The 288,358-nt window shown below is 37.9% G+C and overlaps 3 protein-coding genes across 11 annotated transcripts in view; all 3 read left to right on the top strand.

The window, feature by feature from the left end:
- Positions 1-80,963, top strand: part of sfswap (splicing factor SWAP) — a 113,616-nt gene extending 32,653 nt beyond the window's left edge. For 2 of the 4 annotated variants that reach the window (XM_067424579.1, XM_067424580.1), the window contains exons 8-18: positions 4,118-4,403; positions 4,488-4,661; positions 4,817-4,910; positions 28,923-29,007; positions 29,197-29,433; positions 36,073-36,257; positions 61,323-61,648; positions 68,845-68,991; positions 73,696-73,860; positions 75,519-75,591; positions 80,226-80,963. In XM_067424579.1, coding sequence (XP_067280680.1) covers positions 4,118-4,403; positions 4,488-4,661; positions 4,817-4,910; positions 28,923-29,007; positions 29,197-29,433; positions 36,073-36,257; positions 61,323-61,648; positions 68,845-68,991; positions 73,696-73,860; positions 75,519-75,591; positions 80,226-80,291 — 1,838 coding nt within the window. In that variant the 3' untranslated portion in view covers positions 80,292-80,963. The remainder of the gene's footprint in view (positions 1-4,117; positions 4,404-4,487; positions 4,662-4,816; positions 4,911-28,922; positions 29,008-29,196; positions 29,434-36,072; positions 36,258-61,322; positions 61,649-68,844; positions 68,992-73,695; positions 73,861-75,518; positions 75,592-80,225) is intronic. The other 2 variants (XM_067424582.1, XM_067424581.1) reach the window with 1 other exon arrangement.
- Positions 80,964-134,912: 53,949 nt separating this feature from the next.
- mmp17a (matrix metallopeptidase 17a) lies at positions 134,913-259,900 on the top strand. Of its 2 annotated transcripts, none has more exons than XM_067424567.1 (10): positions 134,913-135,432; positions 199,926-200,058; positions 200,272-200,407; positions 222,920-223,206; positions 242,215-242,391; positions 246,786-246,888; positions 250,321-250,403; positions 252,633-252,785; positions 254,707-254,964; positions 259,265-259,900. In XM_067424567.1, exons 1-10 carry the CDS (start codon positions 135,292-135,294, stop codon positions 259,585-259,587), a joined length of 1,794 nt encoding a protein of 597 aa, XP_067280668.1. In that variant the 5' UTR covers positions 134,913-135,291; the 3' UTR covers positions 259,588-259,900. The 2 variants fall into 2 exon arrangements, with proteins under 2 accessions (XP_067280668.1, XP_067280669.1); XM_067424568.1 differs by lacking the exon at positions 134,913-135,432 and adding an exon at positions 194,819-194,956.
- Positions 259,901-270,444: 10,544 nt separating this feature from the next.
- The window catches only part of ulk1b (unc-51 like autophagy activating kinase 1), a 30,486-nt gene continuing 12,572 nt past the window's right edge, over positions 270,445-288,358 (top strand). For 2 of the 5 annotated variants that reach the window (XM_067422652.1, XM_067422651.1), the window contains exons 1-18: positions 270,445-271,076; positions 271,479-271,571; positions 271,665-271,706; positions 275,516-275,548; positions 275,995-276,031; positions 277,598-277,771; positions 278,011-278,084; positions 278,170-278,271; positions 279,066-279,124; positions 279,245-279,327; positions 279,448-279,498; positions 280,156-280,244; positions 284,536-284,704; positions 284,835-284,895; positions 285,454-285,543; positions 286,445-286,576; positions 287,859-288,001; positions 288,122-288,199. In XM_067422652.1, the coding sequence (XP_067278753.1) occupies positions 270,987-271,076; positions 271,479-271,571; positions 271,665-271,706; positions 275,516-275,548; positions 275,995-276,031; positions 277,598-277,771; positions 278,011-278,084; positions 278,170-278,271; positions 279,066-279,124; positions 279,245-279,327; positions 279,448-279,498; positions 280,156-280,244; positions 284,536-284,704; positions 284,835-284,895; positions 285,454-285,543; positions 286,445-286,576; positions 287,859-288,001; positions 288,122-288,199 (1,600 nt within the window). In that variant the 5' untranslated portion in view covers positions 270,445-270,986. Of the gene's footprint in view, positions 271,077-271,478; positions 271,572-271,664; positions 271,707-275,515; positions 275,549-275,994; positions 276,032-277,597; positions 277,772-278,010; positions 278,085-278,169; positions 278,272-279,065; positions 279,125-279,244; positions 279,328-279,447; positions 279,499-280,155; positions 280,245-284,535; positions 284,705-284,834; positions 284,896-285,453; positions 285,544-286,441; positions 286,577-287,858; positions 288,002-288,121; positions 288,200-288,358 lie in introns of all 5 variants that reach the window. The other 3 variants (XM_067422649.1, XM_067422647.1, XM_067422648.1) reach the window with 2 other exon arrangements.

The following is a 288,358-nucleotide window of genomic DNA, read 5'->3' as shown; positions in this document are numbered from 1 at the left end:
GTTTTCTTGAGGAGCACTTGTGCTCCTAATTATAAAAAATTAGGAGCACAGTCAAAAATTTAGGAGCACATTCTAATCCATCAAACACATGCCAATTATAATTTTCCTATTTCCTATAAGAAAAATACGGCAACAAAAAAAAGAAAAGTATTAAGACTGTGCCCCATAAACACAACCGAGCCTAGAAAAAAAACACGGAACCACCCCTTTAAATGAATGTCCAGGGGCATTTTTACCATTATAATAGCAATGTTTTCTAATCTTATTAAATGTATTTGATACAATCTGTCAATTTCTTACATTAATAGAAAAGTTGTTTTTAAAATGTTAATTTAAGTAATAATTTCAGTTAGAACAATTAGACACAATCAGACTGTTTCCAATCAAATGAGATGTGCATCAAAAGATCTGTCTTTGCACAGCAGAAGTGGAACAGAAGCTCAATCTGAAGTGAGATTTAGACACATTTACATAGTGTTCAGGGTTTAAGGTTTGACAATTAGGATATTGCAGCACAAAACCCTGAAATGTGAAATATAAAATATACTCAGAAACAACCGTTATATACATAGTTTAAAACTAAAGCTAAAACTCCAAAATTCACATAATTCTGACATATTATCATTAACTTCTTAGAGTACAGCAGAAATACACACAGTACACAAACAACCAAACACCTAAAGCATTTAATGCAGCGGGTAAATGTTGTATGTTTTACATACACGTTTTTGAATTTAGAAATGAGTACAAATTAAGCTAAGTTTAATATTTTAAATAAAAAGTCCATGCAAAGTATAAATATGAAAATAGAATCGCCAGTAGGTGGCGGCAAGTCATTCAGTCAATAGTTCAAAATACAAGATTCATTTGAATCGAATCGCTTGGAGATGCGAATCAGTTCTGGTATGCCTTGGATTTTCACAAATAGACAGTGTTGTGGCTAAAACGTTGTTACTTAATATCAACTTGTCTATTGGATTTTTGTACAAGATCAGTACAATAGCAAGTAGTAACTTTTGGCGCTCTGGCGCTTCATAAACAGAACCGCATGCTTGTGTCTATGGCGAGTCGCGCATATAGGCTACTGTGCTAATCCGAAGTGGAAATATAAACACTTATTTTATGTGTAGTACCAACGTGATTCATTCAGGATAAGACAAAAACACGGTTTGGGAAAAATCTTCATGATATACTTGCTTATTGTATACATTTAGTATTTTTCGAAATAGCATGTGTGATAAAGATTAAACTCAAGGGCTTTTTAAATGTATTGTTAATAAATTATTTTTTGATGGCATTTATGCCCCAAGCATCCGCTAATTTCTGAGCTTGTTTATGATAATCCAAATGTGGTATTTCCAGTTCATTTTGATTTGGCTGTAAATCATCAGCGTGAGGTGTCTGGTAAAGTGCGCATGGCTGCGTCGTCACACACGTTTCACTTTGTAAACGATCACAAAGTGTAGTCCGTCGCACACTTTTTTGCACTTATTCTGCTGACTGAAGGCATGAAAAGCAGTTGATTGCAGTAGGAACGTAGCCTGTCAGTTTCTCTGTGTATGGGAGTTGTAGTTTTCATTCCGAATGTATTACACATCCATTCATGAGAATTGAGCAGCTCACTCGCACCGGTGCGCCTAAATATTTTTTCACAGTCGCACGCAGTAATTTTTAGGCGTAAATGCGCCCAAAATGGGCGTTATGTAGAGCCCTGAAGATATTGTCTTTTAAAGTTATGGCAGTTTATTGCCTTCAAAAAACGGCCGGTTTGGACTACAACGAGCTTCTTCCCGCGTTGGTGACATCATAAACCCTGGCTAGTCACCTTAGATGTGAGATCTGCCCATAATGGTAAGAGGCGTGGCACTTCAGCCAATAAAAATACATGAAACTACATTTGGCCATCTAACCAATCTAAGACCGTTGCGTTTTTTGGAGGGATGGGCTTCATAGAAGCAGGAAGCAAATGAGCCATTCAAAGGACCGTGGAGACGGCAGTGTGGAAGAAAGGTAAAATATAAGAAAAATAAGGCGTAAAAAAAGAGAAGTATTTAGATGTTATACTGCGCCCCATAAATACAATCAAGCCTAGAAAAAACCACAGAACCACCCCTTTAAAACACATGCAGACGATATTTCATGATGATGAAGAAACGCAATGTCACGTGAGCGTGTCCGCCATAGAGGTGATAATCAAAGCCAAACGGATGTATCATGTTTCAGTTTTCATTCGCGTGTTCACGAACTGTGAATGCTCCGCTTTTTAAGGGTGTTGAGCAGGAGCTCATTTGAATTTAAAGGAGACACACAAAATAGCTAATTTTTCCTCAAACCCCAAAATTGGCATTTTCAAAATGACCTGTTAGGAATTTTGTTCTGAAACTTCACAGACACACTCAGGGGACATCTGAGACTTATATTACGTCTTGTAAAAAGGGGCATAATAGGTGCCCTTTAAAGTTGTTTCATTCAAAATTTCATGACTCATAGCCCTAGTTCTGCCACATGTCAAATAAAATGTTAGAGATACACTTGCCGCACACATCTCTCACTCTCTTATCTTCTGCAATAATCTCTGTGCTACTCTTTCATTCTTCTCTCCCTTGGTCTTTCTGCTATTTTCTGTATGGCTCTCTCTTGCGCTCAGTTTCTCTCTTTCTTTTTCTCCCCCCACTCCCATGCACGTTCACACATTCACAGTCAGTCATGAAGTAAATGTAGCTGTGTCCAGATTCCCAGCGCCCCTCTCCTCCCTCTCCCCTTCCTCTTTCAGCTCTCTTTGATGTGTGGCTGCAGTCAGACAGAATGCTAAACTCGCCCAAATGAGCAGGACTCTTGGTCTCTTCTAGGTCCTGAACAGCCCTGACTTCACAAGTACCCAGGAGATGGCGTTGCTTTAATTCCTTTTAGCTTTAAAATGCCTTTATTTTTCTTTTTGTAGTGTTTCATCATTGTCAGAGTGCTTCAGGTTCCTATCTTTACCTCTGTGAAGTCTAACCACCTCTACGCTCACTTAAAAGGAATAGTTCGCTCAAAAATTTTAATTTTGTCATTTACTCACTTGCATGTTATTCTAAACTAGGGCGAGTAAATGTATTTTGGTGAAGCAAACCTTTAAGCCTCTAAAAAAATTTGCACATAGAAGATATTTTCTGTATTTGCCTAATAGCAACGTTTTGGCTGTGTTGATCTTAACTAAGCTTGAACTCGGGCCCTGTTTGCATTTCATTTTTATTAAACTGCTTTGTTTAATGATTCTTTTTTGCCACCGTAACAGCTGACTGAAGGAAAGGAGCAGCGCTCGACTGTAATTAGGCTTTATTAAGTGTTTTTCAAGAACTGTATGTCTTTACATGCTTGCCATCTCAACATGAGGACAGTTTGATCCTAATTATTTGTGGTGGAGCAGAACAAACGGATGCGATTTCTCTTCTGCTCGCTTTTTATCTTCTACTTGAAAAGGAAATTTAATTATGCGGACAGTGATCTAAACGTAGATTATTTTAATTCTTAATTTGCATCAGCAGTTCCCGCAGTGTACTTTCCTGGCCGTATACCCAAAGCAGAAATATTATTAATGAGTAATGTTTATTGCAGGGCTTAACAACTATCACCAAAAAAGCGTCATCTTTACATATCAAATGGGGCAGAGAAAATGAGACGGAGATGTAATAATTATGCATAAAAATTGTGGAACTACTGTGTGTTACCGCTCAAAGGTTTGGGGTCAGTAAATTCTTTTTATTCAGCAAGGATGCATTTAATTGTCCAAGAGAGACAATAAACGACAAAAGATTTTGATTTCAAATCAATGGTTTTTGAACACTATTCACTGAGGAAAAATGTATTATGCTTTCCCAAAAATATCAAGTAGCACAATTGTTTTCAAACACCAAGGCAGCATATTAATTTGTGTTTTCTGACCATGTTTTCTGAAGAATCGTGTGACTGGAGTAATGGCTGTTGAAAATTCAGTGTTGTCATTACAGGAATAAACATTTTTTTTGTATGTTCAATTAGAAAACCCTTATTTTTCGTGCATCATATTTAGGAATTCTGTGTGTTTTTGTCTGCGTGCGTGTGTGTATGCGTGCGCGTGTGTATGTATTTCACACAGCGGATGTGGCAGCAATGTACTATGGCTATTGTATGTTGCCTGATGGTACATATTGCATTGCCCCGCCGCCACCTGGGATTGACGCCAGCGCCTATTACACCTCGCTGCCCACTGCCATGATGTCAGCTCCTCCTGCATCTGGTCCTCCTCCTCCCCCTGGCACCACACCTTCGTTGGATCCTGTGGCTGCTATCCCATCAGCCCCTGCTGCAGGTCCAGTCACGGTGTCAGCTCCTGCGTCTGCTCCGCTCTCCCATTCAGCTTCTGCTGCCCCTCCAACTTCCAGGTGTGCATCTATCTTTACCTTCCGTAGAGATTGGAGTGTTTCAAAATTCTTATACGTGTCTTTAATTTTCTTTATATCCATCAGTTCTCGGCCTCCTCAAACCACCGTCACCCCGGCGGTGGTGGCTGCTCCCGCCCCCGTTGCTGCCATCATCCCTCCGCCTCCTGACATCCAGCCTGTCATTGACAAACTAGCCGAATATGTGGCCAGAAATGGGGTGAAATTCGAGACCAGCGTGCGTGCCAAGAATGACCCGCGGTAAGCAATTACGCTCTTGCTCGTTACGGTCATCCTTCAGATACGACGGTCTCTCTGCTCCTATTAGATCGCTGTAATATGTAATAACTAAACCTCTCTCTCTCTTTCTCTCTGTCTGTGTGTGTGTGTGTGTGTGTGTCTTTTACACCCTAAAGGTTTGACTTCCTGCAGTCCTGGCACCAGTACAACTCCTATTACGAGTTTAAAAAGCACTACTTCATGCAGAAAGAAGGCCTGAGTGTACAGGAGGTAGTTTTATCTTTCTTTTTAATTTATCCTTTCCTTTCCCCTCGCTCACTAGTTTTTATCTCTCTTAAAATGAATTAATTATTACAATTAAATATATGTGTATAGCAGATGCTGTTAACTAGATACATTTATTACGGGAACAGCCCCACATGAACAGCCTTGTCTTTTTGATACTGACAGATCAATTTGGCATGTATATGCGATGGTAATAGCACAATATGGCATATTTAGCATCTCATTAACTACTCATTTGGTTTCAGTCTTAAACTTAATCATCATGTTTCATATTCTTCAAGGTTTTTAATGCTTGGTGGCTCTTCTCCAATGCCACTTCTGCAGATTCTGCATTGTTTATTCACCCCCGAATGTTTCTGTTTATTGATTTTGCACAATATCAGGGAGAAAGACTTGATTTGACATTTGCTGACTTTTATCAGTAGAAATATTCAAAAACATCAGTATGCAAAAATGCAGTATATGGATTTTGAGAGCGATGTTATGTTTTATCAACCGCTCAACACGGTAATTTGTGTGACTGATGGTTTCATGTGTACCGGTAGGATAAAGCAATTGTAAAATAGATGCAAAGCCCAAAATAATTTTTTTCAAGAAAAACTCCAGTGTAATGCAGACAAATTATAAGTCAGGGCAGTAGAAAGATTAGCATTATGGTCCTTTTTAGTAATGTAGAAACAGTGCAATACAATACAATAATACAATTCAGTGTAATGGTAATTCAATAAGGCAATTCAGGACAGTGTAAAGGATGTAATATAAGGGCAATTAGTAAACAGTAGAGGTTTTCATGCAGCCAATACAGAAGCAGTTTACTTTGATCCTTGCTCTAGTTTAACAATGGTGTACTGTGGAAGGAGATTCAGCAGCTGTTTTTCAGAGCAGATATATTAGGTCTGGGACACACTAGAAGATTTAGACTTGGGAAAAAAAGATGTCATCATCTTCTTGCGAGTTTTGTTTTATGAAAGAAAAAAAAAATTGATGTTTGTAGCAGCCAAGATTCAGCTATAGAAGCATGCAACATCCGGATGGTGAAGCGTGCTCGCACTCATTGGCTATCACAGGTATCACGCCATCTGCCAAATCAAGAGTCGTCAATGACAAACATATTTGATATTTATGATTCGGGATTGTGCGGGCTCTGACTAAAATAAATATGATTACACCACTCATTTGAGGATTTTTTTTAACAAAAAGTTGTTTTCAAGCCTCGAATCAGGAATCTAAAAATAATTTTTTACTAAAAGTTTTTAGTAAAGTTTTAGTAATGTTTTCAGAAAGTGTTTTAAAATGAACATTTAATTTAAATATGTTTTATTATTAATAATTTTTTCAAGCTAATCAAACTTAAGCTTAATTAATTAAATATTAAATTAATCTATTATAATTAGTTGACGCTGAAGTATATAAAAATTTCAAGATTAAATTGACTCTTCTATTCCTGTATCTGTTGAATTTGACTTAATTTTCTTAGTCAGTTATCATTAAACTGAATGATTAGTTGTCAATTTTTAACTAGAATTAACTAGAAAAAAATACCTCATAATTCATTACTTTTTATTTTTTATTATGTTTATCCAATAAAACTTAAAGCCTAATCTGTTAAATGATTAACACTGACTCAATCATTGATTTTATTAACTTAAATGTTCAATCTTAAAATAATCTCTCCTACTAAGACTGTTTGTTTAATCAAAGGTAAAATTATTTTTGCAAATGCATTTGACATAGAAATGACACGCTTCAGGTTTAACATCTCTCTTTGTCTTCAGGTAAATCCAAGATTGTAAGTGACTGGTCTGTAAACAGCCAAATGACGCTAGTCTTGACCGCTGGCAGCCAGAAAATTACATCTTTATATGTTTACCTGTCAATTAATCATGGTCATTTGAAAAAGATGTCAAGAAGGACATATAATTAGGGCTTGTAATGCCGACCATGTTATTATTATTTTTGCCCCATTTCTTTTATTTTGCTATTTTGTTGTGTACTCTGCCTCTAATGGTGTGTACGACGCTGTAAATCCATTATGCCAAAACTACTTGTTGTTTTCCCTGTCATTACTGATAATTAACTCGCTGGTCATTCTTAATGCATTGAGAGGCAAGATAGAATTAACTATGCAGCTGCACATTATTGAATATAAGGAACATTCCAGTGAATTTAATTAGAATAAAAGGGTTTTTATGGATACATCTGCCTGTAAGTGCTCAGAGTGGCCTCTCTGTAATTCTCCCACGCATGGCACTGGCTAATACAAATTTTGAAAACAAGTAGACTAGCATAGTGTTTATTGTAGAAAGGAGGCGGGATTATTCATGCTATTCAATGGACAAGCAATCGTTGACCTCTGGTCTCCGTAAGTGAATTTTATGCTAATGTTCCCATTTTCTGCTTTAAATTGATATTGTGCTGTTTAACGTTAAAGTGATCTAAATTCCCATTATGTCCCCTAAATAATAATAATAATAGTCTGTTTTTAGTTGTAGTAATAGGGATTTGTTTACAGTTTGGTTCAGAAAAATTTGTGCTCTGTAGCTCAAACAGTAGAGCATGACAGAGGTTTTGATTCCCAGCGAACGCAGGGAACTAATGAAATATAAGCCTTGAAGTTTTTAAAGACCCTAATGTTAATTTGTTTTCCTGAATATTATGTTTACCCAAGTGGACTACATTTCTAGCATTTCTAAAAGGAAGACATTAAAGGTGCAGGAAGTGATTTCTGAGAATCGCTGTTGAAAGTGGATCGGACTGAGAAGCACAACCTAATTGTAGCCAATCTGCAGTAGGTGGCATATACCAGTGATGAGCAGTAAAGTTTTTTTTTTAATCCGGGTATGCTGGGGGACATGGCATGTCATGTCAAAAAATGTGCCATGTGCAGATACGGCAACTGGGTTTATTATAAACAAGACGCTTACAATCACTCTTGAGAATGTTAGTTACCTACTCAGTTGCTTACTCTCCTAACGCATAGCAAAACAGCTAAAAGTATTCCTAATATGTTAGACCTTTTATATAAATTACCCTACATTTACTTGTTGAACTCTTCACAAGCATCCTTATGAGCTGAATTTCTGAAAAAGGACGCTTGCAAAAGTGTTTCGCAGTGTTACATAAACTACATGCTTCACCTTCATCTAAAGAGTCTAAAGGCCTTATCATACACAATGTGAAACCAGGAGCGCACGTTGTATCAAATAGCAAATGCACTCACAAGAAGTTAAAAAAGCCTGAAAACAAGCCATGCTCAGGCACATTGTTGGTGCGCTGCTATTTTGAGGCAACTGAAAATGCAGTTTTTTTTTTAATTTCATTTAAAGGGTGCATTACTATTATGCTCTTATAGGCAGGTGCACATACACACTGTTTATTACACACAGGGACATGCAGCAGCACACAAATAATTTTATACATTAAAAATGAAAAGATTCCTCTCTAGAGACGCGTTCAGTCGTTCCACTGGTAAATTCTGCCATGTAAGTAGCAAATCTGCCATGGTGCAAGCACAACTGGCTCAGTTCTGACTTTTAATTTTTTTTATTTAGTCTAGATAGTTGTGTATCAATGTGATTTTCGTTGTTCGGGATCTGCCACATTTTCCCGCTCAGGCGAGCGATTCGCGGACAGATTTGCCTGTGCATGAAATCCCTAATATGCCAGCAAACCAACGAGAACGCTGGACAATGATGCCGATACATAACAACAGAGCGTAGGTGCCAGAGCTGTTGTGGATCCATATAAACTCATGATGGAGGAAAAAAGAGTAAGCAAGAGGGAGATTTGAAGAAAGACTGTAGAAAGAGAGATGACTGAGAGACATTACAAAATAGGTCAGAGGAATATCACTGGAATAAAAGGGTTATGATCAGGCAAGAGCTTTAGGACCCACGTTAATATTAGAAAAGTAAAGAAATGTCCAGCACTGGAACAGGGAAGGCCTGAATACGGGTGCCGAGGTTACAATGTTTCTACTCCATTTCACAAAAAAACCAAATATGATGTTGTAATGTTAGCTATAATAACAGGACTGTTTTGAGCTGGTGTGCTACTGATGAACTCTTGCTTGTAGAAGCTCTTGTGTACTGTATGTTATTTTTTTTGTTCTTCCTTGTCCTTCATCATCCTTTCGCGCAGCATTATTTTGCTTCACTTCAGCTATGAGAAAGAGACATCCACTTTTGTCTGTGCATTTTGGGGGTGGAGCAATGAAGGGAGGGGTGTGTTTGGTAGATTTCAGATAGCAACAGTGTTTCTTAGAATTAGCTTACTGCTCCTCTAAATATGTGCTGACAAATTAAGGAATCCTTCTATTGTAAAGACGTCGTTCATGAATTTTTATTAAGTTAATTGACTGGACCCTTATGGAAGGATAACAAGCAACTTCGGAATGATCAAATTAATATTCTCTATATCTTGAATTCATTAAGCGTACATGCTTAACAAGGTTATGTTTGGAAGCAGCTAGATGAAGCATAACGCAATGGAATTGAAAAATTGATTTAATTTAAGACACACTTGCATTTAATGTATATTAGCAAACTTTTGCATGCTTTTTCTTTTTATTAGGTGTAATGTAATGAAAAACAGCCAATCACAGTGTGGAATGTAATTTGCAAGTTTATAAGCGATGATTTGTTTTCAGATGTCACTCTCAAAAGTTTACACACATTGAGTTGAGTCAGTAGCTGCTGTTTTTCCACAGTGTGTGATTATGAGGAACGATTTGACTGAAGATACTCCTTTCCTTAATGAGACCGTCGACTGCGAGCTTTGGCTGTGTGCCTCTGTCGGTATGTGTTTCGGTCAGAAATGTGAGGATCAGGCTCTGATGTGTGGTTTTGTGTGTGCTGCACAGCTTTCATCCAAGGCTAAGCAGAGACTACAGGAGCTCAGATGAAATCAATTCCTTATCCAGCTGTCATGTCGTAGCAATCCCAGAAAATTTGGACTTTGATACCTCTGTGTTTTTGAGGGTAGATCTTCTAGTTTGGTAACTTCACTTAATGGTGAAATAATAAGAAGTCTGTATTTTCATTCTTGCTAGGGATATCAATTAAACATGTTACTTTAGTATGATTAATTATTAAGTAACATGTTTTAAAAATGTTCCTTATTAATCAAACCCCCTGATCCGTACTTAAATTGTGGTGATTTTTTTTTTTTTTTTGCCACCTTTGGGGCAATTAAACTCTGCTTTAAAATGATTAATTGGTCAGGCATATGTAATTAATTACATAAAAATAATAGATTGACTGTCTTTGTTCTAACTAGTCTTCAAACCAGTTTTATTGGTTATCTATTAGGCCTGCATGATATTGGGAAGAAAAAAAAACGGACTTTGCGATATTTAGGTTTTTATCTCTTTTGCCAGATCTCTATTTGGAAAGAATTTAAGAATGATTGGGGTGATTTTGTTGTTAAGTGAATCTGTATTGGAAATAAACAAATTACAAGCATAGACAAATACAATAGAACAAACCTATCTTTTTCAGGTAAGTCTAACAGTATTTAGGTACAGAAATTAATTATTTAACTGTAAAATAACACTGTGTTGTCTTCAGTGTATACACTCTAAAAAATGCTGGGTTAAAAACAACCCAAGTTGGGTAGAAACTGCACCGACCCAACAATTGGGTTGTTTTAACCCAATGGTTGAGTTGTTCTTACCCAGCAATTGGGTTGTCTTAAGCAACATTTAACCCAACCACTGGGTTAAAACAACTCAACCATTGGGTTAAAACAACCCAATTGTTGGGTCGGTGCAGTTTCAACCCAGCATTTTTTAGAGTGTACATTAAATATAATTCATCTTTGTAAAAGATAGTTATTTTAACAACTAATGCACAGATCCAATATAATGATACGCATCCATTTTCTTTCTCAATTAATTTCACGTAAGCCGTAAGCAACTGTGTTTGAGGATAATCTCGGAGATGGCATTTTGACATAATTTTTCATGTACATGTCTGTTCAAACACAAATAGATGGCAAAGGAACGGACTTCGGTGTTCACGTTCTGTCTGCACATCTGTGTGTGTGTGCACAGAAAACAGCATGTGAATTCTGAATTGAGTTCTCTTTAGTGTTGTCTTGCGCTTGAATGTTTTAAAATTGCTTGAATGCTTAAACTGACAGGACCTAAACACAGGAAAATCATAAACTTTCACTCTATGAAGGTTAAACCCAACACAAACCACTTGTGCCACACAAGTCCTGAAAAGTGAAGCCAAAGCGTTTTCAATCTTTTTTCTAAATTCATTTTACCGGTAGGTAGTTTTTATCACGCTGATGTGAATTCAAGTGTTTGTTCTTTAAATAAGTTTGGTTTTAGTTAGTTGTTTGATGCTGTAAAATTGGGGCTGTGATGTTATGATTGACAGCTGAGATTCGACAGCTTCTCTTGAGCTAAGTAGTCACTGAGGCACCAATGGACATTTTTGGGAACTTCAAGTGGAGATTGGAGCTTTACCTCTAATTTCTACATTTCCATTACAGTTTATTTTACAAAAGGTTCAGGGGCATGTGATTGATTTGTTGGGAGTGTGGGCGGGACCTTGACATCACGGCTCCACTTAACGCTCACTACTGCCCAGATTCGAGACCCAATATTTGGGTGCTGGCGGCTTCACTTAACTCAGTGGAAGAGAGAGAAGGTGCGTCATCCATCTTTTTTTTTTAAGTCTATGGCAGATGTCTTCAACCCTGCTCCTGGGCAGCCACTGTCCTGCAGAGTTTATTTTCAACATGCTTCAGCACACCTGCCTGTGTATTTTCAGTAAGTCATCCTGAAGATTGATTAGCTTTACTTGTCTTTTATAAGGGTTGGAGCTAAACTCTGCAGGACAGTGGGTCCCCAGGAGCAGGGTAGAAGTTCTCTCGTTTATGGTTAAACCTTGAAAATAATCAGAGAATCACGTGTTTGGAACCTTGTGCTTGGTCCGTTCAGATCACATTTCACTTACAATCCCTATACTTGACATCACATCCTGCGATGTGACTATCGTAGATGCGCACATCGCACTATCAATGCTAAAACAATCTACCCTTTTATCTATGGTCCAGGTATGTTTTGCAGTAGGTGTTGTTTTACATGATATAGTGGCAAAAGAAAATAAATCTGGAATATTGTTTGTTTGTTTCCTGTATAGTTAGCATAGCTGGTGCACTCTTAAATATAAAGATTGTTATTGTGAACAGCTCTTAAAAGAGCAATTATTTTATTCATTTTTTTCTTAGTGTGAATAGTATTTTAATAATCGGAAGAAGTTTTTTTCCCCACTATAAATAACCTTTTATGCAATGGAAAGTTTCCATGCATGCTGAAGGTTATTTATGCCTAAAAGAACCTTTGTTTTCAGAAGAGATGTTAGATCTACAGCCTACATCTCTCAAATATAGAGTTAGGAAGTAATAGGTAATGAAAGGAAATATGAGTTTATAACGTTGAACGGAGGAAGAAAGAGTTGTAGTGTGGGAAATTAGATGAAATGTTCCATCGTCACACAATCAGCTCAACAATGCTGTGCTCACAGAAGGAATTGTTATGTGCTTGCCCTGCCAGTAATATTGTCTCGAGAGACCGAGCTAGGCAATAGCTTTAGCAAATTTCCTCACTTTTTCTGAACTTTTTGTATTGTAAGCTGTGAAGTTTTTTTGTTTTGTTTTATATTTATTTTGAATGTCTTCCACTCTTAATTGTACTTCCAGCTGGGTGGCAATCATTCCAGCTGCCGGATACGCTGAACGCTTCTCAACCTCTTAAAGCTTTGGCTTTGCTTTGGGTGCATAAAATTCACCATGCATTCCCCAAATTAACTGGGTAGAGAGTTGTGGAGATCCCTTGAGCTCATTTTTGGACTGCTGCTAAACATTGTCTAAAAGAGCGATCAAGTTATATGCAGTGGGTCTCAAGAAGTATTTGGATTCTTTTGGACGCTTAAATGGATTAGTTCACTCAAAAATGAAAGTTTTGTCATTATTTACTCACCCTCATATCGTTCCAAACCTGTATGACCTTCTTTCTTCTGTGGAACACCTTCTTCAAAGTATCTAATGTGATCAAAAAAAAAAAAAAGGTTTTGATAATATATATGAATGATTAAATGATGGATGGAACTATCGCTCTTAAAATGATCAACCAAGTATCAACTCGAATGGCATGTGCAAACAACTTGATTTTATATATTTTGGTATACAATGCAATGGCAGCAAAATACAGTTTCATGCCCGGTAATTTTTATGCACAGTAAATTTTCTCAAAACAAGCCAAAAAGTTTTGCACAATTTTTTTTCTCTCCTGCACGAGTAGTTTAACATAATCTTAAATTGCACATTTGATCATGTCATAAGAGCAAACCGATACAAACAACTAGAGACCTGCGCGGGATGAATTTTTCTGTACGTCCCTGAAACGGTTTAAAGTAATTTAACATAAAAGCAAGCGCGTACATGGTTTGACGTGGCAGAATGTGCTCAAAGTGCACTTCCTTAATAATTACTAAAAAGCTGGCATCTCGGTTCAACGCAATCTTCCAAAGCTCCGTTATAAAGCTGACTGCACAATGAATCTTTTATAAGGTCTACACTTTCTTTGTTATAATCAGAGGATTTGCCAGCATGCAGAATTCAGCGCTGAACAAAAACTCACTTTGAGCGCAGAGTGGATTCTATCTTAAATTGCATCCCATTGGGCCATTGCATTTTAGAAATCAAAGCATATGTCCATGATGGGCTACATTGCACAACGCAGCAATAACATGTTAGAAACAGAAATTCTGCCCGTTCTTGGGCCTGTAAATCATTTTTAGGTGTTCTTGTTCATTTTTTGCAATAGATGAGTAACAATTTATTTGTTTTTAGATGTTTTATTTTTAGATATTTCTATTTAGCGGGAGTTCTTCAAATAGTTTCATTCTCCTGCCCGCACTCGGCCATTCAGTCTAGTCCCGCAAGTCCCACGGTAGTCCCTTGGGAGTGGCGGTCTCTTTACTGAACCATGTCTAAGTGTTGTTAGAGGAAGTTGGCAGTGCATCTGCATTCATGCGCATGCAACTGCTTTTAATTCAAGTCAGTTTGGAGGACTTTTATTTGCATGGTCAGGATAGAAATCCGGAGGTTCAGAGGAAGGACAGAGGAAGCCCCAAGCCTGTGAAAATCAATTTATTCTTATAATTTGTACGCGCACATAAAGGACACCATTCCACAACTTATTTGTGGAATGGAATGCTTTGATTGTCACACTTTATGGTAGTTTATTTGGACAGTCATATTTCACAAACACCCACTGCCTCATCAAAAAAATAAGAGGCTTTTTTCTTCTCACGGGTGTATCAAATCAATAAAAAGGGCCACGGGGGATCACAAACCTACAATTTTATCCAAACGCACGCACAGAGGAACTGCAATCTGATATATAATCTAAAAGTTTTTTTGCATTACATGTTGTTATATTGTTCCTCCTCACTAATTCAGGATCTACTGGGGAAGTTTAGCATGATTCGCAAAGTTCAGCAGCCCTGTAAATTCGTCAGTCTCAGCCAGCATTTAAACTTGATGTTCTGGGATCTTCTTCAAAGCAAATGACATTTAGTTCCGATTTCTTCATCTCAGCAAAGTCTGACTGCTTTAAGTCAGCTATATTTAACCAAATTTCATGTGTTTGTTCCCTCTTCGTATCTTTTCCCCCCTGGAAATATATGAGGGAACTTGTGGTGTAAAAAGCTTTTTACAATGCAGAATTGTGTCTGGAGACTGAGTCTGCTGTGGCTTGACTTTTAGAGGGTGAAGTATTAGCCTGGACGCTTCAGGAGCTTTGAATTACTTTAAGGTCAGGTAAGGAGTTTGACCTTAAAGTTGGCAGGTTCTGAAAGTCCCGATTCTTGTAATTGCCAGTCTCGTGTTTAAAACCGTCTGCTTTAGCCATCATCATAGTTCCTGAAGTGTTCTCTTTGAAGAACATGTACTCTTGTTTAATAAGGACTTTTAAAACATTGTAATTAATGTCTCAGGGTCCATTGTACTTTTTTATTTCACCTTATCAGACAAGATTTACATGTCAGTTCCATTAAAACAAGTCTAGGATGGTATTAAATGCTGCTAAACACTGCCAGATCAATGATAGAATTGTTGTTTTTTGGTTTTATTTATTGTCTAATTATTTGATTAGTCTTTTAATCATAGAACTTCTCTAAGTTTCTCCTCTAAGATAATTGGAATGAAATCGACTAAGTTTTGTACTTGTGTGGCATTTTAGGAACCTTATTGGGATTTTATTTTTGCTTGCTTTGGTGAGGTCCTTGTTAATATTTCCCTCTGTAATAATCAAGGCGTTTGACTGGTCCCTCAACTTCATAAATCATCAATAATGTTTTTGTGCTGAAGCTTTTGAATTTCTCCGTAAGACATAAATGCTGCACCGCCAACGGTTCCAGCCCTGAGGTTTTGGCACGCTCTCATGTTTAAATAAAACGGTCTGCCTTTTTAGCTGCTTTTAATGAAAACTGGAAACATTTCTCTGCAGTTCCAGACCTCTGTGTAACTGAGCTTTCATTTGATGCATTTTATTGCACGCAATGGCAAGAACTGGGTTGATATTTAATTTGTTGTAAAAGTACATATCTATGCCATCAACTCTCTGCCAACACTCGCTCTCTCTCTCTCTCTCTCGCTCTCTCTCTCACTCTCTCTCTCTCGCTCTCTCTCTCGCTCTCTCTCTCTCTCGCTCGCTCGCTCGCTCTCTCTTTCGCCCTATCTCTATCGCTATCTCTCTCGCTCTCCGTCTCTCTCTCTCTCACACACACACACACACACATACACACACACATTTTTCCTTTTCACACAAATATTGCAACATGTTATTAAAATTTTTATCAAAATGTTCTTTTTCCCCCCACAATACTACATTTCCACCCTCCACTCTGAGCGACTATTTTTATACATTATAAGGATTTCTGAACTACACAAAGCTTTCTTCTAGAATGCAATAGAGCATTTCTTTTGCTTATTACACTGCTCTCTAGAGCAGGGGTTCCCAATTCCAGTCTTTGCGCCTCTTCGCTTTGCAGTTTGTATTGCTACGTCCCAATTCGCATATATTTGCGCATACCTAACCTAAATGTTATCCGAAATTAGAATTTGTGTGCTCCAAATCATAGTATGTTGAAATTAGTACTCCAAAGATAACCTGGATGGTTTAGTTTTTTAGGTTAAAACCCAAAGTGCATATTTGTGCCCTCTCTAACGGCTAATATTGCCCACAACCCATTGCGCTTCGGTCAAAAAACTACAATCATGGCAAATGTGCGATACCGACTGTTAAGTAAAGAGGTTTAGATCAATAGGCTTGAGTGATTTAGTTATCAGTATCTAATCTGACGAATATACCGGTATATTTATTATGCGTCATCCACATTATATTTCATCTGCAACAGCATTGTGAACTTTAATAATGATTATTTTGGTCATTTAACTTTTAAATGCATCATTATACAAATTGCAAACACATGAGGGGAGTTCTTCACATGAAAGACCAACCACTGGCAGATCAACGTGCTACTACATTTCTCAGAAGCTGTAGGATTGACAGGCCTCATAAGCAGTGTTCCCTACTGGAGGCCTGTTTTCTTTAATCCCGCTGAATTTCTGACCATTAATGCCCGCTCATGCAACGTGTGTACATGTGCACAATATTTTAATTGAATTACTTATTAAATACATATAAAACAAATAAAATAAAACCTCACAGATATCTCGGGTGTTTTTGTAGCCTAGCTAATTACCATAGTGTGAGTGTGATGAACTTCCATTTGTTGATTTTTATTTATTTATTTGTATTGTTACGCAGCAAATCCCAGAGCTGCTCTGTATTTTTGACCATCCACCCCCATCCGCAGCAAAGGTAAAACCGCCCACCCATGTGAGATCCAAATGCAGCCTTCTACTTCCTGCTCGCAGATCAAGTTCACTTCATGTCATCAAACATGACGAAACCCAAGCCGTGCATATTAGAGGAGTTTAAGGTTGATTAAATATTATATATATATATATATATATATATATATATATATATATATATATATATATAATATATACACACATTATAGCTAAATATAATACATAAACTTTTATAAAACATATATAAATTTCCATTCTTTCATTTATTATGCATGTGTATAAAATCCATATAAATATTTATTTAATTGTATTTACTGGTATATAGTAACCATTAGGCTTTTAATGACTTATACATTCCACTTCTATCAATCTAATATAAAATAAAATGACCTTGAACTTATCTGTCAAATTCAAAAGCCCTACACTAGATGGATGAATGGATGTATGGATGGATGATTCAGGTCATCCTTACTAGGTCACGTGACCACCTGTCCCGCTTTTTTTGTTGTTGTTTTTTTTAAATTCCAACCAGTGGTTGAAAAGAAAGTAGTAAACACAGTAGGTTGTGACGGCTGTCAATTAAAATGTGGAGAGGTGACTCGTTCCATGGGTTCACTGTCAGAAAATACTGGATAATTCTGTAAATTGGTTACCTTGTTAATATACAATATAAATAAGAGATAATGTACACCCAGCCAGTTGTTATCGCAGAATTAACCCCGACAGAGTTATCAGGACCCCGACGCGAAGCGGAATATCCTGCTTATTACACGGCTACTAGTCTCAAATAAATTAGACACAAAATATTGTCTTGAGATTAAATATTTTATTAGCTCTTACGCAAAGCTTTCGCGAAGAAAAACAGTTCAAAACTGCTTGTAGCCTTTATCTATTGCTGCTAAATGTTGAAAATGAATGCTGAAAGGGTTAGTTTACCCAAAAATGAAACCAAACCTATGATTTACTCACCCTCAAGTTATCGTAGGTGTATATGACATTCTTCTTTCAGACCAATACAATCGAAGTTATATTTAAAAAGTCCAGGCTAACGTTAATCCCAGCAGTAGTTGTAGCTGTTTTTGAAGTCCATAAAAAATGCAGCTGTCTGTCAAATAACGTGCTCCACACGGCTCCAATGGGTTAGTAGAGCCTCCTGATTCGAATTGATGCGTTTGTGTAAGAAAAATAGCCATATTTAAAACTTTATAAAGGAAACCCACCTTGAAGTCTTCCATTGTAGCCATGGCTAAAAAAAGTTTGGGGGATTTAAATTACTGAAATCTGGCAACACTCTTCATTCCAAAACCAGTGAATTTAGACTCGTCTTTTTTTTGTCAACGATATTGCATGTTTATATAACGTTAGTCACAATGTACGCTACGCAGTGACTGTGATGTACTCTGAAATACAAGCATGCAAAAACATCATACTTAAGTTCTCAAAAATATAAATATATAACTTATATTTTTACAAAATGAATAGCCTTGTCAAATGACTATCGTTTTAACTTATATGGTGGAAAAGGTGATGTTTGCTAGAAGGATTGAGTAAACGATCTGTAAGCAAAGTATCTACGGTTGCATTTTGTAATATAAAATAATATTACCCTTTGTCATTAGACACACTATTTAGTTTTGTATGGTACTTGGTGTTTCCTGTTGTTACTGTACTAGCATCTTGCGTTATCTAGACAATGCTGTCTCTCTAAGAAACTTTCAATTTAATCAGAAATTGTTTAAACAGTCGATAAGTGGATAAATCGCTACTTACTGCTTGCAGAATTATAGTTGCCACTTTCTTCAGTTTAAGACGCTAAGTGAAGCTTGCTTGAAATGGGCCGAACAAACGAACGATCTTGAATTAAATGTTTGTGGTATCCGATTATAAACATCAACCATGACTGTTGGCATTTTTTATCTGTGGGAAGGGTAGAAAAGTTCTCACGTCCCCTGCACAGCCTGGAACATGACACGTGTCCATAAGAACTGCCGTTTTTACTATTCTCGAGTGTCTTGTTTACCTGCAGTCCCGATGATTCGGCTGCCGTTCCGCCTGACAATGCACATGTTCGGACATATGCAAATGTTGGGGGCGTACATATAAATGATCCCCAACGATTGCGTCACGGTTGGCCTTATGTTGAGAATCACTTATTTTTTTGTGGTGTTTTTCATTCACAAGATTTTCATATGAAGGAGGAGGCAATGGTGTTTGAGACTCACAGTATGTGATGTCCATGTACTGAACTCTTATTTCGCCATGGCAAGGTTAATTCAATTTTTCATTCTAGGGCACCTTTAATATTTATAAGTAGCTTTGTAATCATGAACAAGAATAGTTAACACATGATCATAAAGTGAACCTGTTCAAGGTTGTACAAGACCTTGTACGTTGCTTTGGGAGCTGATCACCCTGTTGAGGCTTAACTGCTACTAACCTTAACAAATAATATTTTTTTAATATGTTTGACATTAATTTTTTAATACATATTTTTTTTATTCCACTCTGCTCTCTCTTCTAGTTTTTGCCTCTACCAATATTCAATGTTTTTTCCTAAACTTAGTAAATTAAAGCTCTCATTTTTTAGAAGTGTTTATATTTTTACCCTCTGGCATGGTTTCAGCATTCCCTTTCATATCCAGCAGACTGCTTTAAAAACATGAAAAGTGAAAGACAGGAATTATCTTTGTGTTGCTTTAAGTAAGGGAAAGACATATTTGCATATCTTGCATAGGAATTTCAAAATATCTTCCAAATATATTGTGCTGAAAACTGCATTAATAGAAAAATCTTTTTGAATTAGACTTGTTTTATTGTTTAATCAAAGGAATTCTGAATATATATTTTCATCATTTGGGATGTTACTAAGACCCTGAGGTGGTTAAAAGATGGTGGATGTAGTAATCTCTTCATGTTTTATTTTGGCAGACGGATATGTGCTACTCCTGTCAGTGACTTTGAGAAATGCCTCTGAGCACCAGTATCTCAGCTATGACAGCATGCCATTTTACAGCCCCCTCTAGGGCACTTTTCCCACATTTTTGATCATGTGTACCTCTCTCTTTTTATATGCATCCAAGGCTACTGTTTCTCTTTGGGTTTTGGTGACTTAAATGCATTTAGAAGAATGAAGGGGCTCTTGAATATAAAAATACCTGCATTTAAATTCATCTGTAATTCATATTTGTAGTTACATGTTATAATTACACTGTTGAAACTTTCCTTACACCCAACCATACCCTTAAACTGATCCAGACCACCACACCTGTCCCTAACTTTACCTGTATCCAATCTCAATATCAGCAAAAGCATTTAGCAATATGAACATTGCACATATTGTTTGCTGTAAGTACATAGTAATTAAAGCCACCTGATATAAAGTGGGTTCTGATTCTTCTTATGTCAGTAAAGATCATGTTCCATGAAGATATTTCGTCAATTTTCTAATGTTCATATCTCAAAAATGTATTATTAGCAGTATCTAAAATGCATTGTTAAGGACTTAATTTGGACAACTTTTTCCCATACTATTTTTGCAGATTTCAGATTTTCTAAAGGCTAAATGTTATCATATCCTAACAAACCAATCAAACCAATGGAAAACATTTATTTCATATGATGTATAAATATCAATTTGAAAATTAATTGACCCTTATGACCCTTATTTTTATTTAATTTTTATTTATTTTTTGTGGTCCAAGGTCACATTTGAATTGAGTAAAATAATTACATTTTAATACCATAGTTTTCAGATTGTTTATTTAATATGTTTTGTATATTTACACTACCTTTGAAAAGTTTGTCTCGTATCTTCCCCAGACTGCATTATTTTAAACAATAAGTAAAACATAAAAAAAAATATTAGTGCAATTTAAAGTAACCGTTTTGTATTTTATTATATTTTAAAATATATTTTATTGATGACAGGAGAATTTTATGTGGTCATTACCACAGTCTTCAGTGTCACATGATTCTTCAGAAATCATTATAATATACTTATTTGGTGTGCAAACAATTTTTTTATTACCAGTGTTGAAAACATTGTTGGAAACTATGATAGTTTTATTTTTATTTTTAACAGCTTTTATTTGAAAGAGATATTGTCCAAATGCTAACACATTTTTGTGTTCATACTAGGGCTGCCAAAATGTACGCGGTAATGCAAATTCATTTTAACGGCACTAAATTTATTAACGCACGATTAACTGCGCATTTTCTGCTTGATCCTTGGCATAGCCTGTAGTTGGAGAAATTGAGATAAGCCATAGATGTAAAAGGATGCAGTAGCAAACATTAATAAGATAAAGAAAAGGGTTAACATTTATATTGTTATTCTAAACCAAAAGTGCAGTTATTGCCTACAAGCTACCATATTTCCTGTTGAACTTTTATTAGACTCCAGGAAAAGTGTTTTTATACTAAGCACATTCTCTGCAGTCCGAGCGCAAAGCACTGCAAGCTCACTCTCGCTCATGTACGAGGTAAATCATTAACACCATCACCACTTACAGTACATGTGTTTTTTTAACTAAATACATTACAATCGGCTAAAACAAGTCAGGCACACACACACGCATACAAAATACCAGCTGTCCAATAGGGAACGCGCATCTTTTGCGCTCACAGGTCCACATGACCGCTTTCACATTACCAATTTTACATACTGGCAGAGTAAAAACTCCCTTTATATATATTCTTAAAATGAGAGTAATCATTGCTTATTCTGACTTTTTAAGTTTAGGCTTAAAGGGTTACTTCAGCGATTAGCATATGGCTTTGTATCAGTAGAAACCCTGGAGTACATTCGAATGATTGTGCTTCCCCCTCTCATATCCCCCTGAGAAAAGAGATTTTTGCCTTTTATTTCTGGAAAAAATCATCCACAAAAGACCACAGCCAGCAGAGGGAGCTTTTTTCGGCATGTTTTCATCCCGCACATGGGGGGTGAGATCGCACTCTGCTCGGGCAGCCGCAGGTATTCGTGGAAACGAAGTGGTGCGGAGCAAAGTGAGTGTTTCAAATTCTCAAATTAATTCCTATGAATTTTAAGCTTCCAAAGGCATGCACTGAAAATGCACCAGACGGAACACGTGCTGTGAACGACTGCTGCGAGCGCGTTCACGCTTACCTCCGCTCTCATCAGGAGCTCATTCAGCTCATCACGATGCACGTAGTCTGACTCCTGCTGCGTTTGTGCTGTGATACTCCCTCAGCGGCTAAATCACATTATATTGAACAGGTATGTTCAGTTTTTAATTGTAGTGTCTGTTCTCTAACTGAACTGATTTTATGAAAATGAACGCGGTGGGACAGTGATCCAGAGATTCAGTAGCAGTGGCTTTGGGAGTGGCCTCGTAGGGCAGCGAAGCATTCTGGGAATTGTTGTCTTTCATCTCCATTAGACAAACATGGATGTTCTGTCTTTTCTCAGTCTAGAAAGCACCAAATTCAAAAATAATATTAAATATTAAAAACATTTACATTAAATACATTTACAACTGATAAAAATGTGAGATTAAGTTGCGATTAATCACGAGTTAACTCATGACAATCATGTGATTAATCGCGATTAAATATTGGAATCGATTGGCAGCCCTAGTTAATTCTCTTGTTCATTTATTGTCACTCCTCACACTCTCTTACATACAATGTGATCTTTCCTCATCCAGTCCTGGCTGTGACTTGTGCGCAAGTTCAATTAAGGACCAACCAAAACTCCCAAATTCTCTCATACCTACTTTAAAAGCGTAGTCTGTAATTACAGCAACTGGCAGGCCATTAGTGGTAGTGCAAGAACAAACAGCAGCTCTTCCTGTTCAATTCTGTGGTAATTAAGCAGTCCTATTTGCAAACCCAAACCTCTGTTTTAAGCCTGTGAGCTGAGTCTTTGTCTTTGAATGTCTGCTTCATAAATTATAGATTATATGTGTAATTAGTCACTCATAACCTTGTTTATTATGTCTCTTCTAGTTGCAAAGAAAATGATCGTGTATTTTTCTTTGATGCCTTAGTGATTACTTTCTTACAGTTTGAAAATTGTGTCTGATCTATAGTGTAAAAATTAGAAAAAAAATTAGGGTCACACTGAACAACTAGTTTTTTGAAAACACGTTATACTTGTTTAAATGTAAATGCTTAAAATACTTTTTATAAGATTAATCTATGTAAATGTTTGTTCATATATTTTCACTTTTAATCTATGTTTATTCATAATGCATTGTCGAATGATAATTTATACAACTTGCAATGAAATGAATATTGGTTAACAAATGCTTTAATAGGTCGTTTCCTTATAAATAATGCATTTACTGAATGTAACAAATTGAATATTATTAAGTTATAGGTCTTTTTTTTTGTGCTGTGGCTTTATTAAAATGCCATGCTTTAGCAGTGCAGCTGTGCATAACTGAGGCAACAAATGCCTGTTAAACTACACATTGTTTCTAATTTCGACTTTGTATTGACCGTCCTCCTACAACAGTAGTCCTAACTCTAAAAATATGTTTTAACAGACACATACCATTTATATGAGTCCAGATGTTCTAAGTAGTAATTAAATGTAAAACATCATATAGATAAATGTATCATCTTTAATTGTAAAGTAAAGTAACTTAACTAGTTGCCTTAATCTTTGAAACAACTATATATAAATAAATATATTGGATGACTACAGGCATTTTAACGCTCATTTAAAAGTTCATCTATTGCCAAAATTATAAATAAAAGATTAGTCAAGAATTGAAAATGATTCAAATCAGGAATATCAAAAGAAAATGTCAGTCAAAACCAACATATTGAACAAAGTTTGAACCCAGCAAAGTTTTTCAATTGGATGTGGCTGTTTTCCCCTTTAGCACACAATGCAAAGTATTTCACTCAGTGAACAAATTTATACTTGCGCGCGTTATGTATTATGCACATTATTGTCTCTGACAGACAGCATGTTGAAGCCACTAAGGCTGTCATTTTTTCCCTCACCTCAGAAAGCAATTACTTATCCACATCTGATAGTGTGGGTTTTCCGGAAAATGCATGTACTCGCTGGACCTCTTCCCATAAATACTTCCGTGTATTGTGCACCTTTTTTTTGACAGACATCAATTTTGTGATATTCAAATGATGTAGATTTGAAAACAGCTGGACCGTAAACATTGCTTGCTAAGAAATTAATAATTATTTATTTCTTAGCCAGCAATGATTCAGTGAATTGATTGATACCCATGAGTGTGGTGTTTTTTATTTCTAATATTCCAACCGTATTCCAAAATATTCCAAGCTTACGTTTTTTGACCATTTTTTTTTTTTTTTTTTTTTTTGATGTGATAACGTGCATAAGAGTGAAACTTTGATTTTTGACTGTTGGGTATATTCAAAATTATTTTTCTGTATTTCATTAGGCTTATTTTATGGAAAGGTTATTTTGTGGCAATACATAAATTACATGTTACCCAGAGACTGACAAATTATAATAATTTTTTACCATTTAAAAGAGTGGTTTTGATCTACTGAGTAGTTTTTTATGGTCTCCTATAACAAAAAATATTTTATTATATCCCTTCTTTTCATTGTCATTCTTAGCATATCTACAAACACTTTATCTAACTTTATAGCCCAGTTAGCTCGGAAGCCATTGTTCTTGATTTTTGCTCCGTTTTTTTCTTTGCTCAGTCTGCAGTACTTGAGCTCACTTTGAAGAGGTGAAACAGCCAGTCACCCTGCTTGCTTTGTTTGCTTCCTTTCATTGTGTTTTCCTCTGGGGAAGTGAACCAGGATTGCACCTCTCCTCCCTTACCTCACTCTGTCATGCCTTTTATTCCAATTTGTTTTGTGTCCTTTTTTACCCTGTTATCTTAGGATGGCAGTGGATTCTTCAGATAACCCGTCTTCGGTCCACTGCGTTGATGACTTGATTAGAGGAAATAATAAAATCGTACAAGACCTTCAGCAGCTCATTTAGACTGATTAATTAAGAGAACAGGAGCTGCATTTCTAAAAGAGTCACTAGCTTCTTTAAAGCAGAATATCACTGTTGACGTTCTTCTTGGTCTCTTGATTTGTTGTCTTCCTCTATCTTGAGAGCACTTTGGTTCTACTTTTGACTTTTTAGATAAGAAACCTTTTTTTTGGTCTTAAAACTGTTATTGTTGTCACTTTCTGCGTTCCCTGCCATCTGAACTTTTAGCGAATCCTTACAAGTTGTTACAAATGCAGTTTTGCCTCTGCTCAGAAAAAAGAGCCTGTAAACAATACTTGCAGTAAGAGATTTTTACGTAAGAGTTTTCAGTCTGTTTGACGTCAAAGTTTAGTTCGGTTTGCATTAAAGTTACTTTCTGTGTTTAGGATGTGAGAAACCACACAGAGAAAGTCTGCATCTCAGAAAACATTCAGGATTAATTTGCCCAAGTGAACAGTGATTGATGATGACTGCACTTGTGGGGAATCAGTCCCAAAGCACCAAAGCCTTTCCTTTTGCTGCTCATCTCTGCAGAAAATGCCTTAGAAGAGCAGCTTGTATTTTTTTGCATCCTGGATGAAAGACAAATGCAATAAGCATCTAGGCAAATCATAACCTTTTGCTTTTGCAAAGACACATTTTCTTACAACATGCAAATTGGCATAATTTTACATACAATTGTATCATGTTTTGCTCTCATTTTTCCGCTTGAAAATGAAAATGAAAATTGTCATTTAGTCACCTGCAAGTTAATCCAAACCTGTATACATGTTTTTGTTCTACTGAACACAAAGGAAGATATTTGGAAGAATGTATGTAAACAGGCAGATCTCGGCAGCCATTGACTTCCATAGTGGGGGATAAAATACTAAGGTAGTCAATGGCTGCAGAGATCTGCTTGGTTACAAACATTATCCCAAATATCTTTGTGTTCAGAAGAAGAAAGAAATTCATACACATTTGGAACAATTTGAGGGTGAGTAAATGATGACAGAATTTAAATTTTGGGGAAAAATATTCCTTTAAGATATGAGTTAAAATGCAATGGCAAAATGGCACTTTTGTGGGAACCAATCACAGACTGGCTTCTCCAGCTGGCACACTATTGGCGGGTTTAACACAGTGCCAGATAGAGAAGTGAGGGATCGTTGCGCGTTGATCACACCTCTTGTGGTCTGATTGGTTGAAGGACTATCCAATTGCATACAGAGTCATTTGAATTATGTTTTTTTCATCATGCCTCTTGTGCAATAGAGAATACAGAGCAATCTCCCCAGACCAATGTTCAATCCTAAATTGAGCTTGTTCTGGTGATAGCCAGATAAGTGTTGAGTGGCATTTTTGGTGTTTTTATATTTGCTTGTTTTGTAAAAAAGTAATTTGAGAAAGTTAAACAATCAAATTATGATAATGTCTTCCTTCACCTCCTTTTTTTTCTTCAACATAGCATGCATAGGTTTCATTCCTGCATCAAATAGACAAAACCACAAGTGAAAAAGTCAAGAGAAGAATATATTCCAGTTTTTTTTATTTATCCTTCTCCCAAGTTGTTACTTAGCAACAGAGCTAAACAGCTGTCGCTGGTATTCATGGTAGTGCGGTGTTGATGGCGCAACCGTACCAATTAATACAATGTGGTGTCAGGGGATTGGGGCAGAAATGTGAACTCAGAAGTGGTAAAATATTCTAAGGTTTAGTACATTGTGTTATGTAAGGAATTTTGGAAGTGAATAATCTGATTTAACAAGATCAACCAAAGAGTGTATTTGATTATGCCTACATCATGTTTTCCTAGAGATGATGGCAGTTATATTTCCCATGGCATCACAATCTCTTCGTAATCCTTCATATGAGATGCTTCATATGAGCTGCTTCCACATGCCATTTTACTCGAAATTACAGCATTCTAACTCTCCCATACTCACATTGCTCATCCATGTTTTGCTATTATAGAGCTGCTTCCACATGCCACGATCCATCAGCATGCATTTCTTCTGCTGACTTTACCCATAAACAGGATTATGGGATTACTGCCTTTATATGAGAGGATGAAGACATTCAATATGGCACCATTTCTACAGGAGAGCATTTTCAAGGAAACCCAAGGCTGAAGAAGAAATGTCGCTCAGGGGGGGAGCCTAAAGAACAGCCCTTGATTTTGTTATTAATGTTCATTTGATATTAATTTGGTGATGCAAGTTGACAACAGCGGTCTTTAACGAAGGATTTTCTGAAAACCACAGCACATTAAAGTTCTCGTTTTTTCGAGCAGAGCATACAGGCAGAAACAAATACACTGCTCGAGAGTGCTTGTAATTCAGAGCAGTTTTTTCCTCTAGGTAGGAGTAGTGATGGGAATTGTAAGGGATTGAATGATTTTGCTTCCAATTCCATTTAACGTTTCCGATTCCTAAACTGCTCCACTAACAAATCTTTTTCCGCCTTTTGAAACACCATGACAATTAATCCTGAATATATTGAACCATATGTAATAGTAGTAGTAGTAGAAGAAGAACATTCTCATTCCACACAGTGTCTTCACTTTTTTTTATCGAGTGTCTGGCCACAGATCCAATCTCCCGCTTTAATTCCTTCATCTTGTCTTTCATCTTTGGGTGAGAGATTCTTAACTGGGTTTAATGTCCCCCTGACCCTTCATTTTACCCAAGGCTACTGTGAGAATCTACAGACACTTCTTAATAGAGTTGTAAAATATTGAAAACTTCCATTAAGGACACTAAACTTTTAGAATCTCTCTCTCTTATCCTTTTTTTTCTTTTCGTGTTACAAAAAAAACTGTCAGTGAGATTACATGGGATTATCACAGTATGTGTGATTCTCTTTATTATTAGATGGGCAATGCCCATTAGCTCACAGCAGTGTAGAATATTCTAACTCTGCTGACTCAAACAAAAGAATAAAATACAAAGACTTGGGTCAGTATAAGGAAAACAACATCTCATTAGTGTGGGAACGCTGCACCTCATTAAAGTGTGGAGTTTTTCACCATTCCACAGTGTGGAGTCCAGACTTTCTTGTGTATTGAGGTGAATTAGATATTTTGAGCATGCAATCCGCTGGCAGATGGTTGATAAATGTGAGCATCAGGCTCGCATTGCTCTCACACCACACGACCGTGAAGGAGCTTGTCGTGATTTTCTCTGCTGCAGAACGTTGCAGAGATTATACTCGTCCATCAGCATTGGTCCCAGAGTAATACTCAAACCCTGTTATTCTAATAGAGCTCAGGCCAAAATCCATATAGCCATTGGGAAATGCTCTTCTGAGGTAAAAAATAATACCAACTGAAAGTTCTCTCTAATTGTTTGACTTTTATATTCCTTTTATAATGAAGGATGGGTAAAATAGAAGACAGGAATGAATTAAAATAAAATGAAGGGTGAAGGAAAGAAAGAAGTGTAAATTGGAAGGAAGGATGGCAGGAAGAAATGATTAAATGGAAGGATTGCAGTAAGAAAGAAGGGTAAAATGAAAGAAAGGATGGCAGAAAAAGAAGGGTTAAAAGGAAGGCAAAATTAAAGGACAGATGATCAAAATTGGAGGAAAAATGGCAAGAAGAAAAGAGGTCAAATGATAGGAAGGATGGCAGGAAGAAGGGTAAAATGGAAGGATGGCTTGCAGAAAGAAGGGAGGGTAAATGGAAGGATGGCAGGAACAAAGGATGGTTAAAATCGAAGGGAAGATGACAAGAAGAAAGGAGGTCAAATGATAGGAAGGATGATAGGAAACAAGGAAAGGTGGAAGGCTAGAAAGAGAAAGAAAGAAAGAAAGAAAGAAAGAAAGAAAGAAAGAAAGAGAAAGAAAGAGGCTTTTACATCAAAAAAATTACACATACAACATACCCCTTTACAGGATGAGATGGATTCTCTCTCCGTCTGTTCCTGCAGCCTGAACTCTATTCCCCCCGGTAAATTCCCACCATCACTTGTAAAACTGCGTATTAAGGAATTACTGGCTCTGAATAACTATCTGTTTGGTACAAAGAAAGTCCTTTAAAATACTGGCAAGCTTTTGAGGGAGCTTTTGTCTAAAAACTTTTCATCCTTAACCTGTGTCTGCAAAGTAAAGTAACTTTGAGTCTCTCTTCCCTCTCTCTCTCTGTTCCTGTCATCCCGGCCTCACAGGGTTCTTTGCTTTACAACAGTGGAGAGGACAGCACAGCGGATTGCTCTTCTGACAAGCAGCAGAACGAGGGCAAGCTCCTTAAAGGTAAGCTGGCTCTGCACTCTATGATTGAGCCCCCCACCACCTGAGCTCAGAACACCCTTGTCATTCACATTGACATTTCAGTGTGTCCTCATGCAGCAACATTAAAACACCGTGCCATGTCTTTCCATCTTTTCCATTGAAAAGGTGTGTTAATTCAGATTACTCAAAATGTCTATTATCACTTCCCAGCGTCTTTCGCACCTATCTGCTTTGCCATAAAGTCAAAAGAAAATGACCTTTTGCCTCTGGAGAAGAATCGTGTGCGGCTGGATGACGACTCTGATGAGGATGCGATGAAAGTGGAGGTGCAAGAGGGAATAGAGTTGGCCATAGGATTATTTGAGGCAGCCAGAGAGCAACCTCAACCTCCATTGGCTGAGGATAAGAAACCGGCACTTTCCCAGGAAGAGCAAGAGGCCAAACAAGGTATTTCAAGATTTTTACTGAAGGAATAGTTCCCAAAATATAGACTTGTCAGCATTTACTCACCCGCATGTTGATTCAAACTCTGTGAAACTTAGAAAGTAAGTTAAGTAAGGTAAGTAAAATGGGAAGAGGCAAGGAATGTTGGAAGGAAGATAGAATGGACATAAAACTGGGAAGAGGCTAGGAACGTCGGGAGGAAGATAGAACAAACGTAAAATGGGAGGATGCAAGGAATATTGTGAGGAAGATAGAATGGACATAAAACGGGAAAAGGCAGGGAATGTTGGGAGGAAGATAGAACGGACATAAAACAGGAAGAGGCAAGTGGGAGGAAGATAGAACGGACATAAAACGGGAAGAAAGTTAAGTTAATTAAGGAAAAGAAAGTTAAGTTAATTAAGGTAAGTAAAATGGGAAGAGGCAAGGAATGTTGGGAGCAAGATAGAGCAGACGTAAAACAGGAAGATGCAAGGAATGTGGTGAGAGATAGAATTAATGTAAAATGGGAAGAGACAAGGAATGTTGGGAGAAAGATGGAACAAACATAAAACAGGAAGAGGCAAGGAATGTAAGATGAGAGGGATGCATAACTGAAGGAAGGGAATAAGGTGTTAGGATCAAGAAACAGAATTGGAAGGAAGGAAGGAAGGAAGGAAGGAAGGAAGGAAGGAAGGAAGGAAGGAAGGAAGGAAGGAAGGAAGGAAGGAAGGAAGGAAGGAAGGAAGGAAGGAAGGAAGGAAGGAAGGAAGGAAGGAAGGAAGGAAGGAAGGAAGGAAGGAAATGAACAAGAGGGAAAGAAGGAAAGTATTATGGAAGAAAGAATGAAGGACAGTAAGAGGGAGGATGAAATAAATTAAAGCAAGGAAAGGAAGTGGAAAAATGTAGATTTTGAACAGGGCAGAAGGGAAGGACGACAAGGATTGAAGGCAGGCAAGAAGGAATAAGTGAAGAAAAAGAAGATAATATTTACATTTTAATGGTGTTCTTTTTGCCATTTTTGAGCTTGAAGGTCTCCTTTCTCTTTCGTTATATGGAAAACAGTGGCCAGAGGTATTTCTCAAAATTATTAAGTCAAAGGCTTTGGAAGAAAATGTAATTAACATTTTGTTTTAAATGAACAATTGTGTTCTGGACAATTGTCCATCTTTTTAAATTCCAGGCATATAAGCATATTTTAGCTTTGAATCTCTGTCTGGTGAATTCAGAATTACGTTTCATAAGTGTGTCCTAATTGAAATAATTCATTGTTTGCTGTTTTCAAGGCTGTTCTTTTGTAATGTTCAGGGGAAAAAATCTAACCGAAGAGATTTGAGGAGTCAGTTTGTGGAGGTTTACGAAAATAGCTCGTGCTGATTTCCTTCACTGTAATTGTTGCAGCCCAAATGTAATTTCTCATTGGCCAGAAGCTTAGAAGCCAAACATCTTTTACTGTAACAAGATAAGAAATATTGTGAAACAAACAGTAGTTTATCATGATCACATTAAGCCAAGAGTTACTGGATTTCGCTGCACTTCTAAGACTTTGTTCTTTTGACCCTCAGAGCCTTTAAATGGTGAGATGATCGGATCGTTGTCACATCACGATGACTGGCAGCACATTAAATTACTCTAGCCAGGGCCGTAATGTAATAGATCTGTCCATATGGACCATGCTCACTAGCAGCAGTAACTGTCTCCTATAATTAAGAGGGAGTGTTTCACACAGTTTAAACAAAGATGGACACTTCTCAATCAAAGACACCGGCAGTGTCTTCACAGGAAATGAGACTTGCTGGAGTGCTTGAGAGATTGTGAATGTGTTTTTGGCTAAAAACAGAATATACCTTGTGCTCTCAGTCAAGTCTCTATTGCTTACCAAAACTGATCAGAAATACAGTTAAAAATAATAGTATTATGAAATATTATTACGGTTTAAAAGAACCGTTTTCTGTTTTAATACTTTTAAAATGTCATTTATTCCTGCAATGGCAACGCTGAATTTTCTGTAAGTGTCACATGATCCTTCAGAAAATATTCTATGATGATTTGGGCCTTAAAAAAACACTCCACATTGTTTTCAATGTTGAAAACAGTTGCTCGGTATTTTTGTAGAAACCATCATACTTTTGAGGATTCTTTGATGAATGGAAACTTCAAAAGAACAGTATTTATTCAATTTTTTTAATATACTTTATCACTATTAATCAGTTTTAACTGAGCTTTTGAATGTTATCCATCTCCAATAGGACTTCAAAAGTTCTTGTGATTTGATATGATTATCAGGATGTACATAAGTTTTTAGTTTAGTTTAGTTTTTTTTGTCTGGTTCTCATGGGAGCATCTGGAGATTTCAGTTTGGTGTTCACACTACACTGCACATAGAATGTAACTATAAAAATATATATATATATAATTAATAATGGTGTTATTGCACTTTATTTATTATTTATGTTTGTTAGTTATTTATGTATTTTTTGTTAGTTTATTTTTTTAATATAAAATAAAGGGTGATAATACTATTATAAAATAAAAAAGAGTATTTATTAAAAATACTATAAACTATATTTTATAGTACACTTAAAAATGCAATGCTTATATTTACACTTTCATTCTTACTTTTTTTATTTTTATATGAAATTTTGACTTTTTTTCAAACCTAAAATCAACAAGTTTTTATTTTGGAGCATTGCCAGGAAGTATAGGCCAGTTTTAGCCAGCTGAGTGAAGGGCATCATTGCATGTCACAGCTTTGCGTTTTGCTCTGAAACTGGCAGAATTATCATGCATTCAGTTGAAATGGAAATCTTATACAGTATTCTACTTAGGCGATCTAAAGCGGTGATTGTGCAGCTGTCAATCATTTCGGTACACACACGAGTTACCCAGTGCATTGGTTTTTGTATTTTCAATTGCGTATTGTGCACCGCTCAGTATGAAAATTCATAGAAAGTCTTGCCCTTTGCCATCCATATCCATTCAAATATGAATGCTTTTATATGTAAAATACCATGTTTGATGTCAATGATGCGACAGTGTTACATAACCAAACGCCAGTGTATGTAACAATAACAGCTATCATATGGATTTGCAGTTATGGTATCTTTTTTTATTGCCATTTTTGAGCTCAACAGCCCCAGTCCTAATTTACTTTAATTATACTGTATGGAAAAGGGTCAACCCAGGATATTGTTCAGTACTTTGTTTCAAGTGGAACAACAGGGGAATAAACGACGACGGATGGTTATTTTTGTGTGAAGAATTCCTTTAACAAGAGATACACATTTCATTATAACATGTAGGCTTTTTTCTCATTCCTCATTGAATATGATTTTATTTATACCTTATCAATGACACCGGGCTACACACAGCAGACACTCCGGCCAAACGCTGAGCTGTAATTTCTCCTGGAATGCAGGGGTAATTACAGTAATAAGACCAGATGCCCAGAGGACGTTTACTGCACGGGGAAGTGAAATAAATGGCACTGCAGCAAAGAAGGCCTCACTCAGTAGCAAACTAGCTTAGATTGCATGACTATCGACCCATCCGGAGGAACATAATCTGTATTGATGAGCTGTTAAAGAATCACAGATGCACAATTCAGCAAGCACTCAGTCCGTTTTCAAGTGTCCGTCTATTACCTTTAGTTTATTTACTGAATGGAGTGAGCTTGTGTATGATCATGAGTGAGAGTTTTATTGGATCGACTCTGTGCCGTCTCTTGCGGTTGTGTGTTGTGAAAGCTGAGAGGCAAAGTATTTACACCCCTTGTGCTTTCCTCGGAGCTTACCTGTTTATGTTACAAATTGTACTGGTAATTTCAAAAGGGAGCCTTATTGGATTTTGTCAGTTATTTGCAGCTTCAATTGCACATTGACTTCTGAAGTGTGTAGATGAGAAATTATGCGAGAGAAGAGGAAAATGCATTTGCAGGGAGAAGCGGAAAATGCTTTGAGAAATGCCACAAGCAAATTACAGGTGTTAAGTGCTGTGGGTTGCATTTAAAAGGCTGGTCACACACACGTGTAAAGTTATTGCAGTCTTTTATCTAGGGATGTTCTCAGAAAAGACAGCAATGATTAGTACACAACTTCAATGCGTTTAAGAGCAATTCTTATAGCCAACTCCCAACTGATGTGCCAAAATAGCTCATCATTTTTAATTCTGTACGTTTTGGGAGGCAATTAAGGTGACGCCTTGTGGAATAGATCATCTTAAAAAGGAAAAAGCTGTTATTTACTTGTCTGTGTGATTTTCGTTCTTCAGAGTAGCACTGAATATTTTTGTTAGTAATTTTGTTGTGATTTTGTTTTGTTATTTTTATTAGCTGTATAACTTTATTTATTTATTTTAGTCATTTTAAATAACAAACAGGCATTAACATATTATCAGTGATAGACATTAACAATATAGCCAAGCAGCATATTGTAAACAAGATAATAGAAAAAAACAACAACAACTAACAAACAGGAAAAGAAAATTATAACAGGGTAAATTAGATTCCTGGGTGGGTCAATCCATATATAATGTCAGTAATTTAGAGAGATTTAAGGCACCCCCCATTTTTAGTTGTTTTAAGGATTTATATAAAAATTTAAAGTAAGTTTTAAATGCCTTAAAACCTGGAGAAACTTTAACAAATCTACATTTGTGTAGGTCAAATTTGGCTACAATCATCGTATTATTACACAAAAATGCAATGTCTTTGTTGTAGCTGTATAACTTTTATTCACTGGAATGTGGACATCTACCCTGGATCTATTGAGAGAAGTGTCTGTCCAGTTTGTGAATGTGTCATATCAAATCTTTTCAATGAATCTGGTGGTTCAGCTCACACAATCATTTTAAATGATCCATTCATAAATAAGTCTGATCTGGTTCTCACTGAATCAGGAGACTTGTATTGTAATATTGTACAAGTGAAATGTACAATACTTTAATTTTCTATCCAGAACAAATCTGAAATGGTTTAATGGAATCTCTGCTTGTCATTTCATTGTGTTTTGTCTCCAAGCTCCTTTGTTAATTGGGATAGTTTACCCAAAAATGAGTGTAAGAAGAAAGTGTAATGCTTCTTGCAGTTCCAAATGCTTACTCTACGTCCTACGGCAGTTACGCTTTTTCCTTAAGTTGAATACGGAAGTCGGTCCTCCGGAAGCTAGGTATTTTACTTTAAAGCATGTTAAATATGGATATTTTTTTCTTACAAAAACCCATTGATTCACTTCAGAAGGTCTCTAATTAACCCCACAGAACCAAGTGGATTACTTTTATAATGGATGGATATGCTTTTTTTGGTCTTCAAATTTTGGACTGCCATTATAATGTTTGGAAGAATAATTTCGTCAGTTTGATTGACAGCCAAGGAGACCAATCACAATTCACTGAATCCGCCATTTTTGTCCGACAATGCAGTTGTGAGAGTTCGTAGATTAACGTCGGTGGACTTGATCTTGAAAAACGGTGTGTACTGACGTCTTTCCGTAGTTAAAACAACATTCATTCTGAAGTTCATCCATGTTTATTTAATACTATAAATTAACTAGAAGAAGAGATGATAGGTTCACGAACAGCTTTTACAGAGGCGTTACAGCGACCTGTCACCACACATTAAAAAGCCACAAAACAGTATTTATTGTTTACATTTCTTTAAAAATGGCAAATTTTAGGTTTGAGGCAATTTCATATTAAAAGTAACCTGCTCTGTCCTGTCCGTCAGTGCATTATCCGTATCCTCTTTGCTCCATGATATGTTTTTTACTGTGTGAGAACGTGTGTGGTGTGAGAGCACGGCTGTCGGACATAGCAACAGTAACTAAAGGGGGTGGGTCTTTGCAAACGGTCAATTGTCTTCGTCTGAAAGAAGAATGTCATATACACATAGGATCGGTTGAGGGTAGTAAATAATGGGGTACTTATAATTTTTGGGTTAGGTTTAATTAAAGATTCGATTTAATTGTAGAAGGACATCAAGGCTGCAAGATTGTTTCCGTTTCAGGGCAGTGCAAATAACTTGTGATTTGCCAAAACACTTAAGGGATATCTCATCCGTTTTGTACCCAACTCTGTTGAGTTCCCTCAATGTAACACACTCTGTTATTTCCTCGGTGATGACGTAATGAAGGAGAAGCCTCTGTTCTCTCTCCAGTTGTGTTTGTTCTAGAGTTGTATGTGATTGTTCGTGGCAGGAGGCCTATTTTTAGTGCGAATGCTGACAGGGCCCTATTCTTGTTCTTGTATAATATAATGACTTGTTTTTTCTCCCTTTTTCTTTTGCCATCGCCGTTCCCATGAACAAAACCTGAAAAATTATACATGAGCACACTGCCTACTCGAACTAGCTAAATTGAGACACTGTCGACTATTAAATGATCCATGGCCAGGCAGCCTTTAACACCCAAGCAGAGAGTGAATGTCATTAGGGATATTTATATTGTGGTAGTCACAAAACAACTTTATTTACGAGGCACGCTATCTTACAAAACCAGGTAAGTCACAGCTGACCTCATCTAGAATTTTTTTTTTTTTGGTTAATAGCAAAAACTCACTGCACCTCTATATGCAAACTCACTAGCACATGCTTTTAGTTTTTGGAGCATAGGGTGTGTATCTAGACAAATGTGTGTGCGTGTCTGACCTCTCTTCCCTTTTCTCTTCCAGCCAAACTGAAGCTGGAGGACCGGTTAGCAGCAGCAGCGAGAGAGAAACTGGCCCAAGCCTCCAAAGAGTCAAAAGAGAGGCAGCTTCAGGCTGAACGCAAGAGAAAAGCCGCCCTCTTCCTGCAGACTCTGCGAGGGCCGGAGGCTGAGGGCAAGCGTACTGAGGATACCGCTACTGCATCTGAGGTGTGTGTGTGTGTGCGCGCGTTACCCAGCATTGACCATCCATTGCCACATATATCTAGACTGCCTCTGAATTCCTGCGCTACACTCTAAAATGTGGTAACCAAAATTGTTATCTTAGAGCCATTTTACCTGATTTAACCCATTAAAAAATAGTTTTATTGGTATAAATTAATGTATTTAGGTTAATTCAGTAATGCACAATAATATTTTCTCATGCACATTAAACCAGTTAATTTAGATGTTACCCCTTTTTTTCAGTGCAATAGGCAAAATATGTGAACGACTACAGTTTTTAGCAGCAACAGCAGTATCGTTTAGTCATGTTCATCCCTAATGTGTAGTACATACTACATCCACCATGTTGGCATTGACCTTTGACTTTAACACAAGTGCAATTTAACCATGGAGAACAACTTGCTTGCTACCAATAGTGCTTACGGTTGAAAAGAGCTGCCCACTCTTCGTTTTCGCTTTCATTGCATTGCTTGACATGCTTGCCCTGACAAAAATGTCTATGATTTTGCTCTGAGCTTCGGAATCGTGCACCGTGTCATCACGGTTGAAGATTTTAGTGCTTTTATTTCATCAGTCAGCATCACGTCAGGTCTCCTGCTCGATACCGCTGCTCTGGTTTCCTTGTGGTTTGTTTAGTTCCCCTGTAAAGAAAAGCAACATAGTTTATTGATCTGTCAAGAGCCTTGAGGAAATGCTCATTACTGCAAAATGATTCCTGACAAGGTTTTTTAGCATTTTCTGGGGGGATCATATGTGACTTTGCGTGCTGACAGACCAAATTAGATGAAATTAGAACATATATACATGTTGTTAATTCTGTCCCAGTTGTATTTTCATGGGCTTGAGGAAGGAATAGTTCCTAATTAGTTGTGCAGACAAAGCTGGTGTCTCCTAGGAAAAACATCTGTTTGTACTCGTGAGTTTCTATGTGTTTATCATGTGTCAGCCCTGATAATTCCTAAATGTCATTTGTCATCAAAGCTTTGACTGAAATGATCAAAATGCCATCTTTTACTTCACCAATTATGTAAGATGTTGTAAAATTTAGAAAACATGTTTCTTTTTTTTTGGAGAAATGAAATGAGCACTTATTCAGCAACATCTCCAGAAGAAGTGAGTGTAACGTTTGAATCCCTTGCATGCTTCACGAAGAATGTGGCTAAAGTTTACAGAATACGTTAGATTACAGGATGCTTTCTATGTATGACATCGCAATATAATTCATAATCCCAAGTTTATAATGTACAAAGCGTTATGGTTATTGTGTTATTACAAACTTTGTACGCTGGTGATAAAGTTAACGTGGACATGGTAACAGTACACTAAGCTTACTTCTGTAGATGGTTTAGAAAGTTTTTATTGGCATTAGCTGTAACATCAATCTGTCAAGGAATTAACGTATACATCACTAAACACATGGCGTGTGTAACTCACCACACTTACATTACCCTGCCAGCACATACAAAGATAGATCAGTGACATTATGTTAACCAATCATTCAGAAACGTCCTGTTAGAGTCTTAATTGTCGAATTTTGTTGGGGCTGTTATCTTGTTCCAGGTCCGACTCCGTTTCAAACTGATACAGTTGCACAGATGTGTCCTTAGACTCCCGTTGACATGTTGACAACTGTTGTCAAGGCAACACTGTGTGTGTGTGTGTGTGTGTGTGTGTGTGTGTGTGTGTGTGTGTGTGTGTGTGTGTGTGTGTGTGTGTGTGTGTGTGTGTGTGTGTGTGTGTGTGTGTGTGTGTGTGTGTGTGTGTCAAACTGCACCACAGAACAGAGGGGCGGGGTGAGCAAAGCTCATTATCATTTAAAGTCGCATGCACTGTAATGGCTTGCTGAAAACAGAGCTGATTTAGACCAGGTAAAATTAGTGTTTTCTTACAATACCAATGAGAATTTTTTATTAAAGTATATTACAAAATTTTCATTTAGACACTAAAGAATCGTATTAACTTGTTCAAAAATGGCATTATATGACCCCTTTAAATTGATAAAAATCACAGTAACGTCATATGTTAAAATAATGTTACTGGTCTTTTGAACTCCTATTCATCAAATAATCCTGTAAAAGTATCACTGTTTCCACATTTCAACATATAATAATATGCTCCATGAGCATTTTTTTTCCGCCCAACCTGTCTGCACGCGCGCTGGAATAAGCGATCTTTGCCACTGTTGTAAAAAAAAAGATTTAAGGATACACAGTTACTTACCAACATTTCAAAGAGAAACAGTGAAGGTGAATGCATATACACACACGCTCTTATTTAGGATTTGAACAAATTCAAACTAATTTTTCAACTTTGCACTTTTATTTTTTTATTTTTTTTTTGCAAAATAACCCTTTTTGCTAACCCAATAAAAAGCTATAAAGAGCTTGTATGGACATAATGACTAATAATATAGACATAATGACCGAATATTTGGGTGATCTATTTCTTTAAGGACACAGTTAGTTGTTATTTTACATTGTGGCTGTGTTTCTCTATGGCTGAATATTGTGTACGGTGTCTACTTGGAGTGGTTTCTCAGTGGGTGTTTTTGAGTTTGTAACAATGATCTTCCTCCAACTCTCACTGTAATGGCCAATGCTGCCTGTGTGCAGCTCATATTTCCCCTGATCTTCTCTGCAGGCTACAAACATAGTTTCTCCTCCAGTAAGTTTGTACCATTGTGTCCACAGAGAGAGCGAGACAGAAGTGTGAGACGCCGTTTGGAAAAGTGAGAGTGGGAGTGTGGTAAAGACTAATCTCAGCGATTGTCTCCACAGGCGTGTGGTTCAGCTCCACATTAATGAGGCCAATGAAGCGTTAAATCAGAAGAAGCAGCTGGTGGATGCAGGACTGCTTCCTCCTGGCTTTTACCTGAGTCTCTCGCTCACATATACGCAACACTGCTCGTACGTTCCCAACCATCTAATTCATTATGAATGTCCCATCTTATTCTTGGACACCCAATTACTTGTGCTGGACGCCTTATTTAGTTTCTAACTTATTACTTTACTTTACCCAAGGCCTGATTTTAGAAGCACCTTGGAATAGCTTACAGCAATTCTGTCATTCACCCTCAGGAAAGAAACTGACATGATAACTACTCGGGCTCGGCACTATAAATTAACATATGCTAAAAACTTTCTCACACATCTAAATTGGTTTTGTCCTAAATAGCTGTGTCCACAACATTTTTGGCATTTAATAATATGTAAAAAAATTATATAATTTGTGAATATAATACATTTTGTATTTTGTAAAATGTGTAATTCTAATATTAGGGTATCTCTGTCTGAATCATTTAGTGTAGTTTTTTTGTTGTTGTGCTGTTTTAACATTGTCCAGAAAATCAGCTTTTAAAAATAGTGTGAACAAATTTTGTGTTGTTTTCGCTTATTTAAAAAAAAAAAAATCTGGTAGCCCCGCCCACTGTGGAATATCATTGGTCCAAACTCCTGCTCCTCACAACTGTACATTTAAACATCAAATATCTTCTTCTTGGCTGTGATTCTGTCATGTCATGTGCAGTAGTTTAGAATTGAGTGTGAATCAAATTGCTTGTTGTTTGGATCTTTGCATCATTCTTGGTTCGGACAGGGTGTAATGTTGTTCCTATCTAAATGCTTGAAGTCCAAAAGCTGTGTTGTGTTTATCATTGTATTGTTATTGTCCTAAAGGCCTGATTTATGTTTATGCATGGTTATTTGCCTGCCTGTAAATATGGATGCGTTCTGCCTTTATCTGCTGACTGGACTCTGTTGAACCGACTTTATGCCTCCAAGGATTTTTGCTGCGTCTTCAATGCAAATCGGTGCGATTGGTCATCGCTCATGACTGCTGTATCATCCTCGGCATTGCCTCACCATTATCTTTTTCCGGCGGCTCGGTAATGGTAATGATTTTAGTCGATTTGAGGTAAATACCAGCTGTGATATCTGATGGAGCCAGATGCCAGCATTGATCTTTGTGCTTTTAGAAGTAGTGATGCAATGAAGTGAAGATTCAAGGCCGAAGCAGAAAAGAAATATATGTATATAATTTATTAAAAAAAATCTTTTTAGAGTATTTGTTACTTTTATGCTTTTAACTGCATTCTGTTTCATTGTGAAATATTCTATCCAGCTGTTTTTGAACACAAGGACATAAACATTACCTATGAAACGTCACATCGTGAACATGAACGGGATCCAGTGTGATTATAAATTCGCTCTGGCCACCCTGCCAACGACGCTGTAGAACGATTCGTGGATGCGCTGGCGCTCTGATATAGATCTGCTGCTTGGTCTTTTTTAAAACTATATTTAATGGGGCTGCAAAGCAAACAAGCATTGAAGCAGGAGGTATTTGTGCCACAAGTAGGGTATAACTTAACATTATGAAATCGTTTAAATGTGAAAGGAAGAAATAGATTGATGGAAAGAACTTAACAATTATAGTTACATATGTGCTAACAAAATAAACCTATTACAAGCCATTTGTGTGGTGTGGCTTTTGTGTTCATAGTTAAGTTTATATGAGTTTAAACATGCAGTTTATATGAGTCGTTTACTAGCTGTGGTCTTTAATTAACATGTATAAATTATTGCGCGCATTCTTATGAAACCGGCCACAGCGATCCACCTATCCTCCATTTTGCTTGGGGACTAATGTGTTCGGAACCAAAGTTGACAGGACTGCGTTCTCTGGGATCGTCTCAAGCGGAGCACTTCTACATTCCGATAGGTTGCCGCTGTAATACGTCATAGCTCATTACCATTAAGTTGACCTGATTTCAACTCTCCTTGACGCCCAAATCGCCTGAGATTATATTTTTCAATGAGGTTCACATTGCAAATAATCAACTTCCCTTCAAATACAGTTCAAAAAAAGACCAAACATTCAATCTACATCAGTCCACCAGCGAGTCCATGAATCTTTCTACAGAATTGTTGGCAGGGTGGCCAGAGCGAATTTTGATGCTCTCGCCGTGGGGGTGTGAACACACAGTTATGCTTCCTTAAGACTGATTCGTTGACTAGTAGTTCAGGTATTCCACCGACTAGTCGATTTTTGAAAATACATAGGTATGCTGTGCAAAATATAAAAAGTTTTCTACAATCCTAGTTCCTTTCTGGATCTTTCCGAAGGGCTTTTAAATGAGAAAACGGCACAATTGTGAGACTCAGAATGCACAGAGCTCCCTCTGTGTTTGCAGCTCTCACCATCCAGATATACAGCCTTTGGCGCTTTACTGATTGCTATGGCAACAAAAATCAAATCTAGCCATTTCAGCATGCATCAGGTCACGTTCCCTAGCTTTCACCACATCAAGGACATGCTACAATATCTATAGATTCTTTTAATAACTGTAAATAGCTGCATTTACAGAGGCTAGGGTGGTCATAAATTTTCTGTGTTGAACCAACAGCCGACTTGTTTCATCATAGCAGGCTGTGACTGCAGCCCTGTTTTTTCAATGAGAGTTTTCTGTTTCTTCTGGAGATGGAATAGAGTGCTTCTGGCAGAGCTTGTATTTGTAGCAGTTCATCTCTTGTTTGCTGGAGAACATGGTCGTGCCACAAGATCACAGAAAACAGAAAATAAAATAGCCTTGATCTGCACTGCTGTCGCCGGGCTTAGAAGGTTAGATTTAGTGTGACTGACAGGAGCGCTTTAAAGTGGAAATAAGACCCTGTTAATTGTTTGATGTTTAGCTACAACCTTTCATCGCACTAAATGCTGTTTGGCAGATCTCTCTCAGAAAATGCCAAGTCTGAAACAGGAAATGTGGACAGTCATCTGTGCATCCAGGTGGCACACCAGAGCGAAGCCTAGCAGAGTCTCCCGCTGCTTCCATCAGCAGCAACTTCCATATTTCCACAATGCTGATAGTTCCTCATTTTCTTAATTATTCAGCTCATTCTGTTTTTTGTTTTTATTTTGTATTATAATTTATCCAGTCAGTTCCCATTTTTATTTATTTTTTTAAACTTTTTTTTTTCTCATTACTGATATACAACACAGGATTTTGAGCTGAAAAATATATATAATTAAACCAGAAGATAAGCAAGTATCATACTGTACATAAAAAATGGAAACCAATATTGATTAAAATTAGTACACTATATAAAAAATATTGTTAATAATTATTAAATATAATAATAATTAGTATTACATTTTGAATTATTATTTTTTTAATAAATAATAATTTACTACTTTATTTTTTTACCTTTTAACTAATCAGTGAAGTCACTTTGAAGAGACTCTTAATTGTTCTCTCACACGCCTACTACCATTGTTTTTTGAGTATTATAGTTAATTAATAATTTGTTAAACTTAATTAGAAAGTAAGCAAGTATATAATGGAAACTAAAAATGTTTAATTTAAAATAAGTTAGCTGAGCTTAAATAATGGACAAAGAACATCTGCTGAAGCGCAGTTTATATGCAAATGTTTCTCAGTTGAGCTTTGGCAGGAATTAGTGAAAATGTGTATCTGAATCGATAAAAGCTGACACAGGGATACAATCATCCGGTTTCAGCATTTTTTTTGCAAGTGATTCCAATCATTAAGAACAGCAAATATGAGAACAAAGCAGCCAAGGACATTTATTGAATTAGGATGGGAAAGTGAGAGGGAATCAGATCAGGATGTTCAAACCAAGCGGCAACCTCCCCCAGTTTCTCTTTAAGCCAAACTGCAATTCATCAACTGGCCGCTAGGGGCAGGCTCAAAAAGGGAGCAGAATCGACATGTTAATGTTAATATGCCCAACTTCACAGCAGAAAAAAAGCATGTTTACAGCCTGGCACAAATAAGTGATCTTCATGACAACTGTGAGGGGGTGAATTATTTTAGAACTCATTTGTTTACCTTTTATATAATTTTAAAGTTCTGCATAATTAAGGGTATGGCCACTTTTATTGACAGTTGGATAGCACTTTTGTCTGCTGTCTGTCAGTCATTGCGTCACCTCAGCTCCTCCAACATCCCCTCTTTTCCCATTTTCTGTTATCTAAGATGGCAACGGCCAGCTCGACCCTACTTTACTGCTCTTCAGAATCCTATGGGTGACGTCATGGAGACCATGTCCCTATTTTTTTTTACAGTCTATGGTTCAAACATGCATTTAGTTTGTAGGGTTTTTTTTGTTTGGTTTTTGCCGCAACCACCATAATGTTTTGATGAAAGTCAATATTCATTTTTGTTCATGATCATGGTGTTATTTTGTTCAAGGCTTAAGACATGCTGTGTTGAAACCATTTTCCTCCTGATGGCATCGGTTTTGTCAAATAGTCTGCGGAGTTGTCTGTATCTGCTTGAGTGAAGTGATAGATCATGTTTCTTCTGTACAGCTGGATGAAAATGACAGACCACTTTTTGAAAATGGGAAATTCAATATTCAGGAACATTTGTTGTTGTTGTTATATTTCCCCCATTTTAGGTTAGTCCCTATCCAAAATGCTTTTCTTTGACCACAGAATTAAGACATTGAATTTTGTCTAGACAAGCACGATTAGAAATAATATGAAGTAGTGGTTTATGAATTATTTCAAAACTGGGATCTGTTGATATTTTGTCCTTAAATTCCGTTAAATTTTCACTTGCTGCATTTTTACTTTGGCCTTCGATGTTGTGCTGTAGTTCTGGTAAGGATTTGTATACTGTATATAAATATAAGCAAGCCTACATGCTTGAAACTGTCAAAAAAGTTTGGTTCTGTTTGTGAAATGACAGTTGCTGTGTCCGCAATCTCTCGCTTGTTTGCTTGTTTACAATGTGCTATATAGTGAATTCCATGTTTTGGCTCTCAAGGAATACAGTCTCAAGTGTCATTAGTCCACTAAACATATTTTTTGTAACAGGCAACTAGAGTTTGAGACCCATGTTGAGTCAGGAGGCTGCCTTCAAGCACTGCCTTCATGAAAGAATTATGATATTATCTTTAGCAACTCTGTGTTCAAATATAAAATGAGACTAAAGGGAGAACCTGTGAGTCAGCTTGCTTCTCCTGGAAGCATCGTAGAAATAACATGGCAGCCCTCAGAAGAGAACACTAGACAAAGAAAGGGCGTCTTTTTCTGTGTCTGCATTGCTCAGCTGCTGTTTGCAGTATTACAGAAATGCGCCTCCTGTACAACAAGAAAAGCGGGGTTTTCCTGCGTTTCCTTGAGTATGTGTAGCCCGAGGGTTTGAAAATCAAAACAAGGTGAGCATATGTACATCGAAATAATCCATTTGGAAAATTAATTATTATTAATGTTTAGTATATTTTATTTACTTCATGCCAATTTATTATTTTAGAATTTTATACTGTTCAGACATTTTTGGCCGCCCAATAAATATAGGTTTTATTTTTCTAAATATTTTTACTCTAAATGAATGGTTCAAAAGTTGGTAACTTTTTTCCTACTTTTTTTTTTTTCTTCTTTTTCTTTTTTTTTTATATTGTGTCGTACCATGAAATAGCCTAGAAATCTAGACTCACCCTAGTGGCAGCAAATCTAATCTGCCGTGAGTGTCGTCTAGCAACACTCAATACACTTGAGCTGTAAAAGCCAAACTCTGGTCGGGCCAATCACATCGTGTATAGAGTCGGTAGGCGGGGCTTAACATAATGATGACGGCCGAGTTGCGATTGCGTGCTACTAGTAAACACAGAAACTGGCGAACGGCGGTCTTTCGAATCAGCTTTGACCACGACTATGGAAGACTTGGAGTTAAGCTTTTCTCTGAGAAAAGAACAAAAAACGGCACTGAAGTCATTTTTAAAAAGGGAAGATGTGTTCGGAGTTTTGCCGACTGGATACGGCGAAAGTTTAATCTGTCAACTAGCTCTGCTTCACCTTCGTTGCTCTGGTTGGTTGTAGCGCTATCCAATTGCGTGCATGCTGTGCAGAGGGAGACAACCGTTTATCCCGCCCCTCGGATTGAGCCCTGTCAATGGTGAGTTTCCAAACCAAACGTCTTGATGTGGGTCTTGCTTGTCAGGCTAATAAAATGCCCTCATAAATAATACAAAAAAAAAATGCATACATGGTATTTGGTTGTTTATGTCCCAGACGCCGACAAGTGACAAGTCCCAAATACACTGAACAACAGTGGATGTTTTGTCATTATTTTTGTAATCCAATTGCAACATTTTCTGCATAGCGTAGTCCAAAAAAAAGAGTCCCTTTGAGTTTTCCCCTCAGACAAGAACAAAATATTCCAAATTAGCACTTTAGAAAAACTGTTAAATCAGTGCAGTGCCTTTCTTTGCTTCATTGTCATTGGATGTTCTGCCAATAGCAGTACAGCTTCAGGAAGGCTGGCCTGCCAACATATGGTTTATAATAAGTGTCCGCTGACCACTGTTCCAGAGTCAGACATTGGCATGTTTACTGGCAAAACAAAGTGGCCGATCGAGCTCAAGACAGAGGCAGATTGGATTTGTGCTTATGGATCTGTCTGTCACTATGAGAGGGGTATCAGGACAACTTATCCTGTAGCCGCTCTATGTAGTGTCCGTGTGCAACCTCACGCCTCTGTTCTTTTCCTTTTAAACAAATAGTTTGCTCTGCAGTTTAATCCCCCACTTAACACTCACAGCCATATGTTAGCTTAGCATTGATTGATGGGCTCAGACAGATTACAGTTAAAAGGACCACTATTCTGACTAGAACCGACTAACCTTCATCGGGGCTCTGGTTTTCTTCTGAAGTGTGTAGTTGCCATAAGGCCAGGATTAATTGGAAATGTAGTTTAAATGGCTCTAATTGCTTTTGGACCTGTGGCTTAGTGGTTCGCCAATGGACCCTTTTCACAGGATGTGATGCATTTTACAGTTAAATCATAAATCTGGCTTTTATTTTACTGAATTTACATTTATAATATGATACTCTGTTGCATTGGCATTACATTTGAGAATACTAGTCAAAATTGCTTTGTTTGAATTTCTAATGGCCAAAGTATACTTTACTATTTATGTGTACAGGTCAGCGTACAGTCAAGAATTTTATCATCAGAAGAGTATGAAAAATCTGTGCACTGCCGGATTTTTGTAACCGTGCATACTTTATACTCCCAGGTCATATGTGCATTTACGTCTGCAGTTGCAGTATATGAATGGGTTGTAACTCATGGCGAGAGATTTCTCAAAACTGTGCTTGCTTAGAACGCCTGTGTATGCATACGAGTCAAAAGAAGTATACTTTGTTTGACTGTGCACATATCCTCGTGTACATGCATACATTTACAAAAAAGTATTATTTTGGCTTAAAGGAGTGACATCTTTCTCTCTTCTGACCCCTGTAATCAGTTGTGCTATATTTCTTCTTATTAACACTGTATTTGAATTTTCTTTTGCTATTGGTGCAAACGGTAACACACAAATTGTATTTGTTGTAGTTTCCTGTCACAGGCCGTGACAGGAAACTTAAAGTCATAATTTCTTTTTCACCTATAGAGTCCACTTCTCATAGTGTGTATGGACAGCGCACCCTTCTCAACCACTCCAGCAACGGACGCAAACCAAAAAAATATTGCCATTTTTGCAGATATCAGATTTGTTCCAGCACTCAGTTATCGGTGCCGATTAATCTGCAAAACCGATCAGTCGGTTGACCCCTACCTGATTGCATCCTTAAATAAAAAGAATTAAAAAGTTATTTGTTTTATGATGTGACACTTTTTAGGAAGCCAACCTTTTAATATAGGTTGACAACTAATGAAAACAGTGGAGGAATTACAAACCTTCTATGAAAAGGATGGCATGTTTTCAGTTAAAGAGCATATTGCAGGTTAGAGACTCCAGTGAGTCAGTGTATAGAAAAATAATGTAGGACCTAGAATTTCTTTAAAATATACTTGTAAATACGCTAATAAGGCTTTTTGAGTCGTTTTTGTGAGAAAATTTTACTTCCGCATCTAAAAATGCGCAAACCGGAAGTGACATAACGAGAGGGAGTGCCGTGACTTTCAACCATAGGAAAACAATGGATCGCAATGGCAGTTCGGACGCTGAGGAAATTATAAATGTTTATTAATACTCATATGGCAGACCACAGCCATGCAATTATGACACACAATAAGGGACAGGCCAGGATTAGACAGAACAACGATCAGAGGAGAGGATTTGAGTTGTTGTGTGAGGAGAAACAGTGGAAAACAGAGCAGGTGAGAGAGTCGGCTCATAACATTATACGCTAACACTGTGCTCAGATTACAATACTTACAGATAATTATCATGTATCAGGCAATCGCAAAGCTGCTATTGGTCATCTAGGAGTATTGATACCAAAAACAGAAACTAATAATAAGTTCAGACCATCTGGCTTAATTCACACTCGCCGTCCACATTAGACGTTAAAGCCGGGCGCGGGGCGTAACGTTACCCGGGGCTGTTTTTGCTGACATATGAGCTCGCTGCTCGCAGACGATGTTTTTCCCTCGCGTGGACATTGTGGATGCTCGTATGGTCGTGGCTCGCAGCATGTGAGGAAAAACACGACGAGCCGAGCACGTTTCTCGCACCTCCCTCTCTCACGATATTTTTTAAACATACAAAATCAAAAACAATCGGGAGTCGGCTTGATTTTCACCAGCATATCTGTCCCCTATTGCCAAATCATGCACAACAATGTCACAGGCTAGATCTATGAGTATTATTATACTATAGCTCAGTTGCTGCAACCATTACAGTGCCTTTTTACACACACACACACACACCATGACACACACACACACACACATACGCACGTGCGCCCTCACTCCCTCTGGTTGTTTCTGTTGAAAAGGCTGCTGTTCTATGCTTTTCAACAAATCATTTGCACACAAGTAATGTTTTCTATCTAAAGCTAGCAGCAACGTTGAGTCTCTGGTTTGAGTCTCCAGTCTCTGTTTAACGCGAACGCTCGTGTGTGTGTGTGTGTGTGTTCGCCCGGATCGCCTCAGTTACAGTGCTCAGTTCACACGGTTTCTCCGAGCTGATCGTCAGACGGATCCGCGACCGGCCGTCACACTCCGCCGCGGCCGAGCCACAGACAGTATAACGTGTTATTGTGATCCTTTATTCACTCATTCTGTGTTATGGGTTTATTTTGTGCCGATTCACCGTCGATAGTGTGGGGATGTATGACGTTTTGAGTATGTATTTGAGTGAACGATGTATACGCTTGAATAAAATATACATTATCAGCACATAATTCCTGACTTTTTTTTTTAAGTGTGAGACTATGCATGTGTGTTTATGTAGCCTACATACTTTGTATTAATCAATGTTGAAATTGATTAATGTAAAAACAATAGCCAAGAAGCATTGCGTGTGAGTATTTAATCATTTAATATTATCCTTTAACTACATGAGTATTGCAATGTTAAACTTCATCATATCGCTGATAATCCGCGGTGTAAAGTGAACACACACACACACCACCGCGTGTGTCAAAGCAGATGCAGAAGTGAAGTACCGTCTCTTCACCTGCACAAAACGCCACAATGCAGCTTTTCTAACTTTTTTTTTAGGAAACCTGTGGACTCAATGTCCTGACAGGGTGGACACTATCATTTTCCATGACAATGATAAATTTAAATAGAAAAACTACCGAAAATACACTGATTACTACAGAATACCAACCTATTCTGCACTGAGGCAATGCAGAGCTTGGCAGACGACTCCCTCTCGTGACGTAATATGACGCGATGTTGAAAAAAACTGCGGTTTTACAAACAGCCAACGAAACGGCCATTTTATCTGCTAAATTTGTGCTCTTATGTCTTTTAAAAAAAAATTAAATCCTGCATTACCTTTTCATATGGCATTTTCATACAAGGTTATATGTTTATCTCAAAAAAAAATTAATCTGCAATATGCTCTTTAAGGCAAATATTTTACTGGAGCCATCCTTTTTCCCTGCTCATAGTCACATGACAGAATTGAATGGAATCGATAGACCCTGAGGAAATAAGGCGTTCAGAAACTTTGGAGGTTCTCTGCAACGGTGCCTGTGCTTGCTCTAATTAGTTTATACATAAATCCATGGCAAAGATTTAAGAACCCACTATAACTTTTATCCTGACCTAAATGGAGTAAATTGGCTACGGATTAGCTCTCAGTGAAAAGAGAATTTTTACCTCAACAAAGACCTTGTTTTCACCGGTGGACCATTTCTAGCAAATCCCAAATGTCATTCGAAAGAGAGAAACTTCTTCTTAAAGGGATAGTTCAACTATAAATGAAAAGTCTGTCATTTACACCCCCTCATGTCTTCTTAAACGTGTTTGAGTCAAAAACTCCTTAAAATAAAGGTTCTTTATTGGCATCAGTGGTTCTATAAAGAACTGTTTACATTAATGCAATATTTCCATTGCACAAACGGTTTTTGTTAGTAGAATAGGGTTAGATTGAAAAAAAAAAAAAAAACGGTTTCTATAGAATGAAAGTGAATGGTGACCCTGGCTGCTTTTCATTGTACGATTTTTAATGTGTAACAACTTAAATTTCCATCTGTTCTTTATACAAACACTAGAAGACAAGAGTTGCATGGGCTACTTTAATGATACTTTTGTGGTATTTTATTTATTTATTTATTTTTTGTCATCTTTGATCCCCATCTTCTTTCATTGTATGTATACAGGCATTCTGCTAGATATCTGGTCTTTTTTCATTCTATAGAATCCTATTCTATTCAAAAAAAATTCCCGTCAATTTTTAAAATAATCAAAAACATAAAATAAGTCACAACACCGCCTAGTGCAAAAGGGGCTATTGCATGGGAAAGAGCAGCTCAGGCATTCTGCTAAAACACATCTCCACTGAAGAAAGTACCGTATATACCCGAATATAAGACAAGGTTTTGTATCCTAAAAATAGGCTGAAAAATGGGGGTTTGTCTTATATTCGCTTATATTCGCGATACAGACAAAATCACATATCTATTAAACTGGCGATAACACATGAGCGCCGCTCACACAGAGAAACTGTGGTAAACATTCTAAATGTTGTTTTTATATTTATGACATATGATACAATTAAACATCACTCAACAAAACGAGTGTTTTCCTGAATACCATCACGACTGAAAATGACACTGATTTCATATGACCGTTCCATAAACAAATGAACATTAATTCACTTACATTTTAGATGCAACATTGACTGTTTTTGTTCAATTTCAGCAGTGAAAATAGTTCCAAACAAAGATTCTAAGCAACAAAGTTCCAAAAAGCATGCTTCTCACAGCAACAGTGTGTGTTACTGTATGATTCAGAGTTTGAATGAATCAGTTGAAACAAAGATCCAATAACCTGTTCGTAAACGGCTGCTTCAACCTTGAATAAATCAGCTGTTTGAATGAATCATTTGAATGAATGACTCAATGACTCACTCATTAAGACTCACCGGCTGCCGCCTACTGGTGGTTTAGTTTCATGTTTAAACATGCATTCCAAAATGTAGTTTTAATCCAAAAATACAATTCTCATAACATTATTTAATGCAGTTGTAATTTCTCAGTGTAAATTATTCAATTTGATTGGTAACAGCCCTATAGCTGTTATTAGCTGCCCTATTTTGCACTTTGAGATTCTTCGGAATGAAAAGTGCATTATAAATAAAATCTATTATTATTATTATTATTATAGGGTCGCATTTTAATTGAATGTATAGATCAAATTTAAGATTAGGGGTAAAAAAAAAAAAGCCCTTTAAAAAGTTAAACATATCACAAATATGCAGATTTCAATATGCCAAAGCTGATTGAACACTGGTGAGAATATTGTTTCAGAATAAATTACATTTACAACAAAAAATAAAAATAAACCTTTTTTTCCAGGCAATCACATTTTTTGCTCAGACAAGTTTATGGATTTACTTATCCGAAGGACAAGCATATGAACATGCTTAAAACTGCAGTCCATAACTTTTTGGGGTTAAAAATTATCCAAAATAATTTTTGGAGCAAGTACATAACCAGCCAGTGTTCAAAATTACCTGCTTACCGTAGCTTGATTTACAGCAGTAAGCTTGTAATAATATTATTAATTCCAGCGGTACTGGCGGATTTCCCCGGGAAATTCAAGCATATGTTTGCGTCATTACGTCACATCTGTACACATAAAGAAGGAGTCCCGGTTAGCAGGCTATCGCATGTGAGGATGTTGGAAGTGGAGATGGCCTTTTCTCACACCACTTAATATAACTAAACTCATCAATTTGATGGCGGATCCAAAAAGGTTCAAACGACAGTCACCAGTGACAACTGGAGATTCATCCGTTGTAAAATGCAAAAAACTATGGGCTGCAGCTTTAATGTCGAGCAATGTGTAAATGCTAATTTTTTAAAGATTTTGTTTCTCACTTTTTTCTACCATTCTTATATGGTTCATTGAAGGGCATATGTGCAGATGATGCGCAGAGCTTGCGTCAGTCCGTGGTGTGCTGCCATTTTAACACTGAGCTTTTTAAGGCTTTAGGCTCTGACGGCAATATCAGTATGGCTGTGTTTATGTTTTCATGTGTTTGAATATTTGTTTATCTGGAAAACTATGTATTTGCTATGCATTTGGCATATTTTTAGCATTCTCCTGGCTGCTGAACAGGACGATTTAGATGCGTCTCAGGTTTTCACTCAGTGTGTTGCTGAGATTTATTCTGGGTGCTAAATAAACAGGCGGCATGTAATCATTAAAGCCATATTTTTCACCTTGAGTATATTCGGATTAATTAGGAAATGTTCCAGCCTGCGGAAAATCTTTGTGCCAGCTGGTCGTTCTGCCGTCTTTCTTTGACGAATGCACCGTAAATTGTTCATGGTGGACTGCCAACGCTCCAGCGACCCTTGTGCCATCAGTCTTAGATTGACTGCTTTATTGCTATGGCTTTTACTTTAATCCTGTTTCTTATTATTGACCTTTCATTATTAAATGGAACACACAGGAATGGAGGCGCTTACAGGATGCCGTATCTTTCCGTTGTTTTTGAAAGAGAAGAACATCAGATGTGACAGTATGACCACCTTGTTGTCCTTCACTTTTGAGTTGGTGTTTTCGTTTAGGTCTTTGCGTGCCATTTGAGTCAACCGTGAAACTGTCACTGTTTAAGAATTACAATACCCAGAAGCCACTGCGGATCACACGATGACTGAAATTGAAACCAGGCCAGTTCCCACCTCCCTTATTATGTGTTTCTTGTCTTTATTTTAAGATTCCAATTGGTTTTATTTTCAGCATTGCTGCCTTTTCTCTTTTGAAGTGCAGGTTGTGTCCTTGGTGTGAGGCTTTTCAACCTGATGTCCATGGTAAAATATTGAAAATGGACGTTTGTATTTCTGTATTTTTACAGCATTTATTAAACTAGGTTTAATATTTTATTTGTGTGTGTGTGTGTGTGTGTGTGTGTGTGTGTGTGTGTGTGTGTGTGTGTGTGTGTGTGTGTGTGTGTGTGTGTGTGTGTGTGTGTGTGTGTGTGTCTGTGTTGGTTGGTAATCCCTATATTATGGGGAAAAAATGTGGCAAAATGGCAATATCTGAAATCCTTGTCCTTTTGGGGACATTTTTGGCATTGTAGGGAGATAGAAAATACGGTTTGTACGGTATAAAATCCATTATGCCAATGGAAAGTCCCCATAAAACATGGAAACACTATGTGTAGGTGTACGTGCGTGTGTGCGTGTCCTTGTTTATATTACATCATAGGGATCACAAATGTCCCTATAAGGATAGTAAAACCTGAGATCACCTACATTGTGGGAACCAGCCAGCGGTCCCCACTTTTCCAAAGGCTTATAAATCATACAGGATGAGTTTTTTTGAGAAAGTAAAAATGCAGAATGTTTCCTGTGATGGGTAGGTTTAGGGGTAGGGGCAGTGTAGGGGGACAGAAAATATGGTTTGTACAGTATACAACCCTTATATCTATGGAGAGTCCCCACAAAGATAGTGAACCAGGTGTGTGTGTGTGTGTGTGTGTGTGTGTGTGTGTGTGTGTGTGTGTGTGTGTGTGTGTGTGTGTGTGTGTGTGTGTGTGTGTGTGTGTGTGTGTGTGTACATATATTTTGAAACAAGTCTCTTATGTTCACCAAGGCTGCATTTATTTGATCAAGAATACAATAATATTGCATTAAAGTAATTGTTTAATCATAATCGTAATATATTTCATCTTCTGAGCTTTAGCATGCTTTATCATGTCATGTATAGCTGGACCAAAACAACCAACCACAATCCTGAAAAGCTTTGCTGTATCATCCCCGGTACCTTGTAAACATGACTTTTTTTTCACAGTTCTTGCCAAGTCAGCCAATCAGATTAGAGCTTGCCAGTTTAAGTACGTGCTTTCGGTTTAAAGCAGTATTTATCAGACATGTGTAAATAGGCAGCGGACACTAAGACTTTGGTACTGCCTAATGTCACATTTTACTCTCTTGTGTTTTTACCTTGGATGTGAGGCTGTCAGAACTGTTTTGATGTGCCCTTGGTATGCGTCTGTGTAACTGAGCAGGTTCACACTCCCAGTTGCGCGCACTTCTGGCCCAAGGCTGTGGCACTTCTCTTCCTCTGATGTGTTATTTACCATTTAATTGATAGGGCTTTGTATCCAAGCTGTTCTTTTTTTTAAAGAATAAAAAAACAAAATAAATAAATAAAAACCTCTCATGGGAGAGTTGTTTCCAGCAGGTACTGCTTTAACAAGACAGTCACACACAGGGAACACTTTCCTGATTAGTGACAAAAGCAGGGGTGCGGAGGTGAGACTCCTTGCCATTGCACCTCTCTTTTGTCTGTGTTAAGCGAAAATGTCGGGATTGAAGGTTTGTCACTGAAGCATGTGGTGTGTGTCATGGCTGATATAGAGATTTCTGAAGCTGTTGGTAAACTCTTTGCTTATTTGAAATTCTGGAAATCTGTAGGCCGTGGCGTGCAGTTTTTTCCTCCTATCCCAGCTTTATATGCAGAGAAATCACACTGCGTGCCTCTGGTGCTTTCAAACCATAGCTTTGTTCAAGAATCCCGTCCAGCCCAACACGGCAACAGTGAGTCAACCAGTGGTGTCGGTTTGGGGCAGGCTTATCTCTTTGTTCTGGCCAATGGCAAATTGTCATGGTTGGGAAATCTGATGCACATTAATATATTGAATCCATTTGTTTGGTTTCTTTAGTATTTCTTTCTGAAAAATTAAAGTACTCTTTATTTCCTGGATTTTGTATCCCTATTGTAATTATTTGTCCTTTAGCTCATAATTAGTTTTCTTATTTTATTAATGACTGTTTACTTGTCTTTGAAAAGCTTGAGAACATTTTACTTATATTATTTAGGCTAGAATAAGGATTAGCAGTTGTATCAATATTGGTAGAGAATTTTGAAATTTCAATGTAGAATATTGTCAATCTTATTTATTCTAGCAAAATAATTATATTGTTATATACTGTATATTGTTATGATAAAAATGTTATTATAAATTTTGCCTCTTTTTGAACCTCATTGACGTTCATTGTATGGACAAAAACACTTCTTCAAATATCTTTTGTGTTACACAGATGAAAGGTTTGGAATGATGAGGGAACAAATGAGGACATAATTTTCATTTAAATAACTACTGTATCCCTTTAAAAAAATAGTTTTAGTTTGGCTCCTTTTTGAATGGCTTCCATATAATTTCATGTAATTGCAAGCCAGCAGGTTGATTTTTTTTTTTTTTTTTTTTTCAACAAATTTGCCTTTCAGTAATGTCATTGTTAAAATAGTTCCCTTCATGATTGCCCATCGATTAAATAATCAGTGCATTTCTTTTATAGTTCACTTCCCTGGGAACCTACCAGGATTTGGGTAAGAACCCCTTATGTTGCTGTTACTCTATCAGACAGCTTCTGACAGATTTCTATTCATCATATTGGCATACTGCAGAAAAACAAGCCATTTATTTGGATTTAAAAGTGTTATTTCTAACCCTCTGAAGATAAGGGCTCCACCAGCATTGAAACATTCATGGATTGTTCTTAATGACTAGCCGGCTTTTAGATTATTCATTGTTTACTTGATTAATATGAATACATCTGTCATTCACTGCTCATCCGCCATTATTGACCAGAAGACAGGACTGAATTCAGCCATTTAGATTTAAAGTACAGATGTTCAGTATATCCATATTTAATTGGAATTTATTAACTTGTGATCGCTCACTTTTAAAACATGTATTATTAATGAAGACTTGATGTAATACAGTTAATAGTATATGCATCCTTCATTTATTTTGACATAATTCAATAGATATGATTCAAATAGATTCTAAATTGTGTATTTTTTGTCTTAATTGAATCAATGTTTACAGCACAGGATGGAAAAAGTATTCAAGTCATCAGATTTAATAAAACTTTGATCCTCATTTGGAAGGAATGACCTCCATCAAATTTCCCTTGCAATTGTTGATGAAACATGCACAAATGTCAGGAGCATGTTTGAAATGACTTTTTACTAAACCATTTCGGTTCGGCAGTATTCTTGGAATGTCTAATGTATAAATCACACTCTTGGAGACACATTCAAGCATCTCAATCAGGTTTAGGTCAAGAATCTTCTGTTGAAGGCTTTCTTTTTTGTCTAGTCTTCTGTGATTTGAGAATCATTTGGCAGTCAAATTACCTTACACTATTTTACAGTATGTCCTGATAAACTTGGGAATTTTTTTCTTTCTTTTCATTGATGATAGTAAGCTATAGACCTTGAGGCAATGAAGCAGCCCAAATCCATGATGGCTCCTTCCACTGCTTTGCTATGCCTTTTTTTCTCCCTCATAGTGTTGTCATCTTTTCAACCAACTCAACTTGAATGTTATCTGTCCACATAATATTTTGCACAGTAGATCATTGGCACATCTAGATGTTGTTTTGCAAATTTCAAAAAAATTTTTTTAAAGACAATTAGTCTTACCCAAGACTGGTCAAGAACAAGACTTTTAGGGTGCTTTCACACCTGGCACATTTTGAGTGTTTGTTTCGGAACCTGGTTCGTTTTCATGCTTAGTTTGGTTCATTTATGCATATGTGAACACGGCAATATTGCCTAGATCAATGCTAAAACAATCGATCCGAGATCGCCTGAACGGGGTGGTCTCGGCCCCATTGTAAATGAACACTCTAGCGGTTTTGGTTGAGGTGAGAAAGCAATCTGACCCCACGAACCAAGCGGTATCATAATTCATAACGGCAAATGTGTTATATAAACAGCAGCAGTGTATGATTTTGTGAGTGAGCACATTACTTATGCAGTTGAAAAGCATATCTTCATCTTAAAATGTGTAATTGCTCTTCTCCGTGCATTGTAGGAAGTTGTCCCGGTGAAACCTTGCTTCCTGCTCTAACTGCATTATATAGGCTATATAATAATGCAGTATTGATGACTACATTCATATAGTGTTTGCGTATGTGTCTGTCGACAGTTACAAATAAGGCAGAGCATTTGGAGGGAACTTGTCAATCTACTTGATGGATGACGCAAAGGAAGCTAGCCAATAAGATGACAGTTTTACTAATATGTGACTTGCATAAACACATTTTGATTTGCTTTGAAATCTTGCCTTTGTGAAAGCAAACCGAACCAAGAAGAAAATACAACATTGTAACAAATTAAGTCCTTGCTTTGGAACAAAACAAACAATCTGCAGGTCTGAAAAATGCCCTCAGAAACCCCTTTCAGCTTTATGTAGGTCAACATTTCTCAATCTTAGGTGTTCGCAGCACTCTTTTGCTTGTGGTATGGTTCACATAAGGCAGCACTTTTAGTGATTAGCCAACCCTAAAATTCCATTTTAAGGAACGGGAGACAGACCCCCAATATTGACTCATTAATTGAACTCTAGTTTAGTTGACAGCAGGCTAATGAAGTCATTAGCCCTACTGTAGGTGTTCACATACTTTTTCCTCCCTGCAATGTGAACATTTTTCACGGTTTATTCAAGAGACACAACAATGTATGTTATTTGCTTAAGTAGACTGTTTGCCTGTCATTATTATTATTTAGGACTTTTTATCACAAAAATCCAGTTAAATCCAAAGGGACATATTTTGTCCATGCATATCTGTTATTAAAGACAGGTAATGCTGCATCACTCAGATGATTAAACTGAAAATTGTGAACAGCTTGCATTGTTTGCATGGACTAAAGGAATTTACTCTGAACCTCTTAGCCATTTTTTCCCCATAATCCCTCATTTGGAATCCAACATTACAACGGCTTTACCGCTTCTTTCAGTTGCATACTACTACTCTCCTCTTCCAACTCTCGTGAATCTACAAATCATACTTCTTCCAGCAGCTTTTATATAATTGTATTTAGCATTTTCACTGTCAAGTGGCTGTCACGCGATTTGGCAGGTGCTTAATTGTGTGCACAGAGCAGTGAGAATGCACACTGCGGCTATCAGATTCTTTAAAATCCCTTCCTCGTTAGCTGACCTCAATCAGAGATCCTGTGGGAGGAAAGTGTCCTAATGCTTCAAACGAACGTCAAGATTAAAGCTTCCCATGGTACCCAAGACCAACACAACAGTCCTTTTAGTGGAGTTGCAGGTTATAAACGGTGCTAAAAATGCTTAAAAGATTTACTTCCATGGGTTAGAGATCATGCACATCAAAATGCTGAATTTGTGTTTTAGAGGAAAAACTTCCTTGTCGGCAAAGAAAAATCTCAAAGTAAATATGAAGACCATTCTTTCGTCGTTACGGCGATAATAGCTTTTAGACTCCCATTAGATGTGACATATTGTGTGCCGAGAGAAATGGTAATAAACTCTACACCCGTTTCTCTGAAGTACCTTTGGAACAATTGTCCTAAACTCCAAACTCAACAGCTGCTCCTTAGAAAATTAGAAAAACAATAACCTTTCATTTAGAGAAGCTAAAGAGAATCGTAAATAATGGTTCATTCCAGGAAGCCCAAACTAATTAGCGTAGCGCTGAGTGTCAGCTCGATGTCTTTGCCAGAGTCGCTGTGCCTCAGTATCCGAGGAATCCCGGGAGAGCGAAGTAAACTGTGGCGAAGATCAAAGAGATTCATTCTAGGTGTCATTTATTTGAATGAAAAAAGGTGTCTACTTTTGCTGGCTATAGGATAGAGAGAGAGAGATTGACTATCCAGAATGTTGTGCTGCTCATGCATTTAAATGTCTCTCATAACACATGCCAAATCTGCCTTGTGCAGTCAATGTTTGTGGAAAAATCTGTATGATTGAGGTGATTGTGTCAAAAGTGGAGGAAGATGGATCTACTGACTCTCCTCTGATGATGCTTTCCTGCCCTTTGTGACCTGGAGTATATGTATTTTCTTTTGTGAAAAATATATACGAGAAAATTGCACACTACCACCTGGGGCACTTCCTCCATGACTTTTCTACACACTGTCATCCCAAACACTTTCAAACCAGTAGAGCTGGGATTAAAAAAAATAAATAAAAAAAAACTACTATGATAAAAACTTTGGTTTCTGGCAGTGTCTCTAGAGAATTTGAACTAAATTGCAGCAATTTACCCCATTTACGTTTTTTTTTTTTCTCTATAAGTATGATGAACAGATGGAATAAATATGCTGTGCATTTTTTGTTGCAGACGGAGCAAATAACAAGTGGGACACATTCATGAAGTGGAACGAAATTTATTGGATATTTCAAACTTTTTTAACAAATCAAAAACTGAAAAATTGGGCGTGCAAAATTATTCGACCCCCTTTAGTTAATACTTTGTAGCGCCACCTTTTGCTGCGATTTCAGCTGTAAGTCGCTTGGTGTATGTCTCTATCAGTTTTGCATATCGAGAGACTGAAATTTTTGCCCATTTCTTCCAGCAGAACAGCTCGAGCTCAGTGAGGTTGGATGGAGAGCGTTTGTGAACAGCAGTTTTCAGTTCTTTCCACAGATTCTCGATTGGATTCAGGTCTGGACTTTGGCTTGGCCATTCTAACACCTGGATATGTTTATTTTTGAACCATCCCATTGTAGATTTTGCTTTATGTTTTGGATCATTGTCTTGTTGGAAGACAAATTTCCGTCCCAGTCTCAGGTCTTTTTTGTATATTTTGTATTTGGCTCCATCCATCTTCCCATCAATTTTAACCATCTTCCCTGCTGAAGAAAAGCAAGCCTAAACCATGATGCTGCCACCACCATGTTTGACAGTGGGGATGGTGTGTTCAGGGTGATGAGCTGTATTGCTTTTATGCCAAACATAACGTTTTGCATTGTTGCCAAAAAGTTCAATTTTGGTTTCATCTGACCAGAGCACCTTCTTCCACATGTTTGATGTGTCTCCCAGGTGGCTTGTGGTAAACTTTAAACAACACTTTTAATGGATATCTTTAAGAAGTGGCTTTCTTCTTGCCACTCTTCTATAAAGGCCAGATTTGTGCAGTATACGACTGATTTTTGTCCTATGGACAGTCTCTCCCAACTCAGCTGTAGATCTCTGCAGTTCATCCAGAGTGATCATGGGCCTCTTGGCTGCATCTCTGATCAGTCTTCTCCTTGTATGAGCTGAAAGTTTAGAGGGAAGGCCAGGTCTTGGTAGATTTGCAGTGGTCTGATACTCCTTCCATTTCAATATTATCACTTGCACAGTGGTACACTTGGGATGTTTAAATCTTGGGAAATCTTTTTGTATCCAAATCCGGCTTTAAACTTCTCCACAGCAGTATCTCGGACCTGCCTGGTGTGTTCCTTGTTCTTCATGATGCTCTCTGCGCTTTAAACGGACCTCTGAGACTGTCACAGTGCAGTTATTCCTATGCAATCTGCCCTATGAAGTTTGTGCTTAAATCATATGGCATGTTGTGCTATTATTTTAATATAAGCAATTAGAAGCATGCTAAACAATAAAATATTTGAAAAATCCCCAAATGTGCATTAAAGGTGACACCCACGCCTGTGACCTATATCATAGAGACTTTGGACACCCTAGCAACTACATAGCAATGCTCTAGCAACCAAATTTCTTTCTTAAATTATAAAAATAAATATACACATGCCCGATTGTGTGGACTCTAGCAAGAAAGATAATTCAGAGGGCACATTTTCCCTATCACTCGAAAACAGAAATCAGAGGCCGGACACTCGTGCCACACTCTCCTTTGGGGATTATCTAGCCAAATGTCAACCCTTGAAATCAAACCCAACCCTGCGTCCCATTATGTAACTCCAGCTAGGATGTTATCAAATTGAATTCACTTTGTAATCTCCCATCTACACCACCTTTTTCAGCACCCTTTTGCCCCGAGCAGCGCTATCTTTTACATAAGAGACGTTCCCATGATAAGAAAAGAACACTATTTTGAGATTAATTGGGGCACTAAAAATAATTTAGGATGATATTGAGTTCTGGTTCAGTGCTCCAGAAGAGTTTTTTTTTTTTTTAATTACCTGTAGCCCTTCGTTTTTGAGCCTGACTTTGAGCACAGAGTGCACTGCCGTCTCTCGTCTTTCTGCCTTGTGATAAAATAGACTTTATTTCCTCGTGTGTGATGAACCGAGACGCGCAGATGTGGTTTTGACGGCATGAGCTGCAACATTGATTGATGAAATTCCATTTCTGATGTGAATCCAACAGCAGAGGGGATCACATTTAACCAGACAGACACATATTGAAGTGATTACGATTGAAGAGAAAGGCCAATTATGTTTCTGCCAGACCCGTATTATACTGAGAAACAACCAGTATTTTTAATTAGCGCTATTTCTGGGGTGGAAGAAGTGAAAAGGAGCTATTAGAACCTGAGAAAAAAAAGACTCGGGCATTGCTCTGGGGAGCCGTCCACATACATACTAACACTGCTTCCTTTCACATGGAGACATACACTGATGGTGAAAACCTTTATAAATTGGATACGGTCCCCGAGACCACTCAAAGCCAGTTGTGGCTCTATTGATTGGGGCAGATGCGCAAATTTAGAAAGCCAGTGGGACCACCTTTCATCTCATATGTGCCATAATTTTGTCCAGAGAAAGCAGGCTGATTGGATTTTGCTCATTAAAATTCCAGTTTTCTTTCATGTGCCCATCTTGGTTGAGCTTCAGGTCTCATGTGTCTAATCCCTCTTCCTTTGTTGTGTCTCTACAGCCATTGGTGTCGACCCTTCCCATGAGCGGTATCCCTCAATATGCTTCTCGTATACCAGGCTTTGACTATCAGCCTCTGGAAAATGCACTATCGAGGAGTGCAAACACCCCTGCTACTCATGTGATCACCTCTTCTGCCTCGTCTACCTCTCGTGGGCCCGAAAGGGACCGGGATAGGGATAGAGATCGAGAACGAGATCGAGAACGAGACAAAAGGAAGAAGAAACACAAGAGAAGGTCTCGGTCCAGGTCCCGCTCACGTTCCAGATCCAAATCCAAAACCAAGCACTCTTTGCCCAGTGCCTACCGCACCTACAGGAAAACCAGGTATCCGCTGGGGAGTTGTAACATGTTTCCAGGAACAATTTAAACCGTTAAAAAGAGCTTGTTAATTGCTAATGCCCCATGCCTCTGGCTACATTTACTGAAATGTAATTATGTTTTTAAACAGCCTTTTCCATCTTTTTATCCGTCCAAAATGTGTTAATCTAAGTGGCCTTTTAAGTTAAATGCAAAATGTGGTTTTAGGGCTTAAAAGTTGGAATGATTTTTTTTTTTAAATTTCACTTATTAAAAAGTACGTGATCCCTGGGGTTTACTGTGGGTGTCTGAATAAATTGGCCATGAAATGTGATCTGATCTTGTCACAGCTATAGGCAAACACAATCTTCTTGAACACAAACAATGAGACATTTTATTGAACATACCAACAAATTCAATTCTGTTATCATTTACCCACCCTCATGTTGTTCTAAACCTGATTTTTATTATTATTCAGAACAAAAAATAATATTTTGAATAAAAAAACTGGTAACCAAGCTGTTCAGTTACCATTGACTTCCATTCTTAAGGCTAAAAAAGCTTTAAAACAATGTCTCATGTTCATCAGAAGATTAGAAAGTCATACTGGTTTGGAACAATATGAGGATGAGTAAATCTAGTTTTGCTAAATTTACATCATTTTCCTTTTTGGGTGAATATCACTAAATGTAGGGTCTCTGTGTTCACCAAACAAGTTCTTTAATCGCAGATCAGATTTTCAGATAGGAATTCTGGAGGAATTTAGGAGGAATGTCTAAAAACGAATGACCACTCTATGCAGAAATCAAGGGTAAAGCCAAGGGTTCACATACTTTTTCCTGCATCTGTATTCAGTAAAAACATGTGAGGAGAGTGGCTTGTCAAAAGTTTTGTCCCCGAATAGCCCACCTGTAAACTTTTGTTCAACCCTCAGCCGCCCTCGTTTTTTAATTTGTCGTCTTTATTGGTAATAAGACTGATTTGTCATTATCCGGTGCTGAAGTTGCAGTAATTACATTCCCCTCATCACGACCGTCTTGACATGCCGTAATATAATTTCTAGAGATTAAATCATTTCAGCCTCAGGATTTAAATCACTTACACTGTCTAAAATCTCTCTCTCTCTCTCTCTCTCTCTCTCTCTCTCTCTCTCTCTCTCTCTCTCTCTCTCTCTCTCTCTCTCTCTCTCTCTCTCTCTCTCTCTCTCTCTCTCACATATATATATGTATAATAAATCTTGTGTCTGTGCAAGAGCGAGAGAGATTGAGATGGTTTTGGGCAGAAGCTCTTCTTAGACTACTAATCTAGTTTGGCTGAGCCCCTGTGGCGCTCTGTAGATATCGCCTTGGCCTTACCCATGTTCTCCAGCTAAGAGCTGTATGAGAAATCTTCCTGTCCCTGATGGTTTTCTTATTCCTCTGTTATTGAACTGCAGTTCATCCGCTTACTCTATAGGCTTTGCACCACTGCACAGACTGCAGCGTCTGCATTAAGATGACAATCCCATCATCTTCTAATCCCGATCGTCCCGCATCAGAGTTAATTTCTCATTGGGTATGGCTCCATCATGGCTTTCTAGTGTTGCCCTTTCCCATTAATCCTCAGATGACCTGAGATAATGAAAGCGTCTGTAGTGGCACTACACCTTGGTCCACACTCACCCTGTCTGTCTCCCTCCACAACCATGTCATTAGCAGGTCTGGACACGTACATTTCTCAAGCCAGATACGTGACTGTGTGGTTTTGACCTTGTTCCCTGATTGCTGTAGAGTGTTGGACAGGCTTCAGTCCATGAGTGTTTGTTTTACAGCAGGTCAGCTCGTGTTTAAACTGAGTCCTGGTCAAGAGTGTCTGAGTATCGCCACTTCAGCGAAGAAAATGAACATTAAAAGTGTTCGGCTGTCACCTTTTGGATTATTGGCCAGTAATTTGCTACTATTTGCAAGCTTTTTTTTTTTTAGCTTGAGAGAAATTTAATAAACTATTCATCATGTAGACATGAGAATATTGAGAATAGGGTATATCAAGAATTAAAATTTTAGGAAGCAGGTTTTTAAAGTGTTTTTAGGTCTAGATTTGATTTTTGTTTGATACCCTTCAAGTATTAGACCAAAAGCACTTAATATACACACTCATTTTAAACTGTGTTCTGTAGATTTTGAAAATCACCCATTGACTTGCATTGGTAGAAAAAAATTGCCCAAGAAATGCCCAAACGGAATGAAAGTGTCACAGACATAGCTTGGCTACACCTTCTCATCTTGACAATGTTTCTGTTTGAGAGAAGAATATATTATTACAGCAAATAAATCGCTTTTATAAAACCTGGTGGCCGTGTAGAATTGCCATGGAACACATTCCAGCTGCTGTATATGACTGCGTCGACATTTCTGATGCGGCAGACAAACTGTGCGCACATGTCACAAAATTATTCCGATTGAAAGCATCACCTGAATAAATGCCAGGTATAGCCTATCAGACACTGGCATGCAATCAGTGCACTTGCCTGCAGTATGACTGTTCATGTGATATTATTTAATCATCCATAAAGCAAATATGATCAGACAGATACATCAAAGCACATTTGTCTAACATTCTCTGCCTCTTTCACACACACACACTCACACACACACACACGTACACAATCACTCCAACTTCTCCACCTCCAAGGCTAGGCTGCTTCACTAAAAAAACAACTAACCACAAGGCCTTAACCATGAAGTATGCCAAAGCGGCAAAGGACACACACACACAGTCGCGCACACTCATCTTATGTATAACAATCAGTATATATAATGTATGTATAATTTTTAATTACTTTTATTTCAAAACAATATTCTAGTAAGATTAGTCAGATGGCTGTTTTTAATCACAATTTTATCTTTTTACAGCAGTGATTGTGCATCAGTTTACCTTATTTAGTGATGTATCTAGCTTAAGATTTTATTTAATCAATAATTATAATACAACAAAGAAACCAGAAAACTGCTCATGAAAACTGCTTTGGATGTAACTTAAAACAAACATTAGCACAAATCTGAGCCCACTGTTGTTTTATTATAGCGTTCATTAATAAACCCATATCTCAGTCAGTGACTGACACTGAGCATGGACATTGTATTAGTAATACTAGAGACTGAAGTAATTATAAAGTCTTTGTTTTCTGACATCCAACATGGTCAGTGTTGTGCCTCTTAATTTTTGTTAGCGCTAATAATAATGGTGTCAGTATTTAAGCTACTCACTCTATTTTATTTTCTCCTTCCTGACACCTGACATCTCTCGTTTCCAGCCAGCACATCAACACCAGAGACCAGGCTAACATTTATCTGTAATGAGTATATCTGTCCAGTGTTGTGGAAAAAGAAAAGGAAAATTAAATTCACCCTAGTCACAATTATAATAAATGGAGACAAATGTATTATGGGGGGAAATAGTGTCCTCATCATCAAATAATATCTTTGACGCCCGCGCAGCAGATTATTAATGATTAGATATAATGTCTGTTTTTCTTCTTCCTGTCTGTATAAATGTATTTTTTTCTCTCTCTGTTCACGACCCCCACGTTTTAATTGCTTTTCTTCTTTTCAGTACATTCTTAGTTTATAAGTGTGTGTGTGTGTGTGTGTGTGTGTGTGTGTGTGTGTGTGTGTGTGTGTGTGTGTGTGTGTGTGTGTGTGTGTGTGTGTGTGTGTGTGTGTGTGTGTGTGTGTGTGTGCGTACCAGATATTTATTTTAATTCACATTATCTTTCTGTGTGGGTCTATACATGTATGATTACATTTCAACCCACGCACACCTGTAATAAAGACCCATCCATTTTGCTACAGGAATGTGTTCGTCAACATTAGATTAGATTTTCCAAGGTTCAGTGAGGCTCGTTTTGTACTGTTATTGAACATTAAATGTATGGTCGTGTTCTGCAGCAAATTTAAACATTTAAATAATGTTTGTAATATGCAAAACGTGTGTGTGTTTGTATGTGTATATACACACACACACACACACACACACACACACACACACACACACACAGACAGGCTCACCTAAAGGATCATTAGGAACACCATACTAATAGTGTGTTTGACCTCCTTTCGCCTTCACAACTGCCATAATTCTATAAGGCAACAAGGTGATGAAAGCATTCTTTAGAAATGTTGGCCCATATTGATAGGAGAGCATCTTGCTGTTGATGGAGATTTGTGGGATGCATATCTAGGGCACAAAGCTCCCGTTCCACCACATCCCAAAGATGCTCTATTGGGTTGAGATCTGGTGACTGTGGGGGCCATTTCAGTGTAGTGAACTCATTGTCATGTTCAAGAAACCAATTTGAAATCATTTGAGCTTTGTGACATGGTGCATTATCCTGCTGGAAGTAGCCATCAGAGGATGGGTATATGGTGGTCATAAAGGGATGGACATGGTCAGAAACAATGCTCAGGTAGGCTGTGGCATTGAAACAATGCCCAATTGGCACCAAGGGGCCTAAAGTGTGCCAAGAAAACATCCCCCACACCATTACACCACCACTAGCCTGCACAGTGGTAACAAGGCATGATGGATCCATGTTCTCATTCTGTTTACGCCACATTCTGACCATCTGAATGTCTCAACAGAATTTGAGACTCATCAGACCAGGCAACATTTTTCCAGTCTTCAACTGTCCAATATTGGTGAGCTTGTGTAAATTGTAGCCTCGTTTTCCTTTTTGTAGTGGAGATGAGTGGTACCATGCGGGGTCTTCTGCTGTTGTAGCCCATCCTCCTCAAGGTTGTGTGTGTTGTGGCTTCACAAATGCTTTGCTGCACACTTCGGTTGTAAAGAGTTAAACATATATATTATAGATAGATAGATAGATAGATAGATAGATAGATAGATAGATAGATAGATAGATAGATAGATAGATAGATAGATAGATAGATAGATAGATAGATAGATAGATAGATAGATAGATAGATAGATAGATAGATAGATAGATAGATAGATAGATAGATAGATAGATAGATAGATAGATAGATAGATAGATAGATAGATAGATAGATAGATAGATAGATAGATAGATAGATAGATAGATAGATAGATAGATAGATAGATAGATAGATAGATAGATAGATAGATTGATTGATTGATTGATTTACTTTGAAAGCTGTGTGGACTGCAGACATAGAAGCCCCAGTCATTAATGAACTACATGCTGACATTGAAATCTACTATAAATGTGCCAATTGCATTTTTATTGTTAGCTGTAGATTGTAGTTACCGTCACTCTTAACATTTAAAGATTTGCCGTTTCAGATCAGTCTCATTTTGCACTGCAAAACAATCCTCACTGATTTGCCCAAGTTTTTGAGGTCCACATTTCTTCATTGTCTTGCAGTGATTACTTCTGTGTACGTCTAGTGTAGTATATAACTTTCAATGATAAAAGCGTGATTTCTCACCACACCTATTTATGTGAGATACTGGCAGGACATTTTACAAAAAATATATATTATCAAAGATTAACAATGAAATCTCACACACAAGGTAATCTTGTTATTTAAAAGGATAGTTCATCCAAAAATGAACATGTGATGTTTATCTGCTTACCCCCAGGGCATTCAAGATGTAGGTGTGTTTGTTTCTTCAGTTGAACACAAATGAAGATTTTTAATTCCAACCGTTACTCGTATAATGCATGTCAATGGGGTGTATTTCTATGAGAGTAAAAAACACATACCGAATTTTCCGGACTATAAGTCACACTTTTTTTCATAGTTTGGCTGGTCCTGCGACTTATAGTCAGGTGTGACTTATATATCAAATTTAATTCATACTGATTGACACAAGAATAAACATATAGCCGCGAGAGGGTGCTCTATGCTGCTCCTGTAGCCTACCCCAGAAAAAAATAACTGAAAGCAGAAAAAATAACAAAATGCCCCCATAAAGAAAATCTTATTCTGCAAATTACAAACTGTATGTAGTAAACTATGCAGCGGAGAATGATTCACACAGCGTTCGTCTCGCGCGGCTGAGAGTTTAAGCATCTGTGGACTCGTTCCTTTCAGCTTTGGGCCGGCCATCTTGCTTATAGTCCGCAAGTAGCTTTCTTTTTTTACTTCATTACAGTTAAAGTAACCTCTGCTTTTCGCCAGTCCCTTACAAGTTTCTCACTCACTTCAAACTTTCTTTCTTCTGCTCTGTTACCGCTCTGCCCTAATGCGACTTATAGTCCAGTGCGACTTATATATGTTTTTTTATATGATGCATTTTTTGACTGATGCGACTTCTACTCCGGAGCGACGTATAGTCCAGAAAATACAGTAGATATACAAATCCATTTTAAACCCTGTGACTTGTGGCAACACATTGATGTCAAGACATGAAACGATCGGTTTCTGCGAGAAACCTAACAGTATTTATTTTTTTACCTCATATCAGACAAATCTCATCTAGTATTCCCCAGTGCCATTACTTCCATTGAAGGAGGTAAAAAAAACATGTACATAGTACATAGATGCCTAATTCTACTGATCCGACCAGGCACTAATAAGGAAGGCATATATTTATATATCTATGATCACACCAGTTTTTTTACCTTCTTAGACAAAAGTATTGACACTGGGGAACAAATACTGTTCGGTTTCTCGCAAAAGCTGTTCGTTTTGTGTCTTAAGGAATCAATGTATCGTCACGAGCCGCAGGGTTTAATATGGATTTGTATATCTATGTGTTTTTTACTTTCATAGTGACTCTCACAGAAATACACGCATGCAGTATACGAGCAACGGTTTGAGTCAAAAATCTTAATTTGTGTTCTACTGAAGAAACAAACACACCTACATCTTGGATGTCCTGGGGGTAAGCAGATAAACATCAAATGTTCATTTTTGGGTTAAACTATCTCTAACTATATAATTTATATTTCCTGATATCAATGTCATCCACACAAAGTCTTGCATTATTTGTTTAATTTCATACATTTTTTACTGATATTTTACTTATTGAATGAGTTTCTGAACCTTGATACAAGGTTCAGGATTTCAACTCCTCAGTTACTTGTCTTTTCAAACTCTCTCCATCTCTCAAAAATGGTTTGAAATGATAAAGGAGAGCAGAGAATCATCATCAATCATCATTTACCAGCACTGATGAGTCTTAACGTGTGGGCTGATTTCTAACTTGACCATGTTTTTTTGTGTGCCTTTCTTTCCTTTCAATCTCTCCCCCTATCTCAGGTCTCAGTCTCGTTCCCCCGGCCGCAGAGACAGACGAGCTCGCTCTTCAGAGAGGAAGCGTGACGAGAGGGAGAAGGAAAGCTATGGTCCAAGCACATACCGCCTTGGCAGCAACCCAGCACTTGGCAGGAAGCGCTCCAGATCAAGGTGGCCTTGGCATCCAGGCCACATCACACGTTTTTTTGGATCATGGTGTTTATTGTTTTGTTTAGGTTTTTTTTACCTGACCATTTTTTTTGTAATGTGTTTGTTTTGATGCATTTTATACTATTCAAAAGTTTTGGGGTCATGCATTAAATTGATCAAAAGTGACAGTAAAGACATTGTTATAAAAGAAACATTGCAAAATCTTACCAACTCCAGATGTGGCAGAAGTATCTTTCTGTTTTATTATTTTAATACTAAATATTTACTCTATGTATACTGGCACATGCTATGAATACAAAATACAAGGACAGCAGGAAGAACATGTGTTTGTTTTAACGGCAGCTGTGATAGGGCCTCTATTTAAACCCTTTAGCTGTATATCATCACAAGGAGAATTTTGGCTGATTGTCAGCATACATGCTGCTGTTCACAGTGGGTAAAAAGTGCTTTCCTGGTGTTTCCCCAGAGTCTGCACCAAGCATGATCTTTTCATTCGCTGTAATCCTTCTATTGAAGAGTCCTGAGAGACTCCACTCCATGACACTGCTATCATCCTTCCCTCTCGCTCTCATTTCCTCTACTTTGCTATTATTTTGTTACCGACCCCTATAAGGTGCTAAAGCACAGCAGAAAGAAATGGTCATGATGACTTCTCAGATCTCAACCGGCTTTTGTCACCTGGTCTTTATCTGGGCTGCCCACTCTCTCTTGTATTCTTTCTCCATATTCTGCTGCTGTGGATGTTGCACAAAGCGAGGACACGCTTTTAAAACATTCCCTTCAAATGGTTTAAAAAAGCTCAGGACCATTCATTACACCCTCGACCCTTTCTGGTTTGAACCAAGAGAGGAATTGAGGATGAGCGAGAGATGGTTAGATCACTTGCAGGGTTTCAGTGAAGTTTGGAAAGTTAAAGTGATGATAGAAGCACCTAGGATGCCAAACCTTGCTTACTGTACATGCAAGCAGAGGGCGTTTGAGTGCCAGAGTGCCTGCCTTTGACCCCGCAGCAGATGTTGTCTTGGAAATATAGCAGCTGGGGTATGAAAGTAAAATGTCATTTGTTTTCTCCACAGGATCATATATCATTAACAAAATATGTAAACATTTCAAGGCAGACCAGCCACAAGAGGTTAACCAATAGTTAAGGCTCCTGTAGAAAGGAACTGCAATATCCATGATTTTGTAGAGTGATTCACAAGTTAGAAAAAATCTGAACCCTATGTATTTGTATATCTGAATAGTATACTGTAAATATACACACATCATGCTTTTTTTTAAACAGAAAAATATAATAGAATAAACCAATTAAATAATAATAATAATTAGAATACTAATTACTAAATCAATAACCTATACAGTTTATGTAATAACATTTTATAAACATAATTTCTTCTAGTTTTTAAACAATCATATATACATATTATAAATAATTTTATAAATATATTTATAAAATTATTATTTTGTTCCTTCATAATAGACAAAGTTCACAGTATTGTACCTTTGTCTTTTTTATGATTTTATTTATCACGTAGATTGGGTTTTCCAATTATTATTACTTTAAAAATAAGTATGATAAGGTCGAGTCCTGCAATTAATTCAACACATAATTTTTAATTAGTATTAGATTTAAAAGTACATTAAATTTATATTTATAAACTGTTCATACGTTTCTGCTTTTCTGAATCATCTCAGAGCTGAATACAGTGCATCCGGAAAGTATTCACAGCGCATGACTTTTTCCACATTTTGTGTTACAGCCTTTTTCCAAAATTGATTTCAATTTTCTTTTTTTTCTCTCAATTCTACAAACAATACCCTATAATGACAAACGTTTGTTTTAAATCTTTGCAAATGTATTAAAAATTCAAAAATCACTTGTAATCACAAGTTTTCATAACCTTTGCTCAGTACTTTGTTGAAGCACTTTTGACACCAATTACAACATCTTTATAAGTCTTAATAATATAATGCTTCAAGCTTGGCACACCTATATATGGGCAGTTTCTCCCATTCTTCTTTGCAGAACCTCTTTAAGCTCCATCATGTTGGATAGGGAGCTTCTGTCCAAAGCATTTTCAGATCTCTCCAGAGATGTTAAATCAGGTTCAAGTATGGCCTCTGGCTGGGCCACCCAGGGACATTCCTTTGTTATCTTGGCTGTGTGCTTTGGGTCATTGTCTTGTTGGAAGATGAACCTTCACCCCCGTCTGAAGTCCAGATTACTCTGGAGCAGGTTTTCATCAAGGATGTCTCTGTACATTGCTGCATTAATAATAATTTGTTACATTTATATAGCGCTTTTCTAGGCACGCAAAGCACTTCATGCAAAGAAGGGAGAATCTCATCAACCACCACCAATTTGCAGCACCCACCTGGATGATGCAACGGCAGCCATATTGCGCCAGAACGCTCATCACACACCAGCTGATTGGTGGAGAGGAGACAGAGTGATTAAGCCAATAATTATATGAGGATTATTAGGAGGCCATGATGGACAGAGGCCAATGTGCAAATTTGTCCGGGATGCCGGGGTTACACCCCTACTCTTTATACTCTCGAAGGACATCCTGGGAATTTTTAACGACCACAGAGAGTCAGGACCTCGGTTTAACGTCTCATCCGAAAGATGGTGTTCTTTGACAGTACAGTGTCCCCATCACAATACTGGGGTGTTAGGACCCACACAGAACACAGGGTGAGCACCCCTGCTGGCCTCACTAACACCTCTACCAGCAGTTACCTGGTTTTTCCAGTTGATCTCCCATCCAGGTACTGACCAGGCTCAGCCCAGTCTTGGGCTACAGGATGATATGGCTGCTGGTGCATGAATCTTTTCCTCGAGCCTGACAAGTCTCCCAGTTCCTGCCATTGAAAAACTTCCCCACAGCATGATGCTGCCACCACCATGCTTTACTGTAGGTATAGTTTTGGCCAAGTGATGAGCGGTGCCTGGTTTCCTCCAGACATGGCGTTTGCCATTCAGACCAAAGAGATCAATCTTTGTTTCATCTGACCAGAGAAGTTTCTCATGGTCTGAGATTCTTAGGCAAACTTGGACTTCATGGCTTGGTTTGTGCACTGACATTGACTAGCTGAGTCTCATTTCGGAAGCTGCATCCTCCGGAGGTCGCATTTAAAGGCTGCATACTTCTTAAAGGGTGTCCTATTTTTTTTTTTTTTTTTAAGTAACTGGAATCAAACTGACCGTTATTCCTTGGTAGGTGTAAAATACTGTAATTAATTTCTTATTTTGCAATCTAATGGTTAATTATCTTCAGTGAGACATCCTCTATGAGTAGCCTTCAAATGTGACCTCCAGAACACACAGTCTTTGAAATGAGCCACAGCTAATGTTAACTGGTGGGACCTTATATAGACAGGTGTGTGCCTTTCAAAATCATGTTCAATCAACTGAATTTACCACGGGTGGACTCCAATCAAGCTGTAGAAACATATCAAGGATGATCAGAGGAAACAGGATGCACCTGAGCTCCATTTTGAGTGTCATGAAAAAGGCTGTTAATACTTGCGAACATTGTACATTTTATTTGATCTTTTATCATTTTACAAATTTTCAAAGGTTTCATCAAACTTCTTCCACATTGTCATTATGGGGTATTGTTTGTAGAATTTAGGGAAAAAAATAGTTAATCGAATCCATTTTGGAATAAGGCTGTAACAACAAAATGTGGAAAAAAGTGAAGCGTTGTGATTACTTTCTGGTAGCTTTACATTTATCATAGTTTTTGTTTTTTGTTGAGAAAATGTATGCAAAAAAAATTAATCTATAAGTAACTTTTAAACTCCATACTCCCCTGTACAATGAACTAATAGGTCATCTTAACCGTGCCAATCAGATACAGTAGGTGTGAGGTATTATGCATTTCTGTCTATTTTAGACTTGAGTTGATCCTGTATTGATTCATTTAGTCGTAATACTGAATGCCCCTTGTGGTATTCTTGGCACGTCTGCAGGAGCACATTTTTAACCACTCACTTTAGTGTCCACTCTCCAAACAGGTCTTGTCATTTTGCTACAGTACCACGGATAATTAGAGGTCACTATGCCCATTAACTGAAGTTTATTGCTCCTTTAAAAATGTATTTGTCCCACTAAAGGACCTACCCAATGTATTCAAATATAAAATATTCATAAAGGACAGCCTTGGAGATAAATGCTTCTTGATATGGTCTATGTGTACCTTTTCTTTGAAGATAAAGCGCACACTGTTACAGTTATGTATGTGCGGATGACCTATTTGAGTCCCCTCGCTAATGCAGTGGTGGATCATGGGTCTTAGTAAAGGGACACATGGATGTTTTAAAACTCTGCATTGTGTCATAGTGTCACCTCCTTTCACGCAGTGACTCTCACTTAACTGCACCATCCCCAGAGTCGTGAGAAATGCATTCTTCATATTTTGTATTTATTTATTGATATTCTAAACCCTTGACTTTCTGTCGTCTGTTGAACATGAAAGGGAAAAAAAGCACCATAAAAGTAGTCCATATATTTTAGGAGCAGTATTCGAAATCTTATGAAGCCATACAATAACTTTGTGTGAGAAATAAGGCAAAGGAAGGCAAGTTTATTTACAAAACAGTACGCTTCTTACACAGTTGTGTAACCAAACATGATGCAACACATTTGAATGTGCAGGTTTTGAGCTGATGTATTACTTCTCTAACTCTCTTTTTCAGATCGCCTCATGAAAAGAAGAAGAGGAAGAGTTCAAAGCCATCACACCATTTTAAGGGTTCCTCCTGTTCGCCCTCAGCATCCCCAGACAGAAGCGGAGCCATGGCCAGAGTCTCCGCGAGCCCATCCCCTGCCACAAGCCCCGCCTCCAGCTTGGGGAGGTCCAGGTAAAAGGCATTTCTCTCTGGTCCCTTTAGTGAACAACCAGTCAGTGTGAACCTCGCAAGAGAGTCGCCCACCCTCTGAAGCTCAGTCTGCTTCAGTCAGAATCATAGATTTTCAAGCATATTTTTTCCCACTTTGTTGCAATATTCATTTAAGCTTTGCCAGGAGCACTGTGTGTGAGACACAAAGACGGCCTGTGCTGTAGCTTTTTTGATTTGGAAGATATGGTTTTTAGGTATGATTTGACAACTTGACTAATTGTTGAACGAAGCTTGAAAGTCTTAGACGCTCAAAATCAGGCATTGTGACGTTTTAATTAAGTAGTTTGACAGCATAATATGTATGAATTTTACAAGAAACGTCATGGGTTTTCTACATTATAGATTGGTTTTGATTCAAAACCCTAAAAGAGCACTCTGCACAGGGCTATTGGACACAGGGACTGACTTCTCAAGTTTCATCAAAAAAGTTGCTTTAAACTCCCTCGGCCTTCAGTTGTTTTTTGCTGCTGCTTTTTACCTCCCACTGTGTGTCTCTCTAAACTTTGTTTTTATTTGTGCAGTTGTTGTGTCTCTTCCGGCATTGGGTGAATATTTCATGACCTTCTTCTGGTCGCTCTGTTTCGCCTGAGATGTCTGTGGTGGTTACATTACTCACCTGTCATCATGAATACTGTATTGGGGAGTTTTTCGCAAACCTGGCCAAATGGCAGACCTCTGTTTTTCTGTCACTGTCTCACTGTTCTTTTTGACTTTCGCAATAGCGTTTTTGCTGGGTTACCAAAGAGCTCTATTAAAACACTTACAAAAGAATTCTGAATGCAGCTGCATGAATGTTAACTTGCTCTAAAATTCGAAATGCACTCAGATCCCTTCACTGGCTGCCTGTATCATTCAGCGTTGAATTCAAGATCCTATTATTCGTTTTTTAAATTACCTTATGGTACTGCCCTAATATACCTTTCTAATTTGTTGAATAAATATGATCTAGCAAAGATCACTTCAAACATCCAATATTTAATGGGATAGTTCACCCAAAAATGAAAATGATCCCATAATTTACTCACCCTCAAGCCATAGGTGTATATGACATTCTTCTTTCAGACGAATATAATCAGTTATATGAAAAATGTCCTGACTAATCCAAGCTTTATAAGGTCAGCGAACAGCAGCCCAAAATTTGAAACCTAAAAAAGTGTATTCACCCATTATGAAAGTGCTGCACATAGCTCCGGGGGTTAATAAAAGCCTCCTGAAGTGAATCGATGGGTTTGTGTAGGAAAAATATCCATATTTAAAACGTATAAAGTAAAATAGGCGGACCACCTTTTGAAATTACGAAGAAAGTGTACTTGCACAGTACTTGCAAGTGTACTTGCCTTGCACAGTTTAAAACGCTTGAGCTACATCCGACGTCATCATCACACCAGTTATGCTTTTTGAGTACTGAAGGCAGTCCACCTTGTTGGTTGTATTAAAAATACAGCAAAAAAAATGTTGAGTCAGCATTTTGTCTTTTCGTTCCCAACTTCCCAAGCTATGGAATTCGATTAATTTCTTTTCTGTGAATGCAAACATGTATTTCTCTTCTGTAAAGCAATTTGTATACACTTTTTAAAAGGTGCTATATAAATAATTCTTTACTTTTATTTGTTAAACAGGGATGGCTCTCAGGAGAAGGACAAGCAAGTGTCCTCCACTATTGTCTCTTCAGTGCAAACCAAAATCACTCAGGTATGTCATTAAGAAATTATAAACTCACTTTTGTGTAAACTACCTTACATTTGGTCACAATTTCATATATCAGTATTTGCAGAGGACTACTTTGAAATTAAGATATTCGTTAAGACATTTTTTATTATAATTTATTTAGTGTTTCCTTTTTATTATATAGAAAATTGGAGATTTAGCAGGACTACTTTTTAATCAGAATTATTTTTCTGGTCAGTCAAAATTTCCCATTGTGTTTCATGTTGCAGCCTTTTCAGCAGCAGTTTAAGAGGATGTAAATTGTGTTATATAAATTGTATTATATAATAATTGTGTTATATAATTTACAAACATTGTGTAAATTGCGTCACATTTTCCTGCTTTTTCAGCATCTTATCACATTGAAATAAGTTATTTTTAAGAACGTGTCTCAACGCCTGACGTTCTTTCCCATTCCTTGGTGCAGCATCTTGTGTGTTAATGTTTGATTGTAATTTGTACATTAAGCAGTTGCAGGCTAAATTAAATTGTAGGTTTGAAGGTTTAGAATAAACCTCTATCGAGAATACTTGAGTAATGTCAATATACTGCTACCTCACACACAAAAAAAAAAAAAAAATTGTTACCACTCTTTAATTCAGTGCCTAAGGTGAAACCAACTGAAATTGTGTAGCAGGGCTGATGAGACCCTTGGATGCTTAGTAAGGCAGTAATATATGTAATTTAGGGCCAGACGCTCTCAGTGGTCTGTGTTTGCTGAGCCCTACGTGCTGAAACTGAGAAATACAGCGGTTTGGTTACATGACCCTGTCACCAGGCGTGGGTATGTAGGGGTGTGTGTGTGTGTGTGTGTGTGTGTGTGGGGGGAAAAAGAGAGCTTGTCGCTATCGCATGCTGATTCAATGCAGCTGTCAGTCTCTGCAGCTCTGTTATGATCTCTGGCCTTGTGCTGTGAGGATGAAATGCAGACTACGCTCGCTTTCCTTCCCTTTGCTTATTGTTATACAGAGCAGACAAGGGTAGCTACTGTATGCGTTTTTTTTTTTTAAACGCCAGTTGTGTCAGAGAAAAGGATGCGAGAAATGCATAAGAAGATAAACAAAGTGCACTTCGTTTTGCTCGCAGCCATCTGATTCTCAACAAAAAGAAAGTCAGCTGCATAAGTCTATATATATTAGCCCTCTTGGTTTAAAAAAAAAAAAGTCTACGGTCTTGACATGGTTTCAGATCTTTTGGAAACCTAATTCACTTTCCTTTTCTCCCGGTATACAAAATCAATTCTGACACCTCAGAACTGGGGCAGGACTTCCAGGGGGCAATGTCTTGCAAAAACGAGTTGGCTCTTATTAAAACCAGCAACTGCTGCTCGAATCAATAGAAGCATGGTTCACCTTGACAAATAACTACCGGCAGGAACTTCTTGCAGGCCTGTGCATGCTTACATTTCGGAAGTCCCTCCGTCCCCAGTTGCCCCCTCTAGCCCAAGCAATGAAAGCTCCGGGCCACACGGACCACCCGTAGATCCTGTGGTAGGGAAGCAGGTTTCAGCTCAGTTTGATCCCTTGCCCGCAGCCCTACCTCACGTAACTATGATCGGATCCTCCAGAGGAGAATGTTCCAGCTCTGACATGCACATCCTGACTATTGATAGAGGAAGAAATGCTCTCATGAGGTACTCCGGTGGAGACTGGATTTTTTTTTTTTTTTTTTTACAACCGGCAAATGAAAAGCTGTAACATTAAAGGCTGGGGAAGCGTGTTCTCGATCTTAGCACAACTCCCCTGGGAGTTTACGACCCCTCTATCTGCCTGTCAGCCGAACAACAAGGGAGGCTGGTTTATGGTTCTCCCTGAGGAGCACAACAGTTCTTTTTCTTTTCTTGTGCTCTGTGCTGTCCTCCTCATCCTTAAAATGTTGGTGCTGCTTTTCTTATTTGCAACTGACTAGCAGTGGGTGGCATGTTAAGGGGGGCAGGTGACTGATGGTTTGTTCAGGAGGCGTTTATGGGTTGCAAAATGCACCCTGGAAAGCTATGAGTGCATTAATGTTGTGCGCAAGATAAGGCACCAAAAAAGTGTTGTATTTCCAAAGTACCCCACTGTGACTGGGGGGAAAAAAGACCTCTTGTACTAACTGATTGAAGTTTGTTCATGCCTTTATTGAATAGTACAGAATGCAGATCAGAAAGGAAAGCATGCAGATCTTAATTCGGAAATGAACTTGGAAACCCTTGCAAGGCTATTGGCTCCGACAGACCATTGTTTTATATATATAAAATATATATAAATGTATATATATATATACACACACACACACACACATACACATACTAAATACATACTAAATGGAGCGAGTTTAGGGTGATATTGATTGTAAGATTTCAAAATTTCTTTTAAATGGCCTGGGCCTTTGATTAAACTGCCACCTCAAAGTTGGGTGATCCTCTGAATCTGAAAGTGTAGGTATGAATGTGGGTTATCTGTCAAATTGCTCCAAGGTCTGGACCCAAATAGCTACAGAGAAACCATCCAACTGCAAAAGGCAGTTCTTAGTCACAGTTACAACTAGCTTGTTTAGTTTTTTTTTTTTTTTTTTTTTCAGAAAACAACAGTGCTTATGTTTCCATCATGCAGGAGTTGAGTTGGGCAGCCACATTCTTAGATATCCTCATACTTCAGCCAGCTGTGGTCTCATAATGAGCTGTAATCATACTGAAGATATCCTCCTTTCATTGCAGTAATCTGCTCGGGTCAGCTGGAAGCTCAGCAAGCTTTTATCCCAGCTTAGTCCTGCCACTCTAATGTACTGGATCAACACACTATGATCAGAGAGTCATTTTTTTACTGGTTCGTTTTTTAGCATGTACATGCGTTTGAGTAGTGGTATATGTGTCATCCATCCATCCATCCATCTTTTATCTGTATCGTCTGTATCTATTTATCTATCTGTTAGTCAGTCATCCATCCGCCTTTCTGTCTATCTCTGTCTCTATATCGACTCTATTTGTCTGTCTGTCTATGTCTGTCTGCCTATATCAATGTCTGTCTGTCTATCATATTTGTCTGTATTTATCTATCTCTGTCTGTCAGTCATCCATCTGTCCATCTATCTCTTTGTCTCAGTCTGTCTCTGTTTGTCAATATCAACTGTATCTGTCTATCTTCTCTTTCTATGTTAACTGCATCTATCTGTCTGTCAGTCTGGATGGATGGATGGATGGATGGATGAACACATTCCATGTTTCAAAGGTCACCAAGAACCTTTTCCCCAAAACTTTATTTTAATGTCTTTAAATACTTAAGTTCTGAAGTTTTTATTTGTACTTCCTTAAATTCACATGTTGAGTTTCAGTTGTATATCCTATTAAGCTGTAATTGAAAAGGCATTCTAAATTATATTCTGAATGGCACACAATGCTGGTGTATGGTGTGCTATTCTCCAACCCAGACCTTGATTTAGTCTGTTCTGATCACAGTCGTCAGCCTCTGTAAACAGTTTAATGCAATCCATGTAATTTTGTGGTTTCACTCCAGCAAAATGACTTTCATAATGATTTCACCCCGTGAAGGACGAGCAGACACTTCTCTCCAGAGACACGCTGGTCCTTGCCTGTGTTGTTTGTGTTTTTCTTGACCACTTGTTTGTTTAATGATTAATTCTGCAGGGGTTTATTGGAAATTCAGGGTTAATAACTTTCCTTCGACTGCATGTGGGGGCGGAAGGCGGCGATGCCTTTAATTCTGCAAACGTCAATGAGCAAACCTTGCTCCTATGACAACCGTGCAATTCAGCCACGTGCTTCGAAAGATTATTTCACTGATTTGATACATAATGGCAAGTTGAGCTGAGGTAAATAACCTTGAAGTAAATGTATGCTGGTTGCAAAGTAAGGTGTCATTGCCAGAAAGCAGGCTGAAATGTATCTGTAACTGTAGCTTATTAACTGACATGTTTTTATGTGTGATATTACATTTTATTGGAATATTGTGGGTTCAGTACAGCTCGATCTATGACATTTGTGGCATAGTTGATCACCACAAAAATTAATTCACACTTGTACCTTTTCTTTTATATTTATCTGCTTACCCCTAGGGCATCCAAGACACAATAGAACACAAATGAAGATTTTTAACTCCAACAGTATCATACAGTTTTATTATTGAACTTCTAATATTACTTTAAGTAGTCTTTTTGTTGTTGTTTTGGAGTTCCTTTGATGCAAATTCCATTGGTATGAAATCACTGACACCAGTTAATGTGCATATTCATTAAGCAAATGTTTATTCAAGTGCCAAGCCTTGCATACTCTGGTGTCACTTTCTCCCAATGGGCTCTTAGCATGCAAGCAGCCTTGGGTTAAGGCAACCTGAGCCACATAGAATGAAGAGAGGCGTTTGATGAGCAGGAATCCCTTTTGCCAATGGCCTTCTTTCCTATAGGACGCCACTAGACATCCGTATCCATATTTAGCACGAAGGATCCTCATACATACAAAACCATAAGCCAATCTGAATTTCAAATTGCGCAAAGTTGTCTGCAAGCTCATGAATTCATGTTTTTGTTTTCTTGTCCTGTGACTATGCTGTGATTAGTTTCTCTCGCAAACTCTCCCTTACGAATACTGCTCTAACTTTTTCTCCATTTCTCCTTCCTTGTAGGACCTCATGGCGAAAGTACGAGCAATGCTTGCCGCCTCCAAAGGCCTTCAGCCGAACTCCTCCTGAGAGAGTTCCGCAACATCCAGGAAGGATCAGTCTACATCTCGCACAGCCTCAACAGCTTTCCGTTCAACTACTGGAATGCTGGGCGCTTTTATCCCTTTATGTATGCCTGTTTGGACCTTGCGCTAGTTAGATGTTTTTTTTTTATTTTGCCTCCAGATTAGCATTAGGCATGGAGATCTTAATTTTGATGGTGCAGACGGAACCCAAGCAGGTGTAGAAAAACACAAAACCAGCAGCAGATGGTGGAGCCTCGGTCTTGCTGTGTTGTCTAGCTATAAGGCAAAAACAAGAAAGAACTATTAAAGGCGTAATTCCTTGGATGCAACTAAAAACAAATTTAAATTTCGTTCTGATGACTGAGCTTTTTCCTTTGTAATATTGTGTTTAGCAGAGGGACATGGTTATATCCTTCTGTGAAGGATAATACTGTTTATTTTCTCACCTATCCCTTTTTCCCCTCTCTCTCTCTCTCTCTCTCTCTCTCTCTCTCTCTCTCTCTCTCAATCTCTCTCTCTCTCTCTCTCTCTCTCTCTCTCTCTCTTTCCTATATGAAGTCATCTGCTTAGTTTTTTGTTTTTTAATATGTGGCCTTCGGTTTTTCATTTCTAAGTTTGTACAGGCCTAATTTTGAAGCTACTTTGTAAAACCGTCAATAAAGTATGAATTATCCAATGCAAGTGTTCGTTGACTTATTTTCCACAAATGACATCTCGTCATGTTCCGTCTGTTTTTCATTTCCTGCAACTGTGAGCTTTGGCCTTTCGACCGTTGGCGCATGTTCTGCATCCCAGCATGCACTCTGCATGATAATTAGGCCCCATGTTCAGCTGAAGGGTCAGTTTGAGTGGCGCTCTCCAGAGAGAGTGAGAGAGAGAGAACGAATGGTGGGAATCACGGTCCATTTAAGAGAGTCTTTAATCTCATGGTGGTTCAGCCCGCAGATGCGAAGCAGCGCGTCTCATTTGGTCCTGCGAGAGAGCAAAATGGACTGGCAAGAGATCCCTGGAGCAGGTCGGTCCCACCCAAACCCATATTTACACTCACTCCCAAACTCTCTTGACATGGAGAACTTAACGCTTTCCCATGTTCAGATTATGCTGAGTTTGATTCAAGTGGTGTTTTCTTGGAAAAGGGGCACAGAGGAATTGTTTTGTGCCAAAGAGTAAATGTTAAATGTCCATCTGGCATGCATTTTATTGATCATCTTGGCTTTCATTGTTCACTCTGTCCCGTATGTTCAGCTAACCCTGCACAGTCTAATTAGGGCACTTCATTTACTCAAGTCATTTTTTTCATTTGCGTTACATAAAATAATGTTCCCATTTGTAAATTGATGCTTAATGTTCCATAATTGCACAAATCATAATAATTGTAATGCTATGTGCTTTCGAAAAGGCCAGCTTTGAACTACATTTAATAATAGACGCTGCATTTGTATTTGTACAATTCTCATTACATAGTTGTTTGCTATTTTGATATGTGTGTGTGTGTGTATACACACACTAATCAGGCGTCGCTTACCTGGTGAACACATGACCCCAGGATGCACTATGGGAAGAAGGCAAGCTGGCAAAGACTGTGTGATGCTTTTGTCAATGTTCTCCAGGGAAACCTTGGGTCCTGCCATCCATGTGGATGTTACTTTGACACATACCACCTACCTAAGCATTGTTGCAGATCATGTACACCTTTTCATGGAAACTGTATTCTGTGATGGCTGTGGCCTCGTTCAGCAGGATAATAAGCCCCGCCGCAAAGCAAAAATGGTTCAGGAATGGTTTGAGGAGCATTACGAGTTCGAGATGTTGTCCAATCGAGATATATGTCCAATCGAGAATCTGTGCCAGATATCACAGCACAACTTCAGGGGTCTAGTGGAGTCCATGCCTCGACAGGTCAGGGCTGTTTTGGCAGGCAAATGCTGGACCAGTGTTATGCCTGATTGGTGTGTGTGTGTGTAAGCGTGTGTGTGTGTGTGTCAGGGGCGTTGCCATCTTTTCAGAAGTGAGGGGGACAGAATTTTTTTTTTTTTTTTGGACCAATATCATTTATTGCATCTCTTGCTTTTAATTGGGCAAGATATCAAATACACTGCTGAACAATAACCACTAATTAATATCTATAATATTATTCTCCTATTTTTTGTGCCAATTTTATGATTGGTTTATATACTACAAACACTTGTGCATTAAGACTCCATAGATTTTGTGCAATGTAAAAAAATATAGATATATTCTGATGTAAACCAGCTGTTCTCTATGTGAAGATATAGAAAAGTTTAATTTATTCCTGTGATCAAATCTGAATTTATCATCATTACTTCAGTCTTCAGTGTCACATGATCCTTCACTAATCATTCTCAAATGAGGATCTGATGATCAACACACATTTATGATTATTATCAGTTGTGCTGCTCATGGTGCTGCTTAATTTTTGTGGAAATCATCTAAACATTTGTGGTAAAATTAAAAAAAGAGAGAAATTAATACTTTTGTTGATCAGACATGCAGTAAATTGATCACAAGTGATATTTTTAATATTACAAAAGATAATAATTTATTTAATGAATGCAAATAAATGCTGTCCATTGAACTTTCTATTCATTAAAGAATACTGAAAAATAACATGTAGGCTATCATGGTTTCCACAACATTTTTAAGCAGCACAACTGTTTTCAACACAGATAATAATCATAAATGTTTCTTGATTATAAAATCATCATATGAGAGTGATTAGTCAAGGATCATGTGGCACTGAAGACTGGAGTAATGATGGTAAATTCAGCTTTGATCACAGGAATAAATTACTATATTCACATAGGAAAAAAGCTGTTTTAATTTGTAATAATATTTCAAAATATTACTGTTTGAACTATTTTTGATTACATAAATGCAGCCTTGAGCAGAAGATACTAAACATTAAAAGCTCCATTATTCATATGATAGCCTATACTTTATTGTCAATAAATAGCCTTGAGATGACTTGAAAAACACACATAAAGCATATATTGTCGCAATCGTCTGATTGTCGTCGTCACGTTTCATAACTCATAACGATTGTTTTCCTTCAGCTCAGCTCAGCTACAGCTCCAGAGGTATTACCTCTACGAATCCGCTTTTGACATTCTGTGAGAGCGCCCTCATATTTAGACGCGAATAAAATGACAGGTCATGCATAGATAATTTTTTGTCTCTGAATTTAAATCTTGATGTATTCACATTGGTTTCAATGTAAATACACTTGCCCGTGACCTCAAGAAGCGCGCAATCAACCCAGATTAAAGAAATCTGTTTTTAGCGTCCCTGTTAACTTGCCCGTCGCCGCGCAGGGTAACGCCGGTTCGGATCCCGCTCGGAGCGGGTCGACTAGGATCGGTGAGACCCAGTAAAAGTGCGGGGGACGAAAATACATTTTATTAAAAGTGAGGGGGACACGTCCCCCGCGTCCCCCGCGTAATCTACGCCCATGGTGTGTGTGAGTTTAAGTGTAATACCGGTATGTGTTAAATACAGGTCCTTCTCAAAAAATTAGCATATTGTGATAAAGTTCATTATTTTCCATAATGTAATGATAAAAATTAAACTTTCATATATTTTAGATTCATTGCACACCAACTGAAATATTTCAGGTCTTTTATTGTTTTAATACTGATGATTTTGGCATACAGCTCATGAAAACCCAAAATTCCTATCTCAAAAATTAGCATATTTTATCCGACCAATAAAAGAGTTTTTAATACAAAAAAAGTAAACCTTCAAATAATTATGTTCAGTTATGCACTAAATACTTGGTCGGGAATCCTGTGGCAGAAATGCCTCCTTCAATGCGGTGTGGCATGGAGGCGATCAGCCTGTGGCACTGCTGAGGTGTTATGAGGCCCAGGATGCTTCGATAGCGGCCTTAAGCTCATCCAGAGTGTTGGGTCTTGCGTCTCTCAACTTTCCCTTCACAATATTGTGCTGCTTCTCTGTAGCCCAAAAGTGGCTTGACCTGGGGAATGCAGCCCATTTCCTGCACACGCCTGTGCACGGTGGCTCTGGATGTTTCTACTCCAGACTCAGTCCACTGTTTCCGCAGGTCCCCCAAGGTCTGGAATCGGTCCTTCTCCACAATCTTCCTCAGGGTCCGGTCACCTCTTCTCGTTGTGCAGCGTTTTTTGCCACACTTTTTCCTTCCCACAGACTTCCCACTGAGGTGCCTTGATACAGCACTCTGGGAACAGCCTATTCGTTCAGAAATTTCTTTCTGTGTCTTACCCTCTCGCTTGAGGGTGTCAATGATGGCCTTCTGGACAGCAGTCAGGTCAGCAGTCTTACCCATTATTGTGGTTTTGAGTAATGAACCAGGCTGGGAGTTTTTAAAAGCCTCAGGAATCTTTTGCAGGTGTTTAGAGTTAATTCGTTGATTCAGATGATTAGGTTAATAGCTCGCTTAGAGAACCTTTTCATGATATGCTATTTTTTTGCGAATTTTGGGTTTTCATGAGCTGTATGCCAAAATCATCAGTATTAAAACAATAAAAGACCTGAAATATTTCAGTTGGTGTGCAATGAATCTAAAATATATGAAAGTTTGATTTGTATCATTACATTATGGAAAATAATTAACTTTATCACGCTAATTTTTTGAGAAGGACCTGTATATATATTCAGCTTCATTACACCAGTCTTCAGTGTCACATAATCCTTCAGAAATCATTCTAATATCCTGATTTGGTGATCAATAAGCATTTTAATATTACAAAAGATTTATATTTTAAATAAATGCTGTTTTTTTTAATCTATTCTATTCGTCTAGAAAAAGAATAATGGGATAGAATAATGGGAGGAAAAAATAGTGCACTGAGCCTGTTATAAGCCTTTGACTTTAAAGCAGACCTGAATACCTATTCCTGATGGCTGTTGTCCCTTCTAGTTTTTCATTATTTTGTTTATCTCATTTTATCCTTTTATTGGATTCACTTGCTCTTATCACTACATACTGAGTCTTGGAAATGAAAAGCTTTGCTAGAGTTCCTATTTCGTTTGTCGTTGTTTGCTGGAGTACAATATTTCAGCGTGACACGGTTGTTCAGGGTAATTTCCAGGCCAAGTCTTTATAGGCAATTAACTAATTATAATCATAAAATGGAACCGTATTAGCTGGATTGAAACTGAAGACACCATCTCTGGAGGGTTGTTTTTGCCGTTGACATTGACCTTCTGTTAGAGCCGGTAGACAGAAGATGGGTTGAGTATGAGGCTTCTCTTCTTCTGTTCATCACCACACCAGCAAACTGCTCAGCCAGTGCAAGTAAACACATATCTCATTTCTGGCCAAGGCTTGACTCATCCCATGCTCATAATGGCCGCAATATTCCCGCCAATAACTGGATTGCCTCGTATAGCATTAAATAATGGATTTATATGCAATTAAATGCACCTCATAACATCGATTTGATTCCCACGGGCTGCATTCAAGGTTTTGCCCACTCACGCTGTCTGAGTTTTCGTATATGACAAATAAAATGTCTGTGTAGTAGTATCCAAGATGTCACTCACAGGATGGAATGAAGAGGCCGATAAGGTGATTTTTCTTTTCTTTTTTTCTTCTTTTTTTACTCTGAGATCTGAGAAGTACTGACTTCAATCTGGTCCAGCCAGTGACAATGAAATGCTGGAAGGAACAGCCGCCTTTAGGCAGAAGTTTTGTTGGTTTGTCAGTTGATATTGGTGTTGGTTCAAAGAAAATACATACAAAATGAACCATCAATATCCAAATGAACTTGGGTTAGGAATGACGTTTATGGCTTGTTCTGAAGTTCTATGTCCATTCGCTTCCCACCACAGTGGAAACCCTGCTAAAATGAAAGGAGCCGTGCAGCGACACGTTGGAAATCCAAGCTGGACCCAATTGAGTATGTAAAATTAAAAATCCAGAAGCATGTGTTTGATTCTCTTGATGTGGATATTCAGCAGAGGGTTGTTGCGTTTTTCAAAGTTGTGGCCTGAACTCCTTTAGCAGCTTTGCTGAATTTCCCACAAGGGGAAAAAAAATCTCATCCAGCTGTGATATATCCTGAATATTATGAAATAGAAAGTACAGAGAATTTTCTGAGCTGAAAAGAAGAATATGCATGAAAAACCTAATCCTCAAAGGCATCATTTTATGCAATATAGGTGCCTGTGTTACTGTTAAGAACTAAAGACTTTAATGTGGTCATAATAGAGATGTTTTTTTCTTCTCCATATGCCTTCCTACAAAAGTAGGAGGAGGAATTTGTGATGCGCAGCGATAGTTTCTCAATGAGCTGCTTGTATAACACAAATCGAATGAATGACATTTGACAGAGTGAAGTGAAGGCATTAGCATAACTGACCAAATCCCTATTTATTCAGTGTTCTTTTAATCCAGTGCCAGTTAGTCCTCCTCATCATATTCAAGGTGTCCTGATTAAAGTGCCTTAGGTCTCACTCTTGTCCTTCAAGTATCAATTCTATCCCACACAGCCTCAGGAAATGGGTTGCATTATCTCTCCTGTGGCGAAACCATGTGATCACTCTAGCTGAAGATTTATCCTGCAGATGTGAGAGATTTGTGAGATGATATCACCGGCTTCCAGTATGAAGTTACAGTTTAATATAGTTTTATTACATTTAATACATTCTTTTTTCCCACACACAGTCTACTTGTTGAGTTTGTCTTCAGTTGAAAAAAATAGCAACGTATTATTACATAAAAGGATGCAGGAAGCCTATCTCTATAAAGCTTTGATTTAAGGAGCCCTTGTTTCCTCCGTCTCAAGCCATCGGTGTGAGATGACCGCTGTCACTTCAAAATTAAAATAAACTTCTCTTTTTTTTTCCTTTCAAAGCTGGTCAATATCAGATGACTTTATTTTAAAAAAAAATCTAAGTAGCAGATGGATGCATGTTTTCTCAGTCCGGTTACCAAAACTCATGTGCGATTTTAAAATCAATTAGTTCCTTTGTTTTTCCCTTAAAGCTATACACTGTGTAACTTTTTTTGTTTATTTTTAGCTAAAAACACTTAGTTCTTTCAAAAATATATGTGCTCATTAATGTATATTTACTTCTTTCAAGTAATAAAGTATTCTCGTAAGTTTTTAATATGCCATTGAAAATACATACGGGTGAGGGGTTTGAATGCTGGTCGCCATGTTTCCCCTCCATCTTGAAAGTACATTAGCCAAAGAGGGACATACCCGTAAATTCAAGCTTCGCCTTTCACGTTTTAAGACTCGATGGCAGCTCTGTTTTCAGCAAGCCATTTCAGTGCATGTGTCTTTAATGCTAATGAGCTTTGCTCACCCCGCCCCTCTGTTCTGTGGTGCGCTTTGATACAACACTGCTTTGACAACAGTGGAGGTGAAATGACACATCTGTGCAACCTATCAATTTAAAGACGAGTCAGACCCGGGACAAGATGACAGCCCCAACTTAATTTGACAATTAAAGGGTTCGTTCACCCAAAAATGGGTCGTTCCAAACCCATAAGACCTCCGTTCATTATAAACTTGGGATTATGAATTATATGGAGAAGTCATAAATAGATTGCATGCCGTAATGTAACTTATCCTGTAAACTTTAGCCGCATTCTTCGTGAAGCGTGCAAGCGATTGAAACGTTACACTCACTTCTTCTGGAGGTGCAGCAGGAACACGAATAGTTGGTACCGATCCTTTTTTCGGGAGCAGCTTCTTAGCCAGACCTTCTTTATACTGACCCTCCTTTATAAAGCAGTCTGGTGAGAAATACTTTGCGCAAACATGAAAGCATTGACATTAATTGAAGGAATATTCCCCTTGAAAACAAAACTCAGCCACTGCGTCTTCAGCGGTTTAAGAAAGTGTTTATTTTAAAGAAATAGTTGGTTACCTTTTCAAATAGTTGATATTTGTTACTAAAATGGAGGGTGTAGGCTATTTTGTAAAAAAAAAAAAAAAAAAAAAAGAAGAAATTGTCCAAAAAAGTCCAAGCCTCAAGTTTATAATTCGTTTTATAATGTAATTAATTAAACAATTTGATAAATTATGGGCCAAAACAAAACTGAAACTGGTTTTAACTTTGTACTTTTTTCCCCTAAAATAATTTAGTAACAGGAATGAACTGATCACAGGAATGAGTGTCCCTATGTGTGTGCATGTGTGTGAGTGAGATTTCTGTGTTGAAGGGATGTGCTGTGCTTGTTCTTCGAGGTGAAAAAAGAAAGGAAAAGAGAGAGACGGAGAGGAAAGGAGAGTCAAAAGGAGGGAAATAGAGAGGGATGTGTGTGTCTCACTCTTTCCCTTGCAGCGGGTGGGTGTTGTGGCACCTGGATAGTATGGCTTCTCTCGATCTCCTGCAAAAGATAAGACAAAGACAAAAAAAAATGTAAGCCACTTTGTGGCGAACTGACTCCCTGTAATATGTTTTTCACATTGTAAAACTAATCCTAAATGTCTACAACTTCAGTCATTTCAAATGTACTCAGCTTTTTTTTATATGAGTAACAGGATTGAAAGTAACAGGATTGGGATTTAAGCAAATAATTAGCACATATATGGTAAAGTTTACTGAGGACATATAACAAATGCTGTGTTTTTTTTTTAGTGTTCTCTGTAGTTTTTATGAATAATGTTTTAAATATATTTTAAAATAGCTTTTAGATGAATGTGCAGGACACTTTGCTTAAAGATAAAGTGTAGCCTACTTTATAGCTAATTTTCATGCATATTTACATACAATGTCCTGGTGACAGAAATGGCACCCGTTCTGTGAAATGGCTCGGTAGGGCTATTATTAGTCATATACGATTATTATAATTCATAGGCTGCTCAGTATATTAAGTTTTCATTACCACTGGTGCATACATTCCATACTAAGATTTTTTTTAAAAAAAGGCTATTCTGGGTGTGCAAGCTGTAGGTCATTTATGAATACGTGACAAATACCATAATTTATATTTGGCTGCTAATTCGTGCTGTGATCATATTGTGTAGTATTTGGACGTGTTTGAACAAAATTAGGCTACTAATACATTTTAGTTAATTTGCTATTCAGTGATCTTGTATAAAGTGAGCTTATTTTATGTAAAATGCTGCGTAACAGCCACTATAATCATCGTCCAAATTTGTATTAACAAAAAAGAATTCCTGGGAAACCGATTGCAAATGATTCGAAGCATCCTTGTTGTTGCTGAATTATGACGCGTGAAGTTGACACTTGACGCGAGCTGACGATGTGCAGGTAATGGAGTTCGCTGAAATTTCACTGTGTGCAGTTTTTTAAATATCAAGTTTGGCAAATGCTTTTAGATATTTTTAATCTAAATTGACAGGACCATGTAGATTGCAATGACTTATAGACTAGACTAGTAGGCTAGCCCTATTGTGTGTTAGCATTCAGTGCTGCTGGACAAAATGTAGGCTGTTGTTAGTCTAGTGTTCAATAATTTAAAATAAACATGCCCACCCCAATCTCTCTACATAATGGTGGGTTTTCTGAAAACCTGAGATGTATTGCAACTGTTGATAATCTCCCTTGAGTGTTAACTGGTTTTATACAAGTCTCTTCTCTACCTACCATCTCGTTTTCTTTATTGGGGCCATCTTAAAGTCTCCCCATAACCTGCTTAGTCAAGCCAGCTTGTCCTTTGTAGTGTTAAGACAATGGTTTATGGTGTCGAGGGAGAATAAAGGGAATATTTTATCAAAGACATTGAGTGAAATGTTTCAGTGGACATTTGCAAGTAAAATAGTCTGTGGGATCAAGGGGCTTGACTAGACCAGGCATCTTGGGAAATGTTTAACTGTTTTATTCTGATGCTTTATACCTTAACCTCTTATTACATCAACGACTTTGGTTTGATGCATCAATTAGAGAGAATTTATAAAAAAGCACAAATGAATCCTTGATTCTTCCCCATGGCATTGTGTTTGAGGAAGTGCGTCCCCAAGGTCCTTCAACTCATAAAGGGTTGATTTAAGTGGGAAAGCTTCATAAATCCTAGTAAATCCATTCCTGGCGCCTAGACTTTTCTCTCATTTTTATAAACACCTGAAGCAGTGTTATTTTAGCCGCTGGATGAAGTAGTGCTCCTCTAAGTGCTCTATTTCTTCTCTTGTTTATTTATAGAAGTATTATTCATCTGTAGCTAGTCCCTGTCCAGAAAACATAATTTGTTCAGTGCTAATCTTGAAGAGGGAGATTTTGTTGAGAATTATAGACTTGTGTATTAGTCTTATCATACAGCTCAAGGACTCTGGCTGTACGATGTCAACAGACCTCCCCAGTTGGCTGAACTATCTCACATCCATTAAAAAGGACAGTTCGGCCAAAAATTAAATTCTCTCATTTACTCACCCCAGGGTCAGAAATTAATGGTTGTTTGGAGCAAAAATGCAAACTAAGGGACAAAAAATTCACCTGCACAATTTTGCTAAATAGATTACTGCTGTATAAAATATAATTAAAGGTTTTACACATATGCAGCATTGACCATTATAACCAGTCATACGTGTTTATGTTAAGTTTATGAAAGAATGGCTTGAATATGAGGGTGGTTGACTAAAAATCTTTGGGCTATATTTAAACATTACCTCAAGTTAGCGCCAGCTAACTAGCTAGTTTGTAGTAGCATTTTCTACTAGCCTATATAAAATCTTTATTTAATTTATAAGCTATTTGTATTATGCAATTGCACTGTAAATACGTATGCCACCTTCAAGCTAAATTAAAGGAATGTAGCTTAAAGGTGGCATACCGCCGACTTTTTGGGACTTAATGGGGGGGTGAAATGCTGTTTCATGCATACTGATCTTTTTACACTGTTAAAGACTGGGATTTCCATCCTAAACACAAACAAAGTTTCAAAAACTAATGTTGGATGTTTGATGGAGTATTTCTTTGTCAAAAATACTCCTTCCGGTTTCTCACAAGTTTCGGAGAGTTTTTTTCAAGTATGGCTGGGCTTGACGTTAATAGAGCGGAAGGTCCTTGTATGGGCCGTACGGGCTCTTCTCCCGGTAGGGTGCGCGCGCGCATGATAAGAGCGAGAGAGGAAATGCACGCCCATAAACACTCTCTCAGCTGCAGATCCAGTCGTCCATTAACACTTATGACGCGTCGCGGTCCACTTTATTCCTATGGTTGATGTCGAGCGACTTCAACGCTTCAGCACAGCATTCCGGGAAGGCAGCGCTGCATTTGAACCGATTTGAACGCAGAAATGACGGGAAGCTTCACAACATCGCTTCAGTCGCGTCTCAAAGTGGATTTCCACGGTCACTGCTGTCACAGGACTTAACCAAATCATACCAAAGAAGTGTGTTTTTGACGGAGCGGTCCCAGCGATAAAGGTTCGGTCCTGCTTTGGAAGCAGCCGGTGAGTAAAACTGCTTCAAATGTCTCTGCTGTTGGCTATCGTCGCGTGAGTAAACATCAGTAAACTACACGATCATTCAAATGCGCTAACGTTACTCCATTGTTGTTCTATGTATAACGTTACACTAGTCTGACGTGCAAAACCGTTTTGCTTGCTACTGCTAAGGTTTAGCCGCATACAATAGTCCATAAACCGAATCATGCCCTCATAAACTGCGAGTAAAGACACACAAATGTTGACAGGCCACTAAATACAGTACATACCACAGAGACGGACGTCCTGCTGTTGCTGTTTCTCCTGTTTAATTTATTTCAGCCTCCGAATGATTCTGGATCATATATCTATTAGCTGAGCTCGATAGCCATGGGTTTCTCCACGCTCGAGGACGTCACCGCTTTGTGCGCTCGTCATTCTTTAGCTCCGCCAACACGATACGCCTCCAGGCGCTTGGTTTTTTTCCGGAAAGACTCGGTATAGCCTATATTTCTTTTATAAATATAATAAAACTAAAGACTTTTCGGAGATATGAAGGTTTCAATACTACTCTATAGGTACTCAAGATTGACATGAGATTGTTTCACCCCCCCCCCCCCCCCTTTAAGCTTATTCACTGTATCCCCCAGAGTTTAGTCTGTACATACCATTCTAATCTCTGTGCGTGCCATAACTCTCTAACGCATCCACCGCTAGCCAAGTTTAGCACAAAGACCAGAGGTAATTGGCTCCATCTAACCTACTACTGTTTAAATTTTGTGACGTGTAGTTGTGATTTAGACTGATATGGCTAGGGACTATTCTCTCATTCCTGAGTAATAAGAAAGGAACGTTGCTGCCGTCCCATGGGTGCAGCGGCATAATGATATTTTGCAGAGCCTGAAAATAGGCTAACTCGTGTCAACATAACCAACGTGACCACCTGCTTGCACAGAGAGCGTGCTGTGGACTATTTTCAGGCGCTGTGTAATATGTAATGTGTAATACCCATGGGACGACAGCAAAGTTTCTTTATCATTACGCAGGAATGAGAGAATAGTTCCTAGCCATATCGGTCTAGAAAATTGCAACTTTTAATGTTCTGTCGCTCTTAGTACACGGTGTAACTATACACATTTCAACATAAATAGGAAAATGTTGGTGTTATATTTTGTCACTTATTGAGCAGTAGGCTAGATGGAACCATTTACCTCCAGTCTTTGCGCTAAGCTAGGCTAGCGGTGGGTGCGTCAGACAGAGGTATTGCACGCACAGAGATGAGAATGGTATGTATGGACTTGTCTAACTCTGGGGGATACGGTGAGTAAGCTAAAGTCCCAAAAAGTTCCTTTAAACAAAAGCCATGTCAGATGCAGCTTTGCTGTGTAAGTTATTGGTTAAAAGTAAGTATATGACATAAAAGACAACACATTTGGCAAGGTAAGTCTAAAAGGGGCCTTTATAAATGTAAAAGACGCCCCTGGAATCCAGACTTTTCTTCTTCTTCTGCAGAACACAAAATTAATATTAAATTGAATTCAGTGAAGACAAGCAATGGCAGCTGTCAGCATTTTTCTGTAAAATTGCTAAAATATTAGGTTGGTTTTCACTAAAACCAAGAAAATGACTTGAAAAATGACTTTCTGTTTACACCTTCGAGTGCTAAAGTAATTTATGATGCACTGCTGTTGTATTGAATTAAACTTGTTTTGGAACGACATGAGAGTGAATAAAAGATGGCAGATTTTTTTTTCTTTGGAGGGGTATGGGTGGGGGGGGGTGTCCCTTTAAAAATGTACGTCTGCAGAAGTGAAGGTTAATGATGGCTACTGGCACTGCCCACCTCACTACATTGAGGACTCAATCAAAAGCCCCGCTCCAAACTCCATACTCATACTCATAAATTCTCCTGCCCAGTGTGCCCGGCTAAATGTCATTTTAACTTATGACCTTGCGGTAGAGGACCATGTAATGTGAGAGGGGAGAATGCGAGACTCTAGTCATCTGTGGAACAGGTCGCCTAGCTGCCCTGCACAAAAAAAAAAAATCTCAATCAAAACAAATCAGTTTGAGTTCGCGTCTGTCTAATTATCCTCCTATGAATACGAACAAGCTCTTGTCTCCACGGGGTTTGCAGATTCACAGCGAGGTGGAATATCTACTTGCTTTTCTTTTGCTTTCTTTGTTTCTGTCATTAACTTCCCACAGCATCCTGAGAGGATGTTTTCAATCTTGTACTCTTTGTGTTTTCTTGTGTAATGAGAGAAAAGAGCGTTTAACAGGGTTCGATCACATTCTTGAACTCTCTCCGCTGCGCTCTGATTTCACTCTCTCTTCAGCGCTGCATGTTCAGACTGATTGAACTCGGGGAGAGTGAATGAATGCCTTGAGCTTTGTTGCACCTTCTTTCAGAGCCCTACAGGCGGATACTCACTGGAGAAGGTGACCCATGAGATTTCATTGGCTCTTTTCATTTTCGGTGTAAAAGAGGACGAGGAAGACTTATAAAAAGTAATATCACTCTCCACTTATTACATGTCTTTGGAGTATGCAGTGCAGTCCATGAAGGAGGCCCTGTTCCAAATGCCTTGCTTAAAGGATAACAGAAAATAGGCAAAGAGGTGAGATGTGAGCGGAGCTGAGGTGACGCAATGTCTAACAGACAGCGGATAAATGGCTATTCACCTGTCACTCAAAGTTTCCACACCCTTAATTTGCAGAATTTTAAGGCTTTATTTAATTAAAAAAAACGTTAAAAACTCACAGTTGTCATGAAGGGCAAAATTAGTAGAACAAAACTAGCCTAGAAATCTAGACGCTCCCTAGCGGCAGCAAATTTAATCTGCCCGCAAGTGTCGTCTAGCAACTCTCAATACCCTTCTGAGCTGTATTCCCCTAACTCTTGCCGGGCCAATCACATCGTGTATAGAGTCGGAGGGCGGGGCCATAATGACGACGGCCGAGTTGCGTTTGCGTGAATTAGGAAATGTTGAAGTGAATTGATCCTTTAATATGGGATTGTTGTCTCGTGGTTTTTGCTAACATCCGGTCTCAAGACCACAGAGTGATGTAGATTCAAGTCTTTGAGAGTTCTGACTTAAACTTATCCTTGAAGTTTTTCTGATATATAGAGCCGAATTCTTTTTAGGGATGCATTGAGATTACATTTCTGGCCAATATTAATAATCTGACAGTTGTTTTTATGTTGACTAATAACTGATAATTGACTGATATTACAATTATATATGTTGTCCAAATCATAAATTAAAAAAATAAAAACTAGAATGTTCCACAAGTGAGTTTATACATCATTACATTTCAATGTACAGTATGAAAAATGGAGAAATTTTAAGATATGCTAAAAAAAATTATTTAAGTGTAATACTTTACCATTTCTAATTTATCATTAGTTAATGAATTTTCTTACATTAACTACTACTGAGCAACATACACTCTCAGAATTCTTTTTACAGTGGAGGTACACAAAACGTATAACTGTACCTTTTAAGGTACACAATTGGTCCTTAGGGTACAATTATACCATTGTTTTCCTCAGTTCATTCCAATTCAGCTGCTGTCTTGCACAGTTTGGTTCCATGTACATGAATCTCAACAATGGTGACATACCTAATGCTGCAATGCATGCTGGGAGCCATGAGTTTTATATTATGGTGGCTTGGTTGGAGCTAAACACTGAAGGACATCCTTAGAGGTACAAAAATGTCCCCTTAAGGGTACCACGCCAGGGACGGCCACTTGCACCTTAAAATGCTCTTCTTTTTTTTGACAGTGTACATAACAGCATTTTTTTAATGTCTTAATGCTTGTTAAAAAGGTTAGTTCACCAAAAAATTTAGATGACCCCATAATTTACTCACGCTCGAGCCATAGGTGTATATGACTTTCTTCTTTCAGCCAAACACAAATCTCTTTCAAGCTAGTGGAAGTGAATAATATATTATTTTTTTGAATTCCAAAAAAAAAGCACATCCATCTATCATAAAGGTAATCCATATGGCTCCAGGGGGTTAATAAAGCTTCTGAAACGATTTGTAAGAATAAGTTTTGTAAGAATAATATCCATAATTATAACTTTTTAAATGTAGTCACAAGTTCTGGTGATGGCTGGCTGCAAGTTCACGGGAGAGTAGGCATAGCATAAAAGTGAGAGTAGACACCTCTTGTGGTTTAAACAAATAGGGCCAGGCAACAAACTTTCATGTTAGACTTCTAATTTGTGATGGGTGTTTTGTTTAAATGGATATTTTTCTTACAAAAACGCATCGCTTCAGAAGGACTTCAGAATGACAGCGGTGAGTAAGCAGCAATTAAGAACATATTATCCTGAACATTCGTTTCATGTGTCATAGAACAGAAGAGAGGCTCTCGAGTGCGTGCTTGCATAAAAGTCACATCCTTTTGATTTTTCCCACCCGACGAGTCCTTCACACAAAAATCAGTCAGCAGGCTTTCATAGACAACCTAGAAAGTCAGAGAAATCTCGTTTTCAAATGTTTCTTTACAATCTGTCCACACACTAGCAATAAAAAAGCAATTCATACATGAAAATTCTTACATATAGCCCCTTTAATAAAAAAAAATATAATTTGGTACATCCAGTGCATTAACTAATGTTATTACACTTCTCTGTGAAAAACTTGATTCTGATTGGTCAATCGCGCATTCCAGCGGTATGTTATTTCCAGATAACACCCGCTCATACGGGTACTGCGAGTTATCTTGACCGGTACTACTTCTATGCTTAACACTGGCGCCATCTTGTGGCTTAAACAGCCGTGGTTTACAATGGAAGACTTCAAGGCGGGTTTCCTTTATAACGTTTTTAATATAGCTATTTTTCTTACACAAATGCATCGATTCGAATCAGAAGGCTCTATTAACTCATCGGAGTCGTGTGGAGCACGTAATTTGACGGACAGCTGCATTTTTTATGGACTTCAAAGTAACACAACTACAACTAACGTTACTGCTGGGATTAACGATAGCCTGGACTTTTTAAATACACCTCCGATTGTATTTGTCTGAAAGAAGAATGTCATATACACCTACGATAACTTGAGGGTGAGTAAATCATTGGCTTGGTTTAATTTTTGGGTGAACTAACCCTTTCAGCATTCATTTTCAACATTTAGCAGCAATAGATAAAGGCTTAAAGCAGGTTGGAACTGTTTTTCTTCACGGAAGCTTTGCGTAAGAGCTAATAAAATATTTAATCTCAAGACAATATTTTGTATCTAATAATTATTTATTTGAGACCAGTAGCTGTGTAATAAGCGGGATAATGTACACCCAGCCGGCAGCCGGTTGTTATTGCAGATTATTACACGGCTCTGTGAAATACTTGATTCTAATTGGTCAATCGCGCATTCCAGCGGTATGTTATTTCAAGATAACGCCAGCTCATACGGGTACTTCGAGTTATCTTGACCGGTACTACTTCTATGCTTAACGCTGGCGCCATCTTGTGGCTTTAACAGCCGTTTGTTACAATGGAAGACTTCAAGGCAGGTTTCCTTTATAACGTTTTTAATATAGATCTTTTTCTTACACAAACGCATCGATTCGAATCAGAAAGCTCTATTAACCCGTGTGAGTCGTGTGGAGCACGTTATTTGACGGACAGCTGCATTTTTTATGGACTTAGAACACAAGTACAACAACTGCTGGGATTAACGTTAGCCTGGACTTTTTAAATATAACTCCGATTGTATTTGTCTGAAAGAAGATTGTCATATACACCTACGATAACTTGAGGGTGAGTAAATCATAGGCTTGGTTTCATTTTTGGGTGAACTAACCCTTTCAGCATTCATTTTCAACATTTAGCAAGGGCATATGGCAAATCTTCAGCAATAGATAAAGGCTTAAAGCAGGTTGGAACTGTTTTTCCTCGCGGAAGCTTTGCGTAAGAGCTAATAAAATATTTAATCTCGAGACAATATTTTGTGTCTAATAATTATTTATTTGAGACTAGTAGCCGTGTAAATAAGCGGGATAATGTACACCCAGCCGGTTTTTATCGCAGAATAAACCCCTTCAGAGTGATGCAAGACCCCTCCACTTCGCGTCGGGGTCCTGATCACTTTGTCGGCGTTTATTCTGCGATAACAACCGGCTGGGTGTACATTATCCCTTACATAACGGATACAAGCATTACAAATGTATTACATTATTTTGTACCAAAAACTATTATTATGTAAATCACCATGTGACCATGAATATAGGCCTACCACTCATTCATGGTGTACGATCCACTATCTGCACTATGATTTGTGTACTTTAAACACAAATTATTATTTGTGTACTTTATTGCAAGTCATTTATGTAAGAATGTAAGAAGAGAGATCATTACTGAGGCAATCATGTCAAGCACAAAAGGCACAAAAGCTTCGTAAAATACAAATGCTCTTGTTTTATTTCCCAAGGCAATGAGAGTATTGCATTTTATATGAGCTTAGCTAGTCTGGGTTTTGTATGCAGAGTCAAAATGAAGGAAGAGAGACTGAGGTCACACGGGTGAATCCATGACATTTTAACCTCAAAGCGTCTGGTTCTGATTTTGTAGAAGCCCTCTGTTTTCACACAGGCGAAGATCTCAGGCTTGAATAACAGACCACTCACGTTGACCACTCTACAAATCCTCTGGTGTTAAAAGACACCAAAACCTGCTTATGATACAAAGAAAAACCAAAGTAAACCAGTTGATCATGGTTCAGAGCGATCTCTGAAGCGAACCGCGGTTTTTGAGACGAGACGTGATTGCAACATGATTACAATGCGGCGAGCAGCATAATTTACCTGCAGTGTGTGCCATTGTGTTTGTCCTGTGGCATACCTCCACCCTTTATCAGGGAGAATAATGGCCTCATCAGTTCTCGTCATCCTTGCCTCTGCACAACGAACTGCCTTACTCTATGGGGTGGATAGCAGGGGATGATACGGTATCATTTCAGAGAAAGGCATTTTGTTAGGGAATGTGATGAAGCATGTTCTACGTCTCGAAATCATGCATCTCCCTCACGAGATTGCATCGAGCTCACCTTCAGGCACTGCCACTATCAAAAATTGTTTTCCTTTATCTTCCTAACATAGGGAAGCTGATATATGTTGCAAACTGAATATAACAGCCTAATTGGCTTCTACATTTAAGCTGAAGGGCACTTAGATACATAATCATTTTCGGTGAGAGTAACGCTTCCTGTTATGTTTGCCCTTTCATTTTCTTTTTCTTTTTTCTCTTACAACCCTGTCAGCTTTCTCTTCCGTTCCCTCTCCGTATCTTTTTCTCCATCGTACACAAATAAGCACAAATGCGCGGTCGGATTTCAGATGTTCTCAGCGTCCCTCGTGGACATCAGTGTCCATATGGCTGATCCATCATCTCCATAGACGCTGAGAGAAGGGGAACTGGAGTGGCCAGAATCCACTTCATTTAATTGCTCATTGTGTTGTGTTTCCTTGTTTTTTGAGTGTTTATTCGAGAGGATATTCCCTTTAGGACTCAGCTGGACTCGTGGCTTTTTGTTTGAAATGTTTTATTTATTTATTTTTTATTTTAAAGCATCGGAAGAGGAGGACCGTAGGGGCTTAGCCTGATTATGCGTTAGGGGCCATATTTGATCATGCCTTTGCAGCTGTTTGCTAGCTGTGGAGAGGAAAGTGGCTTCAAAAGACTAACTTTTCAGTTGGGAATCATATAATGCAGGTTTCGGCCTCCTGTGGCTCTGTAAACAGACACTGCTAAGTGCTTTGATTCTTTATACTCCACTTTTTGTGCTCAAGACCAAGACTTTCTCCACTATAAATATGTTAGGCCTTATATGCGTAAATGCCGCTTGCTTTTTTCAGTGTGGATTGGTGGAAATTAGATTATGGAAGCCCGTTTCCGCCACACACACACACACACACACACACACACACACACACACACACACACACACACACACACACACACACACACACACACACACACACACACACACACACACACACAAAGAGTGCTTGCAAGTTATGAGGTCAGAATTCTGAAAGAAGAGATTACTTTTTTCTCAGTCATGACTTTTTTTCTCAATTATGACTTTGAATCACGCAATTGCAAGTTTATATCTTCGAATTGTGACTTTATATCACGCAGTTGTGAGTTTATATATCAGAATTATAAGATATAAACTCGCAATTGCGTAATATACAGGTGCTGGTCATATAATTAGAATATTATAAAAAAGTTGATTTATTTCACTAATTCCATTTAAAAAGTGAAACTTTTTATATTATATTAATTTAATCTAATCTGCTGCAAGTGTCGTCTAGCAACTCTCAATACCTTCTGAGCTGTAAAAACCAAACTCTGGTCAGGCCAACCACATCGTGTATAGAGTCGGTGGGCGGGGCTTAACATGATGACACCAGAGTTGTGCTTGCGTGCTACTAGTAAACACAGAGGCTGGCGAATGGCGGTCTTTCCAATCAGCTTTGACCGCGACTCTGGAAGACTTCTGGAAGGAGTTACGCTTTTAACACTGACGGCACTGAAGTCGTTCTTAAAAAGGGAAGATGTGTTCTGAGTTTTGCCGACCGGATAAAGCGAAAGTTTAATCTGTCAACTAGCTCCGCTTCACCTTCGTTGCTCTGGTTGGTTGTAGCGCTATCCTATCGCGTGCAGAGGGAGTTTGAAAGACAACCGTTTATCCCGCCCCTCGGATTGAGCCCTGTCTATGGTGAGTTTCCAGACCAAACATCTTGATGTGGGTCTGGCTTGTCAGGATAGCGGAAACTGGCTTCCATATGAAATAGAGGAATTTGTGAGGAAAAATAGAATTACCTGCCCTGCAAAGATCAACAGAAATGAGCCACACTTAAAAGGTTATTTCACCCAAAAATGAAAAATGTATTTAATGGGGGGTATTTAATGACAGAAATTTCATTTGTGGGTGAACTAACCCTTTAAGTTGATTACTGCGGGTGAATTTAATTTTGACATTAGTGAAGAAGAGACATTATCTGATCATATTATGGTCCGTCTAAAGCTATATGGTTTCATTTTGTCTAGTTGTGTTGTAGCTCTGAAACTTAGTGTCTGGAGAGTCTGGGATATCAATGTAATATTGCTTCTTATACCTTATTGCTTTGTATTTTCCATCAATGTAGAGGAAAGACTGTTGTTTGGTGAGATTCCTTTTTTAAAGAGATGAAATGTCATTATTTGCTCATCCTCATGTCACTGTATTTGTGAAGACTGAGGCAGGGCTGTTAGGCTCAAGCTATATCAAGTTTATTCGTTTAAGAATTAGTTTTGGTTTGTGTGTGTTTCCCTCAAAGCTTTAATTTTATTTTAATCTAGTTTTTGTAAAATATATATATATATATATATATATATATATATATATATATATATATATATATATATATATATATATATATATATAAAAGCATATGTGATAAAAGTTCATTATTTTCCATAATGTAATGATAAAAATTAAACTTTCATATATTTTAGAATCATTGCACATCAACTGAAATATTTCAGGTCTTTTATTGTTTTAATACTGATGATTTTGGCATACAGCTCATGAAAACCCAAAATTCCTATCTCAAAAAATTAGCGTATTTCTTCCGACCAATAAAAGAAAAGTGTTTTAATACAAAAAAAGTCAACCTTCAAATAATTATGTTCAGTTATGCACTCAATACTTGGTCGGGAATCCTGTTGCAGAAATGCCTCCTTCAATGCGGTGTGGCATGGAGGCGATCAGCCTGTGGCACTGCTGAGGTGTTATGGAGGCCCAGGATGCTTCGATAGCGGCCTTAAGCTCATCCAGAGTGTTGGGTCTTGCGTCTCTCAACTTTCTCTTCACAATATCCCACAGATTCTCTATGGGGTTCAGGTCAGGAGAGTTGGCAGGCCAATTGAGCACAGTAATACCATGGTCAGTAAACCATTTACCACTGGTTTTCGCACTGTGAGCAGTTGCTAGGTTGTGCTGAAAAACGAAATCTTCATCTCCATAAAGTTTTTCAGCAGATGGAAGCATGAAGTGCTCCAAAATCTCCTGATAGCTAGCTGCATTGACCCTTCCCTTGATAAAACACAGTGGACCAACACCAGCAGCTGACATGGCACCCCAGACCATCACTGACTGTGGGTACTTGACACTGGACTTCAGGCATTTTAGCATTTCCTTCTCCCCAGTCTTCCTCCAGACTCTGGCACCTTGATTTCCACATGACGTGCAAAAATTGCTTTCATCCGAAAAAAGTACTTTGGACCACTGAGCAACAGTCCAGTGCTGCTTCTCTGTAGCCCAAAAGTGGCTTGACCTGGGGAATGCGGCACCTGTAGCTCATTTCCTGCACACGCCTGTGCACGGTGGCTCTGGATGTTTCTACTCCAGACTCAGTCCACTGTTTCCGCAGGTCCCCCAAGGTCTGGAATCGGTCCTTGTCCACAATCTTCCTCAGGGTCCGGTCACCTCTTCTCGTTGTGCAGTGTTTTTTGCCACACTTATTCCTTCCCACAGAGATCCCACTGAGGTGCCTTGATACAGCACTCTGGGAACAACCTATTCATTCAGAAATGTCTTTCTGTGTCTTACCCTCTCGCTTGAGGGAGTCAATGATGGCCTTCTGGACAGCAGTCAGGTCGGCAGTCTTACCCATGATTGCGGTTTTGAGTAATGAACCAGGCTGGGAGTTTTTAAAAGCCTCAGGAAACTATTGCAGGTGTTTAGAGTAAATTAGTTGATTCAGATGATTAGGTTAATAGCTCGCTTAGAGAACCTTTTCATGATATGCTAATTTTTTGAGATTAGAAGAATCATCAGTATTAAAACAATAAAAGACCTGAAATATTTCAGTTGGTGTGCAATGAATCTAAAATATATGAAAGTTTAATTTTTATCACTGCATTATGGAAAATATGAACTTTTATGACATACAGTATTGTTCAAAATAATAGCAGTACAATGTAACTAACCAGAATAATCAAGGTTTTTCGTATATTTTTTTACTGCTACGTGGCAAACAAGTTACCAGTAGGTTCAGTAGGTTCTCAGAAAACAAATGAGACCCAGCATTCATGATATGCACGCTCTTAAGGCTGTGCAATTGGGCAATTAGTTGAATTAGTTGAAAGGGGTGTGTTCAAAAAAATAGCAGTGTGGCATTCAATCACTGAGGTCATCAATTTTGTGAAGAAACAGGTGTGAATCAGGTGGCCCCTATTTAAGGATGAAGCCAACACTTGTTGAACATGCATTTGAAAGCTGAGGAAAATGGGTCGTTCAAGACATTGTTCAGAAGAACAGCGTACTTTGATAAAAAAGTTGATTAGAGAGGGGAAAACCTATAAAGAGGTGCAAAAAAATGATAGGCTGTTCAGCTAAAATGATCTCCAATGCCTTAAAATGGAGAGCAAAACCAGAGAGACGTGGAAGAAAACGGAAGACAACCATCAAAATGGATAGAAGAATAACCAGAATGGCAAAGGCTCAGCCAATGATCACCTCCAGGATGATCAAAGACAGTCTGGAGTTACCTGTAAGTACTGTGACAGTTAGAAGACGTCTGTGTGAAGCTAATCTATTTTCAAGAATCCCCCGCAAAGTCCCTCTGTTAAAAAAAAGGCATGTGCAGAAGAGGTTACAATTTGCCAAAGAACACATCAACTGGCCTAAAGAGAAATGGAGGAACATTTTGTGGACTGATGAGAGTAAAATTGTTATTTTTGGGTCCAAGGGCCACAGGCAGTTTGTGAGACGACCCCCAAACTCTGAATTCAAGCCACAGTACACAGTGAAGACAGTGAAGCATGGAGGTGCAAGCATCATATGGGCATGTTTCTCCTACTATGGTGTTGGGCCTATTTATCGCATACCAGGGATCATGGATCAGTTTGCATATGTTAAAATACTTGAAGAGGTCATGTTGCCCTATGCTGAAGAGGCCCTTCAAACGGTTGCCCTTGAAACGGTTGTTTCAACAAGACAATGACCCAAAACACACTAGTAAACGGGCAAAGTCTTGGTTCCAAACCAACAAAATTAATGTTATGGAGTGGCCAGCCCAATCTCCAGACCTTAATCCAATTGAGAACTTGTGGGGTGATATCAAAAATGCTGTTTCTGAAGCAAAACCAAGAAATGTGAATGAACTGTGGAATGTTGTTAAAGAATCATGGAGTGGAATAACAGCTGAGAGGTGCCACAAGTTGGTTGACTCCATGCCACACAGATGTCAAGCAGTTTTAAAAAACTGTGGTCATACAACTAAATATTAGTTTAGTGAATCACAGGATTGCTAAATCCCAGAAAAAAAAATGTTTGTACAAAATAGTTTTGAGTTTGTACAGTCAAAGGTAGACACTGCTATTTTTTTGAACACACCCCTTTCAACTAATTGCCCAATTGCACAGCCTTAAGAGCGTGCATATCATGAATGCTGGGTCTTGTTTGTTTTCTGACAATCTACTGAACCTACTGGTAACTTGTTTGCCACGTAGCAATAAAAAATATACTAAAAACCTTGATTATTCTGTTTAGTCACATTGTACTGCTATTATTTTGAACAATACTGTATGCTAATTTTTTGAGAAGGACCTATATATATATAGAAAATGCTTACTTAATGTTTATGTCCATAATGCCATAAACATTAAGTAAGCAACAAAGTGTAACACAAAACATGTAAAATATATGTATACCGGTATATTTATCATACAGGGGTTGGACAATGAAACTGAAACCCTGGCTGATACAATGTTTTTCATTGGGTTTCACGTGTGGCCTGGTGGCCAACCATCATTAAGAGCAGAGTGTGAAGATCTGAATTAGCAGAGCAATAGCACAGATATACATAAAACATTGCAATCCAAACAACATAATGGGAGAAATTAGAATTTATTGAGAGCTATAGGTATCCAGTGTAAGGTCAGCATACCACCACAAAGGAAAAACCACATCCAACAGGGATGTCCTGGGGCTCATTCTTCGTACATGGATTACTCTGTTATCTGGATTTCACTGTAACGATATGACATGATCCAGGATTGTTAGGTTATTCGAAGATCATCCCAGAGTTGCTGTCATAGCAGGTCCATGAACTCAAATCTGCTCGGGAGCAGCTTATTCAATTTCAACTGGAATAGATTGCATTTTAAGCAGAGGTGATACTTAAAGTCTGTCCCAGCCACTGCTACTTTCTTACAAGAGTACCTTATTGAATCAGGAACAAATGTAATTTAAAATAATAATTGAAAAAATAATTAGAAGATAATATCATAATGTTGTGTAGTCCATCATTATATAGACACAGGCAGTTTTACTCATCAAGAGATGTAATAGTGAGGGAATAGGTCAAATTAAATGATTTGCTGCATTTAAATAAAATTTTAAATCATATACAAGTACTAGAAATCATGAAATAATTGGGAATTAACAAACACTGCATTTAATTGATCTATTATAACTGTTTTGTTCGCTTGGCTGTTTCTTTAAGAAGGTCCAGATATTCACCAAGTTTTTTGTTATGGTGTGTGATGTTCTTTTTTAATATGATATCATTGCTGTCTTGACGCCAGCCAATCGCAGCATTGTTGATCATGGTTTCAATTATTGATATATCTGCCCTTTCCAATAAGCATAAGAACATGCGGAAATCTCAATTTAAATTCAATTTAGATTATTCCAGATATTTTAATTACATCCACATTCCAAATTAGCCAGTTATCACGGTAAGAAGATGTGGAAACTGTCAAATCATCTTGGATGTATTAAGCAAGGTACGAAGAATAGATTCCATGTGCTAATCCAAAATGTATTGTCAAACCTCTGTATGTGATTATATGGCTATTCATAGTTTTTTATTAGTCACAAAACTGTGTTTTATTAGATTTTATTTTAAGCAACAGAAGGTTTTCAATTTGTTTTATAGCTTTAGCTTTTTTTTCTCTTTTTTCTCTTTCACAGAAGAAAGCAAGCCATATGGGTTTGACATGACATGAGGGTGAATAAACAATGACAGCATTTCCATTTTTGGCTGAACAAATCCTTTAACAGCATTTCATTCCTGTCAGGAGACTACTCCAGCAAAGCAAACCTCCCCCTGAACACACACATTGACCTTCATTGTGTTCTTATATTTCCTTTCTAGCCTGAGCCTTACTTTAAATAAATAAATAAATACTAAGGGTCAGGACTTTGTGCTGACTGGCAGGCCTAATCAGTACCGCTGCCTCTTTGCCAGTCATCCCTGTATCGAATTTGTAACAGCATAATCCTTTTTACGTTAATGCAAAGGATAACAGGGGGAAATAGCAGTGCTGTGACATTGAAGCCAGACAGGCTCTTGTTTTCACAGTATTACTGGCATCGAGTCGAGGTTCCATTCATAATGCTTTATTGTGTGACAGCCGTTTTGAAATGTGCCCTCCTAGCGACAGTTAAAACGGATAGGGCATCGAGAGACATTTCAGGAGCTGTTCATAAGTTACGGAGGGGAACCAGTGAAGCAGAGTGAAACTGAAATTAATGTCCCCCTGCTGAGGGCCCGTCAAGGCCATATCAGCACAGGAAGGGCCTGTCGTTTAACAGACCTCAGTGTCTTTAATTAGAATCTGCCTCTGAAACGTGGCTTGTATTTCTGGTTACACAACAGCAGGCGAATCTATGTATGAAGTCCAGCCCAGGCTTTCCTGTGCTGTGTGTACATTCAGAGAGAAGTTTCTCTGGCATGTGCTTTGGACGTTTTTGGAGCCATGCATATAGTTGCGTGTGAACGGGGTATTGAGTGCAGCTAAGAATGTGCCACGTACAGCAGAGGGGCATGAACCTTGACATCTGTCTCATAGTCTGGACAATTGGAGCCTTTGATCTAGTGATTTACAGTGAACACACGTGTGATACAGTGGCGTGTGCATTGTCTGATTTGCATATTTAGCTTTTATTTTTTACAAATAATACTAATATTATTACATGAATATATTAAGCTTTTACTATAATTAATATTAATAGATGATTATTTATTTATTTAGCTTTTAATTGAATAAATACTAATATTATTATAGATATTTTTCTACTATTTTATTTGTTTGTATTGTCTGTCTCTGTTACTAGTGATACATTTATAATGAAATATTTGTATTTATAAATAATTATTTGTTAACTATAATATATATTTTATTTATTTATTAATAATTTAAAATGATGTTATAAAATAAATGTCATACTGTACTTATGTGAAGTCTTCTTGCAGTTGCCGTCAGGTAAATAAAAATAAAGTAGAAAAAAAATATCCATTATATATACACAATATTGCCAAAAGTTTTGCGATGCCTGCCTTTACATGTACATGAATTTTAATGACATCCCATTCTTAATCTGTAGGGTTTAATATGGAGTTGGCCCACACTTTGCACTGCCTGAGGTCAGGCCTCTGTGCAGGCCAGTTCCACCAAACTCACTCATCCATGGACCTTGCTTTGTGCACTGGTGTGCAGTCATGTTGGAATAGGAAGGGGCCGTCCCCAAACTGTTCTCACAAAGTTGGGAGCATGAAATTGTCAGAAATATATTGCTATCCTGAAGCATTAAGATTTAACTGAAAATAAGGGCCCACGCCCAACCCCTGAAAAACAAACCTACACCATAACCCCCCCTCCACCAAATTTTACACTTGGCTCATTGCAGTCAGAAAAGTACTGGTCTCCTGGCAACCGCCAAACCCTGACTCATCCATCGGATTGCCAGAGGAGCATGATTTGTTACTCCAGTGTGTTACACCACTGCATCTGATGCTTTGCGTTGCATTTGGTGATGTAAGTTTTGGATGCTGCTCGGCCAGGGAAACCCATTCAATGAAGCTCTCTCCACACTGTTCTTGAACTTATCTGAAGGCCACATAAAGTTTGGAGGTCTATAGCTATTGAATCTGCTCTGTGATTTTATGTGGCCTATTACTCCATTGCTAAGTTGCTGTTGTTCCCAAGTGCTTCCACTTTGTTAACCACTAACAGTTGATGGAGAAGTGAGGAAATTTCACAAATTGACTTATTGCACAGGTGGCAACCTATTACAGTACCACACTTAAATTCACTGAGCTCCTGAGAGCGACCCATTCTTTCACAAATGTTTGTAGAAGCAGTCTGCATGCCTAGGTACTTGATTGTTTACACCTTTTGGCCACGTAATTGACTGGAACATCTGAATTCAATGATTTGGAGAGGTGACCCAATATAATTATATATATATATATATATATATATATATATATATATATATATATATATATATATATATATATATATATATATATATATATATATATAATTGCAGCTACCTCACGATCTGACTTCCTGCTCTGGATGTTTTATTTCTAAAGATGTTTTGGCATCAACTCAGCCACTTTTGGTCGTTTTTCATTTCTAAAGGTTGGCACATTGGACAGAATGGACTCCAGTAGGCAGAGAAATTGATCTGCTTTTCTTTCCTCACAAAAGCAGGAGCTTTGAGATGCATTGGGACTCTGGGACTCTGGGACTGACCATTGTTTAACGCTTTTTGCAGAGTAGCTTGTGAGCGGCTTTGCTGCCCCGCCGTTCAGCAAAGGAAACTCTACAGCCGTCTCTCTGTGCCCAACATCCCACAAACCAGCTCCATTGTTCACCGCATTCTAAACCTGTACATCTCCCAAATGGAAATAGCATTTTTCTCAGTGGATGAAGCATGTGTAGCCAGTTGTGACTTGTTTAAACCAGGCTTAGATGGATCAGCTCGTTCTATAAAAAGAGTAGCTAACAGCATATTACTCTCAAACACACATGCATAAAGACTCATCGGAAGAGTCTGAAATAAGTACAAATGTTTTCAAACTCTCAAACTTGTTTTTGTACCTTTACCTTACAGAAAGTGAGTTGTCCTTAGGAAAATATAATTCCATTAAGTCCATTTCATTCCGCCTTCAGCTGAAACAACAAAAGCTCCATCTTTTCTTAGCTCTATTCTGTTAAAAGTGTCATGGTGTTTGCTGTGTCTAATTAATGCAAGAGGGCTACACTTGTTGTTTTGTGGATTATCTTTGGCTTTGAAAAATAGCCCTTAGGTTCTTGTTAGATTGAATACAAGCCCTAGCATAAATGTAGAAGAAGAACCATACATTAAATTAAGGCGGTTTCAATCTGTCTTTGTGACGTTTTTTGGCTACCGTCCCCAGATACTTAGGAACTCTCTTTAGGCCTGTCAGCCTTTGAGAGAATCACTGTCTTCTGTCTTACCTCACCACACTCGAATGCATTTCGGATCTCTGCTCCCTTAAGAGGAAAGTGTAAAAGATGCAGTGACTGGGCATAAAGATTCATCCTCAGTGCTCAACAAACGGCCCAATTTAAGTGCTCTATCATGGGACTGATGCCTTGTGCTCTACTTCCCCAATGATTCAGGTACCGGAAGGCATGAGCAGACTTCAAGGCCCGAATGAGACAGAAAGTTATGCAAAATGTTGCAATTGTTACATCCCATTTAATCATCAATAAGATGCTATTTCAATATTGGCATAATCATAAAACAATTGGCTTTCATTACCAGTGAAATAAGTTGACGTCAAACTGTGTAGCAAAACTGTAAATCAGTGAATGACATCCTGTACCCGTCTCCAAAGACCTGTCTACATTATACTCCTCTACTTCCTCTTACAGTCTGAAAGCACTTCGCAATAGAAAGAAATTTCATTTCAAATAATATCATAAAGAAATTCCTTTGACATTCTCATGCACATATGCACATGCACTTGAAATAAGGTATTTGCTGTCATCATCACCTTTTTCCAGCGTTAAGCACTGGATTTTTTTTCTTATTTTGCTATTTCAATTGCTAATGCAATCAAAACATAATGGGCAGAGTGTAAGTATTGGCATGAGCTTATTGCCTCTTTCAGTCCTGAGAGAACAGTGGCTATTAAACTGGTCCTGAAAGAGCGCTGATGTGCCAGTAATGAACATCAGTTTTGCTTACGGATAGATGGATATTGGCTATAAGGAGAAAGGGAATTGTAAGGAGGATTATTTGTGGCAGCATTATTGGCAATTCGTAAGTCACTCAATGTATTTCAGCCATGCATTTTATTACATTTTTAAATGATGGCTCAAGATTCAGATGGCAGTCCTTCGGAGGTTCTGCAATGCAATTAGCCATTGTCAGCCACACTGTGGTTGGATTTCTTACAATTATTTCCAGGCTAAGGCCTTTGTTTACGCAGAGATTCACACATTGCATTTAAAACATAATCCCATTATTTATAAAGAAAAAAGGGGGCTGTGTTGTCAACTTTGAATTATTGGGAGACATTATGACAATGACAAGTTATCAATCCTCTCTGTCACTCTCCCGTAATGATATTTCTCAGTGGCATTGGCTTTGAACCAGATCCTCTGATCCTATTGATTGTACCAGCTTTCTCTTCTTTTTCCACCTATGCAATGAAATTTGTAGGTTCCATGAGCTAAAAAAGTCTGTGAGACCAAGAACACAAATTCATAAATTGAAAATATGCCTCAGATTTATGGGATATAAACTTGCAAATGCATGTTATATAGTCGGAATTGCGAGATATAAACAAAACAAAAGTATTGTTTCCTCCGGATTGGACTTAATATCTCACAGTTGTGAGTTTATATCTCACAATTCTGAGAAAGAAGTCAGAATTGCACAATATACACTCTCAACTGCAAGAAAAAAAACATTACACCACTGCATTACATAAACATTACACCACAACACGCAATGTGATGTTACAGTAAAATTAGTTTTTTTGTGAGTGGTTAAATATGTTCAAGTGTTTAGTACAGTACTGACTGTTACTCTGAGTGCTCCTCTTTTAAATGTATGAATGTGAAGAGCAGTAGAGTTTAGATAAAGAGCACTGCACTTTGAGGACCATCGAGCAGCGCTGTGTGTTGTGTCAGCTGGTGTGTGGTGAGCGTTCTGGCGCAATATGGCTGCCGTCGCATCATCCAGGTGGGTGCTGCACATTGGTGGTGGGTGAGGAGATTCTCCCTTCCATGTAAAGCACTTTGCGTGCCTAGAAAATCGCTATATAAATGTAATGAATTATTATTATTTTTTATTATTACTGTTAAAACTGCACAATTAGAAAATATGATTTCAATTGAGAAAATGTCAGCTTTGCATATCTAGTATAATTTAGCCATGTTATTCCATTCATCCCATTCAGATTAGAAGTTTTGACTTTTGATCATGTTTTTGTTCAGCAGGTCAAGTCAGAATAATTTTTTTCTGTGCTGTTTCCGCTGCGTCATTGTTGCTTAATTTGATGTATAGCTGCTCTTGACGAAGCTGCCAGCATAATCCTATTCACTGGCCACGCGGCCCATTCTCCAAATTGTACATCATTAATTTGCTGGATATGGCTCAATGGCCCCCTGCCTTTGGGTGCAGATTAAAGTATATCTGTCCAAGAAAATGTCAGTAGATTCCTTTTTGATTAAGGTGGGTGGTTTTCATTCACTTCAAAAGAAGTGCTTCCTGTCCTTTGTGTATGATATTAATAGGTCAGTTTGGCCCCCAAGTCTTTATTACGCCACTGAAATATGACATTTTAAAGGATCAGATTATCTGCTTATTTTCTCATGCTGTTTTCTTCAAGCTTATTCGTTTCTCATAATTAATTTAAAAGTTTTTTGTAAGTATTTTGCATGATTATTCACATTTGTAAAGCATATTATGTATCATTGTTTTTTATATACACTGTATATATACAATCACCTAAAGGATTAATAGGAACAGCATACTAATACTGTGTTTGACCCCCTTTCGCCTTCAGAATTGCCTTAATTCTACATGGCATTGACTCAACAAGGTGCTGAAAGCATTCTTTAGAAATGTTGGTCCATATTGATAGGAGAGCATCTTGCAGTTGATGGAGATTTGTGGGATGCACATCCAGGGCCCAAAGCTCCCGTTCCACCACATCCCAAAGATGCTCTACTGGGTTGAGATCTGGTGACTGTGGGGGCCATTTTAGTACAGTGAACTCATTGTCATGAATTGCATTGTCACAAATGCTTTGCTGCACACTTTGGTTGTAACGAGTGGTTATTTCAGTCAAAGTTGCTCTTCTATCGGCTTGAAACAGTCGGCGCATTCTCCTCTGTCCTCTAGCATCAACAAGGCATTTTCGCCCACAGGACTGCCACATACTGGATGTTTTTCCCTTTTCACATCCTTCTTTGTAAATCCTAGAAATGGCTGTGCATGAAAATCCCAGTAAATAAGCAGATTGGGAAATTTTCAGACCGGCCCGTCTGGCACCAACAACCATGCCACGCTCAAAATCAAATTTTTTCCTTCCCATTCTGACATTTAGTTTGGAGTTCAGGAGATTGTCTTGACCAGAACCACACCCCTAAAAGGTGTTCCTTATAATCTTTAGGTGTGTGTGTGTGTGTGTGTGTGTGTGTGTGTGTGTGTGTGTGTGTGTGTGTGTGTGTGTGTGTGTGTGTGTGTGTATGTGTGTGTGTGTATATAGACAGACGCAAAAGCCTCTAAATCTGTCTGGCATTTTTCTTTAATAGGTTTAATAGGTCATGTATAGGTTTCTACCTAAATACCGGTACTTCTGAATGGGCTCAGTCTGGAATTTTGTGGGTTTGAAGTGAATGTATTTATGAACTTATACTATATGCGGAGAGCATTTACTCAGTATCGTTATCTCATTTTTGACCAAAGTGGCTTTTAGAGGCTTTTGCATCTGAACTCTTCACACACACATATAGATTTAGAGTATTATATTTTGTTCATGCTAATCGTCTCATAATGTATCATATCTGTATATATTTATACACATTTATTATGGAACTAAATATAATAGTGCTGGGCAACGATTAAAATGTTTAATTGTGATTAATCGCATGATTTTCTGTGATTAATTGTGATTAATCGCAGTATGCACACAATTTTATAATGAATACAAAAGTGCTGCTAAAAGAACAAAAGTGCAATAACATGGTTTGCAAACACTTTAAACAAATAAGGTGCTTTTTACAGCAGTTAAAAGTTAGTAACCGTTACAATATTTCTTGTAAATATCAACTTAAACATTCATTTAATCAAATTAAATTAAATTGGTGGTATACATATATTGATTCTGTAGTAATATTCTTATCAGTTTTCTGTCAGCTTTTACATAGGCCGACTTAGATCTGCATATTTGTGATGTTCACCCCAGGGCGTTATTTAATTTTATAAAGGCCATTTTTTAAAATCTTATTAAATGTATGCATCATCTTTCATGTTCAATTCTTACATTTGATTAATAAATTCAGTTATAATAGTAAAGACACTATAGGCTGTTACCAATCAAATTAAATAATTTAAACTGCAAAAAATACAGCTGCAATAAATAATGTTATAAGATTGATGTTCTAAATAAAACATGCAATCATACTTTTAAACATAACCACCAATAGGGGGCAGCAAATGATCCTCTTCATAAGTGAGTCATTGAGTCGTTCATTCAAATGATTCATTCAAAACGCTGAATCATTTAGTAACAAAACACCGCGCTGAGTGTTGCTTTCTTTTGGAACTATTTTCGTCGATGAAATCAAGGGTGAAATGGAACAAAAAAGGTTGTTTGGATCTAAAAATGTAAGTAACTTAATATTAACTGGGTTACTTGTTTATAGAACTAGGCTACACCATTCATGCTACACAATTCACGATGGTAAAGTCGACTTGTGTTATTAACAATATCATAAATCATAAATATCAACAACTACACAAAACTCAGTTTTACCCCAGTATGTTTCTTCTGTGAGTTTATATTGCTGCTCACTTTTTGTTTTCTCCACGAATGTCTCTCACAAAGAGACAGGCAGATCGAACCTCAACACGACTTTGTTACCAGAGGCAGAGATACACTCATCAATTGCAGTTTACATTGAATATAATAAAAACAAAAACAAAAAATCTGATTCATTCTTGCGTTTCTGGTATTTTTTTATTTAATTTCTCCCAGACAAAGAATGTCAAGCCCTACAGCAATGTATTCTCCTGTGGTCAATGTTTTGTCTGTATGTGTATTCAGAGGCAGTGAGCAACGGGTTTTCAATATAATAATAAATACGTTAATGCGCGATAAAATAATTGTCGGCGTTAATTAATTAATGCGCTAAAGGGATAATAACGCGTTAACTTGCCCAGCCCTAAAATATAATATACTGAATATAAAAATATATACATGCAAACATATATATGGCCTTAGAATATGGTTCTGATCTTGTGAATTAATTAGTGCTGCACATTTATCAAATTATATTTTTCAAAGCTTCAGTTTAAGAAAGTCAGGGTTGGACGGTTGGACTTAAGTTGAAATGCTGCAGTTATTTTGGCTCCGATTCAAAAAAGCCTTTGCCCATGTTTTAATTTACTTTTTTTCTCTCTCTCTCTTATCTGCACAGGAGCAACATCAAAAGTGTGCGGCCAGGCAAAGGAACATTGCTCATTTTCAGTACAGTGACGTTTCAGATTGGACCCACTTCTCAAGAAGGCTCATTTATGAAACCATCATTAAATATGCCACTGAAGCCATCTGTTTGTGTCCCATAGTGCTCTGATGAAAATGATCAAATTAGAGATCAGCGAGTAACAATACTGGCATGTGTGACTCTAGTAGCTGTGCCAGACGCTAACCTTCTCTTTTTCCAAGAGTGCCATGGAAGCCAGTTTGAAGAGTAAATGATAACAGAAAAACACAGGGAAAAGCCATATGTCAAATGCAGCTGTCTTGTTAGGCGTCTGGAACAAGAAAATCCGCTGGACAGTGTGTGACGTGATGTCACAATGAAAGTTGGAAAGAGAAAACCGTGTGACTGCTGCAGAGGAGAGGCTTGGATATACACACTGTTACAACAAATCTGGATGATTGATTCACACTAACATTTTGAGTTTTGTGAGACAGATTTCTTGACATTCAGAAGTTGTATGATGACATCTTTGGGATGGGATTACTTAATATCCCATCTTTGTACTCTTCAAAATAACATATGGGGAGGAACGCCTCATCTAAAACTAGGCGCCTGGCAAGGGAATATCTGTATCTGCTCTCACTTTTCATGTGGAAAATTACATGGCATCTCAAATGGTACAGTATAAGTCTGAGGAAAGTGCTTGCCAAGCGTTGACAGATCTTCTACTTCTCTTCATTTCACATTGGTGTTATCTCGCTACACACAAAATCTGGGGCGGAACGGAGCACTGCATGTGGCATGTTTAATTCAGGGCTTCATGTTCCTGTATTTGTGTGCTGGGTTAAAGAAATATGACACTGGGTCTCATTTATTAATAATTGGAAACAAGTTGCATACTTAATACGTAACTTTGAAATTAGACATATTGTTGGGTCACTTAGTAATTATATTTTTTTATTTTTTCATCACTGATTATTTATAAATAAAGAGGTTGGACAATGAAACTGAAAAACCTGGTTTTAGACCACAGTATTTTATTAGTATGGTGAAGGGCCTCAATTTGTGGCCATTAGAGCAGCAATTTGCCTTAAGGGTGATAGATAAAAGTCCTTCACTGTGGCCAGAGTAATTTTGAGCCATTCTTCTTCCCGAACAGTGCAGGTCACTGTGATGCTGGTGGAGGAAATGTTTTATGGACTTTCTCCTCCAAAATACCCCAAAGTGGCTCAAAAAGATTTAAATCTGGTGGCTGTGCAGGCCATGGAAGATGTTTAACTTCCATTCATGTTTTTAAAACTGTTCAAAGTCTTGCTGTATGTGTTGGTGCATTATCATGCTGATACACGGCACCCCCTTCAGAGTAAAATGGTTGAACCATTAGCTTGGGCCTTGGCAGATCAAATTAAATAGCGAATGCCATGAAAATGCAGTCCAAATCTCTGATCCACCCCCGTGTTTCACTCTGGGCATGCGACAGTCGGGGTGTGAAGCCTCTTTGGGGATTCTCTACATTTGTACTGTTGGCACCATTGAAAATGACATTTGGCATTGACACAATTGACCAAAGTTTTGGCTATAGCAAGCCGACCATGAATATTTACCCTGTCTCACAGTTTTGGTGGAAACAGTTGAGTCAAGATGTGCATTTAATTCTGCTGTGAGTTGGGCAGCTGGGTTTCTTTTCTTTTCTTTTTTGATATTATCTGGGTTAGTACCTGGAAATCCCTTTCAGACAACTTCTCGGACTCGACTCGGACTCGAGTGCGACTTAAGTCGCACACACACTGACTTCAGACTCGACTTGAGACTCGTCGTCGAAAGACTTCAGACTCAACTCGGACTCAAGAAATAGCAACATGACATCATGACTTTGCCTAAACATGCACGCCACTTTCTAAAGCCAAGTGGCGTGTTATCTGTATGCATTTTGAGCTATCCGTGTGTATGTCTACGCCGAAAGGAACCATCATCTCCGCGTGTATGTGTATGCCATGTGATTCTGCCAACCTGATCTCACAAAATTAATATTTATACATACATATTTGTACATGTATGTAGGCTGTAAACTGAAGGATGTTTTATTTTTATTTCAGACCACTATAGTGGGTGACCAAGAAGAGTGGTGACCAAGAAGATCATGGCCACTCTAGTTAAGCTCCATGATTGTATATGGAGATGGGAGACATTTGCAGAATGACAAACATTACTGCAATGCTCCTTTACTTTATGGCAGAACAGAATCAAGCCTTTCCTGAGTGAAGACATATTAAAACCTTATTAGCCTTAATGAAAACCTAGTTCAGAGCATTCAGAACTTCAGAAAGGTTCCACTTCCAACAGGGCAATGACCAAATTGTCCTTAGTGTATGAAGTATACACTAAGGCAATGCAAGAGTGGCTAATGGACAACTCTATGAATGTCCTTGAGTGGCCAGAGCCTGGGTTTGCATTGAACCCAATCAAATATGGAGAAACCTGAAAATGTCTATCCACCATTATTCCCCATCCAACCTGAAAGAGCTTGAGAGGATCTGAGGAGAAGAATGTCAGAAAATTACCAAATGCAGATCGTCACATCATACCCCAAAAGACTCAAGGCTATAAAGGTGCTTTAACTAAGTCCTGAGTTGAGTTTGAATACTTGTAGCCTACTTATTTCAATATAATACATTTGCTAAATTGTCACAGATCATTTTTTTGCTTTGTCATAATGGTATATGGGGTGTAGATTAATGCGAAAAAAAAGTAATTGAAGTAATTTAAAATAAGGCAGCAACATGTGACAAGGGGCTTGAATACTTTTGCAAGGCACTGTATGCACGTATATGTACAAGTTACTTATGTACACAGAAAGACCTTGTGGGGTTTTTTATTCAACAAGGTCAGCAGTAGTGGGTGTTTTTTTTCTGTACATATGACGTCAGTTCTGTTTTATTCTACACCCTAAGTGTAAACTTATCATTGAATCATTCTTTTTGTGTTTGCACACAGGTTTTATGCACAAACATGAGTACATCGACATGCCAAAGGGATTGGAGAACATGGTGGCTTGCTAAAGATCAGACAGACCAGAGGTCCTTTTCCCTTCTCCTGTTTTTTAATCACAAAGGAGACAGTGCCTCAGTAATCAAGGGAAAAGCACCAAGCCCTTTTCCTGCAAAGATCCAGTGGCTAATTAATGGAGTACTTTGAAAGGGTTAGCTGTTAGCCCATAGGGATCCATAAATCAGAATTTTCTCCTGCACATTTTCTTTATAGATCCAATGTAAGGATGGATGCAGAGGCCAGCACACCCTAAACTTGTCACTCATTCACATGGAACTACGCATGAGACGCATTTGAACCCAAACCCATTAGCAAAATGGATTTAGGGAGAAAACGAAGGACGTCTGGACACAAAGAAAAGAAAGCCCAAAGGAGGCGAGAAGACTCCAGAGTGGGCAGTAATGCTCTCTCAAGCCTTCATTACTCAGGGAAGGTCAGTAAAGTGTTTCCGACACTGAAGAGAGGAAAAAATCCAATGTACTGTACTGCGCTGGAGTGGTGGCCTCAGCAAGTCATTGAAGTAAGAGGGATAATCCAGTTAAAATGAGAAATGTGAATGTCAATGCGTCTCCATTTGTCTACATTAATCCATCGGTAGATCCATGTGCACTAATGGTTAAAGTGATTAGGATTGATATTTTTAAAGCTCCAGAAAAGCCGCCAGATGCACTTGCGATATCGACAGAATGTTTTGTCACTTTCCCTAAACCAGTATCCCTTTTGAAACCCTTTAAAAATAGGAAGGGTCATGTGCTCATCGCTAGCTAAGAATAGGTGCATATTTCATACCTCAGAGTGTTGTCCACTGGGAATGGGAAAGCTCACTGATCTGGCACGGTGACTGGCCTTTGTCTAGTTTCACACAAACTGGGGCATGGCATGTTGAGAGATTCCCACTGAGGGATCTTTCAACCTTTCAACTCTGTATACCACCCACACTGAGATTCCGTTGCCCTTTTTCCATGACAAGTGTACCCCAAATGGAACCATTCCATGCACTTGAAAGGAACTGAACTGAAAATGTCTGTTTAATTGTAATTAAACTCCTGAATTTGAAATAAAGTATAGCGAACAGCATGCATAATTGCACATTTCAGTGTATGGAAGTATAGAATTCAAAAAGAAAAAAAGATTTCAAACCATAACTTTTAACTGTTTGTTTGAAAGAATTGAAAGTAAAAAAATTTATATATATATATATATATATATATATATATATATATATATATATATATATATATATATATATATATATATATATATATATATATATGTAAAAGCTTTTGAACTTTTAAAGCAGCTTTTAATAGTTCAAAAAATGTTTCTTGATCATATACAAAATTGTTCTTGAGCAACATTCATGTGACACTGAAGATCGTAACGAGTTGCTGAACATAATAGTTGCTGAAAATGTGGCTTTGTCATCACAATAAATTACATTTTAAATTATATTGTGATCATAAGATATTTGATTTTTAAATCATTAAAACCAACCCCAAACTTTTGAAGAGTAGTGTAAATTTATTTGGATGTTAGAATGTGTTCTCAAAATGTATATGATTCGTGAACAAAGACTGTGATGTGGCCAATTTGTTTGTGGGCAGGTGAAGTTGTAATGTAGTCAGCATTATATCAGTGATAACACTGGTTAGTTTTAAAAACCAGCACTATTTGAATGTAATCCAACTTTGATGTGTGGCTGGTGTCCCTAAATTGTGGGTGTCACTTCTGGCAAGGTGTGTGATTAGAAACCTGAGATGATTTGCAGAAATATCTGTCTCTTTTCTTGCTGGTTGTTGCTCTAAAAGGGCAGGATGGAGCGTGCCGTAAATCTGCCCGTGTCACTTACACACTGGCCCTCCCTGGGACACAGTCTTCTTTAGAGAAGATCACTGCACAACACCCTTCGTTCAAGGAAATGCTGAAATCCTGAAAAATGATTATTGCATTCACAACTTTCCAAGGTTGCCCGGGGTTAATTTGAACACTGTGTTTGGAAAGAAATCATTTCTGTTTCACACTACAAGTGTTCTACTAAACATCTCTCTCGCTCTTTCTTAATCTTTTTTTCTTTTCAGATGGTAAAAGGTAAGATACAGCATTCTCATTCATCTCTATGATGGTTGAGCAACTCCAGACATTTTTTTCTCCAGGAAGTGTTCAGTTTCACATGCAGGTTTGTTTTTAAGCCAATAACCTGAGCTGTAAATGCAATGTGACTAATGAATCTTGAGTTATTGGAAATTAAAAAATGGCTCCACAAGAACACAATCCCAATCCCTTCACTGGCAATGATGCTAAACCTCCAAAAAATCCGGTACTGGTAGAACATGTATCATAATATATTAAAAATATTTGCCATTATTTGCCACTCCTTTATAACTGGGTATGTTTTGGGGTCTAATATTAGATTAACTTGAATGGTGTGCTAATATTATAATATGGGACTGTTGAATGCTTGAATCTGATTGATGGTCGATGAATGTTCTAAGGTGCATTTATTTTCAGGGAAATGCCCAGATCTTGACCGCATTACAGTTCCATATCACTATGCTAAATGATTTCAGTTATTTCAAATGCCCTTCAATTATAGACTACAACAGCAAAATAACCAAAACCCACAACAACACTGACCATGCAAAAAAATATAGTAAACAACAGGATAAAAACTAATTATTTCCATGGTTTTTCTACAAAATAACATTTTATTATACGGAAAGCACACTCACTTTTCCCCACTCAAACGCACACACTCACACATAAAGATGTTGTCAGTGTGGCTCTGATGATTTTATCAGTAAAATAGTTTAACAACTTAAAAGCTACCTGGCATTTCTCACTTGCAGGGATTTAAGGGCACTGTTCAACAGATAAAGCAGATAAACTTACAGTTTCGCTATTAGTAGAGACGCTGCTGCCGAACACTGTTGAGAGATGCACAGACTCAGGTGATTTACATACACATCTCTCTCTCTCTCTCTCTCTCTCTCTCTCTCTCTCTCTCTCTCTCTCTCTCTCTCTCTCTCTCTCTCTCTCTCTCTCTCTCTCTCTCTCTCTCTCATAACTGCATTATTCTGCTATCAATGGCTTAAGCTTCTGTTACTATAGCTCTAAAAGGATGTTTTGGAATGGAGGCTTGGGATGAGATGCATAAGAAATTAGTCCTATGCACAAGAGCTTTTAAAGGACAAACATCTGACAAATGTTTGTTGAAATACATCATCTGAACAATGTTTTAAGCTAAATAATTAACTACGGGTTGTTGAATTATTGAAAAATAATGCACACCCAAGGTGAAACGCTTCGCTTCGCTTCATGGCTGCATTACCACCTCAGGTGTGCATTATTGTCCTAATAATTCAACGACCCGTCATCAATTATTCCTAACTTAAATAATGCTGTTCGCTTTGTGGCTGTATTCTAACCCATTATGTTCACTGTAAATTAAACGAATGTTCATCGTGTATTTATATCTCACTTACAGGCTGATGAGTTCAGGTAATGATACGACATTGGCGGCTGAAATTGCGGCATGTATTTCGGGATGTGGGGTGGTGAATTACGCATATTTTACCATCAGTTCCCAATTTTTTAATGGTTTGCATTTCAAAGAAAGAAACAGGTTTTGTTCTATAACTACCTTACTGTGGAATATCAAATTAGTTAAGTAATTGCGCAGTGAAGCCTAAGAAAGTAGGTTGTAATTTCTAAATGGTTGTCACATTGAGGAGAGAAGGTCTGAAAGGAGTATCTTTTGACATTTAAGCTCCGGTTTATTTCTGTGAGCTTTAAATATTGTGGTCTTACTCACTGTCCTTAGAAATACACTCTTATGGTGCCATTTCTTAAAGGTTGATTGTTTGGCGAAAGGTTTTGAGAATAGGGCAATGGTTGTTAAAACAAATTGTTTGTCCAAATGTCAGAAGCCCCATTCCCAACAGTTGGACACCACGATGCCGCATTTTTTGGGTAGAGAGGTGTAATAGGGCATTCTAAACGTATAAACTAGAGCTTCAATTTAGTTGATAGGGCATTGCTATGTGGTTCCTAAGGTATTTTAAGTGGTTGTTATTTCATATATGCATATTTTGTAGGGTGTTTTGAGTGGTTGCAAGGAAGTTGCTTACTAGCACAAATCAAAAGAACCCATACCCATACCATAACCATACGTCTTTTTTCTAATATATGAATTTTTTGCTCATTAATCATCCACCAGATGCTAAAAACCCTAAATCCAATTACTTAGAAAAGTAATAGTACAGCTTTATTCGATAAGCCACATGATTTGACGTATCATTCATGTCTGGAGCACAAACGGCGCAGGGGGGGTTGCGCGCCAATGTTTTAAACTTGTAAAAACATTGTTCAACACTTCTATATTGGTGTAATTAATTTCAGAGCAATTTTCCAGATGTGCTGTTGGACGTAATGAGGACACACTTGTACCGAGTCTCAGAGTAGAGCCTAAAAAGGCACTAGTGGCCTCTGTTTGTTTATACACACTCGCCACCAATATGGAGAGTTTGCCAGAAATACGACATTGTGATAAACACAGATGATTCCAAACCCAGCTGAGTGACCCACATTTCAAGCCAATGAATTTCACTCCATTACATGAGCCAGAATTTTGTTTTTATAATGAGAATCTCTCCGTTTCTCTGCGCTGCCTGATATCTCTAAGCTCCCGCTCACTGACACTGTAATTGTTTTGTTAAACTGCAACAGGAGACTGGAGCAAGTCTCCCTTGAAGAAAGCCGTGAAATTCAGTGTCTGCGACCAGGAGCTTTGATCAGCCGGCCGTGCTACCATGTCTTCAAAGCCTCCGACTTGCAAAACCGGTCTCTGCAGGAGAGTTTCTGCTATTACAAGCTCATCAGCATATTTAGCCAGGACTGAAACATATCTTCATTTGTGCCTATTTGGGATTCTGCCACCATAGATAGTGTTGGTGCTTCACTGCTTCTAATGTTTCCAGTCTTTGATGGGAAGCTCTTTGGTTCCCAGGAAACATTTGTAGCTAAAGTCTGTTTTGTAGTTCAGACCCTCGGGGAATGAAATCAGAGTTTATGCATGAAGTCATTCAGTTCAAATGGTATTGGCAAATTAATTTGAAGTCTCAGATTGTGTTGGTTGCTTTGTGAATGCAGTAATTCGTCATATAGGGGTATGCGGATTAAGCTCACTATTACTATATAGCTGAATATAGGTCAAGTCAAGTTAACTTTATTTATATAGAGCTTTTACAATGAAGATTGTTTCAAAGCAGCTTCACAGTGTTAAACAGGACAATATTGCAACAAAATTAGATTTGGCTCTACAGTCGTTCTGGAGAAAACAGTGATGTTATCAGCTTATTTCAATTTATAATATAGCTACAATGTTGGCAGATCAGTATTATAGTTTATACAATTAATTAAGACCTAATAAATTAATTTTATTTGGATATTTAGTTGTATAACTTAGATCAAAATTTAAGTGATCCTAAGTTATACAACTAAACAGATGCTGCCTGTCATTGACATACATAGGCATCACTTTCGTGAACCCATCACGGAATTTTTGCCGATTCCGTGAAACTACCACGGATTTTTGAGTTAAGGGTCCATGTTGATTTCACAGAAATCTGTGAGATTAGGTTGTAGAAACCAGACTCAGTGGAGGTGCCACTGACAGAGAGAAAAACAGAGAGATTAACATGAGCGCAGATTCATGATCAGTAGATCATAGATCAGTCAATTGATTGGAATAATATAAGTTTTAAAAAAATGTTCTGTGTGAATGTAAAGAGATGCGTTTTTAGCCTAGATTTAAACTGACAGAGTGTGTCTGCTTCCCGAACAGTGCTAGGAAGACTGTTCCAGAGTTTAGGTGCTAAATAGCAAAAGGATCGACAGCCTGCAGTTGATTTTGATATTCTAGGTATTATCAATTGGCCAGAACTGGGCTAATATGATCATACTTCCTGGTTCTAGTAAGAACTCGAGCTGCTGCGTTTTGCACCAGTTGGAATTTATTTATTAAGCGAGCAGGGCAACCACCCAGTAGAGCATTACAATAATCTAGCCTTGAGCTCATGAACGCATGTACTTACTGTTCAGGATTTTGCATTGATATGTGGTTTTATACATTTGCATAAAACAATTTAAACATCTATCTATCTTGACCATCACTTTGTTTGGAAAGCTGGATTTGGATACTAATCTCAGGAATTGCATAGCATGCAATCTGAGATGGATAAAGTTTGATATCGTTTTTTTAATTGAGACTCCTGGGGTTAGTGGTAATTACTGTATCTACTCAACGTGAAAAAAAGTAAACATCTTCTCATATATTCACTATTTTCAAATGAGACGACAGACAACACTGGTCAGGCATCTTCATTTGTGCACTGTTCCTGATGACTTTGACTGGAAACTTCTTTTAATTAATTAAAACCGTTGTGCACTGAAGTTTTAATTAGGGTGGCCAGTATTTGGAAGTGATATTAAATGTAGCTCCAGCCACTGGTTCATTATTGAAAATAATTGTCGCTTCCAGAGCGCTGCGACCAGAGCTGGCCAGCCTGCCGGCTTTTCTAAATGTGTAACTCACAGGACAAAAAGGGGTGTGTTAGGATAGTTAAAAACGGTCCCAGGTGCTTTGTCGGCAGAGTGGGACGAGCTCCACACCAGCACGGCATAAGATGGAGGTCGGCACACTGCCAATGCTCCTGTCATCCTCTCACCGTTCTGGGAATAAAATAATCCGTAAGCAAGTGACAGGGCCAATGCTGTTTTAACGAGCTTAGAGTAACCTTACAGAAGCAGGTTGATGGCTAGCATATAAAAGAAATGTGAGCAGCAAGGAGGAAAAGGTAATAATGGTTTGAATTAGTAGAGTCCGTCCTTCTTCCAGACTCTGTGCCAAAACTGATATAATTAGCCACCTCCTCACCCGTCTCCTCCCAGCGCCCACCTCCCTGCTTGCTTTTTCCTCTCTTTTCATTATAGTGTCACACTAAGGAGGCAATTAGTCGAGCCGCCAAAATGCTTTTAACCCCACAAGCTTTCTCAAAGCATTGGTCCCTAATATTAGATTAGGTTAATTGGTGTGCTATTAATTATTATTAATTAATGCTATTCGCTTTGTGGCCGGATTCTAACCCCCGAGCCATTATGTTCACTGTAAAAGGAATGTTTACGAATACAGATTTAGTAAGTCATGTATTTATGTCTCACTCGTAGGCATCGCCCCACTGACTTCTGGTAATGATGAGACATCGACGGCTGAAATTGCGGCATGTGTTTCAGGATGCGGGGTGGTGAATGGCGCCGACTTTACCATCCATTCCCAAGATGCATTTGTTTCCCTGCTCCCCTGTGGTGAGCCGGTTTGTTATATCTTCTGTAGAGCCAGAGCACTGTTAAGCACCTCACGTTCAATACACATGCATACAAATCTCACAGTTCTGAAACAATCTGTGCTTATCCCATAAGAATCCTATGAGGAATTGTAGCATGCGCCCAGAATGCGATTACACCTCAGATGGATTTCGGTAAAGAGCGACAACTGATCCACTTGATGATTCTGGCTGTGAAGTGGCAGCTGAAGATATTACACTAGACTAGATATGAAAAGGGCCTCTTAGTTGCTTACTTGATGTCCCTCTGTTTTAAATATCCCAAAGCATCACATATGCAAAATATGGGCATATCTGCGCCCAATTTGCATGTCTGCAATTTCAAATCACTGCAGTCGGCTTGTCAGATTTCAGTATGCAAGATTGCCCTGCAGTTTAATCAGACAACCAGCCATTTTATTTTACAAGATTGTACTGGTCAAAATTTTATGAGCCACAATTCACAAAAAAAAAGGAGTTATATACATTCAGATCAAAGACCAACTCTCTTAAACGAAACCGTATTAATTCAGAGTTGTACAGATTAATACGAGCCTCGGGTTTTCCTCAAAAAGTGGAACTGAATCTGTGGTCACAGCGCATTGCCTCTCCATTCATCATACCTAATGTTCACAATTCAACAAAAATGCCTGCAGTTTAAAATGATTAATTAGATTGTTAATCAACGACAATCAGTGAGAGCTTCATTTGGCGAATTGAACTATTCTTTCAAGCAATTAGTTTTTCACGCAATCATTGCACATCTTTCTTAAGGCATTATATTTTTTCCTATTTTTTTCTGTTCAAGCAAAAAAAAAAAAAAAAAAGATGTCTGATTTGTTATTGTGTGAGTCATAATTTAACTTTTTCATAGTTATTAAGGATCTTTACTTTTTTTGTTATGAGTTGTGATTTGTGATTCTGATTTTTATTCCATTCTTTTTTATTATGAAAAATTGAGATTATTCATTTATGCATGTTTGAGAGAAAATCACTTGACCTGAACATCAGACAGCTGCAGTCTTGATGGTGACTTAAAAATGACAGTAAGAGGGGTCAAAACCAGCAAGCAACATAATGACATATTTGACCCCATGTGTCCGTCACAGTGCAGATCAGTATAGATTTTATGACTTCCATGTCGCATACCATTTAGAAATCTACTTACAATAGACTAACTCTACAGTCTCCTTGACACTTTGGGGTTAAATATAATTGTAATGGGATTCTTTGAATATGTCACGTGCCTTTCTGCAGTTGATGCAACAACAATAGCCTTGCTGGTCCATCACTGCAATCATTCTGGGTATCCGTTCTGTTTTGCACAATCGTTCCTGATGTAATGTACTAGCCACTAGGCCTGTTATCGGAGGTGAGCTACAGGGTGACATATAGAGAAGAATGGAAGAGGTCTAAGCAACCATAAATCAGGAGGCTGTCTGGCACAGTTTAACACCCACTCTCCCCATCATCTCTAAGTCGGTATTGTGAAGACAAACGTGTCTGATCGAATCTACTTCAAGCTGACATGCTCAAGCCCTTTTAATTTCCTTTCTTTGATTGAAATACACAATCTCATCAAGATAGAAGGACCTTGAAAAGTGCTCATAAATGACAGCAATTACGGTAAAACGCTCTGTATCCAAAATGACTCGGCTGAACATCGATGTGTGGTCTGTGGCTGGTTGTGGGTTTTTTTTTCCTGATTTGTAATGGGTTTATAGTTAATGTCATACTGTACAAAGAAATTAAAGGCACTAAATTAAAAAAAAAAAAAAAAGTTTGAAAGATAATGCACATAGTTAACAGAATTGTATCTTGCACCTTTTAGGAGTAAAAAAGGTATACAAAGATGTTATTTTAAGACTACTGCCCTGTAGTGACAAGCTGTCATTGGGGTAGTAGCCTTTAAAGGACATCCTTGTACCTTTTTTACTCCTAAGAGGTGCATATTAGTACCTTAGAGTATAAATACGTACCGCAAGGTACTACTATGAAAGGGTACTGCCCCAATGACAAGCTGTTGTACTCCTAAAGGTACAATTTTGGCACTTTTTTTTTTCTCTCTCTGTGATCGCCAGGTAGCCAAGTGGACAATTTGATGCAATAAATGTACAGTGCTGCTCAGTCATGACATCAATTTGTAGGTCAACCTGGATGGATATTATGGATTTGCTTGTCATTTCTAATTTGGGTCTCAGCGCAGGAGACATTTTCCATTAAAAAAATATTTATGTTCTTCCGATTCAACATGAGTGTTTGCAGCTATGCAATGTATTTTGGAGTAACTCAATAATGTTGTACGCCTTTTCATGTTTAAGAAGTTGTATCTGCATGTAAAGGTCTGATCCACCGCATGAGGTGTTTTCTTCCTTTACTTCCAGTATATATTTTCTCATTGTTCTCGCTCTCTCTCTCTCTCTCTTAGTGACATTAGAAGTGTCACTAAACTGAAAAAGGCCTTGACAGGTTGATAACAATGCTTTCTTTCAAACTGCTGTGTGTCCAAAAAACTCGAATTGAAAGGAACAGAGCGAGGGGTTTTAAGATAAGGTGGGTTTTTTTAAACATCACTGGACAAAACTTGAATGGCAGAGGAAATGTTGTGCTGAATAAAAGAAAGCATTGGGACACTCCAAAACGACAGCAGGTGAAAAAATGGCAATCAAACTAGAGCATCATGGGGGTTTTAGTGTCAAACTTTTTCATTTGAGTGTGAGTTCAAAAAGTGGAGGAGACATCCATTGAAAAAGTTTAACCATAAATGAAAATTATTCCATGATTTACTCAACCTCAAGCCATCCTAGGTGTATATTACATTCTTCCTGTATCCTGGCTAGCTTGATATTTTACTTTATAACGTGTTAAATATGGATCTTTTTCTTACACAAACCCCTCGATTCCTTAGTCGCGTGGATTACTTTTATAATGATGGATACACTTTTTTGGGGCTTCAAATTTCGGGCTGCCATTACTCCCGCGTCTGAAAGTATGATATCATATTTATATTTCAATATTTCATTTATATATAATTTATTTAATTATTATATATATATATATATATATATATATATATATATATATATATATATATATATATATATATATATATATATATATATATATATATATATATATATATATATATATATATTCATTTAGACTTTAAACATTGGCCAGATGGTCTCCAGATGAGGTAATCTGAATCTAAAAACAGAATTAGTGCCGTACTTCAAAACCTTAACCCTTTTGAAAACTCTCTTTTCAAACCCCTTATGGGGCACATGATAAAGTATCTCCCAGTAATATAATAAAGAAGCAATTTCTTTGTATAAGTGATCTTTATCTTCTGAATTATTATCTAAAATGATGCCGTTTTCTCATTTGTTGACAGTGTTGGAATGGGCAAAGTGGCCATATTATTGATCAATGAGGCTGGCGGATTGTCTGTAGTATGTGGTTATTTTTTACTTTCATAGAGCAGTTTCGATTTATTTTCTATGCCAAAAAAAACATCCCTTTGTCCTTGAGCTGTTTGCTTTAGCGCTCAATTCTCTCTCTCGCTCCATCTCAACGCCCATCCGGCCACAGGAAGAGATTAATTAATGCCCAGATGACATTTCTGTCTGTTTGTTTGTGTTTTTTTTTACACTGTAATCTTAACCTGTCCAACGGGAATGCCCATTAGGCCTCTACTAGAGCTGTGGATTTGGCTCTTTGTGCTTCAGGATGAAAATGCTGTGCATGGAAAATATGAAGCTAACCAAGATGAGTTTCTGAAAATATGTGCCATGTGCTGCATTCAAAGCTCAGAATTAGAATTTTATATTAGGATAGATGTATATCCAATATGAGATGGATTCCAGGCTGTTTTCTCCAGGAGCAACGACATTTAGATTTAAATGAACATGGCTGCTTGTGTCCCCCTGTTTGACGTCCTCTTTTGCGATTCTTGTTGCGTCAGTCTTTATGTGCAACTGTTCAGTTACTGTAAACTTTTGTTATATGCAACCTTTTTTGTCTTACTAGAGAACTCAGAATGATCATGGTCTCTCTCTCTTTCTCTTTCTCTCCTCCCTTTTGCTTTCTCTCTTCAGCCAAATCAAACTCCAGCAGTGCATAACATTAAGAAACTTTCAATAGTTTCAGAAAGGTCTCTGACTATGCATTTTAAGTCCTGCGTATTGCTTGCGCCGAGAACTTAATACCGTCTTTGTTTGGAATAGAAAACAGTTTTACTTTATTCTGTATCCGTCTTCCACTGAAGATGTCGGATGCTTGACAGTCTGTGTTTAACTTGCAACGGATTTAAATAAGCTATGTAACACATAGCAATGACTATTTTGTCGTTCTCTGTGTGGTTTGTGTGACATTTATTAGATTGTTTGTTTATCCAAGCTATTGTTTGCATTGGTATTTTGGTTTAATTATTAGCAAGGACAGCCGCCAAGCAGATGGGCAATTGCTAGTCATCTGTTGCTGTGACATTTTTCCAACACAAGGCCCACCCCAGCTTGTCATAAACAAATATGAATCCTTCTCAATCATTTTCTTACATTTTTTTCACCCTGAGAATGTTTGAATGGTTTTTTTTAGGCTATACAGACAACAGACAAATAGGATTCAAACACAGTTTTGATTTCCAGGATTATGAATGAACTAAACAAACTTGTTTTTTTTGAAAGAGGATCTGCTGACTGACAGTGACTGAAGGAAATGGGCCATGTTGTTCACTCAGTTTGGCACACTTACACAAGGATAGTGTAAAAATGACGGATGACTTACATAAACTAAAATGATGAATAGACATTTTTGACTTATGATGCATTTATTTAAGCTAGTGTTGCCTTTTTCTATAAAACATTCCTAGAGCCTATAGTTCTTGAGTGAATCGAATGAGTGAATGATTCAGTGACTCACTCATAAAAACATTAAGTCATTTGTTTAATGAATCACTGTTTTGAGTTAAAGTGTTAGTTTACCCAAAAATTAAAATTCTTTCACTAATTACTCACTCTCATGTCATTCCAAATCTATAAGACAAATTAAGATATTTCTGCATAGTAAACATTTTTTGTTGGTTTAACTTAAAGTAAATAACCTGGTTGCCTTAAAATAAAGTAAAAGTTTATTGAAATTAAAAATGTGAGTTGATACAATGAAGGAAATTGCACTGTAAAAAAAAAATTGGTTGGTTTTTGTTGGTTTAACTTAAAAAAGTAAGTAACCTGGTTGCCTTAAAATTGTGAGTTTATTGAAATTAAAACTTTGAGTTGATTTTTATTATTCTAGGAAATTAGTATAATAAATAGAAACTCAAAATATTATTGTATCTGAACCACATAAAAAAATGATAAATCATGAAAATAGCACTATTTGGCATGTTTCACTGCATCATCAGAAATAACACACACACAATTACCCAATATGCTAACACAATCTTTTAATAATATTTTAATAAAGGTTATTGAATCTCAAAAAAAATTCATTGTATTAACTCAAAATTTTAATTTCAATGAACTCAAAATTTTAAGGCAACCAGGTAACTTTTTTCTAAATATTTTTTTTGCAGTGTGGTTAAATAAATGGGAACTCAAAATATTATTGTATTTGAACCACACAAACATTTTTATAAATCATGGAAATGGCAAAATTTGGCATGTTTCACTGCGTCATCACAAATAAAACACACACAGTTACCCAATATTCTTACAAAATCTTTTATTAATATTTGAATAAAGGTTGTCGATTCTCAAAAATGTTCTTTGTATTAACTCCAATTTTTAATTTCAATTAACTCAAAATTAAGGCAACCAGGCAACTTATTTTTTAAATATTTTTTTTTACAGTGTTAAGAAATCCGAGAGATCTCTGACCCCCTCCATAGACAGCAATTGAATTAAAACTTTCAAGGCCCAGAAAAGTAGTAAAGACATTTATTTACTACGTCAACCGCGTAGGAGACTGGCACAGATGAGAAGAGGTGGTTGAATAGTCATAAGTATTCTCATTATTTGTATGTATTTACTACCTTTCTGGGCCTTGAAAGTGTTGTCAATGGAAGGGTCAGAGAGCTCTCCGATTTAATTTGTGTTCCAAAGATGAACAAAGGTCTTATGGAAACGACCTGAGGGGAGTATTTAATGACAGATTTTTCATTTTTGGTTGAGCTAACCCATAAATCAGATGTTAAGGGTCTTTAAAGACTTTCCCTGGTTGGGTATAACTACTGAAAATAACAAACTGTTTTGATTAACAGAATTCAGGTTCAAGTCACATGGTATGAATCAAAATAACCACCACAAAGCGTGCAGGGATCCATTGTTCTCATTATAATGGGGCACATCTCTTGCTCATTCTATCTAAAACAGTTTTTCATGGCAAAGTGTACAATAATTATACAATATTTAAGCTTAGAGATAGACACGTTGAATTGTAAGTACTTCAGATTAGTACAGTTGGGATGATCATGCCTTTGAAATGCGGATGTGCTTGTTGTGCTGTCATTTGAAATTTAATTATAATGAGCTTGGGAGAGAAAAAAACAGTTTGATATTTTAGAGGCACAGACTTTGCAGTCCAAGGAGTCTGCTTCTGGCAAAATGATGGTCTGTGTATGTTTAATAAGCTGTCAATCGGCTCCTCTGAATGAACTAGTGGAATTTGATCCTCTCGCTCTTAAAAGACAAAGATAATAATTTGGCTGATTTATTGAAAGATAATATATTGATTGAAGGATTTTCCATGTTTACTCAGAGAAGCAATAGCATTTTTGCATCTATTATTGCCTCTACGGTGTCAACATTAAACTTGTATCCATCTTCAACTCACATGTATCATGAATGTTGATTAGTTTCTTCTCTCATGACAGCAGTCTAAAAGGCTCTTGTAGAATTTTAATAATCCTATTAGGCAGTGAAGACGTGGTTGTGACCCCTCTTTGAAAAGACAACCTCATCTAACCCCTCCATTCATCATCAGAATCAGAAAGAGCTTTATTGTATCATCTGTTTAGCTTCAATATGACTGGAATCTAAAGTGATTTGATGTAATTTAACTGACTTGTCACATTGACAAAGGGTGGAATAATAGTGGGCCACTGCTTAAATTCCTCTCGTCACAGGACCATGCAGCCGTGAACAGCAAAATGTAATTTATTACATACCTCAGAAAGACAATTAGGTATTCTAAATTTAAATTGTGCAAAATCAGATACGTCCATCGCTGTTTCTCTCTTTGTAAGCGATATACATGCAGGGAGCCGTTAAGATGTTTCATTAAAGCTGATGTTAACAGAATTAAGTATGCTAAGTTAACTTTTCCCCTAAAGTGTAGGCTCAGCAGTCTTTTCAAAACGTCAAGTCTAAAGCCGGTAATCACTGGACACCTGCATAAAGGGAAGTTATTCATCTGAATAAGAACCCTTGATAATCTTCACACTGATGCATCTGGATTTTTTTTGACAGATGTTTCGCTTGTGGCTCGACTCCGACCGTGCATTTGATTATCCCCATCCAAAGGAGAAGCTGTACCGCGCTTGACACCAGGTATCCCCTGTCCTCTCTCTCTCTCTTTCTTTCAGTTCTCTTTCCCCACACGATCTCCATTAATCTTTTTCAGCCTTCAAACCACTGTCTCCCTTTATGCATCACGTCCCCACATGCCAAGTCTCCGTTACATGGTGTTTTTCAGTCAACAGATTTGCTCCACCGCTCCTGTCCTTCATTACCTGAGGCCAGTGCCTAATATTTCATATGTCTTTGCATTACATTCCAGGGTTGGGTCCCTTGAAATGTGCATTAAACTTAAAGTCATAACTCTGTAATGTGCAGGCTCGTGATTAAGTGATAAGAGCTCTTACGGCCTGTGCCATTCCCTATGATGCATGTTATACCCTCAGCTCCCCTAAGATTATTCACTTACGGACAGATTTTTTGGCTGCACTGTTTTTTGTACGCTACAAAAAGTTTTGCACTTTAAACACACATATATTTAGAGAAGGCACAAAATGTTTAATAACTGAAAATAATTAAGGGTCACACTTGCATTACAATATTAGAACATTGAGGCCTAATGGTTAGAGATTCTTGAGCAAGACACCTAACCCCCAATAGCTCCCCAAAAATGGCTGCCTACTGCTCTGTGTGTGTGTGTGTGTGTGTGTGTGTGTGTGTGTGTGTGTGTGTGTGTGTGTGTGTGTGTGTGTGTGTGTGTGTGTGTGTGTGTGTGTGTGTGTGTGTGTGTGTGTGTGTGTGTGCCCTTGTTTATATTACATTGTGGGGACCAAATGTCCCCAAGGATAGTAAAACCTGAGATCACCTACATTGTTGAAACAGCCAGCGGTCCCCACTTTTCAAAAGGCTTATAAATCATACAGGATGAGTTTTTTTGAGAAAGTAAAAATGCAGAATGCTTCCTGTGATGGGTAGGGGCAGGGGCAGTGTAGGGGGACAGAAAATACGGTTTGTACAGTATAAAAACCATTACGCCTATGGAGAGTCCCAAAGAAAGTAACCCAGACGTGTGTGTGTGTGTGTGTGTGTGTGTGTGTGTGTGTGTGTGTGTGTGTGTGTGTGTGTGTGTGTGTGTGTACTACTCACTGCTCCTAATGTGTGTGCACTAACTTAGATGGGTTAAATGCAGGGGACAAATTCTGAGAATGGGTTACAATTGGCCTTCACATGCACTTTAAATGTTTTCACTTTTCACTTCACTTTAAAATAAAGATGTTAAGGTGTTGTAGGAGGTTATCAGGGTGTTTTTTAACATTTTATATTCCAGATGGCATTTCTAGGTTGCTACTACGCTGGGTGCTTACTTGTTAGGTTGTTGCTTATAAGCCTCTAAGCATTATTTACAGTGGGGATGGGCCAGACACTTTTACACACATAGTTATTCACTGGCAATATAGCTCTGAAATTTGTTATTTTTAACGCTGTGCTTGAGGGTGTTAAATGGACAGTTCATGCTAAAATTACAATTATTTCATGACTTACTCACCCTCATGTTGTTCCAAGCCTCTGGCTTTTCTTTTCTGTGGAACACAAGAGAAAATATTTTGAATGGTGGTGACCATTTGGCCATTTGTATGGAAACACACACACACACACACACACAGACACACACACACACATGTTGGTCTATGTGGTTTACAGGGACTTTCCATAGGCGTAATGGTTTTTATACTGTACAAACCGTATTTTCTATCCCCTTACACTGCCCCTGCCCCTAAACCTACCCATCACAGGAAACATTCTGCATTTTTACTTTCTCAAAAAAACATCATTTAGTATGTTTTTAAGGCCATTTGATTTAGGGACATTTGATATGTCCTCATAAACCAAATTTATATTGTAATACTAGTGTAATACCCATGTAGTTATACAAATTTGTGTCCTCATAAACCACATAAACAAGCTCACACACACACACACACACACACACACACACACACACACACACACACACACACACACACACACACACACACACACACACACACACACACACACACACACACACACACACACAAACACACAAAGAGAGAGAGAATCATGTCTGGTTTACTATCCTTGTGGGGACTCCATAGACACAATGGTTTTTATACTGTACAAACTGTACATTATATCCCCTTACACTAACCCTACCCCTAAACCTACTCATCACACAACACTTTTTGCATTTTTACATTTTCAAAAAAATAAAAAATAAAAATAACATTCTTCATTGTGAGGACCTCAAGTGCCCATGAGTCAGAGTCAGGTTGAAGTCACCACCAGGATAGAAAAACACACAAAAGAAATCCCTCAAAATATTGTTATGTTTACTTGCTGGTGTATCTGGATAGTCTGTTGTTTACTAGTAGCCAGAGATCAGTGCAATTTTGGTTTCTTCTGTGACATCTGACCTCCAAACTGACTGCAGATGTAGAGGTTCAATACATCCATTCTCAAATGAAATTATCAAATTAAATCTGTCACAAGTTAATTGCATCGTGAAACAAAAAATATCATGCTAAATTATTGTTAAATTAACTTAATTAATATTCATGAAGTTAGCTTTTGCATTTGCTGACGTCAAAGTCAAACTTGAAGGTCTGTGAACCCCTACCTGTCTCTACCTGTTTGTTTTTTTAAACCAAAGTGATATTTTTTTTTAAAGTAAATTATTTATTTGACTTTTTATGATTACTTTAATGCGATTTATAGTGTAAAAAAAAAGTAACACAATTAAAACGCAAAGGTATCAGCTGTCTCAGACGGCGGTACCCCCGCAAAAGATGAACCACCCACCCCCCACCCCGACCGGGGAGGGAAGTATACAAGTTCTCCTCGCGCTTACCGCGCATCAGTCCGCCGTGTTCAGCGCAGAGCGCGACACATCTCTACTGACAGAACACGCACACATCCACACATCTCAAAGGGCTTCGGATTAGGACTGAACGAAAGGCGTTTGACTTTTGGTCTAGTGGGAGTGAATGCTTACACGGCTCATCTTTCAGGCAGCTTTGATGACCACTGTGAATGACATTTCGCTTGGAGACAGAGATCCCCTAGGAAATGAACTGTCCTGTACTCTGTTGTATGTGATATGTGTTTCACGTGTTTGCGCACCACAGTGAGGTAGTTTGACTGACACGCGTTCCCAAGGACCGTTAAATGCCCGGCATCCGGCTTTGGGTGATCTATACGGTGGATGCGGCGGAAAGAAAGACCGTTCTGTGATCACCGGGAGAGGGGGCAATATGAAGTCTCTCAGAAAGTGGAATTCCGCCCCGACCATTTGGATTATTTACCCAGAGATGATTCTTTTTCCAGTTCTTTGGTTTTTATCTCAAACTCGGGCGGCCCCATCTATAACAGCCGAGCAGATGGATATGGGGGTGGTAGGTGCTCTTTCAAACCTGTCTTCCGACTAATAATTATCGTATAGGGAAAAGGCGTGAAAGAAAAAACCTGTGGCCCGTGGGTAGCCTATAGATAATTACACGTATTTGACACGTCTGTGAAATCGGAAATGTAGGCTATTGGCACTTACTCCCACACGTCTGAATGGGCACACATAATGGATTTACTTCATTAATATATTCACAGAAGTCAAGTTTCTCCCGCGCCGATTCAGCAGAACCAAATCGTGCGTGAGAGTCTTAACGAAATAGTTCAGGCACAAATGAAAATCCTGTCATCGTTAACTCACCATCATTTTTGTCCCAGACCTGTATGACTTTATCACACACAGAAGACTGACGCCCTCGGTCACCAGTCGCTTCCATTGCTTTTTTCGTTCCATACAACGAGATATATGGTGATTCTGAGACTGTCCTTTTATGTACCGCTGAAAAAGGTCACTGGTTTGGAATAATGCGAGGGAGAGTGAATGATGACAGAATGGGAGAACTATCCCTTTAAATATCGAGCCGCTCACTTGTGGGTTATTTTTACATTCGTTACCCTGGTATGTGTGGTCTAACCTACATAAACACTGCATATCTCATTCACACACGCATGCTCACCAATATTCATCAATAAGACCGACGAGAAGGGTCCTGCATGGTTGTATTTCTGCCAAACGTATTGTGTATGTTTGCGCAATACTAAGTGGAGAATGACAGTATGTTAAAACTTTGTCAGATGGCAGATTGTAGCGCATGTTAGACACTATTTTTTTGTGTGTTGGTCTGTTTTCGGAACCATAATCAACCTTTTTTTAGGCACTTCGGTGAAGTCAGAACTAATGTTGACCTGACATTTTACGCGCAGTGAGCTTTGGAGAGCGCGTGAACTGCGTGCACATCTGTTCGTTTGAAAGAGAAGTTGGCTAAGAAATATGTTCGTTTATTGTACGGGGTGTTGGGTGATCAGCTAATTTGGCCACTGCTTGAAGCACTTATTTGTTTTTTTGTTGTATCACTGGCAGTTCCTTTAAAAAATGTTAAATAGCAACAGTGATGTCAGACACTAACAAACGAAAAAAAGGTTGCTCACTCAGTTTTATAGTTGCAATCAGTTAATTGTCTCTTGAAACTTTTCATCCTTTTATCCATATGTTACTTTTATGAAACAGATGTGCTTACATATTTTGTTTTGCATGGATGCAAAAAAGAAAACTTTGTATAGCTACTATAGAAAAGCAAAACACGATGTAGTCCTGTCTGTGTATGATAGAATATTCTAGTGGAACAGTTTTCATTTTGTATGCATAAAGATTTGAGTTTATATTGGGGGGGGGGGGGGGGGGGGATAGGAAAAAAGACTATTCTGAAGAATGTGCAGTTCAGTTCGACTGACCTAATTTAGTCTTGTGCATTGACAAATCAATAGATATGCTTAATAAGTTATACTTTTTTTCTTAAACTCTTTTGTCTCAACAATCCCAGGTGTTCTGTATCCCTGCCTTTGAATGGGCATGAGGTTGTGATCTGACATTCATGTGTGTGTGTGTGTGTGTGTGTGTGTGTGTGAGCCTGTTTATGTGGTTTATGAGGACACAAATTTGTATAACTACATGGGTATTACACTGGTATTACACTATAAATGTGGTTTATGAGGACATATCAAATGTCCTCATAATTCAAATGGCCTTAAAAACATACTTAATGATGTTTTTTGGAGAAAGTAAAAATGCAGAATGTTTCCTGTGATGGGTAGGTTTAGGGGCAGGGGCAGTGTAGGGGGACAGAAAATACGGTTTGTACAGTATAAAAACCATTACGCCCATGGAGAGTCCCTGTAAACCACATAGACCAACATGTGTGTGTGTGTGTGTGTGTGTGTGTGTGTGTGTGTGTGTGTGTGTGTGTGTGTGTGTGTGTGTGTGTGTGTGTGTGTGTACATTACTGTACCAACAAATGCATGCAGATTTTATTTAACAAGAGTACACCAATACTCGCTTGTAAAGTTGTATATTTGATTTTCTTTTCAAAGAAATTGATTTTCCCAATCAATATCCTTTTATCTTTCATACCCAGTAACTTTGCAAGAAGCTATCTTGGCATGAACATAGTGTTCATAAAGATGCTGCTAAAAGTTTATTTAAATAAAGGGAAATTTGACCACAAGTGATCAATACACATGATCACATGTGGTCAGAAATCCATTTATTTAAATAGCCCAATAAGTGTCCAATAAGTTTTTCATTTAAACTTGCAAATAAATGGATGCGAGTTTGAAGGCTTTGGAAGAACTGTCTTTTTTAATGGACCTTTACAAATCTAATGCGATGCTACTGAGCAGTTGGTCCGCGCATATAATAAAGCTGTTGATGTCTGGCAGCAAGTGACAGGGCATGTCATCAAACCTCTGATCATTAAATGTGGCATATTGACACTGTGCAAATGATCTTTGATGGGTTACATCTCTTTGTGACAGCAGCTGGTTATAACATGACACTTACAGAAACAAACTTCTTCCAAATGACATCTCCCACCCCACCCTTTATTGCAGTATCCATATGACGAAACCGCAATCATAGCACTGTTGTTATTAATTTGGCACCCCAGACCACTCATGCTTGAATGAAGACTTAAGGAGTCATGTCCACCTCGCTGTGTGGCTCTGTCTTTGTGTGCTATCGGCACAGCAACACCTGACAGGCTCAAACAATGCTTTTAGAGATCTAAAAGCCATGGGTGACGGCACAGATGGCAGAGTATTGTTCTGTTAGAGTGTACGGGTGTTAAGTAAGGGCGTTGGGATGGAGCAGATGGGCATGTGGCATGATGATTGGTTTTTAAGACTGTTGCTCGGACTGTACAGAATGGGTCAATAATGACAGCAAACCACATGTGACACAGTGGACCTCTGTCAGCATCCACCCCCTTGAACAATGCATCTTAGAACAAAACCTCTTAGAACCTCTACATAATTATAAAAATGTCCAAGCCACATTTCATCATTTTGCTTGAAGAAAACGTAATCTACTATTAGAATTTTGCATACACTCTAAAAAATGCTAAGTTAAAAACAACCCAAGTTGGGTTGAAAATGGACAAACCCAGAAATTGGGTTGTTTGAACCCTAGTAAATGGGCCCCTTCAAACAACCCTATTTCTGGGTTTGTCCATTTTCAACCCAACTTGGGTTGTTTTTAACCCAGCATTTTTTAGAGTGTAGTAACACTGTTTAATTATTTTATATACGCACACTTAATCTGCCAGTTCTCATTACTGTATTAACCGTATTACAGGATACACATTTTCTTTTTTACTTACAGAGGTAAAACATTATCACTAAAGTAAGGTATTTTAAGAGTTCAAGAGTAAGAGTGTTTATACTTTCAAGAATCAAACATACATACATACATACATACATACATACATACATACATAATTAGGGATGCAACAATACAGTTAGTCCACGGTTCAATATACATACCTTGGTTTTTAACCACGGTTTTTCGGTTCGGTTCGGTTCGGTTCAGTTTTTTTGCTATTCTTTTCTTAGGCAACAGGAACAGAATAAGGTTGAGGAGAAAATGTTTTTATTGCAATACTCTTTCTTTATTTTACTTAAAATACTTGAAAACCCTTTCTTAAACTTAAAACTTTACCTAAAAAACCCTTGTACACATTCCCTGTGTACAGTGGCAGCTCAGAGATGTACAGTAGCATTTAAGTATGAAATTGAATGAATAAATGTAAGCTTAAATTAAAACTACATAGTCTTCAATATACAACATTTATTAAAAGCTACTGTATTATAGGTCTTTTTTTAAATTAAAATCATTTAAGAGGTGAACTGTCCCTTTGAGGACAGTGTGGTCACTAGGCTGTTGCTGTCAATTGAAGACCTGCTCACAGCTCATATTTAGTCGCACACGACTTTCACTTTAGACATAAGTTAAACGACTGTGTTTATATGTTAACCTTGTGTGTATTTGACAGTATTAGCGCAGTTAGACTGTCCAGTAATCACGTGTGTTTGACAGAAGTTTAATGTGCACGCTCAATGCAAAACAGTGCATGCATTGAACAGTCCGTGCCTTGCCGGTTAAACATTTCATTCGCGTGCATGCAATGTTTAACCGGCAAGGCTTTAAAACTCGGGTAAACACCCCTTAACTTTAGTGCATATGATTGGATATTTAGTCAGCCACCAATTGTGCAAGTTCTCCCACTTTAAAAGATGAGAGAGGCCTGTAATTTTCATCATAGGTACAATTCAACTATGAGAGAAATATGACAAAAAAAGGCCACTCCAGGAACTTGAAATGTGAAGCCACTCCTTCATTTGCCCGGGCGGTGTGTTTGGGATCATTGTCATGTTGAATGACCCAGCCAAGTTTCATATTCAATGCCCTTGCTGAAGAAAGGAGGTTTTTACACACAAAAAAATCTCACAATACATGGCTCCATTTATTCTTTCCTGACACGGATCAATCGTCCTGGTCCCTTTGCAGAAAAACACCCCCAAATCATGATGTTTCCACCCTCATGCTTAATAGTAGGTATGGTTCAACTCAGCATTCTTTCTCCTCCAAACACGACAAGTGTTTTTACAAAAAAATATATATTTTGGTTTCATCTGACCATATGATATTCTCCCAATCCTCTTCTGGATCATCCAAATGCTCTCTAGAAAATTTCAGACAGGCCCGGACATGTACTGGCTTAAATAGGGGGACATGTCTGGCACTGCAGGAGTCCCTGGCGACATAAGCTGTGTCTCATTTCAGAAGGCTGCGTCCTCTGCATTTAAAGGGTGCATACGTCATAAGGCCGTGTCATTTCAAAAAAGTGAGTAGGACACTCCAAATGCGACCTTCGAATGCGTCCTTCTTTCACAGGATTTCGGAGTGTGCTTGAGGTGTAGCCTTCGCGGCTGGAGATAACCCACAATTCTTTGCTTCGCCGTTAACAGCAGTTATATATAGCTGCACCAATGCCAGATATACATGCGAGCATAGGTGTGGTGTTTAAAATGTAAGTTCAAGCTTGTTTTTATTTTTAAGCTCTATTACCTCAAACAGGTTAACAGGATTATAACGCTTTAGTGCTTTTTAAACGTTTAGAACAGTACATTGCTGTCAAGACAAGAAACATTTCATAGTAATTTTCAAGTTAATTTTCAATTTTCAAAACCATTTTCATTCATATAAACTGGCGTGAGAGCGCAAGGAAACTGAATGTGTTGGCATAGCAACGTGAGACTACCTGCCTGTGTGTCCTACAAAGGACGTCTCGTTTAATTCTGATTGAGGACACTTCGTATACTGCATCCTACACAGGACTTGTCCTCCGGAGGACGCAGCCTTCGAAATTTAATGAAATGAGACAGCTATAGTGTGTTACTGATGGTAGCCTTTGTTACTTTGTTCCCAGCTCTCTGCAGGTCATTCACTAGGTCTCCCCGTGTGGTTCTGGGATCTTTGCTCACCGTTTACTTGTGATCATTTTGACCCCACGGGGTGAGATCTTGCGTAGAGCTCCAGATTGAGGGAGATTATATGTGGTCTTGTATGTCTAACATTTTATAATAATTGTTCCCACAGTTGATTTCTTTACAACAAGCTGCTTATCTATTGCAGATTTAGTCTTCCTAGCCTGGTGTAGGTCTACAATTTTGTTTCTGGTGTCCTTTGACAGCTCTTTGGTCTTGGCCATAGTGGAATTTGGAGTCTGACTGCTTGAATATGTGGACAGGTTTCTTTTATACTGATAACGAGTTCAAGCAGGTGCCATTAATACAGGTAACAAGTGGAGGACAGAGGAGCCTCTTAAAGAAGAAGTTACATGTCTGTGAGAGCCGGAAATATATAAAAAGTTACAATTCTATATTAGGAATATTCAACGAATATTCTAAATTCGAATATATATTCGAATAGTTTTTTAAAAACAAATTTTGAAGGTGAAAATATAAAAATATTCGAATTTAAAAATAAAAAAAAGCTGAAAAAAACACTGCGTGGTAGAGGCATGGCTCTCTGCTTTGCGAGTGAGCACATGAGGGTTCAGGGACAGGTCACAGGAGTCGCACTGTCACTGCTGAAAGTTGACGCGTCTTGCATGGAAGATAGCAGAAAGTGCAGAGCCCAACTCGACCGCAGCAGAGAAATAGATTTTAACCCTAATCTGGAAGTACTTTGGGTTTTGGTCGGTAGGAGGTAAAATTGTTGAGCCGCAAGATAAGGTTATATGCAAGCAATGTAAGATACAGTTAGCATACCATGCATCATTTGATTTAATGTTAAATAGAAACATTACTAAAGTGTAGGCTACTGTACTGAATGAAGAGATATTGCATGAATAAAGGATAAATGCACTGCTTCCACTGGTTTGATTATTTACCATTTGATGTCAAGGTAAAGTTTCATGTTTATCACAGCAGAGCTCGATCAGAGCGTTCAATGTGCTGTAAAACTTACATTAATAATAGTTGTTTCAAGTTGGGACAAGAGTCGCGAGTCTCGCGACCTTAGATTGCTTGCACAAAACTCTTGCTCAGCACTCAAAGTTTGTTCATCTAAACCGTTATGCGCAGAACGTGAGGGTGAGGGCAAGAGAGAGAGAGCAAGAGAGAGAGAGAGAGAGAGAGAGAGAGAGAGAGAGAGAGAGAGAGAGAGAGAGAGAGAGAGAGAGAGAGAGAGAGAGAGAGAGAGAGAGTTCTGCGGTCTTGGTAATTAGTTAATTTACTTGTTTTTGTGCAAATAATAAGTTGTCAAATATGTTTAAACTTAAATAGACAACCTATACAAGTAGTTTATGTCTCTTTGTATTAATTTGACCTGTTATTGGCGTAATGCGTGTCATTGACAAAATGCGCCCGCGATGTTCAAATAGTTTGAATATTCGTGTTTGTTTTAGAGGGATTTTTTGCCCTAAAATATAAATATGACCCTGTATAAATATATACCATGTTTAAATATATAAATATAATCTTTTAATCTTGGGTAACATGCTTAATTTTCCTGAAAAGGATGTTACAATACGGGGATTGATTGATTGATTGATTGATTGATTGATTGATTGATTGATTGATTGATTGATTGATTGATTGATTGATTGATTAAATGTCCACCTCTTTGTGAGAATCACCAAAATAGGTCAAATCAGTAAGATTCTATCATGACATTGTCCCTTCTTTTTTATACGTTTGTATAAGATGCTACAAATATGTTTTTCTTGACTTTGTATTCTGCATTACATGTTACATTCTGTTTTAAATCTTCTGATTCAAACCAAAGCCACTTGAAGGCAAGCACGTAACACCTGCTAATGCTATGGTATGCAGGGAAGGAGACCAGAGGCCTTTTTTTAATGGAGATCAATGGAAGAGGCTTCACTGCGCTGAATAAAAACTCCTTTTTGTAGGAAAACGGCTTATCATTTAATTAATCAAAAGCCCATTGCTAATCTTCAACATGTTTGCTCTTAAACGATAGTTTTGAATTGATCTATTTTTAAAGTTTACGCTGAATAAAAATGCTGTTTTATAAGAGAGTCACAGACAATTGCGCAACCGGTATAATCGGTTAATGGCATTTCTCATAAATTTCTATGCTATCCGCAAACAACGATCAACAGTCCCACAGGTTCACTGAAGGCTGTAATGTGATTGTTATCAAGGTACATGAGATTCAAGTTAGACGCTTTTTCCATTGGAAGAGCCACAAACCCTTAGCCTGACAAGCCAGACCCAGATCAAGATGTTTTGTCTGGAAACTCACCATAGACAGGGCTCAATCCGAGGGGCGGGATAAACGGTTGTCTTTCAAACTCCCTTTGCACGCAATAGGATAGAGCTACAACCAACCAGAGCAACGAAGGTGAAACAGAGCTCGTTGATAGATTAAACATTCGCCGTATCCGGTTGGCAAAACTCCGAACTCATCTTCCCTTTTTAAGAATGACTTCAGTGCCGTTCTTTGTCCTTTTCTCAGAGAAAAGCTTAACTCCAAGTATTCCATAGTCGCGGTCAGAGCTGATTCGAAAGACCGCCGTTCGCCAGTTTCTGTGTTTACTAGAAGCACGCAAATGCAACTCGGCCGTCGTCATTATGGCCCCGCCCACCAACTCTATACACGATGTGATTGGCCCGGCAAGAGTTAGGCGAATAAAGCTCAGAAGGGTATTGAGAGTTCCTAGACAACACTCGCAGGCAGATTAAATTTGCTGCCGCTAGGGTGCGTCTAGATTTCTAGGCTAACAAACCCTTGTATCTCACTCTAATAACTCAAACAATGACTCAGGTCAAACTACTGGTACTAAGAGCATACAAACTACTCTTTAATGAGAGCACCAGCTGTATCAACAGATGCACGTAGCAGCGCATGAGCTCCACTGCCTGCCAGTGCCACCCTCACCCGTGCTATACTCATTATAGTAAACACCATATTAGCTCACAAGCCCTGAGTGGCACGTCCTCAACCGAGCCAAAGAGAGTCAGCCACCTCTGCTGTCAACAGCTTGTCCATCATTAACAATGTCAATCTGACCAATGTGCTCACTTACTGGCTCTCACTTCTAATTACCCAGAAAGACATAAGTATGAGTGGGGAGGGCCAACGATTGACATCCAAAGCAAGGTGGCTGAGGGCCAACACAGGCCCACAGCAAGAGTAATCAAGAGAAAGGAATGAGTATAAGAGCACAGCCTTGGGGACTAAAAAAGGGAGACAGCATTTAGAGAACTGGTAAACATTACATCGATATCATTTCTCTTTGGCTAAGATAGATCTCTGGAATAATGTACTCTGGATTGATTTGCAGCTTCAGTAGATCAGGTGATTTTCTTGGAAAAAAAACTCTTATTAATTGTACCTGTCAGTCAGGCTCCTTTGTGCATTCCCTCACGCTGTTAAGACAGAGATATAACAATGCAATAGTATGTAGTAACTGTTCGGGGCCTGTGGTTTGGTGTCCTAGTTTTGGCTGTCGTTCTGGATTCTCATGACCTCGAGTCCATTGCCAGGCATCTGGAGTTTAGGATTTGGGACGAGGAGATTATTTCAGGAACGAGGTCTGTGAAGATGTGGCAGAGGTGTTGATGAGAATAGATTTGGCACATCGAGGCACGAGAGTACGATGTGTAGAATTAAGCACCTGCTAAAGATTTTTTAGTCATATTTTTGAATGTTGTGTAATTAGATTTCCTCACAACCTGGAAGTTATGGTGCACAATACAACAGGAAATATAGTTTGAAAGTCAGAGTAGCAACAACACTGATGTATCTTTATCCCAAGCTATCACACTATTTTTGATTGTGTCCAGCCCAGAGTAGAGGAAAAACACCAGAGAGGAATAGAAAAAGATGGAGGCTCATCACTCTCTTCTCACTCCTATATTGTAACCCATTCTAAATAATCCCTGGATGGTGTCCCTAGATATATAGAGTGTCAGATAGATGGACCTTTAAGGAGCCTCAGATGCTTTTTCTCATTGTCAACCAGCACAGCTCAGCTCCCTGAGACAAACACCTTGCAGGGCTTGTGCTTTATTCTGACCCTGTAGCCTGTCTGGATGCAGGGTCAGGCACATGGTTAGTGCTCTGTAATGAGATCCATCCCTGGTGGCTTACATGTGTAATCCAAATGGCTTTTGCGAAAGCTTGTATACATTGTCCCTAGGGTGCGTTCACACAGTGTTCAGTTTAGTTTGCTTGGTTCGTTTGGTCCAGACTAGAGGTCGACCAATTCATCGGATTTGCCGATTAATCGGCACCGATAGCTGATTGGTGGAACAATCGGTTATCGTCAAAAATCGATACCGATAGTTTTTCCGGTTGGCGTCCATTGCGAGAGCGGCTGAGAAGGATGTCATTACACACACAGTAGCCTACGAGAGCTCTGAGAAGGGTCTGCTGGTATTATATAGCGTGAGAGCGGCCTCTAGAGGCCAAATGAAAAACAATCACTGTTTACATTAACACTTGAGGTGAGGCTGCGCGCTTCACAGCACACGCTGCACAGAACGCGCTGACACATCTGACGCGTGTTTAAAACAGCGAAAGGGAAACGGTAAGAATACAGAACATTTCAGTACATGTTGCCAAATCATTATAAAGTATTTTTTTTGGTGACTAGATGCTTTAGCAGCGAAAGAACAGCAGTATGTATGTACTTTACTTGGTCGTCGAGTCTGAGAGGTTACTAACATTAGCAGTAACATTTACCTCAAGCAGTAAACTTACTAGGTGATGTAAGAAACAAAACAGTATGGTCATGAATCCGACAGAAATATAAACACATCAGAAATGCATTCGATTTCAATAAATATTTTGTTATTTTGATAAGAAAAATGTCAAGTGTTCTAAAAAGCAAACTGTTTGGATTTATATGAAATAACACTTAATATAATACAGTAATCCATTATAATACATTATATCCAATATTCCATTTGTAACATTAAGTAAGGTTAATAAATGCTGTAGAAGTATTATTCATTATTAGTTTTACTTGTTAACCTTTTTTTATGCACTACGAACTAACATGAATGATTAAGATACAATTGTATTCTCAACTATTATTACACGGTGTAAAATGTATATTGCATACCATTTATGTAAGCTAGCTAAATAAGCTAATAAATCCTTGTTAACAAATGGGACTTGCAGTCTGTTACCTGACATTCACTTACATATTTCTAGGTTATAGCTAAAGAAACATTTATTTGTAATATTTTAATGTTTTATTTCTTTTCTGTAGATTTTTTTCTGTTAGAACTTGTCATTTTAATATATTCATATTTACATATGCAATTTAGAATTGCATATGTAAATATGATTTTGTTATTATTATTATTACTATTATTATTATTATTATTATTATTATTTTAATCTAGTATCTTTTTAAAAACTATCGGTTGATTAATCGGTTATCGGCAAAGGTGGTCCAACCTTGCTATCGGTATCAGTAAAATCCACTATCGGTCGACCTCTAGTCCAGACCAAAAATTAAAAAATTAAAAAACCTAAAGGCATAGAGATTTCTGCCTGATATAACAAACTTATTGAAATTTGTATTTTGAAGTTTGCAAGCAACATGTTCAACATTTACACTGGCACAAAAAAATAGCTAGTCCTCTATGTATGATGTATTTTTGGCATTGACCCTCTGAAGTTGCCGGCCAGGGTAGTGATTATACTGAAAGCCTCTATGGATAAACCTTACGAAGCATAGTGCCCTGTAATAAGTTAAATGCATGAGGGAATGAAAAGAGCGGGACCCTATGCCAGCAGTAGCAAAAGATCAAACTGTGTGGCAAAAGAAGTAAGAAGGACATACTGTAGCTGCACGCAACACAATATTACGTGCTTTCTCTTGGATCACACCGACTGAAAAATTCAGAACTAATGCTCCAGTCCAAATCTCTCTAAAGAAAACCCCAAATCAACTCCATGTGCACTCTTGGTCTTATTTTAGCCAAGGGGTACCTCTATCCTCCCCAGGCAGGCTGAGATCAAGGGCATCTATGCTATGGTTGTCCAAACAACCAACTGGATCTTATAATTACGGTGGTTTTGTGTTGGGTTGGCGTGCTCCTTTGCAGCTCAAAGCGACCATAAAGCACCACCTAAAAACCCCAGCAACAACAGAGCTTGTCTTAAATTGCTTGCAGGATTGTTTAAACAGTTGCTCTGAAGTTTGTAAGAGAGTTGCTTTTCTTTACCTAGCTCAACAGCCATCCCCAGCATAAACTCGTCGGCAGAAGTCCAAATGATTTCAAAAGGCACCATGTAGATTTTGGTGACAACCCCATTATGGTCTCTTCTAAGTCTGTTCATTTTCCAGGTCTTCAGTGGCACACAGCAGGTGCTCCTGTGGTTTGTCTCTCATTTGCATTTTTTTCAGTTCCTAACGAGATGACAGAGCGAGCTCAGAGTAGGGTGGAACAAAGGCCTTCTCGGGTGCAAAGAAATCATTTTGTGAGAGCAAAGGCTTTTGATGTGCGAAAAAAAAAATTCAAGATACTGTAAAGTTTGAATGACACGGCTCCTTCGCTGTCTTGTCCCTGTGAAAATGGCAGAGAGAAAGAAAGGTATTTTTGAGCCAGTAGCAAGGCTTTTCTGGTTAGATATACGTGGACATAAAACTTGAAGGTTTAGAGAGATTCAAGATGCATGACCTCGCCATGGTCAAATAGATAAGAGAGGTAGTATAATAAGGTATTCTCTCATTTCACCAAAAATGTGAGATTTGCCACAGCATTTGAATTTTCACAGTTAAAAGAATGAAATATATATGGACTGTGCATAACAAGAACTTAGAGGGAAAGCACAAGGGTTTGTGAAAGGGACGCTCTCTCGTGCAACCAAAAGTTGAGAAGTTTCGCTGAAACACACTATAGGCTATATAAGTTATATTTTTAGGGCTTTTGTCTTCCTTTTGACAAGACAATTGATGGAGAGACAGGAAGTGATAGAGAATGGGATGAGGAAAGGAGCACGGCCAGAACTCAAACTTGTTTTTTTTATTAAAGGACAACTCAGGTGAAAAATGAACCTAGGGGTAATTAACACATGCTTACCGAGTTGATCGTTCTCTGGGATGCGTTTTCATGAAAATTTAAAGAGTTTTATCTCTAAAAATATATTATCTTATAACGCGAGTGTATGGGGCATAGAATAAGTCAAATTAAATTGCTAGATAATACCACTAACAAGGCTCAAAATAGCATTAACACGGTAGCATATGAGGGTCCCTACATGCAAACCGAAGCATTAAGAACTTTGTAAGTGTACAAATTATAAGTGTAAGTGTTTAATAATACACTGTAAGAAAAAAAGGCAAATTTTGAACTTTTGCAGTACAATCGACTTGGATGTTTAAGTTATTTCAACTTAAATTATGTTAAACTGACTTTAAAAAATGAGTTACATCTTGTATAACTAATAAAAACAAGTTTAACATTTCTTAACTTATATTGATGAGTTAAAACAATGTAAAAAAAGTGTGTAGTCATAACTTATTGAACATATATTTTTTTACAGTGTAAGACAGTGACAGTTTTACAGTGCATTACGCGTTTACAGACAGGAGCCATCTTGGAAAACAGTCTCAACTATTCGAGCCACGAACGCTGTGCTAAGTGAGCTGATCGATAGGAATGAAGTTTGTGAAATCTAAGTACATAGAAATGCATGAATTATATATGTGTATTAAATATATGGTTGACTAGCTACGAGGGAAGAAGGTGTCCCATATGAGATTCCAAGTCACAGCGTTCGTGGCTCGACTGGTCGAGACTGTTTTCCAAGATGTCTTCTGTCTGTAAACACATAATGTACTGTCTCTATAAAGTATCTTCTTATTAAACTGTTTGTACACTTACAAAGTTCTCAATGATCCGGTTTGCATGTAGAGACTTTTCACCGGAGTTGTCCTTTAAGTTACCTAGATACATTTACACAGCATTTATTTTATATTAGTACAGTCTTTTTATGTCTGTGCCGGGTAATGTAGTAAAGAGGGAGGCTTGATCCATCATCATGTGCCCTTGAGCAAGGCTCAAGGAGGAATTAATGAATGTACTGTACAGTCTTTTTAGGATAAAAGCTAAGAAACCACTTTACTACTCAACCTTCATTACTCAACAAACACAGCTGTAAGTTGAATGCATGTTTGTTATATAAAAATGATCACCTTCAAATGTCATTTATTTCCTCTCTTTAGTTGAATTTTCTGGGATCAAGTGAGTACAATTTAATGAAAGCATGGCCGTCATAGTTGCAGAGAACCATTTGACCTGCCATTTTGATGTAAATCTAACATCTAATATTTTTGAGTGCAGAGTGAAAGATTAAATTGCTATAGAGCACAACATTACTGCCCACTTTTTAAGTGACATTGGTTCCAGAATGTTTTTTGTCAGATTTATTTCTATAAACAATTAAAAAAAGAGACTTTCAACAAAAAGTTATAAACCATGAACTGAACAAATCCATTCCCAGATGAATCACAGCAGTACAGAAAGAAGTATTTGAAGTTTATTGTAAAACATTTAGAAGTAGTTAAAGTGTAGGCAGACTGATTTGCAGTTCAAACAATTGTGAAAAAATAAATTTCCTCCTACAGCAGCATACAGTATTGTGACCAAGCCTGCAGCAGCCCTCTCAGAAACTGAAGCTTTTGGGCCTCGATCGCCCCCCGGTGACCGGTCCCAGTATAGCCGCTCCTCCGTCGACGCGAGGCAAACTAAACAATCAAATTGCACTTCAAATATTTTTCCCCCATAGTTAGTTTATGTCATTGTAGGCAATTATTATCAGGATGATTTCATTTCAAGTGTTTGTTTTTAAAATAAGTTTAGCTTTAGTTAGTTATTTTATGCTATAAAAATGGGGGGGGGGCGTCATGATTGACAGCTGAGATCGACATCTTCTCTGAGTGAAGCTGTCACTGATCTGAATTTTTTTCGGAATTTTTGGGAGCAGATTGGAGCTTTAGCTTTAATTTTTACATTTCCAAAACTGTTTATTTCACACCCACATAATTAATTGTTCTGCATCTGTGAGAGTGTGGGCGGGCTTTTGGTGGGTTGGGTTCTTTTCAAAATAGATGATTTTCGGTTAGTTAAGATCACAAAGTAGCCTCTCTATGTTGGAGATAGCAGTATTATTTTACCAGTCATAGGAATACACACACATATTTAAACATCAGGTTGAGGGTGTCTATATTCCCTCTTGTAAATAGTGCATTTATGATTTCTATGGCACAATAACTCCAGGAGAAGTGTTAACTATATTTAAACCTTTTTGGCCATTGGTTGACCTTTCCACAGCATTTGAAATGGGGAACTGGGAACCGCTGTAGGGGTTTCTACAGAAACTTTATTGTATCTTAATTTAATGATGAGTCACTGATGAGTGCAGATGAGTCAAGACTGCATGCTGGCATCTTTGCTATTAAGACCGTGTATTGCATAACTTGCCCCAAGGATCCTGAAGACAGTAGTGGACAGTAGTGAACTTTAGGTTGGATGAGAACATCTTCAACATCATGGCATTTCAAGCGATTTTCAGGTTAACAATCACTACAAAGAAAAGCTGAAAACATATATAGAATATGCATACGTTCAAGATAAGGATGATGCCCACATCATCTAGCAGCAGCTTTGCTATGATGGTATACAACAGATGGTGGAGCTAGACAAAAAAGAAAGGATTCAGGAGGCACGCATTCATGTCTGTCCCAACTTGCAAAGTCACTTATATTATTTGTCATCAAATTTGCATGTCTCAAAAGGAATTCTGTAATCCCTACAGAGCCCAACAATGAGGTAGAATCAGTATTGGATATGATTCAGTTCCGTTCGTAGGCCAAGGAAGCAAATTATCACATTTTTCTGTTTGTTTGTTTATCATGAGCCTCTTGTGGCTGTTAAACCTTTTTTGACTACTTGTTTGTCATGTTAATGTCTTGCAGTTGCTAAATGAGGGCCTTTGGGCAATTCTTCAGAATTTTTTTCTCATTTGGATTGCTGTGATGAGTAGTTGGGTCAATGGGTCTGTCGGGAGGGGAAAATAGCAGTTTTAAGTGTGCTTTTATGATAATTTCTGTTCTTAGCATCTCAGCAAGATGAAATACAGAGCACACAAAGCGTCAAATAAAAATTACAGTTCACAGCAGCCATGCTAAGGTGAACATATTACTTCTTCACAGTGTTGGAGAGTAACTAAGGCAAGTGTTGGTTACTGTGCTTTTTTTCTGTTCTTTGAAAATTAGGGCAGAAACAACCACAAAGTTTTCCCTCCATTTTCTTTCATTATATTTCAAGAATAGTCCTGTTGCTTTGTGTCAAACTTCCCTCTTCTGAAGTACAAGCTCATCGCATTTAAGTTTTGACTTAAGTTTTTTGTTCATGTCCAATTTTTGAACCAGGAAACTAGTATTTGCGATACTTCTGATAGCACGTGAAGGCAGCATAAGTCACCAATGTTTTCACCTCATTTTACCTTTAATAAACATATATAATATCTGCTAGTTAGTTCAGAATATAAACTGCTTCAAAGATAACAAATTAATGAAATGGAAAAGAATTAAGGAATGAAGGATTTATTATTTGGATCCCAATTAGCTTCCAAAGAGGGTTTGCTAATCGTCCTGGGGTCCACAAAGCAATACAAAATGAAAGTAAATAGTTAGTCAAATAAAATCACCATATGAATTATACATCTTAACAGTAGCAGCACATCCAACATACATCTACATATATGTAAGCATATTACATATACCATGTCTTCTAAACTCATATGTACTTTTACTCATTCTTATGTTTATGGGAACCATATTCCAAGCAACATAACCGTAATAAAGCACAGTCTTTTGCATCAGATTTGTTTGTGAACAAGCTAAAACAAGTTTTATAATCATGTCTAAAACCCACAAGCCTTTCAAAGAAGTAGCAGAGTGTGTGATATTTGATCACCTTATAAAAATACCACCAGTCGGAAATGTAATTTGCTATTATTATTGTCTATGCATATCCATACACTCTCAGAAAAAAAGGTACAATTTTGTACCAATGAAGGTACAAACCCTTGTCCCTGGGGTGGTACCTTTTAAGGGTACAAAATTGTACCTTAATATGATGGAACAAATTTGTACCATTCCAGTTTGTACCTTAAAGGGGATAATTTGTACCATGGGCAACCAAAATTGTTTTTTAAAACACCCTGGTACAATATTGTACCTTCATCAAAGGTACAAATCTGGTCCTTTAAGGTACCACCCCAGGGACAAAATAAAAGTGGACCTAAACAAATTTACTTGTGGAACACCATAGTAAGTATTTTTTGGCCTCAGAAAAGGATCCGCTATAAAATACACTCTGTTTTCTATTAGACAGATACCATCCGATCTGGTCAAGAGCTGTGAGTGAAAAACCATAACATTTCAGTTTGGCAACAAGAATATCATGGTCGATGAAATCTAAAAGATCAGCACCCACCAATTTCCTATCATCTGTCATGTGTATAAGAGCAGTACTGCTGAGTGTCCTGGTCGATAAGCGTGTTGTGCATTAGCAAGCAATCCATTTATACTAAAATAATGAAATATTTGCTTAAAAGTAATCTTCTCCAAAAGCTTGTTCAATATAGGAAGTATACTAATTGCCCTACAGTTAAAACCTGAAAAGTATCGTGGTATCATTTTAAATTTATTCCAAAGATTTGGATACACACCACTTAGCAAACATCTATTAAAAATATGACAGATTGAATGAGAAACTACATACTTTCAGTACCAAAGCACCTTTAAGGCAAGTAATTTCACCCGGCAGCCATCTTTAAAAAGCAATTTCAGTCATGCAAGTATAGCTCCTATCTCTTTGAATGGGGAAATGTTAAATTCTCCAAAGCTCACCGAGCTTATGATTAAATTTCACATATGAAATCACATATGAAATCTGACAACTCTCTCATAATTTTTGTTTCTAAATGCTTGACTAATATATATATATATATATATATATATATATATATATATATATATATATATATATATATATATATATATATATATATATATATATATATATATATATATACACATATATAGGCTGGACCAATCAGCATCCAGTTCAGTACCAGAGCTTCTTAAGGCAGCTGCAGTGATGCGGTGACTTTACCAATTGGTGGTTGGCTATTTTATTTTGAAAGTGGGGAAAAGTGGCCACATTTAAAATGCTGGTCTTGATGCCCAGTTCCGATTTTTTGACTATTCTATTTTATTTATTTTTTTGGACAACCTGCTTACATCTTCTTTTAAAAGTGACCCACATCTGATATCTTAATTTACACTACATTAAGCGAAACAAAGAAAAAATAACATTATGATATCAAGAAATCACCCCCCTCATTAAAACCAAATGTCTTTATCAGTAATTGTATATGAAGAGCTGGGAAATGTTTGTGTGCATTTTATTAGTAATTTCATTGGAACGAATAGAGCGTCTCCATATCCGCATCTGGGCACGAACCGCCGATAACAATGCTGATAACAGCGACAACAGACATTCAGGATTATTGCAAAAGCAATACATTTCTGCTCCAGATTGCCTCTTAATAAACGCAAACAAACTAAATAAATACTTTGCTAGTCAAAAAGAGATGTTTAATTTGTTATATATATATATACATTACTTAATTATATATATATATATATATATATATATATATATATATATATATATATATATATATATATATATATATATATATATATTACTTATATAAACTTAATTTTTTTTGCAATGACAGACGGCTCACATTGACAGGAATATCCGATCTGTCTGCTTTCCCGACAGGCACAAATGCATGTATCCAGTTCATATCAGATTTATTTCCACATATGAATAAGGCCTGAAACCGATCTGAGAATATTGGAATCCATGTGCTTTCTTTACTACTTACAAGTTGGGTCATATCCGATCTGTGCCACATGGGAGGAAAAAATCTGAATTGGGTCACCATTCAGTGTAAATGCGGCCTTATTCCGCCATATATTCTCCCATTTATAATATTACAAGTGCACAATCTTTTATATCTAAAGTCTTTGGTAAGAACTGATGACTTTTGAGAAGTTAGTGGAAGTTATATGAACATTACTCATGCTATAGAAGACTATTGAGTAAATAGCAAATTATAAGAGAGAGTCTGTTGTTGTATTGATACTTTGCAAAGGCAATATCAAAGCATGGCTGAAGCTGCATGTAGTCGATGCTTCAGCAGACAATATCTATTTTCTCAGACAATATCTATTTTATTTTCGTTTAGAAGGTCAGAAATCTTCTGCAAGCGATCCTTGCACTGTGCTCAGTGACAGTTTTATTGCTCCTTGTGCCCATTCGGTTTCCACAGATAAGTATAAAACAAAGCCTTTAGTTTTGTTGATAGTTATCTGTGTAAATATTGGAAGGTTACTCAATGCCACAACAGTACATGAGATGTAAACTGAATCTAAAGACAGAGGAGACTACAACACATGAGCTGTAGAAGGTTTTTAATTAGATACATATGTTTTATTTTCAGCAGTGTTCTGTGAGGTCAAAATCCCCCCTTTGTAGCGCATTCAACAAATTAGAATTACTATTTCATTTTTAATAAATGTCAGCTCATGTTTTTAAATGTTATAAATGTTTACATTTTGTTGAAATGCCAATCACAGCAGGGTAATTGTGACAACTTACCACATATAGCATTGACAATGTCACGCTCAGGTTGTGCACACACAAAGATGAGAGTCTTTGATAATCTACTCAGGGTAATTCCAACCTAGAGGCCAACAAAGTCCATGTCATCACGTGTGTGTGTGTGTGTGTGTGTGTGTGTGTGTGTGTGTGTGTGTGTGTGTGTGTGTGTGTGTGTGTGTGTGTGTGTGTGTGTGTGTGTGTGTGTGTGTGTGTGGGGCCTGGTAATCCCTACGTTATGGGGACAAAATGTCCCCACAAAGATGGCAATATCCGAAATCCTTGTCCTTGTGGGGAAATTTTTAGGTCCCCATGAGGAAAACATCTTATAAATCACACAGAAGGAGTTTTTTTGAGAAAGTAAAAATGCAGAATGTTTCCTGTGATGGGTAGGTTTAGGGGCAGGGGCAGGGCCAGTGTAAGGGGATAGGATGTACAGTTTGTACAGTATGAAATCCATTACGCCTATGGAATGTCCCCATAAAACATGGAAACACGACGTGTGTGTGTGTGTGTGTGTGTGTGTGTGTGTGTGTGTGTGTGTGTGTGTGTGTGTGTGTGTGTGTGTGTGTGTGTGTGACAGACGACATGTTCCAAAGGTCAATGTGCATTTTCCGAAATTTCTGTTTCTTGGCCAGTAATGCAATGTTCATTTCAGCTTTTCTTTTATAGCTAAAACTTTACAATATCTATGAAACAATTTTCTGCCTCAAGAGTAAAACAATAATATGGCAATTATGACTTTCCTATGATTTCTTATAATTGTGACATTTTCTCATTGTTGTAGCTTTATATCTCACATGGCACATCTTTATTATTTCACAATTGTGATTTTATATCTCAATATTGTTACAATTTCTCACAATTGTTACATGATTTCTCTAAACTATGATGTATCTTACAACTGCAACTATATTTCCCCAAACTGCAACTTTATTTCTTAAATGTAACTTAATAGAACAAGACTTTGTTTTACCTGCAGGAAAATTCTTTCATTGGTATGTACAGAAATTGACTTTCAAAAATAACTTACCCTAAGAAATGTTCACTGAAGTAAGAAGTGTATAAGGGAACCTACTAGTTACTAGGCCCTGAAAACAATCAAATATAATTTTGCCCTTTCTCATGTTTTTTAGATGTTGATGTATTTGTTGACATTTAAACACCGTGATGTCTTGAATTGTAAAGTCGCAGACTCTTGTTTCAGTTTTCAATTTTTCATTACCCAACAGAACCTTTGGGGGCTCTTGGTAATTTCATAAACGGAATTTACTATAGAGTTGACCTTCTCTGGTCGGGACTTATTTGGTTGACAAAAGCGACATTAGAGAACACGTTCATTTTCAGGGTGGCCTTCTCATTAATCACCTGTGTGCTTCTGTTCTGCACATTTATCTGCTTCAGAGTGAGCATCTGTGTTTCTGCTTTGTTGAAGTGCCCTGCAGCGAGCCCCAATGCTTACGTCACAGGACTTATGAGTCTGGCCCCAGAAAAGATAGGAATTATGAGCTAATTAGCAGTTGTTAGTAGCTCAGGGCCCTGGGATGATTTGGAACATGAGGGTGGACAGGACTTCATCGTTTGTTGTAGCCTCTCTAATGATATAACAGACCTTCCCTGATAGCACTGGCTCATCGACAGAAAACTCGCCCCTCCTGCTGCATGATATACAGAAGAAAAAGACATCTTATTTCATCTGGTTCAAAGCATAACCCATTCTGACAAGGACACAAAAGCTATTTTTTACACCTTCCTAACTGAGTCGCTTTACTCAACGGTGTGTTTGTTTGTATTGGGATAAACTGAGATATTATTGCAAAGCAGAAATGCAATTAATTGTCTACTTTTTAGATCGTCTCTCGATTCCCCCAAGACTGATTTAGCAGTGCAAATGTTTTCATACAGTTCTCCAAAAATGTATCTCTGTGTGTTATTCAAATAAGTAAACGCTTCCTTGGTTGATGGAGAGTAAACAAGTAACAAAACATGATATCTTATTACATTGTGCATTCAGTATTTATCAAATGGGTGACATTTGTCAGTCTAATGCAGAACTCGGCATGCAAACGGAAAGTTAAAGTTGTCTGCAACTTTTCATATCTTCCTAGGCAGTTGCTCATGTCTATGAATACACATATTCTCCTGTCAACGCTCAGTCCCAGTTGCCACCATTCTTCAGGTCTGTCTCAGACAGAGCGCTTCCAGGCTCTGTGTGTGTGTGCGAGCTAATCTCCATCACAATGATGTGTCTGACCGCGACAGCTGTTCTAGAAGTGCATTGGTGTTCCACCACAGATAGAACTCTTCAAAAGGCTTTTTTGTTAAGGGAAAAGTCAAAATTTTGGACACATCCTTTATTATTACCACAAAAGTTGCTAAATGCCCATCTAATATTATATAAAACGATAGCATTAAGCTTTGTATCATTAGAAATCATGTAGTATTGAACTATATTGTAGTATCGTGCTTCCCTCCCTCATGCTTCCCTGAGATGAGAGATTTCTATATTTTGTGTTTGGAAAAAACCTCAGATGACACAAAAATCGTCATTTAGCATAATTGGAGGCTTTTTTGGCCAGAGGCTAGAGACTACAGCCAGTAGAAGGAGCTAGTTCTGCATGTTTTCAACCCATCCATACACTGTCAGGAAAAAAAGGTATATTGCTATCACTGGGGCGGTAACAAAACCGAAAACCTAAGGTACAAAACCGAAAAGGTACCTTTTAAGGTATTAATATGTACCATTTAGGGGTGAGTAAGGTACAATGATGTACCTTTTTAATTTGTACCTTAGGGTACCGCTCCAGTGACAGCACTGTAACTTTTTGGGAGTGTAGGGGGATATAAAATGCGCACGGCTGCTCAAGAATTCATAACGGAGTTATGAACAATAGCCAGGTTTCCATCTAAGGATTTTTTGCAACAAAAGATTTAGTGCGTCAAAATGTTTACTGATAGGCTATAGCTGGAGATACAATCTTTTTCTATTTAACTTTAGCACAAAAATTCTATGTTGATACTTCAAATGTTGAGAATATGGGATTTAACCCAACTAAATGTGCATGGTGTCACATGACATAATTAGCTTACCGGCATGTGTGTTCCTGGTTGCTCTTGTTAAATCACAATTTCTTGGCTTTAAATCTGCTTTATTCATAAACTGTATATTAAATTATTGTATTACTATAAGAATAAGATGCGTTATCTCTTAAACATCATCCATCCATATTTTTTTCTTCTTAATTACGCATCTTAATTTGATGGTCCTTTTATTTTATAGCAAGTTCAAATGTATTTGTTTTGGTCTGAAGATGAAAGTCAAATTGCGTTCTGTACACCAAAAGAAAATTTTAACCTTAAATGTGAAGTTGTATTAAGTGATAACTTGGATATTTGAGTTATCTTAAATTAAATCTGGGAGAGTTAATCAGATGCTAATAAGTTGTGATAGCTAACTGCAACATAAACAGAAGCTGGCTACTTGACAAATGAAAATCACAAACATGACAAAGTAACTTTATAATTTATGAATATGTTATATCATTTTATTTCAAACTAATTAGGAAAATAAAGTAGGTTGAATACTAAAAGCTCTCAATTTATTTTTTAGATTTGTTTAGACAGCATAGATCATTTAACAAAAGTTCAAAATAAATCGTCAGCGATTTGATGTTTTTGATCGATTTGATGTTACTGAACAGAATTAATTACTTTTTATGGTTTGAATGATCCGGTATAGATGGTTTCTATATGACCAAACGGGTCTTTTTTATGGACCCTAACATTTTGCATGTAGGACAAATGAGCTGCCCATGTGTCCAAACCCATGGGCTTCATCACATAAATGTAGTTACATGAAGTCCTGTTAAACAGCTGTCCCACTGCACCGTGATCTTCTGAATTCCTAATATATCCTAATTTAGTATCATTTGTGAAAGTAGCTAAGCAGTAAACTTGTGAGTTTCAATTGTCTTATTACTCTGCATTTTACAATATTTTGGGATTGAATTGAAGGATTTGGGATACAATATAATTTGCGATATACACAAAATGATGTATGGAAACAACTCAAGGGCAGATTTATTTAGCAATACAACAAAACTTTTTTTTAGGAATGGCATCATTACACACCATTTTATAAATAAAAAAAGGCCAATTGGATGGAATTTCACAATCGTTTTTTAGACATATTCAATTTTTTGATAACAAAACAGTGCAAAAATTCATAGAAATTTGGGTGCATTATCCTGCTGAAAGTGGCCAACACCATTGTCATGAAGGGGTATACCTGGTAAGCAATGGCCCACCGGCTTGTCGTTGTTCCACTTCCCCAAGTAAATGGTGCACACATGTTAAAGAAAACAGCACTCATCAGATCAGGCAACCTTCTTCCACTGCCTCAAGGTCCAGTTCCAAAGCTTGCATGCCAATTGAAGGGCTTTCGACGGTGGACAGAGGTCATCATTCGTCCCTGATTGGTCTGTGGCTATGCAGCCCAATACGCAGCAGAGTACGATGCGACACATTCCTGTTGTGAATATTTCCTCCCATAACCATCATTCAAAATTTTTGTAACTTGTGCCACTGTAGGCTAACCTGGTCTTACCAGACTCTCGTACATTTCATTTGTACAGAGAGTCTGGACACTCTCCATTGACAAGTGTTTACTTTCGCAAAGGCAGGTTCTCTGTTGAAGTTTAAAAACTATTGGATCTGCCCTGAGCCACTCTGGATCTGCCATAACCAGTCGTTTGGTTTCGATGTATGTCATGCGTCCTTCGCCTGTTTCACACATGGAAATCTGTTAAAATAAATGTGCAGGCCGCCTCAGCTGTGTTAAAACCTAAAACTCGTGACTTCGGATTGTAATTTATTCTTGGTTGACGGGAGAGTTTTGTGAACACGCTGTTCACGTGGTCCGTAACATGATTGTATGCTGTAAATAAAATGTCATTGGTATGATAATAAATGGGGCTATAAATAAGGAACCAATTCAAATGTTTACAGGCTTTTATTTTAATTTGTTTGAGTGGTGATGAAATATATTACTCTTGTAAATACTTGGCAGCATTTTAAAGAAATACAAATCTAGAGATGCATCCAAATAACAGCAAAGTGCAGCCGTATGGTGTTTGCAGTGGTCAAAAAGGATATAAACAGTGAATTTTGAAAACTCAGAGATGTGGATTCGGACAGCTATTACATCAACACACGACCTTGGTGTTTGTCAAAAGAAGTTGGATAATTCGGTCGGGTATTTTTACGCTCGTGGTGGGAAACGGACGGCAATAAAATAACTGACTAGCCCCTGTAAATGATGCCAATACCTTCCGACCCCACGAGGAACAATTACCATCCGAAAAGGGCTTCAGCCAACTCCTTCACCACTAACAGAGCAAGCTGGAAAATCCAACTTTTCCCGAATTCACCCTGTTGGGGAGGAGGGCCACAACATCATGGCCACCAACAAACCCCAGCAAAGATTGTTCTTGCTCCAGCTTTAACTTCTGGATATTCGCCAGCGGTGCCTCAATGGAATTAATGGTTTTGTTCGTATCTTTCTCCGCCACCATTACTGAACTACAACTCAAACTAGCGCACGACATCAACGTCATTGTTCTCAGCCACTCCCTCTGTTCGCTGATTGGACCGGTAAAAATTAGTTCGGAGAAAACCTAAGAATACACCGCAGTCCCAGACGAAGTACTGAAGGAAAAGGAAAATTGAGCGGAAGCAGGGGCGTAGTTTATGGGGGGGTGGGTAACCCCCCCAATACTCAAGTCCATCAGTTACAAGTCCCCAATATTTCAACATGAAAATCACAGTAGATCAAATAAAAACTATGTAGAATTAATTTATTTTGTAACAATAATTTTGTTCCTAATCAAATATGACTTTATCATAATAAATCAGACAAAAATACTCCCCCTCCATTAAATCGATTGGTAATCCCCAACCAGCGAGTCACACTTTCACCAAAACAACGCGAGTGGTGTTTGAATGGGAGAGACACGGGTAACGTTAGCGGCAAAAATGAAGAGAAGTGCTGGACAGCGGACTATATTTAACTGCTGGTCAGAGAGGGATGCAAAAAAATAAAGCATGTACTGAAAATGAGGTATGAGAATATTGTGTAATAGCTAATTACACATGACAAAATATTTAGCTAGCTAATCCATTGCAATGTATTTATATGCCCTATAACTATCAGTAAAAGTTACCAAAACAGCTGTCTGTTTTGCTAGTTCATTTTTTCAATAGTGTCTGTAATTATCACTGACAAAAGTATTCACATCAGTGTTTGTTTTCTTCCTAAATCCATCTGACTTTTGAACATATTGGATGAATGAACGATTTAAGTGGCTCAGTGAATCACTGCCCCCTACTGGCGGCTTCAATACTTAATTTCTTTCTTTTTATAATCTCTACTATGTTAGAATTTTATGAGTGATTATACACAAATTTCATGTGATTATAAGGTATATAATCTTTTAACATGTTTTTATAACAGATTCGAGGTAAATATACCAGCAGGGTAGAAAAGTCAGCAGAGGGAGAGGAGCAGGTGATATATATATCTCCCCCCAGAGGGCAGAGCTTGGCTAACTGTAGGCCCCCTGTTGCCTCAGACCAGAAGGGATAGCCTTTGTTGCCCATGTGCATCGATGATCCTTGGGTGCCCAAAACCTTGTTTGTGGTTTGTTCTTCCTCTGACCACTGTTGGTAAATTCTCACCACTGCTGTTCAGTAGTAACCCACAAGCCTTGCTGTTTCAGAGATATTCTGACCCAGTCACCTTGCTATAACATTTTGGCCTAGCCTGCCCATTTCTCTGTATCCAACACATTGATGCAGACAACTTGTTCTCTTTACCATCTAATACCCAGCCATTAATTTCCAATAGGAAATGTTTAACATTATTATCTTCCCCTTTATTGGCAATAATGTTTTGGCTCATCAGTGTATATATATATTTACATAAAATTTAGATTTTAGAAATAAAATTAAATATCTACTGCATGTATTTTGATATTAAAAATCACCAAAAAAAAAAATTCAGCCAATTACATCATAACTTTTGACTAAAACTTTATCTGGCAATAATATTCTCTACTCTTGTGTTTGAAGAGCTAGTTTTCCCGCTCAAATTCTCTGGAGCTTTATTAAGAGTGTATTGGAGAGTCTGTCAGAAGGCGCTGTGTATCTTTATGACTTTTATGCCCACGGTGCTCCATGTGGAACATGTAATAAATAACGCAGTCGGTTCTCTGTTCCAGGCGTATTCTTTCCCCTATTTGTGGGTTTTGGCTAACTGCCATTTCTGACTGGTGGCCAAAAGGGATGCAACTTCAAGTGCTTATTTCAGGGCTCAGTATGGCACTTAAATTTAACTACTGTAATAGAAAATTGTTCCTGGAGTCAGGGGTTTGTTTATTTTCAAAACCTATGCCTGCTTTTGATTACCATTCTATCCTTCCCATTGGGGAAAGAAGCCTGAACGTGAGCGCACATGAAAAGTGACAAGCTGCTTTGATGTGGGATTTCATCATTCCATTCTGACTAAATATTTGATTGGAAATATGTTGTTTAGAACTCTATATACGAGCGATGGAAATGCCTTCTTGGTAAATTTTGCCAACAGAAGCAGACAGATCAAATGCTGTTAACTTCAGCAGGGATTTTCACACAGAAATGTTGAATTACGTGAGTGACCGTGAGATTCCCAAGCTTTGTTGGACAACTCACTCACTCTCTCACTTATAAAAGAGGAATAAGAATTAGAGCGAATATGTCAAGTGGTAGAAGCAGGAACGCGTGGCAAGGAATACCAAGGAAAATGGGTCTAGCTTATTTAAATGCGCCTAGTAGCTTGTTCCGAAAGGCACCCGCACACCATTGAATATGAATTGATTTTCAAGTCTTTCTGCAAATGGTGTTTTGTTATGGCATTGGGCTTGGTGTTCTGTTTTGGGTAAATGTAAATGTTTTTTGGGGTTTTTTTGCAGTTTAAGGCTAAGACTTTGTAACTTGTTTGCCCCAAATACAATTGTCTGTGGTGACCCATCATTCACAGCTCTTGACTGAAGATTAGGGCCCAAAATGAACTTTTTGCCACACCTAGGTGAGTTCCCTTTCCCCTGGTTTCACTGACAAGGCTTAAACCTTTTAGCTGTTTTAAAGCAACTTGCACTGTCATATGTCATTGGCATAGTTTTGTCTCAAGATGCACGCCAGTAATGTTTTTCTCAGGCAAGTTTATAAAAACTGTCCTTATTGAAGTCTTAATCCTGATTTAAAGTGGACATTATGCTCCTTTTCACAAGATGTAATAAAAATCTCTGGTGTCCCCTAAAAATGTGCCTGTAAAGTTTCAGCTCAAAATATACCCCCTACCTAGATCATTTATTATAGCTTGTCAAATCTGCCCCTATTTGGGTGTGAGCAAAAATAAGAAGCAGTTTTTGTTTGTGTCCCTTTAAATGCAAATAAGCTGCCGCTCCCCATCCCCTTTCCAGAAGATGGTGGATCCTTTACACAAGCTTTGAGTACTCCATCAACAACAAAATATAAGAAATAACCAAGCGGCAACCTCCCGCGATCTCTCTTGAAGCCAATACGGAAGTAATGTAAACTGCAATTCCTTAACTGGCCGCTAGAGGCAGGCTCCAGAAGGGAGCAGAATCATTGAGCCCCATGTTAAAATTCTCAACTTTACAGCAGAAAAAAACATGTTTACAGCCTGGTACAAATTGTGGTTTTTGCCTATACGGCTAATTTTGACCTTCATGACAACTGTGAGAGGGGGTGAATTTTTTTATAACTCATTCGTTTACGTTATATAAAGCCTTAAAGTTCTGCATAATTAAGGGCGTGGTTACAAGTGGATAGCCATTTATCTGCCGTCTATAGTCATTGCGTTACCTCAGCTCCGCGCACATCCCGCCTTTTTGCCCATTTTCTGTTTATCTGGGAGTGACACGCGATGACTCGCTCACAAGATGGCAATGCCCAGCTCGACCCTACTTTAGGCTTCAGAACGGCTTATCGGAATCCTATGGGTGTCGTCACGGACACTACGTCCATATTTTTTTTACAGTCTATAACCATTAGAAAAATAACCAGTTTTGCAGTAATGCCTGGCATGTTTAAACCGGACCTGAACACAGATGCAGAGACTCAGGAAGAGGTTGCAACTTTTAGACTACAACTGGATGTTTCTGAATGATTAGTGGACACATTTATGTAGGCCACCATACAGCACTCCAAAAAGCTCATTCATAAAGAAAATTTGCAAACATTCACAAAATATGACGTGCCATCCTTACTTGTTCTGGATAAGCTAGAGCAAGAAGCATTGGTTTTGACCCATCCTTCAGAAACAAGTTTTTTGCAGTTAGTGAAGTAGTCATGTTTAAAATGATTTGCGCAAATATATAACTTTTTCAACTGACATTTTTTGACGCATTTTCTTTGGTGCAGATATTGTACTGCTCTAGCTATAGCTGATACAGCCGGTGAACAGAAATGGGAGTCTCTGTGCTAAAAGGGCAGATCATCAACAGCAATGGGCGGGGTTTACGTAGGCTTAGAGGGAAATACAAAAGGCTGATTTATAGGCAGAATTATACGCTGTAAAAAAAAAAAAAACAGGTCTCCAACTGAAAATATTCTAGTGACTGATCACATCTAAATTTTTCAGCTGGCCGCGTTGCATTGCTGTGCATTAAATTGCATCAATTCACAGAATTTCAATTCGGCCAACGGAAAAATTTAGATGTGATCAGTCACTAGAAAATGTTCAATTGGCGACATTTATTTTTTTACAGTGTAGGTGTCAGACACAGACGAGGACAGATGGATTAGTGCAAGTGCAAAGTTTATTATCAGAGGTAACGGACACAGGTGATACTTAGATGGATGGTGACACTCAGACAAAGGACGATGAAGGTGAAGACGATGATGATGGTGAAGACGAAGATGATGATGATGATGTGAGGGCTTCGATGACTGACAGGTAGTCGAGGTTGGATCGGTGCAAGACCAGACAGTGAGTGTGAAGGTGAGGAGTACTTATGTAGTGATGACTGGTGATGGGGAACGAGTGGGGGTGGCAGTGTCTGATGGCTGTGAGGGCGTGACAGTAGGCTGGTTGTTTACACACACTGTGGACACACTTCTGTGTTCAAACCCCTTATAAAAGTGAATTCTGCATAATAGGTCCCCTTTAATCTAATCCCTGTCTGTGAAATCAGGCCTATACCTTCCGTATATTAGTCTTATACTGGCCTTTAAAAACTGTATTTGCATTATTCTAAAAAATCTATATTTGTCCTTATAAATGACAGTGTTTGTTTGTTTGTTTTTTTCATGTCATCATATACAAGATGAGTCACCTGCTGTCTCACAGTGAAACTGCACCTGCCACTTTTATGCATCCTAGACTTCTGATTGCAAACTTTCCATTGGCAATGCGCAAGTGATAAATGGACACTTTAGTTGAAGTGTTCCCATCTTGATTTGAATCGAAAAGTTTCGGGACAGTAATAGATACTTTTATTCAGCAAGATTTCATTAAATTAGCGGTTAAGTGACAGGGAAGACTTCTACATTTGTTACAATAAATATTTTCAATTAACCCCGGGTATAGTATGAGCAGTGTGAAACGTGTCCTGTAACACGCTTGTGATGATTTTTTGTCATACCCCGATTGAGCTGTAAGGAGATAAAATTAACCTAGACCGTTAGCCTGACACAGAAGGTGGCTGTTTGAAGGATCCGACATATTGATCCCCTTCAAGGCTTTAATGAATCTACTTGCGTTTGTCCACCAGTGGTTTCCACTCAAATTTAATGGAGTGTGACGTCCATTAGCCTCTGCTCAGTAATGTTTCAGATGAAGACAGATCTGACAAATCCTCACGTTCTTTTTCTCTCTGTCTCTCTTATTGTCTTTTTTTCTTGCCTTTGTGTAACTCATTATCTCGCTCCAGAAAAAGAGATATCTATTACTACAGATTTAAAAGAATTTATTTAAATTTGTTTTACGCACAAAACATAGTTCCAGATAAGGCACTTTAAACTGAAGTAAGCTACAAAGGACCAAACAGTACATTTTAAAGGAGTGGTTACATACGATTTCACTTTTTTAACTAACTTTAGTTAGTGTGTAATGTTGCTGCTTGAACATAAATAGTATCTGCAAAGTTACAGCGCTGAAAGTTCAATGCAAACGGAGATATTGTCTTTTAAAATTATGGCAGTTTATTGCCTACAAAAAAGGTTGGTTTGGACTACAACGAGCTTCTTCCTGGTTTGGTGACATCATAAACCCTGGCTAGTCACCGCATATGTGACTTCTGCCCGTAAGGGTAAGGGGCGTGGCGTTTCTACTTGGCACTTCAGCCAATAAAAATACATGAAACTTCATTTGGCCATCTAACCAATCTAAGACCATTGCGTTTTTCAGAGTGATGGGCTTCATAGAAGCAGGAAGCAAACGAGCCGTTTAAAGGACAGTGGAAACAGTGGTGTGGAATAAAGGTCAAATATAAGAAAAATACGGCGTTTAAAAAAAACAAAACAAAAAAACATAAATACCACCAAGCCTAGAAAAAAAACACGGAACCACGCCTTTAAATAAATTACACTTTTTTTTCAAATGTATATCCTTAAGTCAAACATTATGTGTTAGCATGAGGCATTCAAAGTTATATCCATTTTTATTTTAATTTGTCATGAAAATGCAGCTTTGGTAAATCTGGTAACTTTCACACAGTATGTGCAAAGACACCCAAAAGAGATGTGATACATCTAAACATTACAGAACTATTTACATTGAGTAAAACGCCACCCGCAGGAATTGCAATGGTGGCATGTAACCAAAAGCTCATCCACCTGGAAAAGCTGTCCCACATAAAAATGAAAGATTTAGACAACTTTACAGCTCATATAATAACGGGCTTTGCCTGAATAATTCATGAAAGTGCTTTAACCAAACTACAAGCTTCACATTTGGGCTTTTAAACCTTCCAGAATGCTGACCTGGTACCCAATTGTAAGTGTATTTATTGTAATCATGATTTATGTATGTATGTATTTATCTTTTATTTATTTGGTTAAACTTTATTTCAATTGTACACTTTGGACATTCTACTAAGTAACCTTTTAACTACATGCCAGCTAGTTCTCATTCATTTGCAACTACATGTCAGTTAACTTGCATTAGAGTGATAGACTGTTTTAGGTTTAGTAGAATTTGATGTCAAGTAGCTGTTCAGCACGGAAACCTTATGCTTTTAAACAATCAAAAACCTGTTTTATTCTAGCTTAATGCATTCTTTTTTATCAACACTTGAAAATGGGTACCTTTCATAAAAAAGCAACCTTTTAAAGCCAAAAGCTGAGAAAATCACGTTTTTGTCAAAGACTACATCATACATATACTATTTTTCCAAAAGTCTTGGGGCGCCTGTCTTTACATGCAAATGAACTTTAATGACAGCCCATTCTTTTTCCGTAGGGTTTAATATGGAGTTGGCCCACCATGTGCAGCTATAACAGCTTCAACTCTTCTGGGAAGGCTTTCCACAAGCTTTAGGAGTGTGTTTAAGGGAATTTTTGACCATTCTAAGGGGCGGCAGTGGCTCAGTGGTTCATGTAGATTGTCTACAAACCGAAAGGTTGGTGGTTTGATCCCCGGTTCTGCCTGACCAAGTGTTGAGGTGTCCTTGAGCAAGACACCTAACCCCAGCTGCTCCCGATGAGCTGGATGGTGCCTTACATGGCTGACATCGCCATCGGTGTATGAATGGGTGAATGTGAGGCAATATGTAAAGCGCTTTGGATGGCCATAGGGTCTGTTAAAAGCGCTATATAAATGCAATCCATATTAGAAGCACAACTGTGAGATCAGGCACTGTTGTTGGACGAGAAGGCATGGTTCGCAGTCTCCGCTCTAATTCATCCCAAAGGTGTTCTATCGGGTTGAGGTCAGGCCAAGTTCCACCACACCAAACTCGCTCATCCATGTCTTTATGGACCTTGCTTTGTCATGTAAGAACAGGAAAAGACCATCCCTGAACTTTTCCAACAAAGTTGGGAACATGAAATTGTCCAAAATGTCTTGGTATGCTGAAGCATTAAGAGTTCCTTTCACTGGAACTAAGAAACCAAGCCCAACTCTTGAAAAACAACCCACACCATAATTCCCCCTTCACCAAACTTTACACTTGGCACAATGCAGTCCAGTCAGACAAGTACTGTTCTCGTGGCAACCACCAGGCTCGTCCATCCGATGCTTTGCATTGCACTTGGTGATGTATAAGGCTTGGATGCAGCTGCTCGGCCATGTAAACCCATTCCATGAAGCTCTCTACACACTGTTCTTGAGCTAATCTGAAGGCCACATAAGTTTTAAAGGTCTATAGCTATTGACTCTGCAGAAAGTTGGGGACTTCGGCGCACTGTGCGCCTCAGCATGCATTGATGTACCACTTCATGGCTGAGTTGCTGTTGTCCCCACTTTGTTATAATACAACTAACAGTTGATCATGGAATATTCAGTAGTGAGGAAATTTTACGAATGGACTTCTTGCACAGGTGGAACCTATCACGGCACCACACTTGAAGTCACTGAGCTCCTGGGAGTGAACCATTCTTTCACAAATGTTTGTAGAATAAGGCTGCATTCCAGGTAACCCATATTTTTCAGATCTTTTACCCGTGAAAATGCACTGGAACTGGCGTTAATCTTGTGACTTCTAACCCGTGAACAAGTAGTAGATTGATGTACTCCCAGAGTTTTGACGCCACATAGCCTGCGAAACAACAATGGCAGCCCCTACGGATGCGTTGTTTATGGGAGTAATACTGCTTTTCTAGCAGTAGCTAGTTTTCAGTCTATTCAGTGCAAGAATAAATGAATACCAAATACATGTTCAAATATACAAATAATGTAAAATTAAAGGTGTAACAGCTTCTCTTGCCTTATGCGCCATTTTTTTCTCCACTGTTTCCCTCATATAAGCAAAGTAAGCTAGCCTGACGTGGTCATACTCAATTCTAGTCAGAATATGAGTCTGAAACTGCTCCATTGGGCTGTGATTATGGGGCAGGTTTGAACCGAACCAGGAAAGACCTCAATTGGATAGACCTACAACCAATCAGAGCAACAAAGCGACACATTGTCAAATGTCAAAAGAGCTCAGCTGCACTGTGTTGCCAAGTCTGCGTTTTTTTCCACGGGTTGTTTTCTATCCCACCCCCCACCCCCACACCCCCCAACACCATTTTTTTCCGGAGGAAAAAATTCTCAATTCTATTTTTTTTCTAAGACAAAGTTAACTTCAGTGAAACATAACCAACATCTCTATTAAGCCTCCTGAGCTTTAAAAGAGTCACGTTTGAGAATAGTTTTTTTCTCTGGAAGTTGCTTTTTCATTTCAGCGTGGAAGTTTGAGTAGACAGAATGCCACTTGTCTATACTCCAAGTACAGCCACAAGTGAAGAGTGAGTGTTTGGTTGAGGACAGATCTGTCCCAGATCTGCAATATTGTCAAACACAGGGAATTTAATATTGAAGCCACCAGAGTGCCTTTAAAACGTGCACATATGTGGGAGAGATAGCCGAAGTCAGATTGGCAGAGATGGAGAGGTTCCTCTCTTATTTTCTAAAAGATATCTCTTGTACTCTCACTCCACTCTGCTGCATGTAAAATATATATGAAGATAAATAAAAAAGTGCTCATATGGAAAGACATCCACAAACACTGATATAAACCAGTGGAGACACGCACTCCTTTGCTATCTAGGGGTACCGCAGGAGGTTAAAGCAGAAGTTTTTGACATGTATTATTACCACACATAATCCACTGATCTGTGAAATATTGATCATCTTAAACCCCTTAGGTCCCACAGAAAGCCTGCACATCTGAGCCTTCATATGTCAGATTGCCCATTTAATAGTACGGTGTGTTCATGTTTATCTATCCCAGTGGGGACTTCAACCTGAATGGACACTGACTCAGGAAACAAGCTTATAAATCATACAGAATTTGCCTGTCCGTGAACGCGTAAGGCACTATGTTTACAACGTATCTTCTTATGAAACTGTTTGTACTCTTACAAAGTTCTCAATGCTTCGGTTTGCATGTAGGGACCTTCATTATGCTACCGTGTTAGTTTGAGGCTATTTTGAGCCTTGTTAGTGGTATTAACTAGCGATTTAATTTTACCACCCTGTGTCTACCCTGTGCCCCATAGACAAGCATTATAAGCTAATCTGTTTTTAGAGATAAAACTCTTTACATTCAATTTTCAAGAAAACGCATCCCAGTGAACGACCTACTCGGTAACCATCTGTTAATTACCCCTAGGTTCATTTCTCACCGGAGTTGTCCTTTAAAGGGGTAGTTCACCCAAAAATAAAATTGATGTAATTAATGACTCACCCTAATACCGTTCCTCACCCGTCAGACCTCTGTTCATCTTCAGATACAGTTTAAAATATTTTATATTTTAGTCCCAGAGCATATGCAGTCTATGCCCACTTTAATGTCCACGTCCAGAAAGGGAATAAAAACATCATCAAAGTAGTCCATATGTGACATCAGTTGGTTAGAATCTCTTGAAGCATCGAAAATACATTTTGGTCCAAAAATATCAAAAACTACGACTTTATTCAGCATTGTCTTCTCTTCCGTGTTCCTCAAGAAAGATTAAAACAGTTATTGAGTCAGTGAATCGGTCAATGATTCGGGTCGCCAATGTCACATGATTTCAGCAGTTCGGATTACACCAAACTGCTGAAATCACGTGACATTGGCGACCCGAATCATTAATCGATTCTGATATTTTTGGACCAAAATGTATTTTCGATACTTCAAGAGATTCTAATCAACCAACAGATGTCACATATGGACTACTTTGATGATGTTTTTTATCAGCTTTCTGGACATGGACAGTAAAGTGGGCATAGACTGTATATGCTCTGGGACTCAAATATAAAATATCTTAAACTGTGTTCTGAAGATGAGGTATTTTGGGTGTGGAACGACATTAGGGTGAATCATTAATGACATCCATTTCATTTTTGGGTGAGCTAACCCTTTAATAGAATTTTGCCGATTAGGTTTTTTTCAGCATAACAATTTGAGTTGAAAGGTAGAATTGAAAAATTATCATGAATATCAAAAAGGCCCTGTCCCAAATGGCACACTTTTTTGTGTAGGCTACTCGTGGTTCTGTGGACTCAAAATAGCTGCCCTGTGTGTGCGCATGTCTGTTAAGCCCACAAGACCACCGGCTGTCCCATTTGTCATTTCAGGTTTCAGAAGGGTGCACCTCGATGTGCACTTTTGCCGAGCACAGAGGCCTGCGAGCTCCACGGCAGACTTCTATCTGACAGTCAAAGCACCATTATGTCACAAAAATGTAGAGTCTGAGGAAAATCACAAGGGCTTAGGGTTCCATTTGGGACAGGGCCAAAGTCTTAGTATTTAGTTTGTCCCACTTTCCTTTAATGGAAGAAGCATTTGAGCTGCATGAATTCCACAAGTTTGTTTAAAAACGAATGAAAACATCATCTTGACCTTCAGTGTAAACAAGAACATCTGATCATCTGCACACACAAAAAAAGTAACATTTTGAGTTTTTCTCTTTTAGGTTAATAGTCCTTTTCGGACGGTTATTGTTTCTCATGTGGACATCGTAAACATTTATTTGCATGCACCTCAGTGATAAAACTCATGCATTTGGATAACGCTTTCCCATAGGATCAAATTGAGACTTTTGCTTGAGTCTCCTGCACACGTGTCTCCTGGCTGAGACAAAAACTCTTAAAAAGGTCTCCTTTAAAGTTTTAGAATAGATCTCAACATCACACACTGTGCTCAGATTTTTTTTTCCTTAGCCAGAGAGACTGGATTGCTCATGTTTGTCTCCTCTAAAGATTCAGAAGAGATCTCAACAATGTCCCACATTGTGCTAAGACTTTTCTCCTAAGCTAAACCCTCCAATGGTTTCACACTTGTCTTCTCTGAAGTTTATGAAGAGATATAACACACTGTGCTCAGATTTTTGTCCTTGGCTAGGGACACTGAATTGCTCATAATTGTCTCCTCTAAAGATTCAAAAGAGTTCTAAACAACATCACACACTGTGCTCAAATTGTTCTCCTTACCTAGAGACTCTGAATCTCTCACATTTGTCTCCCCTAAAGATTCAGAAGAGATCTCAACAGCATTACACACTGTGCACAGACATTTCTCCTCTCTGGATATTTCAGTATTGTCACCTCTAAAGTTTCATAAAGATCTTGATAACATCACACATTGTGCTCAGGTTATTCTCCTTATCTAAAGAATCTGGCACTCTTACATTTGTCAAACATTTGTACCGCTTTCTTAATATACAATTAAGAGTAATGTTAACCTTATTTACTGAGGTCTCTTCTAAATCTTTTGAGGAGATAAATGTGACAGCTCGAGTGTTTCTAGCTGAGGAGAAAATTCTGAGCTTTCTCCGCTGTCACATGTTGTTTTACATTATGCACTTGCGTGCTGATTGCCAACAAACCGCAAACATTTGATGCAGTTTCACTCACCGTCTGCAGTTTCGACTCATGACCGGAACAAACAAACACACTTGCAACCGTTGCTGCTCCAGACAAACAAACTGCATCCACTGTTTCCTTAACACTGGATTATTTGGAAAGCTGAAAAAGGTTATCGTTCCCTCACAACCAAAAACACGCTTAGTGACATTGTTGATTTTGTGGCCTAAAAGCAAAATGACAGCTCTGCCGATGGCTACCGTAACCGAACAAAGCTCTTTGATAGCCGAGATCTTGCTCTCGCTCTGGTTGATGATTGTATGCGCTCATTCAGGAGAAGAGCACATACAAGCAATCCCACCCTTTGTGAAGTCATACAGGGCCATACTAAAAAAGAATATATATATAAACAAATATTTAAAAGATCAGAAACTTGGGATTGTTCGAGGATTGCTTGAATCCTTAAGGAGTGTATGTGGCACAGAAATACTCTGTCATACGTCCAACTCGGTTTTTGTGTGTGTGTGTGTGTGTGTGTGTGTGTGTGTGTGTGTGTGTGTGTGTGTGTGTGTGTGTGTGTGTGTGTGTGTGTGTGCGTGTGCGTGTGTGTGTGTGTTTTGGCCATGTTTAGCATGGAAATCCAACACTTTAACAGTGTAAATAAGTCAGCATGCATGAGATAGCAAACCCCCCACCAGTTTTAAACTTTCCAGTTTATTCCAGGTTTAAATTAGATTTTAAATCCCATATTTTCAAATCTCAGCCTTTTGGGTGCCTCTTAAATGTAATCTTGGCAAACAGTTCAGGAGGTTTGTCCCTTACCTAGCTATGGTGGATGGATTGGACTGATTTGCTTAAATGGATTTTGGTAAACCAATATGCTATCATACTGCGCTAAAGAAGTGAAGAACACGTTGGCTTACTCTCAGCTTGAGTTACAGCAAAGACACAGAACTTAGGGGTGAAGTCAAGCTTGTGTACAAAGCCGCTGTCATCCCAGTCTTGTTTTTCCATGTTATTGATTCATTGTGCTGTTGATGATTACAGAGATGGCAAAGAAAGACAAAAAAACTTTGTTTGACTTTGTAAAGGACAACGCTGTTTCATCCTTGCCACGCGCTATTAATATATAAGCAACATGGCAGGTTGTTAGACGAAAGAACTGCACGCTGGTGTCGTAGGTGGTCTGTGTCTGAGAGATGATTGATCACCGGTCTCTCGATTGTGTGTTAAAGCAGTTCTGTTCTGAATGCGTTAAGTTGCTACTGTATTGATTTAGCTGGCCTGTTTGTGTTGCCACTGCTGCCACTCTGAATATGGATGGCCAGGGAACAGCAGACAGCTCAACTTTATCTCCTGCTTTTTTCATGCACATCTTTCCCTCACTCGATCTCCCTCACGTAATCTTTCAGCTTTGTCATTGCAGCTCAGGAAATTCAGCAAACATTTCTATAGCAAAGTGAATTTCTTACCCCATAAGTCTTTGTGTGATTTATCCTCTGTGTGTTTATGTTTGACTCTGTAATTCTGCAAGTGGATAAAACCTTCTTTTTTTTCATATGCATTACTTTATTTCTTTTTCACCTTCCCCTTTGGCTTGTTTACAATCTCCCAATCCTCTCTTGGTAGCTCGGGCAGGGCATTGTGATTGATGGATGGCTGGGTTTCCATTCCCTGCTTCAGCTACGATGATGCCCAAATCCTTCTTGTCCTCTTACTCTCATGATTATAAACTTCCGTCATTCCTGTGGTACAAGGTAATAGATTATAAAGTGTATCTGGATGGAGAACAGCACCCAAATCTTTCATCATGTACAATGCCAGTGAAAAGTAACGACACACATGACTAAATTTGGTTTCTTGTGATCTTAAAACCCTTACTGTCTAAAAACTTGCGTGAAATTGTTTTGCTGTTGACAAAAATAAACAAAAAACATAACTAAACTAAGCTTTTATTTTACGTTAACTTTTATTATATTGTATTTATTTGATTATTACAACTAAACTAAACAATCAATTTTATGTATTTTTTTATGTATACATTTTTAATGAAGGATAAGTTGGACTATATAGTAAAGGAAAAGCAGCCAATAAGTGTCCAAGTCCAATAATGTGCTTCAATAAGCTTCCCAGGTTTCATCTAATGGAGAGAATGTCCAGAATGATCTACAGAAGATAAAGCGTGAACTTTTAAATTCCCCTTCTAGTCAATGGTTTTATCCCTTAAAACTCATCTTTGATCACGAAAATTAAAAATAAAAAAATAAAAATCCTGTGAAAAAATGTATTTATGACTTAAAATAGTAACTGGACACCCTTGCTTCATATAGTACAGGCACCACTCTTCTGCATAATGGTAACCATAATTACAGAAACTCCTCTAAATGTCCAACATAACTCAACATTAAACACTAACATACACTAAAAACTAGGGCTGCACGATATTGGAAAAAAATTACATCGTGATATTTTTTTCCCCAACGATATATATTGCGATTTTGAGAGCCATCAATCCAGGCTAAAGTCAATAATTACCATTCCATGATATTAATAATTTCAGTAATAAGCAAGCTTCATTACAGGTGACAAAAATAAATGTTGGAAAGTATGTGTAAACATGAAACTAAACCTCTAGTAGGTGGCAGAAGGTGACCGTCTTAATGAGTGAGTCACTGAGTCGTTCATTCAAACGATTCATTCAAACGATTCATTCAAACGATTCATTCAAACGCTGAATCGTTCACGCTTGTTGCTGCGAGACGTGTTACGGTTCTGCTGTGAACGATTTTCACTGCTGAAATAGAACAAAAACCCTAAATATTGCATCTAAAATGTAAGTGACTTTAAGTGAATGTTAATTAGTTGTTTATGGAACTGTCATATTAAACCAGTGTCATTTTCAGTCGTGATGGTAGGCTATTCAGTAAAACGCTCTAGTGTTGTAATTTCTCCTCGAGAGGCTGCACGAGCGTCAACAGCGCGACCATATTGTCAGTTCATTATATTTATATATTATTATCCAATATCGATCGCCACTTAGACTAAATTAATGCACAAACATTCTTGCATTTTGGTGATTCGCTAGTTTTTGTTTTGTTTTAATTAGGCCGTCAGGCAAGTAAAATTCTCTTACTCTTGTCCCTTCAAAAAATGCACTTTTGCCTTTTATTCGTCGTAAAGAGCTTTGTGGTGCCGTTTTTAGTGCCTTTAGTCTTGTTTTGTGGCCACAAGACACTCCATGCAAAAAGATTATTTCTGGTACGAAACGGCGGTCGGTTCCTCTTTGTCCCGCATTTGAGCAGTGCCAGTGATTGTTTGGCCGTGAGCGGTGAGCAGCGGCACAGCGAACCAATCAATGTGCAGGCTCGCGGAACGTGCATGTCACCCCAGCAAAAACTCGTGTTTACTTGTGCTACCGTTCTCTTAATACACAATGGGCTAATACCCTTCACATCGCATGTGCCGGCGATGTGACTATTGCTCTCGCGCACATCGCGATGTCGATGTTAAAACAGAATATCGTTCAGCCCTACAAACAACATCTTTCCTTTTACTGAAAAACACATAAAATAACACTGTAATCCCTAAATTTACTCTCCTAATGCAGTCCCTTGCAAAGCATACAGGTCCACCAGCCAGTTTGTTCGAACAAACACTTCTTAAGTAAAGCTGACAATACAAATTTTTAGTAGAAGCAACTCAGTAAACTTAAGTTACTTTAGTTACATGAGTTTTTTAAGTAATGTGAACAAGTATGATTTGAGTGCAACTAACTACAGTGCAAGTTCATTTTTTTTGAGTGATAATGAATATGGAAATTAGCCCCACCTCCACTCACTCACACCAGCTCAAAGCTCCACTCATTCTACTTTACTGCAGTAAATGCTTCACAGTGGTATCGCTCTTTACAACATAAGACGCATAAAGGTAATTCATATTTTTAGCCTCTTGCTTGACCACATTATCAAGCAGCTAATAATGCTAAGGTAACACAAACCATGCTTCTCGTTCATTATAATAACATTAAAAACTTGATTTTCACCGCCGGGGGTCTTTAAGAAATCAGTTTGACATTGGTCGCCTCAACATTCCCGTAATTCCATTTGTTATTTCGTATTTTTTATTATTTTACGATTATTCCAAAATGTGAAAAACATGAACAAAATCCAAATTTGACTGGTGTTCTTACTTGCTTTAGCAGACACTTTTAATCCAAAGCCAGACTGAATATACTCATTGCAGAGCCAATAACTCATGAAGTGAAGTGAGGTTAAGTGCTGAAGTCAATTGTGATTTAACAGGAAAGTGGTATCAGAAACTCTCCATTTCTTGAAACACGCCTGTGGGAAGTTGAACCTGTAACCTTTATGTTAGCAGAAGCATATCATTCACCACAAGGTTGTCCATGTTTGTATGGCATCATACCCAAATATCATGCTGTTCATACAATATGAAGTTATCTCTTGAGTAATTGGGATGGGCCTTTAGATTACTGCTCCATATTTTCTGTAAAGCCAGGAGTTTGTTTCATGAGGGGAATGTAGGTGGTATTTGGATGTCCTCAACAAGGATTTATTCTCACTTTCTCGTTTTGTAATCCTACATAAATCTTATAGAGGATAACAGTTGGCCAAGAAAAAAGCGGAGCTTTGGCACTTTGCCTTCTCTGCATTAAAACGCAAATTTGATTGTCTAAAATCCCTGTATTTTCATAGATAAACATAATTTGCCTGCATTTTTTTTTAATTAATAGCACATTTATAAGAGGATTTACATGTCTGAAAAAGGCCCCTGGAGAACTTTTTTTTTTGAGGATTAGATGGAGACATTTCAGTTTGAATATTTTAGAGATGACTTTTACTTCAAAGCTTGATAAGAAACCTAATCTGAAGCTCAAGTTTCTATGAAACTGCTTTTTTCTAAGATTTTGAGGGAAAGATTTTCTATGAACTTTACGCTTATATATTTAGATGTATAGGAGAGCGCAGGGTTAGTTGTAACCTGCGTGTTTTAAAACTTTCCACACATGCCAGGATGATGAAACTTTGTGTATTTACTAGTTGCCATGTCAACAATATTTAGAGAAAAAATTGGAAGATATCACCGAACATGTATTTACCCGTAGCAAAAGTACAGTTTATTTTTCATCTCTGTTTTTTTATGTTTATTTAAAACAAGACAAAACTGATATTATTGTAATCTCATTCTGTCATTTAATAGTTGAAATCATTCATCATATTGGTGATCTGACAGCAGAAAACACAAGCCACTGTTTAAATCCCAGTTGCGCAGGTGGGGTGCGTTGTAACGCTGTGTTACAATGATAATTCAATTCTATTAGAACTACGCTATTATATTCTATACTTTTATTAATTCTTTTGAGAAACCATAAAGAAATGTTAAATAATGACTGAGAGTCAATGTTAAGAATTTATTTGTTATTATTATGTTTTTAACTATGTTGTATAACTGTATTTAGTGATGTGTTTGTTGTCAAACTCAAAAATTAGTATATTTTTAATGATTTAAAAATGCTATTATTTTATTTAAAAAAAGTTAATATTTGTATTTTTGATGACAATATATATATATATATATATATATATATATATATATATATATATATATATATATATATATATATATATATATATATATATATATATATGTGTTTTTTTTTTTTTTTTTTTTTTTTAATCAGGTAACATTTTAAGCTGTCATTTGATGGTTAGATGTGTGAAATTAATGTGGGGAAAAATAAATACTCTGAATTGGATTTACACAAACTGAGACAGTCAAAACGCTTTAGGTTGTGCCCTGCTCTCCCCTATTTGCGTGTGTCTGTTTTATTTTTTATTTGCAATAATGATGGTAGTAAATATAGCCTACTATTCCATCTGTCCTCTGCTGACACAATGGCTGAGTCCGAATCTGAAGACTGCCTGACAGTATAGTTGCTCTTAAAAACGAAAACTGGCTGTAAAATGAGACATTTTGCTGTGTGTCTGGACCATGCTGTTGACTTCATTTGATATTTAAAGCAGAAAATGTGCTGCATATTTAATATTTTTATATTATATTTTATTCATACGTTACTGTACAAAAGATTGGGGGCAGTACGATTTTTAAGAAATTTGAATAAAAATAATACTTTTATTTAGCAAGGATATATCAAATTGATCAGAAGTGACAGTAAAGACATGTATGTCTTTTGAACTTTCTATTCATAATAGAATCCCGAAAAAAAGGGAAAAAAGAAGGTATTATGGTCAGGGCCGGCGTTTGCTATAGGCGAGCTAGGCGGTTGCCTAGGGCGACATTTGTGTTAGGGGCGCGAGCGCGCTCTAGTGCCGCCCATTACTTCCCATTAAGAATCGGAACAAGCGAAATACCACATAATGTTCATTAAACATGATCATCACGGGGCGCCCCCTCAGCCACACCTTTAATTACTTATCAACCTGATTATTAGATTGAATTGATGGTGATTATTGATTATTAGTTCAGGATTTAGGTCAGGCAAGTGCTCATCTTGCGCGTTCATCAAAAAGGTCTAAACCCGCGGGTGCACAGGGACGGAAAAAGAGAAAAAAAGAAAGGAAGAAAATCGAAAGAAAGCCCAGTATAGAGGTTAGTCTTCTTATCTCAGCCAATAAGTTGTCAAACTAAATACAATTACTTAGTATCTATCTTATCAACTAATATTTATTTTATAAATATTATTAATATTGTCACTAAGCTATTGTCACTTGCTAGTTTTCTTCATAATTACTATACGTATTGCAAACATAACTTCACTGACAATAATCTACAATAACCTACATGGATGTCATTTAAATATCAAAAGTCCAGTTCGTTATAAATATGGATAACGTATGCATGTTATTTATGAAAAGTACAAACGCTCTCTACGTGGGCGTCAGAAGGAAATAAATACGGCCTCGTTTTTTTTTTTTAACTGGAGCAGCCTAACGAAAGATGCCATATTATTTACATCAAACACAAATATGCTGTGTTCACCAAATTCTTTACAGTGGCTGTAGTGTAGTGGTAAGACGCATGCTATCAAGAATTGATGCAGGTTGATCAGAGGTTCGATCCTGCCTTTTACCACACTCGCTCTATTCCCTTTTCCCATCACATATCAGATCGGAAAGGCATTTATTTTCAATAAAAAGTGAGAAAATGTTTGAAAAGTGGAAATAAAGCGTCGAACATGTTTAATAATAAGTGCTTCTCGGTTAGGGGTAGGCCTAGGAAAACAGACGTGCTGAATTAGAGACGATAAAAGTGAGTGGGGTGGGGGGGAGGGGAGGGGGGGGGGGGGCGCAAAACTCCATCTCGCCTAGGGCAACCAAAGAGCTAGAGCCGGCCCTGATTATGGTATCCACTAAAATATTAAAGTAATATTCAATCTACAAAATGTCTGCTGACCTGCCAGCACCACACACACACACACCCACACACACGCACACACACACACACACACACACACAAGTCATGTTTCTTAACCTTGGGGTCATAACACTTTAAAATATATTCAATTAGAAATGTTATATTTTGGGGGTCACGACCCCAAGGTTAAGAAAAATGACCTGTGTGCGTGTGTGTGTGTGTGTGTGTGTGTGTATGTGTGTGGTGCTGGCAGGTCTGCAGAAGTCACTGTAATGGAAATTTTGTAGATTGAATATATCACTCATCAGCCACTTTTCCTGACATTTAGCTCTGTAAACAAGCTTTATTCACTGCATCCATGAGCAGACACGATGACAAGCTTGACAGGGATGTCAGTGTCTGGGGGGATCCCGACTAATGACTCACTTCCTCTCAGAAAAAGAGATGAAGGGGCTTTGTCAAATGAGCCTGGTGACTGGACACAACAGACTGCAATGAGCTGCTGTGTGTTAAGATGTTGCCTATCAGTCAGAGACAATGGCACTCTTCATAGGAGAGCCACAGCTGACTGACCGCTGTGACTCGCTCCACGGAGGCCGCGCGGGGGACAAGGGAAGTGTCCTGCCATTTGACTCTTCCGCTTGACCTTTCGAAATTTATGTGAAAGCGCCCTCTGTGATGACAGCTCTACCTAAATTTAATTATGGACATCACGTGATACTGTGGGTATTTTAATCAGATGCTCTTTAATTAGAAAATGATAATGGTGTAAATGGTGGTCCAAAAAGAGCCATTTCCACCGCAGGAACTTTCCCCAGGAACTTTTGGGTGGTACTTGGTATGTTTTGACACCAGGGACCAATTTCTGAATGAAGTTCCAGGTAAAAATGACCCCTCAGAAAGTCCCTGCTCTTGAGGTAGTACTTTTTCAAAGTTCAGGAACACTCGGGGGTGGGTGCTAAACATGCTGATTCATTAAGCATTTTGATTGGTTGATTCCACGCAGCATTTTATTTTAACCACCATTTTTAAAAGTCTGTTGCGATGCATGCAGTAAGGTCTCGTGTCCACCAAAACATTTTTATACAGCTAAAAACACCAGGCGTTCTGCTAAAAATGCCTCGATGTGAGCGCTTGAGACTGTTTTGGCAGGGCAGCATTTTTTTTTTTCTTCAGTTTTGCTATGATACGGAATATCTGTGAAAGCGTTACTAGTATATCATTTCACAGGTAGTTTGTTTCCATATAGATTCTATTTAAAATTGCCAATACAATGTAAAGTATTTGCTCAGGCTCTTGTTTAAAATAATTTTGTTCTGTTATTATGCTGCTTGTTTTCATCTGTTGACATTGTACAGTACAAGCAGAATGTGACATTGTACAGTACAAGCAGAATTGGTCGGTGTTGTATTTGTCCCGCCCCTCCTCCACTGTGATTGGACGGCTGGGTGAAAACGTGACAGTGATGAGCGCTGCGTTTTACTCAAAGTTGAACATTCTTTATCTCTCGGTCTCGGCGACCAGTAAAAAATGCAGAACAGCGCTTAGGTGTGAAATAGACACTCCTCGCCTCGTTAAACTCATGCCGTTCGAAAATGTGGTGGTCCTATTGAAAACAATTGAATACGCCAGCCAGCCATGGGAAAAAATGATTTGGTGGACAACAAGCCTAAGACACAGGCTTGTTTGCTATTTGAATCAACAATGGAGTTTAAAAAATATGACCAATGGACTGACATCGAGGTTAAGGGTTTATTAAGCTTATATACTGAGGACGAAATGCAGTGGAAACTGGAATGTTGTGTGTAGTCCTCAATCAACAGACTAATTTGCTTATTCTTCACAGTACCATGATGGAAATGCAGACAGCAAACGATCTGGGAGAAAAAGGTTCCTGGGACAAATTGTTCCGGGTAATTTCAGTGGGAACGTGGTTTATTTCAGTCTCTCTCGCTCTCTTTATCTTTCAGTCGGCAAGGATTGAAATAATGTGAATACAGACACAAAAAAAGGCAGATGAGAAAACCTCTGCAAATGAGATATGACTGAAATACTTTTCTATATGGTTACTAGGTTGTTCTGTATGGTTTCTAGGGCTTTGCTGGGTAGTTGGTAGATTGTTGGTGGTTGCAAGGGCAGTAAGGGCATTCTGAGTGGTTGCAGTTCTAACCATTTGCTGAAATGTTTTGGGTGGCATGTGAAGGGTTCAGATGAAAAAGCCTCTAAAAGCCACTTCGGTCAAAAATGAGATAACAATGCTGAGTGAATGCTCTCCGCATATAGAATAAGTTCATAAAATACTATCACTTCAACCCACAAAATCCCAGACTCAGCCCATTCAGAAGCACCAGTACTTGGGTAAAGCTATTCAAAGGGGCCTGACAAAAATGCTTATTTTAAGGAAAAACGAAGTCTGAAGTCTGAGGAACCCCCATGCTAATACTGTGTTTGACCCCCTTTCGCCTTCAGATCTGCCTTTATTCTGCATGGCATTGATTCAACAAGGTGCTGAAAGCATTCTTTAGAAATGTTGGCCTATATCGATAGGATAGCATCTTGCAGATTTGTGGGATACACATCCAGGGCACAAAGCTCCCATTCCACCACATCCCAAAGATTCTCTACTGGGTTGAGATCTGGTGACTGTGGGGGCCATTTTAGTACAGTGAACTCATTGTCATGTTCAAGAAACCAATTTGAAAGGATTTGAACTTTGTGACATGGTGCATTATCCTGCTAGAAGTAGCCATCAGAGGATGGGTATATGGTGGTTATAAAGGGATGGACATAGTCAGAAACAATGCCAAGAAAACATCCCCCACACCATTACACCACCACCACCAGCCTGCACAGTGGTAACAAGGCATGATGGATCCATGTTCTCATTGTGTTTAATACAGATTAATACAGTTGGAGTATTAAAAAAATGTCCTGAATAATCCATTATAATGGCAGTGAATAGGAGCCTAAAATTTGAAGCCCAAAAAAGTACATCCATTCATTATAAAAATAATCCACACAGCATGGGTTAATAAAGGCCTTCTAAAGTGAATTGATGCATTTGTGTCCGAAAAATATCCATATTTAAAATGTTATAAAGTAAAATATCTAGCTTTCACCAGACCACCTTCTGTATTTAACTTACGAATAAAGTGTAACCCCTCCTGCAGTTCAAAACGCTTACGCTTACGCTACGTCCGACGTCATATGTCGTGCCAGTTATGTTTTTTTCAAAAGTTGAATGCAATCTACACTTATGATGGCTTGAGGGTGAGTAAATTATGGGTAATTGTGTAATTTTATGAGTAATTATTGTTAGGGAATTTAAAACAATAAGACAGTATACACAGCCCAGACAAAAGAAAAAAGTTGCTGTTTGGAATTAAACAGGCAAATGCTTAAGAGTCTTTGATTGGATCATTATCACAGTGATTATTCTGTTTCTAGCATGTTATATGTTTGGCAACAGTTCTTCTAACCATAATATCTCGTATCTTTTTTTTTTTTTTTTCTTAAACAAGCATGTATGATGACAACGTCAAGTTTCATCAGGCTCAAAATGTGAACGAACGGTCGGGAGGGAGCATGAAGAATCATTTTCACAGATAAATTGGCACCTCTGGGTCCAGATCCTAAAGAGTTAGTTCACCCAAAAAGGAAAATTCAGTTAATAATTACTTATCCTAATGTCGTTTGACACCCGTAAATGAAGATATTTTTTTTAGAAATCCGATGGCTCAGACAGGCCTTCATTGACACTAGGTCATTTTCTCTCTCAAGACCCATAAAAGGCACTAAAGACGTGGTTACAAAGCCCATCTCACTACAGTGATTGTACTGTAATTTTATGAAGTAACCAGAAAAGTTTGTGTGCACAAAAATAAATAAATAAAGTGATGGGCCGATTTCAAAACAAACGTGTTTGAACCGTTATGAATCAGCGTATTGTATAAATCCTCAGCGCATATGTATAAATCCTCACATAAACCCATAATAATAATACATTTCATTTGTACCTGTCCTCTTTCTACCTGTATAACAACTTAACAAGTAGGAAATATAGATAAATTGTTATCAGTTTGCACTGCATATGTTATGAATTATATAGAATAATCCTTATTAAAGGTACTAAAGTTATTTAGTCAAGAGCAGAGCATATTTAGTGAGCAATTACTTGTGTTCTTTACATTGTCATTATAAGTGGTTACTGTCACTTTAAAAGGTCTTCCGCTGTCGCATATTATGCAGATGTGAGATGCTTAAGTCGCAGTTACAAAACTTACAAAACGCGTGACTGTCCCCCATCTGCTCCTCTTTGAAAAATTAAATTCACTGTCCCATTGATCTCGGGATTTACACAAGGGTTTTGGCAGGAGTGCCTTCTGTCTCTATCGTTACCATCATCCGTCTCTCTCTGTTTTGTTTTTTTTGTTTTTTCCTGTGTTGTCACTCGTCATCTGACCTCACACACTAACCTCACAACAACGACCACCTACAGTACTGTAGGCTATTGCAGATGGCAGTTATCGCGAGGCTAGTTACAGTGATCAGATGTTTTTGTTTTTTTACTCCAGTATTATTATTTTAACGGAGGTTAAAATACGGGAGATTTACAGGAAAATACTGTAAATGGGAGGACGGCAGGAAAGAAGGGTAAAATACGGGACTTTCCAGGCCAAAATGGGATACTTGATGGGTATGTTTCTGAGACATCGGATTTCAACAAAAATATCTTAATTTGTTTTCCGAAGATGAACGGGTGTCAAACGACATTAGGGTAAGTAATTAAGGAGAGAATTTTCATTTTTGGTTGAACTAACCCTTTAAATTCAGTGAAAGTCTTTGGGATGTGCTGGAAGAGACTTTACAGAGTGCTTGAGTCTTGCATTGTCAATACAAGATCTTGACCAAAAATGTATATACATCTCTTGATGGAAATAAATGTTGTGATGTTATTTCAACGGATTGCCATTGCATACATTTTTGGTCAAGGTACACCATTTAGGGTTAGAAGAACTGTTGTCAAACATATAACATACTAGATGCATAATAATCACTACAATAATGTTCCAATCATAGACTCTAAAGCATTTGCCTATTTAAATAGATGAAGTTATACATCAGAAAATAATACTGATGCTTGCCTGCATGCACCACTATTAAAATAAGCATTTAACACATTGAATACTTAACAGCTCTCTCTCTTTCTCTCACTATTGTTTTCTCTCTGTCTTAGTTGTATGTGTCGAGGCGTAAAGAATGCTGCTGTTTATTAGAGCATGCTGATTTAAATGAAACGTACAGCTGTGAAGAAGCAAAAGTCAATGGTCTCATTCACTAATAATTGCGAATACATAAGTGGTCTCACTTATATGGGCAGAAAAAGTTCTCATGTACAATTCTGTAAACGGGTCCGTACGTATGCGCATAAATTTGATCTTATAAGATATAAGCTATAGCCTCAATCTAATGTGAATGAATCTGGATTGTTTTAGATAAGGGAGCTCACGCTCACACTAATTAGCATAACTCATGCCCAAATTACATGCTTTATAGGGGTGTTTTCACACAATCTGTCCTCTACAGGTACGGATGTGGAGAAAAGAGCTGAGCTGGTCCATAGATGCGGGTGCCTTAATTATGATACCTTTTAAAACACCTAAATTTAACCAAATTCAAAGGAAGCATTACCCAACATGGATTCTTTTCAGAGACAGTGAAAAACAATTCAATCCAAGGTAAATGTTGATTGTATAAAAATTAACTTTTCATATTTTATTTCACATACATTATTTCACACACAAAAAAAGAAAATATTCAAAAATACTTGTTTATCCTAGGTCATTTTATGCTTGTTAGAGTACCATATGGTTAGCTTAGCAACATGCTAATGTTAAACACTATTTAAAATCAATTGTAAGATGTTTGTAAAGTTTGTCAAAGAACATAATATTTAGGCCCGTGTTAGAAATGTGTGCACAGGTTTTACGCACCGATATGAATGAGAGGGAGGGAGAGAATGGACTTTTTTCTCTGTATTGTTGTTTTCAATGTATCCTGCACAGTTGCATGTTGTCTAACAATATGGATTAGTGCAGCTGGAATTAGGTTTATGGAGGAATTAGAGACAGTTTTAGAATCCAAATGAAGTTACTTACACACTGCAGAGGTGAGATTTGGCAGCTCATGAGTTTGTGACTATAGTGAGAAGAACACCGGCATTGAGATATAGGGATTACAGCATGACTTCTCAGTGTTTGCTCTGCCCTCTTCTATTCTGCTACAAAGTCGGTTTAAACTTTAGAGGTTAAGTCCCATGGAAGTTCAACCTGTCCAGCTCTAGATCAGGCCTTGACCTGTGACCTGTGACATTTATGAGGTTTGATCTGCAGAGCTGCAGGAAGAGGATTGTTTTTCCCCTTTGCACTTGTGTTATCTACTGTGCTGTGGTGTGAGACGTGATTGGTGTGAAGGAAGAGTTGGTCCTAACTAAAAAAATAAACAAAATTAAATATATTTTCTAAATTATTATTGGGCCGGAAGGTTGGTGGTTCGATCCCCAGTTCCACCTGACCAAGTGTCGAGGTGTCCATGAGCAAGACACCTAACCCCATGCTGCTCCCGATGAGCTGGATGGTGCCTTACATGGCTGACACCGCCGTCGGTGTATGAATGGGTGAATGTGAGGCAATATGTAAAGTGCTTTGGATGGCCAAAGGGTCTGTTGAAAGCGCTATGTAAATGCAGTCCATTTACCAAATTAGGTTCTAATTGAATTAAAGCACATTACACATTAAAAATGTGCACCATATGTTTAGGGGCCTCAAGGTCTGTAGGCACCTGTTGTATCTGTTTTCAAAATTCTCGCCATTTAGAATTTTTCGAAAAATCTGCTTTCTCGAACTCCTAGGCCATGGCTCTGAATTTCACAAAAATGTAACCAGATCATCTTCAGACCATACTGGGGAAAAAAATATGGAATTCAAATTGATTTGACAAAGCGTTCTCAAATTCAAACTTCCTGTCTGCCATTTAGATTTTATTTCAAAACTTCTTTCTAAACTTTTTTGAAATCCTCTTAGAACGTTTGTCAGATTTTTACCAATTGAATCATATCATATTCAGACCATGCTGGCAAAAAGTTATGGATTTCGAAAGTGGTTATAGACGAAACCGTTTTTAGTCTACCGGATCAACAAAGTCGAGTGATGAACTATTAAATATAATTACTTGTGACTGCATTTATGATTTTTCAGATGATTTCATTTTGCCTAAAATCATCTTAAATTGTCTTTAATTGCTCATTGTTGCAGTTGGTCTGATGCTCCCAGCCATCTTTGTGCTTGGTCCCAATAGTTGCTGCTTGCATTAATAATAATAATAATAATAATAATAATAATAATAATAATAATAATAATAATAATAATAATAATAAAAATATAATAATAATTGCATGTATTATTTATGCACTGAATGAAAAAGACTTTCTAGTACAATTATAAAATCATTTAAATGTTCATTGTGATAAACTTTTGTTATTGAGAGAAAGTGTGTCTATAATATGTAATTGTGTATATTGTATAATTTATATTTTTTTAATATTATAATATTATTATTAATTGCCTCTATTATTTTTGTTAATAATATTATAACATTATACATTATAGAAAATAAACAATAATATAATATTAATACATAGTAAAACTTTTGCATCTAACAGTTAAATGATTTACAAACAAAATAATGGTATCCTTAGAAAGCTGAGACTTTTTACTTTAGTGCATAACATTGGATAATGCATAGGATGTAATTTCCTTTGTAATATTTCATGGCACCCAGTTTTCTCTCTCATCACTTTAAGTACAGACCACAAACTCATAACTAGGCTGAAATATATTTCTTTTCTTTTTTCTTCTTTTTTTTTGCCATCCAGCTGTATCTTCAGAGATGGCTCAGGAAACACTGGTTTGCTCTGTTGAGCAACACTCAGTATGTTTACAGATGATGCTGTTTGCATACCCTCTGACCAAAAATAGCCAAAACCAAGCCTGCAGCTTGTCTATTTCTTCTGTTTCTTCTCTGAAATAAAACTTTGAGGCATTTTTTTAAGAAGCAGAAGAAATGGACATGATGGCGCCTTTCAAAAATATCCAGCAAGGCAGACAGATTTTGGGAGGCAGGCGGATGGTGGACAATGACTGACTGCTCTACAGAAATATTCTAAACCCTGACTGCAAGGAAAACGAAGCAGCCAGCTTTAAAGACCACGAGGAAAAAGAAAGACAGCATCCTTTTGGCTCTCTCTTTTTTTTTCCTCCAGAAGCCAGATTTTTTTGTCACTTATCCTAATGCATTTCTGAAAGATGTCAAGAATGGAACGAAGCAAAATATTTCTCCCTTCCTCCTTATTCAGAAATGCTGTAAAATCAAGTTTTTCTGAAAACACAAGGTTGCAAATATTTAGAAAAATATGTCATTGTAAATTATCTCAGAAGTTGTTTGTAGTTAATGCTTTAGCACATTTTTAAAATGTACAGGGCAGTGCTTTTCTCCACTGACTTTCTTTGATGTTAAAAGTGTTTCTAAGGGTGATGTTTTTAGCTTCTAACCCTAATATGGGGAATGGGAGCATGGTTTGTATAACATTAGCAGCATATTATTAGATGTTTGATAATGTAGTCAAGCCAAAAGTGAATCATATAAATTACAGTTATGTGTCCGATGTTGGAGAGAGCAATACATTAAATGCATTACCATTCTGATATACCGACCTGTAGACGCCCCCTTATAACAATTCGCTCTTTCTCTTCTTTTAAATCAGTTTATGGTTCAAACACGGTGGAATTAAACCAGTATTTCCATTTGCCTTTTGTTTTTTGCTACAATTGACAAAATGGGATTGAGTGGAGGCGTGGACCAATTTGCATAATCATTGATCTATGTATAATATGAAGCAAGGGAGTTACATTTAAGCTATTTTATGGTATGAATAAGTCATTTTCAGAATTAAAAAAAAGCATTTAAATAAGCCATTTTGATTATCAAAGATGAGATGTTTTACTGCTGGGGGACTTTAAACATCCTGTATAGGTTTGACTGATTAAAATAGATACTTGTAAATTAAACATTTACTATAAGGTGCTCTGTGTTTTTTTGTGCGCATTCACTGTGGCTCAAATCAGTTACAATATTTTTTTTTAATAAATGTGTTAACAGTGTTAAAATAAAATGTAACAGCCTTAAATATATCTAATTGAAGCGTTTATTATTATTATTATTAGTATTATTATTAGTAGTAGTAGTAGTAGTAGTAGTAGTAGTAGTATTGGCCAGTCACCGTCAGGGTTTTTGATCAATTTCACAAAAATGTAATGGCCCATAGAATATTGCGTTTTATGAATATATGAGCATTCAGTATATCAAAGAAAGAGCAGACCCTCTGCTTTTAAACAAAAACAAAAATACAACTTTTTTTCTAGCTTCATCCACTTATAGTTTTATATAAAAAGCAACATTTTGAACAAAAAGCTGAAAAAAATCTTGTTTTTGTCATGATCATCGAGTGATGATCAAACACAGATGGGCTAGATCTAATCAATCAACACCTCTAATGCTTGCACAGTCCTACAGCTCATCCTGGGTCAACATTTCATTCAGGCAGTTTTGATTTATATGCTGTTTAATGTTGATGATCACGTTATTTTACATATGCATCTGCTTACATACGATCACTTGGGGGTTTTTTTGCGTCTTCTTCGTCTGTGTTTTAATCAGGATATTTTCAGAAAATGCGTAATAACGCCTCCACCATAGCATATAACTGTGAAAACAGGAAATTCTGTGTTTGGCGGGGAAAAAGTTGAGCAGTACATAAAGTATTGAATGAAAATGTCTGAATTTGAATTTATTTTGCTTAATCTTTGATAAAGTGTGCAAACACAATGCGAGCATGCTGGAACCTGAAAGTGTCCAACTTCACGTTGGCAGCTCCTCCTCGTCTGTATGCGGCAACACTCGTCGATGGGTTACATCCAACCGCAGTCGATGTCGAAACACACCTAATGCCAAAAACGTACTCTTGCTTGTCAAGCCCTCAACCACTCATTTAAATATTTCCTTGTGAAAAGACCTTTCATTCATATTATTGCCATTGACTGACGTCCCAGACTGTTAATCTCTCGGTGGCACATTAGTCTGTTAACCTTTCTCGGTGTGGCATAATGATCCGTGACACCTCATAGGAGATGAGGAGGATCATAGAGCCAGAATTGACTGTAGGACGTTGGGGAGAAATCTCAGAGTTTAGCGCGGTTAGGTCAGGGCTATAAATCTGTAGTAAAAGTCTTCGGTGCAACCAAGAGACTGGAACTGGCTTTGATGCACCGAGCTGGGACTTACTTGGTGCCTGCACGCTCTTCAAAGTACAAACAGCTGTGCTGGAGTATATTTTCAAGTTGTATACAGCTAAGTTTATCAATTCTCCGCTCATATTCAGGAAGGTTTAATATCCCTTTGACCATTCTCACCTCCCTACACTAAACAATTCATAGAGGCTTTTGGATTTCATGTGAAGAAAAGCCTCACCTTTCCTCTAGCTGTCCACTGGGTCATAGAAAGACAGATAACATGCTTGAGGATTCTAAGCACCGCTGAACACTGACCTTCACCATTTTACTCATCATCACCTCCAGACTGCCAGGGCTGGTACGTCTTTTCGGGCCCCTCACAGCACAGTAATGCACTTGATCAAAGCCAGCAAGCCTAGCTGAGTTGATCTTTTGGAAAATGTGCCTCAGTAAAGCCTGCGACTTCTCTGACATTTTGTAGGTCGCACCTAACCATTAAAGGTTGTGAGATGACAATCCTCTCTAAATTTGAGAGCTCTGTCACAAAAGTAGCCTGGCTTATAGTGTGCGTGGACATATCTGGCCCGTGTCATATCCTGACAACCCCAACCTCCTTCACTCTCAGCTGCTGTTATGTATCTAGTAAATGCAAAAAAAGATGATTTGTAAATGATGTGTTTAAAGATTAGCTTGAATGACAAACTGTTAGCTACTGTAAAAGGATTTGATATTTGCTGTGTTGTGGTCACTGTTGAATGAGCGATATAAAAATTGTATGAATGATTTGAGAAGTTAATGTGATAAACATTATTTCATTAAGGTATATGGGTGAAGCTATTGAAGACATTAGGTGTCTTTTCAGATTTCAGATGATGATCACGTAGGTTTTAGTTTTGCTTTAAACACGGATTATTCCTGGCAGCTTAAAGATATGAAAGGAAAACCCGTTCAGTTATATCAACAAATGTTAAAGCAGTGGCATTACATCAAGTTTTTATCTTTAATGGGATGCAGATAATTAATATTTATTCAGCAAATTGATATTATAATTTAATAATTTGCCTCTAACTGCTATTAAATCATCTGTTGATGTATTAATTATTATAAACAAATTATTCTTAAATGAACACTCCACCCTTTTTAGAAATAGGGCTTATTCAACTTATTTCCTATTTAGAAATGTGGGCAAATGCATTTTTTTTCTCAGTGACATGCTAGCTGGCAACATAGCATTCCATTTATTATGCTAAGCTAAGCTAGCCAAACTAAAACAGTACATGCACTGAGACAAAAATGCATTTGCCCACATATCGTAATTCCTCAAATAAAGACGGGGCCTTTATTTACCTGAACTGCCGATGGGAACCGGCTTTTATTTGAAGCAGGCTTTTATTAGGGGCAGGCCTGTATTTCTAATTTCATCTGTTTAAAATATAACTGCTTTAAGTAAACCGTTTTCAATTTAAAGTGATCGTTCCAGTGGACAAATATAATTGATTTATTTAAGAAACATTTGCAAAAATATCACCATACAACAACATAATACGCATTTTTGTAACTCTGTGCGCAGCTCCGCATCCGAAGATGAACGAGTTCTCGTCGAATCTAGCCGAGCATGACGTTTCATCACACCGCACATTAGGTGCTTATATTTACTAAATGAGCCTGCAAAAGCAGAAATACGCCATTTTAAATAAAGATCCATGTTTAATCAAATAAATAAATTAAATCACGACACTAAAGGTTAGTAAAATTAGGAAATATTTAAAAGATCGTTCATTTAGTGCATATTTTGTTCTCATGTCACAAGTAGGCTAATAATATCAAGCCAAGGTTTACTGAGTTTTACACGATTCTTTTGTGGTGTGGTTTTTGGTGAAATGTACTAAAATAAATATTATCACCTAAATATCATCAACAGTCAGCGGAGGCTTGCGCAGCGGAGACGAAAGTATAGGCGAAAGTAAATGCGAATGTATATAGTATAATATAATATTTAATATATAGTTTAATAGTATTAAACTAAACAAGGCGTGAGACACGGCGCTGCGCGGAGCCGAGCTTCGAGGCTTGTGTCCGACCACCTTAAAACATAAAAGAGACCAGAGGCTAATATCTTAATCAGCTCCCTAGTTCAGTAGTCAGGGCACTGATCAGGACATACCGGTAAGTCAATGGACTCCATTGATCAGTGCCCTGACTACTGAACTAGGGAGCTGATTAAGACGCGCGCATTGTGCAGATCGATATTTGTAGCCTGCCTGACACAGCATTTTCACAGACGTCGCATTGGGGCGCGTGGCATCAGGATGGTTTCGCTCCATCGTGATGTCGGTCAGCCGTCACGTCTCAACCCTATTGAACATTACGATTAACTTGAATGCATATTAAATGAACGGCATTTAGGAGATTATCCACACCTTTTCCCCGGCCTTTATTTGTTCGTGCTGACCACGCCCCCGGCCACTATCAGAGGCCCGGCGTTTAATTGACTACAGGCTTTTATTTATTTGAGGAAATACGGTATCTAAATGTAGGAAAGAAGTTGAATAAGCCCAATCTCTAAAAACGGTTGAGTGTTCCTTTAAAGGTATAATATGTAAGATTTATGGATTCAAATATCTACGTATACCGTATAAATCATGTCCATGTGTCGCCTATCAATGATGTCATACTCAAATGACCCTCATTTTCCGAAACCATGGAAACACCAATGACTTCTTTAAAATATTATGTGTTTTATTAGACAGGTGAGCAACTGTTTGGATGGACTCTCATCAACAGAAAATTAATCATTGTTATATAGTTCAAAACAGTCTTATTGTTTAAATCTCATTTTCTTGATTTACAGCGAGTAGCATGTTTTACCATGTATAATATTGATCTAGCATATGCATGAGTGGAAGAAGTGGAACCGGTCGTCTGCGGCTTAAGAAAAGCTTTGTGAAATTAAGGCATCATGAAGCTATGCCTTTGTTTTGAATAAGTGACCTCTAGTGGTGAAAAATTACATTTTGTTGCTGTAATGTTCATGATATTATAAGGATTGCACCAATCTGAACATTGTGGGTGATAAAAAGCTATATAAAATATGTTGCTTAAATAGACTAAAAATAAAACATTGTCATGCAACCCTACTGGCACATATGAAGGCAGATAGATTTTGCCAGCAGTCTTGCCTATCTAATGATTTTAGCATGATGATATTACAATAACAATGCTGATGTGCTGACACAAGATAGTAATAGGATGCCATCTTAATGATCACACAGCAAGTTGTCCTTTTCTCTGGAACAGTGGACACTTGTACTTTTTGGATATTTGTGCTAGGTAATATGTGTTGGCAATTGATTGTGTATCTATGTTTGTTTGTGTGTGGAGATATGAGATATTGAGTACGCATAGTGGCTTGTCGTTGTGCATCAATATTTCAGCCAGCGGGAAAAGAACTCACAAAGAGAGTTAGTCTCCTCTCCACACTTTTACACAGCTGGACAGTGTCAACACACAAATTATGTCAGCTGGCAGCGGGGTGGGGGGAGGCAGCAGTCAGCACAGCATAGTGCCACAAAGCTGAAGAGGGCTGTGATTTATAAAGCCACCTAATGACAATTTGTTAATATAGTCTTCTACAGTACTTTTCAGCAGTGGTTGTTTTGCTGGATATAATTGTGTTCTATTATATTTTATATTATTTTTTAAATTCATATTTAGACCATAGTGTATCTATTTTATGTTATTATTTTAAAAAAAATGTATGAAAATGTTAAATTTAGTCTATAGTGTACCGATTTTAATTTAAAAAAAAAACAAAACAAAAAAAACAATGGACCAGTAATCTGCAGTGTAGCTATTTTTATTTATAATTATTTATTTATTTATTTATTTATTTATTTATTTATTTATTTATTTATTTATTTATATAATTGTATTATTGTGTTTTATTTTTATTTAAATTATTGGGACTAGTGTACCTATTATTGTTTTATTTCATTTTTTAAATATTGGTTTTATAATGGGATTTTCTGGAATTTATTTTGCTACACATATATACACAAAAAATACTCTCTATAGTTGGTCCAACCCCATATGATTAGCATTTTTTTTTTTTGTTTTTTTTTACATACGATACATATGATTATTTCATATCTCTCCATCTACACTAAACTGTCTAAAATGATTGTATGGACCAGGAGCTTTTTTTGGGGGGGGCTATTCACAGCAAAGAAAAGGAGCCGTGTAAACATTCTTCAAAACATATTTTGTTTTTAAGGAAAGAAAGTCAGATGGTTTGGAATAAAATACAACAAAAAAAATGTTATCTCTTTTTTACTTTTCATTTTTGGGTGAACTATTTTTGTTAGTGCTCCATCAGTGGCGTCACTAGGCCCAATTTAGGAGGGCTTTAGCCTATAGTGTTTAAAAATGACTAGTGTTTGAAACATTACATGTTGAATTTTTATTTTATTTTTTATCAACATTTTTCCCATATATTGCCGATCTAGATAATTATGGTAATATAAAGTCTGTCTATGTTTTTAATTAATATTATTACACGGCTCTGTGAAATACTTGATTCTGATTGGTCAATCGCGCATTCCAGCGGTAGGCCTACGTTATTTCCAGATAACACCCGCTCATACGGGTACTACGAGTTATCTTGACCGGTACTACTTCTATGCTTAATGCTGGCGCCATCTTGTGGCTTAAACAGCCTTGGGTTACAATGGAAGACTTCAAGGCAGGTTTCCTTTATAACGTTTTTAATATAGATCTTTTTCTTACACAAACGCATCGATTCGAATCAGAAGGCTCTATTAACCCTTCAAAGCCGTGTGGAGCATGTTATTTGATGGACAGCTGCATTTTTTATGGACTTCAAACACAACTACAACAACTGCTGGGATTAACGTTAGCCTGGACTTTTTAAATACATCTCCGATTGTATTTGTCTGAAAGAAGAATGTCATATACACCTATGATAACTTGAGGGTGAGTAAATCATAGGCTTGGTTTCATTTTTGGGTTAACTAATCCTTTCAGCATTCATTTTCAACATTTAGCAGCAATAGATAAAGGCTTAAAGCAGGTTGGAACTGTTTTCCTTCGCTGAAGCTTTGCGTAAGAGCTAATAAAATATTTAATCTCGAGACAATATTTTGTGTCTAATAATTATTTATGTGAGACTAGTAGCCGTGTAATAAGCGGGATAATGTACACCCAGCCGGTTTTTATCGCAGAATAAACCCCTTCAGAGTGATGCAAGACCCCTCCACTTCGCGTCGGGGCCCTGATCACTTTGTCGGGGTTTATTCTGCGATAACAACCGGCTGGGTGTACAGTAGGCTATCCCTTACTTAATGCATATTAGCTGGTTATTTAAAAGAATAAATTAATTCAGAGATTTAATTAGAACCCACTGTATTGTTCATGACTACCCTATAAACAATATCTTATATAAAAACAGTAAAAACATCACACTCTCATTGTGGGCTTAGCCCCCCTAATATTAAAGTCCTAAAATCGGCACTGTGCTCCATGTTGTTGACCCTCTCATTCACATGTACCTTGCACACTTTTTTTACGTTTTATTCGTACATTTTACAAGAATAAACCATTTTTTTCTTCTGACTTATTTTGAAGTGATTCTTCCTAACTCATGCTCTCTAGCCTTGTTACAGGGAAGCATGCTAGAACTTGAGTGTGGAGCTTGACAAAGTTTAGCTTCAAGAAGTGAACTTTTTAACTCTTATTTAGGTTATTCAGATTCAAAGACAGGGTTTGAATACAATATTGATGGTGTTTTTAGCTCTTGTACAAGATGTTCTAGTTCTTTTGCCTGTCAGTGCCATCATTTGTTACAGAGGTGAAGAGTTTTGTTTGCTCCCCTGTTCTAAAAGACCTTGGTCCGTCCACACACAGTACGTCCTCAGTCTTTTATTGACATTTAAAGGAAAACCCATACCCACAATGTCTTAAGTCAGCCAGCTTTGACGTTTTTAATCACACTCTTTTGCTCTTATAATTAATGTAGCCATAATGGTGTTTTTCTAGATGATGAAGGTGGCATGATTAATCAAGTGAGAACCCTTTCAGAGATCATACATTTTAATGAACCATATTACACTGGCGTTGTGTTTTAGCACAACACAATATGAAATTAAATCCATGCGCAAACAGTTTGGCCGCAGGCCTGGGCAGACGTGCAGCTGGGAAGCCTCCATGCTCTGCTGAGTTTGCTGCGCTGACACAAAACAACTTTACTAATGGAATCGTTTGAATTGTGAGGAGATGGTCTCAGTTATTGATCTTACTGACAAAACAGCATTAAAATTCAACATAGTCTGACTTAACGCACAATAATGGAGAAAAAAAAATAGGCTTGAGTTTGTCAGAATCTTTAAAATCGCCCCCTGAATTTTCAACTCAAATCGATGCTTGTTAATAGTCATTCAGCACAATCGTAATAGTCATCAATGTCAAGTAGATGAGCTGCAGAGCTGAGTGAACTTAAAGTGATTGGATGCTAGTAAATGGTGATTGTCTCTTTAGAATCTGTGGTGATTTCATGAGGTTTGATAAACCATGCTGGACATAGAGGTAGGCCCCAATCTAATTCATTACAACCTAAAGATTAAGACAATGGAATTCTAGTTGGCAAAAAAAACATTTTGGGACTATTTGCATTAATTAGCATAAAATATATCATTAGTCTCGAGACTGTTCCAGTTAGTGAATACATACATAGATCTTCTGTTAATAAAGGCATTTATGTAGCGCTTTCATATGTACTAATATACACCCAAAGCACTATACACTCATGACAGGGGTGGTATCTCCTCAAATATCATAACACTGAGTGTTTGGCATGGTAATGGATATGACAATGCTATATATATTTGGTCTTGGTGTATAGTAAGTATGGGATTTGCTATTGCCAATACATACACTCAGGGATGGAAATTAACTTTTTTGTCCACCGGCCACTGTGGCTGGTGGATTTCAAAATCTACCAGCCACTCAACGTTTTTACCAGCCACTTTCTTGTTTTTAACCGATAATGTGTAACTGCATGTGAAAATTAATACTGCAAGCTCTACAATACTTAAGCTGTTTATTTAATCTCAAATCTCAATGAAATACTGACATTTTTTCACTCTTATACACACACAAACCATGAACTGATATACATTTCATTAAATGAGTAGGGCTCTATGTTCTCTCTCTTTTTTTTTTTTTACCTGGATGTGGCATTTGGATGATTCTTTTATGGCTTCCAGTTTTAGGTTTTTAGTACCAACAATGAAACTACTAGTTTTGGCATCTTCTGAAGCGTGTTGACGACATACCGAGCAGAACATTGTCAGTAGGGATGCCCCGAAATAAAAATTATTGGCTGAAACCGAAGCACTAAAAGAAATTATGCCAATTATCCATTGCATTTATGGCTAATGCTATGACTGAGTAACTTTACTAAAAATCAAGGCATTGCAATTGCATTAATTAATATTAAAGTTTCAAATAATAAATCAATTACAAATTATGCAAATATTTATTTAGCACATTGCAACATCAAACAGTATAAAATAAAATTCAAAGTAAAATGTTTAACTTGATCTCACTCATGTGTACATTAAATAATAATGTACAGGTCTACTAGCCTACAGAAATGTAATAAAGTAATCAAATGTAAAATAACTGCATATTTAACTGTTTAAATGAAAGATTATTCCTTATTAAACTTACAAAAGCTATTCAATCAAGAGCAGTGAGTGATGTCCTTATCGTTTGTTTGACATTAAACATAGCAGTAAAGGCTACTGCCCCTTTAAGACCTAATAGAGGGATATGCGTCATCTTTCACGACTGTATAAAGTTCACTTAAGGCATATTCAGACTATGTCTGCTAGAATTCTCATCAAAATGAACATGTTGGCATACTTTTTGTGTGAGTTTGTCCGTTTAAGCACAAGACTTGAAAGAGAACTCAATATTTGCGCGCTGTGAGACGGGTTCGCGCTTCCGGATGACAGTGACGGATCTTCTCTCAGTGCGCGCGAGTTATTATGGTTATTATTCGCGTCTTCTGGCACTACATCCGGGTAATGACGGCGAAAACGACTGGTCATATTCGGACATACATAGTGCGGCCGCACTCGCATTCACTGAACACAGTTTATAAAGAGGGGAAACAGTATGCTATTTTTATTTACCCGCCACGGTGGCCGGTAGGTGAAGCGAGTTTACCCGCCACAACGCAAAATCACCCGCATTTGGCTGGTGGCGGGTGCTAATTTCCATCCCTGCATACACTGCTTTATCCCAGTGTTTATCCACAACTGACAATGTATATCTTACTGCCAATACATACTTACTTTGCTGTGAGCAGGTAAGACATGCTGCTGCTGTACAATAGCATACATTAATTAACTATAGCAGACCTATACAGGTGGAGCTGGGGAAGGAGGAGGGTTTCTGAATGTGCACTACAAATGCTACAGCAACTGCTGACCAAAAATGTGAAGGTTGAGCAGCGAGCTCATGCAGCAGGCTATTGGTACACCCGGAAACCAATCAGCTGTGCCCTATAGAACAGCGTAAACGTTGGGAACCACTACTATAGAGATTGATATAAGAGCTGATTGAGTTACGAACCAGCTTGCACCATCTAGAGTTTCATGACAGAACTTTGTATTTAGATCGATTGATTGATTGACTGTTAGGATATCATCTTGAAGTTCTCGATATTATCATACCAATTTCAGTTTTTTATCTTTTTTTTTTACTGTGAGACTAACACTTATACCACTAAAGGGTTAATTCTATCATTAATTCCTCACCTTCATGTCGTACCAAAACTGTAAGACCTTTGTTCCTCTTTGGAACTCAGATTAAGATATTTTTGATGAAATCTGAGACCCTCTGACACCCTCCATATACTGCAATTTAATTACCAATTTCAAGGACTAGAAAGGTAGGAAAGACAATGTTAAAATAGTCCATGTGACTCTACTGGTTCAACTTTAATTTTATGAAGCGACAAGAATACTTTTTGTGCACACAAAAAAAAAAAAAAAAGTTTATTCAACAATTTCTCCACGTCTGTGTCAGTTTCCTACGCTGTTGACGTAGTAAATACAGTGCAGCACTTCCAAGTTGCGTCAGGGCTACGCCAGAACACCGGCTTACCATTGGTCGATCCTGTTCACGTGAACACAACACATGCGTGTGATGCTGACGCAGAAGCTGGCCAACGCAAACGGTGTAGGAGACTGACACAGGCGAGAAGAAATTGTTGAAAAAGTTATTTTTGTGTGTGTTTTTGCACACAAAAAGTATTCTCGTCACTTCATAACATTAAGGATGAACCACTGGAGTCACATGGAGGGGTCAGAGAGCTCTTGGATTTCATCAGAAATATCTTAATTTGTATTCAGAATATGTCTAAATGGTTTGGAATGACATAAGGGTGAGCAATTAATAACAGAATTTTTGGGTAAACTAACTCTTTAAAGTTGAAGATTTATAAATAACTGACAGGATGGAAAGTGAAATTAAGGAAATGATTATAAATAAAAAATATATGAAATGTATGACATGATTACCAATGGGGAAAAAAAAACATTTCCCCAGAAACTTTTTGATTAGAGTAAAACCTGAAAAAGCATCTGGGATATTTCTTAATAAATTGGCAGTTTTTTTTATGTGAGAACTTGCATCTGAAGACATGACATAAATTGCAAAATCTGTCATCTGAAATGTTTGCTAACTTAATTATGATATTGTGATAAAAGAAAACAAACTGATAAGATTGGCATCTTTAGAACTAGAAGAGAAAACGTTTAATATTTTAGCCAGTTAAACCCAGTGCACCACTAGTTGTCAGAAATGTATAATTTGAGAGAAAGCATAACATTTTTGATGCAGTGCTCTTAAACAATACCTGCTTTTTTTACTACAGGATTGGCTGAGCAAGTTTGGGTATCTCCCACCTTCTGATCCTGTGAATGGGCAACTACAGACCAAGGAAGCTCTGACAAAAGCAATCAAAGCCATGCAGAGGTTTGGAGGGCTGGAGGAAACTGGAGTGTTAGGTCAGTACATGCTTTAATTTTCATAATAAAGCTCTGATCCACATTGTCCTTGGTTGTTCTCCGTGCATTTTTGGATGTTTTAAGTCTCATGTCCATCCAGTTTACTGCAGCTGGCAGATTCTCTTGCAGTCTAGGACCAAAAAAGCATCACCCTATCTGCATGCTGCACATGTGTCTGAATCTGTATTTATGCATGTATGTGCTTCCCTGCAGACCAAGCAACCTTAGGCTTAATGAAGACCCCTCGCTGCTCTTTGCCAGATGTGTCAGAGCCAGAGATGTCAGCAGGAAGACGAAAGCGAGCACTAGCTCCTCAGAATAAGTGGAACAAGAGGCATCTTTCCTGGAGGTATATTCACCATATTGGGTCTGAAACTGTCTGAGGGTTTCTGTCAGACAGCTGTACATCAGAGATGCATTCAATACATGTCAATTCGATACTTGAATTGTTGCCTCAGATATAGTAAGAGCTGATGGAAAGAGACAGAATTAGTGATGCAATGAAATGAGAGTTCTTGGCCAAGGCTGGAAATTCTGGACAATACTGGGCTAGAAAAATATTGGTGATTGGTTTGGTTTGGTTTGGTTTGGTTACTTTATTGTCCCCGAGGGGAAATTCTGCTTGGGCACAGTGCATAGTTGCTTCTTAAAAGAACATCACAAACATAAAAAACACCACAGACATCACAGATCACACAAATACTGCTTGGGCATAAGGCAAAGGTAATTCATTAAAAAAAAAAAAAAAAAACACATTATTGACAACTCAGGTCCATGAATGAAAGTGCATGTGCTAAAGTGCTTATATGTTTATTGCACGTTGCCCTAATAGCACCGGAATCATAGATAAACTTCTTTATTTTCCTTTCTTCCTCTTTCCCTTTGGACACAGCTCTATTTTACATTGTTCAGCAGCTTAATGGAGGCTGGCACAAATGATAATTTTAAGCGATTCGTTTTACATTTTGGTACACGGAGTCATCTTCCTGATGGCAGGGTTTCGTATTCAAGGAAGAGGGGATGTTTAAGATCAGATTTAATTTTCATAGCCTGTTTCATAATTGTCTGATCATACAGGGTCTGAATAGGCTCATAGTCTCTCCTTCCTATAATTTTCATAGCCGTTTTGTGCATGTTGGCAAGCTTGTTTTTCAGTTTTAGTGTTAAGTTGCCAAACCAAGCACTAATTCCATATCTGATGACACTCTCCAATATTGCACGGTAGAAGATCATCATGATCTGACTGCTCACTCCATACAACCTTAATCGCCGCAGAAAATAAAGCCTCTGCTGCAGTTTATTGCACAGGTTATCAACATGTGTATTCCAGCAGAGAAGATTATCGATGTGGACACCTAAGTATTTGTATGAGGACACCTGAGTTACTTCCTGGTTTTTAATGACCACTGGCTTGTGGTCTGTAACTTTCCTCGGGTCAAAGACCATCTCCTTTGTTTTATGAATGTTTAAAAATAGATAATTTCTGTCACACCATTTAACGAATGTATCTATTTCATCTTGGAACATAGAGGAGTCTACATCCTTGTATAAAAGGCTCAAGATCGCGGTATCATCTGCAAATTTCATTATATAGTTGTTAACGTGAAATTTCCTACAGTCATTGGTGTACAATGTAAACAGTATTGGTGACACTACACAACCTTGAGGAACTCCTGTGTTACAGTATTTGACCTCCGATAGTGTCCGGTTGACCCTCACTTGCTGTGCCCTGTTGTTTAAAAAAGAATAAAACCATTTAATTAAGATAGTATTAACGTTCATGTTTTTAAGCTTCTCTAAAAGCACATGAGTTTGGACTGTGTTAAAAGCTGAACTAAAGTCGACAAACAAGATTCTAGCATAAGCGTTTATGTTTTCGAGGTGTTTAAAAATAAAGTGAGAGATGCATAGAATTGCGTCATCAGTACTGCGTTCTTGCTTATAGGCAAACTGGTACACATCTAGTTTTGACTCTACATCCTTCATAAGTAAAGACACAACGAATTTTTCAAAACATTTCATTACAGTCGAGGTTAGAGCTATAGGACGAAAATCTTTATTTTCTGAGGCGCCTGTTTTTTTAGGCAATGGAGTTATAATTGATTTCTTCCACAGAGTTGGGACAGTATGAGTAGCCAACGACTGCTGGATTGTATTACTAGACAATTTTGGGCTGCGTGCTGATTTTATAGTTAGAAAATACTGGCTTATACTGTGGTTTTTCAGAATATTCTAATTTTGTAGCTAAAAATATTGGGTTATATTCAGATTTTATTGCTACAAAATATTGACCTATTCTAATTTTTTTGGCTTATTCTAATTATTCAAATTTTTAGCTAGAAAAAAAAAATCTGATTTTATATCTAGGAAATATTTGTGACCTGTGCTGGTAAAATTAGTCAGAATACACATGGGAAAAGTTTGAGCTAAAGGCAAAACAAGTGCAAAATGATTTTGAGGAGTTCATTGAGCCCTCATTTAGCGATCCCAATGCTCCAAATAGCAATTAAACATCTAAAAGTATCTTTATTTGTATGTTTTCTGAGAGTAGTGCCTTTCATCTTCCTTACTCTGACTGACAGATCCAAAACGCGCGCACAAAGACGCCTCAGGCAGCGTGCAATCACAGTATACACAGAATTGCAGTATTTCAAAATATCCGTCTTTGAGAGTATTCACGCACACATTATCTGTTGTCTTAAACGTGCAGTATGCAACTTTTGGCCACTAGGGGTCACTCATTCAAAATAATAACAACAGACGTACTTTGATGACGTCGGGAAAGTGCGTGTGCTCATGGGAGTTGTTGTCATTATTGCCACTGTCAACCAGCGAATCTGGCATCTCCAGCAGAAAACATGTTCACTGACAAGGTAATTGTTATATTACATCTCTATTATTGTTAAGTTTAGTTACGGCTTTTCACGTTATGTAATGCCAATCTAATGAAATAGCAGCGAGCTACCGTTACTTAACAAACTTATCAGTAACGTTAGATAATGTGCGAGACAGAATGTTGTGCGGGCGGTCGCTATGTCAACACACCTATAAGTTGGTAGGCTATGTTGACATATTAACCGCGCATCATAATTTGAGTTACTCAAATTATAGATATATTGACATGGCATCCGCGATTGTCGAACATTCTGTATATCAACTGTTCAATAAGGAAATACATTTCAATTTAGTTTATCATTACCAACATAAAACAGTAAATGAGAGAACCAGGACCAGCAATACGTTGTTCATTGGAACACGCGCTGTGTCGCTCCCCACGTTCATCAATCATTCTAATAAACATTTATTTTGGAACTCAGAGATATATGAATAAGTAGATCATTATTAAATCAATATTATATGTAGCTAGTATTAACATATGATAAAAGTGACGGTCACCTTATATTAATTGACCAAGATAGTGGCATATTACCTTATGAAGCTAACGTTACTTTCTCCAGCTACATATAAAACCAATAATAGCTAGTCCATCTGCGTTTTACACATGACATCATCGTGTCACCAAATATACGGATAGAAATATACTTTTGAATCAGTTTTAAAAAGTCTCAGTTTCAGTCTCCAAAAACAAAGAATCCGCCTGTTTGAAAAGCCGATGCAATACAAAATGTAACGTTATACGTATTCAGCTAAACACGTCTCAATGTGGTCAAGATCGCTATGCAATATGCAAACATACAGCATGTTATGATTATATGATTATTATGTTAGCTGAATGGTTACTTAAATTACCTGTTTATTAAAACGAAAGCGAGATCAGCATATCTCTCTGCAGTCCGAGCTTGTCACGAAGATTTCGCCATCTTTCAAAGGCTTCTCCAAGGTTTACACGTCTCTTGCTTCTTCTACTGTCCCCAAAATCTTCTCGGGTCATTTTTTTTCACCCGTACGTTTGCGCTTTGTTGAGCTGGCAAAACGTACAGGCAAAGAGTAGTCATGATCCATTATCATACAGACTTTTTTATACTGGTGTTCCCCTTATACTGTCTGTCAGTGTTCCTCTTTGAGTTTGGCGGTTCCGCCGAGTTCCGCAGGGAGCAAGACGCAAACGTTGATATGACGTGAAAGACTGGCGACATAACGGAAATAAAGACACGGTCCGTGTCTTCGAATTAAAATATTAATTTCTCTGGATTTAGAAGTTAATTGGAACTGTCGGGATAATGTAAACACACAACTTTAAAAAATATATAACATAGATATAGTGATCTTTTATATTTTTAATGCTGAAACATTACATATTGTGCCTTTAAGTAAATGTTTGGTTAACTTTTTGGTTAATTTTAAGGTATGGTTGCTCAGTGATTTTGTTTTGGAACCTTCAGAAAACTTAAACTTGATTTTCGCAAAACTGACTTTGCTGACTATCAATTTAAACATTTATAGCTCAGTAATTTTTGGTCCGATACAAACAAATCATTTTGAAGTTGTTGTTTTTTTAAATAGAGAATGTTAAAATAACCGTACCTAGTTTTTTTTAAAGATTTGCTCATTGCAACTCCGTTTGCCAGCACTGTTCACATTTGGCTATATTCTTATTTTATGTCTTGAAAATATTGTATTATAGTCTAACTAAAAAATATTGGGTTGAATTTTAATTTTATAGCTAGATAAAATTGGCCTTGTCAAAAATTCATCAACTCAAGCTTTTCCCATTTTCATCATAGAAACTATCCTCAACACCAGTCTTAAGGCTGTCTGTTTTGAAGACAGACTAACAGTGTTATCGTGTGTGCTCTTGAAGTGTGTGTTGTGCTGTGTGTAATATTGGGTTTTGTTTACAGACACTTGTCTCGGGTTTCATACCATGTTGTTTCCTGTTTCTCATTATAGAAGCCCACTGTGATCTCACATTCTCTATGTTGTCAATCACAAAGGCTCACACTCAATCCACTCTTACCTATAGGGTAAAATACACCTCTTCGACTACCTGTTATTTTGTATTTGGTAAAACATCAATGTTTAGGCATGTTTGTTAGTTGTAGGTAGAGTTATTTTATGCCCTGCAAATTAGGTCTCTGTGCACATTCTCTGTGCTGGGAAATATATTGTCTTGCAATCAATACAGCATTTCAATGATAAATGTATCTACTTCTTCATCCACTCGCGGATAAGAACATTTAAAGGGGGGGTGAAATGCTGTTTCATGCATACTGAGCTTTTTACACTGTTAAAGACCTGGATTCCCATCCTAAACATAGACAAAGTTTCAAAAACTAATGTTGGATGTTTGATGGAGTATTTCTGTGTCAAACCCGGATGTGTTTCTCAATTCAGGACATTTCTTGATGTCCTCATCTGAATGGTGTCATCAGTTGTGGGTTGGTAGTAATTTCATAATATTTAAATACCTCATGAAATGTATTGATGAGTGCTGTTTTCTTTCCTGAGTTTTTATTAAAACTAAGTTGGCAAAAAATCAGACAATAATAAACAATATACCTTTTAGAGTAAGTGCAGCAGTATTAACTCTTCCCCTGCCATTGATGAGTTGACTTGTCATTCATGATAAAATGCTTCCCTGCCATTGAGTTTTTGTTGGCTTTCTGTGTTTTCACTGTAATACTCTAGCGGGTGCTATTACGTATCCCGTGTTGCCAAATCCATTGTTTTCCCACACAATTGGGCTACTTTTTTAAGTTGTTGCCATGGGCAAAAAAAAAAATCTGCAGGTTGATTTCCATCCCCATAAGTACAATTTACCCCCTAGATGTGCAAATTCATTAGAGAATTCAGAGAAAATCTCATTGGACTATTTTTAGGTTACTTTGGACTGGCCATTGGGCTACATTTGTTGCACAGAACTGGCAACCCTGACAATATCTCCAGATAAAATCGCAGGCAATCTCATATGTGACCCTGGACCACAAAACCAGTCTTAAGTGACACAGGTATACAGGTGCTGGTCATATAATTAGAATATCATCAAAAAGTTTAATTATTTAACTAATTCCATTCAAAAAGTGAACATTTTATATTATATTCATTCATTATACACAGACTGATATATTTCAAATGTTTACTTCTTTTAATTTTGATGATTATAACTGACAACTAAGGAAAATCCCAAATTCACTATCTCAGAAAATTAGAATATTACTTAAGACCAATACAAATAATGGACTGAAAAGTGTGAATATGAAAAGTATAAGCATGTACAGCGCTCAATACTTAGTTGGGACTCCTTTTGTCTAAAATTACTGCAGTAATGCGGCGTGGCGTGGAGTCGATCAGTCTGTGGCACTGCTCAGGTGTTATGAGAGCCCAGGTTGCTCTGATAGTGGCCTTCAGCTCTTCTGCATTGTTGGGTCTAGCATATCTCATCTTCCTCTTCACAATACCCCATATATTTTCTATGCAGTAAAGGTCAGGCGAGTTTGCTGGCCAATTAAAAACAGGGATACCATGGTCCTTAAACTATGTTCTGGTTGCTTTGGCATTGTGTGCAAGCGCCAAGTCCTGTTGGGAAATGAAATCTGCATCTTCATAAAGTCTGTCAGCAGCAGGAAGCATGAAGTGCTCTAAAACTTCCTGGTATACGGCTGTGTTGACCTTGGACCTCAGAAAACACAGTGGACCAACACCAGCAGATGACATGGCACCCCAAACCATCATTAACTGTGAAAACTTTACACTGGACCTCAAGCAACGTGGATTGTGCACTTTCTCTTCCTCCAGACTCTGGGACACTGATTTCCAAAGGAAATGCAGAGATGATAACTTTGGACCACTCAGCAGCCCTTTTTGTCTTTAGCCCATGCGAGACGTTTCTGACGCGGTCTGTTGTTCAAGACTGGCTTGACACAAGGAATGCGACAGCTGAAACCCATGTCTTGCATATGTCTGTGTGTAGTGGTTCTTGAAGCACTGACTCCAGCTACAGTCTACTCTTTGAGAATCTCCCCCACATTTTTGTCTCTTGCCCTCCTTGTGCAAGGTGTCAAAATTCGTCTTTTGGACAGCTTTCAAGTCAGTAGTCTTGCCCATGATTGTGTAGCCTACAGAACTAGACTGAGAGACCATTTAAAGGCCTTTGCAGGTGTTTTGAGTTCATTAGCTGATTAGAGTGTGGCACCAGTGTCTTCAATATTGAACCTTTTCACAATATTCAAATTTTCTGAGATACTGAATTGGGGATTTTCCTTAGTTGTCAGTTAAAATCATCAAAATTAAAAGAAATAAACATTTGAAATATATCAGTATGTGTGTAATGAATTAATATAATATAAAAGTTTCTCTTTTTGAATGGAATTAGTGAAATAAATCAGCTTTTTGATGATATTCTAATTATATGACCAGCACCTGTATTTGTGGCAATAGCCTATAATACATTGTATGGGTCAAAATTATCAAATTTTCTTTTATGCCAAAAATCATTAGGATATTAGTTAAAGATCATTTATACATATATAAATGTATTATTAGTAAGGGCTTCGACAACTTTAATGGCAATTGTCACAATATTCTTTTTAAATTTTAGATTTTCAAATAGTTAGTCTCGGCCAAATAGTGTACTTATTAATTCAGCTTTCAGATGATGAATAAATCTCAATGTAAAAAAAAAAAAAAAAAACCTTATGACTGGTTTTGTGGTCCAGGGTCACATACGTAAGCAGATGCATAAAATAATGTGATTTTCAATTTAATCAGCCATCATGATTTTATTTACAATCATTTTATTTTATTTCATTTTTTTTATTTTTTATTTACATTGTTTGGACATCTTTGAGCACGTAAGCAAACCCTTATCCCAAAACCTACCGATTTGTATATTATATAAAATAAAACACAGGATACCTTGAATAGAAAGTCATCATACATATTTGAAACAACTTGAGGGAAATTTTGAGAACTAGTTTTGGTTGAATTGTCAAATGCAGAGACATTGCCGATAGAGGATGGATACCCGACCCGAGCCCGACGGGTTCCGACGGTACCCGACGGGTCGGGCCGGGTTCGGACAGATATTTAGAAATGACGTTCGGGTTCAGGTCGGGCTCGGTCACGTCAGCGCGAAAAGGCATTGAACCTTTTAAATTTAAAACTGCTTATTATGCAAGTAGCCAATGGGCCTGTTTAACTTGATGCAATGGTTTGTTTTTGTGATTAAAATACATGCATAATATTACCCTAACATCCGTCTTCCTGCATGCGGAAATTTGTTTATGTCGCCGTGACAACAACTCGCAACACGTGCGTGCATATTGCCCGCGGCATCCCTGTCATTCCAGTGAGCGCAACTTCAGCGCTGCTGGCAGCAGGACAGCCTTGAAGCCATCCGCAGTTGATGCAATCCTTTTTCTACATAAAACCTCGATTAGCCTAAACTTTGATGGATAGATTATGTAAATAGATCCCATGTTGCAGTTTAGGAAACATACAGTTTGAGAAAATTGGTAAGATGACTTTCATTTCAATAAGCATTTAAATTGTGTTACGTTAATGTTTTGTTCTGTTAGCTTGGGCCATTTTTAGCAGACCTTTGTTCATTTAATTTCAGTTGGCTATTTGATTGGGCTCTGTGTAACGTTTGATGCCCCGTGTGCGCGCTGATGCGCTCGTCTGTAAACATTTCAGAATGGCTTCCTTACAGTTGCTTAATAAAAGCGGGATTTCCACACAAACAAACGTGCGTGTCATTAGTATATGAGGGGAAAAAATTGATTTTAACTGTCGGGCTCGGGTCGGGCTCGGACATAAATATTTGAATGCCTGTCGGGCTCGGGTCGGGTTCGGTTACTGCTCTGTCGGACGCGGGTCGGGCTCGGACAGAAAAATGCAGCCCGATCCGCACTCTAATTGCCGACATTCTAGAGCTGATAAACCCATTTGCGTGTGTGGTGAACATCTTTACCACATACATCCAGATGGTCCGGATTAAATTGCACAAGACATCTGACCTCAAAGACATGCAGTTTAATAAATGTCTGGCTTTCTGACTCAGCGGGGTCATTTGAGAGTTTGACCAGTGGTGATTGCTTTAAGGCTACACAGAAAGCACGGCATCCATATACAAATTCCTCAGAAATGCAGCAATGATATGTTTATCAATGAATGATATAGCAATTTAGCTAAAAAATATACAGAGCTATGTTAACAATCACTCTAGGTAGGCGACATTTCAATGTTTTAGTGAATAAAAAATGTGATATATTACACAACACTATCACTCTGGCCTTTGAAGATAATTTTATGTGATGTGTATGACTCATAGTGCTTGTCACATCATTCGAGTGTTCGGATATAAAAATGGAGATAGAAATCTGTTGTAGCATTTAGCTTAGCATTTATAACCTTGCTTTTGGAAGAAACATTGTGTGTCTATTTTAAATGTATTTTTCTTGTACATTTTGGAGTCAAATGGAATTGAATGTACCTATACATTTTACCAATTGATATCTTTGCTTTCTAAATTTCCTCATTCTGTCTCCCGCAGCACTTGGATTATTTTTGTGTGACCTTAATTTGAGCCTGAACCTACCTTCTGTGTGTTGATGAGTTTGGCCAGACCCAGCCGGGTGACCTCCTCAGAGACGCCCAGTGCTGGCAGGGGTGAAATGACTCCTATAACTTGCTGGGAGAACTCGATCAGTTTTTGTACGGTGCATGTCAGAAGCTTTGTACCCCCGGTTCAGTTGTAGCGACAGAGGTGTGCCTGTACACCAGCTGAGAAGCCAGTTACTGAAAGCCTGTAATGGCTTGTTTTAGGAGCAGTGATAAAAAGCCTGTCCAAGGCAATTGAAAAGGCCTTATACAGAAAGAGACAGAGAGACGGAAGAAAGAGGGGACTATGATGGTTTCTGAGTGATCATTGCACTGCACCATCATACAGGTTTGTGTAAGAAGAGCTTTTAAAATAGGCTTGAGCAAGGGAAGAATCGATATCACAGCAAATGTACAGACTGTATAAACCTCTGAGCTTTTGATCAGCAAAGGCTGACAGGTTTTGGCCACTTAATACACATCAAGACTCTTAAGGGACGCAACTCTTTCTGCAGTTATATTCTCTAAAATCGAAACAACCTTCAATATTAATTCACTTTATTCTTTATTATTATAAATATTATTATTTAAGAATGAACATCAATTAGATTACATTTTGTTCAATTTAAATGTATAACAAAACATTTGCAAATGCAAACTTCATTTAAGATCATATTATGACTAACAATTAATGGGGACCTATTATGCAAAACTCATTTTTATATTGTTTTTGAACATATTCATGTCTGCAGTGTGTTCACACAACCACCCTATTGTGGTAAAAACGCAGTCCTGCCTTGTTTATCGCCAGATTTAACAGCAGCATTCAAGTAAGAAATGTATTTTTATTAAAGCTACTAAGTTAATCTGTCAAGAGCAGTGAGCATTTTTCAGTTTTTCTTTTGTTGTTTGAGATGCAGCTCATTTGCATTTAAAGGTACATGCACGAAAGCAGCATTTGTTTCCTTCTACTCAATAAATGGGCATTGCCAACAAGGTATAATAAACAATATGTAGGGTATTTTGACCTGATGCTTCATAGGGACAACTGATTCTCAGGGGTTCTTGGGTTAACATCTCAGTGGATGAAAAAATTGTCAGTGAATAATGACTCAATTTTGTTCTGTTGCTCTTGACTTGAACTTTTGTGTATGAATCCTGTGGACTAATTTTATAATGTTAAAGTCACTATAAATCAGAGGCAGACAGTATGTCTACTTTCTACTCAAGTACATATTTCAAGTAAATGTACTTTATCACTGTTTTTGTTTTACTTTTACTTTTCTACATTCCAAAGAACAATGAGCTTTTTACTGCATTAAATTCTATAAATTATTATTTATTTATTTTTACCTTTAATAATTAATTACATTAAAAATGTTGTACTGTCACTTGTACTCAAGTAAAACTGAATTACTTTTACTTGAGTAAAAGTAAGAAAGTAAAAAATGTTTTATGTAGTTAAGTCTTAAATCATATTCAATATCAAACATAGTGCAGTAAAAAGTGCAATATTAAGTCTAGGAAAGTTAACGTTTTCCAAAGATGAACACCGATAAAGTGCATATACTTGAAAAATAAAATGACTTGGAAAGTAAAAATACTTCACTACTGTCCGCCTCAGAATTCGATCAAGATTAAGATTCTTTAAAATATATATTTTTTTTAAATCCACAAAAAAGTCATACACAGTCATTCAAAAATTCTACATTTTGGGGTTTCATTTTTGTAACAACACGAGTAACTGATGAAAGAATTTTTATTTTTGGGTGAACTGTCACTTTAAGGATTTGATGGGCATCAACACATGTTGGGGGAAAAAAGTATTCATCTTTTTTTTCTATTTTTCTGGTCCCGACAGTAGGATGGCCTCTCAGGACGCTGTTAAATAAATGATTGATCAGTAAGAACAAGGTTTGGAGATCCAGTTTTCTACATACGTATTCATAGCACATGACCATCCGTCACAATTGGAAACCCTCATCATGACTCCATCACTCCACATTAGACCCTCACCATACTCTAGGGTCACTGCCTGCTCGTTAACGCTCTCATTAATTACCCAAATAGATTAGGAGTGATTGCTTTGAAGACAATGTGTTTTCCCCCCTAGACTCACGTTGTGTGTCTTTGGGGTTGATTTCCCAAGCTGATTAGCAGGGAGCAGAGTGAAATGGCTTCATGATAAGCATCTCTTTCCTCACCACCCTCCATTACTCCCATCACATTTCTGTCTATCAAACCCCTTGACGCTCCTAATCCTTTCCATGCTGGCTGAAAATGGGAACATCTCTCACAATTGCTCAGTATGCTCCAGGCGATACCCAATGAGAGTGTGAAGGAGCTGTTGTGTGATTTCTGTATCATGGGCATCTATTTGTTCACTTGAGCTTCTATCCCAGATGCCAGCTCACAATGAGGGCGGAGGTTGTAAATCATCATGCTGTAGTTTAGCTAGATAATCCCACCCATGTCCAAAGGACTCAAATGATGATAATCCGTCAGGGTTGGATTTCTTTTCATCCCTCATGGCACGTGCCTGTTTGATTGGAGAGAGTAACTAAAAACCATGTCACTGAATAGGCTGGGGGGATCTTTAAAGGGATAGTGCACTCAAACATCAAACTATTGTTATCAATTACAATAGGTCCACGAACCTGTATCGCGATGTGAGAAGGCAGAATCGCGACACACCCCTTCCAACTTCCAGAATTATCCTTCCTGTCCAGGTCCAACTTTTAAGTCAGCAGTATGGCAACATTTCAGCTACCCGGTGGAGAACAAGGATGGCAATCGTGTAGTTGACAAGACCCACACAATTTGCCATAAGTGTTTCAAGAAGCTTCCCCAACCGGCTGGCAACGTGGTGTGAGCGTGGCGTTTCTGTTGCGTCATCCGCGGGGCGGCTGCGTGGCGTTTTCTCTTTCTTTGCACACCAGAAGCGTGTCTGACGCGGCGCTTCTGTTGGTATTGATGTACAGGAGGCCCTATACTTCATGTTAAATATATATTGCCTATTGGTACCGCAAAGAAAATGTCGGCAGTAGCCTATTGACCATACAGATATATGGTATTGACGGCAAAATAGGCTACAGAAAACTGTACAGAATAAAACTGTTTTGTCCCCCCATATCGAGGTTTGTATCGTACCGTGGGTCAAAAATCGTGATACGAACCGAATCGTGGGTTTGGTGTATCGTTACAGCCCTAGACAGAGCCACGACATTAAAGACACCAAAGCTAGGTTTTTCTCTCGAGAAAGTGGGTAAGCCCGCCATACAAACAAGACTTGAGAGCATTTCTTGTTTAACTATTTACTTTTGTGAGTAAGAAAATACTTCAAGCAGGCTACAGCATGTTTACCAGTTGTGTGAAAGTTTTAGAGTTTTAATGTGCACTACAAAGAGTCTATGTAAATTAGGCTAATATATTTTTTATTATTATAATTTTAATTAATATAATTTTTTGTAGACTTTTCTTAAGGAGCATAATTTATTTTTAGATTTATTTGATGGCCAGTTGGGGTCTGTGCAATAAATATTACAGTTCTAAACGATCTATTTTGTTTTATTGTTCCACTATAGTACTGATATTTACAATAATGTATTGAATTTGATAGGTGTCCCCACATTGTCCCACAGCAACATTAAAATAGTGTAGATTAGGGTATAATGTTTTATAATAATAATGTATTCTATTTAGTGTCCATTTCATTCATTTAACATTTAATATTGGGGCATCCAAGTTATTTTACATATTTGAACATTTAAAAAAAGTTATAAACACTTGTCTGTTCTACTCATTTCAGCTGACTTGTGAAAACTGGTTAAAAAAAAATCTAAATTATATGACTTATAGCTACTTTTTTTTTGTACAGTAACGGAAATAGTTACTTTCCCTGGTAACGAGTTACTTTTATTATAGAGTAATTCAGTTACTAACTCAGTTACTTTTTGGAACAAGTAGTGAGTAACTATAACTAATTACTTTTTAAAGTAACGTTCCCAACACTGGTTATAAGAAATGGAGCCCAAAACGTTCAAGCGTCAAAAAGGATGCAAAATCATCATAAAAGTGGTCCAATATGATTCAATCTCACTCCTCTGAAGGAGTGGATCTGGGTTGAGGTTTTACTTGCATAGCAACTACCAGCTGGCCTCCGTTACACTCACCCCTCTAAACCTCACTCCCATCCGGGTCACGGCACCAGTGTAACCCCTCCTGTTCGAACCTCAAGAGACCCTCTACCTCTAGCGACCAACGCTATAGGGTTGCAACCTTTAGCCTCCTTGTTAGAGCGTCTGTCTCTCATGTCGGCAGAAGCGGGTTCGAGTGCCACTTAGAGTGGGCGGTTTGAATAGAAGGGGTTACATGAAGTCATATAATCTTGTCTTCCAGTGAGTTTTTAACCACTGTGAATCATTGAGCCAACAACCAAATCAGTCTGATTTGTGAAATAAATATTCAGACTAGTTCTGTAAAATGGATCATTTGATTCATTGAAAAGATTGATTGATTCATTCATGAATTGGACAATAATACTTCTTTAAAAAAAAAAAAAAAAGGTTCCCATCATTGGATCATTTTATGGATTTTGTTCAGTTTGTTAATTTTTAATCGTAATTAAATTGTATGAATTATACAGCTCGTAAACATACTTTATCACTAGTGGTATGAGCCCCTGCTCTGTCTCTTGTTTTCTCTTTCCTGTCTGAGGATAGCTTCCAATTGGATGGGGGGCGGAGCCTGATTATTCCTAACACCTGAGGCCTCTGCCTATTTTAGAGCCACTGGTGAAACTTCAGTTCCCTTTCGAGAGAGGTTCCTCGTATTACGTATGGGAAAAACTCCTTTTCTCGAGAATGTGAAGCAAAACTTTTAATAAAGGTATCTATGTAAAGCGCAGTGAGCTGCACGGCCATAGCCCAGCGCGAGGAGCGCTCTGATTGGCCGGGCTGCGGCAACTGCAGGAACCTATGGTGAGGCGGCTGAGAGGAACGAACCAATGGGGGGCGTTCCAGAAGCCCGCCGAAAAAGGTGCTTATATTTGCATACAGGAGGCTATATAAGACCCTAATTCGCCATAGGTGTCAGATTTTATCTCCTTCAGCGATACCTTCGCTGGTCTCCGGAAGAAGCACCGCCGTTGAAAAGGCACCAGCGGAACCTGCAGCTGAGGACGACGGACTCCCTCTCCGCCTTCTCTGCCGTTCCAGCTACGCCATCCGGCGTTATATATCCTTTAAACTGTGTCTATGTTGAGTGTTATATGTGTTTGTGTGTGTGTGTTGCCGCTGCAACGCCACTTCTAGAGCTTACAGGCTTGTTCTACTCGAGGACTCTCTCGTTCCGCCGCGTCGTTAAGCGCCGCGGAAAGACGGAGCTCTTCTCACTCTCCCTCTGCTCTCGTCCCGTCGCGCTGAATAGCGCCGCGGAAAGAGAGAATGTTAGAGGACATGAGCACACTCAAGCCGAAGCTCTCTTCACTCTTCCGCCGCCGCGGCTCTTCTTCCGCCGCTGCCACAGAGTTGTTCCCACTGTTCTCTCATTCCGTCGCGCTACAGCCGCGGACAGAGAATACTAGAGTGAATAGGCGAACTCGAGCCGAAGCTCTCGTCACTATACCGTCGCGCTGAGGAGGCGCCGCGGACAGACGGAGTTTTTCCTCAGTCTTCCTCTTCTCTAGTTCAGTCGCGATATCGCCGCGGACAGAGAATACTAGAGTGAATAAACAAACTCGAGCCGAAGCTCTCGCCGTGCTAGAAGCGCCGCGGACAGAGTTTTACCTCACGCTTCCAATTCTCTCGTCCTGTCGCTCTATCGCCGCGGACAGAGAATACTAGAGTGAATAAACAAACTCGAGCCGAAGCTCTCGTCGTGCTAGAAGCGCCGCGGACAGAGTTTTACCTCACGCTTCCAATTCTCTCGTCCTGTCGCTCTATCGCCGCGGACAGAGAATACTAGAGTGAATAAACAAACTCGAGCCGAAGCTCTCGCCGTGCTAGAAGCGCCGCGGACAGAGTTTTACCTCACGCTTCCAATTCTCTCGTCCTGTCGCTCTATCGCCGCGGACAGAGAATACTAGAGTGAATAAACAAACTCGAGCCGAAGCTCTCGTCGTGCTAGAAGCGCCGCGGACAGAGTTTTACCTCACGCTTCCAATTCTCTCGTCCTGTCGCTCTATCGCCGCGGACAGAGAATACTAGAGTGAATAAACAAACTCGAGCCGAAGCTCTCGCCGTGCTAGAAGCGCCGCGGACAGAGTTTTACCTCACGCTTCCAATTCTCTCGTCCTGTCGCTCTATCGCCGCGGACAGAGAATACTAGAGTGAATAAACAAACTCGAGCCGAAGCTCTCGCCGTGCTAGAAGCGCCGCGGACAGAGTTTTACCTCACGCTTCCAATTCTCTCGTCCTGTCGCTCTATCGCCGCGGACAGAGAATACTAGAGTGAATAAACAAACTCGAGCCGAAGCTCTCGCCGTGCTAGAAGTGCCGCGGACAGAGTTTTACCTCACGCTTCCAATTCTCTCGTCCTGTCGCTCTATCGCCGCGGACAGAGAATACTAGAGTGAATAAACAAACTCGAGCCGAAGCTCTCGCCGTGCTAGAAGCGCCGCGGACAGAGTTTTACCTCACGCTTCCAATTCTCTCGTCCTGTCGCTCTATCGCCGCGGACAGAGAATACTAGAGTGAATAAACAAACTCGAGCCGAAGCTCTCGCCGTGCTAGAAGTGCCGCGGACAGAGTTTTACCTCACGCTTCCAATTCTCTCGTCCTGTCGCTCTATCGCCGCGGACAGAGAATACTAGAGTGATTAAACAAACTCGAGCCGAAGCTCTCGCCGTGCTAGAAGCGCCGCGGACAGAGTTTTACCTCACGCTTCCAATTCTCTCGTCCTGTCGCTCTATCGCCGCGGACAGAGAATACTAGAGTGAATAAACAAACTCGAGCCGAAGCTCTCGCCGTGCTAGAAGCGCCGCGGACAGAGTTTTACCTCACGCTTCCAATTCTCTCGTCCTGTCGCTCTATCGCCGCGGACAGAGAATACTAGAGTGAATAAACAAACTCGAGCCGAAGCTCTCGCCGTGCTCATTCTACCGCCGCCGTGCTGAAGCGCTGCGGACAGAGAATACTAGAGTAAGTCAGACGAGCGAGCTCGGGCTGTTGGGTATGTCAAGAACAATGTCGCTGCAGCGCGCGCTTACTGCCAAGGAAGTTGTAATGGCTGCCTTGTCATGATAGCGCGCGCCCCTTCCACAGCGCGTTGCTGACTAGAGCGCGGCTTACGTCATAGCACGCGCTCACTGTCAGAGCATAAGGGCGTCGGAAAATGGCTGCCAAGCTAAGCCCTTTTTTCACTCTATCACTTCCAGTCCCCTTTATTCAGGCGGCTGGAAAGGTTTTTACACTGTAGACAAAGTGTCCACTACACAGTGTGCACCCCTACATAAGCACTGTTAATTCAGCCTCACAAAATCACAAATAAATCCCGCCGCGGCCGGATTACACCATATAAAGTCAACTAGCCTTATTGCAGTCAACTAGCCTGTGGTCAAACACGCTTGTCTGCATGCGCGCTTTCAGTCTAGACTAGAGCATAACGGCATTGTGGAATGGCTCACATACCACCCGCACTTCCTTACATTCTCCCAGTTCCCTTAAGTTAAGTGACTGGAGATGAAATATTGCAGTCAACTAGCCTGTGTTAAACACGCTCGTCTGCACACTATGCTGTGTGCGTTTACCCCTGTGGATTTGCTCACTGGTTTGCACCGTGGGTATTCTACGTAGGTTGTGCGCCACTGCACATTGTTTACACTACACACAAAAGAGCTTTCTATGTAGGAAATGTGCCCACTTTACAGTCTGCACTCCTGCACCCAAGCACTTTTCACAAAGTTCACTCTCGCACACACAATATAAATGTGAGGCGTGCGCCCACTGCAAAGCCTGCACCGCCAAAACTAACACTATCCCCACAGTGTTACAAGCAGTGTTACAGCACAAGCAACCCGGCTAACAGGCCCCTATTACTAAGCGGCCAGCCCCCGAATCTAATTCAACCCCTGGCTTTACGAGCCCAGGCCTGGCAGGCCATTCCTGGTATATAATATTGGGTGTTGAACATATAAAACGAGGTTCTCGCTACAGTTTTGCTCGCAGACCCCGCGATTCAAGCCGTGGTCGAGCCCTCTGTAAGAAGCAGTGTCAGTCACGTGCTTCTCGCTGAGGCATTGAGACTGTTAAAGGAGAGAGCGGCGAAAACAGTACACCCGACGCTAGCGAGTCAGGTTTTTACTGTCGCTAATTCCTCATGCCGAAAATGGGTGGCGGTCTCAGGCCCATTTTCCAGGCATCTGAACAAAGCACTTATGACACGCTCGTTTCAAGGTGCTGACGGTGAAACAAATCCTCGCGCACATTCGCCCCGGGGATTGGGTTTTCTCAATAGATCTGAAAAACGCATACTTCACGTTACGATAACCCCCCACCCCCACTACAGGCCATTCTTGAGATTCGCCTTCGAGGGGCAGGCTTATCAGTACAGTCATTGTCATAGACTCAAGACTTACGGCATAAGAACCGTGCATGGCTAAGCATCTCCTTTTATGGGCAGAGCACAATCTGAGCTCCCTAAGGGCGGCTTACGTGCCAGGTATTCTGAATCAGGGTCTGGACATGTTATCCAGAGGACCCATGTCCCCAGGGGGATGGTCCCTTTACCCGCAAACAATTCAGCTCGCACAGCACACGCTGCCCAATATTTTTTTCTGCAAACGCAGGGATGCCCTGGCCCATGTTGGCCCAGACTCCCTCTATTTGTTCCCTCCGATCGCGATCCAGCTGCAGCCTGTGCTTTTTAATAGCCCCACTTTGGAAGAACCGTACATGGTTCTCCATACTGTTTCAGCTGTCAGACACAGCCCCATGCCTATTCTGCCAATGAAAGGGAAGGTCTGGCATCCCAATCCCGAGCTGTGGGCCCTCCACGTATGGCCCATCAACGGTATCCGGGAACCTCTCTGACAAGTTATGAACACTATTTCGGAAGCTAGAGCCCCTGCTATCTGGCAGCTCTGCTTTGAAGTGGTCAGTGGTTTTCTAACCAATGTGCTACGCGAAACATCGACGCACACTCATGCGAACTGGCGGAACCGCTCGCTTTCTCCAAGAGCTAATGGATGCGGGTCGTCCCCCCTCCATACTCGGGGTGTGTGTCTCCGCCATAGCAGCTAGCCACGCTCCGATCGCGGCACATTCACTAGGGAAAAGTGATCTTATTGTGTGTTTTCTTAAAGGGGCCAGGAGATTCAGCCCGCCTTGCCCCTACCTCGGTCCCTATTTGGGACCTCGCCATGGTTTTGGAGGCCGTGAAGGGTTCCCCCTCCTAACCACTTCAGAACACGAGCTTGAAGCACATATCACTCAAAACCGTTTTTCTGCTGGCTGTGGCCTCGGTTAACCGAGTGGGTGGCTTACCTGCACTCTCCATGAGCCCTTCCTGTCTTGAGTTTGGGTCCAGCAACTTCAAGGTTGTGCTCAAACCGAGGCATGGTTTTATGCTGAAAGTGCTATCAACCCCTTCAGTATGCAGGTCTTTGCACTGCTTAACCCGCGTCTCAGAGAGAATAAGACGCAAACCTATTCTGCCCAGTCAGAGCATTGAGATTGTATCTAGAGCGCTCCGCCCCCTTCAGGCAGTCGGATCAGCTCTTCATTGCTTCGGTGGCCGCACTAAAGTTTGTGCTGTCATGAAACAGTCTCTCACACTGGATAGTGGATGCAGTCCCACTAGCATATAGGTCCAGGACCTAACCTGTCCTACAGGCATTTAAGCCCACTCCTCTAGAGGCATGGCCTCATCTTGGGCTTGGTCGTGTGACATTTCTTTGGAAGATATCTGTGCGGCGGCAGGCTGGGCCTCTCCGTCCACTTTTATCAGATTCTACAAGTTGGAGGTTCCAGCTCTACAAGCAGGGCTTCTCTCCATCTAGGCTCTATCTTGACCCTGGCAAACAGATTGCCTTACATTTTGGCCTGTACACATTAGTCCTTAAGCACTATTCATTCATCATAAGATCCGACTATGTCCGATCAGCTGTTCAAACGAACCGACTCTTCCGGTTCTTCATTCCCCTTATAAGCCGCCTCTGTCGGTGTCTCGGGGGTTTATAACATGTGCTTTGGGTATACTGGGTCAGTCAGCACACACGGCGCTTTACATTGTGTTCCCATACGTAATACGAGGAACCTCTCTCGAAAGGGAACGTACTCGGTTACTTTCGTAACCTCGGTTCCCTGAGAGAGAGGAACGAGTATTACGTTCCGTGCCGTGTTTATGCTTCTCAGGTATCGCTTCAGTCGATCTTAAAACCTGACACCTATGGCGAATTAGGGTCTTATATAGCCTCCTGTATGCAAATATAAGCACCTTTTTCGGCGGGCTTCTGGAACGCCCCCCATTGGTTCGTTCCTCTCAGCCGCCTCACCATAGGTTCCTGCAGTTGCCGCAGCCCGGCCAATCAGAGCGCTCCTCGCGCTGGGCTATGGCCGTGCAGCTCACTGCGCTTTACATAGATACCTTTATTAAAAGTTTTGCTTCACATTCTCGAGAAAAGGAGTTTTTCCCATACGTAATACTCGTTCCTCTCTCTCAGGGAACCGAGGTTACGAAAGTAACCGAGTACGTTTTCTGGGGGCCTACCTCAGGAAACCTGTTGTTTGTGGTTTTTTCTTGTTTTGTTTTTTTGTACAGGATTGTGAGTTTTGATTGTTTAGTTATATTAGGTTAGAGGGAAAGCATAGGTAAGGAAGCTGACCCAGCAGATTTGTTTGTGTATTTTCTTTTGTGTTTCTCGGGAGTTAGGAAAGCATTAACTCTGAGTTGTAGTTTAGATTAGTTAGCTCACCAGTCCTTACTTTGTTTTGTATGTTTGTTTGCTTTGTTAATTTGTTGTAAATAAAAATCTTTTTACTACCGTGGCCTATTCTGTTTGGGTTTATATACCTTTCTGAATGGCTCTTATGTTGGTCCCTATTTTGGCTCGTAACACTAGAATAAATTGAAATGTCCTGTTAAACATGAACGTATTTTACAATCATTTGAGACATTTCCCCTATATTGAATCTTTTTGCATAATGGATTCTTTACAATTGAGTCAAGAACCCTAGGGTTCTATATAGAACCCCATGTGAATTTGAGGACTCATTGCTTTAAAACACCCATCGCAGAGCCTAACTGTTGTGAGTGTGGAGGATTGATTTGATGTGCGATTATCACCATACAGTAAATGTCCTGTGCGGACCATTGATCTGCAGGGGTAAGAACCACTGTGAGAATTACGACAGAATAGAGGAAATTAGTTCTTTTGAACTTGCTCCTCCTGATTTCTATGTGGCATTTTCTCTCTTTTTATCCCTTTCCCCTGGTGTCTGTCCAATCAGTCTTGCATCACATGGAGACAAAGAAGGGGGATTGTGACTGAAAATTAAACTACAACATGTAAGCGTTTACATGCTGCTGGAATGGCCAATCATCCCAGATGCACTTTGTCAGGCTTTTAGGTTAGCTGCCACAGCTAGTGCCTGTATAATAACCAAACTACATGAAGAAAAAAAAACTGCCTTGATTATTCTCCAATTTATGCCGACCGTCTATTGAAACCAACCCTGTCGAGGGCATATTAGGGTGAAAATGGATGGAAAATTGAACTTGAAATTCATACTCCCTTGCAGTTTACCCAATTTTCATGTGACCATATTAGGCCATTGTATATATATTCACTGGGCGGACTGAATTTGCTGAATGTAAACCTGAACAGACAAAAACACAAAATGCCAGGTCCTCATAAGCAGTCTTGAATCAGTTGAAAATTCTTAAATGAACAGTTGATTATAGTGTATAAAGAGTTCAACAGATTCATGTAAATTCTTAAAGTGACAGCAGCCTAATATACCAACTGTCTGTGTATTTTAATTTGTGGGTCATCAGTAGGTCATGTGCATAACTTTCAATTCCCATCTGTGTTTTTTCCGGAATTGCACTCTCACAATAACTTGCCCTGTTCAGTAAATCTGTGCCTTTATATGCTGTTTATATATATATATATATATATATATATATATATATATATATATATATATATATATATATATATATATATATATATATATATATATATTTATATAATCAACAATAGCTTAATCAACAATATTTTGTTGATTAAGCTTATGTATTTAGTCATTATTCAATGGTATACTTAAAATCCATGTGAAAAATTACTTCTCACTGTTCTCAGGTCAAATATTTTTATGCAATTAAAATGCGTTTAATTTCGATTTATTAATTACAAAGCCTCTAATTAATTAGATTAAATTTTTTTTATTGAGTCCCGGCCCTAATATATATATATATATATATATATATATATATATATATATATATATATAATATACATGAGCACAACTTGTACATCATTTCACCTTAACTTATTCTATGCTGCATGCAAAATTGTGGAATACTTAGTTTGTTACCTGCATATCTGGCACAAGTCAAGCAGAAGAGCCTTGGGGTGAGATGAATTAATGTACACACCATGTAGCACATCACGGGGAGAATGTTAGCACACAAAGAGGTCACTTATTTTAAATGCAGAGCTGGCGGTAGCGTTGACCTTGGCACGCCGCTATTGTGCATGTCCTGCCTTTCCACTTGAACCAACCTGACTGCAAACTTATTGTAGAACCAGCGGTTACCACCTTAACTGCATTAGAACTGGATTTATATGCTGACCTTGAGCAACTGGTGCAAATATGTTGATGTTACCCAAAGTGCTCTAACTCCATTTGGGAGAGCCAATGTCCTGCAAATGTAATAGAAGGCCTGCACCTGGTGCAGAAATAATAAGTGTATTCTGTGCAGAAGGCACACTTCTTAGTGGGCACTTACAGAGACGGCACTCTGAAATTAATTTCTCATCGATCTGTGTCTGTACTTAGAAAGAGGGCTCAAATTGCCCTTGAAAGAAGTGATTGCCATGATTGTGGGGTGTAGTGGACCTCCAAATCACACTCACTTGTTTCCGAATTACCTTGAGTGAAACAAAAAGGAGGAAGATAGGAAGATGTTTTTTTGTAACTGTTTCGTATCCTTAATTTATTACCATGGAAGTATCTGAGTTGGAAAGAGAGACAGGATTTCAGAGCTCATTTTGACAGCCTGCTGGATGTCTTGTCCTGTTTATGCGTTCAAAGCGGTGTTGAATTTATCTTAATGCACTGTCGGTGGTCTTGCAAAGTGATTATTTTCTGTTTCAAGCCATAGTTTCAAACATATACTCATGTTCCTGCTCTCACAGGGTGAGGACATTTCCAAAGGAGTCAGTTTCGCTGGGTCGAGACACAGTGCGGGCGCTCATGTACTACGCCCTGAAAGTGTGGAGTGACATCGCACCGCTCAACTTTCATGAGGTGGCGGGGAATGAGGCGGACATTCAGATTGACTTTACCAAAGCGGACCATAATGACGGATACCCTTTCGATGGACCCGGTGGCACAGTAGCCCACGCCTTCTTTCCTGGAGAACGATTCACAGCTGGCGACACACACTTTGATGATGATGAAGCATGGACATTCAGGTCCCCAGGTAAGATTGCAGAGAATATGTGATTGAGTGATGGAATGTTTGTTGCCTTGTGCTTTTCCTAGGAGCTCTATCTTTGTTTTTATTTTATAAATGTTGATGTTCTTGTGTATATATGGTAAATGGAAATGGACTGCATTTATATAGCGCTTTTATCCAAAGCGCTTTACATTTTTGCCTCACATTCACCCATTCATACACCGACGGCGATGTCAGCCATGTAAGGCGCCATCCAGCTCGTCGGGAGCAGCTGGGGTTAGGTGTCTTGCTCATGGACACTTCGACACTTGGTCAGGTGGAACCGGGGATTGAACCACCAACCTTCTGGTTTGTAGACAACCTACATGAACCACTGAGCCACTGCCGCCCCATATATATATACTTTTGATATATATATATATATATGGTGGGTAATATTTTTTTTAAAGAAGTCTTTTATTGCTCACTAAGGTCAAATTTAATTGATCAAAAATAAAATAATAATATTGTGTAATATTATTACAATTTAAAATGTGTTTTTTTTTTGTTTTTTTTTTGTGTTCTATTTTTTATATATTCCTTTATGGCAAAGCTGAATTTCAGCAGCCATTCTTTAGTGTTACATGATCCTTCAGAAATATTTATAATATGCTAATTTGGTGATCATGAAATGTTCTTTTTATTATTGTTGAAAATTGTCATATTTTTGTGGAAATCATGACAATTTCTGGTAAAGGTTCTTTGATGAATAGAAAGGGCAAAAGCACAGCATTTAATAGAAATATTGTTTTTGTAACAATAGCTGCTTTTCCTCCATTGGGCCAAACCGTTCTCATTGCGCAAACATCCCATTCCATTCCGAGAGAACACCATGGCAATAAAACTTTTGAAAATGTATTTCTAAACCAAAATATAAACGTTTCTCTTTATGAGCTGTGGTTAGGGGTGTCTGAAATGCAACTTTACGCACAACTGCCAGTCTGCATGGAGAGGTTCTTGAGATTTCAGAGACACCAGCAGCTTCAAATACCTGTTTTCTGCTCAGCAGTGGCTTTTTTATAGCAGCCTTTCTAATACAATTAATTTGTTTGACAGAAATTTGACTAAGTCTTTATCTGATCCGGGTCTTCTGTGCTCTAAATCAATCATAAATTTTATGATAGTTTGATAATCTCTATCTACCTTTCACAAATTGATAGTTGTTTCCATGTCTTTTGCATAACATTGCACCATTTCTGCTGTTCATCTTCAATCTTTCTTCCTTCCCATATTGCATGAGAACTTTGACTTGCTTAATAATGTGGAACAACCTCTTTAAGTAGGTTTCTCTTTTTTATAAGTAGACGTATTTTATAAAATATAACCCAAATACAAAATATTTAACAAACCTATCTGAAATTGATACCAGTTATATAAAAATATATAAGAAATAAAACAAAGAAACATTTTTTGTAAAACAAATACAGAATGTTTGCTGAATTCCTAATGTACTGAAGTCCTGCTGATATGTGACTTGCATAATATTTAGAACACAGTATATAACACTTGTTTGTTATATTATAATATATTTATTATATTATATTATATTATATTATATTATATTATATTATATTATATTATATTATATTATATTATATTATATTATATTATATTATATTATATTAATGTTGGTTTCTGTGTGTCTCTTTTAAATGCAAATGAGCTGCTGCTCCCCACCCCAGAGGGCAGAGCATTCACAGCTTATGAACATGCAAATGAAAACTGAAACATGATCAAATCTGTTTGGTTTTGATGATCATGTCTATCGTTAACATGCTCATGTGACATTACAGTTATTCATCATCATGAAATATTATCATCTGCATGCGTTTTAAAGCCTTATCATTCTCAACTTCGCACACACCTGGTCTGGTCTTACATCACGTCGGTGGCCAGGTGCATGTGTGTCGCTCACCTTGGGAACACATGGCACCAGGATGAACTATGGGAAGAAGGCAAGCCAACAGAGGCAGTGAGATGCTCAGGGCAATGTTCTGCTGGGAAACCTTGGGTCTTATCATCCATACTTGGATCCATATCATCCATACTCTTAACTTTCCTGTAGCTCAACTAGTAGAGAATGGCGCTGTCAAGGTCATGGGTTCGATTCCCAGGGAAAGCAAGAAATGACAATAATGTAAAAATGTGTACCTTGAATGCAATGTAAGTGGCTTTGGATAAAAGCGTCTGCCAAATGCATAAATGTAAAATACTTAAATATTATTATTATTTTTGTAAAGCTGAATTTTCATTTGCTATTACTCCAATATTCAGTGTCACATGATCCTTCAGAAATCATTCTAATATGCTGATTTATTATCAATGTTGGAGACAGTTGTGCCACTTAATTTTATTTGTAACCTATGAAACTTTTTTCAGGATTGTTTTATTAATAAAAAAAACTATTTTTTTACTACAATATACACCGTTCAAATTTTAGTGTCAGTAATTATTTTATTCATCAAGGATCTGTTAAATATATATGTTAAAATATTGTTAAAATACGTTTTCTTAAATAACAGATTTAAAAATATTAAGCAGCACAACTGTTTCCAACATTGATGATAAATCAACATATTAAAACGATTTCTGAAGGATCATGTGACACTGAAGACAGGAGAAATGATGATGAAAATATTAAATGTCAAGATGTGAAATATACAGGTAGACAGGTAGAGATAGTTTCTGATTGGGTCTGGGAGGCTAAAAAGAGTGATGTCCACACCCCGTACTCTTTTTTTTCTGTCTGGGACTGTCACAGAAAGCAGGTGTTATTTCTCAGGACACCTTTTTCAGTGATGTCTGTCAGGTAATAGAGATATTTTATGTGCGGTATTCCAAAACAGGATCCGAAGCCCATGAGGCAAGGCCAGTCTGAAAGCAACAGATGCTGTTGTCTATCTCAGTTCTTCATTCTTCTCTCTTAGGCCATAACCTGGCTCAACCATCTCCAATATGCACCTCCTTGCAAGCCAAAGCTGCTCATGTTTGCAGAGAGACTGCGCTATCCACGAGGCTGATAATTAGCATGGGGGCAGTTGGGGTTCCCATTACACCAGCCTGCCCACTGTGCCCATGAGTGATTCCTTGATAGGATTGGTTCAAACGACCCTTTGCATCCCATCTCTCTTGTGGCTATGGGCCATATGCTCACGGACAGCAGTGGAGTCTGCCCCAATTAGGCCCCCCCATCAGATGAGCAGCTGTTTGCTTAGGCCTTTGGCAGGTGCGGATGTAATATGAGGGATTGAATGAAGAGAGAGAGAAAGATAGAGAGGGAAAAGTCCTACTTAAAAATCACAATCACCTTTCACCACCCACTTACACCGTCTCGACATACACAGCTGAGCACTGCACCCCTCCTTCATTTCTCAGTACAGCTGAAGACAAGCCCTCCACCTCTTCGTGTGTGTTCAACTGACCCTTCACCATAACACGGTCATTTCCATGTTTTCGCTTCATTAGCTGTCTATTTAATGACCACCTGCACCTGGACCTCCCATATGGTCATCAATTATTCCTGACTCGTCATCACCAGCCATTATTCATTATGGGCTGTTGTAACAGGCGCAAGATTTCTACATCAGCCGAAAAATTTCTGATTTACTGTTATTTTTGGAATTCCATCTGCCCTCTGAGACCATCTAATGAAAAATATATATGTTTTACACCACTGTTTAAAAGTTTAGTGTCTGTAAGATATTTTAGTTTCTTATGCCCACCTGAATTTTTCTTCTTTTTTTTTTCTTTTTTTTTTTGCATTTTCAAAAAAATAATAATTAATTTTTTTTAGCAGTCATTCCAGTTTTCAGTGTCACATAATCCTCCAATCACTATAATATGCTGATTCGGTGCTTAAGAAACATTTCTTATTATTATCAATGTTGGAATCAGTTGTGCTGCTTAATATTTTTGGGCATTTTTAATAGATTTTTAATGAGTAGAAAGTTCAAAATAACAGCATTTACTTGTAACATTATAAATGTCTCGCAATGCGGATTATGAGAAAGTTATAAAGTCAGAATTGTGTGATATAAAGTCAGAATTGCAAGATATGAACTCGAGAAATAGCAGAATTGGTAGAACATATCTCCTCCTCCTCATCATCATCATGAACCTGTTATTAAGCAGCAAGCAGAACGTGAAAGATATTTTAGTAGTTTACAGCAGAGTACCTCGCCGAAGGGTGTAAATAATTGATATGATCCAGATAGGAATGCTAAAAACCCCACCGCTAAAAACTTCCACTGTGGTTTCGATTTTGGTGTTATATTAGAGTCTATATTAGACACTTTCGTTAAAAATAAATGTAATTGAATTCAAATTTTATATTAAATTATTATGCAGTAGAAACAAAAATGAACATTCTCACACTGAAACTTTAATGAATTATTTTTATGAAAAAATTCCTCACATTTATAAGTAATACAAATCTTAGAGGCTCAGCTGATTGAACTCTATAAAATAGAGTAGTGTTATCATGCAAACAGGGGGTGAGTAAACGCACTTCCCTTTCCCCTGTTTCTCTCTCCCTCCAGCTCAGTCTGGAGAACTGTACGCATATTGTTTTTGACATAAGAACTTTCTCTTTGAGGGAACGGTGGAACGAAACAGGAAAGAGGAAGTTCTGCTGTGTGTACAGATTAATTATCTCTTAATGGAGACTCGACAGAATTCAAAACGCTCCATTTAAGATTGCGGGTATCGTCATATTTGTTGCAAAGCAGCGGAGGTGTCCCATGTTCCCATGGGTCAGAAGAGTGGAATCGTAGGAGCGTCTCTAGCTGTTGTTATGACAGCGGGCAGATTGCTTTTATTAATTATGCCTTCATTGGTTGCTCACTAATGCAGACTGATTGTTTTGGCCCAAACAAAAGGCTCATTAAGCAGGTGGTTTTTTGATCAAACTTTTCGCAATTTGGCCCAAGCCCATGTGATTCACCATTGAATTTAATGTCTGTGTGTGTGTCCACGTCTTTTTGTGTGTATGACAAAATGAGGCAGAAGACCCTGGTCCATTATCGTCCATTTTACAGAGCGCCTCTCATTAGCTTTGACTATTGTTGATTTCTGCGAACACACTGCGAGAGGAAGAGAGAGTGCTGTTTACCTTCATGAAGAAGGTTATTTTAAGAAATCATCAGCTTTCTGCCTATGCTTCATTGACTTTAAAGGATTAGTTCAACCAAAAGTGAAAATACTGTCATTATTTACTCACCCTCGTGTCCTTAAAAACCAGTATGAATTTCTTTTTCCCTTTCATATTCTCTTTATTTTCGATTAACTGTCTAGGCTATTCTTTCACATTTGCAAATTTAAAGCTTTTAAAGCTTTAATAGGTTGTAAATACATTATAAAATAGTCTATATAACTCTTCGAATATATTTCAAGTCTTCTGAAAGCACATGACCCCATTATTCATTTTGTGAAATGGATTAAACAATTCATTGAAAATATGTTGAAAACATGAGAAGTCAGTTGAACGCAAAACTAAATTAATGAAATTGCATTCCTCATTAACCAATTCATTAAAACGATCTGACTCAGAAGAATGAATAAATCTCACTGATTTGTTCACAATTAAGAGTCAATCATTTCAATGAAAGGATCTGACTCCAAAGAATGAATAAATCTCACTTTGTTCACAATTAAGAGTCAATCATTTCAATGAAAGGATCTGACTCAAAAGAATGAATAGATCTCACTGCTTTGTTCAAAATTAAGGGTCAATCATTTCAGTGAATAATGACTCACTTTGGTCAGTTTCTGAATCAAAGCTTTCATAATTGCTGCATCCCAATTTGCCTACTTATACTACGTCCTAAAAGTATGTACTCTCTTTGTGAAGAAAAAGTATATACTTTTGAGTGTGTAGCAGAAAAGTATGCAAGCTTCGGGACATACTTCGCCATCTTTAACGGACTCTGTCGCTTAGTTACGAGCATACCGTCACTGTTTAACTGCCCTGTAAGGCATCGTCAGATTCGTCACAGTTCAAAGAGAGAAATGTAGCCGCTCATGTGTGTGTCTTTAATAGAGACTCTCCTCGTGTGTTTGCAGTTTAAATATAATGATGCATTTCAAAGTTAATGGCCAAACGTCATTACAAAAGTTCACAATGCTGCTGCAGGTGAAATATAATGTGGACAACACTGTTAATAAAAATAAATATATTTTTGTCAGGTTAAATATTGATAGTTGGTCACTCAAACCCCTTTATCTAAACTTCTCTACTTAACCGTCTGACTTGCACATCCGCCATGTTTGTAGTTTTTAACGCTTTCTCAGCGTTTGTAGTTCTAATCGAATCCTCGTCCAACTCGCAATGGGTTGTGGGCAATATCAGCCGTTAGAGTGCACATCGATCCATACTTCGAATTCGGACCGGAAATAGTAAACCACCCGGGTATCTTTGGAATAGTCTTTTCAACATACTGATTTGGGACATACTAATTCTATTTTTGAATACTATTTAGTATGGATAGTATGCGAATTGGGACGCAGGGAATGTTTTAGAAGAGATGAAATAGGGCTGAATTCAGGTTGATTGGGACACTTTAAATAGAAAAATGTGTTCCAATCAACCTGAATCTTCTAAAACTTCGTTGTAATCAGAAACTGACCAAAGGGAGAGTCTTTGTTCAATGAAATGATTGACTCCTAATTGTGAACAAAGCAGTGAGATGTGTTAATTATTTTGAGCTAGATCTCATCAATTACTCACACTTATGAGTTTGCTCATACATTAGTCAAACCTGCATGAGTTTCAAAAGGTAGTTCATTTGAAAGGCCACCAAAATTCATTGTAATTGCACGAGAAGAGCAGAACAGTTCAATACTTCCACAGAAGAAAGAAACAAGTGCAGGTTTAGAAGGACATGAGGGTGAGTAATTGGTGACAGATTTGAAATTTTCGGGTGATCTTTCCCATTAAAGCCATTCTGATCTGATAATCCTAAACACATGTATTTGTTAACTGAACAGAAGGTACTTTAATACCATAACCTTAACTCAAATAAGCTTTTGAAATCCAGGGCCAAATTGTTAACATGCACAGGCAAAATTTCGGTCTTAAGATAGTTTACACTCATTTATTTCAGTCATTTGTGACAGACACTTCAGCTCGCTGCTTCAGGCTGCCATGCACCAGATGTTTCCAGTACGTAAGTTCTTAATCAGATTGCTTCATATCCATCTGTCATCTGCCGCATCTCCTCCTTTGGACCCTGATCGGCGCAAAGTTCATCAGGATGAATCGCTAGCTTGTGCTAAACAAATCAGCCTCTAGCAATTAGATACGGCGGTTGTTAACTAGACACAAGGCGAAACTCATCAGTTGTGATTCTGTGTTGTCTTAAAGGGACAGTGCACCCAAAGTCTTTCTTCCAAAAAATATTTGTGTTGTATGGAATATAACAGAGTAAAAAAAAGTGTTTCTTCTTTTGATTTACAAAAAAAAGTCATATGGGTTTGAATCAAGATGAGAGGTGGGTAAACAATAGCTTTGTGTACATGGGCCCTAATAATTAGTAAGACCAGTAGCACAGACAGAATAAAAAATAATCACATGATAATCATTCGGAATTAAACGTAGGGTAGGTAAGAATGATCTAAAACACCTTTGTTGAAATTTGTTTAAACTTTCTTTATATGTCAATACATAATTAAAATGTACTGTAAGTACTCTGAAAAAGAGAGTATAAAATCGAGTGACTCTAGACTTTTTAATCTGCAATAAACGCTGCTCATTATTTTAGTTCGGGACGAAACAAATAATTGGCTTGGGCGACTGTCACTCGCTCGCTACCACCGCTTTTGCTACAGGATCTGCCCACATGCGTGCACCCCTAGGAAAAGAAAAAGCATTCAGAAATCACAGACAATGCAAAAAAAAGGAAGACAGTACAAGAAAAGGCAATGCACAAAAAGTCTTTGAATAAACAAAGAAATCAAACGCGAGTAAATATCAGCGTGGCTGTCCAACGATGTCGAGAACTGAAGGACCTCAAGGGGCTGAAAAACGACTCCTTGATGGCTGTATTTCTGCTGGACATGTAATCTTTCATTTTGATTATACATTTTTTGGGTTTATGTTTTCATGGAGCATGTATCACTAGTACACGTAGCTGCCTAATATAGCTAACATGACATTACTTAGCATAAAGTTACAATGTTATCCACTTGATTTATCAAGAGGTGATAAATACTCAATATGTTTAGCTCAAGTTGATCGCTGTCGTGTTGAATTTCGCAAAATTTAACTTAAGAGAACAAAATGCATGGGTAAAAGCTAGTACGCCGCATCCAGGAACTTTTTTTTAGAACTAAGTTAGCTTTAGCTACTACTAGTCAACAATGCTTTCATCATGGAAACTCTTACATGCTAAACACCGTATATGTTATGAATCTTACACAAAATTCATCTTCATCACAGTATAACAGTATGGTATGGAAAAACATGTATCAATGCTACCCGTTTTTAGCTTTGCCTTATAAATATATATTTTAAACTTTACCAGTATCGGTATTCTAGATTGATAGTGAATACTAAAATGCATCTTATTTGTTTATATTCATACTGATAAAGTTAGATTTTTTTATTACATGTGATTCTGACATGAGATTTTTTGCAAAATGCTTGCTCTTGAAAGTCAGTTTATTTGGACTAACTTGCTCTTCAGAATCACAACCTGTAAGTATGATTAATTATTGATATATTGTCTACCGAGTGTGTTCAAAATACATAGTTTTGTATTGTGTATGTTTCTAGCAAACTAAATAACACACATTGTTACTGTCATCATCATCATCGTCATCATCATCCTTATTTATTTGAGCATCTGAATTCTACAAAATTCACATAGTAACAAGTTTCAACAGAAGAAAATGAATAAGAAAATTAAAATAAGGGGGGGGGGGGGGGGGACGTAGATATGATGCTCAAAAGGAGTAGGCAGAAGCTTAAAGGTTGGTAAGTGATCTGGTAACCGTTGTTGGTATTTCAAATCACCAAAACAAACACGCCCCTACCCCCAAAAGGGTCTCGCCCCTATTTTGATAGCGCCGCCCCACACATACGTAAACCCAGAGGCATCAACGGCTATGGCAGAATCTCTGTCTAATCCAGGTCGAATATTCAATGAAAAAGTCATCCCTTCCTTCTATCACAAAAACACAAAACGTTCTTGTGAACAACTCGATAGAACACGAGCAAGACAGTCCAATAACGAACATATTACAATTATGACAAGATTAGAGTCATAGCGATCACAAAATCATAAACTGTTCTCATGAACAACTCTATAGCGCGAGCTAACAGTCCAACTTACAACATATTACGATTATGACAAGATTAGAGCCATAGCGATCAAACTGTTCTCATGAACAACTCTATAGAACACAAGCACGACAGTCCAGCTAACCACATATTACAATTATGACTGGATAAGGGTTATATAGGTCATGAAAAGAGTAAACAAATATATATTAGGAGTATAGTATCTTACTTGTTGGGGACATTGTGTGAGCTGATGCTTGAAGCACACAGTGAGGAGATTTAGATGCTCCATGCGGTGTGGAAATGAACGGGTGTTTATCATCGCTGAAGTGAGACACAATACAATCGCAAATGGACTAACAAGTGAACATGACACACGAGCATAGTCAAGCAGTATATATTAGGCTAGTTCTCGGCTAATGTCCGTCATGTGTGACTCGTGTGTTTTGAATAAAGACGTGCACAAAGCTAGAGCGAGCGCTCTTCTCACCATCAATGGTAGACACGCCCCTTACCTGTTGATTGGCTACAAGTTTGTTATTCCACTCGGCCCGTGTCCTTTTTCTAAAACGGTTTTGAAATAACACTTACCGCACCTTTAAGCTTATTAACGCCTACACCCTTTTATACATATTTGAGCAGTAAATACATTTACTATAATCAATAAGACAGTCGCCACATATTTAAATTGTCATATTTTAGAGACTATACAATCAACAATATTAATTCACAACCATTCTGGTAATTCCAAGACAAGGAAGGAAGATTCTTCGATAAGTACACAAAACCCATCATTGCCAGTAACAACTAGTCACCAATCTTTTAATTTGCTTTTTTGTTCCTTATTTGTTATGAATTTAGTGCATTTCCTTGCCACAATTGTTTGTAATTATAAATAGTTTAATTATATTGTCTTAATGACTTTATACTATCTTTCTAGTTTACGAATCACAAAAAATACCACATAAATAAATTGCTCTAGAGTTATTTCCATGTCCACACTTAAGGACAATCTTTCGTCCTATACTTAGACAGTATGACTTGTTTGTACTTCGATTTAAATTGATAAATGAATGGGCACAGCTTGAGTTGGGCTCTCAGGTTATTCCAGAGCCTGGCACCACACACAGACACACTCATACTTTTCCTTGCTGTTTTGAAAGCTGGTACTTTAAAATGTCCATAACCTCTCAAATCATAACAGCTCTCTCTTTTTTTGAACAGTTTTTGAATATTTGCTGGTTGTAGGAACCAATTTGCTTTAAACACTATTTGTGCAGTATAAAAATCAATTAGGTCCATAAATTTAAGCATGTTATTTTGTGAAAACAGTATATATGTATGATATTGGTACCTCGTGAATAACTCTAATTGCTCGTTTTTGAAGTATTACAAGGGAATGCAGAGAACTCAGACCTCAATTCCATGAATTAGGTATGGCTAAATAAGACTGGAATACAAAATATACCGCAGCTTATAATTTAAAATGTACTTAGCTTTATTTATAATGGCAATATTTTTAGATATCTTCCTTTGTATCTGTCCAATGTGTGATTTCCAGCTCAGTTTGTTGTCTATCGTGATTCCCAAAAAATGTGATTTCCGTTACTTTTTCTATTTTAAAATCATTTATATTTATAAATAGTTCCGAATTTTGCTAATAATTTCCAAACATAATCATTTTTGTTTTGTTTAAATTGAGTGATAATCTGTTTAAATCCAGCCATGTTTTAAATGTAGCTAATTCCTGATTTACATCCTTTATAAGTTTATTATAGTTATTGTTCGAATAAAATAAGTTGGTATCAGCAAAAGAACTGTCTTCCTAAAATACTTCTGCAAATCAGCTGTCAGCCACTATTACCTAAAACTGTCTCTATTAATCCAGATTATTACACGGCTCTGTGAAATTCTTGATTCTGATTGGTCAATCGCGCATTCCAGCGGTATGTTATTCCCAAATAACACCCACTCATATCATACGGGTACTACTTGTTATCTTGACCGGTACTACTTCTATGCTTAACGCTGGCGCCATCTTGTGGCTTAAACAGCCGTGGGTTACAATGGAAGACTTCAAGGCAGGTTTCCTTTATAACGTTTTTAATATAGATCTTTTTCTTACACAAATGCATCGATTCGAATCAGAAGGCTCTATTAACCCATCGGAGTCGTGTGGAGCACGTTACGGACAGCTGCATTTTTTATGGACTTCAAACACAACTACAACTACTGCTGGGATTAACGTTAGCCTGGACTTTTTAAATATAACTCCGATTGTATTTGTCTGAAAGAAGAATGTCATATACACCTATGATAACTTGAGGGTGAGTAAATCATAGGTTTGGTTTCATTTTTGGGTGAACTAACCCTTTGAGCATTCATTTTCAACATTTAGCAAGGGCATATGGCAAATCTTCAGCAATAGATAAAGGCTTAAAGCAGGTTGGAACTGTTTTCCTTCGCGGAAGCTTTGCGTAAGAGCTAATAAAATATTTAATCTCAAGACAATATTTTGTGTCTAATTTATTTGAGACTAGTAGCCGTGTAATACGCGGGATAATGTACACCCAGCCGGTTGTTATCGCAGAATAAACCCCGACAGAGTGATCAGGACCCCGACGTGAAGCGGAGGGACTTACTTGTCTGTTGTTCTTACTACTTTGAGTAATGATAAAGGATGGAGCAAGATTTGTTTTGCAAACTTTTAATGTTACATCAGTCATTCATGTTAGTCCTCGGCTATGTGGTGTTTAATGCACATGTACACATTGGTTTGTTGATGACATACACTTGTTAGTTCTGATGGTGAGGAGTTAGTGCAACATCTCATATTGTACCTCAAAATGAGTAGCGCATCACCGACGTCCTGCTCAAGTACTTGTAATGGAGGTTTGGGTTGAATAATTAGTTCCAATATTTCACTCGCAAAATTCGATATAATCATCACTGTCTTTACAGTGTGTACAATCGCTGAGCTTTAGGAACCCTCCACACAGTGTGTACAGTTATATGAGTTCAGTTATGGAGATGGGCTTTTAGCTTCTGATATGTGCTTTAATCAGTAAACCAATCAAAACCGACTCAGCCATCTGGCCAATCAGAGCAGAGTAAGGCTCACAGAAAGAGATTTAGACCCCATCCACACGGAGATGCATTTAGCTGTATGCGTATACATTTTGTACCCTATCAGCATTTCGTCCACTCAGATCTGGCATTTTGGAAGCATGAATCAGATATTTTCTGAAACCGGGTCCCAGAGTGGATAAATCTGAAAACGACGTTCTTGCGTTTCCGTGTGTACAGCCAATATATTTCGCAAAACGGCAGAGGTGTGGACTCGAGTCATGTGACTTGGACTCGAGTCAGACTCGAGTCATGAATTTGATGCAGGGCTCTCAAGTCTCACGCATTGGGCGTGAGACACACGCATTTCAACCCGTTCACACGCTCACACGCCACACCTTGTATTTCTCACGCAGAGAAATCGCCAGGGTAACGCACACTAAAGTTGCGCGCTATTAGAGGAATCAAGCGAGTTCGCTGACGGCCCAGCCATGCACCAGTTAATCTAATAAAAATAGAGACCGAACAGCCAATCATAAAATAGATTTGCTGTATCTGGGTAAGATATAGATAGTCCCTCCATCCAAGAACGTTTACGTTCTGATTCCAACGTCACATTCTGTGATTCACGCCACGGCCTCGCTCATTGAATCAAATGCTCGCTGAAGTACCGTTAGTTGGCAACTAGAAGCCCCGATGACAGATGCACAAAGATAACGGTGTTAAGTTAAGTTTCTGACAGCACTTTGTGTTTTCTGTTCTTAATCCCTCAACAAAACTTAAAGGACGCTCAATCATGATTTGCATGAATTGCATTTTGCTATCGTATGTTATTGCGCTCTCACTCAGTGAACATCTGTGCTCTTCTGCACTCGTGAATGCGGTGATGGACAGCTGTCCTCATCGACTGGTGTTTGGATGGGATTTTTTTTTTTTTAAACTCACTTTCATTAATTAATTTATTAAAAGTAACTCCATTTTGTAAGACCATTTTCATCTTATTTATAAGATTTATAATGGATTTAGGCCACTGCATTTAGGCCAGTGAAGCAATAGCCAATAGTAAAATTTCAATTTTATTTTTATTTTTCGAATATTAATTACAAATCGAATATATTCATGCTCACCCCTATTTTTGGGAGCTGAAGTGTAGCGATATAACATTTGCAATGCAATATGCAAAATGGCAATGCATTTCAGTATTTAAATTTACATTTTCCATACCATGTGTGCAACATTTGGAACAAAATGATAATTCAAATTGAATAATATAATTTACATTTGCTATTTCCTACACTAGTTTTAACATATAATTTAAACATAAATTGTATATTGTAATACTTTATATAAGTTGCAAAATTTAAATTAAAAGGTATTACAGAAATAATTAGATGTGTTTAACATGTTCAAGCAAAAATTGTAGCAAAATGATCTTTTAAATGTTATTTTTCTAAATTGCATTTAAACTTCCATTTAAGATACTTGCGATTGCATTTTGATTATATATTCCGCAATGAATGTAGCAAAATTCTATGTGGAATTGAAAATGCAAAACTCCATCTCGCCTAGGGCAACCAAAGAGCTAGAGCCGGACCAGCCGCTGTCATAAAGAGAGGAAAAAGTGATATAGCAAACAATAATTATAGGCAGTTTGTCTAAGATTATTTGAGAGTAAAATAATCTCTGTTGTAAACCACAGCTCACTTCAGCGCGACTGTGCTCATGTTAAGGTGCCACCAACCTCTGGGCTGAAGGCCTCAAAAACCAACACCAATAAACAACACTAACCTCTCTCTCTCTCTCTCTCTCTCTCTCTCTCTCTCTCTCTCTCTCTCTCTCTCTCTCTCTCTCTCTCTCTCTCTCTCTCTCTCTCTCTCTCACACACACACACACACACACACACACACACACACACACACACACTAATTAAATGCATTTTTTTTTTATTTGTACGAATGTGTAATTTTTCATATCAGACCCCCGTACCCAGCCAAACCCCGTTCCTGCCGCCACGGCCGAAATCTCACTCTGAACTCTGTTCAAAACTTGAGAGCCCTGTTGATGACTTTGGACTCGACTTGACAAAATGTACAAAGACTTGCAACTCGACTTGGACTTTAACATCAATGACTCGTGACTTCACTTGGACTTGAGCCTTATGACTCGAGAAGACTTGCTACTTTTTGGCAATTTTTCTTTCACACTGCCGCGCTGCTCTCAGTGAAAAAAAGCTGCACCTGTATGCATGCAGAGAGCACGCGCGCTGCCAGCACGAGTCACGACATCCAATCACTGTATTCCCACGTTGGTTTGATTCAACAGTATCCATAGCTACCAAGTCCGCGTATAACACGTGACTTATTTGGGCTTCTTTTTTTGGCAAGTCGCGGTAAAAAATCTCGAGTTGCGGGTCGCGGTTTTTTGGGCTTATTTAAAAAAATGTGGTTGCTTGTTAGGAAAATATGACAAGCAACTTCGTTTCTTTACATTTATGGTCGCTGTTTTGTCCAAATACATTGCCTGACACTGTCTTCTCACAGCTAATAGACATAGTGCAACGATACAAGTGCTGTATCATTCGTCCTCATACATCCGCCTCCTTTCCCTCTTTGAAGAAAAATTGCGTTCAACGTGCAGGCATGTGATGTGATGTTATAAATGTAATGATAGTTCGTAGACGTAAATAGACGAATACATTTTATTATTATTTTTTACAAACAATGCAACCAGCAGAGATATACAGAGATGGAGAGGAAACAGGAGGTAAGCCACCTAATTTAATTTTAAAAATATTTTTTTATAATGTAGGCTATTTATTATGACTATTATTATTTGGCTATTATAAAAATAAATAATAAAAAAAGTATAGGCTACTAATAATAACAGTAGGTATGGTTCGAATGTATATTATTATAAACATGTCTCTATATTGCAGCACTCTCAGTGTTTTCCTATGCACCAACTCCCAATAGACTGTAAAAAAAGTGCATTATAATCCTAAATAGTAGCTATGTGACATTAGTAATTTTCAACACTCTTTAGGGCAGATTGCACATTGAGATGCAGGGCTTATCCTTTTTACGGTTTATAGTGTGCATGTTCACCACTGCTCCTTATATGTGTGCAATAACTCCGACTGGAGTTACCATAATCCTTCACGTCACTTTTTCTCTTTTTCCATCTCCAAACCTCTTCTGTTCACAGTCTTTATTGCAACTTGAAGAATTTTGTAAAATCCCATCTGTATTTGCTTTTTAAACTCCACGAGATTTCAATTTAATATGTTGCAGGCACATTTATTGATACATTATTAATCATAAATTATACTGATGATAATAAATAATATAATAATATTGGGCTTGTTTTGGGCCCCCCACCCCTCTAGGTATTCTTCATACCTGAGAAGAATATGAAACAGATGTCAGAAAATCTATAGCCTCACATGTTGTATTTGAACTCTTTACTCATATCAATGTTGTTGTGTCAATATTCATTGTCTATTATACACTACGGTATACAATAATATTTCAGTTTCAGTGTATGCAATATTAAGAATATTTTCACTGCTTCAAAAGTCATAAGAAAGCCCTTTCCCTCAAGAAACTGAAGTCATATGCTTTGCCATGGCAAGCTGGCATAAAAAGTATAGCAAAACAAAATAACTGAATAAATAAAATTATTAAAGTAAACCAAATTAAACCAAAAATAAGCTAAACAATATTCCCATAATGGCCCTAAGTTTAGGCTAAAAGGACCCATATCTATTTGAAGTTTAACTGTTTTGCAATATGAGGTCAACACAATACAGGACTGAAGCTGCTGTGCATTGTTCTAGTGCAATATGCTGTTGCAATACAAGCATTTTCTGTGAAAATTTACATTTTCTGTTTTTTTACTGTATTTGCTTAATGGCATTGTATAAAAAGAGGTTTAAATAAATACAAATCTTACAGACATACATAATTTGTATAATTTTTATTTTTGTGGTAAGATGACTTGAAGTGACTCGAAACTAAAATGGTAGGACTTTGGACTCGACTTGAGACTTGTTGGCTTTGACTTCTGACTCGACTCGAGACTTGACTCATCTTTGACTCGACTTGACTCGGGACTCGAGGGCAAAGACTTGAGACTTACTTGTGACTTGCATAACAAAGACTTTGTCCCACCTCTGCAAAACGGTGATGTCATCACACTACGTCCAGCACGGTGAAAGAGTGATACAACTACGGGCACTGGGCATGCGCAAATCAATATCGCAACATTTAATTACCCAATTTGTATTATTGTAAGGGTAGGTTTACTGTTGGGATAGGTGTAGGCATTAATAAAACATCTGTTTAGTAGCAAATGTATTTATTGTCTTTATATCGTGAGATTTTGCATCACCTCCTAAAACTGCTATACCCTTCTAGCCACAACTCTTCTTCTCAGTTTTTATTGTATTTCTGTGGCAGAATTACAGCGCCACACACTGGCCTGGCATGTATACTACATAGTTTTGAAACGTTTTATTGCTCTCGTGTGTACACAGATCTTTTTTGAAACGAGGAGAAAAAAAGATCTTATTGGGAAAGCTCTGGCTTTGTGTACTGATTCCCCCGACGAGTCGTTTGAAAATCATTGAAAAATGTGGTGATGTGCAAAATATATTATAAGAAAATAGGGGCACTTAAAAAATATATAAGCAGCACAACACAGCTTCATGTGCTCTTTGTCTCCTAATCAGGACATGATCAATAGATCAATATTAAGTCTGCTTTTCAAACAAAGAAAAAAAAGCAATGGCGGATGATATGTGCTAACAGTGGAAAACTGTTCAGAAGATCAATTCTTAGTTGAAGCTTGTGACATAAACACTCACGATCACTTTATTTAGAGATCACGTAAAAGTTCAGATGTATCAGTCTGAATATGTTTTAACAATTAAAAATTTAAAAATAACAATTTTTAGGTGTGCTGTTTCTTTAAAGCATACACACATTTTGAGAAAGACATGCACTTTAAGATTAAGCTTGCATTGTTCTGCTGAAAACCTGAGTGAGTTTCCTCACCAAGCAGAAATCCGTCAGGTCCCGGCCTCTTTTGTTTCGCGTAATCTTTGAAGTGCATTATGCTAATGCAAAAAGCAGGTACCCACACGAGGGTGTCGAGCTCCCGTTAGTGATACACGGCTCGTTTTGAGTCGCAATCTTAATGAGCAAGTCACTGATTTAATCCTCGGTTTCGCTCAGAGAAGCTTGACTAGCTGCGTTCTGCTTATACAAACCTGCAGCGCAAGGCAGCTGTCACGCTTTTTGGCATTTTCACACTTTGTCGAGCCCAGGGCCCTGCTCACCTTTCTCTCTGTCTTTCTATCTATAAATCTCTTCCTGTCTATTTGTCTGTCTCTCTATTCCAAATAATCCAATGACACTTTCCTGGCTCTGGCTGCATTTTTTGTTGCCATCTCTAAGGGCCATTTAACAGAAATGTGCGAATGTTATTTTATGGCTGGGTGCATCGCGCGGATCTGTCTGTGTACTAAAGCGAGATAATGAAAAGAGGTGAGTAACGTTTAATGGTGCAGTCCTCCCTGTCAATCACGGGCTCATTGTGTTGAAAATGACAATGTGGGTGGACATCCTGAACTATTCACAATTTAATCATCGTGATTTCCAGGACATAATTGCACTGGATGTCTTCATTCTAATGAAACAAGGTATTTGATGTTCAATAGGACAGAAAAATCACAATATAAATTTTTTTTTTTTTTTAGTCTCCGTTCTATCTCCTAGATTACATGGAGAACAAATTGCTGAGGTCTTCTGCTTCTCAGATTGTTCTCCTCATCCGTTTCTCATTACTGCCTCAAACTGTGCTCATAGTTGCCGAGTCAGAGATCTCATCTTATTCTGCAGAGACAAAATTACGTAAGATTTGTTAACGGCATAGTTTACAGATATATTTCTAATGGAAAACTCTTTTTTTCTCTCTCTTATTTTTTAAATGATATGACTGTCTGTCTAATTTCCATCTGTCTGTCTGTCTGACTGTCTGTCTGTCTGTCTGTCTACATAATATACATTTTAGGCTATAATTAATATATATTTAATGTATCATAACACCATAAAATCAAAGAAGAAATGTCTGTCCGTCTGTCTCTGTCTGTCTAATTTCCATATGTCTGTCTGCCTGTCTAATTTATGTCTTTCATTTTGTCTATCTATCTATCTATCTATCTATCTATCTATCTATCTATCTATCTATCTATCTATCTATCTGTCTGTCTGTCTGTCTGTCTGTCTGTCTGTCTGTCTATCTATCTATCATCTGTCTGTCTGTCTGTCTGTCTGTCTGTCTGTCTGTCTATCTATCTATCAATCATCCATCTGTCTGTCTGTCTGTCTGTCTATCTGTGTCTGTCTGTCTGTCTAAATTCTATCTATCTATCTATCTATCTATCTATCTATCTATCTATCTATCTATCTATCTGTCTGTCTGTCTGTCTGTCTGTCTGTCTGTCTGTCTGTCCGTCTGTCTATCCGTCTGTCTATCCGTCTATCCGTCTGTCCTTCTGTGTCTAATACCATCTTGAACTGGTTTGTTGTTATAAAGAAAATACTTTTTTTTCTCTAAAATTTCTTTTGTATTGTGTCTTTTCTCTTTAGATTCCCACGGCATGGACCTTTTCGCAGTGGCGGTGCATGAGTTTGGCCATGCCATAGGGCTCGCACACACCTCTGCCATTGAGTCCATCATGCGCCCTTATTACCAGGGGCCAGTGGGCGACCCGCTCAAGTACAACCTCGCGTACGAAGACAAGGTCCGTGTCTGGCAGATTTACGGTAAGAACGTCCACCCCTTGGTCACGTCTGGTTTCTTTTTTCCCTCCCGTACCTCCTCCCTCTCCATCAGTTAACTGAAAACAGGCACCGTGACAGCTGTGTGAGCTGAGATCCTCAATCAAACACGGACACCCTGCTATCGCTGTTTGAATCTGGCATTGTTGAAGAAGCAAAAACTGACAAGTATAGCGACAACTTGAAGGCACAGTCTCTCTGCAAGACATACAGACAGATAGATGCTGTAATCTGTCAACAGTAAACACACTAGGATGACACTGAGAATGAGTTGTGCCTGCTGATAGCACGGTTACATGTGCTGTCTGCGTCAATTTAGTATTCACTAAAAGAGCTAGAATGGGGTGAAAATGGGGCAAATAAGCCTGCAAAATCTTCATAGAACAATGTTTGTCAATTCAGTGCTTGGATATGAATGATGCAGCCAGTGTTCATTTTTATAGTTATAGAAAATAAAAATAAATACCACTAATTAAAAAAAAAGGTAAATATTTCATTATGTCCTATTAATTTATTGTAGTTGAAATTTTGATGAAAATGTATTTATTAAAGTTTACAAAATTTTAAATTTGTGTAAAAATAAGAGTGCAAGAGTGAGAAGAGTGTGTAAAATTAAACTAAAATCTTATTATATTATTTTATTGTATTCATATTATAATAATATTAATATATTATTATATTTTTTATTATTTTATTCTTATTGTATTAAAAAATATTATTATTAGTGTCAACTTTGCAGTTTTTCTAATTTTCTTTGGTACATTTCTCGGATCATCCTTGAAATTTGCAAAACAGTAATTGCATTTCTCAAAGCATTTCATACAAATAGCAAAACACAATGGGTTACCTGCAAAGCAGTCTCTTGCTCAAAATCCTTAGTTCATCTCTCAAAAGTAAATATCTGCGTCAATGAACATGTCTGTGCCATCAGAATGAAAAGTCCTTGTGTCATTGTGTGCGGATAACAGTCGAATTGCTTAGTCATGTTGTCAGTATAACAGTGTACTCTGGAGGGATGTTCTGATCTAAACTATGGCTAAAGTTTTGATGACAATTTTTGTAAATTGTAGGTTACACCTTGTATGTGTGTGGGGGTTTGATTGCAAGAGACTGGAAAAGATTCACATTTACGCTTTTACTGTTTGTACTGTAATTTGTTGACAGACCTTGTCATTGCGATACAGGAAGGAAAAGACAGCACTGCATATCACAAAGAAAAGAAACAAAACAAGTAGAAATGAATATGGACAATCTCCTTAGAGAAAACTGTACATGCAGAGTCTTCCTACACCTCCCGATGTTCTATCTGTTTGGGCCACAAATTCTCATCCACATCACAACAAATATCTTTAGAAAAAAAAGTCGAATGGAAATGTAAAGAAACATGCTTGAAATATTATGACCACTTGTTCAGCCATTTTGCATGTAAAGACTTGATGAACTAATGCTTAAATGTTGTGGGAGGGTGAGACTATCCAACAGAGACCCATTATAATACATTTTAATCAACGTGACATAAGCAATTGATAATGTAAGAAACAGAAGAGAATTGTACACAATCATGCAGGGATGTACCGATGCATTTGCAACTTGTTCAAAGAAATGAGAAAGTGCTTTTTTGATGTGCACAAGTGACACAATGATGTGAAGATTGAACAGGTCGTTTTCATAAACATAAAATCGACAATGATTTTATTATAATGCATTCTTATTAGAATAATATGAATATATTATATATCTATTTTCATTGTATTCAAACATTGCCCTTATACATGTTTGAAAATCTGTTTTCCTGAAGAAAACATTAGTGTATTCATGTTTTTTATTATTTATACTTCAGTTATTTATTGTCTGTGTTTATTGAGTAATTTTAGGAGTGCATTCACAACGTGACTTACACATTTAGACATAAAAGTGGCTCTACAGTTCTCTGGTTTTCCTCCATTCCTCCCCACTCACATTATCTTGTTTTTAGATGAAGTGCCCATTGTAATTGTAAAAACAAAGTGATTGGCACGGCATGCCCCCTCAGCAGGCTGCCCTTTTGTGTGATCCCACCAAGCAAATAACAGGCCCTAAACGAGTGGCACAGAGAGCAGAAGTGATTTGGTTTGTAAAGGGGCACTATTGATGTAATTACATGGTTGTGCTGAGTCAGACTTGGAGCACAGGGATTAATTGGTCGTCACCATGTATTGGACCATGCTAATCAACAGGTAGAATGCTGTACGGCGCTGCAAACAAGCAAGGTGGGAAGCAAAGAGAAAGAGAAACATTTAGGGATGGAGATGGAAACATTGAGATTGGCTCAAGCAACTAATACAAGGAGTTTTGCAACTCGAGTAGATGAAGACAGGCCAAGCATTTTATAAATGCAATTCTGCAATATAATGAGAGCACACACACACACCCCGAGTTAAATACCAATACATTTTCTTTCATGTTCTGTCTCTTTAGGTCCAGAGACCACTATGATGTAGGCTACTCATATAATAATAATATTATTTTGTAATTATTTATTTAGGGTTCAAATTCTTTTCTCTTGAGAAAATAACCCAGTAATCTCCTTGTCTCCTTGTGTGTTTCAGAAAAGATCTCAATAATGCCTCGAGCTGTGCTCAGACATTTCAAAATGAACTGACCTAAGCATTCTCCAAAGACCAAATTATCTGAGCTATGCTATCCACGTCGATATTATAGCTCAATACTTTTATTGTATAATAACAATTGATTCACAAAAAGTCTCAGATATGTTTTCTTTTTAAGATAAGTATCTGATACAAAGTTAGTAAAAGAGACATAAGTGATAACTAAGAAAAAAGTCCTAATTTATATTATTAATGGATTCATATATTTTACATATATTATAGAACATATATTTTTAATATATGTGACCCTAGACCACAAAACCAGTCATAAGGTTCAATAAGCTTTCCATTGATGTAATGGTTTGTTAGGACAGTATTTAAAAAATCTGGAATCTGAGGGTGCAAAAAAATTAAAATATTGAGAAAATCCCCTTTAAAGTTGACCAAATGAAGTACTTAGCTATGCATATTACTAATTAATAATCCTTTTTATATATATTTACAGTAGGAAATGTACAAAATATCTTCAGGAACTTTACCTTTTTATCTTTAACTATTATCTTTATCCTATTGATTTTTGGTATAAAAGAAAAATTTATAATTTAGATCCATACAATGTATTGTTAGCTATTGCCACTTAATTGGCCAGCAAACTTCCCTGACCTTAACCGCATAGAAAATATATGGGGTATTGAGAAGAGGAAGATGAGATATGCTAGACCCAAGAGCTGAAGGCCACTATCAGAGAAACCTGTGCTCTCATAACACCTGAGCAGTGCCACAGACTGATCGACTCCATGCCACACCGCATTACTGCAGTAATTCAGGCATAAGGAGTCCCAACTAAGTATTGGGTGCTGTACATGCTCATACTTTTCTTGTTATACTTCTCAGTTCTAAAAAATCTTTTCTTTGTATTGGTCTTTGGGATTTTCCTTAGTTGTCAGTTATAATCATCAAAATGAAAAAATAAAAATAAACATTTGCAATATATCAGTCTGTGTGTAATGAATGAATAAAATATACAAGTTTCACTTTTTGAATGGAATTAGTGAAATAAATCAACTTTTGATGATATAATTATATGATCAGCACCTTTAAGGTATGTTTCTCTAATTAAGTAAAAACTTGAAATTATTGAAGCTTTAACCCAGTTGTGTAAGTAAGTTTATTGCTTGTTTGTGAGGTCAAAAAAACTAACAAAAAACATTGTACAATGTGAACAAATCCAAATAGACAATTGGCAGTTGTGTTGTTCTGTGTACACCAGAAACTGACTAACCTTTTCAGAATGAAAACTAATTGCATTTATTCATGTTTTGGCCCTCCATTGTACTGTAACTTTTTTTACTGTACATTTTTGATGGAAGACATTGCATGTGCATTTTTAAGACAACATCTCATTTATAATAAGTTTTTATGTGATTATAAAACCCATTAAGCATCAACCAGACACAAAGTATGTATATTGCATATGTTTTTTGAGCTATTAAACGGGCCTTGGGATCCCCAAGCAGCACATGAGGGTTAAAAGTTAAAGAGATAGCGTACTTTGGAAATAAATACTATTTGATTTAGAGCAAGTTGGATTGAATTTCTGCATTTTGTTGGTTGTTAAACTTTTTGCTCATTAGATTTGTTTAATGTTTACTTGCGCAAATGTTGTACTGCAGTTGTTTTACAAATCTCCTTTTCTGAGAAAAGTCAAGAATACACTTAAAGTGTGTTCCTCTCAGATGTGTGGCATTTTCATGCTTTTGCGCAGGTTGAACTCGTCTCGTGTTTTGTCAGGTGTTCGTGACTCCGTATCGCACACGCCGCAGACAGATGACTCCTCTCAAACAGCCGAACCTCCTGTCCTCCTTGACCTCCCCGCAAACAGATCCACAATACCGTGAGTCAACAAGCACACATCCACAAAACCCGCATTCCTCTGGTCAGTGTGTCTTTAGCGTTTTGAATTCTAGAGGTAGTGATCCATCATTTAGGAGAAGAGTATGGAATTCATAATGTACCCACAACTGCACTCAACCCTCCTGAAGCAAATGCCAAAATGACACAAATTATAGACTCCTGACTCCTAGTAAGCAAGCATTTAGCCTCTCCGAGAGAAGCCCGCAACTCTCTATATTCCTCTCTCTCTAGCTTCACGGCCGATGCGCGAGACAGGTAGATTTAGTTTGACAAAGGTCAGTAATATATTCCTCTCTCAGAGAGCTCAGCTAATAAGCTGTGAATGAAGATCTTTGTTAATAAAGTGTCAGGCGAGTTCCCGCTCACAAAAGCAACTCTGTCACCGTAATTGCTCCATCATTAGCATCCCAGCCACGTCAAAGCGCTAAGTCAGTCATTAGCCAAGGGGATAACGCAATCAGAGATTCTGTTGCAAGCTGGTAATAACATCTTCTTTGATTTGCCCAGTCTTAGACCACATAATAAGGACATTTGGGACTGGTTGCACATAGCCATAGCTAGCCAAACATATTCATATACAGACTTACAATAAATAAGGGCTACCGCTTTGGGGGAAAAGCAGATATTGACGACATTATTAAATTAGGACTAAAGCAGAAAACTGTATAAAAATGAACACCGGCTGCATCATTTACAGTATATCCATGTACTCAAATGGTCTTATCTTCTGGATATTTAAAGGTGCTCTATCTAAATTGTTTTGACTGCACTACAACATAAAAATACCATAAGTCTGCAGAGATGTAGGAAGTTCAAATACTTGTTACTCTGAAAAACTATGCTACAACCAGTTATTATCATTTGAAATGTGCATTTCATGTCGGAATGTCCGTTTATGTTTTGGTCTGTGTGATCCCAGCCATTGGCAGTTTACCCAATAGTATTTCGACACCCTAGGTTGCCAGTTGGCGGAAAAAACAGAGATGGAAGCCAGCAAACGAAATGGGACAGAGGCCGCAAATTCTAACCGACCTAAAAAGCATTAGCAATAAAAACGTTTTAAACCTATACATTAGCTGATCAACTTATACTGTAAGGGTCGTCGCTTCCCATTCTCAATTACGCTCATTTCTGTTGTCTGTCCTCTGGGTGGGGGATCACATTATGAAATAAATGTTTTTGTCTAATACACTTTGGCCACAATTATTGGTACCACTTAAAATTCTTATGAGTAAAATATCTCTGAAGTATATTCCCCTTCATATTTACAGTTTTTAGCACACCAGGGTGACTAGGAACATGAAATTATCCTGCCATGACTTTCTGTTTCACAAAGAGTATAAATATGAGGTAACAAAGTCCATATTCCCTTAATCATCCATCACAATGAGGAAAACCAAACAATATAGTTCTGATGTGCAGCAGCGATTATTGAGCTTCACAAAATAGAGAGTGGCTGTAAGAAAATAGCTGAAGCATTGACATTTCTCATTTCCACCATCAGGGCAATAATTAAGAAGTTCCAATCAACAGAAAATGTTACGAATCCGCACGGAAGAGGACGCATGTCTATTGTCTTAATGCACGGCGAGGAGGAAAGTTGTGTACAAAGGAGTGTACAAACACTTTACAAGGATTACAGCTGGTGAATTGCAGAAAATAGTAGAGTCTTGGCCTGAAAATATATAACTGTATATGTAACAGTCAAACAGCACCTACATCACCACAAGTTGTTTGGGAGGTTTTCGAGAAAAATACTCCTCGGTCATCCAAAAACAAACTTCAGCATATTCTGTTGCCAGACACGGGTGGTGCTTCAAACTGGTTCTATGGTCAGATGAAGAGAAACAAATAGTTTTTTGGTGGCAAACCCACGAGATGGTCTGGGGTACACATAGATAAAAAGTACGTCATGCCCATGGTTAAAGGTCCCATTCTTCACGATTCCAGCTTTCAAACTTTAGTTAGTGTGTAATGTTGCTGTTAGGGTTAGTGGGAGAGCCACGTGGGAGAGCAACGAGACCACGCATTCAGCGCTTGCATCTCCCCGTTATGGTTAGAGGCGGGACCTTTCCGGGCAAAGTGCGCTAAGCTGCTGTCCAATCACAACACGGGAAGCGCTGGCCCAATCAGAACTCGCTACGTATTTCTGAAGGAGGGACTTCATAGAACAAGGAAATCATCAGGCCGTTTTTAGGGCAGAGAAAACAGCGGTATACAGATAAGTATATTGTGTGAAAAATACAGTTTTTTTTACACGTGAAACATGAACTCATATCACTCACTTATATTGCAAACTGTAAACATAATCAAAGCTTCGAAAACACGCGAAGAACGGTACCTTTAAATATTCCGCTGGATCTTTAATGTTGTGGCCCTATTTGTGACCCTGGACCACAAAACCAGTCATAAGGGTTCATATATATATATATATATATAATTATGAACCCTTATGACTGGACATGAATATCTTCATGGAACATGATCTTTATTCAATATTCTAAAGATTTTTTGGCATAAAAGAAAAATCTGTCATTTTGACCCATACAATGTATTGTTGGCTATTGCACAAATATACCTTATGACTGGTTTTGAGGTCCAGGGTCAAATTTTTTGGACATCTTGTTTCTATCAAATACCAACAGATAAAACAATCTAAACCTGACGGCCTCTGCTAGAAATGTTATAATACGCTGTGGTTGGATTTTCCATTAGGACAATAAAACAAACATTAAAATCAACACAAAATTGGGTTTTTTCATTCCAGTTTCCTGAACTGTACCGTAAAACTGAAGAGGAGAGTATATCGACATGGACTTGGGAATTTAAAAGATCTGGAGAGATTTAGTATGGAGGAATGGTCTCTGATATTTTTTTTATAAGGTGTTCTCTAAACTCATCAGGCTTTATAGATCAAGACTCAGAGCGGTTATCATGGCAAGAGGAGGTTGCTAGAAGTATCAAATAAAAAGTTGCCATTAATTGTGTGGCCAATATGTATTAGAGAAAACCTTCATTATGAGGTTTTTCCCATTTTCAATTGTTTTACTTCAATGAAAGGTTTGTTTTTGAGGATTTTTTTTTAAAATAAAAGTTCAACAACGCAGATTTACTTTCCGACTTCTTCGTCCATGTTTACCAAGGGTGCCAATAGTTCTGACCATGACTGTATAGGCAAAATATTTATTAAAATAGCATTATTAATTTATTAAAATAACATAATATATGAAACTTTTCATCATTGCACTGAAGCTGGATGACCACATTTGGATGTGCATACATTTTAAATAATTAAATTATTCCCTCCATAATCAATGATTCACACAAATGCTTCTACTAGTGAACGTCTTGTGCTCTACCTTCACACTCCTTGCAAAGTTTATGCATTTATTTTTCTTTGTACTCCTTATAGACCTGCCCGTGACGCCCCTGACCGATGCACTAGCCACTTTGATGCTGTGGCCCAGATTCGAGGAGAAGCCTTCTTTTTTAAAGGTAAGAACATGCAGAAGTCCAGGATGAAATCAATAGATATTATTAGGGCTGGGCGATAAATCGATTTTATGAATTAATTCGAGTTTTTAGTTTACGACGATTTTTGTGAATGAAAATCGGTTTTCTCTTTCAAATCCGCCGACGCTCCCCTCTGAGCTCCCGTAATGGCTCAGCCCTCCCCGCGCGCGTTTGCCACAGAGGTACACAAACAACAAGGATCGCGTCTAACAACATACAGTGTCATTCGTAATTGGTTCAGTTTTTCACAGAACAATTAACAATACCCCGCTGCAAAGTGTGTTTGAAGTCTGAACGGAACCGCGGTAGGCGCTATACTCATTTAAAGCTGCGCTGACACGAACGCAGCGCGAGCTCACACACGGGCCAATCTCGTGACAGACACGATACACAGCGCTGGTGATCCAGTGAGAGACCGTTTAAATCAACACACCATCGCTACTGTGATCTAGTGGAAGCGGTCGGCGCACAATTCTGTTATAAACCACAGATATCAGCTCTAACAGAGCTGAGCGAAGGTCAGGGGTTTCAGTCACAAAACACCAACATTTACCACGATTGTACTATAGTAAAACCACATGGATTTAATGTTGTTGTTGTCATTATTCTCAGGATTCGTACAACCTTTTAAGATTGAAATTCAAGCACTTTCCAATGGTTTTCAAGAGCTTCACACTTATTTCCAGCACTTCAAAGCTCTAGATATCCGATTGTAATGTTATTTTTAATGTGATGGTTTGTAAAACTAAAAGTTTAAAGGGGTCTTGTGAAAGAAATAGTCGAATGTTTTTTTTAGTTTATTTTTTTTAAATGTGTAATCCATTTTGTAGCATTTTTATTTTAAAAAAGATATGAAATGCCCACCACTATAACCAGCAGAAGAGCACTTATTGATTTATTAGCGATTTTCACTCCCTAATGTATGGAAAGTACGAAGTCACAGTCTCAGGAAAAACTAAACTTTTCTTCAAATTGTGACTAAATTACAGTAAAGTAAAGAGCTCCTTTAATAATCACTGAAGCTGTCGATCAGTTCAGTGTGAGACTATTGAAGAACAATGCTAATCTATATTTAATAAGAGCATTAGGCTACATTTAAATTTTCCCTATACTTTTGCACATTACTGTTGTTAATAAAAGTTAATTTTATCTGCATATCAATTCATAAACCTTTGATATGTATACTGTATATTGCAAAAGATATGGTGCCCATTTATACTGTGGAATAGTCGGGGGTTATTCACATGCTGAAAGTTTTGCACCCCAGGTAGGCACTTCTACCAAGCTGCAAATATTTAATTTTACCTAAACAAAATAAAGTTAAAACTTGTTTTCAACAATTTCTTTGTCATCTGCAGACTGATTTTAAGTAGGAGGGGGAAAAAATCGTTTTAAATCGTAAATCGAATTTTTGGTGAAAAAAATCGGGGATTTTTTTTTTGGGCCATATCGCCCAGCCCTAGATATTATCAATCGCCAATGTATAAGGTTCTACATCCTTTTGTGTGTATGATCTACAAAACACTTCTTAAAAAGTTTTTATCTGCGTTTGTGTCTGGTTTTATTGGTAATATTTTGATATTGTTAAAATAAAATGTATTTAATAGAGTGCAAAATTGCACAAGATATTATTACTAAAATTGATATTAATATATTTCGACTTGTCATGCAACACACCTTGAGTTTAAGGTTATGTTTTGAACTTGAGTTTAATTTTCTTACCTCGTTTGAATTAGTAAAACAAATTATTAAAACAAGGTTGCCAGTGGGGAAAGAAGAAAAAACAATTCAAGATTATATTATCAAGATATATTATTAAATAAAATAAAATATTAAATATATATTTGAATCTAAAGTAAATCAGTAGTTCCCCACAAAACTTATTTGTGGACAAAAAAAAGGTAAGTATTTTAGAAATATTGATAAAGACTTCAAATCAGTTTTGTGGGGAACTATTGAATTTCTTGAACAGCTGTTAAATTGTTTTGTTTTACTGTTCAGCCATTAAATGTGCTGTCTGCACACCACCGCTGTCTGCATTTTGATATATTAACATTTTCGCATTGTATTTGTTTGGCTGGTTCTGCCAGCTGGGCACCCTTCGATGCCCCTGGGTATGAACGCATTCCTCGCTTTACTAAGCAATATCCAAATAATAAGCTGTCATAAACACAAATAATCACACATTCTTACTGTCAAACCTTCTGTCAGGGAAGTATTTCTGGCGTCTGACGCGTGAAAAGCACTTGGTGTCGTTAAGGCCAGCTCAGATCCATCGCTTCTGGAGAGGTCTGCCTGCTAACCTGGACAGTGTGGATGCTGTATATGAGAGACCTGGAGACCATAAGATAGTGTTCTTTAAAGGTAAATGCCTGGATTCAACTTTTAAATTATGATTTAATATAACCCTTTCATATAACCTTTTGCACGATCGTTACTACATTTCGACTGGTTTGTCTCACCTTAACAGTACTTGACATTTAATACCCCCCAAATGCAGGGGGATTTCAGCAGTGGCGTGTAACGCATTCACTCCTACTGGCCACGTTGAATTTTATATATAATAAAGGCTAAAAACTGTTCAGGTGTAGTCTGTTAAAAAGGCATATGAAATAAGTGCAATGTAGTGTTGTCAGAAATATAGATTTTTTTTTTAATTTACTGGTACTGAAATACCACTTCCAATACTCATTTTCTGCAGAATAGATAGACAATACCAGCAGAGTTTTCATCTGTCCAACAGCGAGCTGGCACAAAAAAACCCACCTCCCCTCCCTCACTCGATTAATCTGCTCCAGATGAATATTGTTGGTGATACAGGGCTTGAATTTCGGCTTGGGATTGCGCATATACCACAGCATTTTACTAATTACGAAGGATTTTGTTCTCACACCCAAATTGTGCACATAAAGCCTCCCCGTACTAAACTAAATTACTTGTCTTTGCTTATACTGTGCTTAAACGGTCAAATACACACAAAGTAATGACAAAATGCCGTTCTTGGCGAGGATTCACGTAAACACAGTCTGTTGTGTTTTAAGTGAACATAAATGAGAGGAAAATGCATGTGTAACAATGTAATAATGGATCCATGTGTTAGGTCTTAAAGTGACAGCAGCCTAATATATCTGCGGACAGATTATGTCAAACACTGCACCTTAAAGGGTTAGTTCACCCAAAAATGAAAATTCTGTCATTAATTACTCTCCGTCATGTCGTTCCAAACCCGTAAGACCTTCGTTCATCTTCGGAATCGGAGCACAAATTAAGATCTTTTTCATGAAATCTGACCCCTCCATAGACAGCAACAGAATTGCAACTTTCGTGGGCCAAGACCGGTAGTAACGACATCGTTAAAATAGTCCATGTGACTATTTTAACGTGAAGAGACAAGAATTATTTTTTGGGCGCAAAAACAAACAAATAGAACGACTTCTCTTCCCTGTCACTCACTTCCACTGTTCACAAAGTACCTCGCTTCCAGGTTTTATGAGAGGCTCCTCATCTTTAATCTGGCAACTTGTATGAGCGTTGAGTCAGTGGGGGAAACAACTCTCTCCAATATATTTAATTTGGACTGCAGAACTCAATATAATCACTAGCTGTAAATATTACATACTGCACCTTCAAATAAGTTTCTGTTATGTTGTTAAGTTTTTGTGGTTACCAATGTGCTAAAGAGTAGTGCTTTGGGTTAGGCTGTGGGTGGCTACAGGAAGGTATACAGCACAATGACAATATGAGAAATTATCTGATTAAAATAAATAAGTTGTATTTAGTAAATGCTTTGCTAGTTTGCTAAAGAATAGATAGAAATAGCAACAAGAAAACAGAACCGAATTTTACACTGTTAGTTGCTTTTGGCAGTCAGTAATCTGTGATAATTCCACAGTTAGAGATCAAGAACATCTCTCAAAGGCTCTTTAAAATGATTCAAAAAGGCCCTCTGATTGTGTAGTTAATTCCAGACATTTTAAGCTAAATGTTCCCTAGAGCATAAACACACACTCTTACAAAAATTCTCTAAAGGATTGGAATTTGAAGCTCTCGAGTAATGTAAATGTCATTTTTAATAAGAAATGGACTATAAAGGGAACAATATCCTTCAAAGATATAACACAAATTTGTTTTTAAGTTCAAAAGCAGGGAGGTAAAAATAACGTGTTGTATATTTAAAGCATTGAAATGCATTTCACAGCAGGTCTGTGTTTTCTAATCTGGTCTGCAGGCACAGGAAGCCTTTACCACTTTCCCACCTCACAATAAGTTGTTCTCACTTCTTTAGGAGGGAAATATTGGGTGTTCAAGGACAATAACGTTGAAGAGGGCTACCCACGGTCTGTCAGTGACTTCGGGCTCCCCGCGGAAGGAGTAGATGCAGTATTTGTTTGGCTGCACAATGAGAAGACCTACTTCTTCAGAGACAACCGTTACTGGCGCTACGATGACCATCTGCAGCGCATGGACCTCGGCTACCCAAAAGACACGGCGCTGTGGAAAGGGATCCCCTCTCAGCTGGATGATGCCATGCGGTGGTCTGACAGTAAGTATTGAGAGTCATATTATGTCTCTGGAATTTTAAGCAGCTCTCCTGAATGTTATTTTTTAGAGCCACAAAAAAATGAATCGTTTCCCTTCCCTGGTGAAAAGATCGGTTAGCTGTTTAACTAGGTAGGGAAGAGCATAGCTATGTGAAATGTACTCCTAAAAGTTGACACAACCAGCTTTTAGTAGATTTAAATATTTTGATTGCATCTAATTTTGTACACACAGATGTCCAATAAAATGATGATAAAATCTGATGTAATTAGAACAGCCCCTCCACATACATTATAATTACTGCTTATAAATGCCTCAAATTAGCATTTGAAAGTAGCAAATTATGTTTTTTTCCAGGCTGACAAACTTTTTTTTTTATAAAAATTCCATATCAGTGTTATTTAAAGGGATATCACTCAACAATTCTGTCATTTACCCACCCACAAGTTGTTCCAAACTTTTGATTTCTTTTACTGAACAGACAAGAAAATATTTTAAAGAATGTATGTAGCCAAACAGTTGATGTCCCCATTGACTTCCATACTGGAATAATTTTCAGAATGATTTTATTCAGCTGATGAACGATAAAAACATTGACAGCCAATAAGAATCCATCCTGCTGTAACAAGCTCGAGCATTTAAAGCAACAAACAAGCACACGCTTGGAATAAACAGAACTATATCGTCCACTGGTGTGGACGCTATTATAGTTAACTTTCTGGTTATTGTTCTTGGTGTGATTTTTTTTTTTTTTAAATAAACACTTCTCCAAGCTGATATGCAATAATAATAGGAGAAGAATGTGTTCGGGAAAAGGCAGTTTCGAACTCGGAAGCTAACACCACACATCTTAGTCTCCACGCCACTGCTCCTGTTATCCGATGGGTTTCTTTTATCATTTTTCCTGGCTCAATCAGACAGTGGAGGGTGGATTTAATGTAAATAGCCTCTACCAACAAGGCGCGTGTAAATAGACATTCTGAAATAAACACTACATCATTAAATTAACCGCTTTCCTCCTAAAATTCAAATAGATTCTAATATTATCTTCCATCATGTGTGAATCATCAAACAATTACTCTTTAGGGTGCTATTTTAACAATCAAAGTGCATGGTGTAAAGCAGGTCCGAATCCACTTTTGCTAGTTTGCGTTTTAATGGTTGGCGCGCCCGGCTCATGGTCTAAAAGGGTTGTGCCAATTCCGTTAATGAGTCATGGGTGTTTTGGGCGTAACATGCAGAATAAATCAGTCAGAGTCTCATCCCATTCCCTTTAAAAGCCAGTTGTGCTTAGCCTGACAAGCCAGACCCACATCAAGATGTTTGGTCTGGAAACTCACCATAGACAGGGCTCAATCCGAGAGGCGGGATAAACGGTTGTCTTTCAAACTCCCTCTGCACGCGATAGGATAGCGCTACCACCAACCGGAGCAACGAAGGTGAAACAGAGCTCGTTGATAGATTAAACATTCGCCGTATCCGGTCAGCAAAACTCAGAACAAATCTTCCCTTTTTAAGAATGACTTCAGTGCCGTTCTTTGTTCTTTTCTCAAAGAAAAGCTTAAGTCTTCCAGAGTCGACAAACGGTTCTAGTGACGTCATTACATCCCTGCACTTCCTGCTGTAGTCCAAACCGGCCGTTCGCTGTAGGCTTTGAAAGGGAACTTCTGTTAAATAAAATATCTCGCTTGGCATTGAACTTTGAGCTTTATAATTTTACAGGTATTATTTATGCTCTAACAGCAACACTAACTAACTAACTAACTAAACTTACACACTAACTAAAGTTTGAAAGATGGAATCGCACTTCCATGGGCGAACAAATGGGCACGAGTGCATTTGCTATTTAAACAATGTGGTGTACGACGTGAATATGATAACCGCATCTGGCTGAAACTGCCAAAAAAACACATGCGTCACGCCTGGCGCCGCATTGCGCCGGGTGTAAAATAGGGCCCTTATACATCATATTAAGGCACTGTGTGCAGTTGTACGACCCCGAACCGCCTTGGAAGAAATAGTCTTATTTGGGTGGAGAGACTGTTAGCCGTGCAGGTGTTTTGATTGTGTAGTTGTCATAGCAGCCGTTTCTAGGTCTATGTGAGCAGAATGGAGAAAGGGGCATAATGTTCTGTCATGCCTAATGCAAGGCATTGTGTCTAATGCACAGAGAGCTACTCGTGGTGTCCTCAAGGATGAAGACCAGGCAATTGCAATGTTGTGGTGGATCACATGAAGCCTGTTAAATAAAAGCAATGCTTTCAATTGCTCCTTTCTAAGCGCTTTCATTTAAAAACACGCCGCTTCTTTGCATCGCATTTATACTAGGGCTGAAGTTAATGCATGAAATAATTCAACATTTATTTCAATTTGACCATACCAATGTCAAAATATGCTAAATGTTTGGCATGTAGAAGTGCAGGCCACCCCCCCAGAGTTTAGGTCTGTCACATAGAAAAGTATGATGCATCAGGATACATATTTAAGTGCTATATTTGGATTTTCTATGTGTGATATTCCAACAAAGTAATTACTTCCAGAACCTGTAATTAGCATTGAAGCAGTTTGAACATTTTTTAAATGTCACCCACGACATTCATTTATATGAATGTGAATGTGAATGTGAAGGTCAGTTATTTTGCATATTATGCATGATGTTAGTCTATAAAGATGTGCAGCTGACCGTTTTTGGCCATTGTGTCATGTCTCGCTGTTTTATTTCCTTATCGTCTCATGCCAAATGTATAAAATGGCAGGTTATGGGCCATTAGGGCGCATTTCATTTTTGTTTGCACTGTTTTGTCTCCCCTAAGAAATCCTCTTTGCAGTTTTGCATATTGCTAATTCACTTAAAAGCACAGTTTGAACAGTTTTATGCAGAATTGTGGTCTCCTCAGGTGTTGTTCTCTGAGGCTTTGCTAGCCCCACAGGAAGAGCTTTGAACGAGAAGAGAGAGCAGGCCACACTCTAAAGTGACAGTCCCCGGCCTCCACGGGAGGGAGGAACTATTAAGCCTGTGGAGGTGCTGGCAACAGTATCCTGTTCAAATGGACAGCACTGAAGGCCAGATTTAACTGCAGACTGAGACAGAGAGGGATAGTAAAGCTCTTGTTCAGATTGGACAAATGCAAGCATTCGGCGTAACCCGAGAAAGAACTTTTCATCACGAGGCAAAATATGGCAATCTCCATTTGTGATTCAAATCTATCCCCCAAAAGACATATGATTTACTGTCAGATTAGTAGTTTTCTTTCATAATATACTGACTCATATAATTTCAAACCCATATAAGACTTTCTCCTTTGGAATGCAAAAAGGAGATATTTATCGGAATATCTGAGCTGCTCTTTTCCATATAATGAAAGTGGATGGTGACCAAGCACCGTCAAGCTCCCAAAAAGAAAGAAAAAAAATCACCATTAAAGGAATCTCTATTAATTTGTGCACTCTTCTAAAGTTGTTCTATTCATGAAAAGAAATTCATGCAAGTTTTGAAATACATGTGAGTGAGTAAATTGTTTTGTTGAACTAGCTCTATAAAATATGACATTGCAAACATTGTGCACTTATTAATAATAAGTATTAGTATATCTGTAAAAATTACAATCAGTTAATTATGTAATTTCCAAGCGTTTTTGTCAGCCTTTTACCTAAGATATTTACTTTAAATATTTATCCCCTGATATTTTTAAGTAAATATTTTAATAAACGAATAATGCATTCTGAATGTTCATGTTTTTTTTTTTTTGATGTTGGTGGCATGATGGTAAACAAATAAAATATTTCATCCTTTTGTTTCAGATTTTTTGTTTTCCTTTTTTTTTTATTAATATATTTAAATTTTACATTTTTATGATTTGAATGAATTATTAACTTTTTATCAACTCAAAACCACTGCAGTTCCCTCAGTTAACCCTGAGTTATTTCTTTTCTCTTTTTTGAGGTATTAAGCAGTCATTTATTATATTTTATAATTTTCATTTTTTTGTGTGTCATTTATAATTATTTTATTCCTATATTAATTATCTCTTTTTTTATCAGCCAATCATCTTAAACAGACCACCCGTGTCCAGAGACTACAGTGTGAAGTCCCTGCACAACACATTGTACAATATTATTGTCAAACCCCCCCAAGGCTCAAATCCTAGAATCGTTCCTGGTGGTCTCGAAACAGGAAATAGAGTTGACAGAGGGAAAAGTGAAACCACAATGATCTGTATGCTAGATGAAAGCAGGTCTAAAAAATCCATTCTGCACATCAACCTGTATTTTATTCCCTTGTATTTTCTGCTCTTTCTACCCAGGTGCGTCATATTTCTTCAAGGGAAAGGAGTACTGGCGCGTGGCGGGCAGCGATATGGAGGTTGAAGCGGGTTATCCGCGTCCCATCGGCAAGGACTGGCTGGTGTGCACGGAAATGCAGTCAGACTCCCCGGAGATGCAGAACAACTCGAACACAAGGCTTCACGGGCAACACCACGCAGACCATGCAGAAAATGGCTACGAGGTTTGTTCCTGCACTTCGGACTCAGCCTCCCCGCTGGGGACACGACTGACCCTCTCGCCCGCCTGGGTGTTAGCGCCACTCTGGACGCTCGCACTCGCTCTCTCCTCTGCTCCTCTCTGATAAGGGCAGAGCCACAGGCCTGTACTCAAAAAGACTCAAGGAGCAGAACATACAGCAGCCTGTGGGTGAAGAGAGTGATGAGAGGCTCTGAAAAAGCCTTTCGCCAGCACCGGACTGATGAAATGGACTCAGCACTTCAATCAAGAGAGGGATTGGATCACTTTTTTTTTTTTTAGGTTGATGCTTTTTGTTGTCTTATTTCTGGAAACTGGAAATTCTATTATTGTTGTTATTATTATTATTATTATTATCATTATTATTATTATTATTATTATTATTAGTGATGCTTGCTGTTGCTATCTTAAAGGGTTAGTTCACCCAAAAATGAAATTGATGTCATTAATGACTCACCCTAATGTCGTTCCACACCCGTAAGACCTCCGTTCATCTTCAGAATGTATCAGAATATCTTCACAGTTTAAGATATTTATATTAGTCTGAGAGCTTTTCTGTTTCTTCGAAGAAAGTGTATGCACACTATTCTGTCCATTTCCAGAAAGGTAATAAAAACATCATGAAAGTAGTCCATATGTGATATGATGTTTTTATTCCCTTTCTGGACATGGACAGTATATTGTGCATACACTTACATATGCTCTCGGATTAAATCTAAAATATCTTAAACTGTGTTCCGAAGATGAACGGAGCTCTTACGGGTGTGGAACGACATTAGGGTCGTTAATGATATTAATGTCATTTTTGGTTGAACTAACCCTTTAACCCCAAGTATTAAACTATGGCATGTAATTTATCTCGCACTGTTTGTTCTACAGACATAAATTATGACATAAATTGTGGCGCTTATTGAGGTGTGCTGTTAATTTATCATACCCACGACAATGAAACAAAAACAAAAAAATCCTGCCGTAATGGAGAGAGCTTTAATCCTGACTGATATGAGCCATATTTAGGACCCAAAATATCAGTGAATTGGAATACATCCATAAGAAATGCTACAAATTAGTCTAAATGGCCATTATGGCAGCGTGTTTTGCACTGGCAAGCATCACTAACATTATATTGGTGTGTGTGTGTATATATATATATATATATATATATATATATATATATATATATATATATATATATACATTATATATGTGTACTGTGTATGGTTATTATGTATATATAAATACACAAACATACTGTATATAAGAGCAAATATATATATTTATCTATGAAATATTTATATATACAATATATACATGCAAATATTTCTTAAATATATACATCTATATATACATCTATGTGTATTCAAATATACATAATAATTATACACAGTACACACACATTAGTACTGAATATCATTCATATATACATGTATTGGTTGTAGTATTCAGAACTTGAGAATTCATTATCAGATTTACAGTATATAATTTTTTTTTTTTTTTTAGTTTCAGAATTTCAAGAGATAAGTAACCAGTTTCTGAGGCATATCCTGAGCTAGTAATAGTAATGATAGCGACAGTAATAATATTGCTGATATCAGGAAGGTGGTGGAAATCTCCCAAATAGGGCTTCCTGCTGGCTGCAGTTCAGAGGCATCATGGGATACCATGAATCACAACCTTAACCTTCTCTCGCTCCAAGTGCTTTAAGAATCCAGCCACTCATTTTTATCGGCACCTTTTCTGCTAAAAGCGTAGTCCTCTCTGACCCATCTATCCCCAGTGTCTCAGCATCTTTTTCTTATTATTCTGTCTTGTTCTAAGCAATTATTTACTTCTCTTCATTACTGACACCGCATTACTCTAAAGCAATGACAGTTACTGATTGCAGTCGCTGTATTTTTGTATTAAACATTACCGTTGGTCATGCATGATGCTGGATTCACAATGCCTGGATCACCACAGCTAGAAACATTTCACAGCTTTGTTTATACAGTTATTTTTGCCTTCTTACAGACTTTCTAACAGTTTTTCTAGTCAGAGAGAACTGAGGGCATTTAGAAATACTTAAACAGACTGGGAAGATGTTTGACTCATATCCTGGGCTGCTGAGAGTGCACTCTGATCATATATGGGAAGAAATGCTTATATACTATATATATAAAAACATATACATATATATTTAAGGTAAAAATCTTCTATGGCAGTTGCAAAAACAATGTACATTCTGAGCTGTCTTTTATAAGGTGAAATATTTTTGTAGAAAAATAAAGAAGTATGAGCAAGCTTGCGTGAAGCCGTAATTTCATGACACAACTGAGTAAATGTGAGCTCTATGACAGCTGCTGTCAGAGGACGGCGGGAACCGCATTCGCCCCGCTGTTTTCTGCACCACATTCACCCAGCGATGCCAAAGTAACATCACGCCACCAATCCGAATTGTCTTAGCGCTCAGAACTCTGTTGGTAGGCTATGTTATTCCTGTTTGTTTGTGTGGAGACATCATGGTACATGTATTCTGCTGTAACTTTTGTTATTCTGTGCCTATCTAACTGTAAATCAAGGACGTCGCATACATTTCATATTGGTTATGGAAAGTAACCGTCGCCTTGGTAACGAGCCCACTCTGCACCATCTACAGGAAAAGCTGTAGACTTTGTTTGCGTGTGCCTGAGGGTGTGTGGGTGCCGAAACAAAGATGTTTTAAAAAGTGCTGAAAGGAAAACCAATGACTCTGAATGATGCGTCTGTTATCTTCCGCTGGCGAGAACCGAAATACTTTGAGCGGTAAAATGTTTCATCAAAGATTGCAGTGCTGTTAATTACCGGCTGCCTGGAGACCGTCTGTGCCCGTAGGTAAGCAGAGTGGTCATGTTCCAGTGGCTGGAACTACATTTATCCAGCCCAGAGACTATGTGCTAGGATCCTGTGAAGTATACCCTGAAATTCAGTAGGTTTGGCTGTACCTCTTTCTTTGAAGGTAAAAAGAGTCAGATGGATGGTACGCCTGCGCTTAAATGACCTCAGGCAAGCGGATGCTACATTCCAGACAGAATGGGAATTGTGATTTATCCTAGCGCCTTCTTTGGAACGCCACTCAAAGTGGGACATTCAGCTTCTGAATGCGAGGCACGTCATTTGACGTCACTTCCATTCAAACTGATGTGTTTTCACGTTTTGGCCCGGTTGGCCTTCCATACTTCCAAAATGTCGACAAGCCCTGATTTTTAAAGGCTTTTTCATTTTTTTTATACTGTTGTCTGAGGTCAACTAATGGTGTTTGCATGGTTTTTACATTCAAAAACATAACTAATAAGTAATAGGCTATTTACTACACTGGTTTTAAAGGAACTGTATGTAAGAAATGTATTTCAATTAATCATAAAATGGCCCTGATATGTCACTAGACATTAAAAAATCATGTTCATTTCAAATACTTGTATCACTGACACCAGTAGTCCGGCCAGGATATTGTCATTTAAAAGTTGTTGCTGCAGCTCTCAAATGATGTTGATGTGGACATGTTGTGTTTTGGCCTGAAGCTCCACCCTCCACCTCTCGACCAATCATGAAGTCAGTAGCGTTTCTGCCTCCAGGTTGCCAGATCTGCCTAGTTACCACAGCTGCGGCTACAAACGTTCCTGCTGGATCCTGCAGCATATCTGGCAACCTCAAGTCAAGGAGGAGGGGGAGAGGGGATACAACGCTCTACAGTCATTTGAAAGTGCTTGCAGTACCAGTTTTGGCCACAATCTTACATACACTTCCTTTAAGGCTCTCTCCAAAACTCTTGTTTTTGATGGGGGTTCCACACTGGAGACTTGGAAGTAAAGCCCACGGCTGGGATTGGAGAAGATTTGCATATTTAATGAGTCTCTGCTCCCCTGTCAGTTCACATGAGGGAGGGATTGTTTTGAAAGCGGCCAGAATAATTCTCTGACGGGGCTCAGTCTCAAAATGTTTTTATCAAACAACACAATGATTTATCTCTCATCCACCCGTGATTGATTTTTTTGTATTACTTTGCCCGCCCGATCGGTGGATATAAGCGCGAACCACACACACACACGCTTGCACGCGCTCTTCAAACACAACAGAGATCAAGAAATCTATCTATCTATCTATCTATCTATCTATCTATCTATCTATCCATCCATCCATCCATCCATCCATCCATCCATCCATCTATCTATCTATCTATCTATCTATCTATCTATCTATCTATCTATCTATGTCTCAAAATGAACTTTTTGATCTTCAAATTTTATTTATTTAATTTCTACATCATCTTTTTACACAGTAAAATATAAATATCTCTTCCAAAACAGCACCGGCCCCCTCTCAACCATTCAGTCATCGGTACATTGTATAACCATTCTGAGCAATAAGAGCGTCGCTTTTCCCTCAGTGGTGCTGGAGGGCTTTGGACTGAGCCACTGCAGGGAATTCCACCATATGGTTCAGGCAGAACAAATCCATTCCCTCTAGGGCTGTTGCAATTCACAAAGCCGCCGTTTGCCAAGCCAAGTGCACACAGAGCCCCGGGGTCTGAGCTGGAATTGATAGTGGTGATAAACAGTTTCAGTAGGTGGTCATGAACGTTCACCCACCTGCATGTCGCAATACCCAACTGACAGTTTCTGATAACCTTTTGGCTCTAACATATGAAGAGCAGTTCAAGTCTGTGGCTGAGTGTGAGTGATGGTTTGTTTGCCAAGAGTTAAGCTCCTCTGCAGTTACATTTGATAAGCTGACAGGTGACTCATGAACACTATGGATTTACTGCTCAGAGAACTCTTTCAAGTTGGAGTGGCAGCATTTTGATCTCCACTATGTGTGACAGCAGCTCTGTCTACTGGTCCAATTTACACAGGAGGGAATGACATCTGTGGCATCCGGCATCACAGTTTATTTCCAACCTTAATTTCCACCGGCCCATTACATTTAGTTGAAGCATTTTCTCAGGTGCAAAGTCATGAAAGACTTTTGACTAGAAACAAATTTGAGTGCCTAGACTGCATCCATAAATGTGCACAAACGGGGGTGTTTTTGAGATCAGGAGCAACAAGAGTGAAAAGAACCAGCATAAAAGAGCCATTTGAAGGCATTTACCATCATCTAGAGCTGCGAGCACCTGCCTCTCCACTCCATACAGGGCAAGAGACAAACATATCAAATGCAAAACCTGATAGAATTGGAAGTAACCTTGTTAAAATGTGTCACAATGCAGGACGTTAAGTGCTCTCAGCTGGATCTTCCAAATGATTCTTCCCCAGAACGATTCTCGCTGCCCAACTACGCTCATGCATCGACGATGCCGTTGTCTCCAAAGCTCACTTTTGAAAGCCTGCAGCATCCTCTTGTGGTAGAATTTGTAACATTTTAATCAACATGTTCTGATCATTTAATGAGACAGTGGTGTAAAATAATAATCATTTTCAATTTACATTTATGTTTAGTTCCAAATCAGCTCTCATAGGTTTTTATCACATAGTAGACATGGACTTTTGAAAAATGTTCCTGGTTTCCTCCTGTAATGTTGTTTCTGTTTAGTGTGACCCAAAAATGTGTCCAATTGTCATGTTATAGCATGTGTAAATTCATTGCATTTATTACTCTGAGAACCCATTTTTCTTGGAGGACAATTGAAGCTTGTTATTAAGTTTATTTTCAGTTCTCATAAGCTTTTTAATCTATTCTGATATACAGTAGATACACTACACTGTAAAACGTGGTGACAACTAAAAAACAGGAAACCTGTTGCCTCAAAAATATTAAGTAAATAAACTTCTTGTGTAGTTGGAAAAAAAAAGTTATGTGGAATTGTCATAACTTTTTTTTTTTTCAGTTACGCATGATGTTTATTTTAGCTTATTTTAGTTTATATAATTTTAAGGCAATGGGTTTTCTCACTTTAAGTTAAGTCAAATGATAATTTATTATACCGTTCAAATATTTGTAGTTGGTAATATTTTTTAAATGTTTTTAAAGTTTTCATGCCCGAGGCTGCATTTTAAAGAGGAAAAAAAGTAACGGCAAAATTGTGAAATATTATTAAAATTAAAAGTAACTATTTTCTATATATATTTAAAACATGATTTATTGATGGCAATTTATTCCTGTGATAACTCCATTACTCCAGTATTTATTTGCTTAAGAAACATTACTTTTTTATTATTATTATCAGTAGGCCTACTGAATACTTGTTATGAACTTATTATGAACAGTACTTTTTTTTTGGAAACTAAAAAAAAATTGTGGTGTGACAGGCAGCGGGGCAAGGGACCGCGAGAGCGGGCCGGTTGACGAGTGCCAGCTGCGTGGCACACCGGTCTCGTCTCGCGGCCATGTGACGGGAGCATAAAAGGAGGAGCAAGGACAGAGAGAGGACCAGGCCTGGATTTATGTTGAGTTTTGTTTTATGTGTTTGTGGGCAGTCGTCCGTGAGGGGCTGCCCACGTTATATTTTGTGTGTGTTTGCGGGCAGTCGTCAGTGAGGGGCTGCCCGCGGTTTTACTTTCGGTTTGTTTATTTCTTTTGAATAAATGTGGTTGAACGTACGCTGGTTCCCGCCTCCTTCCTTCCCATCTACGAACGTTATTACAGTGGTGCCGAAACCCGGAACACAAAATATAACGTGGACAGTCCCTCACGGACGACTGCCCACAAACACATAAAACAAAACTCAACATAAATCCAGGCCTGGTCCTCTCTCGTCTTCCGCTGTCCTTGCTCCTCCTTATATGCTCCCGTCACATGGCCACGAGACGAGACCGGTGTGCCACGCAGCTGGCACTCAACATTAATCACCGGCCTGCTCTCGCGGTCCCTCGCCCCGCTGCCTGTCACACCACAAAATTGTTTGATAAATAGATAATAAGAACAGCATTTATTTCAAATAGGGCATTTTTGTTACAATGTAGAAGTCTTTACTTTTTTTATCTTTTACAGTTTTTCTCCATTTGTTTGGCTCATTCTCTAAGATCATTTGGCAAAACAGTTCAGTCTTACAGTTCAGCACAACACTATAGCTCACTTGCAAAAGCTAATATCTCTCCCAAAACTGTTCACTCATGCTTCAGAACTAAATTACTTTCCCGAATAAAGAGCAGTGCCACGAAAATGGCAAAGATCCTTCTCAATTGCTTTGGCTCATTTCTTGAAACAGACCAGACGTCCTTAACACTCTTGGTCCTTTTGCCAAAATAACGAGGATGGTTTGGAACAACGCATGGTTCACCAGCAAAAGCTCATCCCTCTCCCAAAACTCCCTAAATTTCCTTATCATTTAAACAGTCAGTGCCCTCAAAATTCTTTGGAACTGTGCAAGCACTGGAAGTTTAAATATTAAGATGCAAAAATGTATCCCTGTGTGGTCAGTTCTCTTCTCTGTGTTATATTTGCAGTGAACTCACGGCTCACGTACACTGCAGCCAAATAATGGTAAGAAGGTGTCATTTTCAGAGGCTATCTTCTTTCTGAATTTAAAAAAAAAAGTATTTAATAAACAGGCTGTCTGAAATACCCAGACAGTTTCACCAAAGTTCAGATTCACATAAAAACACTCCCCTCCCTTTGGAATTTATGTGAAGATCAAAGCAGACCCTCTTATGCATAATCAGTGTTTTTATTTCAGTTTGTAGTCTAGAATATTGATGGGTATTGGGATATGTTTTTGCAGTTCAATGTAATATGTGAGTGCTCAATGAGAATGTGATTTCAACAAGGTAAAAATCATTTTATCCATGCACCTGTCTTATTGTGTAGGCTGTACTGTTTACTGGAAAAGTAATATTTTTCTACTACGCTCTTTTACACTTTTTGGGATTTTAATTGTTGGTTATTTTTGCCTATACATAGGTTCAGACAATTGAACTCAGACGATAATCTTGCTATTCCAAACTACTCCACATGATGGCACCTGAAGTCAATCTACAGAATACCTGCACTTTGGAAAAAACTATTTTTCAAATTATAAATTAAGTATAAATAAATACAATCATTTTATAAACTAAACTGCTATTATCTTAGTTTGTTTGTATTTTGTAAATTATATTTGTATTATCAAAAAAAAAAAATTGTTGCTGTTTTCCACTGGGTTAATATAGGAACTCTTTACATATATAATTTTGAGTTGTATTTTCAGTTTATATATATATATATATATATATATATATATATATATATATATATATATATATATATATATATATATATATATATATATATATATATATATATATATTAAAATTGGGGGATGAAAACGATATTGTGTTGGTCCTGATTTTGGTGTCAAAACAAGTCCTGATCCATCAAGGCATGAACTTCATTAGACCCCTAAAGGTGTGTTGTTTTATCTGGCATCAATATATTAGCAGCAGATCCTTTGAAGTCCTGTAAGTTGTGATCTGGGGAATTTGGAGGCCACCTCAATTATTCTTTTCCTGAACCATTTTTGCTTTGTGGCAGTGCATATTATCCTTCTGAAAGAGGCCATTGCCACCAGGGAATACCGTTTTCCATGAAAGTGTATATATGGTATCCAATAATGCTTAGTAAGGTTATATGTTTCAAAGTAACATCCACATGGATGGCAGGACCCAAGGTTTCCCAGCAGAACACTTACTAAAGCAGCGCACTACCTCTGCCGCCGTGCCTTCTTCCCATAGTGCAACCTGCTGCCATGTGTTCCCCAGGTAAGCAACGCACACGCAACCAGCCATCAATGTGATGTATAAGAAAATTTGATTCATCAGACCAGGCCACCTTTTTCCATTGCTCCGTGGTCCAGTTCTGATGCTTACGTGTACACTGTTAGTGCTTTCAGTAGTAGACAGGGGTAAGAATTAGTCAATTACAGGCCAATCTCGAATCTACCGTTTCTATCAAAAATACTAGAAAAGGCTGTGTCGTCACAATTATGTTCCTTTTTAGAAAGAAATGGTATATGTGAGGATTTCCAGTCAGGATTTAGACCGTATCATAGAACTGAGACTGCTCTCATTAGAGTTACAAATGATTTACTCTTATCATCTGATCGTGGTTGTATCTCTCTATTAGTGTTACTCGATCTTAGCGCTGCATTCGATACTATCGCTCACAATATTCTTTTGAATAGACTCGAAACTTATGTTGGCATTAGTGGAATTGCATTGGCATGGTTTAAATCGTATAAATGTTATCAGTTATAAATGAAGAGATGTCACACCGATCACAAGTTCAGTATGGAGTACCGCAAGGCTCAGTGTTAGGACCGTTGCTTTTCACCCTGTTTTTGCTACCACTGGGAGATATCATTAGGAAGCATGGCGTTAGTTTTCATTGTTACGCTGACGATACTCAGCTCTATATTTCTTCACGCCCTGACGAAACTTACCAATTCACAAGATTAACGGAATGCATAGCTGATATAAAAAATTGGATGAATAGTAATTTCCTGCAACTTAATTCAGATCAAACTGAATTTTTAATTATTGGACAGAAAAGCTCCAAAAGAAGTAACCTAGAATATTGTCTAACACTTGATAACTGCTCTGTCAAGCCCTCGTCGTCAGTGAGGAACCTGGGTGTGCTCTTTGATACCAATCTCTCATTTGAAATCCACGTTTCTAGCATCTGTAAAACTGCATTCTACAATCTTAAAAATATATCTAAATTACGGCACGTGCTTTCAATGCAAAAGGCTGAACAGTTAGTACATGCATTCATGAGCTCAAGGCTAGATTATTGTAATGCTCTACTGGGTGGTTGCCCTGCTCGCTTAATAAACAAACTCCAACTAGTCCAAAACGCAGCAGCTCGAGTTCTTACTAGAACCAAGAAGTATGATCATATTAGTCCAGTTCTGTCAACACTGCACTCGCTCCCTATTAAACATTCCATACATTTTAAAATCTGCTTATTACTTACAAAGCACTAAATGGTTTAGCTCCCCAGTACTTAAGCGAACTCAACACATTATACTCCATCACATTTATTGCGGTCTCAAAACTCTGGCCAGTTGATAATACCTAGAATATCTAAATCAACTATAATTCTGATCTGCCAACATTATCGCTATATGATAAATTAAAATAAGCTGATAACATCACTGTTTTCTCCAGAACGACTGTACAGCCAAATCTAATTTTGTTGCAATATTGTCCTGTTTGACATTGTGAAGGTGCTTTGACACAATCGTGATTGTAAAAGCGCTATATAACTAAAGTTGATTGATTGATTGATTGATTGTAAGCATGGTCACTTTGTCTGGTCTGCGGCTATGCAGCCCCATAAGCAACAAACTGTGATGCACTGTGTATTCTGACACCTTTCTATCAGAACCAAACAGCGTTAAATTCTTGAGCAATATGAGCTAGCTCATCTGTTTGATCAGACCACATGGGCCAGCCTTGTTCCCAGCCTTGGCAGCCCATGGACCTGTCGCCGGTTCACCATGGTTCCTTCCTTGGACCACTTTTGATAGATACTGACCACTGCAGACCAGAATCAATCATCCCCAAAGAGCTCCAGTTTTGGAGATGCTCTGACCTAGTCATTAAGCCTTCACATTTTGGTCCTTGTCAACCTTGCTCAAATCTTTATGCTTGCCTATTTTTCCAGCTTCTAACACATTAACCATGAGGACAAAATGTTAACTTGCTGCCTAATATATCCTACAACTAACAGGTGCCATGTAAATTAAATTGTAAATAAATTATGATAATTACATTACACTGAAAAAAGGAAAAGAATTGCAAACAGATAATGTTTTTATGGCTTTTTTGTACTCAGATAACTTAACTGAAGATAGGTATTTTCCCAGTTCTTTGGCAAAAATAAGAAAGAGAGGCTTAGCATTTAGATATTTAGATTTATAATTGTGGAATTTAGCGTAACAAGATCAGACTGATTACAACAAATTTACCTTTACCGGGTAGGCTAATATTTCTGTCACTGTGACAGCGCTTCCCTGACGTCAACACTGAGCCTGTGTGAAATGGTTGCGCGCATGCGCAACGCTGCAGACCTCGACTAAATTGAGGTCTTTGTTGAGACCGAAAGACAACTCTTGCTCGAGCTTTTTCAGATATCTCAGGTATATTTCGTGAAAAGACATCCGTGTTGTATACAATCGCGAGCCTGATGTAATCCCGAACACGAACTCAAGGATGTTAGCGTAGCTGACAACATCGGATGTACATAAACAAACACATCGCTGCCGTTTTAAGGTGGTATTTTTTTTTTTAGCGCAGCTTGATTTTATTTATTTAACAACTACGACGAGCAGTTTTCCGACATGGGGAAGTGTCATGATTTAAAGGAGTAGATCTTCTCTTCACCTCCAGGATATCATGAAAGAGGAGAGGAGTATTTGTATGGAAAGGCTGCCGATGGCACGCAGAAGTGGGGTTCAACTTTCCAGCTGCCTCGTCCAGACAGAGGAAAAGAGGGAAGCAGAAAGAGGATATTTGCGGGTCAGCTTTGTTTCACATAAATAGTCAGGCTGCAATATTTGGGATCAGGGGGGAGATGGAGACCGTCGGGAAATTCGAGTTCAGCAGGAAGGACCTTATAGGACATGGTGCCTTCGCAGTTGTATTTAAAGGCAGGCATCGAGAGGTGAGCAAATATCAGTTGAAAATTTAAAAGCGAATCAGTACCAGTATGCATTTCCATTTGCATACTTGCATGTGTGTTAATTTAAAAAAAGGGTTTTGTTTACCTGCTGGTTGCAGAACTGGCGTACCACCTTAAAGGCCTCGAGCACAACAGATGGGGGCGAGAATAAGAGATTAAATGCCCAGTAATATAAAACAGAGAGATGTGGGATGCTTTTAAAACCCATTACATACATATCCAAGCTTTAAATAATGCATTTCCATTTTTAGAAATGGCAGCTATTCATAGAGATTGAAATAAAGCTTAGCACTCAAGCTGACCGTAGACATGCACTGACATGTACAATATATTTAACACAGTGCAAACTGCAAGTTTATCCGCTTAAATAATTTATATTTTCAGAAGCATGATTGGGAAGTTGCAGTCAAATGCATAAATAAGAAGAATTTGGCCAAATCTCAGACTCTTCTGGGGAAAGAGATCAAGATATTGAAGGTATGTTTTGGTTGTAGCCTACTTGTAATGCATTGCATTTTCAGAACACAAAATTGAGCATCTGTGCAAATGTATTTTATTTATTTTCTCTAGGAACTGAAGCACGAGAACATTGTTGCATTGCACGACTTCCAGGTAGGATGATTTGTACTTGGAATTACACTGGAGATGTGCAGATGAACATAAATTTGAGCCATTTTTAGTCCATAATGACTATTAAAATATTTGTGTAATTTTTTTTAATAGTTATTATGGACTAAAAATTGCTCAAATTTATGTTTTACCACCCCAGAGTCTGTATCATGACTTCCTTTGCATTGATTGGTTAAAAGCAGTCACATGTTCTTCTGTTGACATGACATGTGCAGTTGTTTTTAATGGCTCTGCTGCAGGGCATTGTGGGTATGGAAGTCCTGGTAACACACACACACACACGCACACATTTTAAATACCAGGAAGAGACACAAAGATATGTTTTCTCACTCAATTTGGCATTTGGAGGTCATTGGCACTCAGTGAATGCTTTTCTTGTAAGGGTGAAACTTGTGTAGCCAGACTGGTAAAATGGTTTCATTGAAGTCTTCACACGTATTTCAAACACCTGGGTTCTTGCTATTTGCCCTGCCCTGGGGTCATCATGAGGTTAATGTGTCAGGCGTGTGTAAATTAAAGCCCAGCGGGATTACAGAAAATTCAACTTGTAGCTCTATCCAGTGCTTTGATGTGTCACCTTTAATGGCAATTTGTTTGACTAGCTAATCCCCATGTTAAAATTCTAAAGTATTTTGGATTTAATTTTTAAAAGTATTAGTTTATACTTTTTTTAAAAATATATTATTTATATATATTTTAAAACATAATAATTATTTAATACGCTTTTTTAGTATCTGCGTCAGACTTTTTTTATTTGTATTTTTTACATGGATTTTCCAGCACCTGCTGTGCTACCTCGTGATGGTGTCAAATACCATTTTACCTCGATAATATACCAAGCGACTGAAGAACTCCCATATCCGTGCAGTTAACGTAGTACCGTGGTACTTTTTGGTTAGCGTAAACAGTTTACACCGAGGTTTGATGTTGCTTTTGTCTCTTCATTCATGCCAGTTTTGTGAATGAAGGCTCACACTCTGGTGTTGCTTTTAAGAGCTGCATCTCAAGTGTCTCATCATATTTCAGCCACATTCTTCTCTTATCTGACCGCTTCTCACATATCCTGGAAAGTCACACCACTTTCTTCTGTGGGGCTGACTGTCTGTGAAGTGAATGCCATTAAAGTTTAAGTTGTTCTCCTTGCACTTCCTTGGAGGGAAAAGTCTCTGAGCTGCCTGGCTCTTTGCCACACGTGACAAACTTGAGCTTGTGGGCGCAGGATGAACCTGGCAAGAGTTAATGTCTCCCTCGCAAACACAGGAAAAAAAGCTTTTCAGCCAGAACTTATTTTTAGTGCATCGGAGCCAAGAGAAATATAACCATTGACTTTCTACCGTTAAATGTGTGTAAATATAGGATCTTAACAGGTTCAGTAGCATTTCTGGTTAACTGTAGAATGCAAAAAAAAAAAAAACAATGGTTGCGATTTAAAACGGGATGAGCAACAAAGCAACATAAAATAACAAAAGTCCTCCTCAGCAGCAGTTAAGTGGGTCCCTGCTGCATCTGTGGTAAAATTCAACATTAGCAGATCTCACGGGCATGCTGTGTTCATAAGCAAAGCTCACTTTATCACCCATATGAGCATCAGTCATCTAGGCACCAAGCAGCCTGTGAGTGATGTTGGGCTTGTCGGGTTTTCCCAGCTGAATCGCCAAGCTCGTTCAAGCGCTAGTTGTCATTAAACAGTGATGTTTGGCCTACTTTCAGTCTGACTACGTAGCCAACTGAGGTCTATCTTCAGTGGCAGAAAGTAAAACTTCACAACGCTGAGTCAGCAGCATACGGCAGTCACGGATCAGCCGATCTGGCTGATTGGTTGCAGGCAGACACCCGAAGGGGGGGAGGTCATATGTTGCTAAGTGATAAGGTTATTCGAAGTGGGATACTCTGTATTTTTTCAAGAGGTCCCGGGAAATAACAGGATTATGGTGCTGTAAAAGCTGACCTGACAACCTGTCTTGTGGGATCTATAGCAATTGTCTGGATAATATTTAGTGCTTTGACCATTTTGGAGAAGCCTTTCTGACATTGTTTTATGAAAATATCAAGCAATTGTTCAGTTTAGCGTGTTCATGTGTACTGAGGACAGTTCTGTTTTATTTGCTACTATTAAGCATCACCAGGTACAAAAACGTATCTAAAACAACTTTTGTATTGGTGCATGCAAGCCAAGGTTCATACTTTAATGGATAGTGCACTCATGGACCTATACCACTGACTTTCTTCTGTGGAACATAAAAGAGAGAAAATAATGTCTTATTGTTTGTTTGTCCATACTATGGTTGACAATTGTTACCTAAAATCTTATTTTGTGTTCTGTAGAAGAAAGAAAGTTTATGACATAAATAGCATTTCAGTTATGTATACAGTGCTGGTCAAAAGTTAGCAAAATTCAGGTTTGTATCACAGAAATAAATTATATTTTAAAGTATATTAAAGTAGAAAAACATTTTAAATTGTAATAATATTTCACAATATCACATTTTATCAGAGTTTTGTTCTATATTTTTGATCAGGCTTGAGCATGAGAGACTTCTTTCCAAACGTTTGACTGGTACTATACAAATATATATCATATAATTATTGGTATCAGTTGATATTATATAAAAGATTCCATGCATGTATATATGTTTTATAATAAAATATATAGTACTTTAAAAAACACAACTTTAGTCATTTCTAATATCAGATATATAAAATTGTACATTCTTATTTTTCATTTATTTTTACATTCAGATTGCATTTGCTGTTCTTTAACACTCAATCTGGTTAATCTTTAAAAGCAGTAATAATTAATAACACTTATATTATGTAATCTTAGGCACTTCTCAAAATGATTATTTAATATACTTTATATTATTGTGATTACTAAATTCATTTGTAGCATTTGTATTGTATAAAAGAAAAACTATTTCAATATCAAATTTGAATAGCTTTAATAGCTTATCAGTATCATCCAGAATTTGTATATCGGTAAACCTCCACTCAACTCATCGTTCTTACAGGTTAAAAGACAGGTTAAAAAGGGGTTGGGGTTCTTTCAGGTTAAAGACAAAAGAACTCATCCCCAAAAATCTATTGTCCAAAGAATACTATCAGTCACCTCCTGAAGCTTAGTACTCAACAGTACTAAGCTTCACAAGATGACTAGTACTGTTCTTTGGACAATAGATTTTTGGGGATAAGTTCTTTTGTCTTTAACCTGAAAGAACCCCAACCCCCACTCTTGAGACATCATAGCAAACAGACAGAATGCACTAAATCCACTCAGAAACCAAAGCTGTTGCATAGGAACACTTTGGTAATCACCCATAACACCCGCCACAGCATTGTGGTTAGCACCACTCACATTTCACAGCATCAGCACTATCACTACTTTCTTGTGTTTAAGTGAGCTTGGTGTGCGCTGTGGCTGCCTTGCATAGAAATCTGTCACACACCACACAGGGTTATTTGAAAATGCACATTGAAAATGCAGTGGTAACAAAAGTGCATGACCTTTGCCCTCCCCGGGCCTGTATTAGACCATTATGACCCAGTGCAGAGAAAACACGCTCACGCCATATGTGGATTAGTGTCAGGCCACTGCATTTGCAAAACACACAATACTGGTGCCAATGTCCACTGTAAACATGTTCTCACACAAGTCTATTAACTTCTACTAGAAAAATTTGACTCTAAAAGTCGACTTAACAATGAACAAATGTTGAGAATAATATATATATATTTGCTGTCGTGACCACCTATCTGTCCCAGTGTTGAATCTCTTTACTCGTGTCTCTTTCTAGGAAACGGCAAGCTCTGTGTACCTTGTGATGGAGGTAAGTAGGCCTGTTTTTCTGTGTCTTGTCTGTCTTGTACCTTGTAATGCATGCAATTAGCCGTGCCCTGGGGCCAATGGAAGACAGCTGCAGTTGTTAATAACACAACACACCTTAGACCTAAATTCAGGGTGTATTGTGCAACACAGTGAAGATTTGTGTACGTTTTTTCAAATCGCTATGATTTTTAACTTCCTGTAAAGGCCATGCTACCACCATGGCAGTTCTTTGAAAAGCTTGATGGAACAGCAATGTGACCACTGGGAAACCCATCAGCAGTGGACAAAGGGAAATAATGGCCCCTCTTTTCTGAGTGGGTTGTTTTAATATGCATCTGAATCGACTCATGCAATGAACCCCATTCAGATGCAGGTTTTGTCATACAGCATTGTTGTCTGGCATTGTTTTTCAAAGTAAAAAGATCAATGTTCTTTCTTTAACTGCAGTACTGCAATGGGGGAGACCTGGCTGACTACTTGCACTGTAAGTGGGACATTTCATTTTTCATGCTTTGACCTAATTTCTTATGTAAATTGTGTGTTCATTCTTGATACATAATTATTCATTTTAAGATTGTAATAAAGAGGCAAAAAGAACATCTGCTTTTTTTAAGAGTAGAGAGGCTCATCCTAGCTTTAATTGCTGCAATCATTTGCTTGCGTGATGAATCGTGATGATATCGGTTCATTTCAAAAGCATGCAAAGCCGAACTCAGGAAGCTAGACCAGAAGGGTTTAGGGTGTGTGTGTGTTTGTGTATCTATGTTTTGTTTAAAGCGGGTCTGAGGAAGCTATAACTGTTGACTGCAGGGTGTGAGTGTATTTTCAGAGGAAGTAGTTGCTCTAAAAATTCCAGACAAAAGCATGTTTGTTCTTTATGGAATCTTGACATTTCAGTTCAGATCAGACAGAGAGAAATGGATGAATCACTACAGTATTGCACTGCTTATATATGCAGTGTGTAGTAACTCATTTGAATTTATAGACATGAGCTTTGCAGTGCTGTCTTACTTGATATGCATTGCACTGCGGAAGGATCGCGTCTGTAAAAATTCAGCAAGGATGATCAAAAGTTACAGTAAATTAATTTATAATGACGCTAAAGGTTAAATTATGTTATTTGAACTTTCTATTCATGAAAAAATACAGGGGAAAAAAAAGGTTTTTAAAATCGGTAATAATAAAAAGTATTTATTGGGCATATTACATACTTATTACATATTACAACATATTTAGCATAGTAATTGCTGCTGATAATTCCGCTTTGCCATCATAGTGTATTCCTACACTGTTTTTGACTAAATGAACATTGCAAAAAAAAAAGTGCCAGTATGCACAGTAAATCCCTTATGCATAGTAAATATTTTTACTTATTTACCTTAATAATGTTTTACTCATTTATAATAGTAAATTCATAGTATATGTTTTACTAAAACAGTAAAACTGCTATTAAGTGCTATTAAAAATATTCTCATAAATAAAGATCCCAAACTAAAGTAGTCTTTAGGAAATGTTTTTGCCAAATTAAAGTATTAAAATAAGAGACGTCCCCAAAGCCAAATACTGTGTTCGGAATGAAAATGATGCATTCAACAGAGCTCCAAAAGGGACATGCTTTTTTCGTTCTCTCGCAAACTACATTAGTTGGGTAATTATATTGTATATTCTTTGCTGAGCACAATTCGAATTTGCTATCACGTTTACTCTTCATACAGGTTGCAGTGGTACTGACCACATATTTTACAAGATATTTGTGAATACCCAGGATCTGTTGTGCACCAAATCCTCTGACATTGTTTTTTATCAGTCATCTCTCCTTACTATCTTTATGTGATAAGTGAAATCTGATGGACTGTAATGTAACCGACTACTGCAGCAATCCTTACCATGTCCATTTGGGGCTCTGTATAATGCGTTACTTGTTTTCTGTGCCTTTCCGAATCCAGATTTAGGCTTCTGGCACTCGCAAAATTCTTCACAAATTGATTGTAATTGTCAATATGAATCACCTAGCCCTAATGAACTCATCTTTACTCTAATGCTCTTTCAGCTAAGGGCACTTTAAGTGAAGACACCATCCGAGTATTCCTGCAGCAGATCACAGGGGCCATGAGGGTCCTTCAGGCCAAAGGGATCATCCACAGAGACCTGAAACCCCAGAACATCCTGTTGTCCCATCCTGCTGGCCGAAAGTCCCACTCTAACAACACATGCATCAAGATAGGTGAGTGAGTGTGCATGCCTGCATTTATGCTTCTGATGTGTTGTTTTTACAGCTTTCAGCATTAGAATATGCTTGAGGAGGTCTGTGATGTTTGCATATTAAGCCTTGTTTCAATGGTTGTTTTGTGTTTCAAAGTCTACAAACTCTATTGCATTTGTCTAAACTTGAGTTTGCCATTACCCATAGTGTATTGCTTCATCAGCACAGTTTCTAAGATCTTTTTTTTTTGGTCTCGTCAGCTGACTTTGGCTTTGCACGGTACCTCCAGAACAACATGATGGCCGCCACACTCTGTGGGTCCCCAATGTATATGGTATGAATGGGACATTTTCTTCATTTCATACTTGGCTTGTATACGTGCATCACTGTGATTATAACTCTGAAATGCTGTTCAACAGGCACCTGAGGTTATCATGTCACAGAACTATGACGCCAAGGCTGACCTGTGGAGTATAGGGACCATTGTGTTTCAGTGCCTGACTGGAAAGGCTCCATTTCAGGTATGAGCAGATGCCTATGATTGACCTTTTTAGTTTACATTTTAAAGGGTGAGACATGATTCATCCATGCCATTTGGAAAATTACTTGTAGTGCATTAAAGGGATAATTCACCCAAAAATGGAAACTACCCCATGATTTACTCACCCTCAAGCCATCCTCGTGTATATGACATCCATCTTTCAGATGAATACAATCAGAGTTATGTTAAAAAAAGTCCTGGCTCTTCCGAGCTTTATAATGGCAGTGAATGGCAGGCCAAAAAAGTGCATCCATCCGTTATAAAAGTGGGGGGTTATTAAAGGCCTTCTGAAGTGAATCGATGGGTTTGTGTGAGAAAAACATCCATATTTAAAACTTTATAAAATAAAATATCTAGCTTCCGGAGGAACGCCTTCTGTATTCAACTTAAAAGTGCATCCATCCGTTATAAAAGTGGGGGGTTATTAAAGGCCTTCTAAAGCAAATCGATGGGTTAGTGTGAGGAAAAACATCCATATTTAAAACTTTATAAAGTAAAATATCTAGCTTCCGGAGGAACGCCTTCTGTATTCAACTTAAGAAGTGTGGATTACTTTTATAATGGATGGATACACTTTTTGGGGGTCTTCAAATTTTGGGCTGCCATAACAATGACAAAGAGCCAGGACATTTTTTTTTATATAACTCTGATTGTGTTATAACTCTGAGAATGTCATATACACCTAGGATGGCTTGAGGGTGAGTAAATCATGGGGTTATTTTTATTTTGGGGTGAACTATCCCTTTAAGCTTGTTTTGATTGTCTGTCCATCAGGCCAGCAGTCCCCAGGACCTCCGCTTGTTTTATGAGAAAAATAAAACTCTTAGCCCAAAGTGAGTGCATGTTTTATTGAATTTGATTGCCAACAACACTTTTCAGTTTAGCCTTGAAGAACAGATTCTGATAAAACCGTATGCAAAAGTCCCTTTCTTTCCATCTCTCTCTCTCTACAGCATTCCCAGAGAAACTTCCAGCCATCTCAGACATCTGCTGCTTGGCCTTCTGCAGAGGAACCACAAGGACCGTATGGACTTCGGTCAGTATCCTGAGTGTCTATGCCCACTAGTTTTAATGCAGTGACATTTGTTATTTATAAGTTTAGTTAATCACCATACAGTCTTTTTGAGGTAACTGTGACATTTTTCTGTTTTTATAGATGAATTCTTCAGACATCCCTTCTTGGAGGCAAGCTCCTCTATGAAGAAGTGTGAGTTATTACGCTGCCATTTTAAACAATGTTTTTATTCTATTTTAAATGGTCAGTAAAAAGAGATGCTTAACCTTCAGAACATGTTGAGAGTAAAATGTAATCTTATTTAAGCTTATGTTCTATCAGGTTTGCATCATTGGTACTAAAATTTGCTTTAGAATAAATATTAAATAAGCATCACAATTAAATTGACCAAATTAATAAATATCATCAATATAATTAAAACATATTTATAATAGTAATGACATAAAAAATCATAATAATTACAACACCAGAATGACTAACATGGTAAATTAGAAGATTGTAAAACTGTAATCAAATGTGGGGTTTGTAGTTTTTTGCACACCTAAAATAAATTTAAAAAAAATTCTTACAGTATTTTTACTAACATGGTTTAATGACAAATGTAGTCATCATTACAATGTGTGTAAAAATTAAGAATGTGCAATAAGATCATTAATTGTCTTCCCACCATGTAGAAAGGTGTTTCTACATGTTTTCAACCTTCTCAACATGTACAGTTGAGAAGGTTGAAAAGACCTTTAAAGTGGGCTGCTTTAAAGTCATCAGACACCGCAGTGTGCTGTATTTATGGACAGTACTAACCATCTTCCGGGATATTAAGTATCTCTGTGTCTGTGTGTATCTTCACAGCTGCTCCAGTGACCGTGACTTGCTTTCCCAATTCAGCCTCTGCAAGCTCATGCAGCAGTTCGTCTACTTCACACCTGGCCTCTCCTCCTGTAAGTGCTCCTGTAGAAAGATCAATGGCAGTTCATTGTGTCTGTTGCAGTGATAAGTGTTGACGTGCCAGGAGTTTGTCACAGACATGAAGATAAATAAGCACAGCAAGCAGCTGCTTCACTGAACAAAGACACACTCTTTTAATGTTTCATGGTGGCTTGTAACACTAATCCGTGATAGGAGCCACATGTTAATCAGCTCTGTATTTTGTGGCATTTTATGGGTCTCATGGTATCAAAATGCTGTATAGAGGTCAGTGCTTCAAAAGCAAACAAATCATACTGTCACATTCCGTTATTTGAGGTCTATAAATGGTTAGCATTTTTATAATGATTTATATATAATATTATTTGTTTATTATTATTGTTTATATTCACTGTTCAAAAGTTTAGGGTTGATAAGATTTTCTTCTTTCAAAAGAAGTCTCTTATGCTCACCAAGACATTACCCAGTAAATACAGTAAAATACAGTAAAAACATTAAAATGGTTAAATACATGTAAAATAGCTGTTTTCTACTTTTTAAAGTAATGTTTAGGATTCTTTAAATTGAAAGTTTATTAGATTTTTGTTGTTGTTGTTGTTGTAAAAGCGTCTTTGTTGTCACTTTTTTAAGTATTAATTTTTAAGTAGTATTTTAAGTATTAATTTCTTTCAAAACAAATTTTACTCAACCGAAACTTTTCTACTGTACTATGTATCCCTAAAGAATCTATATAAATGAAATGTAAGTATATTCCACCAATATTAATAACTAATAATACTAATATTTTTGTAATTATTTGCTATGTCAGATAGCTTTCTCAAGGCAGTAAAAAAAATTCAATTTTAATTGTTTTTAGGGCTGCAGCTATCGATTCTTTTTGTAATCGATTAATCTACCACTTAATCGATCGATTAATCGGGTAATAATTACTTTTTCTTTATTAAAGAGCAATAAGAGACAATAAGACGGGTATCTTAAAATTAACATCTAATTTGTTTTCTTTTTAGAAAAATTTAGTTTTATTGCTGAAATTGCATACATTAATAACTGTGAAACTAAACAATTTTAATGCATACAATTGCCATATTATATTAAATACAAATCTATTTCAAATTACTTTAAAAAGGTAAACATGGTTCAATCTAAAACTAAACCTACAACCAATAAATCTAAATAGTAGTAATATAAATAACAATAATGCCAATATAAATAATATAAATATTCTATAAATTCTATATAATATAAATATTCTAATATTCTATAAATATTCTATAAATAATATAAATAACTAAACATTGTATTTATGATGTGCAACTTAACTTTCATGTTTCAGCTTCAGCTCAGGCATGACATAAGCATGTACTGTCTTATTTACTCCTTTACTGAAGCAAAACATATTGGACAGGTTAACTTGGAAGAAGAGATGTGCGGATCAGCTCTATCGTCACCGAATCAGCTGTTAGAAGCAAACCATCCACCCGCACCCGATCGTCACAACTTCAAATCCTCAGTGTTAAGCGCGATGCTATCGTCACATATTAGCTACACTGAAGTAGGTTGCTAAACAAAACAAAAACACTTATTTACATAAACCAGGGTCGACAACCTATACATCACACGGAGGAATAACCGCTAGAACGTGATCAAACGCGAGATATGTTTAATTCAGTTAAAGTACATCACACATGCTGATCTTTTGAGCTAATCATTCATCATTGTAACACAGCTTGTTTTAAGTTAGTAGCTATAAATATGATTAAAGTGTGATATTTAAATTACACAAATCAATGAAAGTGCGCAGCTCTGAGCTCTGACGAGCGCTATTGCTCATCACACACACACACACACGTGCGTGCAGCTGGTTCTGATGTTTAATGCGCCTAGTATTGAGAACATCTAATGGTGCATTTTTTCGAAGATATTATCAAGTAGGATATATAAAGTCTCATTAAAGATTTCACACACATCACAATGACGGTGATCCATGTGCAAAGCTGCAAACTCCATCGAGTTCATGTGTTTGGAGTTGCTCGTATCTCCTCAGCTGACGCGTGAACTGCCGCAAATGAAACTTAAATGTTCAGCGTCGGATCCTGAAGCTCAACACACAGTTTTCTTCATTTAAAAACAGCGATATTAAATGATATGACCAGTGCTGATGCCCGGCCGCTCTCTCTCTCTCTCTCGCATTGCGGTCTTTGATCTCGACATGAGCTGAAAACGAAAGTTAAAGAACGCCACGCATTCATTGCGTTTTAGCGTGATATGAGAGTTCTGCGTCTTTATTAAAATCAACATATTAACGATTTCTCTCATCCACCTGCAATGTTTGGGATGTTTACGCACCTGAACCGCGGATATAACCGCAATCCACTCCGAGTCCTTACACAAAAAATGTCTTTCTGCAATATCTGTGTAGTTAAATGGACTAAGCGAAGCATCGAGGCAGATGATTTTGCCTCGAGGATTTTTTTGATTCGATTAACTCGAGTTACTCGATGAATCGTTGCAGCCCTAATTGTTTTGAACTTTTAAGATCTAGGGGAATAGAACATAATCATATATTTAATCACTCGTATGTGAAATTACTGCTGGATGTGAGCGGGTGAACAGAAACAACCATTACGCATAGGTAAAAGTGCCAAAAGTTTTTATTTATGAGAAGTCAAAGCCACTACAGTGAGATTCAGTATGCGCTATTTACAGTATATTTATTATATCAAGAAAAGAAAGGAGGAAAAAACAAATAACTCATGGAAAAAGGACTTAAGCCGAAATCAAAGAACATCAAAACCCAACAAAATAATTCCCTTAAGCCTAATTCCTAAGCCCTTGTTAGGGGTTAACAGTTTATGACCCAAGACCAGTAGTGAGTGTAATTAATTAAAAGAATAATTCACTGAAGAACAGTTTCATTAGCAGAAGCCAGCTTCAAGTCTCACAAGGAGTTTGTAGGCTGCGCTCCCTCTCTACCCGTCTCGTCCCGTTTGTCATACATACAATTCCACAGAGTTATTCTCTTTTTAAGGTCTATCTACGTCATTACTGCAAGGTGGATTATTCTGATTGGTTTAGAGAAAAATTATCATTGATAAACATTGTCAGTTTATCAGGTTCACATTTCCATAGATAACTTGTTGGAAGATTTCACCCCAAAATTAGATACTTAGTGACCTTCCGGGTATGGATTAGGCGCCAGCTTGACCAGAACAACAAGTCCACCTCATCTCTTAGAATGCCCGTAATCCACCTCCAGTCTTGATATGTAACTCTGAATATTGCGCACATACACAGATACACAGTCTCTCCAAGGTTGGAGTTGGTTGAGCTCTGGCCTGAACCAGAAAGTTTCCCAAAACATACTGATAACATGCTTTTTTTTCTTAGTGAGAGGTTCAGACAGTAGTATAGGCAATATTCATCTTGATTCTTTAGTGTTTCAGTAAAAGGAAATATAAAAGGAATAAAATATAATGAAACTAGAAGGCAAATCCATATTTCATATCTGGAAGCAGGGCTAAGTGAGCAAGCACTGTTACTGCGCTCCGGTCATGTTAGGAGTGTGTGATACCTCCAAAATCCAAACACACAACATCATGTTGCTATCAAGTGTTTAGTGACACATCACGCATCTCTAGGCCCTCAGTCACTCCTCAGAGACCAAATACACACTTTAGAAAACAAGAAACAATCAGCTTCTCTTGATTAAATAATATCATAACTGGAAAGAATCATTAAAATCATAGTAATATAGGAGGATAAATGTTAAGGCTTTGATTATAAATTTAATTAGGATATATGTATATTGAAGTGGCAGTGGATTTCAGAATCCACCTTTCACCCTCTAACCTGCCTACCGAAAGAAAACTGAATATGGCACACACAACACCCTAACTAACCTACTCTATCTAAAGAAAAGATACAAGGGGTGGCACACACTCCTTACCTAATACCTTCCTGTCTAACAAACATACACCACTACGTGCACCATGTATATTGCTTACCTTCTTTTCCCGAAACAAAAGAACATCTAGCTCTAACGAAAAGAGGCACATAGCACTGGTAACAGGTAATAGGTTCACACATTCACAGAGCGGGATTCAATAAAATAATAATGACAAATGAGTGAATAACCAAACAAAATAACACACACAGTGCATTTCTTTCAACCAAGCATGCATGCATTTATGATCTTATTCTGTTAAAATAATATAAACGTATTGGCAGAACTTTTTATTAACAATTCAGGACATAAAGGACCTTAATGGTTTAACATTTGTTCTCCTCTTCTTATATATTTTGTAGCAATCCCTAGCAGAGATCCAGCAGGTCCGTGCAAAGGCGTTAGCCTCCCCTACCCAGGACTCTCCAGGATATCTGCTGAAGGATTCGGGAGGTGGCGGAGGCGGCAGCAGTAGCAAGAACTCGTCTTGTGACACTGATGATTTTGTCATGGTTCCAGCTCATTTCCCCAGTAAGCCTGTGAAAATTGAATTTCCTTTCCTTTCTTTCTCCTCACACACAAAAACATGATGTCTTTCTTAAATAAGGGGGAATTCTGGGTTTTTATTATCTTTTTTTTGTCTCCCTGTCTGTCTTTGCAGGTGAGCTTACCTGTGACATGCCGACAGGAAAGGTTATCCAGGACAGTCTGATGTATAGTGGGTAAGAGCTCAATAGAACTGTTTACAAATCTCTCAGAGAGAATCTGTTTGTTACTTGACCTTTAAAAGAAATCTATCTTTTGAACACAACTCAATGCGATGTTTATTATAAACACTATTTTGCTCAAGCGATTAAATAAACAATACCACACCACACTATAAGCCATTCCTCTAACCCAACTAACAGAGCATGATGCGAGAAATGCTTGCATGATGCGCATGATGCGAGAAATGCTGAGGTTATGGGTTTGATTCCTTGGGATCAGACTTGCGTTACAAATGCCAAATATTTCTATACCATGTGATGCTCATGCAGTTAATACAAGTGTGAATCCGGCTTGAAACAATGTGATATTTTTTCCGGATTCTTTAATTAATAGAAAGCTCAAAAGAACAGCATTTTGAATTTTAGTGTATAGTTGTACAACTGTAATAATACGATTTTCAGTTTGATATGATTAAATGGAGTTAAATTCTTTCACTAATTAACCATGCTAACGTCTTCTATTCGCCTGGAATGAAACAACTCCTAACATTATCCATCTCTGTCCTGCTTCAGGAGTTCTCTTCTGGCATCTGGAGGTCATTGCAGTCAAGTTAAAACCCCTCCACGGTCTCCCTCCTACAGCAGCTCTCCAGGACCCAGCGGGTAAGAAAGAACACCGCAGGATGAACACATAGTGCTTAAAAGAAAACGGGATTATTTAAAAATTAAAAAAGTGATTATTTAATGTCTGGGTATTTTGACTGCTTTTTATTAGCAAGTGGGGTTGACAAGTCAAATCTATTTTTTTCTTCTTTTTTCTTTTTTTAAATATATATTTCTTTTTTGGGGTAGTGCTTTAAATACTTAACTGAAAATTAGTTGAAAAGTTATAACAAATGATCACACTGAAATTAGCTACTTTATTAAATACAAGTATTGTGATTGTGTGTTAATGAGTTCAAAGGGAAATTACACAAAAAACATTTTATATTAATCATTGTGTAGTAGTATTACATGATTACATTATGATTTAGAGACCCACCTGCACGTGTTGAAAATCCCATACATACAGTTGTGAGTAGAAATAATGGGCCATTTGTCAGGTTTGCACATTTCTAAATGTATCCAAGACATGTTTCCTCCTGCCTAGCTATGGCTAATCTTTTCACTGTTTGATTTCTGGGTCATTGAAGATTGGGCCTTGGTCACAAGGGAAATGAGTCCTAGACTGGCACAAAGATTGCATCTTTTATGGGCACAGATCGTCCTGTTCTCCTTCATTAATAAATGCATCCCATGAAAACCCACAGCCACACACAATAGGCGTAGGTAATAGGACTGCCCCAGCCTCTACTTCTGGCTAATTTGTAGTTCCTATCCAGAAATGTCCTGTGAGGTTTGAAATTATTTTATTTTATCGGTGGGAGCTGGAGGATATGCTGATCTTAGTGCTTTTATGTTTTACCATTTTTCTCTGTCTGTCTGTCTCACTTTCTCTATTTATTCAATCACACCATTTATTTGGCTCTCCCTCTACGTGTTATTTCTGCATCATTCTCAGCAGGCCGAGTGAGTGTTCTGGGAGTAACTATGGCAACTATGGGCAGTCCGTACCCATTCCAGTCCCCACACAGATTCACAACTACCAGCGCATGGAGCAAAACCTCCAGTTCCCAGGTCAAGAGAGCTCTCCACGGTGAGTGAAAGCACATTCTTTTACACTAAGGGGAAAATTCCCTCTTGAAATTTGAATTTGAATAGAGTGCATTAGACAGGTTCCTGAGGTAAAAACTCTCCATATGAAATGTTTAAATGATAACTTATAGGGCTGGGACAATACACCCATCTCCCAATTCAATACAATCACGATATTTGGGTGCCAATGCGATATGTATTCTGATTTTTAAGAATTCAAACGTCACGTGACACACATAGATAACGACACATTTAGCTCTCTGTTGGAACAAAAGTGGGGAACTTCTGTCCACCTTGTTTCGGAAATAAAAGTGTAGATTTAAAAAAATAAAAAATACATTACTATAGGTGAATCCGCCCTAATAATTTATAAACCTTAAAAGCTACGAGGTTGGTTATTGATATTTCGATAAGACGTCATCAACCTGTGTTTGTTTCAACTTAAGTCTAAGATAGTGTTTTACTGTGAAATTTACTTTGAACAGCTACATTACCCATGATGCTGTACGGAAAATTCCACCAATCAGAGAGTATTACCAAGCAAAATGCGCCAAAAGATCTTGTTAGCTCCGTCCACTCCCATGAATGTGGGAGAAATAAATAATAATAATAATAATTTAAAAAAAAAATCCAAATCCAGTTACACAACAGGACCATTAACCTGGCCCAACACAAGCTCTGCAGCAAAACATAAATAATTGCATCATTTAATTATATGCTCATATGTAAAATAATGTTTTTTTCTGAACAGGCAAGAAATTTTTCTATTTCTCTCAATCAAAACTTCTCATTTTGGTTTCACTTCATAAAAATTTACATTCACATCAGAATTTGAATTTTCTGATTATTATTCTAAATATTCAGTAAATATTTTGGAAAAGTATTTTTCTGCCATGGTCTATAAAAAGGGAATTAATAAATTGCATATAATTAATTAAATACATTTTCGTGGCAATACTCTTTTATTAATACTTTATTTTTATAATATATTTAGAGTTCATTCATTCAGAAAGTTAAACAATAAAAATGACCAGTGCAGCAATACATGGATTTCTGTGATTTGTTTGTATTTTTTTACAGAAATTTCAATTGTTTTGTACCTAAATTTGAATTAAATTCAAATGGAATTTCAGAGGCATGTTTTCTTTTTCTTTCTTTCTTTCTTTCTTTCTTTCTTTCTTTCTTTCTTTCTTTCTTTCTTTCTTTCTTTCTTTCTTTCTTTCTTTCTTTCTTTCTTTCTTTCTTTCTTTCTTTCTTTCTTTCTTTCTTTCTTTCTTTCACAGATCTGCCACGGTCCAGCGGTGCAGTAGCGGGAGCTTTCTGGCCTGTGGAAGGACAGGGCCTTCTCCTCCTCAGCCTGGTTCTGCTCTCACTTCTCGCAGACTGTCCACAGGAGGCACAAAACCCTTCCAGCTCTCTCCACAGGGTGAGTGCCATTGTCCTTGGCCCTTAGCCTTAGTCATGTCACTGTAGCTAAAGATGATTTAGGAATCCTTGTGTTTCTCAACAAACTCTCTGGCTCTCCACTCTGTTTTTGTCTCAAAAGTGGGCACCATTCCTGAGTTGCCAGGCCAAGTTTGCCCGGCGAGTACAGAAATGGTTCACAGGGGCTCTCGGGGTGGAGGTAAAACATTTTTTTTTTTTTTTTTAAAGGAACATCAGTATTTCATAGCACAATTCATTTCCCTTTTGAAAATTTCGCATTTCAAGAAAGTGGGAAAACTATAGCTTTCATGTGAACTCTTCCCAGAATATATGTTATCCATTATTTTTTCATTTTTGG

This window comes from Pseudorasbora parva, chromosome 18, assembly GCF_024679245.1.
Source record: "Pseudorasbora parva isolate DD20220531a chromosome 18, ASM2467924v1, whole genome shotgun sequence".
Classification (NCBI taxonomy): domain Eukaryota; kingdom Metazoa; phylum Chordata; class Actinopteri; order Cypriniformes; family Gobionidae; genus Pseudorasbora; species Pseudorasbora parva.
The sequence above is the reverse complement of the archived record's forward strand: the minus strand, read 5'-3'. Positions and strand labels throughout refer to the sequence as shown.

What these genes read in the sequence shown, in the direction of transcription:
- mmp17a (XM_067424567.1), top strand. Translation starts at nt 135,292, where the DNA reads ATGAAGTCTCTCAGAAAGTGGAATTCCGCCCCGACCATTTGGATTATT. An exon ending in GGAGGAAACTGGAGTGTTAG is followed by an intron (nt 200,059 to 200,271) that starts GTCAGTACATGC and finishes GCTTCCCTGCAG; the next exon opens with ACCAAGCAACCTTAGGCTTA. An exon ending in TGCCATGCGGTGGTCTGACA is followed by an intron (nt 254,965 to 259,264) that starts GTAAGTATTGAG and finishes CTTTCTACCCAG; the next exon opens with GTGCGTCATATTTCTTCAAG.